The sequence below is a fragment of the Lissotriton helveticus genome, chromosome 2_1, assembly GCF_964261635.1.
Source record: "Lissotriton helveticus chromosome 2_1, aLisHel1.1, whole genome shotgun sequence".
In the NCBI taxonomy this organism is placed as follows: Eukaryota; Metazoa; Chordata; class Amphibia; order Caudata; family Salamandridae; genus Lissotriton; species Lissotriton helveticus.
Window position 1 is genome coordinate 1,254,425,238 of NC_136059.1, and position 288,358 is coordinate 1,254,713,595.

General features: G+C 44.7%; 1 protein-coding gene across 1 annotated transcript; it reads left to right on the forward strand.

Moving 5' to 3' along the window:
- The first annotated feature begins 29,104 nt into the window (after window positions 1-29,104).
- Window positions 29,105-223,565, forward strand: LOC144818611 (all-trans-retinol dehydrogenase [NAD(+)] ADH4-like). The gene is made up of 9 exons (XM_078676207.1): window positions 29,105-29,255; window positions 68,081-68,182; window positions 145,052-145,193; window positions 148,195-148,282; window positions 156,037-156,268; window positions 159,929-160,189; window positions 168,677-168,812; window positions 208,694-208,832; window positions 222,780-223,565. Exons 1-9 carry the CDS (start codon window positions 29,238-29,240, stop codon window positions 222,802-222,804), a joined length of 1,143 nt encoding a protein of 380 aa, XP_078532333.1. The 5' UTR covers window positions 29,105-29,237; the 3' UTR covers window positions 222,805-223,565.
- The last annotated feature ends 64,793 nt before the right edge of the window (window positions 223,566-288,358 follow it).

Consider the following 288,358-nt stretch of genomic DNA (forward strand, 5'->3'; position numbering starts at 1 on the left):
GACTGGAATTTCTTTTCTTTAGGATTGGATTGTTTGTTTCCATCCCAGTTCTTTTTTGGTGAATTATTATTAAAAAATATTTTTTCTGGACTTTCAGTCAGTTGTGGTTTTACTGGTATTCCACCTAAACTATCTCTGCCTAGTTCCTCATAGGATTTTTCTATGATTCTGGCAATTTCAGCTGGTTGGTCTGCTATATCTGTCTCTTTTAACCTCTGGCGGATCGCCATGTTTGCTGCTTCACCTTTTATGTTGGCTAATAATATAGCCGAGACCTGCTTGAAGTCTTTCAGTAATTTCATACCAAGAGTTAAAGCGGGTTCAGGACCATATTCATCTTGAATTTGTTTTAGCACATCTGGTATTACCGAAATGGATGGAACACCGTGCGTTTTTGTGTAGATGGAAGCAAAGACTGTACCCCAAGTATCACAGTCCTCAATGTGTGGTGCGATTCCCATTGGGAGACAGATAGTCAGAATCCTGTGCTTTCCTAGCGGGGTGGTGTCAGGAAACACCGCCTCAATTTGGGTAATTTTCTGTGCCAACCAGAATGGTATTTGTTCCCGTTTAGCCGGTACTTTACCTAGGCAGGATTGGATGTTCTGTGGTGTAATTTTATTTGTGTTCCCCTGGTGAGGGGTCAGCTGTGGAAGTTTAATCGCTGGCTGAATTGTTGAAGTCCGCATCACATACTGAACTAATTGTCTATGAATTTTTATTAATTGTTTTAGCTGTGTTAACAGCTCTGCTACAGACATCCCATTGATGTCTGGATGTGGTGTGTATCCGGCTAGGACCGGCCACGTTGCTCCTGGTCTACCTAAAGGACCGAGCCTGGTGATGTGATTGTTATGTTTTAGGGCGCCATCAAATAAGAGCAAATGCTCTTGGAATTTGAGTGGTACTTCCACCTCCTCGAAAGGAGTGTACTCATTAGGAGGTTCCTCTATTTTGTAATAGTGGAAGTACTTTGTTACAGCATTTGCTGCTGGAAAATGTATCCATGAATAGTATACCTCTGTCTGCCGATATTCGTGTGCCTCAATTACGAATATGACTGTGCCACCTCTGGGTGTCAGTCCATTTTCTATAAGTTTTAGGGTTATAGATCTCCTTTTGATGACCGGGATGAGTATTATATCCCCGTCCGCATCTAGTGTGCAGCATAAGCCGCTGCGAGTTCAGCTGCTAATCTAACTGCCTCTCTTTCTTCATCACTGTCTACCATTTTACCGACAGGATGGTTATTTCTTTTGTTTGCAGATCAGGTTTCTTGTGGAAACAAAGGTTAGATGCACAATATTTTGGAACTGTTTATCCTTCAACGTTGACTATACCAAGAACCATACATAGGAGTTCCCTCCTGCGAGGTCTGGCGGATATAACCTTTCACCCACTCCAGACGTCTTTGGAGTATTTGGGAAAAGGGGTCTGAGTGAGAAAGCACGACTGAGTTACTCTAAATGTCTTACGTTAGTTTTATCGCCCTTTCCAAACGCGTTGGGCGCCATGTAGTGTAGTTCCTATCATCCCAATAGGCTCTGCGCATTGGAATAATACCTACAGCAGTAAAGGCCTAGGCCAGACGTTAACTAGGTCTACTACTGTCGATACTAGACTTAAAGTTTTGGGTTTGCCAGCTTAGCTCAGAGTTCACTAGAAACTTTCTCGAATGTTCAAGGAGGACTTAACTTCCCTGATTAGACAAGAAGGGATTTAGTTTCTGACAACCATAGAACATGACAACTTTGCTCTCCCCTAATCAAGAGTAAATCTCGAGAGTCGTGTGAACAAAAGGCAATTTATTTTACTCAGTCAGTACGTGCATTCTTAGTCTCATCAGAATGTAGAGAAAAGGAAGAGACGGGCGTGTTCAATAAAAAGGTGTTATTTATTGATCAGTCTCTTTTCTCATACAAGAGAAATGGATCAATATTATTGCAATACTTATAGCTAAGTAAAGTGCATACATTAAAAGCAATAGTATAAAATAATACTGTAAAAACATTGATATGGTTTCTAAGCCATATGATGTTTTAAAATGAATAAAATATATTACATACACATATACATTTGACTAAACGTACTCAACTGGTGTTTCTAAATACGCCTACCCCGTGTACCTGACCTAAGTCTAATACGTGGGCGGGAATAGAAAGTTACAGTTTAAGTTAAGTTTGTTTTTGCCAAGTGAATAACTAAATAATTCTCTGTGAGGGGTTATTCAGTTCTGTACCTGGAAGTTAGGATGAATGAGGAATGGTATCTCTCTCTCTGGTCTCGATATTCCAGGCTGCCTGCGAGGGCTGCCCAGAAACGCCGGTGCTGGATTCTCGGCAGGAGAAAGCAGCGCGTCTCTCAGCGCGTCAGGAAGGCGGGGCTGCTGCCAGCGGGGTCTGCTCTGCTCTTGGCTTCGGCAAGTATGGCTGCTCCGTCTCGTCACCACGCGTGTGTTTGCATAGGGCAAGATCGGTAATATTTATACCTTTAAGGTGCCGAGATTGACGTAAGGATGGACATAGATACGTCAATAAGGATGTCATACGACTTGCTCGTTAGCACATTCTTTTACTGAAGTTCTCGGTGAAATCAAAACAATGGCCGCAGGGTTTTGCCCAGGTTGTCATAGGTTTGATTTGTTATGAGAACTCCGTATGCCTTATCAGGGGCTGGAGGAATATCGCTTGTCTAATTAGATCGCAAGCGTTATGACCTAATCAGATAACACGTTCCTGTGCCGTAGTGTGACTGCGTCAGATAACGGTATCTGCATCATGGGGGTTTTCTGCCTCATGGGCTGACTGCTAGTTAACTTGTTGGTTTGTTTAACTAGAATAGGGTCAGGAATAGGGGGATCGATTCAGAACCTATAGGAATACATGACAGGATCGTTAGGTGTTTGGCCTGCCTGAATGAAGTGATCAGTCAATTTGCTCAGATTATTTTTTACAGCATATTGTGCTGCGGTGTTCTACGATAAGTGTTCTAACTTTGCTGCTAGTCATGCCCACACAGCGAAGTCCACATCTGCATACAATTAGTTAGATTACATTTGGGGAGTTGAAGTTAGTGTGCTTCACCTGTCGCCATGTTTTCCATGTCTCCAGGTCCAGAGCCTTGGTGGCCTGGGTGAGGTGGCAGATGCTTCAGGTTCCAAAGGGGTAGTGGCCCACTACGCCTGGAAGGCCCCGTGCGTTGAGTACTTCGTTGGTAACTGGTGTTGTGGGTTTCTTGGGCCTGGTGGAGACCCAAGCGGTCTCGCAGGCTGCCTGCTTTTTTGTATGCAAAGAGTGGTTGTTACCAATTAAGGGTGCCAGTGTTAAGTATGCTCCAGGTTTTTATGAGTAATTTGGCCGCTTGATTGGAAGCCACATTATATGTAGTGACGCATGTTAATGAGCCTCGCGTACAATATGTAAATACTTTGAGCTATGCCCGTCACACTATATATAAATATTTGGAGCCATGCCAGGCAAACATTTTGAAATATTTTGAAACCTTTCAGCCATGACCATCATACGATATTACAATAACATTACATGTTTTTGCCTAGTATGGACGCAAAGTGCAGGAGATACAACATTCGCTCCCACTCTTCTCCATTGGGGAACGAGTAGTCTTTTTTCCTTTTCGCATGATATATATTTTTTCAAATCCAGCCACCAGATTTTTATTCACATACATTGTAAATACACTGTACTATATTAGTATTTTCCAGACACTTCAATAGCAACAAAACTTTACGCACAGCCAGCATACAATGCCACACATGCCTGCGCTCTCTCCTCTATTTTCTTCCTAGACGCTACACACAGAGCAAGGCCGCCCGCACCTGGAACCGCTTACAGAGTATTTAAGCCTCCTCACCGCACCTGGCACATAACGTCGGAGTTCCCATGCGGCTGAAGTAGGCACGGAGGCCAGTCCCAGACTTTGATGAAGTAAGTGGGTTTGTTGCAGGGGGCTACATAATCTTTGAATCACCGACACACTGATTGCGGAGTCCTTTCGCCACCAGACCCGTGAGCTACAAGTGATCTCTGTTTTCTCTCCTTGTTACACAGCGTGTGACTATAGGTCTGACCCCCACACGGAATTCATGGGGCACTTGCCAGAAATTCTCTGAGTAAGAAACTTCTCAAGTGCCAAGCATTTAACTATGTGCACCATGTAGACCATGTATTGATTACCACACGGTAATGCATATAAATGAGGCCTTTTTCTTTTAACACGAGTCACTAAACACCACATTCCGTCCTCACTACGCTTTTGCCCGCATAGAGCATGGACACCACGCTCCTAAGTCACAAGATTCTATGTGCCATAAAAGCATTTTAAAATGTTTTTTGTTTGTGTGTTTGTCTGTCGTTTTCTTTCCCCACAGGAATGCACCGCTAGAGGAAACCATCCTCTACCACATAAAGCACCTTAGCGTGTGCGCCACATAGATGGTCTTCAAAACATTATTTTTTAGACCAACACTTTAATATTCACTCACATAAGGTCCTGATGAAGGCCAGCCCAATAAAGAGAGCCTGGCTGAAACATGTTGACGGGTAAGGATATCGGAGTTACTAAAGACCTCCTCTCGTTTTTAACCACTGCTAAGGGCCCAAATGTTAAAATAGTCCCTTTTGTTACCTAGGACCTTTCCGACAGTTTTTTAATTCTCACTCATGCACTTTAACTGCACACTCATTGCACAAAACCTGCTCCGCTGTATCCAGGCGTTGTAGCACACCCAAGGTAAACTCAGTACCTTGGGTGGGACCCAATAATGAAGCATGTCACCAACCAGGTTGGTGAGTGAGGGTCTTCTAAAAACACAAATTTGTTTTCCCTGTACAAACATACACTAGGAATTTCTTTCTTTTAGCTAGTTCTCCTTAATAATTCATACTGACAGCCAATGTGTGACACTAGACACAGGTTTACCCTCACCAAACATGCATTTTCACGTTTTACATGATACATTTAAGGGCCTTCCATTTTGTTTCTTATATCGAAGTGCAGCGCTCATGTTTTCACTCACTCTGAGCTATGTTTCTGTAAACAGGCCTGTAAATGTTGTTCTTATCTTGTCAAATTTGCTGTGCATTCAAAAACCAAGGTCGGGAGCTGTTTTCCGAGGGTGCCAGTTTACTTTTCTTTCTCTGACTTCAAAGTGAGAGGATTTGCAGCCAATGGACATTGTTTTGTTTTATTTGTCTTACTTATTCTGGCTTTGTAAGGTGGTCCTGCTGTCTTTCACTACTTACTTTTTACTGACGTTGTTACCTATGCTTAAACGCCCTTGTAAAGGAGGAATATTGCTGTATAACAAGACTTTGAAAGTGGACTCACCGGCCTCATTTTCATGCTTTTACATGCGCTTCAAAATGAAAGACCGGGTCCTGTAGATGAAAGTTTTAGACACAGTTGACCGCAACGGGGTTGCTGCGCTACTCCTCTTGGACCTCTCAGCTGCCTTTGACACGGTTGACCATGACACTCTGAAACAAAGACTTTATGAAGCCGGCATAGAGGGAACTGCTCTAGACTGGATTGCGTCCTACCTTCGAAACAGAACTAATGTCATCCACACCCCACCTTTCTCGTCCAAACCGTACTCCACAAAAGCAGGGGTCCCTCAAGGTTCTATCATCTCGCCCATGCTTTTCAACATCTACATGAAGTCTTTACCAGTACTGATCAATACATTTCACCTCACGTGCTACAACTATGCAGATGACACGCAGATACTCCTTCAACTGGAATGCCCCAAAGACATTGGAAAAATCATCAATTTTCAGCTGTCTCAGAGCCGTGGATCAGTGGATGACTTGGAGCCATCTCAAATTGAATGCTTCAAAAACTGAAATACTCACGTGTGGCGATTGGAAAAATTACAACCCGCTTGCCGCATGGCCTGATGAACTGGGATCACTGCCTAAAGTATCAAAGGAAGTAAGAAACCTCGGAATGACCATGGACTCCAAACTGTCGATGAATGTCCAAGTAAATAAACTAGCAAGATCAAGCTTTGCTACTATAAAAACGCTGCAACAAATTTTCCCTCATTTGGGATTTTCACACAAGGTCCAAGCTACCATCTCCTTTGTTCTATCCAAACTCGATTACGCCAATAGCCTCTACCACGGATCACCTTTAACGACCCTGAAAAGACTACAACGGATTCAGAACTTAGCTGCCAGACTACTCTTGCATATCAAACCACGAGACCACATCTCCCCTGCCTTGAAAGCCCTGCATTGGTTACCGGTTGCCAGAAGATCCACGTTCAAGCTGCTTTGTATTACCCACAAAGCAATACATGGAATAGGACCACTCTTCATCAGGAATAAAATCACCAAACACATTCAACAAAGGAACCTACGCTCTAAAGGAGCATCTCGCCTCAAAATTCCACCATACAAGAAAAAAACAATGGGTGGCACATCCTTCTCTGTTCAAGCAGCCAAACTATGGAACTCTTTACCCCCCAACATAAGATCCACCGACAACCACCTTATCTTCAAAAAACTACTCAAGATCTGTCTCTTCCCCACATAAGCACCACACGGATATAGAAATTTACAGCATATCCCTCTGTATATAAGCATTTGTTTTCACTATAGATATGTACCTATCTTTGTGTATTACTTTATAAAACATGTAAAACAATTATGTTGTTAAGAGAAGAAAAAAAAAAATAATAATAATAATCATCAATAAATAAAAATCATTTTTGGTCTACATGTACATACTTCCATTGTACATCTATGTACCTTCCATGTACTTGGATCTGTGTGTCTGTTACTTTTCTCCTGAAAAAGCATATCCAATGCACTACCCTATCTCTCATCCTGTGCCTCTATCAATATATTTAATCTAAATATACTTACTTTTTTATGTATCTATATACTTTTAATGTACTTATGGATCTATATACTTATCTCTTTCTTCTAATTTAGCATTTCCAATGCACTACCCTATTTCTCAGCCTATACTTCACTCAATATATCTTCTAGTCCAACCTTCTGACTCATCTCAAACTTCTTTCTACTACTCCTTCTAATGCACTACCCTATCTCTCATCCTATAGATCTATCAATATATCCTCTACATCCACTCTCTCATTTATCCCAAACCCCATACCACTACTATGATCGCCAAAATAACCTTTTCTAGACTCTCTCCTGCTCTACCCCTCCTTGCATCATCTGACACCTTTTTTTACTACACCGATCCCCTAAAACAAACATTTCTAAACTCTCCCCTCTGACTCCTTCCCTCCAAAACTCCTTTTTACTCATCCAAAAGCCTCTTCCTACTGCTAAGACTTAAAAAAAAAAAATCCTTCACTCTTTCATCCCTCCACTATCCTTTTTCAATAAAAATTAACAGACTATTAACATGTTTCACTTCTCAAATTCCATATTCCATATTCAACTATACGTATATACTGCCCAAATAACTGAATAACATATCTACTACTCAAATTACTTCATATTTATACTATACTAATTTTCAACACTAATCCTTATGTGCTACTCGCCAGAAAAGCGCTTCAACGCCCATCAGGGGTAACAAGTGCTATATGAATGCAAATCTTTCTTCCCCTTTTATTCATCCGCTATCCTTCTCACTCCAAGTAACAGACTAATATCCACCACTGAAATTACCTCATATTTCACCATATTAATTCACCACTAATCCTCTATAGGCTCCCTGAGTAGCATGCGTCAACAAGCGAGCGATAAATAAATATAAACCTTTGTCTAACTCTATCCTTCTGCTATCATTCCAAATCCAAATAACTGATTAACCTATCCACCACTTAAAATGTACTTGCATGTTTCACTATACTAATTCTATGTCAGGGAGCGGAGGCGAGGATTTTGCTAGTCCTTTCTCCATTTTATTGGACAGCAAGTTAGAAGTAAGATAAAAAACAATAAGCCAAGGACTACCCAAACCAACATGGCCGCGGTAGTCCTGGTAACATGTCAACCAATCAGAGTCCAACAGTAAGCATATAGGGAATCCCATCTGTTAGTCCTCCCTCTTTCTCCATTGCTGCCTCGGCAAGATAAGTCACGTTTTTTATCTTTGTCGTGGCAGTTGTATTTCTTATTATTGACAGCTTTGTTTGGATATCGCTTGATTAGATTTGACTTTGCCTTGTTGTAGGCTGTGTTATTGTGCTTTCTAACGCGGTAGGCTTTCAGCCCGAGCGTTTCTTCTCCGCGCGTGCGCGGTCTTGGTGTCGGCTTCTGACGCCGACCAGCTGTTCTCCTCAGCGCTCTTCGCGCTTGAGTAGAAACGCGCTGAGGCATTGCGCTTCTTTCGTTTTTGAGCCTCTTCCCTCGCACTGACGCCGTTTTTGACGGCAAGAATTATTTTCTGACTAAATTTTATAAAATTAATTTTAATCTCAGTCAGAATTTTCGTGTTTCAGGCTTTTAATTTGTGTATAGCCTGTGTGGTACCTGTGTGAAGGGTGTCCCCTTATAAATAGTTGGGGTGTTTGTGTATGGGTACCAGTTTCTCTGCAAGAATGCAGTCCTGTCCTCCTACTGTTGAAGTGGTGGCTTCTAATGATCAGCCACAACTGACCCCTTTACACCCTCCTGCAGAGGTAGACAGGCTTCTCTCTTCGGCGATAGCTCAAGCTCTGGCACCTCTGCAGGACAGTGTAAATAGACTGTCAGCCCATGTTTTCAAGAAGGATACAGGTGTTTTTGGGGACAGTGGGGCAGGGTCCAGTGGTGTTCCATGTGCTCTACCACGTACGGCCAGGAAGCGTGACGCGGGGCACCTGGAGGGCTTCAGTAAATTATCTGAGGTTTTTCGTAAGAGTGCGCGCACGCTTAGAAGCGCACCCTACCGGGGGGACGACTCGCCCGGAGAGACTGGTGGCTTTGTCACCCAGGACCTTGACCCGGAGGAAGGGTTCCCCGTTGAGGGAGATGATGAGGAGGACGAATACGTAGATGAGGATGAGGACGCTTCCTCAGAGGATTTTTCTGACGTAAGCAGGTCTTGGCGCCCAAAACCTAGCGCTCCTAGTCTTACGGATGGCGATCTTGCGCCTCCTAATATGTTCGACCCATCTACTATTGTAAGACCTAGATCTTCGGAGTGGTTTCCTGAGCAGTCTACAGCTGATTATGTCGCAGCTAAGCTTCGACAACCTTTACCTCAGGATGTCCGCCTTCGCCTACGTTCTGAGTGCCCTCGCCCTTCCCTTCCCTTTAGGGTAGCATGTACCCCTGAGATTGATCCGAAGTTGTGTACCTTCTTCGCCAAGTATATCAAGGACCCTAAGAAGGGTATAGATAGGTCCTGGAAGGCCTGTCAGGACAAGCTTTTGGACGTTGTGGGTCCCCTGACAAAAATTATTGAATTGGCCCAACGTTCTAAAGAGTCGGGCTTGCCAATGTCGGTTGATGAAGTGGCTGGCTGGTCGCAACGGGCAGTTTGCCTTCTGGGCAATGCCAATTGTGCACTTTCAGCGGAACGTCGACGATCTTTGCTTCTTAAGATTGATCCTAAGCTAGGAGAGTTGTCGTCTTCGGAGGCGGGCCCGGTTGCGCAGGGTGCTTTGTTTGGAGATCCCTTTGTGAAGGAGTTGGGGAAGTTTGTCGCTACGTTTTCTGCACTGGATAAGGCTCAGGCTTCTATGAAGAAGTTTTTCCCCAAAAAGGTTTTTGGTGGGGCCGGCAGAGGCAGGGGTCGCTCTTCCGGCCGTCAGGTCCAGCAAGGCCCCAACAGAGGCCAATTCAGACGAAACAACGGCTGGAATGATGGACGTCAGGGTACCTTTTACCCTTCCAGAGGAGGCAGAGGCCAAGGCAAGGGACGTGGTGGATACCAGTACAACTCCAGAGGATTTAATGGTAAGATTTGGCATCGTATCTCTGGTTCAAATGGGGGGAAGATTGGCGTTGTTTCCCCAGGCCTGGTCGTCGACCACTTCAGACTCTTGGGTTCTACAGACAGTTCAGGGGTTTCACATAGAATTTTACGGTTCCCCCGTTCAAATCTCTCGTCCTCGCCCTCTATTTTTTTCTGTCACAGAACAAGAACTTATAGATTTGGAGGTGCGGGCGATGTTACAAAAAGGCGCCATCATCCCCTCGGTGCTTCATCCAAACGGATTCCTCAGCAACATCTTCCTTGTGGAAAAGAAGGACAAAGGGTTCAGACCGGTAATCAACCTCCGCTCCTTCAACGAATGGCTGATTTACAGGCATTTCAAGATGGAAGGCATCCATCTTTTGAGAGATCTTCTGTTGCAAGACGATTGGTTGGTTCGCTTGGATCTGAAAGATGCTTATCTTTCGGTTCCAATCTTTCCTCCTCACTGTCGGTTCCTCCAGTTTCTGTGGAGGGATCAGATCTACGAGTTTCGTACGCTCCCCTTTGGTCTTTCCTCAGCACCTTGGTGCTTTACCAAACTCCTACGCCCGGTGGTAGAACATCTCCGTACCATGGGGATTCGTCTTATAATTTACCTGGACGACATCCTTCTAATGAGTCAGTCCAGGGATCTCCTACTTCACCAACTTCAGGTCACAATAACCCTTCTTCAATCTCTGGGTTTCATCATCAATTCACAGAAGTCGGACCTCATTCCTCGTCAGGAAATGACTTTCCTTGGCTTTCTGATCATAACTACGGATGCGACGCTTCATCTTCCTTCCGAAAAGATCTCCAAGATCAAGAAGGAGATTCGCAAGGTTCTCCGACGAGATCGGATATCCCTCCGTCAATTGGCCAGGATTGTGGGATTACTGTTGTCATCGATCCAGGCCATTTTTCCAGGCCCTCTTCATTACAGGGCCCTTCAGAGGCTGAAGGCGTTTCACCTTCGCAAGGGTCTCACTTACTCGGAACTGATTTCCTTGAACCTGGAAGCCAGGTCGGAGCTTCTTTGGTGGTTAGATCACATGGATGCTTGGAACGGGAAGGCGATTTTCGGTTCCCGTCCGGATCTTGTGATCGAGTCGGATGCCAGCCGCCAGGGGTGGGGAGCCCGGTGTGGCTCCCTCTCGGTGGGCGGCAGGTGGACGGAGGAGGAACTTCACCTCCACATCAATTGCTTGGAGCTCCTCGCGGGTTCCTTCGCAATCCGCTCTTTCACCACGACCAGAGTTTCGTGCTGTGTTCTTCTACGGATGGACAACACGACTGCGGTCAGGTACATCAATCGGTTGGGCGGCACTCATTCCAAAGTCCTAGCGGATCTGGCGAAGGACTTCTGGAACTATTGCCTTCTTCGTCAGATTTCTGTTACGGCGGAGTATCTCCCAGGCGATCTGAACACGATTGCGGATTGGCAGTCCAGGAATTTTCGAGATGCCAGCGATTGGAGACTGGATCTCTCGGTATTCCAAAGAATTTCGGACCTTTGGGGTCTTCCGGTGATGGACTTATTTGCGTCCAGGTGGAACGCCCACCTTCCCCGCTTCTACAGCTGGAAACCGGACCCGGGTGCGGAAGCAGTGGATGCCTTCCTGCAGGACTGGTCCCGGTTTCCAGCTTATGCGTTTCCTCCCTTCCTTTTCATTCAGATGGTGGCAGCTCAGGTCCGCAGACAGAGAGCTTCTCTGATTCTGATTACACCAATCTGGAAAGCTCAATGCTGGTTCCCTTCTCTTCTAGAGTTGTCTTGGGACAAACCTCTTCGGTTACCGTCGTTCGATCACATTCTGACGGATCCTTTGGGTCACCCGCATCCCCTGGTTCTCCAGGGCCATCTACATCTCATGGCCTGGAGGATTTCAGGGGACGTTGGTCTTGCGACTCACTTTCGAGAGACGCTGAACTCCTCATCGAAGGAGCCTGGGCCCCTAACACCACTAAGCGTTATAGATCAGCATGGAACAGATGGGTTCGTTGGTGTGTGGCAAAACACCTGGATCCCATGGGATCCTCGGTCACTGATGTGATTAACTTCCTTGCTGATCTTTTCCAAAAGAAATTGGCATACAGCACCATCAATTCTTTCAGGTCGGCAATCTCTGCTGGTCATGCCCTTGTTGATGGCTCTCCGGTGGGTGAACATCCTTGGGTTTGTAAGCTCCTAAAGGGTATTCGCCTTTCGCGCCCCCCGGAGCCTCGTTATTCTGGATTATGGGATGTTAATGTGGTTTTGAATTTTCTTAAATCCTGGCAGGATAATCAATACCTTTCCCGAAAGGAACTTTCGGCCAAATTGGCGATTCTTCTTTGCCTGATTTCTTGTAAGCGTGCTTCAGATGTTCGTGCTCTGGATATCTCAGCCAGGGTTTTTACCCCAGAAGGGGTTACGTTTACGGTTTCAAGAAGAACTAAATGTAATACCAGGTCAGTAACTTACCCAGCTTTCCCAGATTCGCCAAAGCTCTGTGTTGTTCGCTGCCTCAAAACCTATGAGGATGTTACTCTTGAGTTCCGCCCTCCGGGCGAGAGACAGCTGCTTATAGCGGTTAAAAAACCTTTCAAGGCAGTTTCCTCTCCCACCATTGCCAGATGGGTCAGGTGGATTATGTCAGAAGCTGGAATTAGCATCACTGACTTTGGGGCTCATTCCACTAGAGGTGCAATGGATTCTAAGGCTGTACAAGTTGGTGGACGATTGGAGGATATCATGAATGCAGCGGATTGGTCTTCGGATTCCACTTTTAAAAAGTTCTACTTTAAACCAATCCATGAAGCTGCATCGTTGGTGGTGAGTAAGCTTTGAACAAGCAAAATCCTCGCCTCCGCTCCCTGACATAGAATGAGAAATTTCCTAGTTATCACAAAGGAAAGTTTCAATTCTATTAAGGAGGCGGAGGCGAGGATTTTCCCACCCAGGCTTTATCGAGCCTTCCCTCCCGAACATGATCGGTGATGATTTTACTACGTCTAAGGGAAGTAACTCTTTTCCTATGTACTACTGTTCTCATTGATAATCTGTGCAATACAATACAATACAATACAATACAATTTGAGATTTGATTTTCTCATACACTTAAATGTTTTGCTGGATTACAGTAACTGTTGCCTACAAAGGTTTTAACCCCTTGGGCGCAGCCGGAATTTTCCCACGGTGTGGCAAAATTCCACGCTTGTGCAGATCGGACGGCTTCCGGCCGTCCAACGCACACTCCCACAGCGGCGTCGGACGGCCGGGGGCCATCCGACGCAGGCAAGGGGTTAAATGTGGACTCGCTGGTCTAGTTTCATGAGTTTATATATACGCTTAAACTGAAACCTGGGTCCTGTGAAATATGGACACTGTATATACTTATTAGAGACTCCTTAACCAAATATGGGCACCCCCACATAGCGTGCTTTAGCTTTACACTCTGCTAAAGTTCTGCTTATTGTGGAAATATGTTCATGGACTTAATGAAATCAACTGAGTGGTGAGGCTTGACCTGCCCTATGCTGTCTTGCTTGTCCCACCCCTGCTGCCAGAATAAAATGCAGTAGGACATGGCCAGCACTTTTTTCAAGGACTATCAGCAATGCTGAACAGCAGCCATGATGCTATACAGCATGCCTAAAAGACATTGACAATGCCAATGACTCTGGCATTGCCAACACTTGTTGGCTTTGCCAATGCTTGTACTTAGAGGCTGCACAATGTCAGCTCTGGCAGTTTCAACACAATGGTTTTATTTTCTTGTGTCTCTGCAGACACGTGTTTCCTGCTCTTACACTGCATAATCATACAAAGGGTGGGCTTTACATGTGGTGCTGTGTCCTCAGACCCAAAAAGATCCAACCCTCAATTTGACTTTCTTGTTCTGGGAAATAGGGTGTGTTTAGCACCAACCACCTCGCTGTTTTCAGAGCAGGGTCAATGAGTGACGCCTTAGCACTGTAATCCAAGCATTTACTCTTCATATTTCACCACCGTCCTCGCCCCCACGTACCTGATAAACCTTGAACTTATGCCAGGAATATAAAAGTCATGTGACAGGAAGAAAATGTGCATTTTGAGCAACAAATACAGTTTAGTAGCAGGTTCACCTTGGAGGCAGTAAATGGGGTCTTCGCTCATTAGCGAATTTCTCTTTCATACCCAAATAAAAAAAAACGTTTTTTACCCCCCAAAAATGATAAATTACAGTTGGGGGTGAGAAAGAAAACAATTAAGAAAATCGCACACTGCATTCGATTTAACAAATGCTCCAGTCTTAAACTTTCAGCTAATCTTGACTTTTCAGCCAATATCATAATGCATTCTGGGGCTTGTAGGTTTCTTTTGAACTACTATGCCTGAATGTTTCAACAAGCAGATAGCAATTGGCTAAAAAGCCACGACTGGCTAAAGGTGTCACGTGTGGCATGGAGTCATTTGGCAACTAACGTTATTTGGGGGAGCCAAGCCACCTTCTAAGTAACTATGTGTAAGTCAGACACACACCTACCACCTTCTTCGATAAGGTTTTAACTGTGCATGCACTGCAATATCTCAGCCTTGGTTTTGCACCAGTTCAAACTCCTAAGAACCACAACTGAGGCTGCAGGTTTCGCCTTCCTTAAGCTTGTAGTTACAACATCTGCTGACTGGGCAAGGTGGGAAGCGAAATAGAGGTCATTCCCTTTTAAGTGACAGATATTGGAGAACTATGATATCATCTCCTCGGACATCACTTCCTGTGTTAATATTCTGCGTGGCACTCATTGAATGCCCTAATTAGCGCCGGCACACCTCCTAGGAGGTAACTGTTCGCGCTCTATAAATTACAGTATTATTATTATTATTGTTATTATTATTAGTTAGTCACCAACTATTTTTTCCGTTTCTTTGCCCTGGATTTACAGATGCGGAGAACCTGAACTCGTGGCAGAGATCTCCATGCACATAAATCGGTTTACCCCAGCCTGGAATCTATTTGTGTATCCCTGGCAGGCGTAAAATATATACATTTGGTTATAAATTTCCCTTTGTGAATTGGGTCCAGTCTGTGTTTCAGGTTACATATTTTTAAGCAGGGGGTACAGTTAAGCGCCAAGTCTCCCTGGTCGATGGGTGATGTACTGATTCAGTACAGGTTTTTTCTTTGAATCCTGGGAATTGTGGTCTTGTTTATGTCATTATAAAACACGACTACACACCCCAGAATTCAAAGAGAACGAAAATGGGGCGGAGCAGCACATCATACGTGGACCTGGGAAACTTGATATCGATGAGTGGATGAGTTCATACCTGCCAGGTTTCTAAGGTCCATGCATGATGAGCTAGGGAATTTCAGATGGTCTTCATAGAATTATGGGACTTGTAGTCATGTTTAACCCTGTGTAAACCTAGAACCAAAAGGCCTAGAATTCTAGCCTAAACTAGTCATGGAAGGACCCAGAAACTTGCCTGCAATGCCCAGAATAGTTTGAGCATTTACTTAAGGCTTTAAGTGGGATAAAAAAAACTGGGGTGGGGGGGTGGGGAGTCTCTCAAAGGGGCGTGGTCAATGTAATTAAGGGCATGGCTTAAAAAACATGTAAGCTAAAAATCTGTGCTTAGCACAGTGTGCCGCCCAACTTTTATTTTGCTGTTTCTGTCATTGCATCCAGATATAGGATGCAAAAAGTAACATCATGCCTAAAACAAGTCAGGACTATTGGCTTTGTCAATGGTTGTTCGTTGCATACGATAAATAGGCATCAACTATGGTTTGTAAATAATTTTGAAAACACTTCTACTTAAAGCCTTGGTGACACCCTGACACTGTTGCTGCTCCTGAGTTTCAAAAAGAGAAGGGACATCCAGAGGGAAAATGACTCTCTTTAAAGGATTTTCCTTCCCCTACAATGCTCACCTGGCATGACGTCATGCCGTAACTTCTCCACTAGTGAGAAGTGAGCAGTGTGAGCACGTGCACATCATGTGTCTGCTGTGACTGCAGTCCAGAAAAAAATGGACTGCCTGTGCCAGGGCACAAAACAGAGCCCGATAGAGACCCGTTTCGAGGCCCCCTGAAAAAAACTGCCGGTGCTCAGCACTGGTGAGACCCAGCCCACTTAAAGCCCTGCATTTACTGAAATTGCCATTAGTCAGGACAGCTGGAATTATGCGATTGTGCCGCTGCAGCATTTTTTGCATAATTATAGATTCCAATCGTTTTCCACATAATCCATCATCTGCTGCATAATATGCTGATATTAACAATAATACATTTTTCTAGCTCAAACAGTTTAAAAATTGCTAAAAACACGTGTTGCTGTGCAGTGGAAGACCCTTTCCAAAGGTGGACTGCTCACCTTACTGTTGCTTATTGCTATATTTGGCTGTTAAACAGGTACTCCTGATGTGCATGCAACCCTTGCCCAGACACTGTTAACAAGAGTTGAAATGACAAAATAAGGAAGTAATGCTATCATAAAATGTGCCGCATTACTCTGCATAATCTACCTTTTCTAGCCACATAACTTAATCAACCCTGCCCGCATAATTTGGCCTTCCTCTGCCACGTAAGTCCATGTGGCCCTGACGTTAGTCATACATGCTGGAAAAAACAACACAGGGTTCTGGCTGTTTCCAGCAAGGCTAAGCCAAAAGTACCAAAAAACAAAACAAAGGCCAATACTGGATACCCTTTACCAGGTAATATTATGGTCACCTTATGAACAAAACATAACGGTCCATATTACGTCACAAGTCCAAATTTTTATTATTTTCTTTAGTTGAACTTTCTATTTGAAAATTATTTCACAAATTAATTGTGCATGTATAAGCAGTTCAAACGTTAGACATAACAAAACAGAATCTTATTACATATTTACAATTTACAATTTACACACATCCTCTCTCAAGCATTCATTCTTCATTCATACAACTGTACAAACATACACTAAAAACCTTTTGTCAAAAGAGCAATTGAAATAAACAATGAATGGTGATCCCTTTTCGTATTTAACAAATGTTTTCAATTAAATATGTAGAACATTAATTCAGTTTTAAGGAAAACCAAAACCTATTGCAAACAGTTTAGTAGTATGAAAAAAGAGTTCAGTCACTCCTAATGAAGGTAAAAAGGTCGACGCGTTTCAAACCCCCAATTTTGGGGTTCTCATCAGGACCAATCTTTTCTACAAAAAAAGAAATTAAAACACAAAAATTAGCCAGCCAGCTTAATGTTAAACCATAATACCACCAAACCACCAGTTTCTACCAATGTCATACCTTAGAAAGTCAGTCAATGACCATGCTTGTTTGTGCAGGACACTCGACAGGTACAAAATGACGCTAGACAAATGAACAGAAACGAATAAATCCCAATGCGTTTGGATATAAACACTTGCAAAAACACACTGGTCGTGTGCCAAAAGCACTAACCTTTTAAAGTAGCGCAGGGTCTCCCTGAAATGGATAAAGGATAAGCTGTAGTAACTCTCACCACAATCTAGAGAGATAAGAGGTGCCGCAAACGCTTGGTGCAATGGGCGCTTACCGGGTGGCGGTGACTCGTATTGCAGATCCGCTCAATGTTTAAAGTTTACTCCGTGTGATTCAGGGTGCGGTTTAACCTGAAAAACGGGAGGGACGATTAGGGAGGTTCGGATATGATCAAAGGCGGTGCTGTGCGAGGGCAAGTGTAAGTTCGAAGGCAGATATCTTACCTCGGGGCCAAAAGCCGGTCGCTTCTCACAGTACTGCACTCGGAAAGCGCTGAAGGCATTAGTCCTACCTCGTTATTTACCCGGAACCTTGGGATGACCACGCGAGGCAGCCAGGCAGACGGCTCCTTAAAGTGATAGTGTCTGCATTCAAAACGAGGGGCTTTGTTGACTCTTTGGCTAATGGTGTGGGGCAAAAAATGTCTAAAGGCAGACTGCGTGAGCGCGCTTGGGTTGCATAAACTTAATTCATTCTCAGAATTTCCGATATTTCATTTAACCCAGTTGATGCAGTGTCATATTTCATAATAAGCAGCGCTTCCCGCTGACTTAGTCTGCCCTCAATGTCCCCTCCTCTAGAATCCATTTCAACTTTAGACAACACCGTCCATTTTAAATCTGCTTCTTGATGCTGGCAAAGCTGCCAGTGTAGAACCAATGGGGCATTAGGTGTATCATTTCTCAGGCGTGATTTATGTTGTGTAACACGGTGCCTTGCTTCCTGGGTTGTTTTGCCCACATAGAGTTTCGGGCATGGGCACATAATGCCATACACTATATTTCTCGTCTGACAGTTAGTGAAGGAGTCATGTCTCCAGTGAATCCCATTGAATGTAAAAAGGGAACCTTCAATGGTTTGAGCGCAACATGAACAGTTGCCACACTTATGGTGCCCTTTTACAGGAGGTAAGCTCAACATGCTTCTTAGAGTAGGCTTCGGGGTAGTTGGTAGAGCGGCTCTGACAATGTGGTTGGCCACACTTTTCTCCTTCTTGAATGCAAAAAGTGGAAAATCAGAAAGATCGCTATGCAGATTTTTTACTAAATGCCAATTTTGTGTGACTAACTTACGTAGCTGATGAGTTTGGGGTCCAAATGTATTCACGCAAACAATTCTACTTTGTTCCACACGCTTTTTCTTTTGCAACAGGGTGTCCCTTGGCACCCACCAGGCTCTTTTTATTGAATTTTTTAACAGTTTTTTTGGATAACCTCTTAGAGCTAGTCGTTCTTTGAGTATATTGGCATGACGAAAAAATTCATCCTTATTGGAGCAATTCCTCCTAATTCGGAGAAACTGCCCGAATGGTAAGTTTTGCTTCAGACTCCGAGGGTGATGGCTGGTATAGTGAAGTGCCTTATTGCGATCTGTCGCTTTTCGAAACAGGGTGGTGCACAAGGTCCCATCTACTACAAAGACTTGGACATCAAGAAATGTGATGCTTTTATTGGAGTGACTGAAGCTGAATTGAATCTCTTCCATCCTTTGGTTCAGCCACGTCATGAATTCATGTAGCTGTACTTGAGACCCAGACCAAATCATAAATACGTCGTCTATGTAACGAACGTATTTCTGGATGTATTCTGAAAAAGGGTTACCATTGTAGATATATTTAGTTTCGTACAATCCCATAAACAGGACTGCCAACTCTGGTGCGAAAGGACAGCCCATTGCTACTCCTTGTGTTTGGTAAAAAAACTCACCATCAAACTGAAAATAGTTTCTTGAAAGTGCAAATTTAGCTAATTTGATCAGAAAGTCAGTAGGGACTCTAGTCGGCCGATCCCTTTGCTCTAGAAAGTAGAAGATTGTTTCTAATGCTAACTCCTGGGGAATCTGTGTATATAGTGAAACTATATCCATAGTCACTAACAATTGTTTGTCATCATTGAACTGAATTGATGATATATGGTTGAGGAATGCCGTTGTGTCTTTCAGATGAGACGGTATTTCATTGATAAAAGGTTTCAGAAAAAAATCAATATATTTAGATACCGGTTCAATCAATGATGAACAACCAGAAATGATGGGACGTCCAGGGGGGTTGACCTCATCCTTATGTATTTTCGGCAGGACGTACATTATAGGTATTCGTGGGTGTTTATTCTGGAGAAACGAAAATTCTTTATCTCCTAGTATCCCTAGGTCATGACCCTCTTGTAGTATTGAAAATAATTCCTTTTGAAGATCAATTGTCGGATCCTTAGCAATTCTTCTATAACACTTCTGATCTCCAAGTTGGCGATTAACTTCTTGTCTATATTTGTTAATGTCCCATAGGACGACCGCCCCACCTTTATCTGCTTGTTTTATGACCACTGTTTGGTCATTTTTTAAGGTAAAGATTGCTTCCTTTTCTTTTTTAGATAGGTTATAGCGTGTAAATTGTTTTTTCTTTTCTAAGGCTGTTATTCCTGACATTAAGGTTTTTTCAAACGTCAATACTTCCTTTGGAATTTTAGACGGCGGTGGACAAAAAGTAGATTTATTGCGAAGTCCTGTGACTTCATTAGAGATGGCAATCGGTGTGTCTTTAAAGAACATTTTTAAACGGATCTTACGGCAAAACTCAAGAATTTCTAGTTTCATTTTGACAAAATCCGGTGCTCGCACTGGAACGTAGGACAATCCTTTCCCCAGGATAGATATTTCTGATGTAGACAATGTGCGTTCTGAAAGATTAAACACTGGTGACAATTCTAACTCTGATAGTGCTGTCGTCTCGTTCGCATTTCCCATGGCTGGTAAGTTGGACGCGACCTGCCACGTGGTCTGCGTTGGCCTCTCCCTAAAAAAGGTTGGGGGTTTTGTTGTTGGTTATTCTGATTGGCCCTGGAAGGTTGATTTGTCCGGGTATCACTTGAATCTGTTTCTGTCCCTGATGAAGAAGAAGTGTCGGAAAAAGTAAGAAATTTATTACGGGAGCGTCCTTGGTTGTCCTCAAAAAATCGCCTTTGGGCTGGTTTTGTGTAAAAGTCCGCTTGTAAGTATGGATACACTGATTCCAATGAAAAATTCTTTTGATCTGACTCGAATTTATTACTTTTCTGTGTAACCGTGTAATCCTTAAATTCAAGAATTTCTTTTTCTATTTTCTCCAATAAAGCTTTGGCATCTGTAATTAGCTGGTTGTTTTGAATTTCAGTTTCCAAGTCTGAAATTTCCGCCAACTCCTTTAGGGACAATCTCTGTGCTGTTTCTATAGTCAGGACCATTAGGTCCCTGCTGCACTTTGTTTCTATGCCACTGAAACCTTTTTTATATTCTGGGTCATCAGTGAACACCATAGGAGTGTTCCGAATTTGAAGCCCTGATGGTATGGTACCGGCACGTAAATGTTGAAGAAGAAAATGACCATGCAGGTCAGTTCTGATCTGTTTTTTCTTCAGTCTGGTTAGTCTGTCAGACTCATTTTGTGTTTTAGCAGTGACACTCAAAATGGCAGAAGCGAAAACTGGTGGCTGGCTGATCAATTTCTGGATATGATCCTCACTATAGGAGAATGTATCCTTATCCGACATAACAATAAACACTTTAGACAAGACTCACAAACACGCACAGGACAAATAAATCACAGTAAGTGAATAAATTCCTTAATGCAGAGAGGTACAATCCTACCTCTTACAACCTCGCGAGCCAGCGCCCGCACAGAGACTGGAAAAAACAACACAGGGTTCTGGCTGTTTCCAGCAAGGCTAAGCCAAAAGTACCAAAAAACAAAACAAAGGCCAATACTGGATACCCTTTACCAGGTAATATTATGGTCACCTTATGAACAAAACATAACGGTCCATATTACGTCACAAGTCCAAATTTTTATTATTTTCTTTAGTTGAACTTTCTATTTGAAAATTATTTCACAAATTAATTGTGCATGTATAAGCAGTTCAAACGTTAGACATAACAAAACAGAATCTTATTACATATTTACAATTTACAATTTACACACATCCTCTCTCAAGCATTCATTCTTCATTCATACAACTGTACAAACATACACTAAAAACCTTTTGTCAAAAGAGCAATTGAAATAAACAATGAATGGTGATCCCTTTTCGTATTTAACAAATGTTTTCAATTAAATATGTAGAACATTAATTCATTTTTAAGGAAAACCAAAACCTATTGCAAACAGTTTAGTAGTATGACAAAAGAGTTCAGTCACTCCTAATGAAGGTCAAAAGGTCGACGCGTTTCAAACCCCCAATTTTGGGGTTCTCATCAGGACCAATCTTTTCTACAAAAAAAGAAATTAAAACACAAAAATTAGCCAGCCAGCTTAATGTTAAACCATAATACCACCAAACCACCAGTTTCTACCAATGTCATACCTTAGAAAGTCAGTCAATGACCATGCTTGTTTGTGCAGGACACTCGACAGGTACAAAATGACGCTAGACAAATGAACAGAAACGAATAAATCCCAATGCGTTTGGATATAAACACTTGCAAAAACACACTGGTCGTGTGCCAAAAGCACTAACCTTTTAAAGTAGCGCAGGGTCTCCCTGAAATGGATAAAGGATAAGCTGTAGTAACTCTCACCACAATCTAGAGAGATAAGAGGTGCCGCAAACGCTTGGTGCAATGGGCGCTTACCGGGTGGCGGTGACTCGTATTGCAGATCCGCTCAATGTTTAAAGTTTACTCCGTGTGATTCAGGGTGCGGTTTAACCTGAAAAACGGGAGGGACGATTAGGGAGGTTCGGATATGATCAAAGGCGGTGCTGTGCGAGGGCAAGTGTAAGTTCGAAGGCAGATATCTTACCTCGGGGCCAAAAGCCGGTCGCTTCTCACAGTACTGCACTCGGAAAGCGCTGAAGGCATTAGTCCTACCTCGTTATTTACCCGGAACCTTGGGAAGACCACATGACCACGCGAGGCAGCCAGGCAGACGGCTCCTTAAAGTGATAGTGTCTGCATTCAAAACGAGGGGCTTTGTTGACTCTTTGGCTAATGGTGTGGGGCAAGAAAGGTCTAAAGGCAGACTGCGTGAGCGCGCTTGGGTTGCATAAACTTAATTCATTCTCAGAATTTCCAATATTTCATTTAACCCAGTTGATGCAGTGTCATATTTCATAATAAGCAGCGCTTCCCGCTGACTTAGTCTGCCCTCAATGTCCCCTCCTCTAGAATCCATTTCAACTTTAGACAACACCGTCCATTTTAAATCTGCTTCTTGATGCTGGCAAAGCTGCCATGTTCAACTGTTCATGTTGCGCTCAAACCATTGAAGGTTCCCTTTTTACATTCAATGGGATTCACTGGAGACATGACTCCTTCACTAACTGTCAGACGAGAAATATAGTGTATGGCATTATGTGCCCATGCCCGAAACTCTATGTGGGCAAAACAACCCAGGAAGCAAGGCACCGTGTTACACAACATAAATCACGCCTGAGAAATGATACACCTAATGCCCCATTGGTTCTACACTGGCAGCTTTGCCAGCATCAAGAAGCAGATTTAAAATGGACGGTGTTGTCTAAAGTTGAAATGGATTCTAGAGGAGGGGACATTGAGGGCAGACTAAGTCAGCGGGAAGCACTGCTTATTATGAAATATGACACTGCATCAACTGGGTTAAATGAAATATCGGAAATTCTGAGAATGAATTAAGTTTATGCAACCCAAGCGCGCTCACGCAGTCTGCCTTTAGACCTTTTTTGCCCCACACCATTAGCCAAAGAGTCAACAAAGCCCCTCGTTTTGAATGCAGACACTATCACTTTAAGGAGCCGTCTGCCTGGCTGCCTCGCGTGGTCATGTGGTCTTCCCAAGGTTCCGGGTAAATAACGAGGTAGGACTAATGCCTTCAGCGCTTTCCGAGTGCAGTACTGTGAGAAGCGACCGGCTTTTGGCCCCGAGGTAAGATATCTGCCTTCGAACTTACACTTGCCCTCGCACAGCACCGCCTTTGATCATATCCGAACCTCCCTAATCGTCCCTCCCGTTTTTCAGGTTAAACCGCACCCTGAATCACACAGAGTAAACTTTAAACATTGAGCGGATCTGCAATACGAGTCACCGCCACCCGGTAAGCGCCCATTGCACCAAGCGTTTGCGGCACCTCTTATCTCTCTAGATTGTGGTGAGAGTTACTACAGCTTATCCTTTATCCATTTCAGGGAGACCCTGCGCTACTTTAAAAGGTTAGTGCTTTTGGCACACGACCAGTGTGTTTTTGCAAGTGTTTATATCCAAACGCATTGGGATTTATTAGTTTCTGTTCATTTGTCTAGCGTCATTTTGTACCTGTCGAGTGTCCTGCACAAACAAGCATGGCCATTGACTGACTTTCTAAGGTATGACATTGGTAGAAACTGGTGGTTTGGTGGTATTATGGTTTAACATTAAGCTGGCTGGCTAATTTTTGTGTTTTAATTTCTTTTTTGTAGAAAAGATTGGTCCTGATGAGAACCCCAAAATTGGGGGTTTGAAACGCGTCGACCTTTTGACCTTCATTAGGAGTGACTGAACTCTTTTGTCATACTACTAAACTGTTTGCAATAGGTTTTGGCTTTCCTTAAAAATGAATTAATGTTCTACATATTTAATTGAAAACATTTGTTAAATACGAAAAGGGATCACCATTCATTGTTTATTTCAATTGCTCTTTTGACAAAAGGTTTTTAGTGTATGTTTGTACAGTTGTATGAATGAAGAATGAATGCTTGAGAGAGGATGTGTGTAAATTGTAAATTGTAAATATGTAATAAGATTCTGTTTTGTTATGTCTAACGTTTGAACTGCTTATACATGCACAATTAATTTGTGAAATAATTTTCAAATAGAAAGTTCAACTAAAGAAAATAATAAAAATTTGGACTTGTGACGTAATATGGACCGTTATGTTTTGTTCATAAGGTGACCATAATATTACCTGGTAAAGGGTATCCAGTATTGGCCTTTGTTTTGTTTTTTGGTACTTTTGGCTTAGCCTTGCTGGAAACAGCCAGAACCCTGTGTTGTTTTTTCCAGTCTCTGTGCGGGCGCTGGCTCGCGAGGTTGTAAGAGGTAGGATTGTACCTCTCTGCATTAAGGAATTTATTCACTTACTGTGATTTATTTGTCCTGTGCGTGTTTGTGAGTCTTGTCTAAAGTGTTTATTGTTATGTTGGATAAGGATACATTCTCCTATAGTGAGGATCATATCCAGAAATTGATCAGCCAGCCACCAGTTTTCGCTTCTGCCATTTTGAGTGTCACTGCTAAAACACAAAATGAGTCTGACAGACTAACCAGACTAAAGAAAAAACAGATCAGAACTGACCTGCATGGTCATTTTCTTCTTCAACATTTACGTGCCGGTACCATACCATCAGGGCTTCAAATTCGGAACACTCCTATGGTGTTCACTGATGACCCAGAATATAAAAAAGGTTTCAGTGGCATAGAAACAAAGTGCCGCAGGGACCTAATGGTCCTGACTATAGAAACAGCACAGAGATTGTCCCTAAAGGAGTTGGCGGAAATTTCAGACTTGGAAACTGAAATTCAAAACAACCAGCTAATTACAGATGCCAAAGCTTTATTGGAGAAAATAGAAAAAGAAATTCTTGAATTTAAGGATTACACGGTTACACAGAAAAGTAATAAATTCGAGTCAGATCAAAAGAATTTTTCATTGGAATCAGTGTATCCATACTTACAAGCGGACTTTTACACAAAACCAGCCCAAAGGCGATTTTTTGAGGACAACCAAGGACGCTCCCGTAATAAATTTCTTACTTTTTCCGACACTTCTTCTTCATCAGGGACAGAAACAGATTCAAGTGATACCCGGACAAATCAACCTTCCCGGGCCAATCAGAATAACCAACAACAAAACCCCCAACCTTTTTTAGGGAGAGGCCAACGCAGACCACGTGGCAGGTCGCGTCCAACTTACCAGCCATGGGAAATGCGAACGAGACGACAGCACTATCAGAGTTAGAATTGTCACCAGTGTTTAATCTTTCAGAACGCACATTGTCTACATCAGAAATATCTATCCTGGGGAAAGGATTGTCCTACGTTCCAGTGCGAGCACCGGATTTTGTCAAAATGAAACTAGAAATTCTTGAGTTTTGCCGTAAGATCCGTTTAAAAATGTTCTTTAAAGACACACCGATTGCCATCTCTAATGAAGTCACAGGACTTCGCAATAAATCTACTTTTTGTCCACCGCCGTCTAAAATTCCAAAGGAAGTATTGACGTTTGAAAAAACCTTAATGTCAGGAATAACAGCCTTAGAAAAGAAAAAACAATTTACACGCTATAACCTATCTAAAAAAGAAAAGGAAGCAATCTTTACCTTAAAAAATGACCAAACAGTGGTCATAAAACAAGCAGATAAAGGTGGGGCGGTCGTCCTATGGGACATTAACAAATATAGACAAGAAGTTAATCGCCAACTTGGAGATCAGAAGTGTTATAGAAGAATTGCTAAGGATCCGACAATTGATCTTCAAAAGGAATTATTTTCAATACTACAAGAGGGTCATGACCTAGGGATACTAGGAGATAAAGAATTTTCGTTTCTCCAGAATAAACACCCACGAATACCTATAATGTACGTCCTGCCGAAAATACATAAGGATGAGGTCAACCCCCCTGGACGTCCCATCATTTCTGGTTGTTCATCATTGATTGAACCGGTATCTAAATATATTGATTTTTTTCTGAAACCTTTTATCAATGAAATACCGTCTCATCTGAAAGACACAACGGCATTCCTCAACCATATATCATCAATTCAGTTCAATGATGACAAACAATTGTTAGTGACTATGGATATAGTTTCACTATATACACAGATTCCCCAGGAGTTAGCATTAGAAACAATCTTCTACTTTCTAGAGCAAAGGGATCGGCCGACTAGAGTCCCTACTGACTTTCTGATCAAATTAGCTAAATTTGCACTTTCAAGAAACTATTTTCAGTTTGATGGTGAGTTTTTTTACCAAACACAAGGAGTAGCAATGGGCTGTCCTTTCGCACCACAGTTGGCAGTCCTGTTTATGGGATTGTACGAAACTAAATATATCTACAATGGTAACCCTTTTTCAGAATACATCCAGAAATACGTTCGTTACATAGACGACGTATTTATGATTTGGTCTGGGTCTGAAGTACAGCTACATGAATTCATGACGTGGCTGAACCAAAGGATGGAAGAGATTCAATTCAGCTTCAGTCACTCCAATAAAAGCATCACATTTCTTGATGTCCAAGTCTTTGTAGTAGATGGGACCTTGTGCACCACCCTGTTTCGAAAAGCGACAGATCGCAATAAGGCACTTCACTATACCAGCCATCACCCTCGGAGTCTGAAGCAAAACTTACCATTCGGGCAGTTTCTCCGAATTAGGAGGAATTGCTCCAATAAGGATGAATTTTTTCGTCATGCCAATATACTCAAAGAACGACTAGCTCTAAGAGGTTATCCAAAAAAACTGTTAAAAAATTCAATAAAAAGAGCCTGGTGGGTGCCAAGGGACACCCTGTTGCAAAAGAAAAAGCGTGTGGAACAAAGTAGAATTGTTTGCGTGACTACATTTGGACCCCAAACTCATCAGCTACGTAAGTTAGTCACACAAAATTGGCATTTAGTAAAAAATCTGCATAGCGATCTTTCTGATTTTCCACTTTTTGCATTCAAGAAGGAGAAAAGTGTGGCCAACCACATTGTCAGAGCCGCTCTACCAACTACCCCGAAGCCTACTCTAAGAAGCATGTTGAGCTTACCTCCTGTAAAAGGGCACCATAAGTGTGGCAACTGTTCATGTTGCGCTCAAACCATTGAAGGTTCCCTTTTTACATTCAATGGGATTCACTGGAGACATGACTCCTTCACTAACTGTCAGACGAGAAATATAGTGTATGGCATTATGTGCCCATGCCCGAAACTCTATGTGGGCAAAACAACCCAGGAAGTAAGGCACCGTGTTACACAACATAAATCACGCCTGAGAAATGATACACCTAATGCCCCATTGGTTCTACACTGGCAGCTTTGCCAGCATCAAGAAGCAGATTTAAAATGGACGGTGTTGTCTAAAGTTGAAATGGATTCTAGAGGAGGGGACATTGAGGGCAGACTAAGTCAGCGGGAAGCGCTGCTTATTATGAAATATGACACTGCATCAACTGGGTTAAATGAAATATCGGAAATTCTGAGAATGAATTAAGTTTATGCAACCCAAGCGCGCTCACGCAGTCTGCCTTTAGACCTTTTTTGCCCCACACCATTAGCCAAAGAGTCAACAAAGCCCCTCGTTTTGAATGCAGACACTATCACTTTAAGGAGCCGTCTGCCTGGCTGCCTCGCGTGGTCATGTGGTCTTCCCAAGGTTCCGGGTAAATAACGAGGTAGGACTAATGCCTTCAGCGCTTTCCGAGTGCAGTACTGTGAGAAGCGACCGGCTTTTGGCCCCGAGGTAAGATATCTGCCTTCGAACTTACACTTGCCCTCGCACAGCACCGCCTTTGATCATATCCGAACCTCCCTAATCGTCCCTCCCGTTTTTCAGGTTAAACCGCACCCTGAATCACACGGAGTAAACTTTAAACATTGAGCGGATCTGCAATACGAGTCACCGCCACCCGGTAAGCGCCCATTGCACTAAGCGTTTGCGGCACCTCTTATCTCTCTAGATTGTGGTGAGAGTTACTACAGCTTATCCTTTATCCATTTCAGGGAGACCCTGCGCTACTTTAAAAGGTTAGTGCTTTTGGCACACGACCAGTGTGTTTTTGCAAGTGTTTATATCCAAACGCATTGGGATTTATTCGTTTCTGTTCATTTGTCTAGCGTCATTTTGTACCTGTCGAGTGTCCTGCACAAACAAGCATGGTCATTGACTGACTTTCTAAGGTATGACATTGGTAGAAACTGGTGGTTTGGTGGTATTATGGTTTAACATTAAGCTGGCTGGCTAATTTTTGTGTTTTAATTTCTTTTTTTGTAGAAAAGATTGGTCCTGATGAGAACCCCAAAATTGGGGGTTTGAAACGCGTCGACCTTTTGACCTTCATTAGAAGTGACTGAACTCTTTTGTCATACTACTAAACTGTTTGCAATAGGTTTTGGTTTTCCTTAAAAATGAATTAATGTTCTACATATTTAATTGAAAACATTTGTTAAATACGAAAAGGGATCACCATTCATTGTTTATTTCAATTGCTCTTTTGACAAAAGGTTTTTAGTGTATGTTTGTACAGTTGTATGAATGAAGAATGAATGCTTGAGAGAGGATGTGTGTAAATTGTAAATTGTAAATATGTAATAAGATTCTGTTTTGTTATGTCTAACGTTTGAACTGCTTATACATGCACAATTAATTTGTGAAATAATTTTCAAATAGAAAGTTCAACTAAAGAAAATAATAAAAATTTGGACTTGTGACGTAATATGGACCGTTATGTTTTGTTCATAAGGTGACCATAATATTACCTGGTAAAGGGTATCCAGTATTGGCCTTTGTTTTGTTTTTTGGTTAGTCATACATGCAGCGTTTAAGGGCAGTGCCCGTGTGCTGGTATACAGAAATGATATACAGTCGCAGGAAATCCAGTATTTTGAAAACTTTTCATTTGCATTTTTTTTAATGAAAGCAGCAATCAGGTTTCGGGGCGCTCATTCACTCAACTAAAGTCAAGTGCAAAGAGCAGGAAAGGCTGCGGCTGGCCGTGTTTGCAGAGTGTCAGACGGGGCGGCGGAGGGAGAGCCGGGAATGAGGCGGGAGAGGGGCTGGCATTACAGGGCAGATGCTGCGGACTATTTAATGCCGCTCGGAGCTCACGCGGGCCTCTTTCGTAGAAGAGACACGAACCGAGCCGGTACCCGCTCGCACCCGAGAGGCAGCAGCAGCCCCCAGGAGAACAGGCACCATGAGCACCGCTGGAAAAGTAAGCAGCGTCCTGCATTCATTCATGCATGTACACACTCACCGGGGAACCTCACACCGATTTACAGCATTTGTACACAGCCGAGGTGGGGCACGGGGGCAGCGCAGGTGGCACGGCATGTGAGGGGTTTTAACTAAAACGAAGGTTAGATGGCGACCGTTCGCTGTGACATGGGAGGCGCCTCCGCGCCACCCGAACCCAAAACGGGTGGAGCTTTTTGGGGCTTCTGCCTGTCACCCATGCTGAAGACTCTACTTCAGGCGTCAAGAATGACAGACAGGACATTAACCTTTCAGGTAAAGCGGGTGAGAGAAAGAGAGACCAATTTAGTGACTAAATTGTACAGTGTGAAACCAGAAAACGTGGCCTTAATCCCGGCTTCCCCCGCCTGACTCCATTGTGTGATCCTAGGCAAGTATTTTATTTCACCAAGCCGCCTTTTTTATTCGTTATGACATATGCGAGTACCTTCAAATACCTAAGTTTGAGTCATGTGCAGTACGAATCGAGGCCACTGTAGAGTACGTGCCAACTGACTTGCCTCTTAGTTCACCATTAGCACTGTGGGGGAGGGGGAGTGAAGGAACGTTTCTAAATTCACCTGTAAAAATAATCACCTTTTTTTAGCAAGTTTTTTTTTAAACATACATAGTACAGTAATAGCGTTGGCAGTGCCTCGCGGACGCCCTTAGGGTACAACAGGCTTGGCGGGCTTCATGGCGGAGCATATTTCACATAATCGATAGTATAGGCTCGTTGTTGAGTCTTGTTGCACAAAATAATCACTTTTAATAAATGGCTCTCAAGACAGTGAAATAATCCGTTCCCGCTCAATATTGCTAAATGTAACACAATGAAGTATGGCTGCTATGTTCCAAACGCTCTTACATCTGAAATATATATATTTTTAAAAAACTTTTTATGAATCGAGCATAAATTTTATATGTGTAAAGTATTCGACTGTCATTGTTTAATATGTTTTTTAAAAAAAAGTTTTTTAGTTAGAGTATTTATTGTATAGGGTAGGGATTGATGCTTTTATGACAAACGTCGAATAAAGCTTTGAAACTTGGACTCTAATGTACGAAGGTAAAGCGCTTACGCATGTTACAGAAATAAAAAATAAAAAAATTTGAAGAGACTTTATCATATTTTTACATGTTTGTTTCGTCCTTTATTTGCCAAATAGGTGTATGGCTCGGCTCATGCACTTGGGTATTGGAGCCAAGCCTGCCCATTGACCCAGCTCCCCTTGTTAATTTGTTGGCTCGCCCAGATGTAACAAAACGCGAGACACCATCTTTTGTCACCAACCTCGAAGTGTGCTGCTGCTTCTCTGCGGGCGCCTCTTTTGTAACATTACACAAATCCATTAACAGCCGAATAATTCACCACGGAACTTGACTTTTCACAATCCTAATGTGAAAAAGCATAACAATGTGTTTAAATTCTCCCTTCGAGCAAAACAGCCACGCGCACGTTTCAAGATTTTTTTAATTATTATTTTCTGCATTTAAAACGATTGTCAGCTGTAACTTCCCATTCAGAGCTAAACTGTCATGGTGCTTGGTTTTTTTTGTCAAGCGCTTCCGACTTTGGAACAGATGAACCAAGTTTGAGTCCTGGCGTCGGCTCTCCTGTGATTCTGTGCAAATCACTTACTTTCCCCGTGCCTTAAAAAAATGTGATCGTCTGTGACATAACTGGGCTTATGTAAAGCGCTCCAATATCTTTGCATCGAATTCGCGCCAAATAAGGGTGCACTAATGTTTTCTTCTATGCAACATAGAGTTAAGTAAGAGTGGAACATGTTCACCCCATAAAGGTAGCTCTGCAGAGTCCCAGCACAAATGACTTTGTACAAAAATACGTGTTCTTAAATATCGCCTCACACCTCCGTTTGATCGTTTGTATACGAAGTAAATCCTTTACTCAGAATGATGTACCGACCTGTGGAGAGGGAAAGGACGAGTTGCCATTTCCAGCATGAAATCTCATAGACTGCAAGTATCACCAGATGCCAGCAGCAACGAGGGGGAGGTGCTTAATTTAAGCCGGTGCTTAGGACAATTCTCCTGTTAGCACTGCCTCCTGAGAAGAGCCCTTATTATTTTACAAATTAACCACTGGGTAACCCACGAGCTTTTTTACGTGTCTTCCCTGTATTGCGCGCCTTTGCACCATGATGGTGCCAATCAATGCCACTATGGGGTTTGCACGCCCTGCTGGTGTGCTGCACTGTGGAGAGAGCCCATTTGACATATCTTCAGGGCAACACAAGTATGCCTGTGACTTCATTGTGCAGCTTTGTGAGCTAGTTCTTTGATATATTGCAAACACTGATAGTGACAGTGTGACATTTGCCACCTCTGTATAACCTCTGGTGGTGGGTAGCAGTACTGCGTTGCTACATGTGATGCCTGCACTGAGGTACAGTGTGCTCAGCCACAGCGCCCTCCAGTGGTTGAAGGGTGATGACACAGCTGCCACCCTTTCTTCAGCTTTGCATAGGTACCAGTTGTTGGACTTGTTTTCCGTCTAAGGGTGGTCTTCCCCCCCAATGTTATGCCTTCTCCCCTCCTGTTTTGCTGATTTCATTTTTGTTTGTCTTAGGACTCGGTGCACTTTACCACTGCTAACCAGTGCTTGTGCCCACTCCCGGAAAAATGGTAAAATTTGTGTACTCCTGACTGGCATATTTAACTTACCTATAAGTCCCTAGTAGACTGATATAACATATACCAACTGCTGGTAAATTAAATGCTACTAGTGATCCTGCAGCACTTATTGTGCCACCCACGTAAGTAGCTCCTTAACACACGTCTTCAACCTGCCATTGCAGCCGGTGTGCCGTTTTAAACTGCCGCATTTAACTTGGCAAAATAACCCTTTTGTCAAACCTAAAACGCCCTTTTAAATACATATAAGTCACCAGAGGTGGGTTCTCCATTTTATTTTTTATTGATACGCGCTCCGCAGTGCCCCAAGCCAAGAGACATGGGGGCGTGTCCACTGCTGCCGATGGAGGGCTGGAGCAGTGGCTGGCCGAACGCTCCAAAGTGTGCATGTCAGTTCGGCTGGCTGTCTTGCGACAGCCAGCCTTATATGCGTATTTTGAAGCTCTACATCCTGAGCTGTCTTGGTGGAGAGCAAGCACAGGCCTCCAGGGCCTGAAGGAGCGTCCGGCCAACCCGCTCCAACCAATCCTGGCGTTTCTCTTATGCTGGCTAATAGCATGAGAACAGCGTCGCGATTGGTTAGGGGAGCTCCACAGCAGACTGCAGTTTTCCGAATACAGAGGATGACATGCAGCACTGGGTAAGTATTATTTATTTAAATTTTATTTATTTTAAATATTAATGTGGTTTATTTTGGGATTTTGAAAGGAGTGGTTGTTTTATTATAGGCTTTTGGAGGGAGGAAGTATTTTATTATGGACTTTTGGAGTGAAGAGGTGTTTTATTTAGTTTTTTTTTTAAGCAACGAGGCAGTTCGCGCACCCCACCACTTTAAAAGATTATCAACCGCCCATGTAAGTCATCCCTAGGATAGGGCCTAATGAGCCAATAGGACAGGGTGCATTGTATTTGAAAATTTGGATATGTACATTTAAGCTTTACATGTCCTGGTAGTGAAAAACACACAAATTCAATTTTCACTACTATGACGTGTACCTTTCCCATACTGTAACATTGGGATACCTTAATATGTTTAATAAAAGATAACTTTTGTTTGGGAACAAGTAGCAAGGTCCTGTTTTGTGTCTAAGGTATTGAAATGTAAAACATTTATTTGGAAAGTCTGATTTTAAGATATACTTCTGAAACCAAAGTTTTTAGAAAGTTGGCATTTTCTTGTCCTAACCACTTGGCGCCTGCAGCCTGTTTCCTGGGTCACATGACTAGGTGTAGTTGGCAGTTGGCCTTTGTGTATTCCTCTCAGATATTCACACAAAGTGCGACTGGGTTTTGCCAGGATTGACCATCCTGACAGGATGAGAGGCACTCCACCTACATGTCAAAGAATGTGCCACAGCTCACACACAAACAACTTCTCACTTCACTAGTGTGAAGTTGTTTGCTACCCCAGGTCCAGTGGAACCTGGACAGGGAGGAAGGAAACTTCAAAACCATCTGTGGGGTCCAGAAGTTTCTTCTACTTCAGAGCTGGCACCAGGCATAAAAATAGGATCCTCAGACCCACTCTTCAGGACACTCCTGGACCTGTGGGCACTCCAGAAGAAGGCCTGCGCTGCTACCAGAGGATTTCCCTGCTGCTTAAAACCTGCCCTGCTCGCTGAGAAAGAAGGCTGGACCTATTCCCTTCATCCAAGGCAGATTGACTCCAAGGGTCAGTAGGCTGACTTCCTATTCAGAGCTACAGGGACATAGGCGCCACAGGCCTAGTTGCAACTGACCAGCTGACTTGTTGTCTTGGACCTTCCTAGAACTGGAACTGGACCTGCCTGAGCCTTGCAGGCCTCTGTTGGAGTGAGTTCCTGCTCCCAAGAAGTGCCTCCCCTGGTCCTAGGCCCTTGGGTGGCAATAGTTGAGCTGCTCCTGTGGAAAAAAAGGAGAACTCCTAAAGTGTGGGGCTCTTCATGACTGTGAACCGGCCTGTTTGCCCCGAGATCTTGCTACCAAAGGTAACCGTCAATGCAAAGCTCCTGTAAACCAGACTCTTTGCGCCACAACAATCTCCAGCGACAAACCGGAAATGCGAGATCTGCACTTCGTGCAACAGCTTCGACAGCGGCTGCGACCACCGGTGCGAAGCTCCAACAACGACTGTCTGCGACGTCCAAGATGATCTTCATGACCGTCTGCGAGGCCTGTTCTGCATGCTACCTCAACAACCATTTGTGATACTTTCCCTGCTCCTCGAAAACCCATCCACCACAAACTGGTCTCTTTGCCCCAGGCTTTGATGAGGTAACCTTTTCAGCAGACCTATTCATCAGCTCACTTCTGGAACTGCAGCAAATCTTTAGAGGACTGACCTGCAGCCTGTGGCCTGCTGTATGTTTCAAAAGACTGCCCTGCTGCACCAAGAGGACTGCCCTGCTGCCTGAAGCCTGCCTTGGGTCCTCAGATGGCTGCCCAGCTGCTTGAGACCTGCTTTTCGGCTTTCACCTAGGAACTCCAGAGTGACTCAAAAGGATAGCTTGCTTGAGTCCTGTTCAGAGCTCCAGGGACACAAAAAGAGCTCCATCAACTTTAAAAATGCACCTTGCTCCAGCCTGCAGTGAGTCCTGGCCTTCCATGCAGTAGCGTAGGAAGGGGGTTGCGATTGGTGCGGGCCGCCCCGGGTGTCATCACTGAGGGGGGTGACAAAATGTCACTGAGGGGGTGACAAAACCAGGTACCACCTGACCTTGCGATGCCACTGCCAAGAAGCTGAGACTTTTTTGTTGAGTGAGACAATTGTGGCCTCTCGTGGACAGTATCAAGATACATGCCAACACAACTGTGTTATGTACTTATGCAAGAAGTACCTTGAGGCGTCTACGAATAACATCCCTCCACCCTTCTCTTTGTGGCCGCTGCTGGATGCACAACACAGGGACCAGCCCGGGTGGTCTAAGGGCTAGCTATGCCACAGCTTCCATGTGGAGTTACCCAGGCCTGGATTCTTGGAAGCGGTGTAAAAAGTGCCCAACCAGCCAAAATCCAAATGTTTCGGAAAATGTTCTCCCAAAAATTGCTCTGAGAACCGAGAAGGGACCGGGACTAATCTGCTCACCAGTCTGCCCAAGGTGCATCAGCGGTTGCTTGACTTTGCGGTAGCTCCCGCTATATTCTTCTCACCTCAGCAAATCCTGTTCAATTATTCTTCATTGTAAGGGTGTCATGCCTCAGGAGCCCTCGTTGCTACAGCCGGCAGCTTTGTCCCGCTGGTGAAATTCAAACACAAAAGAGACTAAGTTCAATTGTAGAAATCTTTACTCTGACTTCATCCAGAGGCTGCTCGTGGACGATGGCTACTCCTCCGACACCACTAGCTGCCTAGTCCTGCTGAACATTATCTTCTCACACATTTTTCTTCAAAATGTCTCTCAGTTCAAAGGTAAGCTGAACCGGGCCCAATCCACTTTTTGTATCCAGAGTGCTCTCCATCACAGTCAGCCATAACATTCCACCTTGCCCCGGTCTTGTGAGACTAGATGTCTGCAGTTGTCAGTTTGATCTTTCAGGTGCTAGATTGCACTAACAACTTTTAAAATTCATAACTCTGTTTCTGTTGATTGGATTTTCGTCATTTTGGTGTGAAATAATTTATTACATTTTACTCTATTTTTTTTAAATTGGTTTGGGATTTTTCTTGGGTTGTGTTTTCACCGTATTACTGTTTGAGCACTGCTTAAATACTTTACACATTGCCTCTAAGTTAAGCCTGACTGCTTTACTGCAACATTACCACAGGTTTCAGCACAGGTTCAGTTAGTGACTTTTTTATGGTTGACCCTGATGAGCATTGTTGATGTAGTTTGAGAAGGGCTCACACCCAACAACCCAATTTATCACACCAGTTATTTGTAGGTGCTGTTGCTTGCCTGGATGCCAAGTCAAAACGTGCACTTCCAAAAAGTGCCCTGCGCATGTTCCCTGATCCCAGTAAATATTTGGGGCCCAACTGACCAAGCTAAATGTATGCATGTAGATGTACTCACATGTAAATCTACACCTATACCAAGGAGTAACTTTACACTTTTTTGTTATTCACCACTTGTGAGCGTAAAGTTCCTCCTAGGTGGAGGTTTACATTTCTCCATGCCCTGGTGAAGCCTCCAAGGAGAGGATTTAGGAGTGTAAAGTTGCTTCTCATAATTGTATACATGTAGGTGGATGCCTCTACTACTGGGGCAGAGATCTCACTATGATAAAGTAAATAAAAATGTATTACGGTTTATTAAACTTATAAAAATATGAATCCTTTATAATAAAATATTAATGTACATGATTTTATATACTTATTCTTAATCTAGAGTTTAAAAAATAAAATGTAACAGCAATTAAGTCAAGTTTGTTTTAAATAACTGGGTATTTAAAAGACATATTCATTTAAAAATAATATCTCTAAAGAATAAATTAAAGACAAATGCATTAACATGGTCATTTTTAAATAATATGTATTAGCATTTATGAAACTTTAGGTATAGATGTAATTTTAAATACTAATAACAAACATTTTAAAGTTTATTATCATTTTAATATTAACATAACTTTATCATTCAATGTTTAAATACCATAATTATTTTAATACATTTTACAAAATAAACAAAATGTATATATTTGTTTTAAAACACTAAATTAGTAAATTTATTTTACCATTAGTTCCTATGATGTGTTGTTGTAAGTCCCAGTTTGCGCCACTGAGTTCACTAGAGTGCTTTGATTGACTGAGTGTAGTTCCACCCAAGCCAAATTTCCTTTCAGCACAGTGCCCCACTGGGCTTTCGTCTTTGGACTATCCTGAACATAATGGGTGTAACTTTATCTCCTGGAACACTGCAGAGCTGGTGAGTAAGTTTGACTGTCCAGAATGGATGCTTTTTATAAGGTTTGATGTGATCTGCCTCCAGAAGACGTGGGCTACCAAAAATAGTCATTGTCTGGTAAAGGCTATAAAACCTTTTTTGTTCCAGCCACCCCCTCTACTGCGGGAAGAGCTAAGGCTTGGTCAGGTTTGTATCTGTATCTGTCTAAGGCAGTTCTGTTATGTTGCCCCCAGATTTTCCTACCTTACAGGCCTTGTTGTTATCTAGCTGGTCGGATACATTATTGCTTTAACATTTTTATACCACGGTAGCCTACTTTCCTGAAGTATGTAATATCTCACAGTTGGGCTCTTTTTTAAGAAACAAGACCCAGAGCAAGCAGAACTGTTCTAATGTTCTTATCGCAAGGGACCATCTGTGTGGGGACTGAGGCTTGATGGGGTCAAAAGTCGAAGACGTTGAATGTGCACGCCATACTGGCTTGCACATGGAACATACCCAACAGGGCTGTATACTTAATGCTATCATGGACAAGTTTGATTTAACTTCAGCCATGAATAAGTTGCCCTCTGGATAAGAAGGCTGTTGCCCCTATGCTCACCAGAGAGGGAGTGAGTCTTTTATTGATTATATTTTTGTTTCTATACCTTTTTTCTCTTATATTACAGATTTTACTATTCAGCAGAGCGTGCACAGTGACCATAACCCAGTGTGTGTTTCGACTGGCTGGCCCCAGGTAGTTCAACCAACTAAGAATGAAGCCGGGGGGGGCATGATAGCTGTGAAAGGGGGGAGGAGACTCAAGTGGGCACAGATTATCTTGGACCAGTTTTATGAGTCCCTGCTTATTTAGCGTCATAAGGAGATCGCCACTTGCCTAAACAGGGTGGTGAAACATCCTGGTGGCTTTTGGCAGTTTATCAGGAGTTATTAAATGCCCGGGCAAGCATTGTTCTCATACAGGCACGAGATGGTTTGACTCTGAGTGCTCTCGCGCCTCCAGAATATTGAAGGAAGCTCTGAGTATCATACCAAGGAACCACCTTGTAGTTAAGGGATATCGTAGACAATATAAGGCCACCTTGGCAAAGCATGAGTCCACTTTGAAAGAGGAGGTCTGGTCAGATTTGATGAGGCCAGTACCCTGAAGAATAGTTACAAGTTTTGGAGCATTATTAACAATCCCTTTCTGGTAGCAGATAGTGCCAACTTACTGGGCACCTATATTACCAAGGACGACTGGGTAAGTCACTTTGAGGATATGTTTCAGACTAACCTTATTCTTTGGGAAGCCCAGGTTATTGTTGAGGGTAAATCTGAGGTCGTGTTTACAGCAGAGGAAGTAAGAGCAGACATAGTGGGGTTTTCTAAAAACAAGGCCCCAGGCCCTGATGGTATCCACCCAGACCTCTATATTTCAAACTTGGACATTTGGGTACCTGCCCTCACCTCAATCATTAATGCTGCAGTCATGTTTGGCCACCCGGATACCTGGGTGTTATCCACTATTGTCCCTGTTTTCAAAAAGAGAGATTGGGATAGCACTCACTGCTATAGGCCCATCTCCCGCTTGGATTCCGTGGTAAAGGTGGTGGAATGTACGGTACTAGACAGGCTTTTGAGCTGGGTAGATTATAATGATATCCGGCTGAGGTCCAATATGGCTTTCATCCTGGTTGCTCAACTGTGGACCAGAGTTTAAATCTCTATATGATTTTGAAGTACACCGTCACCTGCACTGGTACCATCTACTTAGCTTTTATGGATCTGTCTTCCACGTTTGATCGCGTAAACAGATGCAAGCTTTGGCAGATGATGCTTTCTATTGGCATCGACAAAGACTTTGTCCTGTTTTTTTAAGGGATCCAAACAGAGACACCAAAGCTGTTGTTCTCTATTCTAAAGATCTCAAACTCACTCACCAGTTTTCAAACCAGAGAGGGGGCCGTCAAGGTGCATTTTGGCCCCATTTCTTTTTAACCTGTATATTAATAATCTGGAGGCGGTACTCCTGAAATCAAATAGTGACTGTCCTCAGGTGGGTAAGCAAAGTTTGCCTGTCCTACTGTATGCTGATGATGCTGTCCTCATGGCTAGGACAGCGAGTGGTTTACAATCTTTGCTGAACTCCTTTGTTCATTTTATGGAGGACCTGGACTTGTTGGTCAATAACAGTAAATTGTTTGTAATGCAAGTGGGCCTTCGTCCAGCTCTGTCCTATAGATTTATGGTAGGAGCTACGTTGATCCCTAAGACCAATGTTTTTTCCTACCTAGAGATAGTGTTTGATATGTCCTTGAACTGGTGCTCTCTGATAAGTCAAAAGAAAGGGGACTTTGTCAGGGCTATTGCCTCTGTTTTTAACGTTGACTCCAGATTAAGAAGTAGACATATCGGGGCTCTTTTGCAGATTTACAAGGCTCAATGTATCTCTAAAGTCATCAATGGCAGCAAGATCTGGGGCTATATTGAGCATGATGTATTGCACACTGTTGAAAATGCTTTCCTGAGACAGATACTTTGCTTGCCACAGGGCACTCCATCCTTTGTTGTTCACGAAGAATAAAGGATGGCCTTTCTTTCAGATGGGGAAACATCCTTTACAACACAACTTTTACCACGCAGTGCCTTTACGACGCAACCATTACAACGCATGTCATTACAACGCATTGCGCTGGGGGGCGCTCTAGGATAGGGGATAGATTTAATTTACTATCCAACACCTTCCCTACTATCCACGGGGACTGGAGTTGGAATAGTAAATTAAACTATTCACTATCCAGCACCCCAAAGCGCTATGCGTTGTAACAGCATGCGTTGTAAAAACTGCGTCATAACAGCATGTGTGGTAAAAGCATGCGTTGTAATGTCATACATCCTTTCAGATGTGTTGGCTTATTGTCCTTTATCACTGTGGATGAAAATCTGGCTCAGGAAGGGAATCGCCCTGAGCAAGGAAAACTTAAAGGACTGTCTTTCACTTCACTATTCTAATCATATTTGCTGGCTTAAGTATGTGAGGGAAAGTGCTGACCTATTTGAGAACACAGAGAAATTTGGAGGAGGGAGTTGTATTGGGTGAAGGAGAATTTTCTCAAAAAGGGTACGTGGGCCAGAGAAGAAGTGGAGCTGTGGAAGCTCAGTGTCCATTGGTATTCTATACTGAAAACTGTGCCATTAACTCTATCTTTTATGGTTTAAAAGCAACCACAATCGTTTTTTATTGACTGGCTTTTGATTGGACCTCTTTCATTCTCTTCTGGCCTACCCTGGTGGAGGGCACAAAGGGCAGAGCCTTCTACTTTGTGGCTGCGAAGGGAAGTCTCCACAGGACATGACACACTATTCAATGTTTTTTAGTTTTTACGAGGTACCAAAAAAGTCTTTTATTATACCTATTCTTAAAAAAATGTTTTAGGCAGGTTAGACCCTCTTTTATATTTTTACAACTGCTTTCAAGTAATTCACTGGTATGTGTTATTAGCGTTTTAAGGTCAGCAGTTAGGCTCAGGTCCAGTTACAATGAACTTTTATGGATAAATCTTGGACACTGTGGTGAGATGAGGTTGTTTTTAATATAGTCCATGTTATTCACTTTGTACTTTATGCGCCCACTATGGTTGTTTTATGCACTTGATATAGTCTTGCTATTAATTTTGTTTTTTATGGGGTTGAGATGAAGTCTTTTTATTTTTCGATTTCTCTTGTTTTTACATAGCTTTTGTCTTTTATTGTTGTATTCATGGGGCCATGACAGACACACTGTACCATTCTTTTTAGTCTCTCTTTAGTACTTGATGAAAATGTTTACATCGTGTTTGTTTGCTTTTTATGGTTTTCTCAATAAAAAACTAATAAAGGTGTTGATCATTAAGTCCCTGTCTCTATTGTTTTCTATGGGAGTGTGTTGCAGTACTTATGAGTGGCTATGTGTGATGCTTGTCTTATTTCAAGGCTGGCACAGTTTTGGGACATTTTTGGTTGCAGTAACTTTAAAAGTGCAGTTTGTGAATAGCAATTGACTTACCCTTGTGCGGGTGGGTGTGCTATCTTTGCATGTCGCTTCCTAAACCCCTCCTTACTGCTCTCTAACCCCCTCCCATTTAGGTGTAAACATTCCCCATTTTCCAACCACTTCCCCAGTCGACCTCCTTAAGTCAGTAGTAAAACGTAGAACTACGTTTGCCGAGATCTTTGAACTAGTAGTGGAGATCTTGGCACAGAAAAGATATGGGAGACGGACATCTCCACATAGTTTTGTTGAACTGCATTCTGCAGTTAGTGAGCAGTACTACTGTAGCACCATTACACATACTACAAAATACAGTATATAAATAGGCCCCTATGTCTGTATGAGTTTGATCGAGTATCCCTGATTGGCCCCAATCTCCACAATTTGAATTAAACCCACCTTGTTCAGGAAAAGAAAATGACTGCAATACACCCTGCAAATATTCATATCATCCCCTTCATGCCCCCAAATATGCTAAACCTGCATACAAATAAGTGTCCTGAATTTAGACATATATTTATTCACAGGCTTAGGGTACTTACCGTACGACCGCTCTCCCACCTTCCGTAAACAAGCAAACCACACAATTGGCAACACTAAGTAAGTTACATTGAAAATGCATTAAGTTAAGGACTTACAAATATATTGTGGCAAAAATTATGCATTTATTTCACTTGCCTGAACTTTAGGGCTAGATGAATAATGTGATAAATGTAAGTCCTATGTTATAATATTCACACAAAAGAGTACTTCTTGCTAACAGACTCAAAATTCTGCAAACTGTGGACAGTCAGAAAATACTTTGATATCCACGACTGAAGGGCATCATCCACCCATTGGCTTGCATGCCCCATCATTGGCACCAATCTGAAATATTCAGGTGCCTCTACTATCCTTGTATTGGGGAGCTCATGAGGGTAGTAACTCGCACCCAATATTTACTTTCAATATTTTCTTGTAAAAGATACCAGGCTATTCGTGTGATCATTGTTTTCTGCAATCTTCTTTATTTAAAATATATGTATTTATTCACAGGTTTAGCTATAGTACAGGCCATGCCTTTTCCATTTTTAGAACACCATACTTGTTCAATACTTTGCAATGTACACATTTGTACACCCTCATTCTATATTGTGGGCATTTTCCAACCTAGCAATATACTTTGATATTACAGTTTTCCCATGGAGGTAAATTAGTGTAGCAGGGGGTAGCAGTTGCTACCCCTGTCTTGCCCTTGTTAGCCGTGGTTTGAAGGGGCCTGACAGTTCAGCAGCAGGAACAGAAAGTAACCATGGCTCAGGGGGCCCTGAACAGTTGCATTACCTTCTGCTGATCGCCCATACCCTAATCCCTGAGCTGCATATGGATTCTATTGTGGGCTAAAGGTGGGGCAAAGAGTCAAATGTTTGACGCCATTGGAGTCTAAGGTTACCTGATTTTGGTGAATCAGCGTTTTTATGAATTTTGAGTACCTCTGTACACTGCTAGATGTTTTTGGCGCACGTTCTCCAGTCAGTGGCGTAGCAAGGTTAGGCGGTACCCAGTGCGCCTACATTGAAATGATAAAAATAAGGTGAAAAAAGATAGTTACACATATTTTTGCAATTTAATCACCCCCCTCAGTGCCATTTTGTCACAACCCTCAGTGATGACACCCGGGGCGGCCGGCACCTACCGCACCCCCCCTTCCTACGTCACTGTCTCTAATTGCTTGATCATACCAGTAGGAAACTACGGTCTGGGGCATAGGTATCAATGGAGCCGCATTTGGGGGACCCAAGGTAAGAATTTTTTTGGGCTCCTTGCTTGGAATAATGTTGTGCTAACTGATTCCCCCACAATGCCAAAAATATTAATCTTTGTATTAAACTTTCAGAAAGGGATCACGCCAAAACAGATGAAATATGTCTTGTCGAGGCCCCAAAAACAATTTACGATGACTTTGGGGAGTGGGAGAGGCAGAGAATCAGGAAGATGGGTGTGGAAGAGACGGATCACTGTCCCCTCGGCCACTCTATTGGCGAGGACCCTAGGCAACTGCCCATGACTTATGGATCTATGGCCTAAGGCCCAATTGAACCCTGCCTAGTAATAGTGCCTATTACGGAACTTTATCTAACCAGTGGTGATGGGGGCAATTTTCTTTGTTCAAACTAGGAACAATGGCACCCTTAGTATTCACTGACTGTAGTCATTCTTCATGCATCCGCGAAGCTGCGCATTCATCCCCATTTAGGCTGTGCATTTGGTCTTGTCCGCTTTGTTTTGGTTTTGTGTTAGTTTGAATTATTTTTATTTTCCTTTAGAAGTCCTGGTAGGATACAACCTTCCCTGTGCTCTGGTGATATCTTATTCCAGATTTTAAATGCTGTGCCTCAGAATGAGTGACCTAGGCTTTTTTTGTAATTTCTGGCATTTCAGCTGCTGATTTATTTGCACTTTTTATGCCACATTTATTCTGGAGAACTGCTCCCAGAACCTCTAACGCCTCCGAGGACGTTGGATGGGCCATGGCCTCTTCTAGTTTGATGTCCTCCAGTTTGATTATCAACCTTCATGCTAGGAGTCCCACGGGGTGGTTATGCGATAAAACATTTTGGATGACTTCCAGTCGCTTTGAAGCCAAAATCTGCCAAGGCTGTTTGATCAAAAGCTTGTGAGTAGTGCTAAGAATCAATAGGTTATTTAAATAGACTTGGTAAATAACTAGAAACTTGCGTCATCATCGTGGTAGGTTCTGGGTCTACAATCGAAAGAATGCAGAATTATGGCAATACAAGAACAACTAACTTTATACAAGGCAGATGGTGCAGCATTTCTGGCTCCACTTTACTATTTTTATTTTCACTTCTATCGGGAAGGGGCACTTTTAGGCGCATGGTGGTGCAATGAGATAACCATTGAAAATATGAGATGAATGAGGTTGCTCATTAACTACTGCCTTATAGATCCTCTTACATACTCTGATGCCAGAGAATAATAAACAGGGTGCGTTTCTGACGAAGGGAGAGAGTATTGGGCAGGTGAGTGGCGTAGCAAGGGGGGTGGAGGGGTGGTCCACCCCAGGCGGCACCAGTTTTGGGGGCTCTTACATGAGTTTAACGGGGGCGACAAATGCGGAAATCATTGCCAGCAACACCCCCACCTGCTCTTCAGCGCGGCCGTCGTGGGGCGGCAAAGGCAGGGACCGCAATGGGCAGACAGTGCCTAGCTACTCCACTGGGGCAGGTGAGATTATTGAGTTTGATGGTAAACCTCAGAGCCAAGACTTACAAAGGTTTTGCGTCAGGTTTGATTGACTTTTTTAATGCAAACCCGACACAAAACCTTTTTTGGGATTTACAAACCAACGCAAAGTGGTATTTGGGTTGGTTTGTAAGGAAAAGTAATGCACACTAAGGCTAAATGCTGCTTTGCGGTACTTAGGGTCAAGGGGGCATTACATGAGTGGTACATGGGCATTTCCATGCAACCAACCATGCTTTTTGATGCAAAACCCTATCTACTAATATTAGTAAATGCAAAAAGAACAATTGATGGACAGAATGCAGAACAATGTCATACATTCACTCCAGTACAGAGATCTGAGCCTAAATCCATCGTTTTTTTGCTCACCATGCCATTCCAGTTTGGACCCAGCCATATGCAAATCAGTTGTGACCCTGAGCCCAATGGGAACAGTCCAGCCCAAACTGCTAGGCCAGGTCCTCCCTGGACTGGAAACAAGCATCCTAGGACCGGTTTTGGGCTTTCAGCCCTCATCAGCCAGGATAGCTTGACTCCAGTGGCATGGAGAGCCCGGGACGTACGTCTGAGCATACCCGTCCCAACCCGGGGTGACAAATGCAAAAAGAACAATTTATTTATTTATTTATTTATAAACTTTTATATAGCATAAACTTGATCCCGAAGGATATCAGAGCGCTTTACAATTTGAGGCAAAGGTAACAAATCAGAAAATTAGTCTAACATTGGGAATCTAATGGGCATTGAATCAACCAGAACAAACATAACAGCTCAATATAACCTGAGTACAAAAGAGTACCAAACACAGGTACAAGGATAATACTTCAATACATGGCAGAACACACTGGGTTGTGTGGCTCTATCTATAACTTGGTCATCAGAATGTGCTACAAAGACGGTGATGCAGGGCTGGTAAACAGGAGAGAGGGGAGGGGCAACCCATCTTCACTGCACCCATGCACGCTACAACTACTGCGCTAATGGGGACCCTGGAGGCTGGAACATGGGGGATGCGGGCCTATATTACGTTCTATGCCTGGCCCCATGATGCATGTGACTGGCATGTCCGGTGTGCTGCCCACCCCACCCCACCCTCGGAGACTCCACAATTGATGGACAGAATGCAGAACAATGTCATACATTCACCCCAGTACAGAGATCTGGGCCTAAATCCATAGTTTTCTGCTCACCATGCCCTTCCAGTTTGGACCCAGCCATATGCAAATCAGTCTTGACCCTGCGCTCAATGGGAACAATCCAGCCCGAATTGCCAGGCCAGGTCCTTCCTGGACTGGAAACAAGCATCCCAGGACTGGTTTTGGGCTTTCAGCCCTCATCAGCCAGGAAAGCTTGACTCCGTCCATCAAATGTGTGTCTTTTGCTTTCTTGCCCTAAGTGCGCCAGGTATGCCCAGACATGGGTCCTCGGCTCATTGTGGAATCAACCTATCCTGGCTGAAGAGGGGTGAAACCCCAAAACCTGTCCTCGGATGCTCTGCACAGCACCAATCGTGTAGCGCCCAGGCTGGGAAGTATGAGGCTGCCAGTACTACAATAATGGAGCACACCAAGGTGGGCCTATATGAGCCCTACTTGCATTGGATCGCTTTAATAAGGAGAACTTCCTGACAGTCAACCAGGGGAAGACCAAGGTAAATCATCTTCGGGAGATGCAACCTTAAAAGGAAAGCACAATGGCTCCTGAGCGATCTGCAAATTGGCACGGTGGCTTCCTACAACTATCTTGGGGTCTGGCTCTCAGAACAGGCCGAGGCGAACATTCATTTCAAATATTTGACCTCCAAGGCCAACAATGTCAAACAACTGAGCCAACATATACTAAGTCCTTCTGCTGGACTAATACTGACTGTTCTAAAAGCAAAACTGCTTCCAGCCATCAGTTAAGGCCACTTGGTCTTCCCTGAGTTGGTGGATATCCTTTTAAATTGAGCCTAAGCCAAAGCATACAAATCAGTGCTCCTTATCCTGAGGACAACCAGGAAATCCAGGCTGAGATTGGCGCTTTGCCTCGGGAGGCCGGATCTGACCTGCCATGGGCACCTCGTAAAGCTATATCTAAGGATCTTGAGGGCTCCAGTAGACTCCTTAAAATATCAACTGAGATTCACTTTTGAGGAGGCAGGCTCAGTTTGGCATGCCAGCCTTGGCCGCGCTATTAAGACACTGAAGATAGAGGCAGCAAGCATGCAGCTTTTGTAAATCCCACTCAATACCTGGAAAAAAGCAATAAATAAACAAGTTTGTGAAACGACTTACGCACCTTTCCACTGATTCACTCAGCCCACGACCAGACTCGTATGAATTTATCTCTCGATCTGCCCGGCCAGAACTCACGGACTGGACATTCGATACCGAACACAGGTTGAATCCATGTTCTTTCCTGCCGGGACCCATATACCGGACTACTAACTCCCATTTCCACTGATTTCTCAGCACTGCTTCGAAGTACAGCAACCCTGTCCTGAAGACGATCCCCACTCAAAGAGGATCAAAACGGTCGTCGACTACCCACAGCGCAACTTACGGCGCTTTCTCAAACAATGGCCTATCTGAACAACAACATCAAACTATCAATTATTCTATAAATTAATTCCTCAGCCATTGTATTTCAGTACACTGTATATATTTTGTCACTCACTACACTTGCGCCGTCCCTTGCTGTGCACAATTGTCACTTGCGTCGTCTGATGTCACCCACTCACACCGAACACCAAGTGCAATTGGGGTTGTTTGTGCATTTATGTTAATACAGTGCTGCCTTAACTGTATCAATTGTACCTGTACAATCTTGTAATATTCAATATAAGATGCTAGATGCCCATCTATGAAATTCATTTGAGCCTCCTTGTTTTTTTTGCTGGTAATGCTGTTAGCATGCACATTTAGCTGTCTTTCTAAGTACTACCTTGTGGGATATTGTTCTATATATGCCTATACCTTGATCCCACTGTGGTCTAAGGGTTATACTCCTGTTGTTTTTTACATAAAGGTTGAAAAGCATTGGACTTAACGATGAGCCCAGCGGCACCCCACAGGGAAAAGAGAAAGAGGTGCACCTAAACCCATCAAGCTCCACAAATTGCTCTCTATCTGCTAAAAATGATTTAAGTGATTTGAGTGTCCTGCCCCTTATGCCCAGGATAAAGAGGCGGTCAATGAGAAGACCTTGATTGAATGAGTCGGATGCCGCAGAGAGGCCCAACAGGATCAAGGCCGTCTTCCCACCTCTGTCCAAGACTTCCCTAATCTTCTCCGCCATATTTATCAGTGCCAGCTTTGTAAACCCATATTGTGTGCTGTCTAGGAGATTGTGATCCTTAATGAACTGTGATAATTCAGAGTTCATTGCCTTCTCTACGATCTTCGCTAGGAAGGGCAGCTGAGAAATCGGCTCATAGTTGTTAGGATCCTTGCAGTCCAGCTTAGGTTTTTTTCAACAAAGGGAGAATAGACACTTTCTTCCACCCTCTAGGACAGGTACAGTCTTGAAACACCTTGATAAAGATATCTTTAAGGTAACCAACTGTGACCTCAGGAGCTAAATGAAGGAATTAAGGGGGACAGGGATCGCAGGGCAATCCTGACCTTATCTGAGCAAAGAGAGTCTGAGCAAATGAATCAGAGATGGAATTAAAGGTTTCAAAAATAGGGGTATTATCTGCTTGGATCTCCACGAAATTTGTTCCTTCAGAAATTGGGAGAGTAAGCCTCTCAGTGGGCTACTTTTCACCAAATGATCAGAGTCATATAAGACATAGACTGCATTTACTTTGACTTGAAAGAAGCCTGCTAAGCAATCGCAGAATTCTTGGTTTATTTCGGTGTTTTTCGTTTCAGGGAGTCTACTCAGCTTTGTTACTGTTGCAAAGAGTTCTTTATGAGTGTTAAGTGAGGACTTGGTTTTAGTGGAACAATAGAGTGTTTTAGCAGTAGAGACCTCTATTTTATAGTCCTCGATTGATTTTTTATAAGAGATTTTATCGTTGTGATCGTATTGCGTACGCCCTTTCCTCTCAAGAAGACAGCAGATTTGTTTCTGAAATCTGAGGCTGTCATTTAACCTAGGTTCAGATGGAGACATCCTTTTATTATTAATGATTTTTAAAGGAGCCAAAATGTTAAGATTGCTCGTAATCCAATTCTGATACGTGATGATGGTCTCATCCAGATTGGCTGGAGTTTCAGGTTTAGAGCGAATTAGATATTTCCTGAATGTCTCCAGGACAATTTTATGCCATGGGCGATTCAGCATTTTTGCTGAAGGGGGGCATACAATGTCAACTGTAGCTTCCAAAGAGATGTAAAATATCACAGCTGAGTGATCTGACCAGACCAAAGGAAGAATAGATGAAATTCTAAGGTTGGGTTTATCTCAAGGAATTCTGTCCAAGGTATGGCTGGCAACATGTGTAAAAAATAGCTTTTTCTTTGTCTAAAGTATCTTTGAGATGCAGATTAAAGTCCCCTAGGATGGTAAAATCATGGAAGTGACCTTTAGTGTCCAGTAGATGACTACTATTGTTCAGAAAAGTACCTCTTTGGCCCGGGGGGCTATTAATGAAAGCTCCTTTAAAAGAATAGTGGTTAGGTAAAACCATTTCAAAGGCTAATGCATCATAGTCCGAGACAGACCATAGGAGCTGAATGGAGCCTTTCAAATGATCCAGATAGATAATTGCTAATCCCTCACCTCTTTCTTTGGAACGATCTAGTCAAGAGATGGGGGGGAGAAGCCGTAAGAAGGTCGTGGTCCGACACAACATCTGCCCAGGTCTCTTTGATGAACGCGATGTCCACTGCATGACGATCTAAAAAAATTGGCAAAAGCCTGGGTGTTTTTTTTATCAATGATCTGGCATTTATAAGCAGCGCATTAAAAGTTTTATTTTTTGGCCCTGTATTAGAGCATAAAGTATCAATAAATTTGGGCGGGGGAATGTAGAAACAATAATGTCATCCGTTGGGAGGATAGAACCTGTACTTTTTATATTAGACATGGTAAACTGGCATTGAGGGCATGTCCTGAAGTTTGATAGATCTTGCAGTCCCAGCTTGGATCCTGGACAGTGCTTACAATGGTCTCTGTAGGAGACCAATTCCTCTTGCGTGTAGGAATAAGGACTAATCTGTTCTAATGAATAACCAGCATAGTGGCTGGCGCTGAACACAGTCCGAGCGTGGAAGGGCACAGACGGGCTTGCCTTTGGCGTGCTGGTGGTGTGCGTCTGCTGCGCATCAGCGAAGTCTTGCTTGTTAAATAGGAAATAGAGAGAAACAGCTAGAGCGTCAACCCCCACAATCCTACTGGCACAGGAAGTAGGAGGGGCCCACAACAACTCGCTTGCTCTCTCCATGCAAACGGGAAACCCCGCAGTCGAACTGAGAGTGGGCGTAAAGGAAAGCGAGAGAGAGGATTCCCACCAAACCAGCACAATTCATGAGAGAAGGTAAGCCAGATCCAAAGAGAGATTACATTGAAAAATTAAAGATCTTTTCACCGCGGTTTGCAGAGATAAAATACACTGAGCAAACGTGGAACCAGATCAAAATTAGGTTAAAACCTAAAAACATTCAGCAAAGGTAAAATCAGAGTCCTTACTGGCCTGAACGACCCTATAGTGTCTGCGTGTTTTTTAAAAGTGTGCAGAAGAGGGATCCAAGTGGGATCCTGATTTAGTAATGCTCATAACTTTTATTATAGTGGCAAAAGTGGCTTCTGTAAATGCCTTGAGGACAGCCATAGGTGGAGTCATTCCCAGTGGCGTAATAATTCTTTTTTAAAGAGCTGGGTTATACTTTGTCATACTGATTTTTATAGTGCTTAACACTGTTCATCCTTCTAATTGTATAAGGTAAGGAAAGTGAGGCAGAGGAAGGCGTACACCATTCAGATCACTTGTGAAAGAATAAATTAGACACAATCTTTGTATTTAGTGATTGAGCTCGCTAGACAGAAAAACAGGATAGACTTAGAGAACAGGGATTATGGTGTCATGGAGAAGAGAGCAACCCTTAGACCTCACCATCTCCCACAAGTAGTCCAGTCTTTCTTTACACTTTGACTTAGGATGGAGTAGAAACCCTTGGCATACGAGGCCCGGGCCGGCAGAGAGTTGAGGTTGTTGTCAACTCAAAATCCAAGCCTGGTTCGTATGCCTTGCAGCTTCTAAGCCCTTTCCCCGTCCCACAGCCAACCGGGACACAGCTAACTTTCCAAAACAACCACGAGGCTGAGGAAAATTGGCTGCTGTGAGTGCTGCAAGAGTCAGATACTGACTCCTGTCCTACCGCCCTACCGCTCCATATCTGTACGAGCCCCCCAACATTAAAAGGCAGAAATGAGTCAAACTCTGCACCTCCATGTGGCTACTTCTGCAGCCAATCATGGTAGCACTGGCCTTGTTTGAGCCAGTGGCGCTTTCATTATTTTGAGAGTGGGGATCCACATATTGATATTGACTAACGCCCCAAAAATGTTTTGAGCAGAGGATGGTAGCACACTGCATTATATCTAAATCTTCATGCTTTCTCTTTTCTAAAACCCTTTCTGAATAGAACCAAAAGCACCTGAGGTCTGGGATACAATTGGGTTGAAGCCAGTGCTTAATTAGAACCGGTGGTTGCTGGTGTGGCCCACTGGAACTCATTTATTAGCACTAGCAGTTATTTTTCCTCATCAGACTTTGCGAAAGTGTGCCAGGACAAGTGTGTGTATTCATAGTAAGCTGGGAAAATCCTTTTAGTATAGACATCTGGTGTTTATTTCGCAAAATCTAAATTCAAAGGTCTAAAGTGATTCTTAATATAGGCAGAATCACTAGAGCCAAAACAATACTAAGACACAGCCAACACGTGTTTCGCCCCTTATTGGCTTGCAAGCCTGCAGCTTTTTCAAGGCTGTTAGGTTAATTAAAAGAAAACCACAAGTAAAATGTGTACAAAATCCATAATAATCATCTTTGACATACAGCAAGTGAGAAAAAAACTGAAAAAGCGGGGAAAAGAGGGAAGAGAAAGGCAGAAAAACAATAACATTGAGAGAAAGTAGGGATGAAAAAGAACATGCAAGAGTAAGATAAAGGGACACTGAATGTCTGTGTGGATGAAAGAGGCATGGCGTGCAATTTAGACTACATAGCATGGCGTGTAATCAACACTACATAGCCTTGGTATTCAGCACACCGTACATTTGATAGCACTGGTCACGGGCTTCTGAGGAATACTTTAGGCATCAGCACTTACTATTTTACAAATTAAGCACTATTTGAAACAACATAGTAGTCCAAACACATACCAATGCACGCTGGTGCTTTCCATTATCGAACAGGAGGATGCTGAACAGTATAAATGTTTCTGGGATCAAGAATCCAAAGTATGATACGTGTAGTATAGAGTGTTCGGAATTGGAACCTTTTTTGAGGAAGGCAGTCACATTTTAAGCTCTCTGTAACTTCTTCGGAACATTGACGTCTTGCCAGAATGTGCTACAACTGTCAGAAAGATGGAAGTCTTTAATGGCCGGTAGGCCTTGGTAATGGGTATTAAAGCCCACACTTCCCAGAAGATGAAATGATTGGTGAAGGCAAGGGTAAGTACTGGTATGGTTCTAGAATCAAATCAGCCTCATTAAACTTCAGAGAATTTCAATTCTAACCACAAAATTCAAGAAAATTAGTATGCCCAGTATCTCTATTTTAGGGTGACAGTGAAAATGGATTCTAATGTGCTGGTACAGTTTTCTATGGAAGGTAGTGTTGACTTTTGAACATTAGAAATGACAACTCAAGACCAAAATTTCAGGCCCAATCTACCATTATAAGGGAAGGGGATTTTTTAAAGACGTTTCTGTTTTACTTCCCCTGTATAATGAAATGAACAAAATACACTCATTTAAAGGGATCCAGAATGAGAGGCCTGCTTCTTATGTTGTGGTTCCAAACAAAGTCAGGCCTTCACTGATAGGAGTGAGCCTGTGCTTTAAGCAACAACATTTATTAGACTTTGGGGAAAATTCCACGAAACCACCGGTAAACGTTATAGGCATCATTGTAATGTAAGCAACAAGCTGAACCGCTCTTAGAGTGGAAGGTACGAAGAAGCCACAGCTAGTTTCCTCTAGAATCCTTGTCTTTTCTTCAATAGTAAAGAACAAAAACACATAATATACTTATTAGTCAGATATGATGCTAGGCTTCGGTCTAAGGGGTCAGTTATTCCATCTCTTGATAGACTTATAACAATGGTTATATGTCAGAATATTATATACAAAAATATATTTGCATTGGATGCAGATTTTCTATTATGAACTTCAGCTGACCGATGTTTTTTGTTAATGATATTTAAAACAAAATATTTCTCTCAGAATATATGTTGGTTACGATATTTTAGTACCACACCACAAGGACCCACCAAACCAACACTGTTTTTCCTCTTCAGTACTAGAACAGCCCCTACCACTAGGTCACAGTCATTCTGAATTCTGTCTAGGAATTTATCAAAAATATAGCACGCGATAGATTAAAATTGTGTCAGAGTATGTCATAAACATAAAAACATACTAGTGAAGTTCATGCTTCCCCATCAGTCAGTCAACTGTGAGCCATTAGGCTACCTCATTTGAAGTGTTAAGAGGTGTCAGAAGTCTGGGCGGTGAACTTCGCTTGCAGAGTTTGTGGAGTTTTTCGCACTATGCGTTACGCGGAGATCGCGGGTTTCCGAAAAACTCTGCATAGCGGAGTTTTTTTCCTTGCTCGTGCTTGTAAATGTCAAGTTGGCGAGCGCGAGTGAGGACAGTCCACCTACCGGTGAGATTTTTCCTGATTCGCGATCGTGGAAAATCAACCTCCCGGCGAGATTTCTCAATGCGAGTGTTCGCATATGCTCACGACCGCTCGCGTTGAGAAAAAGTCTGTTTGCCTTGAGAAAGCTGCCACTCGAGTTAAAAATCTACTCGAGCAGCAAAAAGGAAGCAGCGCCCGCTTGCGATGTGCATGGTGGCATTCGCGATGATTGCACTGAGCGGATAAACTCCCGGTGCTGAAAATCACCGTGAACGGCATTTATCTACTGCACTCCGCCACTTGCAGAGCTCCACGTCGTGAGACAGACAATTTTTTGCACTTTGCGGACTTCTGCGAACTCTGCCCAGGCAATTTCTGCATTTGTGCACCTTTTTGTGCTTCCACTTTTCTCACCGGAACCAACCTTAATATCTTTTCTCTCTTCATGATGCATTCCTCTTTGTCTTGTAGAACTATATGGCTAAAAGTTCAGGTTTTTCAACATCTTGGAGGTTCTGTGGCCACAACTAAACTTACTCTTCAAGAAGTTATCCAGGATTGCCTCACAACCAATGTCTTCTCATTACGCCTTACCGCCTTCTGGCTCAGGCAGCGGCTGAGCTCCTCAGTTCCAAGAATAGCATTACATGCTGTCTCTCACTTTTTTTTTTTTTTTTTTTTTAAAGAGCTTTATTCGGAGTTGTAAATAATACAAGGTTATAAGCCTACAACCCTGAGGCCGGCTGTTTCACCACGGTAATATGTCTCATACGGAAGGTACACAGCTATTCAGCCGACAACCCGAGGTCCGGCAGCAAATCAGGCATAGTAATCAAACAAATGTAATGGCTTATAACATAGCTCCATCGATTATCTCACTTTTGTATTTTTAACAAACCATAACATAACTTTCGACTCTGTAGAATGACAATTTATACTTAATGGTATTTTCAACACACCTGTTCTGAACAAAGGTTCAACTAGATCACTCCCCCTTCCCACTCTCTATCTGGGATAACTCCAGGCCCCCGGCTGTGTCCGGCTCAAGTGCCAGTCCACCGGTGGGATCGTGGAGTAAATCCCCGATCACTATCCCGCCCCCCTACTCTTCTTCATCTCCCGAACTATCCTCCTCATCCTCCGACAGGGGTTCACATAGATCCCCCCGATATTGATTCCAGGGTGTCCAAATCTTATTCCACTTGCGTGGGTTAGCTCTCAATTTATAAACCGCTCTCTCAGTCACCATCATCGTGTCCATATTCCTGCACCATAGGGCCAGTGTTGGGGTTTCTACCGCCCCCCACTTCTGCGCTATGTCCCTCTTGGCTACCATTAGGCCTATAGTAACCCATTGTTGGTCGTAACGTGTTAGGTCCGTAGGGCCCCATATATGTAAAAGGCCTGTGCGGGGGTCGGGCAGCAGCGCCTTTCCCAGTGCCTGAGTGATGGTGCGGAAAATCTGACGCCAATACGAGGTAATAATCGAGCAGTCCCATAATGTGTGTTTGAAGGAACCCTCCTCATTACAACCCCTTAAACAGAACGGGTGCTCAGCCCTATGTAATCTATGCAATAGTGTTCTAGTGAAGTAGACCCTATGTAGGACCTTCAGCTGCACTAATCGGAATCTAGACGAAATGCCCGCCTCTCGAGGGGATGCCAGAGCCATATTCCATTCCAATTCACTCATGTCTCCTAATTCTTCCACCCAGGTCTCCCTCAGTTTAACTAGGGGGTCCGGCAGATTATTCAGGAGTTTACGATATGTCAGTGAGGTGGCGTGTGTTTGTAGAAAGTCAGTGAGCAAACGATCCTCTAGTGGAGATGACTCTGTGATCTGGGTTCCGGTTGGTATCGCCGCCTGCAGCGCATGCCTAATCTGGAAATATCTGTATGTTTCGGTCGAACTCAGGTGATAGGTCTGTTGAAGGTGTGTGAATGGCACCACTCCATCATTCGACCACAAGTCCCCCACCGTAGAAAGGCCTATAAGATCCCATTGGGTGAAGCCTTTGGTACGTCGCAAGTGTCCCAGCGCCCTGGTGTCCCACAGAGGTGTCATTTTTGTTATAACTTCCTCCCATTGGAGCCTCTTCTGCGCCCTGTGCCACAGCGCGACCGTATGTTTGGTCGGCCCTATCAGTTTCCCCAGTAGTCCCTTGTGGTATAGTGGAGCCAGTAGGCTGTGTGTGCCTAGCTGTATTCTGTCTGCCCGGTAAGCCGGGTCGTCTTGCGGTGCATGCAGCCAGTGGTTGATTACCTTAAGTTGTGACGCCCAGTAATATAATTGTATGTTGGGCAACGCTATCCCTCCTTCGTACCAACTCCTGTTGAGTTTCAGATGAGCTATGCGTGCCGGGCGCTGCCCCCATAGCAAGCTATTCACCACCGCCGCAATGCTCCGCAGATAACGCGGAGGCACCAAACTCGGAGTATTCTCAAGTACGTATAAAAGTCTGGGCAAGGCCATCATCTTATATAAAGCTGCCCTCCCCAGTAGTGTCAGAGGGAGGGTCATCCAGTGACCTACATCCTTCCGCAACCTGGTTAGGGGTGGCAACAGGTTCCTGTCGTAAAAATCTGTAGCGCTACGGGTGATGTGTATCCCCAAATATTTAAATGAGGCTTCTGCTACCTCTAATTGGCACTCCCTCGGGAGGACCGGTGGGGGTCCCCACAGCTCGAAGAGCACTGATTTTGCCCAGTTGATCCTGTAACCTAATGCCCGTCCGTGTTCCTCACACAGTGTGAGGAGTTCCGGGATGCCCTCTTCCGGGTCTGACATATAAATTAACATATCGTCAGCATAGAGGGACACTCTATCCTCCCAGTCCTCCCTCCACCTGAGTCCCTTGAACAGCCGGGTGGTTCTAAGGATCGTGGCCAAGGGCTCTAGAACTAATGCGAATAGCAACGAGGAAAGCGGGCATCCCTGTCTCGTCCCCCTATGCAAGAAGATCGCACGAGAGATATGCCCGTTCGCCGCTACCCGCGCCACCGGTGCATTGTATAGCAGTTTGATCCAGGCGATGAAATTGGGACCAAATCCCATATGGGCTAGCACCGCAAAAAGATACCTCCACTCCACCATGTCAAACGCCATTCTGGCGTCAAGAGAGAGTATGGCCGCCGGTACCGTAAGCGAGGGCGCCCGCGCCATCACTCCGTGAACCCTCCGGAGGTTCAGTGCCGTGCTTCTATGGGGCATAAAGCCCGATTGGTCCGGGTGGATCAGCTGCGCAAGGTGGGGTTGTAGTCAAGTAGCTAACAGTTTCGCCAATATTTTGGCCTCGGCATTGATAAGCGAGACGGGGCGGTAAGACCCACATTCAGTGGTTGGTTTGCCTGGCTTCCGAATCGCCACGACGGTCGCCTGCCGCTGGTCAAGGGGCAGGATACCTCGATCAAGACTATCCACATACATGGCTAGCAGCGGCGGACTCAAAGTGTCAGCCATTGATTTGTACCATTCGATAGGTATTCCGTTAGGGCCCAGTGCCTTCCCGGAATGTAGCATATTGATAGCCGCTTGCACCTCCTCCACCGTGAGGGCTGCGTCGAGGTCGTCAACCGCGGCTTGCGACAGAGTAGGCGTCGGTACCCCAACGAGCGCCGCCACCGCTATCTCGGTCGTAACTTCGAAGTCAGGGGTGTAAACCCCTTGAAAGTGATCCGCCAACGTCTCCACAATTGCCGCTGGGCTCGTGTGTATTCGCCCGATCCCATCCACTAATTGTAGTATGTTCCTATTGCCATTCTCCTTTTTCGCTAACCAGGCAAGGAGTTTGTTTGCTTTATCCCCTACATCGTATATTTTATGCGTGTTCGCCGCCAAGGACTCCATAGCGCGCTGTTTCAGATGATTGTTATGTAGTTGTTGGCAGAGTTGAAGGGAGTGCAGCGTTTCCGTCGTGGGGTCTGCCATATGTGCAGTGTTCGCCTCGGCTAGGTCGAGGTCCAACTGTAGGAGTTCCCTCCCTTTTTCTCGTTTGTGTCCCGCTATCGTGGAAATGGCCTGTCCCCGCAGAACCGCCTTGTACGCTTCCCACAGGACCGTGGGGGACTCTACCGATGCCTGATTCTCCTCAAAGTAGTATAGTGTAGCCTTTTTCAACTCCTTTCTCACCTCCGGTATCACAAGATACCCAGGGCGTATCTGGTATAACCGTCTACGAGCCCTTTCCGCACATGATAGAGTTAATGTCAGTGGTGAGTGGTCTGAAATTCCCCTGGGTTTGATTTGTACCTCGTCAATGGTAAAGAGGCCCCCGCCTAAGGTAAGGAAGTAATCAATGCGGGACATACTGTTATGTGTCGCTGAGTAATAAGTGTACTGCTGCTCAGCGGGGTGCAGCAGTCGCCACACGTCTACCAGTCCCTGCGCTTCCAGGAAATCGCTAAAGCGTGAGGGACCCGGGGTGTGTGTCCTAATTGGGAACCTATCTCGTGTGTTGTGCGCTACCGCGTTGAAATCCCCCCCAATGATTAGGTCTCCCTCCGGGAGCTCCAGGAGGAACTTCCCCAGAGCAGGAAATGCTATGGCATGCAACGCTGGAGGGATGTAGACCGAAACCAAGGTCAGAGGTTTACCCTCCCACTGCCCGTGCGCAGCCGCGAATCGGCCTTGATCGTCTGTTTTGGTGTTCAGGAGCAGAAATGGGGATGACCTACGCAGCAATATACCTGTTCCACGTGAGCCAGACGTGAACTCGGAGTGCACTATCATTTGGTATCCCCTTCTGTTTAAGGCCTTACTCGCGGTGCCCATCAAATGTGTCTCCTGGAGTAGCACCACGGACGGGTTCAATCTCCTAATGCCCTGCATGACTAATCCCCGTTTGATTTTGTCCCCAAGACCCCTGACATTCCAGGACATGAGGTGGAATGGTGCCACTGGTGTCGACTGAGGTTCGCCCTGCGGGGTCTCAAGTGGGGGCTCCTGTGTCATGGGTGGTATGTGGTAAGGGCTCTATGGATGTAATGAGGGAGTATCCGCGTGACCATCCCTGTGTCAACATCAGTAGGTGTGCAACGTTCACAGCATGTGTCCTTCTAGATCGAGTCAAAACATAACCAAACAATACCCCCTGTCTGGAGGTGCAAACTTGAACAACCACCACCTCCCAAACTCCCCCCCTCCATGCCCTCTTGCTACACGGACCTGCAACCGCCCGCCTCCCCAACTTAGCAGAGTGCTTTACCCTCCCCACAGAAGAAATACTTGCTCGTTGAGGCGAGGAACACCCCATAGTTGGCGGCCTCCCAGTACACTCTCCGGAGGTCCTCCGCCCAGTGTCCCGCGGCAGCTCCCCAGGCAGCTAGCAATAAGCATAGTAATCCCTTTACCGCCGGGTGATCAGTGTTCTGAGGTAGCCTCGTCCTCCAAACCATCTCCCAACGAGGACTGCTCCTTTACCCCACGGTCTGGGGTCAGTGACCCTTCGTGCTCCTCTGCACTGCTGTGTCCCTGCGTTCTGTTTGGTCGGCGCGGCCGTGTGGCCGGACGCCAGCCGTCCAGCCATTCTCTGGGGAGGTCAGGTGTGTCAAAAAACCAGGTCTTATTTTCTGCCACTACTCGCAGCCTGGCCGGAAAGAGCATCGAATACTGCAGTTCTCGCGTTCTCAATTCTTTTTTGATCTCTAGGAATGTCCTCCTGCGTCGGGCGACGTCCGCCGTGTAGTCCGGGAAGAAGGCCAGTGTCGCATTTTGTAGTCGGACCGGAGGAGACTTTCTCGCAGCCTGGAGGATGACATCCCTATCTCGAAAGTTAAAAAGGCGCGCTATAATGGGTCTCGGGGCCACACCTTGTTTAGGTCGTCCGCCCGGCACTCTATGCGCCCTCTCTACGGAGAAGAAGGCGGAGAGACCTTTAGGTTGCAGTTTAGTCTTAATTAAGTCCTCCACAAAAAGATCCGTCGCTCCCGTACCCTCCGATTCCGGAACGCCAAGAATCCTGATGTTGTTCCGCCTGGAGCGCCCTTCTTGGTCATCCAGCTTTTCCTTCAGTGATTTGTTCTCTGCCATCACATGTTCCATCGCAGTTTGTAGTTCCGAGACGTCCTCCACCAGCGATTTAGTGACTACTTCAAGCGAGCCCACCTTCTCTGACATTTTGTGGAGATCCGCCCGCAGGAGAGTGATCTCGGCGGAGATGGAGCCCACCGTAGTTTGCACCTGAGACAAAGCTCGCATGACATCATCCAGTGTTGCCTTCTTCCCGCCTGTGCCGTCCGTTGATTTACCGCTGGGTGGCCGTCCCTCCGTCGGGGAGGAAGCGCCTTTATCGTATGCAAATTTTTCAAGGCGCGCCTGTGCCGCGCCGCCTTTGGTGCTCCGACCCGCCATCTTGTCGCCTGGTGGGGTGCACTGCGGTATCCAATCCGTCTGAGGCTATCAATCCCCCCCGCGGCGTCCGACAGTGAGGGCACGGGGGGCCTGGGTCGGGTGTCGGTTGTCTGGTCGTCTCAGGCCAGCCACGGCGGTGCCATCAATCGCCCCAGTACGTCGCCGACTCTGGAAGCAGCAGTGAGTCTAGTGCGAGAAGATTCCGTTCCACCGGGGGTAGGAGCCACCCCGGCAGACCGCTGACGCCGGCACCCACCTGCGAAGGTCTTCTGTGCGGTCCCCGTTGGTGTGAGCACCGCGGCCCCGCCCGTCACAGGCGTCTCTCCTTCTGGCCCCCCTCAGCCGAGGGCGCTCCCAGTGATCCCCCCGTCGGGCCGAGTAATGCGCCGGAGTTCGTCTTCCCAACGATGCAGGCGAGTCCCGCCGCTGTGCCTCACCCACAACGTGGCTGCGCCGCATGTGCTCTCTCGTGCGTGGGTTCCGTCATGGGCCCCTATGCGGAGCGATGTCGCCCAAGAGGGTGATGCGGGCCGGCCACCGTGAATGCGTTGGTGTTTCACCTACCGCGGTCCGACGTTCAGGACCCCCCTGGTAGCCTGGACTCAGTTTACAAGTTGCCCAGCACACTCCCTGCAGTGTAGTCCGAGCCCCTTGGCTTGCCTCCCCGCGCTCGGGCACTTCCGGTCGGGCCGCCCCAGGATGCTGGCACTTCCGGACGGGTCTGCCTGGAACCGCAGTCCCCGGCTCTCCCCTTCTGCGTAGGCCGCTCAGATAGTCGGCGGTAACTCGGCCACTCGGCGTCCGAATGGAACCGGAAACACTGCCGGTGCTGCCGCCCGGTCCCGGGCGTCGGGACCCTCCGTCAGAGGTCTGTAGAGTGTCGGATGTAAGCTCGGATTTACGGAGAGGCCGCTCTAACCACAGAGCTCGTCCTCTAGGCTGCCGCCATGATCGGCTGCAGGCCACGCCCCCCTGTCTCTCACTTTTGCCTAGAGAATTTATCTCCCCTGGGGTAGCCACCAAATGTGTACTATCCCTTTGTTCTCATGTTTAATATTGATCAACTGATAAAATGTATTTGCTAAAGGTAAATTACATGGCATCCACCCAAGTATCACTGTAGGGAGTAAAGAAACATATGTACAGTGTGTTATCTTTGTTTCAAAGACAAAGACCTCAGCATGCAGGCTCAACATCCACAAACTCACTTTTTGAGTACTGTAAGATTCTTAGCAAACACATGGAGATGATGGACAGAGCGCTGAAACTTTTCAGACACTCACCCCAGACACAGATCTGGGTTGACTCAATCGTCGTTCTTTATCTCACTTCGCCACCCGTTTTCAGACCCACCCGTATGGAAATCAGTCTTGACCCTGTTCTTCATGAAAACAGCCAAGCCCGACTGCCAAGCCAGGCCTTCCCTGGACCGGAAACAAGTATACTGTGAAATTCTTGTCGTTTTATTACACAGGAGATATGATTACTCCCCACATTACACAATGAAACCCCTTTCAGGGAGGTGAGTCCTAAAGAGATAAGTGTTGTCACAGTATAACACTTTCCTCCAATCAAAAAAGATGTAATCACTGTTCATTTACTTTTACTTTGGCTCAGCAGCTAAATTCAAGGAAGGTTGCACAGAAGGTGAGACTGTCCCTCATTAACTGTAGGTCTTTAGGGAAGCACAAAATGGAGGTTCATGATTTCTGTTATATGTGCACTATTAGATTCAATGCCTATTATATTACCCATATTAGACTCACGTTTTGTTTGTTACCTTCCTTTCCCTCAAATTGTAAAGCGCTCTGATATCCTTCGGGATCAAGTTTGCGCTATATAAAACTTTATAAATGAAATGAATGAATGAAATTGATAGATGGACAGTTGGATGCCCTGTTCTTAACGGAAACATGGTTGAATAATGACTCTGCACCTGATATAATAGATGCACTGCCACCAGGCTATGACATCAACAGGATAGACAGGCCCACGGGGAGGGGAGGTGGATTAGCCATAATTTTTAAATCAGAAATAGGCTGCACCTTGGAGTCGGCTGACATCAAGGAGAGCGAAGCGGGCTTTTTCACCATTATAGGCCTGGATAGTTATGTCCTGAAAGGGTTTCTAGTCTATAGGCCTCCGGGCCCAGTGATCAGATTTACGGAAAGCCTGATAGACTACTTGATACAGCCAGCCCTAAAATACGAGAGGCTTCTACTCTTGGGGGATTTAAATTTTCACTTTGATGACCCTACCAATACAGAAGCTTTGGAGATCCATTATGCAAATGACTCTCAAATCAGAACTCCCCACCCATGGTCACGGCCACTTATTGGACCCTATTTTCTCCAATTGGGAGTCGCTAGCCGTCGATCCCCCAGTGCCGGTGGTATGGTCGGATCACCACCTGATTTCTTTCCAGATAGAGGCAGAGAGGGGGAGAGTACATAAGACAGATGATATCTTTTGAGAATACGGCAGCACCGCCCTCTGCGGTCTCCCCCTAGCTACTACGGCACCCATAAGAGCCTCTCTAAACGCCGCAGCGAGACTTATCACTGGATCAAAAAAACACTCACACATTTCCCCTGACTTCAAATCACTGAACTGGCTGCCGTTTGAAGCCAGAATACACCTGAAAATCGCTTGCTTGACCCACAAGGCTGTCCACCTGAGCTCACCTAGATACCTCGCTCAGAAGCTGACGATTTCTGGAGGCTCCAGAAACACTAGAGGCACAAACAATCTTTTGCTAAAGCCTAAAAGATTCCGCAAGGAAAAAACCTATAAACGCTCTTTCTCAGGAATGGCTCCCAGGATTTGGAACTCGCTCCCCCCTGAAACAAGGCTCATCACCTCTACCATACTTTTCAAGAGAGAAGTAAAAGCGATCCTCATGGCTAAATACACTTGAATGACTACTGGGGAAAAACTACAAAGACTCGATACTCATCTGTACTACTTGTTCGAACCCTTGTATTTTTATTTTGACTTTGAAATTGACTTACTTGATTGTTTTATGATATCACTTCAATGTACTGTTAACATGATTGATGTATCTGCGTATACATGCTCCCCTCCTCTGTAAAGCGCTCTGATATCTGCGAAGATCTTGTTCGCGCTATGTAAAACTTTCAAAATAAAAAATAAAAATAAATATAACTAGACGCAGGAGATGGGTAGGCTTTAAATTCGATAATATTCTGGAACAGGGTGGTCCCTCAGTGGGTCTAGAGATTGAGGCAGCATGCGAAGCACTTGATAGTCGCATCTTACAAGCGCTGGACCACACAGCCCCCTGGACCAAAAACAGACCCTGGAGGCAATCTAAATCTGCACCATGGTTTGGGCCCGAACTTGTCAAGGAAAAGGCGGCATGTAAACGCCTCGAAAGACGCTGGAGGAAAGGCTTCTCTGTGGTGGACAGGGTGGCTTATAAAGTCAAGCCCAAGGGCTATCATGCTCTGATCAGGAAATATCGGACCTCCTCTTATAAGAATAGAATAGAGGGAGCAGATAATTCAGCCAAGGAATTGCTTGCTGTGTTTAAGGAAGTTACCTCTCTGTACAGCTCCGCCGCACCTCAGAAAGGCTCGGTTGAATCTTGTGATCGGGTGGCACAATTGTTCGCGGACAAAGTGGACAAAATGTATTCCTCTTTTCCGGTGGAGGCCAGAACAGATGGCATGACAGAAGAGGCTAGTGTAAAATATGATGGAACTGAGCTACTAGTATCCTTCAGTACTCCCCAGCAGGATATCCTTATCGACATAGCGTCTAAAATTAAATCAGGCTTCCCCAATGACCCGGCGCCCGCGACAATACTTAGGGAAAGTATTAAGACGCTGGAACCCCACATACGCCATCTGCTGAATCTTTCATTTGGATCAGGAAGTGTCCCATCAGCGTGGAAAGAGGCATTGGTACTCCCGCTCAAGAAAAAACCTAACATTAGCGCGGAGCAGTTAGATAATGTGCGCCCAATCCCTCTTCTCCCCTATTTCTCGAAAATTGCGGAGAAAGTTGTTAATAAGCAACTGACGGAACATATCAAAACATGCAAACTTCTACACCCTACCCAATCAGGCTTCAGGGCGTCCTACTCGACCGAGTCTGCCTTACTCCTGTCAACAAAGACCATACGCAAGCTGGTGGATGAAGGCCACACCACAGCGCTGATCCTTCTGGACTTAAGCGCTGCTTTCGACACTGTAGCACATCACATCTTGCTGCAGTGCCCCAAGGGTCTAGCTTGAGCCCCACCCTCTTTAATCTCTATGTAACACCAATAGCAGAGATCACTGAAAGATTTGGGGTTCAAGTTGTAACCTATGCCGATGACACCCAACTTGTGTTGTCTCTTGCTCAACCTGACGGGGCAGCAGGCAATAACTTCTCACTGTGCTTACAAGCTACAGCGGCCTGGATGGCCAACAATTGCTTGAAACTAAACGGAAGCAATACGTAGGTGCCGGTGGTGGGGAATGCACCATCTGTGTGGACATCGGCATGGTGGCCGCAGGTATTGGGGCCTCTACCCTCTCCCAGCGATCAAGTCAGGAATCTGGCTATCTGGTTAGACAGCAAAATCTCCTTTGAGTATTACACCAGACGTGTGGCAGGACAATGCTTCGGTATCCTGAGAAATATGCGTAAAACACTTGACCTACTCCCGACTTCGGCCAGGAAAACCCTGGTTCATGCTCTCATTACCTCCAGGTTGGACTATGGGAACGTCCTGTACCTGGGAGCTAATGTGAGATGTATCACCAGGCTACAGCGCATGCAGAATGCGGCTGCCTGTATGATCTTGATGCTGCCCAAAAGAGCGTCAGCAAAGAAAGCCCTGGAATCTCTTCATTGGCTGCCGATTAAAGAACGGGTGCTCTTTAAAACCTTGCTGATTAGCCATCGTATCATGCAGGGGAAGGGGCCATCCTATCTTTTGGAACTGCTGAGCCCGTACATCCCTGGGCGTGAGTTGAGATCTTCCGGGAAAGGGCTGACAAAGGTTCCTAGGTTCAGAAGAACTCGGATTGGGAGGGCGCTCCTTTCGAATCCAAGCGGCTCAGCATTGGAACAGACTTCCACCCGCAATGCGAGCAGAGACTTCGGAACGTATTTTCCGAAAACAACTGAAAACCCACCTCTTCCCTCGGGTGGGAGAGTGAGGAGGTCTGCATCTGAGGAACTGGAAGGGAGATATGCATGACTAACTGTAGCTAGCCACATTACAGCGCGGGGACACACTGTTCTCAGCGTAACCAGGCGCTTTATAAAATGTATTATTATTATTATGATTATTATTATTATTATTATGATCCAAGGTCAGATAAACAATCTTAGTAGAGATCATACACATGTTTGAACCATATCGCCCAGTCGTCTCTTAAAGGGCCAAGTGTAGATCAGGGAGCCTTTAGTAGCATAACCAGTAGTTAATCTCTTTGTGCACTTGACCTTCTGTAAGACTCTCCCTACAGCGCCTCACAGCTCTTGTTACCATCTTCTGTTAGAGTGCCTCCTAGAGACTTAGAAGTCGTAGGTTTTCATAAGGGTTTGGATGGACCATGCAAACAACATGGACATGGCCCTGGGGTAAAGCATGACACATCCCTCAATCATCTCTTAGGATGTGTGCTTTGAGTAATTTGTACCACCGACAGCCTCGGTTAGAGGAAATTTGGTGGAAAGACTGGCACGCTACCGGTTTCTGTGGACCAGCACACCCACGCATGGCACCTGTAAAGACATCCGTGAGTGCCCTAATTCGCAAAGAGGATTTCTGGCCCTTTGTGGTGGCCAATGTATGGTCCTTACATGCAGTCCTCCTACCATGTGTGTTACGCTGTGTCACTATCCAGATCAGGGGCCACGCAAACCCTAACAGACCGGTTGGAATAATGTTCCCTAGGGCTAATCCTGTAGTGGCTCATAGATGCACAACATCCCCTGTCCAACCTTCCAGATCCTAAACGCCACCCAGAGCCAAGATGACCTCAAGGACAGCACCTCTAATGTGGTGCAGTAGCAGCTACTTCCTCTGCAGCTCTGATTTGTGTTTAAATGCATCAGAGCTGGCCCTTTAACCTGGAAGATTCTGGCATTGGTCTAGGATGGCATAAACTACGAGCCTCTTTCATCCCAAGAAACTCTTCCCATGTTCATCCTTGGCTTTGCTGATACAATAACACAAATGTGGCATTATAGTACAGTGCCTGCTTCTATCTATTGCGATCATATGTCACATTAAGGGGGTCACGGTCGTTCAATTTAATCCAAATAAAAGCCTCGTCCTTTCTTTTTAGAAATCATAATCAGGCGTGTTAGGCCAATGGAGTAAAATTAAGCAAACAAGACTACAAGTTACACAAGCACTTATTTGTGAAGTGAAAGCCAAGCTGTAGGAAACGGGTGTATGTGGAGAGATCTGGCAACCGAAGACACACCCTGCAGCATCTCTACGCTGATTGTACCAGGTTTGATTTTCAATAGCGAGCATATATTTTAGGTTTTTGACGCTGACACTTTCACCGATTTATGCATTCCCAGTTTAAATGCCTTCTCTCTATGCAGTCGCAGCAAATTTGACACATGCAAATAGATCTCTTTGTAGGGAGTGGATGAGGCATGATGTCACCATTCTCCATTTTCAAAGGTAAATTATTTAATTACTATAAGTTTACATTTCACTGGAGCCACAGAGGTTCCCATTAAATCAAATGTTCTAATGGGCCATTCAAAAATATGCTGACCTAAGTTGAACCTGAGGACTTAGGCAGGGCAGCTCATTGATACTGCTGCTCAAACACACATTGTGTTAAGCAGAACCCTGTTGAGGAAGAGAGTTTTGTTTTTAATCTGAAAGCACTACAGTTTAAGCAGCAAATGTTAAATAATCATGGTGATAGTGCAAAACTCCATTGCTGAGGCTTGATGCTTTCAAACCACTTTTGCTAAAAAAGTCACAAAGTCAGCATTTACTCTTTCTGCGCCGTCTCCCTTATTCTTCTATTTTCAAACGGCTCAGCAGGAATGGATGCTACGAGCTGCATTCATTAAAACAAACCTGAAAATAAGCCTCTACTCGACCACTGGCTACATTTTTCTTTTCTTTTTTCTTTTTGTGCAGCAGCAAAAAATACATTGCTACACATCATACAAAAATATTTGAGTGAAGGTTAGAAATCCCAGGACTCCTGAGTTTGGCAACATTCGTCATTCAATACCCACAATTTTGACTCTTGAGAAACTTCTGACCCCTTGAAAAAGTTAACTTTGAGCGCAATCACATCTTGCAATAGCCTACTGTGACTGTAAAAAACGTTTTTTTTTTTTTTTAGACCTGCCGTTAGCAAAGACCATTTGATTTTTACAAAAAATTACATGTATTATGTACTGAATAATAGGGGCTTTGCGACAATCCTCTTCATCCATTGGTCTCCTCTACATCCATTGGTCTTTCATTGTGTCATTCCAATTTTTATACATTTGAAATCTATCGCGTCACTTTCAAGGGATGTAGAAAAAAAGAAAATACTACAGGTACCAAAAGTAATTCACGGATGAGTTGAGTGGTAGTCCATAAACATCCAATTTCTGCAGGAACTACTAATTATAAAAGAGAGCGGCAGATGGAATTTGCTCCTGGGTAAAATGTAAGAGGGAATTCCACTGGCAGATTCGAATCTGAATTTAGCACTTCCTTCAGCAATCTGAAAAATACCAGCCAGCTCCAAAACAGTCCCTTAGGCCCTCTGTATGTGTGCCGGTCAATTGCCATATGTGCGATAACTCCTGTTACTGCACACATTGCAAGTATGAGTTTTTTGATAAATTTCGGAAGCAAACACAATAAGATGATGGACAGGGCACTAAAACTTTTCAGGCACTCACCCCCAGTCACAGATCTGGGTTTAATCCATCATCATTCTTATTTTCACTAAGCCACCCCAATTTGGACCCCGCCATATGCAAATCAGCCTTTACCCTGTTCCTCACAGGTACAGTCCAGCCTGAACTGCAAAGCTTTGTCCTCCCTCGACTGGAAACAAGCATCCTGGGACCGGTTTTGGGGTAACACCCCTCATCAAATGTAGTGGCAAAGTGAGCAAGGAAGCCATGTCTGGCATACCCTGCCAACTTAGAGCGAACAAAGCACACACAATAGGATGATGGACAGAGCCCAGATACTTTTCAGACAATCACCCCCAGCACCATTAGATCTGGGTGTTACTCCGAAACCAGTCCCAAGATGCTTGTTTCCAGTCCAGGAAGGACCTGGCTTAGCAGCTTGGGCTGGACTCTTTCCAAGAGGAGCAGGATCAAGACTGATTTGCATGTGGCTGAGTCTGAACTGGGGTGGCGCAGTGAGCAAATGAACGACGATGGATTTAACTCAGATCTAAGAGTGACTGGGGGTGAGTGTCTGAAAAGTTTCAGTGCACCGTCCATCCTCTTATTGCACTTATGATGGTCTCTCACATGGTGACGGTGTTTGTCTAATTTAGAAATCAGCACAACAACAGTTGTTTATTCATTCTTATAGCTTTGGGGGGTTACAACAGTCTGAACTGTCACACTTGTAGGAGAGTGATGCTGTATAGTTGGCATCGCTGGCAGGGGCACTGGGTGATGCAAGCTGCCGAGGCCTCCTGACAGGGCCCTGGCACTTACTTTGTTACAAATTAACCACTGGTGTCAGAGTTTAATGGAGGCTGACTTATGGGGAGAGGAGTCGTGCTGATGGAATGCTAATGGCCCCATTCTGCTCGCTGTTCCTTCCATAAACAGCTCCATAAACCACGAACGAGTGCGTCTAAACATTAATCCCAGTTGAAGTGTGTTATGGTCTTTCTGTGCGCACTCTATAGGGTTATGTTAAATATCATAAACCTGGAATGTGTTTGTTTTGCAGGTTATTAAATGCAAGGCCGCCGTTGCCTGGGAAGCTGGGAAGCCGTTTTGCATCGAAGAGGTGGAAGTTGCACCGCCCAGGGATCATGAAGTCCGAATTAAGGTAAAAAATGTATATCTTGTGCAATACGGCTCTGCCCTCCCCCTCCAGGGCCCACCAATCAAATTATTGGCTTCATCTTCCTGTCCCGCTGACCTTTCTGTGGGTGGAGATGTACCGTTCACGTCGAAGCAGAGGCCTAGTTCTGTTAGACACTTCCCACACTCAGCAGAGTTTCACATCATACTATATATTGCTTTTACTGTTTAGAGATTTCTGCCTCGTGTTTGCAAAATAAACATGTAAACGTGTGAATACTTGGGGCTCTTTGGTGGAACAGATTTTGCAAGCTGTTAATTTTCCGAATAAATAAAACATGGTAATTTTCAATGGTTGTAGTTCCTTGTTGTGGGGTTTGTGGTGGTCACCAGCTTGTCTTCATTAGTTGTGTTTTAGTCTTCAAATGTTGTCCTCAGCACATATTAGCCATTTAGAAAACAGACAGTGACAGATGGAATGCTTAAAGTAATCTCAGCCGCTGGTCATTACTGTCATGCATGACAGTCAGTCTTTTTTTTCTTTTTTGCCCAGTGTGCCCCTACAAACAAGGAGGAGCCATATACACAATAGCTAAGGCCCATGACTCACCGAAACCTCACTGATGATGCCCAATAAGGCTTGTACGTGCCTGGGGGGTATTGTTTTTCCTTGCTGGGGATGTGTGTCCTGGCTGGTCGAGCTGGAATGTTCTACTAAGGAGGAGCCAAGACTGATTTGCATGAAGTTGGCCCCTGTCTGTAGTGGCACAGTGTGGAAAAAAACACAACAGAATCGAATGTGGCCTGAGTAATTACCAAAGGGGGAGATTAAATGCAGTCTAACATCTATCACTTTCTTAATTTCACATTATCGGGTTGTTATAATAAATGAATAAAAGGAGAAAGATGTGCACAAATCATATTTATAGACAGAGGGCTCTGGATAGAGCAAAACGTGAAGCTTTAGCTCTGAAAACTCACACACTGTCTTTGTCAAAGCGTTTCAAGTGTTGATAGCTAAGAACGGAGAGCACAAGAAAACGACTTGCCTTTACCAAGTAGCATTACGCTTGTTCAAGCAAAGAGCATGTAATAACTGGAGACACATAGAGATGCACACAGATACACAAGATGTCACTTTACCTGTTTTAAACCACGCCCTTAATGACATAAGGATTCATCCCTACTTAAGCTTCTTTTGTCACACCCCTTTTAGAGACGGCACATTTTTGTATCCCACGAAAAGGCGCTGGCATGTCCATCTCAAAGTGTTGTGTAACTTGGTCAGTATAGGTTTGCCTCATGCGTTCCATAATTGGCCAGTGGGGTAGATACTCTGATTTCTGTGTCGTTTTAGTTAGAATTTTTTCCCACACCTGATGTGTGTCACATTTCAATGTTGTAGTCTAAGTTTCATGATGTCATCCACTTAGACTTTCAGCTTCTTCTCTTCCATTCTTTTATCAGGGTATTCCTTAAATCTCTTGCTCTTGTTCCTCAATCTATCCATCACCTACATTGAATCTACCAAGCTCTGATGATCTACTGTGGACTCAGTTTGGCATCAGATGAGCTGACCTTCCACACATCACAACAAAGGGCAGTAGCCCTGTGACCGATAGTGTGACTGCCCTACATATGCCTAGTTTATCACTAAATAGATTTCTAGAACTCACCCAACAACTCACTCTATCTTACTACACGCTTCATTCTATACAACAGCATACTTGGTCTGACTTCCTGTATTTTGGTGAGATGTTGGCTTGTAGCCTGTTTCCCATGAAAATCCGTCATCTCCTTGCTATGGCCGTTGTACACCATTATCTGCTACCATTACCTGTGGATTATGTTCTCCTGAGCACTCTAACCAAGAGCAAAATAATCCACTTCATTGAAATGGGCCTAACAAATTCTAATTTAGGCAAACTACAACAGTAATCCATCAATTCCAATACAAAGATACTACCACACTCACATAACACACGCAAAGGACACACCACGTAAAATTCTATCTCCACTGTGGACTACCTGAGACCTCCAAAGTCTAGACGCTGTAGCTCTGTCTTACATTGTCTGATTGGGTGCACAAGCCATATACGTGTTGCATCCTTGTGGTCACATGCACAGTCAAGACTGGTAGTATTTTGAAACCGAAGTAAATTCCAAAATACTCGTACATGTTGCAGTTTTCTTTAAATTTAACTACCAGCGGCCAAACCAGGCTATATCCCTCTACACCCCATTACGGAAACTTTAACTCCAACGAAATTATGTTACCTCACCTGCCCACACCCAGCCCACACCTGGTATAAAAATTCCTTTCTGCAAGACCAGCTGCATGGTGTGACAAATGCTGAGAGACTGAATCCATGCACCCCCTAACAATGACACTTAGAGAGTGTCCGTTGCTGGAAAAAGTTGAGAGAGGGACCGTTTTTCAAACGGTTTGTGATTGTGTGTTCAGCAGCGGCACCGCTTCACTGGTGTGTGACGGGGGGAAGGAGGGACATCAACAGATGACGAGGGAAAATGATTTATATATTTAATTTTCTTTTGTGGACGTCTGTTGAATCCCAACCCCCTCTCCCCCTCCTCCCCCCCCCCCCTCCCCCCCGCAAACTGGCCCCACCTCTCTTACCTGCACGGGCCGCTCCTGCGTGTGTTTAACATCAAGCAATAGAACAAAATTAATTCCAAAGTGAAGAAAAGCATGAGGACAGTTTGTTCTTGCATATAAAAGAGTATACAGGTCAACTTATCAGCAAGCAACCAATTGCAAAAAGTGATAAAAACAAAAGGGCTGACAAAGAGCACAAAGGGGAAATCTGAAATATTGCCTTCATGACTGACTGCCTCGATTAACAAACTTGATTTCCTTTGGCGCTGCATTACTCACTCACACAATGAAGAGTGTTGAAATAATCCATTTATCAACACTAATCGCCTTAAACCAACATGGGCTTAACAATGCCTAAAAGAGAGACTAATAATCACCATGGGCATCATATCACCCAAAACTAGATATGAGTGTTACCAGGTTCGATGACATCACATAAGTTCCAAGAGTCGTCTAAAATTAACGCGAATTAATAGCAACCCTAAGTAATACAACACACTTTGTCTCTAAATATAAGTACCAGGGCCCGAGTGGAGGACACTGTGGTTGGCACTACCCAATGATCTTGCCAGCAGTACTAAATGCTAACCATCACTCAATGCAAGTGTGGCATTTGGACTATTCCAGGTCACCTTTAGCTGTAAGGATGGCATGTGCCAACTGGTTTTAGGTCTTGCATGAGACAGCTCATGCGCCGTCTCTTGTGAGACATTTTTTAGCTTCCATGGAGCTTAGTGTCCACCCATTGCTTACTATTGATTGGCTTCATCATCACTTTCATTTCCTTGCTTCACTTTGGTCAGCATGTGGCGGCTTTACTTCCTCTTCATGTATTTGTCCCATCGCTGGAGCCTGGTCAAAGTACTTCTTCCTTGTTTCCTTCTGGGTCCGTCCACTGCTCGTGCTTGTGGCGGTACACTTTTTTTTCCTGTTTGTGATTTCCATAGTTGTTGCATGTCCCGCCCCTCCCGCATTCTTGCTGTTGCCCCATACCTCCCACTGCCCTCCGATGTAGTGTTGCTTCTTGCGTCCCTTCCACCCACCCACATGTGTTGTGTTACTTTTACCATCCCTCCCATCTCCTCCTGAGTTGTGTTGCTTCTCCCATGTTTCTAGCCTCCTACTGTCCTCCTCCCCCATCCTTCATGTTGCTTATCCTCCCCCACCCTCCCCCGCATTCCACCCCCACAACAACAAAAAAATCACTAGCACACAGCCAGCCTAAATTAACATGGACAATGTTTTTTGTTTTAGCCATGCTATATCGTTAACCACATCATAGCACTTTTTTTTGAAGTATAGCAGGAAAGAGTAACAGACGCAAAGTAAGCACTCACAATCTGCAGCTGCAAAAGTCAGTGTTAGCACCTGATTTGAAATATTTTCTTCTTTCTTGCCTATTGCACAATTTTGAGGTCTGGTTTGACTGTGTAGCTTTCTGCAAGATGTATTGTTACCAAGTCTTTAAAATATACATAAAGTTGGTTTTGGCTCCGTGCATATGAGTATTAGTCTCTTACCTCATACTATTGGCTATTTTGGTCTTCCCAGCTCACCTTTAGGGAACTCTAATAAGAATGCACGAGGGACTATTTTACAACTGAAAAGTACACTCAATCATCACACTATTTATCTCATTCAAATCTTTATCTCGCATATGTATTCTATATGGAAAGCAATGCTTGTTGTACTGTTTCCCCAACATTGACAAAGCCAATAGTGCTGGCTCTAATCTGATAAATAGCATTTGTGTACACAGTGCATTTAAACTTCACTTGTGAATACCTGTGCTTACTGGTGTTGGCACATTAAAGCTAGACCTATTGCCTTTGCTGGTGCTTATTATGAATCTAATCATGGTATGATGGACCAGCACCTGTGGTTTCATTGTTCTAGATTCAAGTTTGGTCATCTGATGTGCTTACTTGCAAGAGAAATGTTAGCCTTTTTCATGGCTACTTGCACAGGGTGATCTCACGAGCCCCTCCCTAGGGGATCTCTTGAGCTTCCAGCTCTGTTCCCCATCCTTCCACCACCTACATGTATCCCCTTCCCTATTAAAAAACCTTGTATCACTCATGGCACATACTATGCTTCATCTGCATGTCCCCCATTTTAACATGGTCTTGCTTACCTGTTTCAATGTAGCTGAAAAAGGTGACCTCTCAAATGCAACCGGAGGGACTCCCTTAGATTGTTAAATTTTATAGTGGTATTTAAGTGGTAGCTGTGGAGAGCAGCCTTCAGGCTTAGTCGTGAAGGAGTGTAAAGCAGCTTGTTTTACCAGAATGCAATCTTATAGTATAGATTACGTGAAAGAGAACCACACAAGGTATTTATGGAAATATGTATTCAATATATAATACTCTCTAGTACGTTCCAGTATCTCCCACACGGAGATTTACACAAAGCACACAATATTATGACAAATACATCACAGTAAATAGCACTTATACACAGTGGGCCCCAGGGGGGAACAAATCATATACTAAAAGTGGTATAAGAACCATGACTCAAGTCAGGACAATATCAAGAGGACGTAGAATTGCTGGGACCCCAAGGAACCACCCAAGGTGAGTAGATAGAGACCCCACGGAGAGGGAGTGCAATGTGGGTACATGACCTCGTGCTCCGTACAAGTCTATGTGCAAGTCGCGGTTGGATTTTTAAAGATTAGGGACCCTTCCCAGTTGGCTTCGAGGAAACTCTGTGGAAGACAGAAGGTTGGAGAGCCACCCCACCCATGGATACCGAAGTACCCAAGTTACCTAACCCAGGGAAGCCGGGTGCATAGGTGTGAAGTGGCTTCATAAACCGCTGTCGAACCCAATGGAGGACTTCAAAGAAGACCCGCTACTGGAAGAAGAGAAAGTGTCTGTTGGAATCCAAAAGATGGATTCCTGTCGAGGAGTACCTGAAAGCAGAGGAAAAGAGTCTGGGTCACTTGAGAGGGACCAGGGGCTTGGGAGATGAATGCTCACTGATGTCAGGTGCCTCAGGATCGTTGACGAGGACCTTGACTCTGCAACTGCAGGGACCAGGCGATGTTGAGGACAACCAGGAGCCGGATGCAAGCTTTCCCATGAAGGAGGTCGAGTGCTGAGGGGTCGGGTCCAGCAGGAGCACCAACAAGCTTTGGCAAAATCAAGCCAAGCAGGAAGTAAAGGAAGTGTACGGTTCGGACCAGCAAGGGCTAGGAGACTCACCAAGAGCAGGGGAGTCAGGGCAAGCGCAGAGCAATCAGGGAAACTCAATGAAATCAAAGTAAACCATCAATTGGACCCACAGTCCAGAGGCACAGGAGTCGCGAGAGGACCTCGAGGCAGTTTCACAAAACAATAGGCCAGAGAGACCCCATGGGAGGTGGGTGAAGATCTTTGTAGGAAACAGTGCCAGACGTTGGGGTTACCCGGAGCCCAATTCACTTGTCACAGCAAATGCACTAGCAAAAATATGCAGTGCACAGGGGTTCGGGTATTGCAGCCCCCACAAGGGATTCTAACCTCAAACTTGGTGAGAGGGCAGCTCGGACCTTCAGGGACATAGAAACCAACCTCCTGTGTTTGCTGAGCCTTTCAGAGTCTGGAGGAGCTCTGGATCAGTAGTCTGGTCAGCAGTGTTGCAGTGCCTGCGAATGCAGGCGAGTGACTCCTTCACTCCAAGGGAGATTGTCTTCAGGTGTCTTGGATGCTCCGCAGGTCCTACACAGATCCTGTATGATGCACAGGCACAAACGATGCAGCAGACTGAGAGGGAGATGAAGTCAGGCCCAAACAAAGTCTAGTGCAGTATAGAGTGCCCAGACGGTCGAAGAGGAGTGGTTTCAGTTCTGAATCTTGTCCACAACGAATCTAAGGTCCTACAACTAGGTAAGCCCTTAAGTACCCACAGGAGTGGGTTGGAAAGATTCAGGGGACCCTCCCAGGGGAGGGTCTGGACAGGTGGGTGGTTACTCCCATGTCCTTTGTCCAGTGTCACGGCAGAGTGGGAGCCAACGGCCCCCAGGACTGGTTTGAACTGGACTATGCACAGGGACATCAAATGTGCCCCTCCTGCATGTTTTCAGGCGCTGGCAAGCACACCCACCCAGGCCTAATACACTAAATCCTGTCTAGGAGGTGGTCACACCTCGCTGTGACAGGATGCCTATTGTTCTGCCTTCCCCTGCTCCAACTTGGCTCAGCAGCAGTTGGGCAGAAACTTGTCTTTGGTCGGCAGCATCCATTTTGTGCTGTCTGGAGCTAGAAGGCTGGTACTGGGAACACTGAGGGCCCCTCGAAGGGCCTTCCTGGTGGGTGGAATCACACCTTTCACACCAGTTTCTGGTGTGGGGGTATGATGCCAACATGTTTGACACCAAACATGATAGGGTTAGTTGCAGCCGTTTTCGAGATGGTCATCACCCTGTCACGTAATGCCCCTCTATATATAGTACTAGCAGCCCGCCCCAGCGTTGCCCGGGGCAAAAGGGGGCTGGGGGCAACATTTCAGGCTTGCGTACACCCATGGCTCCCACCCGTCCCTCCGCCCGTCCCTCGTTGCGCACCCGCGGCTCTTGGATGGTTCACTTACCGCGGCTCTTGGATGGTTCACTTACCTTACTCGCCGCTCCTCCTCGCGCTGCTGATTTTACCGCTCCACTGCTCCTCCGCTTCTCGCTGGTCATTACCGCTTGTCCGCCGCTCGCCGCTCCTCCGCGCCTGTCCGCAGCTCCTCCCCGCGATCATGTCCTCCGCTCTTCCTGTTGCTCCTGAACGCCGCTCCTCCCCGCGCTCCCGATGTCATGACGCAGACGTCGCGGCCGGCGCTTCTTTTAGGAGACTACTTTGTTTTTAAAGTTAATTTTTTTAATTTACGTTTTTTTTAATTTTATGTAGCCTATGTCCATCTACACACCCTGATAATTTCAAGGATGTATCGGGTGTGTGGATTGGCGCTGTGGTTCCAGAGTTTACCTGGCTCAAAGGGTTGTGTTCTCTCTTTATAATAGTAGTATAGATTCGGGTGCTTCACCGACCACCCAGGAGAATGGACTCCGTAGGCTGCAGGGGTGTCCTGCTCATGCAGGGGCACCCTCTCACTCATAACCAAGCACCCTGCCTTCAGGATTGTAAAGGCCTGCTCTAGGGGTGACGTAGGTTTTAAGTGCAGTGACCCTTATATTTAGTAAACCTATATCTTAAGTAACTTACACAGGCTGCAATGGCAGGCCCGTAGTTCCATTTTGCATGGTCTCTCATGAGTGGCATAATACATGCTGCAGCCCATGGGAGACCTCTGGGGTACTTATGCCCTGGGTACCATATACTAGGGACTGACAAAGGTATCACAGTACCCAATCTGGGTTGTACCTAGGTACATAACATTACAGTTTAAGGATAAAGCAGATAGACTTGGGTCCTGATTAGCAGGATCCCAGTCAGACTAGACAAAAACAGCATTACAGCAAGCAAAAAGTCGGGGTAACCATAAGAAGGAGATCCTACTTTCCTACACGAAATATTATGAATTTTTTTATTTGCCTTTCGGTGACTTCCTTGGGAAGAACTTTCAAATTATGTTTAAGTCTAGACGCTCCCACCTTCTCCACAAACTTGCCATGAAACATTGCCTCTGCCTGCCTTTTCTTTTTGTTTAGATGGAAACCAAGAGACCCAAGAGGTAGCCTTAAAACATACCCTGGAATCCACAGGTGGCTCCAGTGTTCTCAATTTAGGGCATGACAGGGTGACCATAGCTCGTTTTCCCTACCCATGACCGCCATGAAACATAGGTATTCCTTTCAATCAGTTTCTAGCAATTTCAGCGGAAGGACTAGCCTGCACAAGTTAACTTCTTCCTTGTAAAAGCTCTCACACAGAATGCCAAGACAGACATGTTAGATGTAGTCTTTCATGCAGGTGGCCTTAAGTGAGACTCAAGGAAAGCAAAGTTTGAACTCTCTGGTATTAATGCTCTGTGTTTTATGTACTATCTCTGCCTCAGTTGGGGGAAAATCCAGATAAGGGGATGTGTAAAATGAAGTAAACGAAAGCCAATATGCTTGAACCTATGCACAAGTCTCTGAAATGTAAAGAATATTGCTAAGCTGGCAACTCGTTCATAAGTAATTGCTTTTTTTACTTTTGTAATTGTTCTTATGTTAACTGCCTGTAATCAGCGAGAAGCTGTTCCCTGTAAAGTTCTTTTACACCCAATGTATTGTGTTGCCACTTTATAAAACATCAAATATATGAATAGATCAGGTTTTAGGACCTGCCCTTTTCTTCTCTTGTAATTTTCCTCACGTATCTTCACAGTTATCATTAGTACTCACTATCAACAGCCTACCGCAGAGACACTGTGGTCTCACACTGACAGCTATTGCCCTGCAGGTTTGCAAATCTTTCACTCCTGATCTAGGAAGGAAATATTGTGCATACAATTCAAGGCTTTAGTTGCATAGGAATATATGTAATTACCCTTGTTTGTGGCATAAACCTTTTGGATTTAATTCTAAAGTTTTGCTGCCATCCGACATATTTTGATACTGCCCATTATAGCAAACCAGTTAAACCGTATTTTACTGTCTAGTTTGAAACAATGGTTTCCCGCTTATGAAATTCGTCTCGCTGTTTTAACAATTTTGCTAGTATCAAATACTCATTCTGATCTAACCAAAAATTGTACTTTCCCATTCATGTGCTGTCTGATATTCCCTGACAAACCGCTATATTTCCAGTTGTCATCTTCTGTATGACTCTTGTACGGCGGTTTCTAAGACTCGCAAGGTGGTGGCGCCAACTGGGTCACGTGACTGTGAAGAGGGCACATTCTGCTGTTGAATTCATTGCTGCTCGGGTGAAAACGCATCCTCGGATATGTCGGAAAGGTTCCGTTTTTAGGTCTTTTCTCAAAATATGTTATATATACTTTTGTGGGCTTCAGGCCACCCATATGCTTCCCATTTGCTGGCGCCATCATCACTCTAATATTCCCTCTCCCCATTTGTGCATTGCATGCATGCTCCATGCCTGTTCCTGGGTCTCATTTATGAGGCTGTGCGTCACTTTTACGCCGCCGGTGCGTCACTTTTTGTGTCGCACCAGCAGGGTAAATAATGTGCCTTGTTGCACCATATTTACAAAGTGACGCATCTAGGTAGAACTTTGTAAACCCTTGCGCCACATTATTCCTGCACCAGGTATAATGTATGCAGGGGGGGGGCGTTCTGACACAAGAAAGGGTCATAGAAGTGACGCAGTGAAATCTATAGAATTTCACTGCGCCACTTCTAGGACACAAATGCGTCAATTTCTTATGCCTGCCTAACAGCAGGCGTAAGACTGATGCAGGCCCTTTCACATGGGGCTTTCCCCATGTAAAAGGATACATTGCTGGAGTTGCGTCACTTTTGTGACAAACTCCAGCAATGCGTTACTTTTGCACCATACAGATACGTCAGAAATACTGACGTATCTGTAACTCGTTGCGCCATGATGCGTCATACTGTAAATGTTGTTGTTGTGTCGTGCTCGTGTACACACACTAGTACAGGTAAGGCCACAGTGGATCATATACGTTTAGTAAGACAATAAAATATCTGTAAATCAACTTGTTTCCCACATTTTGAGTAGGCCTACTGTTCACTTCTGGCCTGTTCAGGTCTTGAGTAGGCCTACTGTTCAGTGATTTTTGAGTGGTGCCCCCTGGCCCCTCCTTATTGCCACTCTCTGCAGCTTCTATTGTCAGACCCCCTTGGTCATTCATTTATTATTATTGTTTATTTACTTTTTAATTTTAATTTCGATCTTCCGCAGTTTGCATTAGTTATGACTGCGCAGCAGTTGGGGGTTCATCGATGGATTGTAACTTGTATGCCGTAAGACAATAATATCTGTAAATCAACTTGTTTCCCACATTTTAGGCCTACTTTTCAGGCCTGTTCAGGCCTTGAGTAGGCCTACTGTTCAAGTGTGTGTAGATAGATGAAGCTTCACTTGCACCACTTGCACCGCACGTGATGTGTCAGTGTCAGTATGTATGTACCCCGGGCCGGCTCCGTACAAGCGAGGAAGAAGTGTGCCCTGCTCAGCCGGCATCCGATTGTGTGCTTTTTATTTTTCATAACAATTGCAGCAGCAGTGCCACCAGCATGAATGCAGGATGCCCGCGGTCCCTGCAGGGGACCCCATAGGAGGGCAGACCCCGTAGTAGGGCCGTGGGGAGCCGACAGCCCATTCCGGTGGGTGGAGGTGGTGGGGGCGTGGACAACTGAGGTAAAGGGCGTCCCCCTTGGGACAGTATATAGTGGTAGCCCCTCCCACCCCGCGCCCTCTTTGCTGCTGCCCCCCTCTCTAGTCAGTCGCTCCTTAGGCTGCTCCTCGCCAGACGTAGGGTCTTTAGGTCTCCCAGCCTCCTCCCATCCCCCAACAGACGCGAGGCCCGCGCTCTTCAGCTGTTAGATAGCTCCCCCTCCCCTCTTCATGACCCTTAGATCACCTTACCAATTCCCAAAGATCGAACGTCGTGCAAGGTAAGGCGGACGCTCTCTCGCCTCCCCCCGGGCCCCGTCCTTGGGCTAAACCCAAGTTGCACAGGGGCTCCGTGGTCGGATACCACGGGGAGGTGGAGGTGTCCAGGAAGGGGGGACGAGGTACATGAGGCGTGGGAGAAAGGAGTCTGGGTTTACCTTCGCATGCGAGGGGCCCCATCGAGCCCGGTTCCGGCCATCGCGAGGTGGTTTAGGCGGTTAGAGTGGACCTGTCCTTATGGGCATGATGGGGTTACTGGGAGTGGGGGGTCTTTGGCCTGCTCGGTACAGGGAGGGCCCTTTGTTTTAAAAACCAATGGTATCCGGGCCCGCCCCTACGTCCCCATCCCGTGTGCAAACGCGGTGCCCCACGTCGCATGTACAGAGCTCCGGGCAGGCAGGATGCATAGGCCCGGTGTCATGGCCCGTGTGAGCAGATTCCTCCCCACCGGGGAGGGGTGGGGTGGTGCTGGTTATCACTGGTCACAGGGACATTGCCGAGGGGGGATGGGAGCTCAGGGCCGCGCTGCCAGTTGGTGAGCAGCCCTGGCTGAGAGGGAGACAGGACATTGCCCTGCCGCTTCGTTCACGATCCTCGGAGGGCCGGGACAGCCCCTGTGTACGCCGAGGCAAGAAATAAAGGGCTAATCGCACGAACGGCGTTAAAAGGTGGTGGCAGGCAGCGGGTCCGCATTAGGCCGCAGTAGTTTTGGGTCTTATAGTGGCAGTTTGATGGCCGCCACGCGGCAGGGCCTCTGTAAGACAGAGGAACAGCCTGCATTGTTTGATGCGTGGGCGAGGCGGCTTGAATAAATTAGCTTTGGGGCTTTATGGCCGGGCTACAATGATGTGGCATGGTTAGGTTAGAGGTCCTGCCCCCAAGCTATTTAGAAGAAGCGCGGCATGGCGACCTTAGGGCGGAGGACCTGCCACATCAGTTGTGAAGCCTCTCGGCCGCCGAACACCTTCACTTCCAGATCCACACCGACCCCAGGACCACACTGAGAGGCACCCTCATCTACAGACCACCAGGAACACGCACTCAATTCAACGAAGACATCACTGACTTCATCAGCCCACACGCTCTCCCCGCCGAGGACTACATTCTACTGGGAGACCTCAACTTCCACCTGGAAAAGAAAAATGACAGCAACACCATCACCCTTCTGGACAACCTGGCCAATCTCAGACTCAAACAACTTGTTGACTCCCCCACCCACTCAGCCGGACACACTCTTGACCCTATCTTCACCTCCAGCAAACACATTTCCTTCGATCACACCTCAGCTCTTCATTGGAAGGACCACAGCTGCGTCCACTTCAACTATAAAAAGACCACGACTCACAACCCCCCACAACCTATTCCTCGAAGAAACTGGAATAAAATCACCACCGACCAACTCACCACATCGCTTAACCAAAACCCTCCTGCCATTTCATCGGACACAACCCAAGCCCCCACAAGACTCACACAGTGGATCACCCACAGCGCTGACGAACTAGCACCCTTGAAAAACCACCAGATCAAACAAGGTAGCAAAAAGGCCCCCTGGTTCAACGACGACCTTAAAAAATCCAAGAAGCTTTGTCGCACCCTCGAGAGAACCTGGAGAAAAATCCCACCACTGACAACCTGACCACCTTCAACGACGCCACCCGCAAACACCACCAATTGATCCGATCCACCAAGAAATCAGCTTTCAAGGATCGTCTCGACAACAACGCCCACAACAGCAAGGAATTATTCAACATTGTCAAAGAATTCACCAACCCCACCGCCGGCACTAACGACATTACTCCCTCCCAAGACCTATGCGACTCTCTATCCTCTTTCTTCTACAACAAAATCGCCGACATACATAACAGCTTTGAAAACCAGTCCGAAGAACAGTCCACTCCACCCACATCCAAACCAAAACCACACTCTCACAACCTTTGTGCCTGGAACCCAATCACTACTGAAGACACCATCCGCCTGATGAACTCCATCCACTCAGGTTCTCCAACCGACCCATGTCCGCACCACATCTTCAACAAAGCAGATTCCATCATCGCACCCCATCTCCGCGATGTCATCAATTGTTCCTTCAATTCCGCCACCTTCCCGAAAAGCTGGAAACATGCCGAACTCAGCGCCCTTCTGAAGAAACCCACAGCAGACCCCTCTGAACTTAAGAACTACCGCCCCATCTCACTCCTCCCATTCCCCGCCAAAGTCATTGAGAAAGCCGTCAACAGTCAGCTCGCCGCCTTCCTCGAATCCACCAATTCCCTCGACCCCTCACAGTCCGGCTTCCGAGCCAAACACAGCACCGAAACCGCCCTCATCGCAGCTACAGACGACACCCGAACGCTACTGGACCACGGAGAAACAGTTGCCCTCATCCTACTTGACCTCTCCGCCACCTTCGACACAGTCTGTCATAACACCCTCATACAACGCCTCAGCAACATCGGAATACAAGGAAAAGCTTTGGACTGGATCATCTCGTTCCTCGCCGGAAGAACCCAGAGAGTCCGCCTCCCCCCTTTTAGATCAGAGACCACCGAAGTCATCTGCGGCGTACCACAAGGATCATCTCTCAGCCTCACCCACTTCAACGTTTACATGAGCCCCCTCGCATCCATCGCGCAACAACACAACCTCAACATCATCTCCTACGCAGACGACACCCAGCTGATCCTCTCCCTCACCAAAACCAACCTACACGAAGGAATGAAAGAAGTAGCCGAATGGATGAAGAATAGCCGTTTAAAACTAAACTCCGACAAAACAGAAGTCCTCATCTTCGGATCTTCCCCCTCTGACTGGGACGACTCATGGTGGCCACCGGTCCTGGGTGCAGCACCTATACCTACTGATCACGCACGGAACCTGGGCTTCATCCTAGACTCCTCCCTCTCAATGACCAGACAAGTCAATGCAGCCTCATCTTCATGCTTCAACATCCTACTCATGCTCAAAAAAATCTTCCGTTGGATTCCCACCAAAACAAGAAAGACAGTCACCCACGCACTGGTCACCAGCCGACTGGATTATGGAAATACCCTCTACGCCGGAACCACAGCCAAACTTCAGAAAAAACTCAAATGCATCCAAAACGCCTCAGCCAGACTCATACTGGACATCCCCCGTCAAGCTCACATTTCCGGTCACCTGAAGGATCTCCACTGGCTCCCCATCAACAAGAGGATAACGTTTCGTCTCCTCGCCCACGCACACAAGGCCCTCTACGACCTAGGACCCGAATGCCTCAACACACGACTATCCTTCTACAAACCCACCCGTCAATTACGATCCTCCAGCAAAGCCCTCGCTGCAATTCCACGCATCCACAGATCCACCATGGGAGGAAGATCCTTCTCCTACTTAGCGGCCAAGACCTGGAATTCTCTCCCCACTCAACTTCGCCTAACTCAGAACCATCCCTCCTTCAGAAAGCAGCTAAAAACCTGGCTATTCGATAAATAATGCGCACACCATCCCCCAAGCGCCTTGAGACCCTCTGGGTGAGTAGTGCAGTATACAAATTCCAGAACTTGAACTTGAACTTGAAGCCGGGGTGTAGGCGACAAAAAATTGTATACACATTGGGCATTATGGCAGTGCAGCACTGGCCGCGGTTGGTTTCCGACCAAACCCTCCCCTCCCCCCGACGATGGCTGCCACGCGGCCGTCCAACCTTGGGGCAGAGGACATGCCTGCTTTATTTATTAACAGCAGTCGGGGGCAGGCCCCCCTGGTTTTTTTTTCAGCGGGGGCCGCAATGCGGGTCGTTATCAAGATGTCATACCGTAGGGCCCCACCGTGATGCGGCGGTATACGATGAGTGTAAATAATTTGCCCAAGGTCTCTGAATAGCTGTTGCCCAGACTCGAAGCGAGTACCCGCAGCTATGAAGTTAATAGCAGAGTCGGACGCATGTGCTTTTAAGATCTTGCTCGATTGGGTGAGAGTGAACATCCAGAGTGTCAGTTCCAGAGATAGAGAGGAGCTTGGTGCTGGTTTTCGATACAGCGATTCTTTACAGGTTCAAGTAAGTCTGCTATAGCCATTGTTGACAAATGAGAAACAGTTTACATATGCTGCTGGACTCACTACTGATATGTTTATGAAAGTGGCTTCTGATACACGAGCAGATAACAGGGCTAGGCTTTGAGAAATAGTTACTTCCTGATGCACTCGGCCTTTCTGCACAGTCATCCCAAAACATTTTGCCTTCACTCCTACTAATTTTGCTGAATTTGTTCTTATTGGTAGAAGGGACTGATTTCCTAATTTTAATAGTTTTATGTGTTTCTGGTGCTCAATTTTATTTGGATATTGTTATATTACCAGTAGCGGCTCCTTCACAGGGGAGCCTGTGGGGGTCTGCGGGCTTTCTGCACTGCAGCTTTGCACGTTTAATTCGCCCTCAACCCCGGTTTTAAGAATCGCTCTCACAGAGCGAATTCGGACACGCCCCCTCGTCGGGAGGGTCAATTAAGGAAGTAATTGTGCATCCATGCAGCCGACGCTAGCAGCGGCTGTGCAACTGGCACACCAAAAGGGCGCCAAAGACAAGTCCAGCTGTGCCCAGCCGCGGCCAGAACACACCAAGCGCCACGAGCCGTATTATTAGCAGAGTGCGGCAAACACTATTCCAAGTTGTCAAGGCTTTCGAAGGAAGTTCCTAATTCACTGCCCTCTTCAGAAATATTTAGCTGGATTATTGGTGGAGGTAATAGTACCGGCAGAGATTGGAGCTGTAGTATAGCTGCAACGTTTTCAGCTTGTTTATGTGCACGTTTACAAGTTAGCCTTTTGCACATTCCTGTTAATGTTTCATTAAGCAGGTTAATATTGCCGTTTGCATATCTGCACAAAGTACGCTGCACAATTGCTCTCAGCTCATTGCACTAGGCACTTTGGTAAAACATCGTGCGTACAAGCTCTCATTGGGTAGGTAGGAGTATTATTATTAATAGATTCCCTCTGCCTCTTTGCACAATTGTGTTAATGTACTCTTTAGCGCCTTGTTACGACTCTTTTGCACAGTAGTGTCAATGTTTGCGTTAGGCGTAACAAACAATGTTTTTGTGCACTTAACCCCAGCAGGTGACGCAAGTTGGCGTCTCGTCTCAAGATGTTTACACTCGTTGCCCCTTTGCATAGTAACCTCTAATACCATTTGTTGCCGATTCAACCCTGCGTGTCAATCCTGCCCGCAAAGTGTATAAAATTGCAGCTGTGGTTATATCGTGCTAAATGTAGGGCCTGCTGATATATACGGCCAGTGGCTTTATCAACATATGATATTCGCCGTGCTCTCACTAATGTTCGATATTTGGCCAAACATAATTTTGAATTAGCATATTTTATTACGAATCAAAGTCCGGATCGGTAGCTTCTTACTGAGACCTGGCAGAAGCTGCCTCGGGTTCCTATTTTGTTACCGCGTTTCACCCTGGATTACAGATATATAGGCGAGATAGACCCTTTAAAAGAGGTGGAGGGTTGGCCGTAATTTACAGAGAAACTTTTGCAGCCAATTGTTCTCCTGTTGTTGATACGGAATGTGAAGCACTTTACTCTTCACTAGAACTTAACCATAAAAAATCCTTTAATGTATCCAAAGTTTGAGGCTGCATCAATAAGTGATTCCATTGACAAAATCCCTGTAATCGATTTAAGACACAATGTGTTTTCAAATTTCTCTTGTTATTAGTGAACAGGTAAATAAATAAATAAATAAATAAAATAAAAAATGATTATAGCAGCAAAATCGGGTTCCCTGTTGGACCCTTGTCCTCCTTCCAGTATTACAACTATTGCCAGGATGATAGGTACTAATCTTGCAATATTTGAATGACAGGTCTATTTCTGGAGTCTTCCATTCAGTAAAAAATGCACCCAATTTGCCACCCCTATATATATTAAAAATAACTACCGCCTGTTATCTCTGGTACAATATAGTCACGATAACGGTTGCTCGATCCCAGTCGCTCGGATCTCAGCACTGAGACCGTGCTGATTAAAGCCACAGAGGAGATAGGGCTGTGTTGAACAAGGGCGGGCAGCAACTCTGATTCTCCTCAACTTGTCAGCCGCTTTTTGATACAGTGGATTATAGATTGCTCAGACATCGTCTAATATGCTAGGAATTAATAAATCAGCCCTTGCGCTGCTCACCTTCTTCTTGGCTGACAGGACACAGTCAGTAGCTATGGAGCATTTTCAATTACCCCCTTATTCTTGTGGTTTCACATGGTTTTCCCTCAGCCCAACACTATTTAACATTGACGTGTCTGAGCTAGCATCTATTATAAAATTAACCCTCTATCTCGCTAGGATTTCAGGACCATATGCTGGACATAAGTATCTGGAGGAGTAAGCATTGCCTAAAGCTCAATTCTGATAAAACAGAGGTAAAATTATGAGACAGCCTCTCACCAAACTGGGATGCCACTTGGTGGCCGGTTGAGCTGGGCGATCTTCTGAAACAATTAGCTATGGCTAAGAATTCTGGGGTGAGGATTGATAGCAAATTGACTTACATCAGTGAAATAAATGTTATGGTCTCCTGATGGAAAGTGGATTATTAGTAGGGGCTAATATATATCTGCTGGTGGCAATAAGGCCCATATCAAAGTATAGGGCTCAGAATATGTCTTAGAAAATTATTCCCATGCTCAACACTTAGCAGCTTGGCTACAAGCAGGCAGGCTTAACTTCAAAGACAGGTATTTAAAGCATTTTAAAACACCAATTCAGTAATTAATTTAGACACAAGGTACAATAAACAGCCAACACCAATTTATAAAAATAGGGAATATAGTTATATTTAAAATTACACCAAAACAACAAAATTCAATGTAGGGATCAGGAGATATGAATTTTCAAAGAGTTAGCATTATCTAGCACATAGAAACTATGGCGAATTTTCGGGACACCTGGTCACAATAGACCAGATCAAAGTCAATTTCAGGGCAACCGCAATAGAGCCCTGCGTGGCAACACCTCACGGCAGGTCTCGGACAAAGTTTTACCTTCTGACTTAAAAAAAAGAAGAAAAAAAAAAAAACTTTCCTGGAACTTTTCTTCCCGAGGTCTCTCAAAGCTCCCAGCTGGTCTGGATTCGGTAAGGGTTTGTCTGATTGCTTTGGGACTAGCTCCTGGTAAAACTTGTGGAAGTCCGACCTCTGGTGCATTCCAGGGGGATGATCCAAGGATCCAGGCCAACATGCGATTGAAGGCAGGTAGATTGGCTTTGTGGTTGCTCCCGGTCACTCGGACTTAAAACTTTTACAAAAAATTTCGCGCGGGGTCCCTCGATGCTCTACCCAGGCAGGATTCGGTGAGAGCTTGCCGGCCCCTGATTTCGCCTAATCCCGGTCAAATGCTGGAAAGAGGACCAATGGAGCTTTTCAGCAGGACAAACCAGTCGGCGGGCCGACTCGCAGTGAAGGCAGGCGGCTTGGCTGGCCAGGCCGTGCCTGTCCTTATGGAGCTGTGCTCCAAAGTTCTCCAAACTTCTGGAACTTTTTCCTGAAGTTCCCCAAAGGGTCCCAAAGTGTCTCAATTTCTATCCAATGTTCGGGATCTCCAAGATGGTCCTTGAAAGTTGAGGACTTCAGTTCCCACAATCCACTTGGAAAACGCTTCCAAATGCACTGGTAGTTTTCCAGTTTAGGATCCTTGGGCGTGATGTTTCAGGTGAGCTCAGTTAACTTGTAGCTTGCAGGGAATATACTATTTAGTTCTGTTACAGCAAGGTAGTCCACAGGGCTGTAGTTCCAGATGATGCACACGGTGCAATCTTCAGAGCGCAGGCCTTAGGAGATGCACATCAAACTTCTCAGTTTTCCCGTCAGCTTTCTTAGGTTTCAAGCAGCAGATATGAGAGGCTCGGCACCTCTCAGATACTTATTCCACGTTCTCTGGGTCAAGCAGGAGGTCACTCCTGTCCAATGGGGTGTAGGGTACCGCCCCAAAGCTGACCACCACCTGCAGAGTGTTACAGAGAATAAAAGCCCACGCGGAGAAGTGGCGGCAAGGATGACAAGGGCTGTCTCTACAGCTGGCAATCATCCCAATCACTAGTAGTCCTCTCAATTTTAACACCCTGACATGCTAAAACATAGTTGAACATTAAGCATGTTACCAGCCCTAAACAGGTAACTCATAGTTAATAAGTTCATTAATGAATCTGGTACAGCAGGTCTACATGCACATGGTCAAATGGTATTCTGCAAAACAATCTTAGTGGGTATTTCAAGTACTTCGACACCCCCTTGAAGTATTTCACAAGGCTCCACCTGGCGTCGATAGTGTATTAACACACTAGTCCAGAATACTACCGCGCACCTCTGTAGCAAAATTGTGACATCAGCTGGAAACTCTACGGAAGAAGTATAGTTTATAATAGATAGAATTAATTTATTAATTTCTGGTCCACAATAACTGACCTGAGGCAGTTTTTAGGGGGGGGTAGTCTGACTCTAGAAGGAGAGCTTAGATCAGATTTTCAGGCAGGGAAAAACAGTAGTGTGTCTCAGCTGCCCAACTGGGTATAGGTTGGTTAGGGCAATTGCCTCCGCAACCTGGGTCTAACGAGCGCCCCAAAGGGGCGGCGTGGGGAACACAATAAGTTAAGTTACGGCAGTGTGGGTGATAGGTTGATGGCCTTGCGGGCTCATACCAGCCCTTTCGCTTCAAGGGGACACTCACCGGCAGGCCTAAGAAGTGGTACTCCTGATGTAAAGGGACGGGGTGCTGAGGGAGTCTGAGTAGTCTGCTCACACTAGCGAGAATGGGATCCTCGAGACCTCCAGGACAGGTTGCAGGCAGGCACCAGAATTGGGTCCATCCAGGACAGACAAACACTCCAGTCCCTATCTAAGACACGGGCAGTAGCTGGATGCCAGACGTTTAGTGGGGCAGGGTGCTAGACTCTGAGGGTAACCGGGGTCAGTGCACAACTTGGCCTTATTTATGGATGAGGAGGGTTTGGCAACACCTGTATTCAGGAATGACCAACTTTGGTGCCAGGACAGGGATAGCCTTCTAACCATCTGGAGCAGGTAGAGTAGGGAAAGGTTTTCAGATTCGTAAGGGCCCGGAGGGCAAGAGGCGACTGCTGGAAGCAATGAAGGGGGACCTCAGCACATTGAGCAGTGAGCTGGGATAATGTGGCCTCTGGGGGTCAGAGATGACAGAGGTGTGGGTGGTGGGGCACTCGTATGTCACAAGACTGGCGAGATGGGTGAATGCAAACACTTGGAAGCATGGCTTCACCAACACTAATGTATCTTGGTTTGGCTTCCCGGAATGCATTGGGCGGCACTTTTGGTGACGCTGCGTAGGACATTGAGGGAGAATAGGCGGCCGCCAAACATCATAGTGGTGCACCTAGGGGGGAACGACCTGGTAACATTAGGCAAGAGGCGTTTATTGGATGCAATGAGGAAAGACTAGAGCATCATGAGCAGGGAGTTGGGACAATGCAGCGTATTATGGTCAGAAATATCTCCAAGACCAATATGGCATGGGGCTACATCGCAGGAGGCGCTAGAAGTTACCCGCAGGCGCGTAAATGCAGTTATGCGCAAATTCGGCGAGCAGCGAGGGGTAGGTTTCATCAGGCACGGCTTGCTGCACGCTAAATCTATTGGTTGCTGGGAATGTGACGGGGTACATCTGTCCAAAGTAGGCATGGCAATATTCCTATTAAATCTAGGGGAGGCGTTAGAAATAGCCGGATGCAGATAGAGGAGAATAAAGGGCTAGGTAGTGGGGGCTCTGGGCGCAGTGGGTGCCACGCCCAGGGCTGTGGAAGAGGTACAAGTCGATCCCCATACAGGACAGGCGCAGGAACAGGACCTGAAGCCCCAGTGCGAAACGCACCGTGCTGAGTCATACATAATCCAGGGGGCCCTTCTTGGGGACTTGGTTTCGACGGCGCCCCGTTAGTCCTTAGGGCGGTTGTAAGCCTGAGCAACCGGGGGCTTGCCGATAACGCCCCGCCTGGATGGAGAAGGTGTGAGTTAACTCTCCCTTGTCCGGAGGGTGGGGTGGGTGGAAGATAGGTCCACCGGTGGGAGGATTTCCTCCCAGGTACCACACCGGGCTATGGCCGCTGGTGTCCGCTTCTTTGGCTCAACTTCAGGCGCCCTGCAACAAGGGGTTGCGGGGTGTAAGGGGGGTCGCCTGTCAGTTAACCCATTCTGTTATTTGTATTAAAAATAAACCTGCAACTTCTTCAGCCCAACATGCTTGTCTGTGGGTCATTTGGTTTTGGGGAGTTTGTGGGCAGAGGCGTACCGATGGAACTACTATGCAAGATGCCCGCGGTCCCTGCAGGGGACCCCATAGGAGGGCAGACCCCGTAGTAGGGCCGTGGGGAGCCGACCGCCCATTCCGGTGGGTGGAGGTGGTGGGGGCGTGGACAACTGAGGTAAAGGGCGTCCCCCTTGGGACAGTATATAGTGGTAGCCCCTCCCACCTCGCGCCCTCTTTGCTGCTGCCCCCCTCTCTAGTCGGTCGCTCATTAGGCTGCTCCTCGCCAGCCGTAGGGTCTTTAGGCCTCCCAGCCCCCTCCCATCCCCCGACGGACGCGAGGCCCGCGCTCTTCAGCTTCCCTCCCTGCCGCTCACCCGCTGAAAGGGGGGAAGTGGGGGTTATTAACAATATATTTATGTTTTCTAGGTTGCAGGAGGAGTTACAAGGCGATCCCCATACAGGACAGGCGCAGGAACAGGACCTGAAAACCCAGTGCGAAACGCACCGTGCTGAGTCATACATAATCCAGGGGGCCCTTCTTGGGGACTTGGTTTCGACGGCGCCCCGTTAGTCCTTAGGGCGGTTGTAAGCCTGAGCAACCGGGGGCATGCCGATAACGCCCCGCCTGGATGGAGAAGGTGTGAGTTAACTCTCCCTTGTCCGGAGGGTGGGGTGGGTGGACGATAGGTCCACCGGTGGGAGGATTTCCTCCCAGGTACCACACCGGGCTATGGCCGCTGGTGTCCGCTTCTTTGGCTCAACTTCAGGCGCCCTGCAACAAGGGGTTGCGGGGTGTAAGGGGGGTCGCCTGTCAGTTAACCCATTCTGTTATTTGTATTACAAATAAACCTGCAACTTCTTCATCCCAACATGCTTGTCTGTGGGTCATTTGGTTTTGGGGAGGTTGTGGGCAGAGGCGTACCGATGGAACTACTACGGCCTCTGCTCCCTGACGAAAACCAGCGAGCACGACTTCTTCTCAGTAGAAGGCCTTTTCACGACTTCCTACATTTCTAACAATCTACTTTGCTATCGGTGAAGGCATGGAACAACTACCACAAGTCATGTTCACTTCGATTGGCCACGGTGGTGTAGAAAGGGCTTCAAGAGTTCTAAAGCAAGCTAGGAAAATCTGTAACCCTCTACTTTGTTTAGTCACCGTGTTATCGTGATTTGTTTGTTGTCGCAGCCGGTGCAAGCAATTGTTCAAATATTCCCACGGGTGATTTTTGCGTGGTGCCCCCTCGGTATTGCAAAACTCTGCAGCTTCTATGTCGGACCCCCTTGGTCATTCCGTTATTATTATTGTTTGTTTTCTTTTTCATTTTAATTTCGATCTTCCGCAGTTTGCATTACTTCTGACTGCGCAGCAGTTGGGGGTTCATCGATGGATTGAAATGATTGTTAACTTGTATGGGAAGTTATTCACGTGGCCGTAACTTTACACAGCAGCAATGTGCGTAATTCTTCTATATGTGTGGTCTTTACAAAATGGAGGCTGAGTCTGCTGATGCCCTCAGCCCTGTGTATGTGTGCGAGTGCGTCAAGAATATTTTGGGAAAAACTGATTACAAAGGTGAATTTTACAGCAGCATACTGTCAATCACAGAAATCTCTGCATTTCAGTGTAACGCATACAGCAACAGCACAGTGTGTGTGCAGTATTTTCACCTAGACTTAACCCCACAGAAATGCAAGTATAGAATGCTTTAAACAATTAAGGTCTCAGCAAAAAAAAATATTATTAGTGAACAATACGTTCTGCCAGCAGTTGCTCTTTACAGTACTGTTGCCAGTTACAGCCTTTTATTTGCTCAAAAGAGACCTAGGCCGAAAGCAAACAAACGAGTTTCCCTCATACTAAGCAAACATCTAGCAATAGAGGTGCCTTACTGCTGCTGACAATACCCATGCGTTTTACTCTGGCTGTACTGTGCTATTCATCCTAACTATTTTCCACTGATAACTTCAATGCATGCCATGTTTGGTGATACAAGTGCCATGCTTCTCAGTGTCTGCAGATGACACATGGGCATTGTCTGCTGATGTGACCATTTATCATTAATTCACCGACAGGAAGGGCCCTAGTGGCCACAGATGCCACCAATGCAGCTCTACTTTATCATTTATCTAATGTCTATATCCTCACTCCTCTGTAACAGGTCTCTTTCCTTTGTGCTCCCAGGTCTGTCACCACCCTCCCACTATTTCTAATTTGCTTTGTCCCTCTTCAGCATTCTGTCCGTTCCTGGCCCCTTCTAACCCTGCCCTTCTCCCTCTCCTCTCCACCATAGCTCTTGTCTGTCTGTTCTTCAGCAGCTCTGTATCCACTTTACCTATACACTTTTCTTTATCGCTGTTTTTTTTCTCTCCTCTCCATACAAAGTCCCAGCTCTGTCTCCATCACATCTAATCTGCTTACCTTCTCTCTCCCGCTGTATTTGGTTTGCTCCACTCCCTCCCTTCTTCCCTTCTGTCTTTGAATTTTCATTTCTATTGTTAACATTCCTTTAATCTCGTTCCCCTCCAGTCCTGTGTTCTTTTGTATCTCACCTTGACCATTTCTCTCTCCTTTCTCAGGCCTATACATTTCGTTTTTGAAAAACACCCTGATATGGGCCACCTCTGTATTTGTATATGATTGCATTAGTCATAAACAAAAAGCAGAGGCCCACAGACACCTTGTGGATGATTTTCTGACTTGGTTCCATATACCCATCACAGGTACTAGGTTTGTCTTATGAAATTGACCAGGGTGACACACTGCTCATGAATGATAAAGAGACTGAGGCAGCTACCTATGTTAGGACACCTATTAATGTAATAACTGCACTTTCACAATTGCTTTATTAACCTTTCTGCTCTCTCAAATTTGCTTGAAAATGCACGATTTTCTTCTCTTTTTTCAAACTTTTCTTAAGGTAGTTCGGGCTCGCTCGCTGCGCTACGGTGCAGCATGCAAATCAGTTTACGCCCACCACTTTCAAATGTCACCAGCCGCCCCTGTACTTATTACTATACACACGCTTAATCCAGGCCCTGTGTCTAGATTCACAGTGAGATTAGCCACTCGCTTCCTTTCGGTTCCTACAACTAACCTGACAGCAGTGACTTTCTGTTGCCCGCTTTCAATTCAGATCGTGGTGCTCTCGTCACTGAAGACAGTTCTGAACCATTAGTTTGTGTCTTACAGATTTAAATGTAGTTGTTGTGCACTGTACTAGAAATTCTAGTTTTTTGTTGTTTTGTTTTTTTCAAGGAAAGAAAATAAGAGACCGGGCTGATATGTGAACTGGGAAATGTGGCTCTGTCTGGGATGAGCAGTGAAACAGTTTGTCAGTTGAACTTTACTTTTACTGAGTGCTGGAGTAAATCTGGTTTCTTGTTGGGAGGGAGGAGGAAACAGCCACAGATCTGATGGGGGTATTTGTAGGGAAAGAATTTGTTCATGGGAATATTTATTTTTAGTAGTGAAGAAAAAATACGTATTTGTATAAATCTAACCCTGTTGCTTCTGCCCAAAATTAATCTTTAAATTCTTCCTAAATTAAAAAGTTGAAGCTTTCCTCAAAACGTAGGATTACATAAGTATATTTTTGACTTTTCCTAGTGCCCGTTTGTGAATCGGGTTCTTTCTAAGCACATGATGCGCTATATTGTAAATGGTGTCATCCATTTACAAAAGATAGCTCGCATTTGCAGCAGAGTTGCTACAGCTGACACTCCTCACTGAAGAGTTCAAGTGATTCACAGAAAATAAATGTTGAAGACAAAGAAATATTGGTTTGCTCTTGAAGGTACTGTTGCATGACTAATCAGTCATATTGTAAGACTAATCAGTCAAATCACAAAACGCACATTTGCAGGGAGTCTTAAAACCTCCTACTTCATTAACATTGATGAGGTAGGAGTCAATTTGTAATCCCTCAAATGAAGGGACGGAGGCCTGCAAGGGGCAGCAGCCCTCCATCCGTGTGTTTGAATTCCCTAGATCTAAACATTTTTTTAACAAACAAACAGGTGATGGAAGGAATGTTTGAACTAATCTCGGCCACTGTCAATTATTAAGCGACTGCACTCCAGTCAATCGTTTTCTGCCCGCTATGCCATTCTAGCCAGAGATCTGCTGTAGGCAAATCAGTCTTGGTCGCTTTCCAAAAGGAACAGTCCAGCTGGAACTGCCAGTCCAGATCCCTTATAGAAGGCAACTTTATCAACACTTGGACCAGTTCCGGCCTACCTGGACCTCATCAGTGAGGGGAAACGGCCACTACAACGCAGCCGTTTCCACGCAAGCCTTTACCACTCATGCATTAGAACACATGCGTGGTTACCACAAAAGCCTTTACCACGCATACCTTTACTACGAGATGTGTAGTTAGTAAAGGCATGTGCGGTAAAGGCAAAAAAAAAAGGGGTCTTGGGTGGTCTCCCCCCCCAAAAAAACAAAAATGAAGTGAGGAAGCGAAGTGGTGGCAATCGGCGACGTTAGAGAGGAAACGTAAAGAAACTTCCGCTTCCTCTTTACGACGTAGGATGTCAGCAAGGAACATGAAGAGACAACGTGAAGAGGTAAGGGGAATTTTAAATAAAAAAAGATTGAAGGTTAAGGGCGGGGGTAATTAGATGAAGGTTAGAGGGCTGGGAGGGACACGTAAGGGTACAGTAGAGGGGTATAACCTTTCCCAAGTGTATGCCCATACCATGCATACATTTACAACGAAAATCGTTGTAAATCTATGCCTGGTAAAGAAATATTCGTGGAAAAGGGAATGCGTGAATAAAGCATTCCGTTGTAACGCATGCGTGGTAAAGGCATTCGTTGCAACGGAATGCTTGTAACAACATACAACCATCAGTGAGGTATCACTTGAGTCCTGTGGTACAGTGAGCACGAGACCCACACCTGGGCCCATCCGTCACATGCACTGAAACAAGCAACACAGTAATGGAAGGAATGCTTGAATTAATGTTAGTCACTGTTAATCACTCATGGGCTGCATTCCAGTTTACCGTTTTTCCCCACTATGCCACGGAAAGCATCGAAGGAAGATCTTTCTCGCACCTGGAAACCAAAGCTTGGAACAACCTTCCCCTGCACCTCAGGACTGCCTCGTCACTCCAGAAATTCAGGAAAGGACTCAAGCCTGGCTGTTCGAATGAACAGATCACCACGCAGCAGCTATCAACTCCATTACCTTGAGACACTCACTGGTGGTTTGCCTTGCTTCATAAATGATTGATTGATTGATTGATTGATAGGCAGAGTTCAACCATATGAAAATCCGTTTTGATCCTGCTCCAATAGGAAAAGTCCAGCCCGAACTGCCAGACCAGGTTCCCTCAAGATAGGAACACGAGCAACCTTAAACCGGTACTACTTAGAAAATAAATCAAGTGCTAACTGAACCAAGGCACATCTGAAATGACATGATGTAGCTCCTTCCATACAGCGTCAGATGCCCAGCTCACACTGCTCTGTACATCCAGTGCAACCTACCCTTACCTGCACAGTGCTTCCTTCGGCTGCATCCTAGTCTTTATAAAAAGATGCTCACAACCCCATTTCACACACAACAAACGAACCAGCCATCCACACTCACACATTCGACACACACACTGACATGCCAGACTACCTCTTCTGGCATTGCCAGATTATTGATTAGGCCAGTCTTGTCCTCCGCACTATGCATTTAACTCATCCCTTAAATAGCACCTGCACAGATCTAATTGTCACAAACCTAACCATACAACGTGTGACAAGGAATTTGCTTCTACATTACAAAGTCTATAATTATTTGAAGTGCACTGATTTTGCAACCAAGCATTTTCTAACACTGTGGCCAGGACATATAGTATATTTATTTTTATCAAATTGTTAAGATCACAAAAATAACTTTGCTATCGGGTAGCATAATTCGTTTGGGTCTTTAAAGCCATTTTAGAAGGTAGACATGTTACATTTATTTATTTATTTATTTATTTCAGTTAATAAAGCGCGACAGCTACCCAGGTAGGGTTTCCCGGCGCTAACGGAGACAAGAGCCACAGACCAATGAATAAATATCTAGTCTGGCAGTAACAGATCAGATACTGAATGAGGGAGAGACTGAGTGGAAATTAAGGGCATGATTTAGATCCTGGCAGACATATTACTTCATCACCATGGTGACAGATATCCCGTCCACCAAAATATAAATCCCATAGGATATAATTGGATTTATATTTCGGCAGACGGGATATCCATCCCGCGTCCGCCAAAATCTAAATCAGGCCCTCATTGCCTCTTTCTGCTGCCAGTGATGCATTTCTTTTGTTTTACTTAACGTTTTTAACCCATTATTGATCTGTGCCTTTACTCTTCTCATATTTCCATTATCATTTGCCCTACAAGTAACACTGAAGATGATAAAATATAATTATTTAATATGCATTGGAAGATTTAGTGTACAGGCACAGCAATACTGACGCCTGATGTGCGTAGGATCATACTGTGCTTCAGGGCCTCATCAGAACTTTGCTTGGGTGCCTTTTTATCTCCTGAGTACTTCAGGAAACCAACCTGAAATTAAGTTGTAATTAACTCATTACTATATGTATGTCTAGCTTCACAGGCTTTTTTCCCTTTACTCTAAGGGGCAGATTTACTTAGATTTTACACCGTATTTGCATCACAAAAGCGACACAAATCAGCGTGAAATCTTTTTGGCCAATTTTCTTTCCAGCCCTAAACTGGTTTAGCGCTGGAAAGAACGTGAAAGTAACGCGAAGCAGCGATAAGCACTGCTTTGCATTACTTAAAACCAAAGGAGCATTCTTGGGTGGTGCATGGGCGTTCCCATGCACCCACCTAAGGTTTCTGATGCTAAAACCCAATTTACTAAATAAAGTAGACTGGTTTTAGCATCAGAAAATAGCACACCCTTCAACCAGGTACTATGAAGGAGAAATTGTTTTTTTCTCTTTTATTTTCCAACTTTGCATGTGTGCTGCACATACAAACTATGAAAATTTTTAAAATTAGTCTAAGCACAGTACTTTAAACTGGAAGGGTATCTTTCCAGTGCAAAACCTATGGTTGAATCACAGAGACATCCTTGCACTATGGCGTAAAGGTGTCTCAGTGGTGCACTTCAGCTAATTTCAGCACTGGCGCTAGGGATAGGAGAGTGCCATATTTCAGTAAATTTGGCACTCCCTCACTTTTTCCTTCTCACACAGTGCAGCGCAGCATCTACGGCTGCTGCACTGCACGGGAAAGTGGCGGCTGGTAACATTTGAAAGTGGTAAGGCATAAAAGTTAGATATGCCCTTTACATGGAAACACAGAGTGTTTGGGGGAACCCCCATCCCCCCAAAAATTGAAAAAGAATGGCAAATGGTGCATTTTTAAACACAATTTAGGTACAAAGCAAGTAGTTTTATAAAGCAATGGTGAAACTGTAATCTTGATATTGAAACACATTAAAAACTGCCCCATATCTTACTGCATTATGTTCAACAGGTACCGTAATGTGCAAATCATACATTGTGACAAAATTCAGGCCCTTTAAAATGTGTACTTCTCCAGTGTCTTGCACTGCGTGCAGCATCAACTTTGGAAGAAAATGCTCTAACCAGGCTTGGAGAAGCACCAACAGCTGCTGGCTGCAATCAGTCAGATAGAAAAATGTGCAGAGAGGCCTTAAGTGGGTTGAAAAAAGTGTGAGGTCTCTAAAATGGGTGTGGCTTAAACATGTAAACTAGATTTTTGTGATTGCAAATAGTGCCACCGACAGGTATTCTGATTTCTGTCTGAGCTTTCTGTTATTGCATCCAGATCTACAACACAACAAATGACATACACCTAAAAACGTCCCAGGGCTATTGACTTTGTCAATGGTTGTTAGCTGCTTAAGATAAATAAAAAAACAAGGAGTTTGTTGCACATAATATTGAAAATGTTTCAAATCTGAAATTGTGAGACTGTGAATTAAATATTATTGAGGACTGCGGAAGGAGCATTGGTCTTCGGTTATGTGCACTTTATGTTAGACCTGTGTGCCCTTATTCTCTCAGCATCTTGTCCTTCTGCATGTCTTAAACCTCATCTTTTTTTCCCTTCAGCACCCTTTTTTTCCTCTCTCCTGAATGCTTTTCCTCACATCTGACCGTTGCCCTGTGTGGTCTGCAGAGACCTCAACTCACTGAATAGCACTGAGATAAACTGGCACTGCCTTTAGCCTCATCAGCAGACTTCTCAATTGTGACCCATCATAAACAAGTGACACGACTCAGTTCAACATATGCACTATACAAGAGTAATACGATGCATGAATAAAACAAAGAAACACAACATGATGGAAATAGTTAATACTCTTAGGAAATGCAAGATTAAGAAAAATATATGAAATAATAACAGGAACTAAATCGCTGACATGAATTAAATAATGTTTTTAACATTCGTTGTATGGATATCCATCAGTGTTTTTGGCATTAATGTTAATGGCATGGATATATGGCCTGACAGGGACACATTTCAATGTCTGTTTTAATGCAATATGACAGGGCCAGATCCCCTGAATTACACAACCGCAAACATCTAGCATGCTACAGTATCTAACTGCCTTTTAAATCAAAGCATGTCCAGGTTGGGTATAACACATTCTAGAACCATTTCGCTGATCAATCTAAATAAATCAGGAATCTAATAAGCAACGTATTCTGGCATGCATAATCATAGTGTTAAATGTTTTTTGCCATTTTCTGGTATTCCAAAAAATAGAAAACGATGTGCACATAATTTACCCTTTACACTCGACTCCCTCAAAAGCTAAGGATATGTGGATCAATTTCTCCAGGGAGCAAATGGCCTGCATGACTTTTGGATCAACTTTGATGGGGAAAAAATACAGCAGCTCCACTTCTACAGAGTCCAGGGCCCTACAGCCACAATCTGGGGTGTCACAGTGGGGGAGGCCGGCGTGACCAGTTGTCTCAGCACAAAATACCTAACACAAGTTTAGCATTAACACTTATGTTTACTGAAGACAAGGTGCCAAATCACACTTACGGCAATCACATTCAGTCCTACCCTGTGACAAATGGGAAAGAGTGGGATCTATGCATGTACATCATGTCTGGTCTCATGCAGGGATGAAGCCTACATCCCCCGAAACCATGAAGCCGATAGCGTCACTGGCCTATAATGGATATCACCAAAGTCTCCCATGGCACTGAAGGGCTTTAGAAAGGTAAGCCCCATGTGCTGCGTCACATTGGAGAAAGTTGATCCACTGCCTAGCTGCTGGCTTTTTGTTCAGAGAATGCCTGGGTAGGCAGCCTGGGAAAGGCAGTCCAGACTTATCTGATAGGAGATCGTATTTCTAAATAAATGGATGTATTTCATATTTTTTGCACAGGAGTTGTAGGCATTTCAGAGGGACACATCCCAATAGAACTAAAGCAGAAACCACCCTGACAGCATTGGAAACCCTGCAAGATCAATGCCCGGATGCTCATGTCTACATGATTACAGTACCCCTCACACTCTGGTTCCCAGATACACATGGGCAAGTAGGTACAGGGGAGTCAAGATGCTGTTGCACCAGTGTGTTCTCCCTGCTATTTGAACACTACCTGGAATTCCAGGAGTCATAAGACCTTCTTGTATGTAGAGTGGCAGTATTTCTGAGGGTGGGGGAAGTAAAGGTTAGATATTACAGCTTCCTAAAGGCAGACCCACATCAGCCATAAGAATCTGTAATCTCCAGACACAGCTATTCGGATGACCCTTGTAGAAACAAAAGATAGACTCATGCTACTTTCAACAGCGAAAACTGGAGCTTGCTTTATGTAAACAAAAGAAGGAGTAGCCTATTAAAAGCCATATACATAGGCAAATTCTACAGGCCAAAACCAGTGGTCATTTCGACGTGCCATAAGCCTTCATTAACTGACTCCTTTCCTTTGTCGGATGCAGCCAGCTGTATTGTACTGCTGGAGAAATCCGAGCTCCATTTCAGAGACTAAAGGCCTGATTTATAGCTTGGCAGACAGGCACTATGTCACCAACATGACAGATATCCCATCCACCTTATTATAAGTGTATTAGGATAGGAATGCACTTGTAATTGGGCAGACTGGATATCCTTCATGCTTGTGATGGTGTACCCATCAGCCCAAATCTAAATCAGGTCTCAGATATCAAGATAGAAATGCAGACTGGGTGAAGGTGCCGAAAGTATTCCACCTACGCAACAATGGCCCTGGTTGCAAAATGTGACTTCTCCTGCTCTGTGCTTTTCCCGCCAAAATCAACAGCTTCAGCAGGACCTTGTGCAATGCCTAGTCGACTTCGGTGAGACCATCCCAGATTCAGTTACTGTCTTGCCCCTCTGGCAGATTCTGACTTCCATTTTTTTGTACCAAGCCCGGAAGTAAAATCCTTGACTGGGCTGTCCAGCTTGGAGTATACTACCTCTGGATCTATTGTGGTTGGCCTAAAAGTTTTCTTAGGTCCCAATCTATCACAACTATAGAGTATCATTGGTGCTTAGTGCTCTTTGGTGCTATTTTTACTTAAAAGCTTTACACATTTGTATCTTCAGTTCCTCTAGTTGGATGTTTGAAGTTTTGGTATCATTTTGTTCATTACAATTTACACGATCTCTCTAATTGTGTTTGGGGTCTTCCTTGTTTGGCATTTTGCTTGTATTACTATTTTGGTAATGTATAATTAGTTTGGATATTGTCTAAGCTAAGCCTCTTTTCCTTGTTCCACGTCTACCAGGTGGTCGAGCTCAGGTTAATTTAGTGACTTTTGGTTTTCATTGCGAGGGAAAGTCTTACTATTCCTGGAGGCAGCGACCACCCAACCCAAATAATAATCCTCTTTCTTTCAACATCCAGCTCAAGCGGACATGTTTACTAATGTTCTGCGCTAGTATTGCATCACAAAAGTGGCGCTAACTGGTTTTAGTGTTGCTTTGAGATTTACTTTCCACTGCCAATCCTGATTTGCGTTGGAAAGAAGCCCAAAAGTAAAACAAGGTATCACGTTTTGCTACTTTGCGTCAAGGGGGCATTACATGGGTAGTACATAGGAATTCCCATGCAACCACCCGTAGAGTCTGACACAAAGCCCTGTCTACTAAAAGAAAAGTACACCAGACTTTTCACCAAAAATGAATGCCTTCTTGGAGCAGGTGTAAAGTTTGAGAAAAGTTTTCCTTCTCAAAACCTTTCTAACTTTGCATGTGTGCTCCACTGTACATCACGCATACAAAGGTGGTAAACATGTTAAAATATGTCTAAGCATAGTATCTTCCATTAAAGAAAGTGTATGCTTGACATTACGCACACACACACCTTCGCACTGTGAAGCAAATACATGGGCGTTGGGGCGTGGCAGCCTAAAGTGCGTCCCAGCAGGGGCAAAGAAAAATTGCTCTGTTCTGTTCTTTGGCTGCATGATGTCTCAAGTATGAATAATTGTCACTCATTTCAGGAAACAATGCCCAGAAAACACATAGAAATGTCTTCAAATGACTGTTCTCCCCCTTTTAGGATAAAATGGCGGACTACAGCACTGACGTATTAACGTGGGCCTCTTCCTGTTTATTAAAAAGCTGCTGTTCTGGTCTGTCTCTCCTCTCTCGCCCTCTTGCTCTTAATATTTGTCCTCAAACCATGCTATCTGGTTCATGTAACTGCTGCAGACAACAGTGGAATGTGCTCTTGAAGCTTCCTTGGCAAGAACATTAAGACTGCATTGTTGAACCCTTTCCAACTGTGCAGAAGTCCTCTCGTGAGAGGAGAGCACGGACTGCTTTGCTGGTTCTGTCATAAGATGCACAAACAGGCAGAAATCGTGAAGAAGCTGAATGCTACCTGCACGCAAGTGGTTCCTTTCTTGTCCCAGGAGGATGCCTTTTTCTCCATGCAGAGTTGTACATAGCTTACAGTTCCTCACTATGTAAAGGGTATTTGTATTTGTATTTCTTTGTTTATCTCCTTTGGTGAAAACGTTTTCCCAGTGGAGAAAGCCCTATGACTATATCCCCACTGTAGGAAACTATGTTTTTGTTGCAGGAGCCCACAATTTTCTGCCTAGTATTTGATGCAACTTTGACTGAAGTGTACTGGGTTCCTGCTAACCAAGTCCCCAGTACCAGTGTTCTTTCCCTAAAAAGGTTCAATTGTGTTCCCCAATTGGCAAAACATTTAGCATCCTCTGGAGATCCCTAGTAAATGTTACCTAGGGCCTGAGGTACTAAAGAGAGTCCCTAAGGCCAGCAGCATGAATTCTGCCACCCTAAGGGACCCCTCACCAAGCACATGTAAGGCATCCATTGCAGGCTGCGTTTCTTGGTGCAGATAAAAAATGAAAACGCAACATGTGCTAGACTCTGGTGAAAACTAGTTCCCCAGCTTCATGGTAGCAAGCACTATATATATGCAAACATTTTTCCCTCTTCTTTCCCTCCGCTATCCTTTTGAATTCCAAATAACTTACTAACCTATCCGCCACTCAAATTACTTTCACATTTCACTATACTAATTCACCTCTAATCCTTTGCCGAAAAAAGAGCTTCAATACCCCATCAGGGGTAACAGGTGCTATATAAATGCAAACCTTTTTCCCTCTTCTATCCCTCCGCTATCCTTTTGAATCCAAATAACTTACTAACCTATCCGCCACTCAAATTACTTTCACATTTCACTATACTAATTCAACACTAATCCTTCATGGGTTCCGTAGTAGCATGCTACTCGCCGAAAAAGCGCTTTGACGCCTCGTAGTAAGCGCTATATAAATGCAATTACAATACATTACAATAACCACATCACCCCACTGCCAGTGCTCTCGTATGTAATCTGTTCAAAACACGAATCGCAAGTTGCAGCCACACACTGTGGTCTTGAAGCATATGCACTAGAGTGTACATTGATGTATGATCGAACGGGACAGGTCAATTTCTGTTCAGTACCAATAAACAAGCATTGGTAAAGTCCGTAGGTCTAGCTTTAGTATGCTGGTGCATGTAAAGCCATGCATGCACAAATACTGTTTCCAGGTATTAGCTTATTTAAACCCTTCGGTGCTGATGACGGCCCCCAGCCGTCATGCATCACAGTGCTCGTGTGCTGATGACGGCTGGGGGCCGTCATGAACCCGCCCACTCATTAAAAGTGCCGCACAAGTGCAGAATCGCGGCCGCGCCCAAGGGGTTAAACCAGTCCTGTTTGCTTTGCTAATTCTTGTTTGTAAATATGTCATTGTTGGCAAAGTTTATTTCCGGCTCTGCCGCACTCCCAACAAGTCCACACCTCAGTATGCTTTACTCATTTTTACCTTTTCACCACAGTACATTACATATTTGGTTACATGGCCACATACTACTTTCATATTAAATTAGCCAAATAAATCGAATTTTCCATGAGCAGTTTTGTACTATGTATTGGATTCCTCTTAGTCTTTAAAATAAAAAAATCTTGACTTCCTTCTAACATTAAGATTTCTATTCAATTTTCACAGGGCTTATATGGGGGCCCTGTTTTTCACTATGTGTAGTCGGACTCTTGTGTTTTTAAAAATGTTCATTACCAGAATTAATGAATTAAATCTTTATTTAGCCGGCGATTTATTAAAATCATTGCACATCCTATAAACAATAACACAAGTTGCCAAAATCCATCACGAAAACAAGTAGTCAGTAGATTACATTTGGATGAATTACAAAATGCATAAAAGTGGAACAGCTGGAAATTCATATACACGATTTCACCAAGTCTGAACATAAAATACAGAAGTGCTAGTCATATAAAATAAATAAATAAAAAAGTGACACCAGAAACCCACTTTATGTACTCCACCTTTCCAGAACAGCTAACAATAGAGTGCCCTGGATGCAGAAGATTGGACCTAACAATTTCATTCTATACAAGACAAAGTAGGTGCATCAAATCCTCTTTTCACTTGTTGCAGCTCTTAAATTCGGGTCTACACAGTACTGAACAAGTTCAAAGTTTCCTAATTGGATGTTGACTGAACCTGAGCCGCAGAAAGACTTCGGCTATACATCTTGGAAGGGCACTTTTTATATGCAACCATATAGAAAAGAGGCGTGTTTTAATTGCCTCAATTTGATTTGCAAACCTTAGGTATGGATGTAAGCCCGTTTTACACTTTTTCTCCACTCCTAGGCATCCTATTGCATCCTATACAAAGTTCTCTTTGTCCTCCTTTTTTCTAAAAATTGCTCAAATTCGAACTTTCTAATTGATTACAGTGATGGTTGATGGCTGACCGAGTACTGAGTGTATTCGGATACAATTTATTGAGCCTATGCACAATGTAAATATATTATGACCAAATATACACTTTTTATGCCTGCTACGAATCAACAAAGGGACCCCTGACAGGTGTAAATCCATTTACTACTGCAAATGTATCCATCTCAAGTGCCAAGTGCAGAGAAAATTACACAACAAAAGAAGCTGAAAAGATCTAGTAAAAATAAGTATTGGAGGTACGTTAAAAATGTTTGATATAAACAACATGATTTCAGATGGGATTCCAATGTGGGATTGTTGCGCTCGTCCATATCATCCCTTGATAGGGATCCATCACTGGGTATTCACCGAGAACAAATCCCCCCACCACAGGTCCTCCTCTGAACTTCTCCATTATGATACTCACATGGACTCTGACATAGAGTGCAGCAATAACTGGATATGTGTGGTTTCAGAATGACTGCAAATGTCCACCTCATCAGTGTATTCCCACAAATGTGGAAATCCTGAATGGCAAGCACCATAATACAAAGTCTTGAAAAGAAACAGATATTCCCAGAAATTCTATGGAAACCATCACCAGCAAACATCTGGTGGTAACCACTTGTAATCATCAGAATTGTTCTTGGGAAAGGTGGAAATTACACAGTTGAGCCCAACTTCTGTTGTACTTGTTCACAGGTATAGCAGAGGCATCTACATGATGTGCTCTATTTAGGTTGAATATATTACAACGCATGCCTTTACAATGCATGCCTTTATGACGCAGTCAGTACAACGACTGCGTTGTTACCATGCGTAACATTGCAACGCAAGTCATTACAATGACTTGATGTGGGGGGGGCGCTGGAGTTTCGAATAGTATAATTACCTATCCCAACTCCAGTCTTTGCAACAGTAGGGAAGGTGTTGTATTTAAAATCCAACACCTAAAGCCCCCTACAGCAAGGCGTTGTAATGACTTGTGTTGTAATGGTCTGCGTGGTAACAACGCAGTTGTTTTACCAACAGCGTTGTAAACGCTGTGTTCGAGGCATATGAGTTGTAGATTCTACACTTAGCATTAGATCGCCACCTGGTGTTGGGCGCGGATGATTGCATGTGGTTGTCGTTCTGGAAGAAGTCTTTTGTAGTCACGAGATAGGTGACTCCTCCCTTGGACAATAGTGCGCATGGGCATCGGCTCCATCCTTAGATTGTTTTTTTTCGCCACTGGGTTTGGATGAAACTTTTCCGTTCCGGTTCAAAATCTACTTTTCAAGTACTTCGACGCGTAAAAACTTATTCAAACTTCACCAAACTACTTTCGATATCCATAAACATCGACACAACTCCATCCGCTCGATTCCTGTCGTCGACGTGGGCCGTTGGGCCTATCCACGCCGTGAGGATTACACCTCATGGAAAGGACCCCATTCAAAAGATGCCCCGAGTATGGAGCAAAGTTTCCACACAGTGACCTTCACGAGGTCTGTAACCTGTGCTTATCGCCAGAACACGACAAATCCAGCTGTACAGCCTGTGCATCCTTTCGATCCGCTCATCCCAGAAGGAGATTCAGACGATCTCCAAATCGTATCCGGGGCAGACGACTCCGATGACTCCATACCATCGGGTCAGCACGTGAGTACTACTGCCCCTGCCCTATACCCAGCACCCAAATCGAAGGCAAAGGTCAACACTCTGCCTCCGGGGCCCAGTCGCGACCGAAAAAACACTTCCAAAGCCCTGCCATAGAGCCCGGCTCCGAAAAAAAGAATCAAGCCTTCTGGTAGCTCCTTACCGAGCAAGATGCACGTGCCGATCCCACCAGCTCCCTCGGCACTGAAACCGAAAGAAGTCCCGGCTCCGAAACCGTCGACTTCTAAAGACAAATTTATGAAGCCAGCGTCTGACGTCTCGAGGCCAACGAGACCAGCTTCTACTCTGAAGCCAATATTTTCAGTACCGAAACCTACAAGGTCTGATTCCGATGAGCTCAAGCCCTCGAAACAGCCAACGACTCCGAAAACAATACCTTCGGTGCCGAAATCTACGCCAAAGGACACAGTTACAACTCCTAAGGCTAAAGACAAGCAGCAACCACGCCCAGAACCGAAAAAATCGGCGCCGGCAAAGGTTCCGTAATGAGAAGACCTTTTCCAACTTGATCCTCTACAAAAGAAGATCTACATTGACCCAAAGACAGGTCATGTATCCACTACACCACACAGGAAGAGGAAGTCAGACACAGCACCTACACCTACAGTGCCTGTCAAGAAGAAGGACTCTGCCACATCTCCTATGCACCCTTCTTCTCCTATACTCCCTTCTCCTTCATCTCCTGTTCCTCTTAACATTTCACCTCAAAATTCTCCTGAAAACTCTCCTCCTCATTCTTCACCACATACATCTTCAAATGATGATGAGTATAGCATAGGGGAGGGGTAGACCCAGATGAGCCTTTTCCCTACCCTATTGATGATCCAGATTGGGAGTACCCAACCCCACAAGATGTGCCAGATATTCCTGACCCACATTCATATCCATCAAAACCTTCTCCCCCAGAAGACAATATTGGTTTTGGGCACTTACTGAATAGGGCTGCCATCTATCATGGGGTCACCATGCATTCAGATGAGGCAGAGGAAGACTTTTTATTAGATACGTTTGAACAATCACAAAAGTATGTTCAAATTCTGCCTATGATTAAAGGGGTCATCAAACATGCTCCAGAAGTATTTAAAGATCCTGTACGTGCTAGGATTCTTAACCCTAGAATTGAGAAAAAGTACAGGCCTGCTCCTGGGGATCCTTCCTACATTAAAGGACAGCTACCCTTAGATTCCCTAGTTGTGTCAAATGCTGGATAAAGAGCAAACTCACAGACATCAGGTGAAGCACCACCCCCTGATAAAGAATCTAAGGTGATAGATGCTTCAAGCAAAAGGATAGCTGCACAAGCTAGCAATACATGGCGTATAGCTAACACACAAGCCCCCCTTGCAAGATATGACAGGGCTCACTATGATCAGTTAGAGACACTACTACAACATCTACCTGAGCAATATAAGGTGCAGGCAAACAACCATATACAAGAAGGCAAGGTAATTTCAAATGCCTCAATCAAGTGCGCACTTGATGTAGCAGACACTGCATCTAGAGCTGTAAATACTAGTGTCCTACTTAGACGTCATGCGTGGCTACGCATTACAGGATTTAAGTAGGAAGTGCAAACTACCATCGTAAATCAGCCATTAAGCCAAAATCAATTGCTTGGACCAGAGGTAGACACAGCACTTGAGAAAATGAAGAAAGACACCGATACAGCCAAATCTATGGGATAAGTTGCAATCCACACAAGCTAGAGGCTCCTTTCATCGCTCCTTCCATAGAGGAGGCTCCTAACAGACTGGAGCAGACAATACAGCTTCCTTCAAATCCAATACACAGACATCCTCCAGTAAAGGATATTTATGGGAAGGCTATAGAGGCAACAATAATAAAGGAAGAGGTCGAGGTAACAACAATAATCAAACCTCTTCCACCACAAAACACTGACTTCCCTCTGCTCCCCCAACAGCACTCCACTCCTGTGGGGGGCAGACTAACACAGTTCCTACCTGTCTGGAATTCCATCACAACAGACAGGTGGGTAAGACAAATTATCCAGTATGGCTACTGCCTCGAACTTACAGCTACCCCTCCACACATACCACCCAGGCAGCGTCCAATGTCTGCAGAACATCTTACACTGCTCAAACAAGAAGTCATATCACTTCTTCAAAAAGACGCAATAGAAATAGTTCCTTTACAACATCAAGGAACAGGGGTTTACTCGCTGTATTTTCTAATACCCAAAAAGGACAGGACACTAAGACCAATTCTCGACCTCAGGCCCCTCAATCACTATATACACTCAGATCATTTCCATATGATCACTTTACAATAAGTGCTCCCATTGCTGCAACAAGGCGATTTCCTTACAACACTAGATCTAAAGGACACCTACTTCCACATTCCTATACATCCTTCTCACAGGAAGTATCTGAGGTTTGTACAGGAAGGACAGCATTATCAATTCAAAGTCCTTCTATTCAGGGTAACAACTGCACCAAGAGTGTTCACAAAGTGTCTAGCAGAAGTAGCAGCACATCTCAGAATACAACAAATACATGTCTTCCCATATCTAGATGATTGGCTCATAAAAGCCAAGTCATTCAATCACTGTGTCCAACACACATCTCAGACAATTCAAACATTGCACGACTTAGGGTTCACAATCAACTACACCAAGTCGCACCTACAGCCCTCTCATGTACATCAATATTTAGGGGCTACAATAAACACATCTACAGCTCTAGCATATCCCAGTCCAGCAAGGATACAAAACATTCAAGCCTTAGTCACAAAGTTTCAACATCAACACTCTCTCCCAGCCAGATTGTTCATGGGACTAATAGGCATGAAGGCATCTTGCATCTTTATTGTACCATATGCAAGATTGCAAATACGTCAGTTACAGGAATGTCTAGCACAACAGTGGAACCAGGCTCAAGGACAACTAACAGACCTGGTGTTGGTGGACAGCCGCACACATCGCTCTCTGCAGTGGTGGAACACCAAAAACTTGAAAAAAGGGCGGCCGTTCCTCGAACCTGTTCCACAAATAGTACTTACAGCAGACGCATCTCTCACAGGATGGGGAGCGCATCTCCTACATCATACAACTCAAGGGCAATGAACCATTCAACAAAGATCGTTCCATATCAACCACCTAGAGCTGCTAGCAATATTCTTAGCGCTCAAAACTTTCCAAGTACAAGTACAAAACAAAGCTGTCTTAATCCGGACGGACAACATGACAGCTATGTACTATATACAAAAACAGGGGGGACACACTCTCTACAGCTATCCCAGCTTGCACAGAACATTTGGAGATGGGCCATTCCACAAAACATATATCTGTTAGCAGAACACCTTCCAGGAGTTCACAATCAGATAGCTGATCTGTTAAGTCGACAGACAAAACAAATTCACGAATGGGAACTACATCCGCAAGTTCTTCTACCATTCTTTCACAAGTGGGGTCATCCAGACACAGATCTGTTCGCCACACACGAAAACGCAAAATGCCCAACCTTCGCCTCCAGGTTTCCACACCTGCTTTCCAAGGGCAATGCGATATGGATGAACTGAGTAGGCAGATTTGCGTACGCTTTTCCGCCACTACCACTAATACCACTAATAGTGCGCAAGCTACGACAACAGTTGCTCAAACGGATTTTAGTAGCTCCCACATGGGCACGCCATCCGTGGTATACAACACTGCTAGAACTATCCCTAGTTCCACACCGGAAACTACGTCTGACACCATCCATGCTAACGCAGAACCATGGAGACATCAGACAACCAGAACCAAGCCAACTGAATCTGGCGATCTGGCTCCTGAGGTCTTAGAGTTTGGTTATCTTAACCTACCACCAGACTGTATGAATATCATTAAAGAAGCCAGGAGACCTACTACTAGAGCTTGCTATGCTGCTAAATGGAAAATATTTGCCATTTACTGCAACAATAACCAAATTGATCCCCTAGATGCTTCCATCGAAAATATCATTTGCTACCTTTTACATTTACAAAGATGTAACTTGGCATATTCATCTATACGCCTACATCTGGCAGCAATTGCAGCATATTTACAAAATAGACAACATCTGTCATTATTTAGAGTGCCTGTTATTAAAGCATTTATGGAAAGATTAAAAAGAATCACTCCTCCCAGGTTACCACCCTCTCCAGTGTGGAACCTAAACATTGTTCTTACAAGGCTCATGGGACCACCTTTTGAACCTCTACACAAATGTGAACTGCAATTCCTCACATGGAAAACAGCTTTTCTTGTAGCTATTACCTCTCTTAGGAGAGTTAGTGAGATTCAAGCTTTCACTATACAAGAACCATTTTTACAATTACACCGTAATAAAGTGGTTCTCAGAACAAATCCTAAATTCCTTCCAAAAGTCATTACTCTGTTTCATTTAAACCAATCTGTAGAGTTACCGGTGTTTTTCCAAAACCCAGACTCTGTAGCAGAAAGAGCTCTACACAACCTAGACGTTAAAAGAGCTCTTCTCTATTATACAGATAGGACCAAATCCTTTCGCAAAACAAAGCAATTATTTGTAGCTTTCTCTCCACCACATAAAGACAATCCCATCTCTAGAGCTGGAATTGCAAGGTGGATTGTAAAATGTTTACAAATATGCTATCAAAAAGCAAAACGTACATTAACAGTTCCTCCAAGAGCGCACTCCACATGCAAACTAGGAGCCTCTATGGCTTTCTTAGGGAACATTCCACTAGAAGACATCTGCAAGGCAGCAACATGGTCTACAACACACACCTTCATTAAACACCACTGTGTTGATGTGCAAGCCAAGCAGCAAGCTGAAATAGGCCAAGCTGTCCTAAAAACTCTCTTTCAAACTAATGCAACGGATACAGGTGACCACCGCTAGGGGAGACACTGCTGCACAATCGATGCTAAGTGTAGAATCTGCAGCTCATATGCCTCGAACGGAAAATGCTACTTACCAGTATGCATCTGTTCTTGGCATGTAGAGTTGCAGATTTGTACACGCCCTCCCGCCTCCCCGGGACCTGTATCTGTTCCAGTTTCATCGTAATTAGATATACACATGGACATCCCTTCTTTATTTCTACTAACTCCATCATTACCCATCATGGCGAAAAACAATCTAAGGATGGAACCGATGCCCATGCGCACTATCATCCAAGGGAGGAGTCACCTATCTCGTGACTACAAAAGACTTCTTCCAAGACAACAACAACATGCAATCATGCGAACCCAACACCAGGTGGCGATCTAATGCTAAGTGTAGAAATCTGCAGCTCTGCATGTCAAGAACAGATGCATACTGGTAAGTAGAATTTTCCTTCCCATTTAGGTCACCTACCAATGTTAAAAGAATGATTATTTGGAAAAGGACAGGTGGTTAAATGCTGGTACAGAAATACTACTGCATTAAGGTATGTGGATAAAAAAATTGTCAACAAACTCTAAAGGATGACTTTGCAAATCATTGCCTTTCTGGCCCCCTACCTTGACTTCCCCTAATTTGTCCATTTTTTGTGAGTGCTTATAGTATCCGTAACCTCCCGTCTTTCAATTTCTTTACATTTATTAGACCTCATGTTTTGTAAATCTTTACAATGTTCTCCTCTTCCAGATGGTGGACTCCCCCCCGTCGCTGGGGAGTCCAGGGCCCCCGTCTGGCCCCCACTTCTGAGGCCCAGGCAGCATTTTCACCACTGGAGAGCTATTTCCAGGCCCACGCAAGATGAAAGCCGACGTGAACGCAGCCCCTCCTCCAGAAGCTGAGAAGCCATGACATAAATCAAGATTCTGCATCGTATTGACTCAGACCTGTTGGTCCACAGTTTTCCTGCTCATTCTTCTGTCAGGCTGCAGCTTTCATGAGCTTTAAATTTAGGTCCGCCCTATCTTAAGCTGAGGAGGACGGACCGCCACCATAACATTAGCTCCCTGGAATGTGCCTCTGGCTGGGGAGACTTCCACCTCACCTGGCACACCTTCAACATTTCTATGTTGTCGCCACCGAAACTCTGACCTCTAAACAACGTAAACTCTCATGGATGGAGTGATGAGTTTCTTTGTTGTTTTTCCCCAGTTTGTCTTCCCTAGTGGCCAGGAGGCTTTTCTTGCAGCCACCCTTGACACTTGGGGGAGACTCCAGAGCTGTTCCGCCGTCAGTGAGTCGCTTATCTCTGGGACTATTCCCTCTCGCCTCACCATCTTTGTTTCCAGATGGCCAACAACCTAAGCTATAATGTTAACATTAGCTCCCTGGAATGTGCCTCTGGCTGGGGAGAATTCCAGCCAAAAATAATTTTGAGAGAGACAAACACAATTTTTCAATTGAAAAAGCATATCCCTATCTCCAGCAGGATTTTTATTCGCGACCAGAAGCAAAAGATTTCTTCCGGATAACCAAGGAAGATCACGCAACAAATATATAACATTCTCGGATACTTCATCTTCAGGGGGAAGTGATTCGGATAGTAACAACTATCAACCCCCCTTTGCCAGACGTGGAGGATACCAAACAAATTATCAACAGAATTTCCAACCAAATTATCAACAAAGCACTCCCCAACAGCAACAACAGCCTTTTTTAGCACGGGGCCAACCAAAAGCCCATGCCAAAACACGATATCAACAACCATGGGAGATGTCTACAAGGAGACAAAATTACAAAAGTTAAAAAAATCATCTATTTATAACCTTTCGAATAAACTCCTTACGGCAACGGAAATAAGTGTCCTCGAAAAAGGTTTGACCTTTGTTCCTGCAAAACCAACAGATTTTGTGAGATTAAAATCCGAGTTCATCGAGTTCTGCAGAAAAATTAGGTTAACAACCTTCTTTGCAGAAAAAGAAATAATGCCATTAACAGAAACTACAGGATTAAGAAAAAAATCAAGCTTCTGCCCTCCTGCAAGCAAAGTCCCGAAAGAGGTTACTACCTTTGAAAAGACTGTTTTATCTGCGATTTCTTTTCAAGAAAAGAGGAATATGGGATACGTCAAACCAAACTTAACAAAAGTACAACGAGATGCGTTATGCTCACTCAAAAATGATGAAAACATAATAATAAAACAAGCCGATAAAGGCGGTTCAATTGTAGTCTGGGGAACGACTGAATATATTGCAGAGGCTAATAGACAGTTAATGGACCGTGAGTGCTACCGTAAAATAGACAAAGACCCCACTTTGGAACTTCAAAATGAACTTTTTTCTATACTCAACAGGGGATTTGAACAAGGCTTCCTCTGCAAAAAGGAGTTTGAATATTTACAAAACAAACACCCACGCACACCCTTGTTCTATGTACTCCCCAAAGTACATAAAGATGAAACATCACCGCCGGGAAGGCCAATTATTTCTGTCTGTGAATCACTTTTTGAGCCAATATCAAAATTCATTGATTTTTTCCTTAAACCCTTCATGACGAACGTAAAATCTTTTCTTCGGGACACGACTGATTTCATAAACAAACTCCATACATTACCATTCACAGAGAATCAAGATCTTCTTGTAAGTATGGACATCGTGTCATTATACACACAAATTCCACAGGACAAGGCCCTAGAGGTCTTAGAAATCTTTTTGAATATGAGAGAACGGCCAATGAAAATACCAACTCAATTCATTTTGGAGCTAGCAAAAATGGCCCTCAAAAAGAACTATTTCAAATGTAAAGACGATTTCTTCTTCCAGATTAAGGGAGTCGCCATGGGCTGCCCCTTTGCTCCGGAATTAGCGATATTGTTTATGAGTCAATATGAAGACACATTCATTTATAACAACAACCCATTTCAACAAAGGATAGGTGGGTGGATCCGTTATATTGACGACGTGTTTCTAACATGGACAGGCAATGAAGAAGAACTAACCGTTTTTCATGGATGGTTAAACAATCGGACAAGAGATATCAAGTTTAGCATCCAGTTTTCAAAGACTAGATTGGCATTTTTGGACGTCAAGGTCTATTGCTCCAATGGAGAATTAGTAACAACACTGCATCGAAAGGAATCTGACAGGAATAAAGCCCTGCATTATTCGAGCAATCACCCCAGAAGCTTAAAACAAAATCTACCAATGGGACAGTTCCTTCGAATCCGAAGGAACTGTTCGTTTAAAGACAAATATATGGAACACGCAAATGCCCTAAAAGAAAGATTACTGGATCGAGGCTATCCCTCAAAACTTTTGAAACAGGCGATCAAAAGAGCGTGGTGGACACCGCGGGAAGATCTTTTAAAAAAGAAGGAACCAAAAAACAAAACTCGCATCGTCTGTGTATCTACATATTGCCCTTCGTCCAATTTTTTGAAAAAGGCAATCCATCAAAATTGGCATTTACTAAAAGATCTAAATGCACAGTTTACTGAGGAGCCACTGTTTGCATTCCGAAAAGATAAAAGTATTGCCAATCAAATTGTACGTGCAGCACTGCCAAAAATAAAGAATCCCACATTAAGAGACTATGTCCATTTACTCCCAATCACTGGCCACCACAAATGTGGCTCGTGCCTTTGTTGTCCATCTACAATAGAAGGGAATCTGTTTCAACATGAAGGAACATTTTGGAAACATGATCATTTTACTAACTGTAAAACCCGCAACTTGATTTATGGCATTTTTTGCCCATGCAAAAAATTGTACATTGGCAAAACTAGCCAGGAAGTGCGACAGCGCATCTCCCAGCATAAGTCAAGGATCAAAAGGAAGATTCTCACGGCCCCTTTAGTCCAACACTGGGTAGAGAACGTCCACACAGAAGCTGACTTGAAATGGACAGTCATTTCAAAAGTGGAACCAGACCTGCGAGGTGGAGACCTAGAGGCCAAGTAAAGTCAAAGAGAGGCACTGCTAATTTTAAAATTTAACACTGCCACAAGTGGTTTAAACGAAATGTCAGAGTTGTACAATATATAACGCGATAATGGGATCTCAATTTGTATAATCACCATCAACACTGATCGCACCTTTTAAATACATATGGAGACTCATAAACATGCAACGATAATGGATACTAATGGTAGTCTAAAAAAGAGCTTCTCGTTTATTCAAAGTCTTCAACTGAAGTGATTCATCACTAGTACCCCTGCAAAACCAGCTACAGAAGAATTGGTCATTTCCGGAAAATAATATGCAAATTGTGGGCCAATCACGGCGATTCAACTCCAGAATCCCAATATCTCGGAACGCCACTGGATTTAAGCATGACGATTCACTCAACTTCATCCAAGCACTTAACTGAAGTGAATCAACATCAGTATCTCTGTATAATCCGTTATAGTAGAATCGGCTATTTCCAAAAAGACATATGCAAATAGCGTATTAATCACCGCGATTCAACTACAAATCCCAGAATTCCAAAAGCTCGTCATGCCACCGGATTTATTCACGCCGAACCGGAAGTCAAACACGGCTTTCAAATCTGAGCTCGAAGGAGACTCCACGCACCGATTTTGAAGGTACATGCCTTTTCTAGCTGAAATCCGTCTTTAGGACTGATTTGTTCCACCGATTAACATAGATGACAGAAGCAACAGGCAATATTAGACATGCCGTGCAATTACGAACCGTGGCCCCAGCCGGCATTACACACCTCATTGACCGTTCTCATGCACTTCAGCCGCAGCCCTGCGTTTATTGATTTCTTAGCAAACTAGTCGAACTCAGCCTTCTATCCATTTCGTTTTTCCACCTCATAGGTGCGAGAAGCCTGGAAAATGAAATAATACACGATGTCTTTCGAAAACGACAAAACATCGCACTGAGCAATTCGAAAAAAATTACGAGAAAACAGACGCCATTCTACACAGTGAGTAGAATCACTCGTTGCCTTTGTTGATATAACTTTTGTGCATCACTGGAAAAACTGACAGCCTATCCACTTGATTTCTTTTCAGTTTGTCCATTCACAAGTCGACACAAGTGAACAAGGTACTTTCTGAGTTTAGTTTGGACTGTACATTAAGTTGAGTTTCGCTCGATAATTTAATTGACAGAATGGTGTACATATTTGTGTCTTTCAGATTAATTTTCATATATGGTCCTGAGGAGAATCCCATTACTTTTGGGGATTCGAAACGCGTCGACCACCTGTATTTTCTCATCTAAGTTTTCCATCATATTCAGTGTCTATATTAGGCTAATCAGTGGAATACTGATTAAATGTAAATAACTGTGAATAAAGTGTCTGAAGGCCTAATACATAGGTTTTTTGTAAATGAGAAATATTTGTTAAAAAAGTTGTGTAGTTTTCCGTTCCTTGCCCTCAAAATAAAAATTAGCACAGGGCTTTCCCTTCTCCCCCTCTCCCTCACACTAAATCTTTTCTATTATTATTTGGTATATATGCGGTATATATGGTGCTGTATGAAATTGATAGAGAATTTAGCGGTTGAATGTATGGATTTTTTCTCTTTCCACATCTGCACTCTCGCCCTTTTGTAAATAAATACTTCCACATAGTTTTAATTATTAGGAGCTCTTCTCTTGCTTTGTGAATAAATGTTGAATAAAAAAATTCCCTCCTTTTGCTAAATGAGAGTAATTAATTCAAATTGAAGGCGAATAAAAAAAACAAAATAATAAAAAGTTTTTTCTATGATTGAATTCTAGACTGTACGAGTGGTCTATATAGATGAGAGTTTAGTTCCTCACTGTATATCCAACAACGTTGAAATAAGTTGAGCAGTATTTGCAATTGTTTTGTTGATAATAAATCAAGATTCTGCATCGTATTGACTCAGACCTGTTGGTCCACAGTTTTCCTGCTCATTCTTCTGTCAGGCTGCAGCTTTCATGATCTTTAAATTTAGGTCCGCCCTATCTTAAGCTGAGGAGGACGGACCGCCACCATAACATTAGCTCCCTGGAATGTGCCTCTGGCTGGGGAGACTTCCACCTCACCTGGCACACCTTCAACATTTCTATGTTGTCGCCACCGAAACTCTGACCTCTAAACAACGTAAACTCTCATGGATGGAGTGATGAGTTTCTTTGTTGTTTTTCCCCAGTTTGTCTTCCCTACTGGCCAGGAGGCTTTTCTTGCAGCCACCCTTGACACTTGGGGGAGACTCCAGAGCTGCTCCGCCGTCAGTGAGTCGCTTATCTCTGGGGCTATTCCCTCTCCCCTCACCATCTTTGTTTCCAGATGGCCAACAACCTAAGCTATAATGTTAACATTAGCTCCCTGGAATGTGCCTCTGGCTGGGGAGAATTCCAGCCAAAAATAATTTTGAGAGAGACAAACGCAATTTTTCAATTGAAAAAGCATATCCCTATCTCCAGCAGGATTTTTATTCGCGACCAGAAGCAAAAGATTTCTTCCGGATAACCAAGGAAGATCACGCAACAAATATATAACATTCTCGGATACTTCATCTTCAGGGGGAAGTGATTCGGATAGTAACAAGTATCAACCCCCCTTTGCCAGACGTGGAGGATACCAAACAAATTATCAACAGAATTTCCAACCAAATTATCAACAAAGCACTCCCCAACAGCAACAACAGCCTTTTTTAGCACGGGGCCAACCAAAAGCCCGTGCCAAAACACGATATCAACAACCATGGGAGATGTCTACAAGGAGACAAAATTACAAGAGTTAAAAAAATCATCTATTTATAACCTTTCGAATAAACTCCTTACGGCAACGGAAATAAGTGTCCTCGAAAAAGGTTTGACCTTTGTTCCTGCAAAACCAACAGATTTTGTGAGATTAAAATCCGAGTTCATCGAGTTCTGCAGAAAAATTAGGTTAACAACCTTCTTTGCAGAAAAAGAAATAATGCCATTAACAGAAACTACAGGATTAAGAAAAAAATCAAGCTTCTGCCCTCCTGCAAGCAAAGTCCCGAAAGAGGTTACTACCTTTGAAAAGACTGTTTTATCTGCGATTTCTTTTCAAGAAAAGAGGAATATGGGATACGTCAAACCAAACTTAACAAAAGTACAACGAGATGCGTTATGCTCACTCAAAAATGATGAAAACATAATAATAAAACAAGCCGATAAAGGCGGTTCAATTGTAGTCTGGGGAACGACTGAATATATTGCAGAGGCAAATAGACAGTTAATGGACCGTGAGTGCTACCGTAAAATAGACAAAGACCCCACTTTGGAACTTCAAAATGAACTTTTTTCTATACTCAACAGGGGATTTGAACAAGGCTTCCTCTGCAAAAAGGAGTTTGAATATTTACAAAACAAACACCCACGCACACCCTTGTTCTATGTACTCCCCAAAGTACATAAAGATGAAACATCACCGCCGGGAAGGCCAATTATTTCTGTCTGTGAATCACTTTTTGAGCCAATATCAAAATTCATTGATTTTTTCCTTAAACCCTTCATGACTAACGTAAAATCTTTTCTTCGGGACACGACCGATTTCATAAACAAATTCCATACCTTACCATTCACAGAGAATCAAGATCTTCTTGTAAGTATGGACATCGTGTCATTATACACACAAATTCCACAGGACAAGGCCCTAGAGGTCTTAGAAATCTTTTTGAATATGAGAGAACGGCCAATGAAAATACCAACTCAATTCATTTTGGAGCTAGCAAAAATGGCCCTCAAAAAGAACAATTTCAAATTTAAAGACGATTTCTTCTTCCAGATTAAGGGAGTCGCCATGGGCTGCCCCTTTGCTCCGGAATTAGCAATATTGTTTATGAGTCAATATGAAGACACATTCATTTATAACAACAACCCATTTCAACAAAGGATAGGTGGGTGGGTCCGTTATATTGACGACGTGTTTCTAACATGGACAGGCAATGAAGAAGAACTAACCGTTTTTCATGGATGATTAAACAATCGGACAAGAGATATCAAGTTTAGCATCCAGTTTTCAAAGACTAGATTGGCATTTTTGGACGTCAAGGTCTATTGCTCCAATGGAGAATTAGTAACAACACTGTATCGAAATAAATCTGACAGGAATAAAGCCCTGCATTATTCGAGCAATCACCCCAGAAGCCTAAAACAAAATCTACCAATGGGACAGTTCCTTCGAATCCGAAGGAACTGTTCGTTTAAAGACGAATATACGGAACACGCAAATGCCCTAAAAGAAAGATTACTGGATCGAGGCTATCCCTCAAAACTTTTGAAACAGGCGATCAAAAGAGCGTGGTGGACACCGCGGGAAGATCTTTTAAAAAAGAAGGAACCAAAAAACCAAACTCGCATCGTCTGTGTATCTACATATTGCCCTTCGTCCAATTTTGTGAAAAAGGCAATCCATCAAAATTGGCATTTACTAAAAGATCTAAATGCACAGTTTACTGAGGAGCCACTGTTTGCATTCCGAAAAGATAAAAGTATTGCCAATCAAATTGTACATGCAGCACTGCCAAAAATAAAGAATCCCACATTAAGAGACTATGTCCATTTACCCCCAATCACTGGCCACCACAAATGTGGCTCGTGCCTTTGTTGTCCATCTACAACAGAAGGGAATCTGTTTCAACATGAAGGAACATTTTGGAAACATGATCATTTTACTAACTGTAAAACCCGCAACTTGATTTATGGCATTTTTTGCCCATGCAAAAAATTGTACATTGGCAAAACTAGCCAGGAAGTGCGACAGCGCATCTCCCAGCATAAGTCAAGGATCAAAAGGAAGATTCTCACGGCCCCTTTAGTCCAACACTGGATAGAGAACGTCCACACAGAAGCTGACTTGAAATGGACAGTCATTTCAAAAGAGGAACCAGACCTGCGAGGTGGAGACCTAGAGGCCAAGTTAAGTCAAAGAGAGGCACTGCTAATTTTAAAATTTAACACTGCCACAAGTGGTTTAAACGAAATGTCAGAGTTGTACAATATATAACGCGATAATGGGATCTCAATTTGTATAATCACCATCAACACTGATCGCACCTTTTAAATACATATGGAGACTCATAAACATGCAACGATAATGGATACTAATGGTAGTCTAAAAAAGAGCTTCTCGTTTATTCAAAGTCTTCAACTGAAGTGATTCATCACTAGTACCCCTGCAAAACCAGCTACAGAAGAATTGGTCATTTCCGGAAAATAATATGCAAATTGTGGGCCAATCACGGCGATTCAACTCCAGAATCCCAATATCTCGGAACGCCACTGGATTTAAGCATGACGATTCACTCGACTTCATCCAAGCACTTAACTGAAGTGAATCAACATCAGTATCTCTGTATAATCCGTTATAGTAGAATCGGCTATTTCCAAAAAGACATATGCAAATAGCGTATTAATCACCGCGATTCAACTACAAATCCCAGAATTCCAAAAGCTCGTCATGCCACCGGATTTATTCACGCCGAACCGGAAGTCAAATACGGCTTTCAAATCTGAGCTTGAAGGAGACTCCACGCACCGATTTTGAAGGTACATGCCTTTTCTAGCTGAAATCCGTCTTTAGGACTGATTTGTTCCACCGATTAACATAGATGACAGAAGCAACAGGCAGTATTAGACATGCCGTGCAATTACGAACCGTGGCCCCAGCCGGCATTACACGCCTCATTGACCGTTCTCATGCACTTCAGCCGCAGCCCTGCGTTTATTGATTTCTTAGCAAACTAGTCGAACTCAGCCTTCTATCCATTTCGTTTTTCCACCTCATAGGTGCGAGAAGCCTGGAAAATGAAATAATACACGATGTCTTTCGAAAACGACAAAACATCGCACTGAGCAATTCGAAAAAAATTACGAGAAAATAGACGCCATTCTACACAGTGAGTAGAATCACTCGTTGCCTTTGTTGATATAACTTTTGTGCATCACTGGAAAAACTGACAGCCTATCCACTTGATTTCTTTTCAGTTTGTCCATTCACAAGTCGACACAAGTGAACGAGGTACTTTCTGACTTTAGTTTGGACTGTACATTAAGTTGAGTTTCGCTCGATAATTTAATTTACAGAATGGTGTACATATTTGTGTCTTTCAGATTAATTTTCATATATGGTCCTGAGGAGAATCCCATTACTTTTGGGGATTCGAAACGCGTCGACCACCTGTATATTCTCATCTAAGTTTTCCATCATATTCAGTGTCTATATTAGGCTAATCAGTGGAATACTGATTAAATGTAAATAACTGTGAATAAAGTGTCTGAAGGCCTAATACATAGGTTTTTTGTAAATGAGAAATATTTGTTAAATAAGTTGTGTAGTTTTCCGTTCCTTGCCCTCAAAATAAAAATTAGCACAGGGCTTTCCCTTCTCCCCCTCTCCCTCACACTAAATCTTTTCTATTATTATTTGGTATATATGCGGTATATATGGTGCTGTATGAAATTGATAGAGAATTTAGCGGTTGAATGTATGGATTTTTTCTCTTTCCACATCTGCACTCTCACCCTTTTGTAAATAAATACTTCCACATAGTTTTAATTATTAGGAGCTCTTCTCTTGCTTTGTGAATAAATGTTGAATAAAAAAATTCCCTCCTTTTGCTAAATGAGAGTAATTAATTCAAATTGAAGGCGAATAAAAAAAACAAAATAATAAAAAGTTTTTTCTATGATTGAATTCTAGACTGTACGAGTGGTCTATATAGATGAGAGTTTAGTTCCTCACTGTATATCCAACAAAGTTGAAATAAGTTGAGCAGTATTTGCAATTGTTTTGTTGATAATAAATCAAGATTCTGCATCGTATTGACTCAGACCTGTTGGTCCACAGTTTTCCTGCTCATTCTTCTGTCAGGCTGCAGCTTTCATGATCTTTAAATTTAGGTCCGCCCTATCTTAAGCTGAGGAGGACGGACCGCCACCATAACATTAACTCCCTGGAATGTGCCTCTGGCTGGGGAGACTTCCACCTCACCTGGCACACCTTCAACATTTCTATGTTGTCGCCACCGAACCTCTGACCTCTAAACAACGTAAACTCTCATGGATGGAGTGATGAGTTTCTTTGTTGTTTTTCCCCAGTTTGTCTTCCCTACTGGCCAGGAGGCTTTTCTTGCAGCCACCCTTGACACTTGGAGGAGACTCCAGAGCTGTTCCGCCGTCAGTGAGTCGCTTATCTCTGGGGCTATTCCCTCTCGCCTCACCATCTTTGTTTCCAGATGGCCAACAACCTAAGCTATAATGTTAACATTAGCTCCCTGGAATGTGCCTCTGGCTGGGGAGAATTCCAGCCAAAAATAATTTTGAGAGAGACAAACGCAATTTTTCAATTGAAAAAGCATATCCCTATCTCCAGCAGGATTTTTATTCGCGACCAGAAGCAAAAGATTTCTTCCGGATAACCAAGGAAGATCACGCAACAAATATATAACATTCTCGGATACTTCATCTTCAGGGGGAAGTGATTCGGATAGTAACAAGTATCAACCCCCCTTTGCCAGACGTGGAGGATACCAAACAAATTATCAACAGAATTTCCAACCAAATTATCAACAAAGCACTCCCCAACAGCAACAACAGCCTTTTTTAGCACGGGGCCAACCAAAAGCCCGTGCCAAAACACGATATCAACAACCATGGGAGATGTCTACAAGGAGACAAAATTACAAGAGTTAAAAAAATCATCTATTTATAACCTTTCCAATAAACTCCTTACGGCAACGGAAATAAGTGTCCTCGAAAAAGGTTTGACCTTTGTTCCTGCAAAACCAACAGATTTTGTGAGATTAAAATCCGAGTTCATCGAGTTCTGCAGAAAAATTAGGTTAACAACCTTCTTTGCAGAAAAAGAAATAATGCCATTAACAGAAACTACAGGATTAAGAAAAAAATCAAGCTTCTGCCCTCCTGCAAGCAAAGTCCCAAAAGAGGTTACTACCTTTGAAAAGACTGTTTTATCTGCGATTTCTTTTCAAGAAAAGAGGAATATGGGATACGTCAAACCAAACTTAACAAAAGTACAACGAGATGCGTTATGCTCACTCAAAAATGATGAAAACATAATAATAAAACAAGCCGATAAAGGCGGTTCAATTGTAGTCTGGGGAACGACTGAATATATTGCAGAGGCAAATAGACAGTTAATGGACCGTGAGTGCTACCGTAAAATAGACAAAGACCCCACTTTGGAACTTCAAAATGAACTTTTTTCTATACTCAACAGGGGATTTGAACAAGGCTTCCTCTGCAAAAAGGAGTTTGAATATTTACAAAACAAACACCCACGCACACCCTTGTTCCATGTACTCCCCAAAGTACATAAAGATGAAGCATCACCGCCGGGAAGGCCAATTATTTCTGTCTGTGAATCACTTTTTGAGCCAATATCAAAATTCATTGATTTTTTCCTTAAACCCTTCATAACGAACGTAAAATCTTTTCTTCGGGACACGACTGATTTCATAAACAAACTCCATACATTACCATTCACAGAGAATCAAGATCTTCTTGTAAGTATGGACATCGTGTCATTATACACACAAATTCCACAGGACAAGGCCCTAGAGGTCTTAGAAATCTTTTTGAATATGAGAGAACGGCCAATGAAAATACCAACTCAATTCATTTTGGAGCTAGCAAAAATGGCCCTCAAAAAGAACTATTTCAAATTTAAAGACGATTTCTTCTTCCAGATTAAGGGAGTCGCCATGGGCTGCCCCTTTGCTCCGGAATTAGCGATATTGTTTATGAGTCAATATGAAGACATATTCATTTATAACAACAACCCATTTCAACAAAGGATAGGTGGGTGGATCCGTTATATTGACGACGTGTTTCGAACATGGACAGGCAATGAAGAAGAACTAACCATTTTTCATGGATGGTTAAACAATCGGACAAGAGATATCAAGTTTAGCATCCAGTTTTCAAAGACTAGATTGGCATTTTTGGACGTCAAGGTCTATTGCTCCAATGGAGAATTAGTAACAACACTGTATCGAAAGAAATCTGACAGGAATAAAGCCCTGCATTATTCGAGCAATCACCCCAGAAGCCTAAAACAAAATCTACCAATGGGACAGTTCCTTCGAATCCGAAGGAACTGTTCGTTTAAAGACGAATATACGGAACACGCAAATGCCCTAAAAGAAAGATTACTGGATCGAGGCTATCCCTCAAAACTTTTGAAACAGGCGATCAAAAGAGCGTGGTGGACACCACGGGAAGATCTTTTAAAAAGGAGGGAACCAAAAAACCAAACTCGCATCGTCTGTGTATCTACATATTGCCCTTCGTCCAATTTTTTGAAAAAGGCAATCCATCAAAATTGGCATTTACTAAAAGATCTAAATGCACAGTTTACTGAGGAGCCACTGTTTGCATTCCGAAAAGATAAAAGTATTGCCAATCAAATTGTACGTGCAGCACTGCCAAAAATAAAGAATCCCACATTAAGAGACTATGTCCATTTACCCCCAATCACTGGCCACCACAAATGTGGCTCGTGCCTTTGTTGTCCATCTACAATAGTAGGGAATCTGTTTCAACATGAAGGAACATTTTGGAAACATGATAATTTTACTAACTGTAAAACCCGCAACTTGATTTATGGCATTTTTTGCCCATGCAAAGAATTGTACATTGGCAAAACTAGCCAGGAAGTGCGACAGCGCATCTCCCAGCATAAGTCAAGGATCAAAAGGAAGATTCTCACGGCCCCTTTAGTCCAACACTGGATAGAGAACGTCCACACAGAAGCTGACTTGAAATGGACAGTCATTTCAAAAGTGGAACCAGACCTGCGAAGTGGAGACCTAGAGGCCAAGTTAAGTCAAAGAGAGGCACTGCTAATTTTAAAATTTAACACTGCCACAAGTGGTTTAAACGAAATGTCAGAGTTGTACAATATATAACGCGATAATGGGATCTCAATTTGTATAATCACCATCAACACTGATCGCACCTTTTAAATACATATGGAGACTCATAAACATGCAACGATAATGGATACTAATGGTAGTCTAAAAAAGAGCTTCTCGTTTATTCAAAGTCTTCAACTGAAGTGATTCATCACTAGTACCCCTGCAAAACCAGCTACAGAAGAATTGGTCATTTCCGGAAAATAATATGCAAATTGTGGGCCAATCACGGCGATTCAACTCCAGAATCCCAATATCTCGGAACACCACTGGATTTAAGCATGACGATTCACTCGACTTCATCCAAGCACTTAACTGAAGTGAATCAACATCAGTATCTCTGTATAATCCGTTATAGTAGAATCGGCTATTTCCAAAAAGACATATGCAAATAGCGTATTAATCACCGCGATTCAGCTACAAATCCCAGAATTCCAAAAGCTCGTCATGCCACCGGATTTATTCACGCCGAACCGGAAGTCAAACACGGCTTTCAAATCTGAGCTTGAAGGAGACTCCACGCACCGATTTTGAAGGTACATGCCTTTTCTAGCTGAAATCCGTCTTTAGGACTGATTTGTTCCACCGATTAACATAGATGACAGAAGCAACAGGCAGTATTAGACATGCCGTGCAATTACGAACCGTGGCCCCAGCCGGCATTACACGCCTCATTGACCGTTCTCATGCACTTCAGCCGCAGCCCTGCGTTTATTGATTTCTTAGCAAACTAGTCGAACTCAGCCTTCTATCCATTTCGTTTTTCCACCTCATAGGTGCGAGAAGCCTGGAAAATGAAATAATACACGATGTCTTTCGAAAACGACAAAACATCGCACTGAGCAATTCGAAAAAAATTACGAGAAAACAGACGCCATTCTACACAGTGAGTAGAATCACTCGTTGCCTTTGTTGATATAACTTTTGTGCATCACTGGAAAAACTGACAGCCTATCCACTTGATTTCTTTTCAGTTTGTCCATTCACAAGTCGACACAAGTGAACGAGGTACTTTCTGAGTTTAGTTTGGACTGTACATTAAGTTGAGTTTCGCTCGATAATTTAATTGACAGAATGGTGTACATATTTGTGTCTTTCAGATTAATTTTCATATATGGTCCTGAGGAGAATCCCATTACTTTTGGGGATTCGAAACGCGTCGACCACCTGTATTTTCTCATCTAAGTTTTCCATCATATTCAGTGTCTATATTAGGCTAATCAGTGGAATACTGATTAAATGTAAATAACTGTGAATAAAGTGTCTGAAGGCCTAATACATAGGTTTTTTGTAAATGAGAAATATTTGTTAAATAAGTTGTGTAGTTTTCCATTCCTTGCCCTCAAAATAAAAATTAGCACAGGGCTTTCCCTTCTCCCCCTCTCCCTCACACTAAATCTTTTCTATTATTATTTGGTATATATGCGGTATATATGGTGCTGTATGAAATTGATAGAGAATTTAGCGGTTGAATGTATGGATTTTTTCTCTTTCCGCATCTGCACTCTCACCCTTTTGTAAATAAATACTTCCACATAGTTTTAATTATTAGGAGCTCTTCTCTTGCTTCGTGAATAAATGTTGAATAAAAAAATTCCCTCCTTTTGCTAAATGAGAGTAATTAATTCAAATTGAAGGCGAATAAAAAAAACAAAATAATAAAAAGTTTTTTCTATGATTGAATTCTAGACTGTACGAGTGGTCTGTATAGATGAGAGTTTACTTCCTCACTCTATATCCAACAAAGTTGAAATAAGTTGAGCAGTATTTGCAATTGTTTTGTTGATAATAAATCAAGATTCTGCATCGTATTGACTCAGACCTGTTGGTCCACAGTTTTCCTGCTCATTCTTCTGTCAGGCTGCAGCTTTCATGATCTTTAAATTTAGGTCCGCCCTATCTTAAGCTGAGGAGGACGGACCGCCACCATAACATTAGCTCCCTGGAATGTGCCTCTGGCTGGGGAGACTTCCACCTCACCTGACACACCTTCAACATTTCTATGTTGTCGCCACCGAAACTCTGACCTCTAAACAACGTAAACTCTCATGGATGGAGTGATGAGTTTCTTTGTTGTTTTTCCCCAGTTTGTCTTCCCTACTGGCCAGGAGGCTTTTCTTGCAGCCACCCTTGACACTTGGGGGAGACTCCAGAGCTGTTCCGCCGTCAGTGAGTCGCTTATCTTGTCACGGACCAACGATTCCTCAGGATCGATGAGATGCTAGAAAGGGGTCCACCTCCAGCTGTCCCCGTGCTCCGACTCAACAGAGGTACAGAGCACCGTGGTCAGCAGGTGAGGGAAAAAATAAGAGACGCCGGGGCGGGAACCGTCATGGAAAGGAAAATCTGCAAAAGCACAAGAGAACAAACATTAGAGGTGTTCTCGACCTTTTCCCCCACACTTCTCTACCACCCGTGAGACAGTTGCCCACCTGATACGTCTCAGATGCCGCTAGTCCCTTCTCTCTTCTATTCAAGGATATGAGATGACGTCTCTCACTTCTTGAGGATAGGTGTCTGCAATGATATAGACAACATAAACAACATTCCAAGAATTCCTCTGGGATAGCCCACAATGTAACTCCTGTCACAATGAAAACCACATACATACCCTATGTTCTCGCCCCGTAGCTGAAAGGAACTCCTAGGGTACCCACTTGGAAGAATCAGCAAGTAAACCCACAAAGAAAACGAAATAAAGAAACCAAGGAAACCTCCGTTATGGCCACGGAGTTTCAGCAGATAAATCACTGTTATACAGATGCAGTTGTAAGTCTTACCAGCAACAGCAATGCCAGCCGCTACCTGGCGGGTGTTCCAACGTTCAAGCAACCCAGTGTGTCCTCCGGATAAGAGAGGGGGAAATCCAGCGTCTCTCTACCGGGGCTAGGTGAGTGTGACTCGAGAGGGGGCAATCCGGCGTCTCTCCGAGTTCACAGGAAACAAAGGTGTTTGCACCGCGAGGGGGGGAAATCCAGCGTCCCTCGCAATACAAAAGGGTTTTACCCTATGCCAGCAGAAGCAGAGGAAACCCGCGTCTCCGCTCTGTGCAACCAGGCACCCAACAAAGTACTAACACAAACCTCCACTGCTGTTGAGCCGGCTCAGGACGAATACCGACTAGGCACAACAGCGAGGTGAACAGAAGTCTAAATCAGCGTTCAAAGAACGGCACCAAGGAACAGACTTCCACTGCTTCGCTCTACCAAACGAACAATAGACAAAATCACGTGCACCGCCCCCAGCGTCTCACACAGTTTTGTAGCCTCTCCCCTTTCCTGGCACCCCTAAGGATTCTGGGAGATGTAGTCCTCAAATTGGGCAGGCACCCGTCAGACCCTGACAGTACGCCCCCCTCCCCGGTGCCTCCTAGCTCCAGGCTTCCCCGGATGTAGCTGAAAGAACTTCCGAACAGCATCCGGAGCATGGACCCCCGTGCTCGGCTCCCAGGAATCGTCTTCCGCCTGATACCCTGTCCAGGAGACCAGGAACCACAGCTTCCCCTGCCGATACCTAGAATCAAGGATCTTCCGAACCTCATACTCCAGTTGACCATCCCTCATCACCGGAGGCGACGCCACAACCCTGGCTCGGCCAGCCGGTTTCAACAGGCTGCAGTGGAATACCGGATGGATCCGCAAAGAGGCCGGCAACTTGAGTTTGTACGCCACTGGATTGACTCGACGTACCACAACATAAGGACCGATGAAACGAGGGTGAAAGATGCTACGGTACCGGAAACGAATATTCCGAGTGGAGAGCCATACCCGATCCCCAGCGTTGTATTCCGGTCCCACCTGCCGATGGACATCCGCCCACTTCTTGTAGGAGAGCTTGGCCCGATCCAATGACTTTCGTACCACACGATGGAGTCGTTGGAGAGACTTCATGTGAGCTGCCACCGATGGGTGGTTTTGGATTTCCCCCGGGATCACCACTGGCAGAGTATTGGCGTGGTACCCCGTGTTGGCCCTAAAAGGAGTTTCGTTGATCGAACTATGCCAAGTGTTGTTATATGACAACTCCGCCAACCATAGCATGGAAACCCAGGACTGATCCGCTTCCTTCGCATAACACCTTAGATATTTCTTCAAGGTCTGATTCATTCGCTCGGTTTGGCCGTCGGTCTGTGGATGGAAGCTCGTGGAAAGAGCGTCTTCTGTGTGCATGGCCTTACACCACATGTGCCAAAACCGGGCAACAAACTGAGGCCCTCGGTCTGAGATGATGACTCGTGGTATTCCATGTAACCGCACCACATGGGTGAGAAGCAGCTGGGCGGTCTGACTGGCTGTGGGTAGGTTACGGCAGGGAATGAAGTGACCCATTTTTGTGAGGCTGTCTACGACTACCAGAATAGCGTTACAACCCTGGTCTGTTGGTAAACCCACTACGAAATCGATACTGATGGTGTGCCATGGATGGGCAGGAGTGGGTAGAGTGATCAACTTCCCCTTCGCCTTGTTTTGTTCACCTTTGGCACGAGCACACGTGTCACACTGCTGTACCCAATTGTTTACCTCCTTCGCCATTCCTTCCCACCAGAACTGACGCTGTAGTAACAACAGCGTCTTCCTTCTACCCGGATGGCCGGCCATGACAGCGTTGTGACACCAATTGAATGCCTGTAACCTGAGCGAATGTGAAGGGAGAAACAGTTTGCCTTGACACAGGGGAATTCCATGTTTCAGAGTCTGAAAACCTCCTTGCTCGGCCCACGCCTTCCACTGTTCCGGGCTACGGAAATCCACAACCTGTTGCACAAATCTGTCTGCCGAGACCGCACACAGCACTTTCTCAGGTGATATGATAGCTTGTGGTTTCTCTTGTATGGAAACGCTGCCTTCCTCCTGTCTCGATAGCGAGTCGGCCTTCCTATTGTCGGACCCCGGACGGAACGTGATGACAAAGTCATACCCTGCAAAGAACTGTGTCCATCTCATCTGTCTTTGTGAGAGATGACGAGCAGTCTTCATATATGCCAGGTTCCTATGATCCGAGTACACAGTTACGGTGTGTCTAGCACCCCACAAATAGTGCCTCCATTCCATGAAGGCCTTTTTTATGGCGAACAACTCCTTCTCCGCCACCGTATAATTCAGTTCCGCCGAGGAGAGCTTTTGTGACAAGAACGCCACCGGATGCAGCTGTCCTGTTGCCTTGTCCCGCTGCGATAGTATTGCCCCAACCGCTGTATCAGAAGCATCCGCCTCTACAACAAACGGCACATCCATTTGCGGGTGCCGCAGTATTGGGGCTGTGCTGAACAGAGTTTTCAACAGCTCGAAAGCGTTGTTGGCTTCCACGGTCCATTGAAACGGAACTCCTTTCCTCAATAAACGAGTGATTGGAGCAGCCACCAAGGAGAACTGGGCTATGAATCGCCTATAATAGTTTGCAAACCCGAGAAAGCCCTGTACCTCTTTCACGGATTTAGGAATAGGCCACTGTTGCACTGCAGCCACCTTCCGGTCTGCCATCTGAAAACCCTCGGGACTCAACATAACGCCCAGAAACTCTACTTCACTCACTCCAAACTCACACTTGCTGAGCTTACAATAGAGACTGTTCTCCAGCAGTCTCTTCAGGACCAAACATACATGACTCGCATGCTGTGACACCGACACCGAATATATCAAGATATCATCGATATATACGATGACGAACTGATCGATGAATTCTTTTAAGACATCGTTTAAAAAATACTGGAATGCCGCCGGGGCGTTGCACAACCCGAACGGCATTACCAAGTATTCGAAAAGGCCATACCTTGTTTTAAAGGCCGTCTTCCACTCGTCCCCGCTACGAACTCTCACCAGGTGGTAGGCGCCTCTGAGATCCAATCGGGTGTATATGTGGGCCTCCCTCACCTGGTCCAGTAGCACGGGGATCAATGGAAGAGGGTACCTGTTTCTCACTGTTTGTTTGTTTAACATGCGGTAATCGATGCACGTACGCAACTCGCCATTAGCTTTCGAAATGAAAAACAGAGGCGATGCCGCAGGGGACCTAGATGGACGGATGTATCCCATGGCACAGAACCGTTTCAAATACCCCTGCAGGTGCTCAGTCTCGGGTTCCGAAAGGGCGTACACCCTACATGATGGCATTACTGCCCCATCAATGAGGTCAATGCGGCAATCGTATTCACGATGGGGAGGCAACTCCGCCGCCTTGACCTCACTGAACACCTCACTGTATTCGCTGTAAACAGATGGTAACGTTACATCTTTTTCTGCGGCCGTAGACACCTGCAACCCTTGCGCCAAAGCAGCCAAAGGACTGGTCGTCTCTCTTAAACATGTCGCCTGACACTCCTCCGACAGAAACCTAACCGTCCTACGTTTCCAATCCATTGTAGGATTGTGCAACCCTAGCCAGGGCATGCCCAGGATCACCTCGTATTGCGGAGCCTCGATGATGTTTAAAGTTATATTCTCTACATGGTCCAAGGGGAGCCCCGGTAGCCTTAATTCTACACTCTCCGTTCTTTCCGTGACCGGACCAGATTTCAACAGAGTGCCGTCCACGGCCAACACCTTCTCTGGTTTCAACATGGAGACTCGAACCAATCCCAACCGACTAACTAACCCCACATCAATGAAGTTACCGGTGGCTCCTGAATCTATCATACTATGGACGACATGTTGTTCTCCTCTTATCCGTAAGACCATTGAGAGCACTATGTGTGACACCACACCCTCTGACCCAGCTCCTGCCAAAGACGGCAATTGCCAACCAGCACCCTCCAAGGCTACCGGCATGCTGTCTGTGGACTCACTCTCCTCTGTATGTACTGCCGGTAAAGAATAATTTTTTCCTGCTACAAAAGGGCGCGTTCTTTTTGGTTTCGTTGGGCAGTCCTTGACATAATGGCCCTTTTTACCGCAGTACATACAGAGCCCTTGTGAGCGACGTGCTTCCCTTTCGGTTCTAGACAAAGGTGCCCGCACTGCCCCAACTTCCATGGGTTCAGGCGACCCGCCTTTGTCGACTGGTCCAACAACCTCACTGATTCCCATCCCTCCATGGGGACGATTCCCTCTTCTCCTGTCTCCCAGTCTGTCCGAGAGACGATGATCCAAACGCAACGTCAGATTAATCAAAGCCGTACATGTCGTGGGTTGCGGATCAATTTGTGCTAACACGTCCTTGAGTTCGTCCGACAACCCTTGATAGTACAACGCCATCCTTTTTTCTTCTGGCCACCCAGTCTCTGCAACCAGTCGATTAAAGGATGTCATATATGTCACCAAATCGTTCCTGCCCTGTTTCAAAGTAAGAAGGTCCCGATCAGCGCTCAAAGTGGTGGCCCTCCGATCGAATACACGCTCAAACTCTTTTTTGAACGCGTTCCAATCCGACAAAAGCGGATCGTCGTTCCGAACCAACGGCCCTGCCCAATTTGCCGGGTCACCAGATAAATACGAAATGGCAAAAGCCACTCTAGATAGGTTTGTGGGAAAAGAAGCAGGACGACAGGAAAAATGTAAAGACACCTGCGTCAAAAAAGCCTGAATAGCGGGGGGGTCACCCGAGTACCTCTCCGGGCTAGCTAAAGGTATGGGCGGTGGAACAGTGACTTGGATTTGCTGAGCACCTGCCGAAGCACTGAAAGGGTTCCGATTCTGTCTCTCTACCTGTTCCTTCAAAGCCGCGGTTTCAGCTCGGGAAGTGGCCAACTCTTGTTGGACTAATACCAGAGCCGCCATCACGTCATCCATAGTAGCCATAGCCCACACCGATCAGGAGGAATATTACTTGGGCACGTGATTCTGTCACGGACCAACGATTCCTCAGGATCGATGAGATGCTAGAAAGGGGTCCACCTCCAGCTGTCCCCGTGCTCCGACTCAACAGAGGTACAGAGCACCGTGGTCAGCAGGTGAGGGAAAAAATAAGAGAAGCCGGGGCGGGAACCGTCATGGAAAGGAAAATCTGCAAAAGCACAAGAGAACAAACATTAGAGGTGTTCTCGACCTTTTCCCCCACACTTCTCTACCACCCGTGAGACAGTTGCCCACCTGATACGTCTCAGATGCCGCTAGTCCCTTCTCTCTTCTATTCAAGGATATGAGATGACGTCTCTCACTTCTTGAGGATAGGTGTCTGCAATGATATAGACAACATAAACAACATTCCAAGAATTCCTCTGGGATAGCCCACAAAGTAACTCCTGTCACAATGAAAACCACATACATACCCTATGTTCTCGCCCCGTAGCTGAAAGGAACTCCTAGGGTACCCACTTGGAAGAATCAGCAAGTAAACCCACAAAGAAAACGAAATAAAGAAACCAAGGAAACCTCCGTTATGGCCACGGAGTTTCAGCAGATAAATCACTGTTATACAGATGCAGTTGTAAGTCTTACCAGCAACAGCAATGCCAGCCGCTACCTGGCGGGTGTTCCAACGTTCAAGCAACCCAGTGTGTCCTCCGGATAAGAGAGGGGGAAATCCAGCGTCTCTCTACCGGGGCTAGGTGAGTGTGACTCGAGAGGGGGCAATCCGGCGTCTCTCCGAGTTCACAGGAAACAAAGGTGTTTGCACCGCGAGGGGGGGAAATCCAGCGTCCCTCGCAATACAAAAGGGTTTTACCCTATGCCAGCAGAAGCAGAGGAAACCCGCGTCTCCGCTCTGTGCAACCAGGCACCCAACAAAGTACTAACACAAACCTCCACTGCTGTTGAGCCGGCTCAGGACGAATACCGACTAGGCACAACAGAGAGGTGAACAGAAGTCAAAATCAGCGTTCAAAGAACGGCACCAAGGAACAGACTTCCACTGCTTCGCTCTACCAAACGAACAATAGACAAAATCACGTGCACCGCCCCCAGCGTCTCACACAGTTTTGTAGCCTCTCCCCTTTCCTGGCGCCCCTAAGGATTCTGGGAGATGTAGTCCTCAAATTGGGCAGGCACCCGTCAGACCCTGACATATCTCTGGGGCTATTCCCTCTCGCCTCACCATCTTTGTTTCCAGATGGCCAACAACCTAAGCTATAATGTTAACATTAGCTCCCTGGAATGTGCCTCTGGCTGGGGAGAATTCCAGCCAAAAATAATTTTGAGAGAGACAAACGCAATTTTTCAATTGAAAAAGCATATCCCTATCTCCAGCAGGATTTTTATTCGCGACCAGAAGCAAAAGATTTCTTCCGGATAACCAAGGAAGATCACGCAACAAGTATATAACATTCTCGGATACTTCATCTTCAGGGGGAAGTGATTCGGATAGTAACAACTATCAACCCCCCTTTGCCAGACGTGGAGGATACCAAACAAATTATCAACAGAATTTCCAACCAAATTATCAACAAAGCACTCCCCAACAGCAACAACAGCCTTTTTTAGCACGGGGCCAACCAAAAGCCCGTGCCAAAACACGATATCAACAACCATGGGAGATGTCTACAAGGAGACAAAATTACAAGAGTTAAAAAAATCATCTATTTATAACCTTTCGAATAAACTCCTTACGGCAACGGAAATAAGTGTCCTCGGAAAAGGTTTGACCTTTGTTCCTGCAAAACCAACAGATTTTGTGAGATTAAAATCCGAGTTCATCGAGTTCTGCAGAAAAATTAGGTTAACAACCTTCTTTGCAGAAAAAGAAATAATGCCATTAACAGAAACTACAGGATTAAGAAAAAAATCAAGCTTCTGCCCTCCTGCAAGCAAAGTCCCGAAAGAGGTTACTACCTTTGAAAAGACTGTTTTATCTGCGATTTCTTTTCAAGAAAAGAGGAATATGGGATACGTCAAACCAAACTTAACAAAAGTACAACGAGATGCGTTATGCTCACTCAAAAATGATGAAAACATAATAATAAAACAAGCCGATAAAGGCGGTTCAATTGTAGTCTGGGGAACGACTGAATATATTGCAGAGGCAAATAGACAGTTAATGGACCGTGAGTGCTACCGTAAAATAGACAAAGACCCCACTTTGGAACTTCAAAATGAACTTTTTTCTATACTCAACAGGGGATTTGAACAAGGCTTCCTCTGCAAAAAGGAGTTTGAATATTTACAAAACAAACACCCACGCACACCCTTGTTCTATGTACTCCCCAAAGTACATAAAGATGAAACATCACCTCCGGGAAGGCCAATTATTTCTGTCTGTGAATCACTTTTTGAGCCAATATCAAAATTCATTGATTTTTTCCTTAAACCCTTCATGACGAACGTAAAATCTTTTCTTCGGGACACGACTGATTTCATAAACAAACTCCATACATTACCATTCACAGAGAATCAAGATCTTCTTGTAAGTATGGACATCGTGTCATTATACACACAAATTCCACAGGACAAGGCCCTAGAGGTCTTAGAAATCTTTTTGAATATGAGAGAACGGCCAATGAAAATACCAACTCAATTCATTTTGGAGCTAGCAAAAATGGCCCTCAAAAAGAACTATTTCAAATTTAAAGACGATTTCTTCTTCCAGATTAAGGGAGTCGCCATGGGCTGCCCCTTTGCTCCGGAATTAGCGATATTATTTATGAGTCAATATGAAGACACATTCATTTATAACAACAACCCATTTCAACAAAGGATAGGTGGGTGGATCCGTTATATTGACGACGTGTTTCTAACATGGACAGGCAATGAAGAAGAACTAACCATTTTTCATGGATGGTTAAACAATCGGACAAGAGATATCAAGTTTAGCATCCAGTTTTCAAAGACTAGATTGGCATTTTTGGACGTCAAGGTCTATTGCTCCAATGGAGAATTAGTAACAACACTGTATCGAAATAAATCTGACAGGAATAAAGCCCTGCATTATTCGAGCAATCACCCCAGAAGCCTAAAACAAAATCTACCAATGGGACAGTTCCTTCGAATCCGAAGGAACTGTTCGTTTAAAGACGAATATACGGAACACGCAAATGCCCTAAAAGAAAGATTACTGGATCGAGGCTATCCCTCAAAACTTTTGAAACAGGCGATCAAAAGAGCGTGGTGGACACCGCGGGAAGATCTTTTAAAAAAGAAGGAACCAAAAAAACAAACTCGCATCGTCTGTGTATCTACATATTGCCCTTCGTCCAATTTTTTGAAAAAGGCAATCCATCAAAATTGGCATTTACTAAAAGATCTAAATGCACAGTTTACTGAGGAGCCACTGTTTGCATTCCGAAAAGATAAAAGTATTGCCAATCAAATTGTACGTGCAGCACTGCCAAAAATAAAGAATCCCACATTAAGAGACTATGTCCATTTACCCCCAATCACTGGCCACCACAAATGTGGCTCGTGCCTTTGTTGTCCATCTACAATAGAAGGGAATCTGTTTCAACATGAAGGAACATTTTGGAAACATGATCATTTTACTAACTGTAAAACCCGCAACTTGATTTATGGCATTTTTTGCCCATGCAAAAAATTGTACATTGGCAAAACTAGCCAGGAAGTGCGACAGCGCATCTCCCAGCATAAGTCAAGGATCAAAAGGAAGATTCTCACGGCCCCTTTAGTCCAACACTGGATAGAGAACGTCCACACAGAAGCTGACTTGAAATGGACAGTCATTTCAAAAGTGGAACCAGACCTGCGAGGTGGAGACCTAGAGGCCAAGTTAAGTCAAAGAGAGGCACTGCTAATTTTAAAATTTAACACTGCCACAAGTGGTTTAAACGAAATGTCAGAGTTGTACAATATATAACGCGATAATGGGATCTCAATTTGTATAATCACCATCAACACTGATCGCACCTTTTAAATACATATGGAGACTCATAAACATGCAACGATAATGGATACTAATGGTAGTCTAAAAAAGAGCTTCTCGTTTATTCAAAGTCTTCAACTGAAGTGATTCATCACTAGTACCCCTGCAAAACCAGCTACAGAAGAATTGGTCATTTCCGGAAAATAATATGCAAATTGTGGGCCAATCACGGCGATTCAACTCCAGAATCCCAATATCTCGGAACGCCACTGGATTTAAGCATGACGATTCACTCGACTTCATCCAAGCACTTAACTGAAGTGAATCAACATCAGTATCTCTGTATAATCCGTTATAGTAGAATCGGCTATTTCCAAAAAGACATATGCAAATAGCGTATTAATCACCGCGATTCAACTACAAATCCCAGAATTCCAAAAGCTCGTCATGCCACCGGACTTATTCGCGCCGAACCGGAAGTCAAACACGGCTTTCAAATCTGAGCTTGAAGGAGACTCCACGCACCGATTTTGAAGGTACATGCCTTTTCTAGCTGAAATCCGTCTTTAGGACTGATTTGTTCCACCGATTAACATAGATGACAGAAGCAACAGGCAGTATTAGACATGCCGTGCAATTACGAACCGTGGCCCCAGCCGGCATTACACGCCTCATTGACCGTTCTCATGCACTTCAGCCGCAGCCCTACGTTTATTGATTTCTTAGCAAACTAGTCGAACTCAGCCTTCTATCCATTTCGTTTTTCCACCTCATAGGTGCGAGAAGCCTGGAAAATGAAATAATACACGATGTCTTTCGAAAACGACAAAACATCGCACTGAGCAATTCGAAAAAAATTACGAGAAAACAGACGCCATTCTACACAGTGAGTAGAATCACTCGTTGCCTTTGTTGATATAACTTTTGTGCATCACTGGAAAAACTGACAGCCTATCCACTTGATTTCTTTTCAGTTTGTCCATTCACAAGTCGACACAAGTGAACGAGGTACTTTCTGAGTTTAGTTTGGACTGTACATTAAGTTGAGTTTCGCTCGATAATTTAATTGACAGAATGGTGTACATATTTGTGTCTTTCAGATTAATTTTCATATATGGTCCTGAGGAGAATCCCATTACTTTTGGGGATTCGAAACGCGTCGACCACCTGTATTTTCTCATCTAAGTTTTCCATCATATTCAGTGTCTATATTAGGCTAATCAGTGGAATACTGATTAAATGTAAATAACTGTGAATAAAGTGTCTGAAGGCCTAATACATAGGTTTTTTGTAAATGAGAAATATTTGTTAAATAAGTTGTGTAGTTTTCCGTTCCTTGCCCTCAAAATAAAAATTAGCACAGGGCTTTCCCTTCTCCCCCTCTCCCTCACACTAAATCTTTTCTATTATTATTTGGTATATATGCGGTATATATGGTGCTGTATGAAATTGATAGAGAATTTAGCAGTTGAATGTATGGATTTTTTCTCTTTCCGCATCTGCACTCTCACCCTTTTGTAAATAAATACTTCCACTTAGTTTTAATTATTAGGAGCTCTTCTCTTGCTTTGTGAATAAATGTTGAATAAAAAAATTCCCTCCTTTTGCTAAATGAGAGTAATTAATTCAAATTGAAGGCGAATAAAAAAACAAAATAATAAAAAGTTTTTTCTATGATTGAATTCTAGACTGTACGAGTGGTCTATATAGATGAGAGTTTAGTTCCTCACTGTATATCCAACAAAGTTGAAATAAGTTGAGCAGTATTTGCAGTTGTTTTGTTGATAATAAATCAAGATTCTGCATCGTATTGACTCAGACCTGTTGGTCCACAGTTTTCCTGCTCATTCTTCTGTCAGGCTGCAGCTTTCATGATCTTTAAATTTAGGTCCGCCCTATCTTAAGCTGAGGAGGACGGACAGCCACCATAACATTAGCTCCCTGGAATGTGCCTCTGGCTGGGGAGACTTCCACCTCACCTGGCACACCTTCAACATTTCTATGTTGTCGCCACCGAAACTCTGACCTCTAAACAACGTAAACTCTCATGGATGGAGTGATGAGTTTCTTTGTTGTTTTTCCCCAGTTTGTCTTCCCTACTGGCCAGGAGGCTTTTCTTGCAGCCACCCTTGACACTTGGGGGAGACTCCAGAGCTGTTCCGCCGTCAGTGAGTCGCTTATCTCTGGGGCTATTCCCTCTCGCCTCACCATCTTTGTTTGCAGATGGCCAACAACCTAAGCTATAATGTTAACATTAGCTCCCTGGAATGTGCCTCTGGCTGGGGAGACTTCCACCTCACCTAGCACACCTTCAACATTTCTATGTTGTTGCCACCGAAACACTGACCTTTAAACAACGGAAACTCTCATGGATGGAGTGATGAGTTTCTTTGTTGTTTTTCCCCAGTTTGTCTTCCCTACTGGCCAGGAGGCTTTTCTTGCAGCCACCCTTGACACTTGGGGGAGACTCCAGAGCTGTTCCGCCGTCAGTGAGTCGCTTATTTCTGGGGCCATTCCCCTCTCGCCTCAACATCTTTGTTTGCAGATGGCCAACAACCTAAGCTATAATGTCTGGGCCCTTAACTCCCGGGCCAAGAGGCTGGCCCTCATGGCTTATCTTAAAGACTTCAGTCAAAAATAAATCCCCTTTGGGCAACCTAATTCACCAAAGCACATACATTCATACGCATAGTCATATCACCAGAACTTAACACCACCACCATCAAAGGCCAAAACTTAATAAAGACAAGTATTTTATTTCAGAATTATTAAAACATATAAAGAAGTAAAAATATTACCCTACTCCTTTGGTGGTTAAGGGGCCCCCTCATACTTTTTGAGAGTTATCTCAAAGACTCTCTATGTGATATTGCCCTACTTCAGGAGGTGCACCTCCTCAAAAGGTATTGGGGATGCAATGCTTTCTCCTCTAGGCCTAGTAAGACAGGGGGAGGGTTGCTATCCTCATCGTCAGCCACTTCCCTTGTCAAGTAGTGCACATCTAAGCTGGAGTCTCTGGGAGGCTTCTCTGCTCACCTTACTCTGAATGCACACACCTTCCCTCTTGCCACATTATAAATACCTAACGACCACCAGGAGCAGTTTGCGCTGCAGGCCTTGGGTCTAGTGACGGCTACTCTCGACCTGGACATTATAGAGGGGGGCGACTTCAACTTGATCCATGACAACTCCCTTGATTGGTCCTCACAGAGAGACGGACAGGCAGGTGCCTGGACGGACACTGGGCTGGGTTGGCTTGTAGACATAGGCCTGGTGGACGCTTGGCAAACTCAGCACCCTCCATCCTGGGTATACACATTTTTTTCTGCTGCCCACGAGACATATGCCTGCATAGACTATTTCCTAGTCTCCCCGCACATCTTGGCAACCCTAGGGCAGACCAACATTGAAGTGGTGGCATTGTCTGACCACTACTCGATTACACTCACGTTCCCTACTCCCACTAGGGTGGTTCACGGCCACCTCTGGCGGCTTAATGACAAACTACTTGCATTCGACACCACCCAGAAAGAGATATTTTGTATTCAATGAGAAGATGGATACTTCATGTATCATTGATTAAGTTACTTTATTTAAGTTAATTGGTTAAGATAAAAAGGAAACCCCATCAGGAGCAGCTGTCCTGCTGCTCAGCCCTCACTCAACTGACATTCACAGCATAGCTACATTCTAATCATCCAACATTCCACATGACATGCATACCAGCTGAGCAGCAGGGAAACATAAGTTACAACATATCTCCCTTCGTTATGGGTACTATTGCAAATGGTAATAAAATAGTAGTCAATAAAATGCACACAAGTACACATAGTTAAAGATATCAAAATAAAGTACCATAGTACAAATTGACAACACAACAAAGTATTCAACACATCCCATACACTACAGTCGAAGAAGAATTACGCATTATTTCCTGAAATGAATAACTATCTTCATCCTATATCCTTATACCACTAATTATACAGGTTGGCCAGACCAGCATAACAAGGAAGGCACAAAGGAACAAACTTGACACAGCAAATATCAGGGAACAACACGCACACCATAGACTAAGAACAAAACGCTCGTACATCCATACCGCGGAAAACCACGCACTCAGATGAAGTACATCTCAGCAACACATGTGCACTCAACAAGCTGGACATATGCAGTGAACAACATTTTCACAAGTTAATAAGTGGCTCAACAACCTGACGCCAACTCACATATAACACCAATTGGGAACAACACACCCAAGGGGTGACTATATACCACATAGCCCCCACGAACATGAGGTATGTTCACACAACACCAATTGGGAACAACATACCCAAGGGGTGACCATATACCACATAGCCCCCTTTCAAACATGAAGCACGTTCACACTACACCAATTGGGAATTATCAACAACACCTAAACACAACCAAAGGGTGAAACATTCACCAACACCACAACAAATTAACCAGTGAGCGACTATATACCACATAGTCTTCAAATAACCATGTGATCACATAGCATGTAACCACTACTAACATGAGTTAATGAGTCGCCTAATATTTAAACACGACCCACACACAATATTAGTTGTGTAACAACTCTTGGTGAATTAGCAACAACACCTAAACATATCCAAAGGGTGAAACAATCACCAACACTTCAACAAAATAACTAGTGAGCGACCATATACAGCATAGCCCTCAATTAACCATGTGACCACATACCACGTAGCCACTACCAACATGAGTTAATGAGTCGCCTAACTTTTAAACACGACCCACACACAACACTAGTTGTGTAACAACTCTTGGTGAAATAATCACCAATACTAAAACAAGATGACTAACGAGTGACCATATACAGCATAGTCCTCTAATAACCATGTGACCACATACAATATAGCCACTATAAATTCTCAACAAAAAAAAAATTACACACTCCAGTGAAACTAATGAATGGCTTGGCATCTTGATACTAGCCCACACACATAACCAAATGAGAAATAGCTCCTAGATCATCACTCACACACAGTAACACGCAACGCCCATCCTCAAGCATCCAAAGCTTTGCACTGTTCGTCAAATTCGGTGATAATTGTTCCATCAGAGTGTCGGCATCGTTGATCCTCTTTCATCGTCAGGACAGTTTCCTGCATCAGAGTGTCCGCAGTGTAGATCCTCTTCCATCACTAGGACATTTTCCATCGCCGCTTCCACTCTTGTTGTCTCTTTTAGTGTTAGTTCTCAGGTCAGGTCGTACCCAATATACTATCTCTCTCGTTCACACACTTGTAGTACTTTTGTAAACTGAAACATCGATGTTCTTCTCTTTCCTTCTCCTTCCGCAGACGCTCCGCTCACTTAAATGGCATTTACTTCCTTTTGTCACCATCAATCACAAATTTCACCTTTGCAAGTTCATTGTCTCATTCTTTTTCCTTCCGCAGACGCTCCGCTCACTTAAATGGCACTTACTTCCTTTTGTTACCATTAATCACAAATTTCACCTTTGCAAGTTCATTGTTTCATTCCTTCTCCAAGACGTGTTATACTCCCCAGACGCGTTGCCTAGTAACACAATATTATTCCAAGATGGCCGCTACGTAGCGTGATTACGTCACTACTGCTTGTGACGTTTACCTCTGGTATTCCAATTTCCTCAGCGCTACCGTCTCGGTTAGATGCCGGTGTGTAGAAAATCCCAACGGTGAGTAAGAAGTCGGCTCGCGCCACTCTGCTCGAGTCACCGCTGTTACAAATTTCAAAAGACGCTTCCGCTCTCCGAGATCTCAATCCATACACCACTGCACGATGATCACAGACTGTTGTCAAAGTCCGACAATTAAACTTTACCATGAGTCATTTCACGCTACGGCCTCTAATCCTAAAGCGGCAATATCCACTGCCATGCATGAGTTCTAGTCATTCCTCTCGGTTCCTAATCTCAAATCGGCAATATCCTCTGTTTTTTAAAAGTTCCACTCGTTCTTTTTTTTTTTTAGCTTCCAATTTCAAAGCGGCAATATCCTCTGCCTTTCAAATGTTGCTCTCTTTACAGTTATAGCGCCAATGCTTTCCATTTTGTCAAGATGCTGTAAACTGATAACCATACAGATCACAGTGATACACTACACTGTTGGCGGTGATTCAACTAGATTTTCTCTGTTCAACGTGGCTAATCTTGGTTTAAGGGCGACCGATGTAAGGGTCACTGATGGGGTTATTTGCCAGCCAACGTTTCTCACACACTTTACCACAAAACTTGAAATATTTTACCTCTAGTCTTCTTTTCTTGGATCACCGTTTCTTCCCTTCTCTTTTTAAATGAAGTTTCAAATTTGTAGTCTTCTTCTTTTAAGTTGCACGCGTAGACTCCTTACATAATGGTCCCCAAAATGTCGCCAAAATGTTGTATTCAATGAGATTTTTTTTTTTTTTTTCCTTGAAAATATTTTTATTGTTACGTTATTGTCAGCATTAAACCTTGTAATTCTTCTAAAATTGTGACAAGTGATAGTTCAGAGAAGTCAACAATTTTAGATTTAATAGGTGGTGGATATACTGTTGGTATATGAATATACCGTTAGAAGACACAATTTTGCCATTCATGTTGATTAAAATCTGCAGATAGTACTAATATGAGAGAGGAGAAAGCACAGAATTGCAGTATGATATAAAAAAAAGTTGTGTGTCAAACCATAATATTCTAAAGGTGCAGCAGCTAAAACAAACAAATGGAGGATTCTAGACTGACCCATTGCATTTTCCTTCAATAACTACGCCTCCCCAGCAGTAATTGGGGTGCAGTAAGTAGAGAGCCTATGTGCTCTTTCCTGGCTCTCTTTGTCATCCAAATCTGCATGAACCCCCAAGATGCAAGAGGCACCATGTTTATCGTCTGTTGCTGCAGGTGTTCAGGAGCGGATTGGAATATTCAGAAAGGCCCTCTAATGTGCATACATTTTTGAAGTTTGGAAGTGGCTTACCAATCAGGTGGTGGCAAGCTTAGATTGTGCTGTTGCACGTCTCAAATATCCCTTGAATTGAAACTAAAAGATATTAGTGTTGTATTCAATGAGAAGATGGATACTTCATGTATCATTGATTAAGTTACTTTATTTAAGTTAATTGGTTAAGATAAAAAGGAAACCCCATCAGGAGCAGCTGTCCTGCTGCTCAGCCCTCACTCAACTGACATTCACAGCATAGCTACATTCTAATCATCCAACATTCCACATGACATGCATACCAGCTGAGCAGCAGGGAAACATAAGTTACAACAAGATACATACCGTTATTACACACTTCCTTGAAGACAATGACATGCCTAGTACACCTATCCCACTTTGCTGGGAAACATTAAAATTCTGTTGTATGGGGGGCTTTTCTTGCGATCTATGCAAGGCTCAACCGGTAACAACAGGAGATGATGCGTGACTTGGAGGCACAGGTCCATGGTTTAGAAGATACACACAAGCGCACGGTGGCCCACAGGACATGTAGAAACTTGACACTGCCCAAGGCACAGCTTTAACCACTAGAATGGGAGAGAGCAAACTCCGGCCTGGTCCAGAGAAAGCAAAAATATTATATGGGGAGTAACAAGGCAGGGCTCATTTTTGCCCCATAAACTGATGGCTGAGATGCAGAAACACCGAATCTCTGATATTCGGGCACACTTCACCCTTCTATGGGAACGTCAGTTATCACAGTCTTACCGAAACCTGGGAATGACCCCCTACAATGTGCATAATACTGCCCCACTCAATGTGGACATTAAGTTCTTTATGGGGATTCTGGCGGCTCGATTGAATCCCTATATGCAGGGATTGATTGGCCCGGACCAGACTGGTTTTATCCCCAAAAGGGGTTGCAGTGACAAAACCAGGCGTCTTCTTCACTTAATGGACAAGGTGATGAGTTTATGTGTACTGGCGCTGTTAATGTCCATTGATGTGGAGAAGGTATTTGACCGGGTGCATTTGCCATTCCTCTGACTGGTACCAGAGAGGGTAGACCCCAGGCAGCGATTCTTGACGTGGGTCTGGAGTAATTCCTCCCTTTGTCATTGTTTTACTGTTTTTCTCTTTTTCCTTTTTCTGTCAATCTCTCTCTTGCTCAGAGTCAAAGTCTGATGATAAAAAATAAACCACTCCCCAGAACTGGGTGCCGGTGTACACCACCTGCACAAATTAAGCACTGCTAGCACTGAAACTCCAACCCCACATTCAGATGCTGTACACTGAAGAAAATTGTCTTCTCCCAAATGATCGTTTTATATAACAGAACAACTTGCGCTCTTTTTTATTTTGTAAGCAAACACCCTATTTTAAGCCGTTCTCCCGCCAGGGCCCATCAACTGGTATCTGCCATATTGCAGAAATAATTTATAGAAGGTGCAGCATGGCTGTCAATAAGAAAGTTGCTCGTTTCCGCCCCCTTTGGTCTTGTGATTGACATAAGAGTTGAAGATGGAAATTGGAAGGAGACAATACCCTAAAGTTAGAGGCTTCAACATCTTACCAACCTATTCATCTGCACTGTGTTAAAAGTCCAGCAAGAACATTTGCTTTAATGGCTCTGTTTTCATTCTCAAACACCTGCTGCCCCTTTTGAGCTTTTAATTTCCCCAGAGCTGTCTTCAATCATCAGTTTAATTCATGATTCGGTATACTTCCTGATACACTCACTACAAAACATCTCTGGTTTGTCAAGTTAAATCCAGTTCTTTAGTTCCATGTACTCAGCTATCTTCTAAGTGCTTCATAGGACTAGAAAAACTGTGGGGCATATTACCAACAAGTAGCGATATTTATCGCTAAATAGGCTTAGCAACAGGTTGGGTGCGCCCACATTGCATGTCATTAGCGATAAATCGCTGACATGCAAAGCGGGCCCAAAAACCGCTCGCTATCGCCTACAAGCTGTTGCTAACTGCTGTTAGCGACAGCTTTCTAATAGGGCGATAGAATTATCGCTGCTTAGCGGCCGAAAACGGCAGCTAAAGCGGCGAAAATTGCCTATGGCCCCCCTTGATAATATGCCCCTGTATTTTAATCAAATGAAGCAACCTAGCTGTAAAGATTGACTCATATTTATTGAATTTGTTGGTGCCACTGTCTCTTTTTATGGTTCTATACCATTCAATGTAATATCTTCTCGCTTGTAGATCGTTGCCACTGGGGTGTGTCGCACAGATGCCCATGCCGTCAGTACCCACTTCAAAGAAGGCATGTTTCCAGTAATCCTGGGTCATGAAGGAGCAGGAATCGTGGAGAGTGTTGGACCAGGAGTAACAGAATTTAAGCCTGGTATGTGTATTGTCTGTTTTATGACTGCCCAAGAATATTATCTGCGGCTTTCAAAGGCATTTCTAAGGTTCTGTGGCATTAGGATGAAAATCCCAAAACTCTTACATCAAAGGAAGGGTACAGACAAAGTAAGAAGCAGTGTATTGTAAATGGTTATGTGTAGATCCTTGCTGCCATACCTCAAATACGCATTCACGCGAGAATGACACACTGAAAAATGTACTGTACTTCATTGATAAGGTTAAACAAACTTACAGATATTGTCATGTGGAAAGTTTTACATCCAAACGTGATAAGTTGATTTAATTATCCAAAACACACGCTGATTTGAATTAGTGAATTATATTGTAGAGTCTGAAGTGCAAATATTGTTTTCCTGTCTGACTGAATGAATAGCGAGGAAAGTGCGTGGGTACTCCCAGAAATGCTCCGGTGCTAGTCGGAAAGCAAGAGTGGAAGAGAAAGGATGCAATTAGAGAGTGAAAAGCCAGATCGTACACTGTTTTAAAAAGAGCGCTCATTTCTACTAGCCGTAACTTGGCCGGCAAGCTATTCCAAGTCTGCGGGCCCAGGAGGGAATATGATCTACCTCCTGTTTTTATGTCTGGTAAGCGTACATCTTTCCAGGCCGCAAAGCACTATGCAGAGTTCGGTCAAAGATAAAACACTATTTTGACATTTACAAATATTCAGGGCGTTATATTATGTAAATTGATCAAACTCGATCTAAATGGCCTTGAGAAAGGCCAGACCAACTGGCCACAGGGTGAAACAAGTGCTGTCAATGCTATGCAAATAAAGTATCATACAGAAACAACTCAGTGAGTTTGGTATGAATTGGATAATCAAATCAGGGTAATAATTTTGCCATTTCTCAAACTCTATAACGATTCTGCAGGTTACAAGAGTTTACCCAGCAGGCAGAGTAGCACACCACCTAAATCACAGCTGTAAAATAAGGCATTATAGCAGGCAGTCAACCCCTATACTGCCCTCCATTTACTCCATTAACCACACATTTAGATATGAATGAAGGAAATATCGACTTGAACATTTTGGGGAATATCCGTTAAAGTAAAACAGTACTATCAGAAAAGTTCTAAAAGTCTACTGAACGGACACGCGACTTTTATTCTGCACTTCATAAATGAGAATTAATCAGATATGATTATTTTGGTCAAAACCATAAAACAATTAAAACAGTCTACAATCGACAAGCATTCAAAAACGTGTTAGATAGCCAATTGCAAATCAGTATTCGTTGCATGAAAAGGAGCAGACATGATTCATTTGTTACATTTTACATATGTATTCGACTCTGTAATGATGATCGTAATAATAAATTAGATTCTCTTGACTCAATCACTAGATTTATCACATAATTGATGAGAATATTTCATTTTTACTGTATAATATGATCATACCTTCGAAACCAATGCACTTGATTAGAAAACATGATTGAAACAGCAACTAAGGGGCTGATTAGGATCTCGTTAGGAAAGCCCTCTGGAGTCTGGACGACTCGTTTCCGGGGAGCTTTCCAAAAGAATCGCGCTCCGGGAGTCCTAGCGACCATTTTCCAAGCATCCGTATACTGACGGACTCGGTTCGCTCAGACTCCCATTCCATTCTATGGCAGCCTGTGTACCGAATACCTACACAGGCTCACATTGTAAAAAGGGGTTGGTGGGTGAAAAGCAGGCGCCCTGTGGAGGGCCCTCCATGGTGCCGTCACACTGTGCATGCATGGAAAGGGGGACCCATAGGTACCCCCACGGGACTGATTAGGAGGGCCCCGGGTGAAGGGGGGTGTGCTACAGCCCCCGAAGTCCGATTCCCACAGCCATTTTGTCTCTGCAAAACCGAGTCGTTACGGCTGTCAGAAGAGGCCATCATACTTGCTCCTTCGGAAGCCGGCCCCATTGCGCAGCACGATTCGGCTCCGAACGCCTCGGACTGACAGGATCGGCTTCAGAACCAATTCGGTCGACGCCGTTGCCATCTTTGCATCGTACTTGGTCTTCGGAACGGGGGACGATTCGATCAGAAACATAGGCTCCGAATCAGATTTGCTTCTTCCAAATCCAGTTTTGAGCCTTTCCTAACGCGATCATAATCGGCTCCTAAATAGGAAAAGTAAAGGTTATCTCCACATTAATAGGAGCAGCCCTTGCTACAGTGAGTGTGCATATACTAGAAATGCATATGGCTCTCCCTTAATTTGTTAGTTATTCCCGAGAGTGTTTCAAATACTTACAGATTGCAGATAATAGGAGAGGGATACATGCAAAATTCAAATAATGCAGCACCTTTCCATAGTCCAGTTCTCTCAGGGTGGGAACAAGCCAGCCCCTGCGTAACCCATATAGCCCGGCAGAATAGTAACAAGCGAGAAACAGTTTTCTAACAGAATTTGAAAAATGAGGGATTTTACATCTCGTTTTTTATGTCCAACCTATCGGATAAATGATTCAAGTGCCCAATCATTTTTAATAAGATTGGGTAGCCTTTACTTTGTGGTCATACGATTGCAACAGATAGCCCCTAAACCACCAAAGATCTGGTTTCTCAGGACATGGATCAACTTACTGCTCAAAGGTGGGCAGCCTGCCTCTGACTAGCTAGAGGAAATAATACTGTACATACAAAACAAAGCCATAGAAGTCTTATACCTAAGCCTGGTTCAGAGCGAAAACCTTACAAAATCAGCAATATCACAAAATCACGGTGCATGACAAAGGTGCACAGAAAATTAATCAGCCGTATTTAGCAGCACTAATAAATGTCTCATCGAGCATATGCACTTTCAGAGAACCATGAAAGTTTAAAGAAAGAGAAGAGCATATAGATGAAGGTAGAGAACTCCAGAGATTTGGAGCAAGAAGGGTAGAAGATTTGAAACCAGAGGGACACACACATTGGTGCAACATGAACCATTCAAATGCTAAACAATACAAACCTGTTTCTAATGTAATCAACAAACCCAAATGTTTCTTTCCAGGTGACAAAGTGATCCCTGTCTACATCCCCGAGTGTGGCAAGTGCAAATTCTGCTTGTGCCCGAAGACCAACCTGTGTGAAAAGATCAGGTAGGACAAAGTATTTCGCTCATTGCTAATGGTGTGTGGCCTGATTTCATAATCCTCCTTGTTTTTAGCAACAAGGGCTACCCCTCAATAACCAGAGACCCAATACATTAAAACTATCATTTTGATCGCATTGCTAATGTCATGTTTTGGGCAAGAATGTATTACGAAAAAGAGAAGGAAAGAAAGGATAGAAAAAAAGAGAGTAAAGTAGGAAAAAGAGCCAAGAGATAGTATTATAGTTGTATTTCGTATCCCCCATAAATCTATCTAAAAATGTGTTTTTTGGTTATTGTTAGTCATTATAACTCTTAGAGATGCGTCATTTTCCCTGCGCCAGCCTGCAATACCCTTGTGCCACAATGGATGTGCCGTATTTATAATACGGCACACCATGGCGCAAGGTGACAGATGTGTCAGAAATTCTGACGCATCTGTTGGCTCAAAAGTCACTCATTGCTGGAGTTGTGTCACAAGCACGACGCAACTCCAGCAATGCATGGGGAGGCTTATACTCATTGTACTGCGCCCCTCCTTATGCCTGCTTCAAGTAGGTGTAAGGTTTTGATGCAGTGGCATCCTAGAAGTGGCGCAGTGAAATCTTGTAGATTTCACTGCGTCAGTTCTATGAGGCTTTTCTGCATGGGAACACCCACCCTGCTTACATTATACCTGACAAAGGTATAATGTGGCGCAGGGCTTACAGCATGGCGTATCTCCCTAGATGCGTCACGTTGTAAATTGGCCGCAATGTTTACGGCGCATCAGCAGTGCAAAAGTGTCGCAAGGGGATTGTAAATCTGCCCCTTGAATTTTTGTAACAAGTAATATATTTGTGTGGTGGGGTGGCAGACGATTTGTGTAGATTTGGAATCTGTCTACAGTCCCTTTTGGTCTTTGAAATGCTAAGGCTATCACTGCTGGTGAAGCTCTGTGTTTGTTTAAGGGTTTAACATTAGCTGGGTTTATCTACTAAAGCTCGTAAGACCTCATGGGCTGAGTTCAAAGTTGTAACAAATGTTCTGGGCGGGTTGCGAGCTTTAGTTCAATGTAATTCAAACTGAAATGCAAGTTCACGTGTCTCGCCCACATTATTAACTCTTCGTAGTTCTGCCACCATTAGCTGAGGAGTATTTAACTCTTCCGTTGTCAGACCTGTACACACGTGTCAGACGTTTTATCACTATTTTGTCATTTAAACATGTTTAATCTACATATCTTTCGCACAACAAGGACAAAGTATTAGCATAGCATCTAGCAGTCTTTATAAACTCAAGAACTATATAGGGATAAGTGACTTTTTGTTTACAAAAGTTCTCAATGCTGTGTTGCGCATCAGAAAGGAATATAGGGTCATTTGCCATGACGACTTTAGTGTTGTTATTCCAAAAAGGAGTAGCTTTTAATGCCTAGGCGATATAGCCCACTTCCTGCTTGAAATCCCAAAAGTGAAAAACTCTCAAACTCTGGCCCAGGCCTGATAGGAACTAAGGGGCTGATTATGATGGTGGTGATCCCGCCACCGACCGGCTGTCGCGGGCGGGTTCACCGCTATTGCGAGGCCATTTCCCACCCGCCATATTAAAATGGCGGATGGGTCAGTGACGGTCGGAAACTCTGACTGCCACGCATCCGACGGGCTCCTTATCCCTGGAATGGCAGCGGTGCCTACCAGGCACCGCCATAGGGATTACCGCCATAGGGATTACGATCGTCCATCCCCGCCAGCCTTTCCATGGCACTACACCCTCCATGGAAAGGCTGGCAGGGATGGACATTGGGGGCCCATAGAGGGCTCCCCTTCAGCCTGGGTCCTTTTGTTAGGAGTGGGGGGCACCTATGGTGCACCACCACATTTCCATGCACCATGTGGTAGGCACAGCATGGTGTCTGCCATGTAGTGGAGGGAAATGTGAAATGTGCTGTTTTTACATTGCAGAGGGTGCTACTGCCAGAAGCACCCGCAGCAATGTAAAATATGGGAAGTGCGATGACCGTGGTGGCGGTCGCATTGTAATCAGCGCTTTGGGACCACCGCCTAATAGACAGACGGCCTGGTTCACCGCTATTGTGAGGCCATTTCCCGCCCGCTATATTAAAATGGTGGGTGGGTCTGTGACAGTCGGAAACTGACCGCCACGCATCCAACGGGCTCCTTGAGCCCGTTAGTGCTGCGAAGGCCACCCAATCCCTGGAATGGCAGCAGTGCCTACCCGGCACCGCCATAGGGATGAAGATGGTCCATCCCCGCCAGCCTCTCCATGGCACTACACCCGCCATGGAAAGACTGGCAGGGATGGACATTGGGGGCCCATAGAGGGCCCTCCTGCAGCCTGGGTCCTTTTGTTGGGGGGCACCTATGGTGCACCACCACATTTCCATGCACCATGTGGCAGGCACAGCATGGTGTCTGCCACGTAGTGCAGGGAAAAGTGAAATGTGCTGTTTTTACATTGCAGAGGGTGCTACTGCCAGAAGCACCCGCAGCAATGTAAAATATGGGAAGTGTGGCCACCGTGGTGGCGGTCGTATTGTAATCAGCCCTGTGAGACCGCCGCCTTATAGACGGACGGCCCCACTCCCCAATACGATGGAGGACGGAGTGAAGTCTGTCTGCCATCGTATTCAACCCCTTCGATTTTGGAACCATTTAGTGGATTAAATCCGACTCAGCCTAAACCTGCTATCCTCCTTGAATAACGAAGTCCGTTGTCCCCCATCAGATTGTCCACTACAAACTCACAGCTTATAATGTTTTATGAAAGTGTTGTGTACAGCCCATCGCGCAGCATGCCTATTTCTTTAATTCCAAATCCATGCGGTTCTGCTCTAGTTGATCTACCCTCAGTCTGTCCTGGTAAATTGACTCCAGCATCAGAATAGACTGCCATAATGGCAAACTTATCCAAAGGCGTAGGGTGCTTACAGTGGGCTTATAACCCTTTTCAGAAGGCCCGAAATGACATAAAGGACAACTCAACAACGAAACAAAGTATTCTCTAGACTATTGTTAAGGCTCTGTAAACATACAAGGTATGTAATTGTAAATCTACCGCTGAAGGAGAGGACGGGTTAGGACCTAGTGCAGGAGAATTGATTCCTCTTTTAATGAGAAACAGAGGTAATATTTAGATTAAAATGGTACTATCTTCAAACACTTGTAGATTTGGTAGAATAAAGCCCCTACCCTTCAATTAAACATTATAGCCACTGGGAATGAAACTTATACAGACAATTTAGAAGTAGAAAACGGTGGTTCCAAGGGGAACTTTATAAAGCAGTCAAAAGTAAATGTAAGCTCCAAGAAGAGACAGGCGAATGCATTATAAAGGCTTTAAATAGCAAAATCTCCTTGATAGGCATGCAGCTAACGGAGTAACCATGGAGAAGCCTCGCTAAGTGGTTTTAAAAACTGGCCCATCAGACCACTATAGTCTTAAAGTCAATGCTAATCCTAGCAAAAATCGATCCATGAAATAAAATCTAACATTTTCAAGTGTTTTCAATTACGAGGATTCAAACCTCTGAAAGTACACCTGGATGCAAACCGATTCCTACGTTTTTTATAAGATTTTAAAGTGGGAGGGATCTATCCTGCTATAACAACATTGCTACCTCCCTAAAACAACCTAACCTTTGGAGGCCAATCCGCTAACACTCTATACCCCTAAGCAAAGATGTTGTAGGCATGAGAGTGGAGACGTAGTCACGGATCAGATTTAAGGAGGGCAGACAGCAAGCCTTAGAAGGAGATGGATGGACATCAAGGCCTCAGACGTCACTCCAGAGCCACTAACAAAACGTCAGCCCTACAATGACACATTTTCAATAAAGAATAAGATGTATTGGAGCGAAGGCATATAGTAAACTTTGAGGCCACTTAATGCTCACAGCATACAGCCCCAAGGCCTAGTGTTTTGGAGTTAATAGCATATCTCTGTGAGAGGCACAAAAGTCGATCATTTGACACAGATCTGCTGAAACACACTCTGACTGAGACAGTAATGGACTGATGATGTGAACTGATGACTTAACTGATCCAAAAGCATATTATACCTCCATGGAACAAATACTGCAGATAGAGAGAGGAGATAGATTTCCACCCATTGAAATATCCCTGGAGCAATATAGGCTATAGATGGAGATCTGATTCCCATTATTTGATGTTGCTTCTGGTGACTAAGTCATATTGTTGAGTTATCCGAGCAGAAAAACTGTGGAACATTCAGGACGACTTGAAGCTTTCAGGATAGCTTGATGTCCCTTCCAACTGGACAAGATTTGAGACTCCAGAGGAGAGGAGACACCCTGAGCCTAAAGACACTCCAAAGAAGCTCTCTAACCCCTGGGATTGGCATTTGTTACTAGGTTTCTGTAAACCGAAACCACCAATGTGAAGATTTTCTTAAGATAGAAGACATCCTCAGATGTGTCGTAATTCTGGTAGATTAGAGGGCAATTACCCAATAACCATTCACAAATTGGGGATGATACTTTCTGAATCAGAATTTGTAATGGCCATGAAGCTTTATTACCTTTTCTCTACTTTGAGAAAGACCACCCTTATGTCTGCCCTGATATTAGACCCTATATAGGGCAGGTCCTAAGGAAGTTGGAAGTGAGGCTTTTTTAAGTTTGGAAGGACTTCATTTTCTTGAAACAGATTTCAAACCTCTTGGACGTTCACTTTGTACAGGGAAAGAGGAGCAGCATTTGGCCATTTCCTCTAGGTTTGTGAAATCGTGACGCCCTTAGTACATATAATTGCAACCAATGGGGTCAATGGCTTTGTAAAAACCTTAGGCACTGAAGATAATCCAAACAGAAGTACCCAAAACAAAAAATGTGATGCTTCGAGTGCAAAACAAAGGTCTTGTTGATGATTCCTTTGAAGTGGGCAGTGACTGTGTGTATTCTTTAAATCCAACACCATCAGATAATCTCCTGGCCAAAGAAGTGGAAGAATAGATTGTAGAGCCATCATTTTGAAGGGTCTCCATTGCAGAAACTTCTTTACAAAGCAGGTGTCTAAAATATGTTGAACGTCTCTATTTGGTTTGCCCACCTAAACCGATATTGAATACATTCCTACTCTTCTCTCTGAAACCAAGAATTAACAAATTGTTTCTGCCTCCAGAGGATAGCGGATAGATCTCAAAAGAGCTTCTTGCTTGAGGAAAAATCATGCGAAAGGACTTAAAAAAACTTTATTGTCTGGTTTGTGAATTCCTTACATTATCTGCCCCTCATACTCATTGATCTGTTACAAATGTCAGCCAAACCTCTTGAAACTGCAAAAGCCCCGCAGCTACGGGAGTCTTTCTAAAGCAGTGATGTAGATTGATAGTCATGTCTTTGGAGGTGCTGGCGAAGAAAAAAAGGCTACCGGATTAGAGGCAGAGTGTCTTGAAACAAAATCCCCCCTGGGCCTTCTACTTGCGGGCGTCCTGTATTGCTATTGTACCAGCTGCCCATGCATTCCAAAAGCTCATTGACTAGAGGAGAAACGACCTCTTGAGGGATCCTGGAAAAAAGGAAGCAATCTTCCTTTCAAATCTTCTACAGATTTTGTTTTCATTGTCCAAATTGAGGTACACACAATAAGGGTCCAAAAACTGGCAACTGAAAACATTACATTATGTTGAGACGTTCCAGACACAGCTGCTCTTGAGGCTACAGCAGCCTGAGGTAGTTCATTGAAAATAATGTCACATAAAGATTTGAACTGCTCCTTCATGGCTGCAGGAATAGGAACAATATCCTCTCACCTCCTCAAAAATTCAAATAAGGCCTGAAATCTTTAATAGGGGACTTCACAGTGTACCTATCATGGGTTCCAGCTTGGAGATCAAATATTGAGACAGAGAGAGCATTTGAATGCCATGTCAAGTTTCTTATAAAGGGGATCTGAAGGTGTAGCATCTTCAGAGGATACAATTGTTTGTGAGTAGTCTGCTTTAGTAACTGAGGGCATCTTCATATCAAAAATCACCAACTGATATTTTCTTTCTACAAATTATGGAACAGTTGGATCCTCAGTGACCTTCCACTCCTTTTCAAAAACATTAGCCACACATCTGAAATTCCTGTTGTCTAATGCGAGCGATTAAACTCAGGTTTCATTATTTCAAAATTCATTGAAAATCTTTCCCTTCAACATACTTCTTCTGGACTTTTCTTCATCTGTATCTCTACGCTGGGATTCAGTTAGTAGTGTTAGCAACATGGCACTATGTGGCCTGCTGATCTGCACTTTCATCAATACCCTAAAGCTCAGAAAGGGACCGAGAAATTGCAGAAGTTGATGACTCAGCCTCCTTGTACTAGATCCTTTAAATGCTCATGGTTCCCAGTACTTTTACTATTACTACCAAATGCCTCCTTGTTTGCGAACATAAAGAACCCGGACGAGGCGGCTTTTTAAGCTCTTATCCTTCTACCCAGATCGGTGTGCCGTGGCTAGTCAACACCTAACCAATAAAAGTGTTATTCAAGTTGCAAGCTTAAGCCTATGAGCTGCCTGCGAAAACGGGTCATAATGTTCCATCTAATCAGTAAAGTACATGCTATGACCAAGACAGTCTTCCGCATGTCATTTCTACCCACATCAGCTAGAGAACAACATCCCGGAAACCTCGCCTCCACATGTGTGTTATATATTAAAAACAAATCAAGGTAGATGGAGATGGAAATTATTGTTAATTAAGGAGAAGAAAACATAAAAAGAAAATAGAAATAGGTCAAGTAGAGAAGGTCTTTCTCCAGTGAAATGGATCTTCACTAATTCATTTAGGACTTGGAGGAAGAAGCAGACGGGGAAGTAATGAGGAATTACCTGGTGAATTAGAGACCGAATTACCAATTCCATTGACAATATCTTGTCACTCAGGGAATTCTCAGGGTTCTACTTGAAATCTGAGTTAATTCCTGTTCCCCCAAAGATAGCAGCACCTTAGGTATTGTTAACTCGGTGTTCAGGAATCAACTTCTATGCACCAGGGTACTCAACCTGGTGCCGAATTTACGAAGATGTGACGCAGCTCAATGCAGCAAAAAAATTACTGTGCTGTCGCATGGAGAGGGCAGGAATGAGCCATATCTTCTAAGATAAGATGTGTTTCTAGTCTGTCCCTGCATTGGTACACACAGTGCAGCCTAGCGTCAACACAGGCACCCGTGAACCATGGTGCAAGGGTGTCTGCATTGCAAGTAGGATTATTTTTGTGCTGGAAGGGACACCTTCCTGCACAAAAACAACCTTTAGATGCTTTTTTCTCCTTCTACATGTGCTGCAGTCTGCAGCACACATAGGAAGAAGAAAAAACAAGGAGAAATAAACATATGTCTACTTGTTACGCCTCCCCTGAAAAGTGGCACATTCCCAGGTTTGCTAGTGAATCTTTGAATGTGCCAAAAACCCATTGTGGATGCGTGGGAACAGCCCCGATCCACCGATGAAACGTCTTCCCAGGTCAGAGTAATGCAAGGCGGTGACTTGTGCTGCCCTGTGTACCTCCAGATTTACTATGTCGCACAGAGCCATGCTAGGTGGCTCTGCATGACATAGTAAATCTCACTTAAGGCTTTCATTGCCCTTGCGTCACCTTTATGCGACGCAAGGCCAGCACAATCCTTTCGTAAATATGGTCCCCGGTATGTGGTGGCAGCAACCGTTCTGCTTCTATGTTCACACTCTGCTGCAGTTAGGTTTACGTTGTTTCCTTCTGTTGACTGCTTTGGGTGTTACTTTTCCCCAGCAAAATCAAAACTGCCATTTCTGATCAAGACCTGATGGCCGACAACACCAGCCGCTTCACCTGCAAGGGAAAGCAGATCTACCACTTCATGGGCACCAGCACCTTCTCTCAGTACACCGTGTGTGCTGAGACCTCTGTCGTCAAAATTGATGCTGCTGCCCCACTGGATAAAGTATGTTTGATTGGCTGTGGATTTTCCACTGGCTATGGAGCTGCCATCAACACTGCTAAGGTAATCAAATTAAATTAAGTGCAAGGTTGTGACTTGAATAGTGCAGACGCAGCTTCTAAAACCTGTAGAAAAAGCAGTAATTTTGCTAACATGTGTATAAATTGGCCCATTTTGTATTTCCCCATGTGCACTAACGTGCTGACAACGAAGAACACAAATATTGCTTTGTTGTAAACTGTTGTAAATGTGATTAGATAGCCTGCAAATATGTGCAAACTACTTGGGTTCAGAAATCTGATTTACTAGTTTGAAATATACATGAACATACACGCTTGTATTTGCACTACTGTGCACATTTTATTATGAAGCTAAAAAAAGCAATTTATGCTGAAAAATTGCCATGGATAACTCACTTGCAAAAGAAACATGCAGGGAAATGGAAACCTCATATCAAAAATTTGCTTGAAGGCTCAATGTACCTACATCTGCTGGGGACAATAAACATAGGTCAATCTGATACAATTCATGACTCAAGATCCGTGGTTCTTAACCTTTAGACATGTGTGGACCTCCACTGAATCACTACTGGAATCCGGTGACCCCCCTGAGTCATTATTTGAATCCGGGGACCCTCAGCCTAAGTCATTTCTTAGATTTAAACCGCAAACCAAAACACAAAAATACAAAAGCAAGTGTGCACCAAACAAATACTCAATTATTTAAATAGTTTGCTTAATTCCAAATTAAATATAAAAAAGTTCCGACATTTTTAAATGTTGCTTCTTTATTTGTTTATACTTTATAACATTTAATTTTTGTATTTTAATATTTTGTAAAACAGTTAATGACCCCCTGAGTAAGACTGGGGGACCCCCAGGGGTCCTCGGACCATAAGTTAAAAACCACTGCTCTAGACCCTTTATGCTATTGCTCCCAACAGTGGGTTGTCTGCCACATTATTATGTTTTTTTATGTTGACGTACAAAAATATTGAATCCAGAATACGGACTGCTACTATATTGTCAAGATAAATATATGTAGGTAAATCTATATTTATATTCTTAACTCCACATCTATGCATATTGATGATATATACATATTCATATTTTTTATGTGTGAAGGTATGGAGTTAGAAATAGTATACATATGCATATATGGAGATCGTGAATTGGTGATGAGACAAAAAGAGTCCAAACATATTATGAATTTCCGCACCTTGAGCCCGTTTGGGCACAATCAGGACGAAGAACTACATTGCCATCTGTAAAGTTGCCCTTATCAGAAAATGACTGATGCCCATTGAGTATCCAATAATGTTTTTTAACAAAACTTTATTCTCACTATAATGTTGTTTCAGGACATATCGGATTATACAGCCAAATGCACAAGTATGGTTTAAGGTGCAGTACTGGTTTGCCCACTAGAGGGCGGTAATTTACAATTATTATCTATTTGAGTTGATATTGTTTCCAATGCATAAATCAAATGCATAATTGTTGAACTTGTGCGCAAATGGTAAAAAGGGTTAAAAGCCCACTGGAGGGCTTCAATAATGGTTACGTTGTGAAAACGAAATTTTCTTTATGGTTCAATTAAAATATCAATGCATGAGGTAAATGCTTTAGGTACAAGTTGAATAGAATCTAATTATATGTTTTGGAAAATGATTAACAAATTGCTAATCTGCACCACGTATGAAGGAAATTGCACAAATTTAATTCATTAAACTACATGTCCCAGAACACCTGTACAAGTTACAGGAAGTGATGTAATTCGAAAGGGTACCACCCCCCTTTCCCCTTTTTTTTCTTTTAATCAGTAAAATGGTGTCGAGCACAATTACCTGTGAGCAAGGTCTCCGTAGAGACCGAAACGCGTTGGGTTATGCTGGTTGCTGATTAAAGAAATTATATTCTGACTTCAAACCCGGTGTTGGTTTTGGAATTCTTTCACACGGGAGTGCATGAGGAAACAACTTCCCTACGGGAAAAACTGAATTGATATATATATATATATATATATATAGATATATATATATATATATATATATATATATATATATATATATATATATATATATATATATATATATATATATATATATCTATATATATATATATATATGTGTGTGTGTGTGTGTGTGTGTGTGTGTGTGTCTTTTATGATATAGTAGTATTTGATATTTTGGCCATGATATGTTTGCAGTGTCGATGCACAAAATGCAATGTTGTTATTTCCAATCACAACAGTCCGGCTGAGCTCATGTCGAGCTAGAACTGAATTAATGTTATACTTTCAAAGTAGAAGTAAATAGTAGCTTTTAATGTAAAATTGTTAGGCTGGACCTTTGAAGGTCCATCCTGCAGAAGTAGTCTCTTTGATGAAGGGGCTTGGCCACGCAGGACCTATCAGCGCACAGATCCTCTCCCAAGCTTTATTACAGGACCAATGAGTATGGGCGAATTGTGTGAACCGCACGTTTGGCCCTTCCAAACCGCACAACTCCCCTAATTGGATTAGAGGACTTCCCTAAATTGTGCGGTGGACGCGCACACTATAACGCTTCCAGATTTGTATGTGAATTTAACCACATATTTATTTACATTTCCAGCTATTTCTGTGACTTTTTAAAGGGAGGGAAAAACAAGGAAGTGTAATGTAGAAAATGTGTAAGCCCTTATCAGTAAAATAGCTGCATAGTAGCTTCTAATCATTGTCAAATATTGACTTTTGAAAGTAATCAATGCATTTTCTGAAATAGTCACACTACAAATAGGTATAGAGGGTTTCTGATTACAACTTCAAAGTATGGTTGCTAGTCAATAAAGAGTAAAATGGGTTGTGGGTGAAGCTCTGCGAGCTAGGACCAAGAGCGTTTCCGGTGGTCACGAATGCTGCTGTATCATTGCATTTGATGGGAAATGTTATTTGCGTAGAGTTTTGCAACAGACTTTTAATATAGGTTTAAAATCTAAACGACCTTTAATATTTAATTCACATTGATTTTGAGCACAGGTTCTATCAACAGTAAAATCACACAGTCTCTCAATTCAAGTCTAATGAACTTTGCTAATTCATAATAGGTTTTGGGGGGTTACATTTTTGAAGAAAGAGGCAGATCAAAAATAATCTGGATGCGGTATATTCGTAATTAACGATATTCAGCTGGCATGAGGTTTACCATTGGCAATAAATGAGGGAAGTATTGCTGCAAACATATTAGCAAATGAGGTTGAACACCTTCCGATATTTCCTTAGTCGACCTTGGATTGCCAGGTCTGGACTACAAACAATTTCCAACATAAAAAATCCAGAGGAACAAATAGGGTTCAAATAAAAAAAATAACATTGCCATCAAAACACGTACATTTTTGTCTTGTGACACATGACAGTGCAGGAATAAAAGATCTGTGTTTGGGGGGCGTGGCCAAGATAGCGGCTGTGGTGGACGCAAGCTAAAGAGCTCAGCGCCATCCCGAATTTTGCCAACGTTTATCCTACCTCTCCTGCCCTGTTTTGGAGTGTGATATGCCCCCGGGACATCTGTGAAGCTTTGATGGTCTGCATTGTTCAGACTGGAAGATATAAGTGTTGTATATGTGTTTTATAAAGTTATTTACCCTACTTTTCCTCAGCTTCTACTTATTTGCCTTGAGCGTACATATCTTGAATTGTCACTGACTGATAAAGCCTAATGGAACAGTGTGTAATTTGCTGCAGGTTGAACCTGGCTCCACCTGCGCAGTGTTTGGATTGGGAGGAGTCGGCCTTTCAGCGGTCATGGGCTGTAAAGCAGCTGGAGCCACGCGTATCATTGGCATCGACATCAACAAGGACAAATTTCCAAAAGCGCGAGAACTTGGAGCAACAGAGTGCATTAACCCCCAGGACTACTCTCAGCCTATTCAGAAAGTTATTGCAGAACTCACAAACGGCGGTGTGGATTTTGCTATAGAGTGCATTGGTATTTTGGATGTCATGGTAAGTATTTTGCCCTCTCAGACAGTACCCGCATGTTCTTTTTTGGGAATTCTCTCTATGGCCCTCATTAAGTGTGGCCCTGGAAATGGGCTGGATTTTCCTAACCCCCGGAGTTACTGATACTGGGGGTACCGCTAACTTAAGGAATGAGGCAAATCTGGCCCATTACAGGTTGAACCCTGAGGATCCACTAAGACACAAGGAATTTCTGTAGATTCTGTAATTCCAGGTCTGGTAGTCCTGGTAATTCATCATTTTGGGGCAGATTTTCACCGGGAGTTCTTATTGAAGTTGTTCAGTCTTGGGCTAATTGAGAGTGTTTGATGGGGGAGTGTCTTTCAAAGTTGATTTGTTATGTCATGGCCTATATTTTTAATTCCATGGGTCCTGGAGAATTATCCCTGGACTGGTGCATTTTAAATTCACTGCCTCCTCCTCCAACTCCAACAAAAACAAAGATTCTGATGCTGCCACCAATGTTCTGTTCGAAATTTCACAACCAGTATTACTGTTGATCGGGAGGAGCAGCAAGCCCTAAAAGGAGAGCGGCTAGCACCCCGTGGGTGGCAGACAAAGGGCACAGCGGCAACAGGGAACAATAGCGTGCCAATAAAAAGGCCAGTAAATGACCAGGAAGTTTGGGTTCAAAGTGCCCAATCAAGAAAGAGGGATGTGGTCGCAAGTATGGCCTAAAAGGTAACTGAGATCAGTAGTCCCAGGCTTTTTTGCCAGAGGAAATTGATCCCACACCAGAGAAGGCAGGTGTCGCAGCCGCAGTGTAACAAGGGAGTGGGGAGTCACGAGGTTTAACAAGAATCTTCTCTTAAGGACATAAGCAATTGCCCCAACAAGAGCTGTCACAACAGTTGGAAGTTATGGTTATTAATATGAATAAATTATAGGATATACACTGTATAACCTGTTCCGAAAATGCCTTATGTTGTAGTCCAAGATAAACCAAAAATGAGAAAGTTGATGACAAGTGTATGGATAAAAAATAGAGAGTAACCCGTTAACCAGAACGGAACTGTGTAAGTCACAGTAGGTAAAGAAAAGTGTTCCCTTGGTGGATCCTAACATGTCTGTTATAAGAATATTTTATTTGACCGAATCACTCCACATACCAATATCTCTAATCCAGGCCACATGCCCATCATACTAGGACTATATTCACCCCCTTGGTATTAGTAGAACCACAAAAGGCACTAAACTCAATAAAGATATTCAACCTCACTATGGCAGTTATACATTGTGTTCCATTTTATTAAAACAAATTAAAAAGATCTCTCTTCATATTAACAGTTAGAATATTTCCTTTCCAATTGGTAACAACTCATTAAATAGCTGTAGTGCACAGCTTTCCAAACTTTTCATGTTGGTGACACACCTTTTTGTGAAAAGATTTTCAGGGACACAGTAACGTGAGGAAGCACAGCGAGCGAGCCCGGACCACCTATGGTGGATTCGGGCCCCACACACACATACCCCACCCCACACACACACCCCACACACAACCCCACACACAACCCCCCACAGACACACCACCCCACACACACACCCCACACAACCCCCCACACCCCACCCACACACACCCCACACAACCCCCCACACACACCCCACACACAACCCCACACACACCCCACACACACACCCACCCACACACCCCACACACACCCCACACACACACACACCCCACACACACCCCACCCGCACACACCCCACACAACCCCCCACACACACCCCACACACAACCCAACACACACCACCCCACACACACACCACCCCACACACACACACACACACCCCACACACACACACACCCTACACACACACCCCACACCCCCCACACAGACCCCACACACTCCACACACAACCCAACACACACCACCCACAGACACACCACCCCACACACACACACTCACACACACAACCCCACACACACCCCACACCCCCACACACACCCCACACACACACACCCACACACCCCCCACACACACCCCACACACACAGACACAACCCCCCACACACAACCAAACACACACCCCCCACACACACACACCGGGGCCGATTTGTTACTGGGGGCCGGGTTTGCAGCTGTGCTGCAATATTGCCCCCCAGGTTACAAAAGCAGCATACAAGCGTTTCCAGCCTGCCAGGGCAGGCAGTGCTTCCCTAGAGGCCAGGCAGCCAGCCAACCCAAAATATGAATTTTTGTGACCTTGATGCTAGTTGACCCTTGCCCACTAGATGGCAGAACGAGCAAATAAATCAGCGTTACGCATTTTGTTGCAAAGGAACTAAACTAGGGCCAGATTTACAAAGCCGTTTTGCCTTTGCCAACTCTGCGACCTACAAAATCAAAGGGTTTGTTTTGCAGAACGGCTTTTAGCCATCATCTTAGCCCTTTTTGAGAATCAGTAAAGCCGTTTCTAATTGCACTGTGCTTTTACGGACTCATACCTATACTGCCAATTGCAACAAGGTTTATCAATAGTTTGTGAGCACAATCGTAGTTGCAATTCCATTAAAAAGTTACTAACTCATTAAAGGAGGTGGGCCCCCAATTAACATAAAGTCTCTGAATGTATGGTCTCAGGTCCCCTCACCACTACTAGGGCTGCCACCTGTCTCACGGATAAATACCAGACATATGTTTCTTTTTTTTAAGATTCTGCAAAGGTGAGGACACGATACCTGGACTTAACTTTATATAAAATCGTCTGTGTTCATTTTCACATGGCCTTTTTGTTTTTTTGTTTAATTTAATGATCAGTCAGGAATCACCAAGGCAGCTGTAGAGCACTTTTTAAAGAGCTTTCTTTATATAGTTACTGTCTGTTTTATGTGGCAAATACTGGCTTTGTGTGATTTTATGAATCCATGTATTGGCTGGAACATTAAAATACTGCTCACGCTAATAAAAAAATGCTAAGTCGTGTGTGGCATCCCGGGCCCGCTCACAGCCGCACCCGAGCAATTCACAGGTCGTCAAAGACCGTGTGCATGTTAATGGGGCTTTGTTGTTGTTTCACCCCTTCTAAGAGCCCCTGCAGCCCAACTCTGCTGATTGCCGGCAGAAGTCGTCTCATCCCGCGACACACCTACGGCTGGGGCGCGACACAGTAATGTGTCGCGCCACACAGTTTGGAAAGCTATGCTGTAGTGGAATAACACATTTGCTGCAATATCACACTTTACAATACATAGTACCAATATTCAACATATAATCAAAAACATCCATACTAATATAATAAAGAGAGAGCCCAAACCTTTGAGGAGGGTAATCTCAGGAACCACAGCACCAATCACAACACCCCATACAGCGCTGGAAAGGGCAGTTGCAGCAGAAGGACATAGGCTATGCAGACGCCCACCATATACATTTAAAAGGTAAAAGAACCGTGCCAGCAAAGTAGTCCCTTGTGGGCATGTCTGCGTTGTGCTGTGGGCGTGTGCTGGGGGCGTGACAAACGCTTGGGGCTTGTGGTACGTTCCGCCCTTCATGCCATGTCTCATATTGTGTGCTAATCCCACCCTGCTCCCTTTAAATACTCCTGAACCCCATAATCATACCCACCCTTACTCCTTAAAATACCCCAAAACCCTTAAACATTAACCCATCTTAACCCTATAAATATACCCTGTACCCCAAAACTTAAACCTATCCCTAAACCCTAAAAATACCCCTGTACCCCAAAACCCAAACCTAGCCCTGAACCCTAAAATTACCCCTGTACCCCGAAACCCAAACCTAGCCCTGAACCCTAAAAATACCACTGTACCCCAAAACCCAAACCTACCCCTGAATCATTAAATACCCCTGTACCCCAAAACCCAAACCTAGCCCTGATCCCTTAAAATACCCCTGTACCCCAAAACCCAAACCTACCCCTGAACCCTAAAAATACCCCTGTACCCCAAAACCCAAAACCTAGCCCTGAACCCTAAAAATAACCCTGTACCCCAAAACCCAAACCTGCCCCTGAACCCTAAAAATACCCCTGTACCCCAAAACCCAAACCTAGCCCTGAACCCTTAAAATACCCCTGTACCTCAAAACCCAAACCTATCCCTGAACCTTAAAAATACCCCTGTACCCTATAACCCAAAACTATATTTGAACCCTTAAAATACCCAAACACCCCAAAACATATACCTCAGTACCCCAAAACATATACCCCTATACCAGTGGTTCCCAAACTTTTTTGACCTGTGGCTCCCTTGACCTAATTGGCAGTTGGCCGTGGCTCCCCACCATTTTTTTACCGCTGGGGGGGGGGGGGATGTAAGCCCGACCTCGGGAGTACTTCCAGTTGTCTTCCTGAAATTAATTGGGATGCGATTAATGAATTATGATCATATTTGTAACAACATACAAATATAACAGTTGTTCAATAGGAACTCATTAAGTGAGAAACGATACAATCACCTGTTGACTTTATTTCATTTTTCAAATTGTTGTCGAATATGTACTTTCTTAATTTGGAAACAGGGTAAAATCGGTGATAAAATCATCATTTATTTCAAGGAAAGACTAGGAAATAGAGAGCACTAACTTTTTTGTTCAGCTGGCAACTCTGAATATTTCTGTGAGTACGCTTTTGTATTTTCCAATTGATGACAAGCAGAGGAGGTCATGTTTTGGGGCGTTTTATGATCGTTAAAGTTCCCTGGCAAGCCAAAACAGCGCATGCCATGTCACTGTGCACGGGCAGAGTCAGTCACCTAGTAAAGTTAGTACAGTAGGGATGGGGCAGTCAATGGCAGACTGGGAGGGCTGGTGAACAGAAAGTAATATACTGTCAGTGGGGTCAGGTCAGCGAGCATTGGAAGAGCTAGTAGGCACACTCCAGGTCACAGGGGCTGAGGCAGAGCAGGACAGTAAGGTTGGGGGTAGAATGAGATGAATGGCAGAAGACAGGGCTGCGTAAGATCCAGCCAGCTCAGTGGGGCTGGGGTAGAGCCAGTCTCATGGCAGGAAGAATGGACGGGCAAGAGGCAGTTTTGCAGCATGTTGGTATGGATAAGGTAGAGACAGTTGCACATGGTGGAGGTGGTAGACCCAATTACATCCCAGGTCAGTGGTGGCCAGGTTAAGATTGCATGGAAAGCCAGTTGGACTGAGACTGAGACTGAGACCGATTGCATGACAAGCAAGAAGGACCTGGCCAAAGTCAGTTGGAAGGCGAATAAGGGGGACCAAGCTAATTCTGTTTACAGGTCAGACATGTAGGTCTGGGTTACAGCCAGGCACAAAGCAAGTTCATGTGGCGAGCAAGTTTCATGCCAAGTCTGCTGGATGGTGGGAGAGAAAGTCACTTTGCACACCGTCCAGTACATCTTAACCGAGCAAGTCGCATGGCAAGACAGTAGGGCAGCAGAAGAACAAGTGGCATGAGAGGCTAGTACAGTAGTAGTGGATGCAAGCCTGGGCTTCTGCCAGTTGCTTCCGGGAGAAGAACCAGCCTAATTGTGCATTATATCAAGCAATGCAAGAGCCCTAATTAAAAAATATTCATTACACTCCACATCCACATCTCTGGATTGCTCTGTATTCATGTGCATTGGATACGGAGGGCACTGATATATCCCTGTCTTTTTAATCAGAGAGGCTTGTGTCCTTCAATTCTGAGTCACAGGCTGCTCCGGTACATACAAGACACAGCAAGCCTGTTAACAGCAAGGAAACAATCCTTTCACCCTCCTTGAGAGGGGAGAATGATTGTCTCTAGGTTAGTCAAATGTAAGAAATAGGGACGTGTAGAACCAGTCTCAGAAAAAGTTTTGAAACATGGAAAAATGTACGGAGGGTCAGACTGGGGCCAGGAGTGGGGCTGGCAAATTAATCCTGGCTGCAATGTGGCGTATTTCCACAGCCACGAGTTTGCCCACTGGAATTTTGGATTTATAAAATGAGGCGCAGTGTTTCAAGTTTACGTAAAGTGCGGGAACAGCAGACAGCATGTAATTGTACATGGGCGGTGTGAAGTAGCAATATTTGAAATCTATAAAGTTTATCTTGCTCTGCGAGGAGCCTGCCTGTTCTTTAAATGTTGTCCTGTTTCCCTACGAGACTGTGGGCCAGTGCACAGACATTTATTTCTCGTCGCTTTCAAACTTGTCTTGACAAAATAAATGAGTTAACCATGAGCGAGCCGTGACTCCCCCTTATGTCATGCTGTGGCTAGAATAACCTTCAATTGCTGGCTGCATTCAGGCCCTGGTAGAGAGTTTTGCTCAGCACAAGGCCAGACAATATTTTCCCACATCGTGCGCGGCGCCCCTGGCAACTCATCACGGCGCACCGGGGCGCCGCGGCGCACAGTTTGGGAACTGCTGCCCTATACCCATACTTACCTTATCCAGACATTAAAAAAAAACATGCTTTTACCATTCATGCATTTACAACGAATTTCGTTGTAAATGTATGCGTGGTAAAAGCATATAAAATGTAATGCCATGCGTTATAATGGCATTGCGGAGTCATGGTACTTTCGTAATGAAAGTATGCGGAGTGATGGTATGCGGAAAGAAAGTTGCAGAATAATGGGTGTTTACCCTCCCCCGATAAGTACATTGGTGGCACGGCGGCCCAAATCTCCAGCAACATACTCATATTTTTTCACCACCCATTTGAAAAATGCACAAGTCTCTCTAATTGATGGCCAGCACCGACATACACTTTTAGATACACCTCCCGCCACAAGTTCTAGAATTGCGAACTTTAGAGCTGGGAAGCTACGTTCGAATCTCGGCATCAGCTCAACATCCTGTGATTCCAGGCAAATCGCTTTGTCTCCCTGTGCCTACCACAAATTAATGTGTTCTTCTGTAATGTAAATTGTGCTCATGCCATGTTGTCAAGTTCGTGCTATATAATATTGCAAGGAACAATAAAGTAGGGAAACTCGAGTTCACACACTACTGAACGCGCACTCTTAAGTGCATCAGCACTGCACTGTGAATCGGAGCGTTTCACAGGCCTGTCACAGATAAGAAATGCTATCTAAACGAAATCCTACAAAACAATATACTACTGGCCGGCAGCAATTCATACCCAGACAACGTCGGGACGGGCTGCTAGTATATATATAAATGTTAAAAACCACAGAGGTTTATTGTCGACGTGTTTCGGTGGATTCTGCTTTCCCACCACCTTCCTCAGGACAGTTAAAAACACAATAATCTGAAAATACAAAAGTCCAGATTCACTTATGTACATTGGACCATTTTTCAATACATAGCATAGTTCCATGTGAAATAAAAAACAATCTTTATCTCTGCCTCTAATTGTCTGCTGTATGTAGTCCCACTTAAATCAAAGAGTGAAGGTCATAACACACATCCTCACATACATACATCTCCATTCGCCTTTTAATAACACTCTCAAATCTCACAATCACACCACGTCTCCTCCATTGGTTTGTACCTTTAAAAACTTTTCTACAATCCCTGATGGACCATCTAGGGAAACTGCAGTCAGATTTACCAATTCTTAATTTTGGCAACTGCAGAGGCAAATGTATTTATGTTTAGTTTTTCTTAAATATCCTCTGGATATTTAAGAAAACTACATAGGTGATTCTGGACTTTTGTATTTTCAGATTATTGTGTTTTTTAACTGTCCTGAGGAAGGTGGTGCGAAAGCAGGATCCACCGAAACGCATTGGACAATAAACCTCTGTGGTTTTTAACATTTTTATATATATATGTTTTTGATTATATGTTGAATATTGGTACTATGTATTGTGAAGTGTGATATTGCAGCAAATGTGTTATTCCACTACAGATATTGAATGAGTTGTTACCAATTGGAAAGGAAATATTCTGACTTTTAATATGAAGAGAGATGTTTTTAATTTGTTTTAATAAAATGGAACACAATGTATAACTGGCATAGTGAGGTTGAATATCTGTATTGAGTTTAGCGCCTTTTGTGGTTCTACTTATACCACGGGGGTGAATAAAGTCCTAGTATGAAGGGCATGCGGTCTGGATAAGAGATATTGGTATGTGGAGTGCAAGTGATTCGGTCAAATAAAATATTCTTATAACAGACATATTAGGATCCACCAAGTGAGCACTTCTGTTTAACTACGATGACAAGTGTGTGCCAACCTGTGATTTGGTGAAAATGCAGCCATTCTAACACCACAAAAGGGTCTCTTGTGTACATAATTGATGGGTCGGAAAGAACATTGGGAGAGCCCGTAAGTTGCCGCACAGCTGGGAGGGGGGGGGGAGTGTTATTGACACCTATTGCACAGATCATCGAAACAAATAGCAGAAAACCTCCTCTCTGCAGGGGTTTCCAGCTAATTGTGTGCACATAGTGTGATATCGGTTTCTCCTCTGGTGCCAGTTTCTTTTGTTTGTGTCTTATTTGTCAATGCTATGTCCCAAGAGTGTGGTGTTTTGTGTTGTGCTTCACCTGTGCTGGCATTCAACTTATGATTTCTTTCCTCACTGTTTCTGGTTTTGTTTCAGAGAGCTGCTCTTGAGTGCACCACAGTAGGATGGGGAACATGTGCCCTTGTCGGAGTGGCACTGGATGACAGTGGTGTAGCTGTTGACCCATTCCAGTTGATCATGGGGCGCACCCTCAAGGCCACCTTCTTTGGAGGTAAGTGATACTTGTGGTGAGCCCTTTTCTACATGTGAAATAATAGAGCTAAGTGTGAGGCAAAAGGACACATTGGTAGCGTGAGAAGAAAATAACATATCACAATGTAACTCTTCCTACATCTTCAAACCTATTTAAGTTAACCAAATATGTTTATAGATTCTAAAACTTTAATGAACAATGTTTTTTGGCAAACTGTAGCCTAGTGTGTACTCTGGTTAACTGGAATAGGCATTGGTACTTGTTCTGTCTCTCATGGGGATGGCTGTCTTCTTGGTGAATGTAAACTGCTCCACAGGCTGTAAGAACTGTATGTACCATATTTTAACTTTGCAATGTTCTTTTATGCATACGCCTATGCATAACTTAACAAGCATTTGCAATGCAATAGGTCTCGCATTTACGTGAGTTTCGGCTATTGGCATCGTAAATGAAAATTGCCTTTTTTAAGTTTTCCTCCGTAGTGCTGCACATGTCCGTTGGCCGGCACGGCTGGCCCGCGCAAAAAAACGCCCACACCACGGCGGATATTACGCTGCGGTTAACGGGTTAAAACAGACATAACGACTAATCAATCGACTGATAATCTGAAATGTCATTACAAATGTTCCCTTTCAGAAACCAAAATAAATGGTGTAAATATTGTTATCCTAATTTGGCCAGAGCATGAAAAGGAATAGTGAGCTTATGAAATAACAGCAGTCTGCCCTCTCTTTATTAGTTGCCATGTCTCCTGCATTAAAACGTGATTTTTGTTTTTGTCAGATAAGACATTCCGTGTTTTTGGTTTTTTCCCTCTAGGCTTCCAAGATCCACTCAAAGTCCTTAAAAAAAAAGAATAATAAAAAAAAATGCTCAGGGCACATGGGGAGCAAACTCAAAAGCTGAGAGGGAGGAAGGAGGACAGTTAATGGCAAAATTGCGAGTTCCAAGAAAGGTGCTTAATTGCTTTTTATTTTACTTTGGGAAATTGATGGCTTGTCTGAATCAGAAGTGCTCGCCAGGCACCCGCCTGTCTGGCTTGCTCACATGCCATCCAGGTGCCAGGAAATGAGGCATTGTGCCTCACCGCTGTGTGCCCTTCGCTGGGATTGTGTTCTTCCATTTCCCAGGGCTAATGATGAACACCCCCCCTCAACACCCCCTCCACACACACACACACACACACACGTGGAGGGCTACAAAGGAAATCTCAGACCAGGAGTCCTGCTGTAGCCAGACACCTCGAGTTCCTACCTTGAGTACTCCTTACCATAAATGCAGCTTACCCCTTTCTCCCTCCCGCCGGCCATCCTGACAGGATCAACGGTCAATTTCCAGGGTAATTTACAGATGCGTTTAGTCATAACTGCTTTTAGCCCTTTATTTGCTGCGGACCCGTAAGCCCCTCTCCCCACTACCACAGAATATATTTTGGTGCTTTCAGTGTAGTGTTGTGGTTTTTTACACTATTCTCACGCCCTTGCCTTTTTTGTGGTTTTGAGGAAGCCTAGAATTTTTGACTGTGGAACCAGTGTTCAGGCACTCGTACTTAACCGAACAGTGTGATCCTGAGCAATTTGAGTCACTGTTCTCAAATAGTTTGCCAAAATGGCGAAGTCTTAGAAAAAACGAATCAACGGTATTTAGGGGCATATTATCAAGAATGGCGTTAAAATTATCGCCCGCTTAGCGGCAGAAAACTGCTGCTAAAGCGGCGGTAATGGGCTTGATAATATGCCCTGGAGAATTCCAATAGAGGCCCATGTTCACACCAGAACATGGACTTCTATTGGAATTGTCAAGGGCATATTATCAAGCCCATTATCGCCACTTTAGCGGCCGTTTTGTGCCGCTAAACCGGCGATAATTTTTAACGCCATTCTTCATAATATGCCCCTTAGTGCTATAAAAACTAACATCCAGTGTGCTGAAAAGGCAGCTTTTCCTAGGCCCTGTGGAATTGCTGTTTTGTATGTTTGCGCAGTTGCTTACAATTTCTAGAATTGTATATGTTCGAAATATCCTGACCTCTCTCTAGTTGGAACCGAACTGTGGCTTTAACAAACACAAGTTTATAAATCAGCAGTGCTTTACTGTTTGAGCTTGGGCAGAAGAGAAATATTTGCATCAAGTGGTGGGACTTCAGGGAGGCCTCATTTTGTTACCGCATGCAATTATTCATGTAATGTTAGTGCCTTGCACAGTGGTGTCTGTTCTTCCAAGTTTGGGGAGGACTTTCAGACTGTGGCCCCCATCTCGTCTTTCCTGGTGGTCTGCTTGGGTGACCAGGGGCCCATGTTCAAGTTCAAGTTCAGGTATTTATAGAGCGCACTACTCACCCAGAGGGTCTCAAGGCGCTAGAGGGAGGGGTTCATTGTTTATCGAATAGCCAAGTTTTCAGTTCTTTTCTGAAGGAGATGTGATTCTGAGTAAGGCGGAGGTGGGTGGGGAGTGAGTTCCAGGTCTTGGCAGCCAGGAAGGAGAAGGATCTGCCAACCATGGTGGTTTTTCGGATGCGCGGGACTGCGGCGAGGGCTTGAATGGATGATCTTAGTTGGCGGGTGGGATAGTAGAAGGACAGTCGGGAGTTGAGGCATTCTGGTCCTAGATTATAAAGGGCCTTGTGTGCGTGGGTAAGAAGGCGGAAAGTAATTCTTTTGTGGACGGGAAGCCAGTGGAGGTTTTTTAAGTGACCGGTGATGTGCTCTCGGCGCGGGATGTCTAATATGAGTCTCGCTGATGCGTTTTGGATGCGCTGGAGCTTTTTCTGCAATTTTGTTGTGATTCCGGCGTAGAGAGTGTTGCCATAGTCCAGTCGACTCGTGACCAGTGCATGGGTGACAGTCTTTCTTGTTTCGAGGGGGATCCAGCGGAAGATCTTTTTGAGAATGCGAAGGACGTTGAAGCAGGATGACGATACGGCGTTGACTTGTCTGGACATTGAGAGTGAGGAGTCTAGAATGAAGCCAAGGTTACGTGCATGGTCAGTGGGTGTGGGCGCTGATCCCAGAGCGGAAGGCCACCAAGAGTCGTCCCAAGCTGAGGGGGAGGATCCAAGGATGAGCACCTCAGTTTTGTCTGAGTTGAGTTTTAAGCGGCTCTGTTTCATCCATTCGGCTACTTCTTTCATACCTTCGTGAAGGTTGTCCTTGGCGGTGTTGGGGTCTTTGGTGAGGGAAAGTATCAGCTGGGTGTCGTCGGCATAGGAGATGATGTTGAGGTTGTGTCGACGTGCGATGGGGGCGAGGGGACTCATGTAGACGTTGAAGAGGGTAGGACTGAGTGAGGAGCCTTGAGGTACGCCGCAGATGACTTCGGTGGGCTCTGAGTAGAAAGGGGGGAGTCGGACTCTCTGTGTTCTCCCGGCAAGGAACGAGATGATCCAGTCCAAGGCTTTTCCTTGTATGCCGATGTTGTAGAGGCGTTGTATGAGGGTGTTGTGACAGACAGTGTCGAAGGCGGCGGAGAGGTCGAGAAGAATGAGGGCCACTGTTTCACCGTTGTCCAGGAGTGCTCGGATGTCATCGGTCGCCGCAATGAGGGCGGTCTCGGTGCTGTGTTTGGCTCGAAAGCCGTTCTGTGAGGGATCCAGGGAGTTGTTGGATTCAAGGAAGGCTGCGAGTTGGCTGTTGACGGCTTTCTCGATGACTTTGGCTGGGAAAGGGAGGAGGGAGATGGGTCGGTAGTTTTTCAGTTCTGATGGGTCTGCTGTTGGTTTTTTCAGAAGGGCGCTGAGTTCGGCGTGTTTCCATATTTCTGGAAAGGTGGCTGAGCTGAAGGAGCAGTTGATGACATCGCGGAGTTGGGGAGCGATGATGGAGTCAGCTTTGTTGAAGATGTAGTGGGGGCAGGGGTCAGTAGGTGAGCCAGAGTGGATTGAGTTCATGAGGCGGATGGTATCTTCAATGTTGATTGGGTTCCAGGAATTGAGGTGGTTAGTTGGCGGGGTGGGATCAGAAGGGGGTGGGGTGAGTTGGTCATTGGGAGTGGTCTTGAAGCTGTTGTGGATGTCGGCAATTTTGTTGTAGAAGAAGGAGGATAGCGCATTGCAGAGGTCTTGGGAGTTAGTGATGTCGTTGGATGCTGCGGGGGGGTTGGTGAATTCTTTGACGATATTGAAGAGTTCCTTGCTGTTATGAGAATTGTTGTCGAGACGGTCCTTAAACGCTGATTTCTTGGCGGATCGAATCAGTTGATGGTGTTTGCGGGTGGCTGTCTTGAGGGAGGTCATGTTGTCTGAGGTTGGTTCTTTTCTCCAGTTCTTCTCCAGGGTGCGGCATGTCTTCTTGGATTTTTTAAGGTCATCATTGAACCAGGGAGCCTTTTTGCTGAATGATTTCAATTGGTGTTTTTTCAGGGGTGCTAGTTCGTCTGCACTGTGTGTAATCCATTGCCTGAGGTTTGTGGCCGCTTGGTCTGGGTCCGTTGTTAGGGTGGGAATGTTTTGGCTGAGGGATGCGAGGAGTTGGTCGGTGGTGATTTTGTTCCAATTTCTTCGGGGAATGGGCTGTGGACGGTTGTGGGTCAGGGTTGTTTTGTAGCTGAAGTGAACACAGCTGTGATCCGTCCAGTGGAGAGCTGTAGTGTGATCGAAGGAGATGTGCTTGCTGGAGGTGAAGATAGGGTCGAGCGTGTGTCCGGCTGTGTGAGTGGGGGTGTCAACAAGTTGTTTGAGTCCGAGATTGGACAGGTTGTCCAGGAGGGTGGTGGTGTTGTTGTCGAGAATGTTGTCAAGGTGGTAGTTGAGGTCTCCTAGAAGGATGTAGTTCTCGGAGGCTAGGGCGTGTGGGCTGACGAAGTCAGTGATGTCGTCGCTGAATTGGGATCGGGTGCCTGGGGGCCTGTAGATGAGGGTTCCTCTAAGGGTGGTCCTGGGGTCGGTGTGGATCTGAAAGTGGAGGTGTTCGGCGGTTGCAAGATTGTCGTCAGAGCTGGTTGTAATTTTGATGGTGTTTCTATGGACGATGGCGATGCCTCCTCCAGTTTTTTAGGTCTCGCCTGTCGATGCGCATGCGCATCGAGCAAGGCGAGAGTATTGCGAGTTATCCACTCTTTATCCACACTGCAAGGAATCGTGGCGATTCCTTGCAGTGCCCGTGACTTTTAAGGTCAATGCGCATGCGCATTAAGCTTATGCGCATGCGCATTGACCTTAAAAGTCACGGGCGCGTGCATGTCCGTCTTTGTTTACCCGCTCCGCCCCCTCCCGCCGTGTCGCCTTGCCTACTCTCTTCCACAGCCTCCCCCAGCTCCGCCCCCTCACTACTTGATTGCACGGCCGCTAGGCCGTGCCTCCCCTACTCTCCTCCCCCCTCCTCCCCTGCCTGCCTGCCGCTAGCTGTAGCGCATGTGTATTTAGTTAACGCCTTCGATCAACAGGCTGTGCCAGTTTAAAAGGGTTTATCTTAACGCTTTGTACTCAGGCCAAGCTCATGGTTAAATAAAGAATTATTTCTTGAATCTCTAGAAGCTTTTTCTCCGCACCCGAAGAATAATTAATGTCCTTTGAAAATCAATAAAAGCGCCACCGTATGCACAAGCTGGGTCAAAGACTGAAGTAATCACACCAAATCTTGGAAGTTGAAAAGTTAATATGTAACAAGCACGCTTGACGCGCTACCAAAACATAGCACTATTGTATTGTAATTGCATTTATATAGCGCTTACTACCCCTGACGAGGCGAGAAGCGCTTACTATGAGAACTATTGCAGACCCCACTGATAACAATAATAAAGCACCTATTTTAACATTGCACAGACAGGTCTTTTGGACGCCTTTTTAAAAGGTGTGAGTTCCAGACCGAACGACCTTCGCGTGCAAACGATTGATTAGCTCACTTCCGGTTAGCATTCCAGGGACACTAATGGGCTGGGAAGGGCCAGTCCAGAAACCAACGAAGAGAAGCTCATGTGTTGCAGTTGCCACTTCCTGTCCAACTCGGAGAGGCGCACCAGGGACCGCGGGACCCGCTGTATGTGAGGTAAGAGACATATACCAGGGCACAGTACTGGCTAAAGCGCCTCCATGGTGGAGTTTTCCTTTACTGCGCAGGGTAGTTAGCGAACTCCCCTGACGTTTTGCACAGAACGCAGATGTTATGAAAGAGGGCGGGGGCTTATGTAAGGCACGCTTTGCGGGCTGCAGCCCCGGTGTCCTCGGTCCCCATGCACTCCACGGATACCGGTTTATTTGGGAACTTCTGCACCTTAAGACTGCATTTGCTTGCGGGGACGCTTCCTTTCACTAAATAAGTCGGCATTTAAGTTTAGAATGTGTTTTTGTTGTTACGCAAGACACTCCTGCGTGGCATTGTGCTTTGGGGATTGTGGGCGGCACCTTTCCTCACCTGGAGGAGCAGGTTTGGGAGTAAGATTAAGGGACGTATTTTTTTAGAGGTTTGATAAAGTTCAGCGGTTCTTCTGGTGAATGACATGCTAATAGAAGCTATTTTTATTTAACGTCCGTTTCTATGTTCTGTAAATAAGAGATTATTACCCACTTAGGTGGCTGTATTGTGTTTCAGCATTTATATAGCGCTTACTACTCCTATGTGGGGCACTTAATTGCCTGTCTGCATTGGCAGCCAGCCGCGTTATGCAGGGTGTGTGTTGGGGATTGTGTTGTCTTTCTTTTTTGATCCTGTGTAGTAAGTGTTTCCATGTCGTGCTTGAGGACCACCGAAGTGCGGTCCTTGTGTCACTAGACTTTGTGCCTAATAGTGTGGTTCATGAAGAAGTGGTGGTGAGACAGACACACAGTTTATGTTTTTCTGTAAACTTGCAGGTCCCTCTATAAGGTACTTATTATAATCCTAGTCCATACACAGCTGGTTACTGCACTGGATTGTCCAACCTAATATTTTGTTTTAAGCATGTTTTGTCCTAAGCAGGCCTGGTTAAAGAGAGAGGTGGTGGGAGATCTGCTGGGATGAGCCTTGTTACTATCCTCCTATATCTGAATGACATTGTGAGAGCCCTCAACCCCTCACTCACCCTCACTCTCACTCATCCTCACTCACCCTCAACCCCTCACCCTCACTCACCCTCAACCCCTCACCCTAACTCACCCTCACCCTCACTCACCCTCAACCCCTCACTCACCCTCTCACCCTCAACCCCTCAACATCAACCCCTCACCCTCACTCACCCTCACCCTCACTCACCCTCACCCACCCTCACTCACCCTCACCCTCACTCACCCTCACCCTCACTCACCCTCACCCACCCTCACCCTCACTCACCCTCACTCACCCTCACCCTCACTCTCACTCACCCTCACTCACCCTCACTCACCCTCGCTCTCACTCACCCTCAACCCCTCACCCTCACTCACCCTCAACCCCTCACTCACCCTCACTCACCCTCACCCACCCTCACCCTCACTCACCCTCACTCACCCTCAACCCCTCACCCTCACACAGTGCAATAGGTCTCGGAGCATTTGAGTTAGAGCTTTTAGAAATGTTTATGGCTTTTTTTTTTAATTCTTTAGCATTGGCTACAGGAAACAAAAATGCTAAAGATTTACACAAAAACCCATAAACAATTCTAAAAGCACTAACTCTAATGCTGCGAGACCTATTGCATTTCCAATGCTTGTTTAATGGTGCGGTCTTTCCGAATGATCTTGTACGTGTCCGGTATGGCTATGGCGATGTCGGGGGCAGAAGATGCGTTCATCCAAGTTTCAGTGAGGAAGGCGATGTCAGGTGACACAGTGTCGATAAGGTCCCAGAGTTCGGTTGCGTGTCTGTGGACCGAGCGGGTGTTCAGTAGGATGCATTTCAAGTCTTTGGGTTCGGAGCTGTGTGTGGAGGAAGTGTGTTTGGTGAGGGTCCTGACACAGTTGAACTTACAGGAGAGGCAGGAGAAAGGGCCGTGGGTACGTCCTGGGGTAGCTACGCAGCATAGTGGGGTGCGTCCTGCGTTGAAGGCGAGGAGAGTAGCGGCATCATAAGTTACTCTGGGGGGTTGGGAGCGGCATTGGGCAGGGGGTCTGGCGCTGGTCGCGGTCCAGGCGCAGACGGGCTTACCTTTGGCGCACCTTCGGCGCAACTGGGGCGCGAACGCTGCGCGTGGACGCTGCGCGAACCTACAACTGTCATAAGTGGATGGAGAGGGGGGAGGGGCGAGGGCGGGGCAGCTGGGAGGCGGGATCGTGGTGGGGAACTGGGCTCGGGGTTGATCAACAAACAACAAAATGGCTGCGAGCCAACAAGTCTACCACGAACAGATTAGGGCACTCTGACCTGAGTTAGGCTAGGGGAAAGGGCAATGGCGCCAGTACAATTAGCCCACAATCAATGACACAGTTTAAAGGCAGACAACACAGTTGGTAGGTAACCTAATGTGCACAGTGGCAGTATAGCGCTCTGAAGTGATCCAATCTCCTGTGTAGCGCTACGGAAAATAAACAGCACTCTAGCACACAAGAAAGTGTCAGTAGTGCGAGCAGAGCGCTACTTTAAATGATCAGGCAAGCATAGAGTTAAGCAGCTGAAGTGCGAGCAGAGCGGGACCCAAATTCTATAATTACAAATCAGCGGTAATGCGAGCAGCTGTAGCGTGAGTAGGGCGGGCACAGAAAGAGTCTGAACTAATGCGGGCGGAGAGTTAGATCTGATTTTGGCAAGCAGCTGTAGCGTGAGCAGAGCGGGCGCAAAATGAATCTGGACTAATGCGGGCGGAGAGATAATAAATCTGAATTTGGCATGCAGCTGTAGCGAGAGCAGAGCGGGCGCAAAATTAATCTGCACTAAAGCGGGCGGAGAGATAATAAATCTGAAATTCGGCAAGTAGCAGTCTGTAGAAATATCTTAACGATACCAGTTCTGGGTCGGGTCAGGGCAGGGAGCAGCGTTGGGAGCGACCGCTTCTGGCAGTGCAGGACGGTCACAGCGAGAGGGCAGGCCGGTAGGGCCTGACTATTCGTGGGAGGGCGGGGCAGCTGGGAGGCGGGATCGTGGTGGGGAACTGGGCTCGGGGTTGATCAACAAACAACAAAATGGCTGCGAGCCAACAAGTCTACCACGAACAGATTAGGGCACTCTGACCTGAGTTAGGCTAGGGGAAAGGGCAATGGCGCCAGTACAATTAGCCCACAATCAATGACACAGTTTAAAGGCAGACAACACAGTTGGTAGGTAACCTAATGTGCACAGTGGCAGTATAGCGCTCTGAAGTGATCCAATCTCCTGTGTAGCGCTACGGAAAATAAACAGCACTCTAGCACACAAGAAAGTGTCAGTAGTGCGAGCAGAGCGCTACTTCAAACGATCAGGCAAGCATAGAGTTAAGCAGCTGAAGTGCGAGCAGAGCGGGACCCAAATTCTATAATTACAAATCAGCGGTAATGCGAGCAGCTGTAGCGTGAGTAGGGCGGGCACAGAAAGAGTCTGAACTAATGCGGGCGGAGAGTTAGATCTGATTTTGGCAAGCAGCTGTAGCGTGAGCAGAGCGGGCGCAAAATGAATCTGGACTAATGCGGGCGGAGAGATAATAAGTCTGAATTTGGCATGCAGCTGTAGCGAGAGCAGAGCGGGCGCAAAATTAATCTGCACTAAAGCGGGCGGAGAGATAATAAATCTGAAATTCGGCAAGTAGCAGTCTGTAGAAATATCTTAACGATACCAGTTCTGGGTCGGGTCAGGGCAGGGAGCAGCGTTGGGAGCGACCGCTTCTGGCAGTGCAGGACGGTCACTTCACAGGTTTGTATCTTGAGCCACAGCTATCGCCAGAGCTTTGAAATGGACTCCATTAGAGATAATGGGGTTTCCCAGTAACCCTCAGAACCTGGGTATTAAAGTTAAACAAAAACAATTGGTTCTATCGAACCAATTGTTTTTGTTTAAATTGAAATGGACTCCAGTATTAATCGTATTCTGGGATGTTCCTGTGTACATTGTACAGCCGACCATTGAATCCCATAGTGTGCGCAGAAGCAGTCGTCTGGTCCTTGCCCACCAGGGGCTTGTTACAGTGAATGTGCATTGTCTGGCACGGGGAGCTGTCGTGCACTTGAGATGTACCTCACTGAAGAGGCGTGTGACGCTGGAATATTCCAGGGGTGGTTTGTGTTCCTGTTCGGAGAGGGCGCTGCCCAATGTTTTGTGTTGGACTGGGCTATATGGGGCAGAGCAATGTTGTCGGTCTGTCAGTACTGTCACAGGTGAGCTCTAAAATGATGGAATAGATATCTTAATTCTCGTAAGCATACATTTTTATGTTGATCCTCTGTGGAGAAGGTGTTTGGTGGCTTGAAATGAAGCTGACAATCCTGATAAACGTTGTACTGACGTTTGCCTTTTCTAACCGCAGCTTATTTCCTGTAATACCTGCTCCAGGCGGGTGGAACACTAAAGGGGGGTGGGGGATGGGTCTGGTTTCCAGATTCCAGCCTTCTCTCCCTGTTGCTTCAGTGCTCCATGTGCAAGCTGTGCCTTAAACGGAGTCCAGAAGGCCCCCCTCCCACTCCCACCATGCACCCTCCTTCCTTCTCCCCAGGTGGCGATGAGTCAGGGGTCTGTCACCAGTAAGCATGGGCGGATTTTGCGGATCCACGATTCACGGATTTGCGTATTCACGGATCGTGGATCCGCAAAATCCGCGTATTTGCGGATTAGCGGATTTGCGGATTTGGGGCGGGGCTTACATGCGAGTGCACATGCCTCTTGTGTGTATAAAAGGTCAGAGGCCGATCAGAGCAGCGGATGAAGAAGATACAGAAGCTCCAGGCCACAGGAACAGCACGAGGATTGCGCTCGTAAAAGTCAAGGATGCAAAGGCCTCTGTCCAGCATCACAGCCGATTTTCGATGGTATATTTGGGAAGAGGGCACAGCTGCCCAGCCTTGACAACGCTCACGATTGTTTTTTTGGGCCGATGAAAGAGTCGCTGAATTTAAGCTTCAACTAGGGCCATATTTATTCAAGAAGACGCTACCGTTTTGTGCCATACCTCGTTGGCTAAATGTATAGTGCTTTCACTACACTACACTACAGCTGCCTAAAGTGCCAGAGAGTTGTCTACAGCGACCAGGTGTGTGTTACTATGCAATAGCGCCGAAGGGCGCAGGGGTCCCTTGAGTGAGCTATAAAAGCTCCTGTCCCCAGGAACAGCACGAGGATTGCGCTCGTGACAGTCAAGGATGCAAAGGCCTCTGTCCAGCATCACAGCCGATTTTCGATGGTATATTTGGGAAGAGGGCACAGCTGCCCAGCCTTGACAACGCTCACGATTGTTTTTTTGGGCCGATGAATGAGTCACTGAATTTAAGCTTCAACTAGGGCCATATTTATTCAAGAAGACGCCACCGTTTTGTGCCATACCTCGTTGGCTAAATGTATAGTGCTTTCACTACACTACACTACAGCTGCCTAAAGTGCCAGAGAGTTGTCTACAGCGACCAGGTGTGTGTTACTATGCAATAGCGCCGAAGGGCGCAGGGGTCCCTTGAGTGAGCTATAAAAGCTCCTGTCCCCAGGAACAGCACGAGGATTGCGCTCGTGACAGTCAAGGATGCAAAGGCCTCTGTCCAGCATCACAGCCGATTTTCGATGGTATATTTGGGAAGAGGGCACAGCTGCCCAGCCTTGACAACGCTCACGATTGTTTTTTTGGGCCGATGAATGAGTCACTGAATTTAAGCTTCAACTAGGGCCATATTTATTCAAGAAGACGCCACCGTTTTGTGCCATACCTCGTTGGCTAAATGTATAGTGCTTTCACTACACTACACTACAGCTGCCTAAAGTGCCAGAGAGTTGTCTACAGCGACCAGGTGTGTGTTACTATGCAATAGCGCCGAAGGGTGCAGGGGTCCCTTGAGTGAGCTATAAAAGCTCCTGTCCCCAGGAACAGCACGAGGATTGCGCTCGTGACAGTCAAGGATGCAAAGGCCTCTGTCCAGCATCACAGCCGATTTTCGATGGTATATTTGGGAAGAGGGCACAGCTGCCTGGCCTGTTAACTATTTTACGATGGCGCCGGCAAGCTGCCAGCGCCATCCTAAAATAGTTACTAAATTAGCTTCAACAGGAAGCTCGAATAGATAAAATAAAGCAGATGCACGAGCGCCTGCTTGATTTTATCTATTAGTGCTTCCTGTTGAAGCTAATTTAGTAACTATTTTACGATGGCGCTGGCAGCTTGCCGGCGCCATCGTAAATTAGTTACAACAACAGGCCAGGAAGGCTTCAACTTTTGGCCTCGGAATCCGCCACTCGCGGATTGCGAATTTTCGGTAAATTCGCGAGAGTTCGCGGATCGCGGATTTACCGAAAATTCGCAAAATCCGCGAGCGTAGCGGATTTTGCGCTCATGCTTAGTCACCAGCCTCCCATCTGAGTCATTCTGGTGCTTCCTTGTGACACACAAGCGGGCATGTGTGATCCTTGGCCAGATAAGCCAGCTCCTAACATCTGATGCAGCTGACTTAGGCTGACTATCGTTAGTCATTTGGAGGAGTGATTACTGCCAGGGCACCTGTCGGTACTCCCTGTAATCGGTCACACTTCACCCGGCAAAACCTGCTGGTTGGGCCAGTCTAATGCACCCGGGTTCACTTCTTGTGACTCCCTTGGCCTGGACGGCGCGAATCTGACTGTTTTGCTGTCGGATGCCCTTTAAGAAGGGCTGTTACTTTTTCTTACACCGCCTGGCTCAGTGTGTAAAAACCGTTACCCAAATTGCGATTGGCTTCGTTCCAGCCACAAACTGGTACTGTTGTCCACAAACCTACATAAAAACACAATCCGCAAATACCCGTATAGCGAAGATTCCCTCAAAACATGGGAGATGGTGCGACAAATAAGTGGCGTTGGAAGGGACACTCATCATTTCAGTTTTGCAGGATGTGCTGGGTTCCTTATGCTAAAAATATTACGGAATATAAATGCAATTCTACAGCTGAGAGGCTTAGTAGACACACTTGAATTGGACCCTGTATCCACGAAGCAAGACGCGGTGAATTACCTGCGCTCGAGCTTCAGTTCAGTCCACGTCTGGTCTCTCCCTCCGTCTCTGCCCCAGGGAGCGCAGTGTCCCCCGTGTCGCCCTACGCCAGGACTACTCGAAAAGAAACATAGAATATATGTGGTGTGCTTCAGGACACAATTTGTCGTGCCTTGTGTTTGGCCCCATAAAGATAAGAAACTGCTTTGCGACAGCAGCAAAGCAGGCAAGCCTGTCTGACTCGATGACAAAGGGCGTGAACAGAAAACCCTCATTTCCAATGGCAGGCCACCGTTTAGCATAAACGGTGACGGCAGCCAATGGAAATGAGGGGCGGGCTTAAAGCCCTTTTCGCAAAGTCCTCCTTGCAAAATCTCTTGCAGAGGCGGAGCAGCGTTTTGCGCTGCAACGCACACGAGACCTAAAAAGGTTACTTTTGGGCTGAAATGGTTACGCTTTGAGTGGTGAAAGCTTATTTATCTATGTATTCATTCACTTTGTTTATTTCATTCATTACCTAGATTTCAAGAAAATTGGATTGTAATTGCAATGTACACTTCTCTTTCTCTGATTATGTTTCCTTTGAGTTGTTATTTCCAATTGACACTTGTTTCTGTCAGGTGGATAAAGGTATAGCCTTCAAATTATATCAAGGCCTCAAGGATGTCAAATTCCACGTTGTGCAAATATAAAGTATAAGGAAATCAAAAGGGGGGGAGTGAAGAGGTGGTGCCGATGGGCACCGAGGTGGGCACGTCCTCCTCTTATCAGGGATATAGGTTAATCAAAAAGGGCCACCTCACATTGGGTGGATGTGTATCCAGATGTCATTGGAATACACCATCTTTGTTAAAATACCCCTCACACACCAAAAGGGCCCTTGGTGTCATGCTTCATCATCGGGGTCTTCCCGTCCCGCTGCGGGGCGGGGCAGTGCTGCGACAAGCGGATACGCTGGAGCACCTTTAGATGGAGGTGCTATGTGTTAGGAGTGAGTGTCAGTGGGGTCAGGAGTGATATAAGTGTGAGTTGTTAAAAAATACCTGGCCTAGTGGAAAAAAAGAATTTTATTAAACACTGGCTGGTATTATTAAAAGAAAAGTGAAGCGGAGAGATTGAGCAGGTTAATGGGCTCTCTCTCCTAAGTGGGTCAACATGTTTCGAGGCGCAGGGCCTCTTCGTCAGGACCTAGGGGATCCCCCTGTCACTCACTAGTGTTTCTCCACAGAGGTAGAAAAAGTGTATATACAAAAAGTGAAAAAAAAGAGACTATGTGAGTAACTACAATTAATAATTACAACACATATGCTACCACACTAATAATGTAGTATGCTTATCAGCGGGGGGTCAATGCCTCATGAGCCAGCTTAAGACAGAAGGGTATGGTGGGGTCTCAATGTGCCCCTAGCACGCTTGTGCTTCCTCCTTCATCCGCGGCAAATATAAAGTATTCAGGGCCACATTTACTAAACATCCTGATTAACAGAATCTGTGCAATGCAAAAAGGCATGTTGGTATGTAAGAATTTCAGGCCAGATGTACGACCATGCCAACTCATGAGTCGAAAATTGCGACTTTATCGCGACTTGCCAAATGGAATGTACAACAGTGACTCAGACAGTTTGTGATTACTAAAGGAGTCGCAAATAACCTGCCTCATCAATATTAATGAGGCAGGTCACAATTTGCGACCCATTGAGAATGGCCAGCACTCGCAGGGATGGTGGCCTGTTGAGGTCAGCAGACAACCATGTCTGTTACTGCTTTTTCAATAAATAAGGTTTTGTTTTTTAATGTAGCCCGTTTTCCTTAAAGGAAAATGGGATGCATTTAAAAAAGGAAAATTAAACGTTTCTGTTTCATTTTTTTAAGAGAAGGCCGTGGTCCGTGGTACCATTGCCTGCTCTTTAAAAATATGTTCGCATCCATTCAAAAAGGGGAAGTGGTCCCCTGGTGACCCCTTCCCGTTTGCGAGTGGCTTATTTCCTACTTGAAGTAGGTGGTAAACTGCAATTGTTTTGCAACCGCAAATATGGTCGTAAAACAATGGTGCATACCATTCTGACTCGCTATTAGGAAGGAACGTTTGGCATGCTCCTTCCTAATAGTGACTCGTGAACACCATTTTGCGAGTCACCGCACCCGCCACCCTTTTTGACGGTTGCAAACGGGCCGATTTTCCGCTTGCGACTGCAAAAAACAGTCCTACATCTGTTCCTTCAAGTTGCAGTTCAGTAAAGCATTAGCGAATTGCAGTTTGGGTTTGCAGCTATGTACCAATTCAGTATTTGGAAGGGGCCTGTTTAGGACCTACCATCCAAATATCAAATTACAGTGGGATGTATTAATGTTTTACCAACTTCTGAAAGGTAGTAAGGCATTTGCAAGTGAGAAGGTCGCCCAGGGGACCCCTTCCCATTGGTGAATGTTGAAAAAAATACGTTTTAAGAGTAGGCACAACCAAGCCTTAAAAAATTTATTTATTTATTATTCTTTATTTTTGAATGCATCCTCATTTTTCATTAAGGAAAACAGGTTGCATTTTAAAAAGGGCTTCATTTAAAAGCAATCACATACATGGTGGTGTGTTAACCCCCAGCCATCCCTGAGATAACTGTGATTCATAGAGGGTCTCAATTTGCAACCTACTTTATTAGTATTCACGAGGTAGCTCGAAATGCGACGCACTATGAATCAGGTTTTTGCGAACCGACCTATTAATTCGTAGGTCAGTTCACAAAAATAGAATGGATTCGGTAAAAGTTGATGCTCAATGTGAAACCACTTTTACCAGCTCCATTCTTAACACATCCAGCCCTCAGTCCGGTGTAGATCAGTTCAAGTCTGTGTGGAGGTCTGAAGCACTGAACTCCTTGTTTATGTCTCTAGTCTATCAGTCTGCCTTTCTAAACTGTGCACTGCTGTGGAATATTGTTTGATAAAGCAGAATCTGCGTTTAGCCCAAAAGGTACATTTTTCATGTCTTTCGAAAGTTCATAATTTCACAGAAGGTATGTTTTCTGGTAGTTACAAAAAATGTTTATTAGGTGAGCTATATCTGTTTCTGTAGATCTATGTGCAGTTCTAGGCTGCTTCTGTGAGTTGACTCAGTTTGACAAAGAAGGCAAATTGGACTACAAAGATCTGCATGAAGATAGATGGTTTCAGCTTCTTTAGTCGTCTTTCATTCACAATATTTTTGTGCCATACCGTCATTTTACATGACGTCATATTTGGTTCTATTTCCTTTTTTACCGAACATTGTACAATTTCACACCTTGGAAAATGGTGATTCATTTTTAAGACTTGTTTGAGAATTAATCATAAATTGCTGTTATGAGTCATGCTATCCGATAAACATTGACACTTCGTTAAATTACAGGGTTTTTTTGTTTGTTTTGCAGCTCTACCGTGCTTTATTTGTAAAAAAAAAAATGCCAGGACCCAAGGTCATTTTCGGGACTGGTAAAGCCCACGTGCCCAAACCAGAGCTGACCGATGTCTGTGTCAGTGTTAGCTGCAAACCTTCCCACTCGTACAAGTGGGACATTTTTGTCTATTAGAGGTCACCTCATGCTATAATAATCAGTGAACTTGCAGCTTTCCATTTTTTTACAAGTATACTTTAAAAAAAAGTGCTCTGCGCGAAAATAGAAAAGCAGCGCCACCATGTGGTAGACTGTCATAAGTAGGTGCTGGTGTGTAAAAATAAGCGCCTATGCCGAGTATCGGGAAACTATAGCGCAAACTGTGTACATTTACATATCTTTTGATGGAGCATTTACTATTTAGAAATGCTTTATAGACACCTTTTGTAGGTGTTTTTTTTGTATAACAGTAGCACACAACAGCCTTTTTCAATCAGCAGGAGAAAAAATAATTTTGGAAAATGTGTGCGAAGCTTAAATTGAAGAAGTAGGACGCTACCCTGAATATAGTTCCCAAGTGTTTACATTTATGCCGACTATACTGTTCTTTTCACTCACATCAAATAAAGTTCACTCTAGTTACCAACCTTTTTTAGAAATAAGTATTTTTTTACAGTGATATTTTCTCTACGGCGCTCCAGCGTGGCGTCTCACCATAAGTGGCCCATGTGACCTTAACCCCTTCGCAGCGGGGTTGATAATTATCTGCGATAGCCGGCGATAAAATTCCTCACGCTAAGGGCGGCCGGCGATAACTATCACTGCCGCTTGTTAATATGCCCCTATATCTTTTAGAGAGGTACCAGGGGCCGTATCGCGGATACAGCGTATTTTCCTTGTGTGCCAGACGCACTTTTGAAAAGGTGTGCCCGGCGCAAACAAGTGAAATGTGCAGTATTAGGATGAGTGCACAGCCCCCAGGACAGCCAGGCACTCGCGCTGCTCTGGGGACAGCGCATTTATATGAGAAACGGAGTGCTGCTTTAAAGCTGCTCTTTGTTTCACTGCAGGCGGCAGCCGCCTGCACTTTGAAGAGGGATTAGAGATCCCCTTGCTGGCGGGTGCACTGAGTGACTGCAGCCGCCTGCAGGGGGATGTCTGGGGTGTCTATTGGAACCCCTTTCCCACTTTCAGAGGGTGCATTGACAGTGCATCATCTTTTAGGTGGCGCACTGTTAGTGCGCCTCCTGACAGCTTCTTTGCCTCTGTGCCCACATATCATAAGGCGTGGGCGCAGAGGCAAAGGGATTCTCTCATTTACATGGGGCCATACCCCCATGCAGATGAGGGAACACCCTCTGATGATAGTGCTTTATGTGTATCAGAATTACAGAAGGGAATGCACCAGCATCTGCTGCTCCTTCTGCATTGCCAAAGTGCTCACAAAGTAGGCGCAAACACCCATGTGCCCCAGGGGCACTACCATAATACGGCCCCAAGATGGCACTGCTGCATCTATATGACAACAGTTAAATAGGGCACATTTGTGAAACAGTTTTGCACATCAAAACTAAAGTTATTGTAATTGATCAATATTAAACTGACTCTAAACGATGGCCTCAGATAGTAGGGAAGTCCATAGGGAAGGACCAAGGGCTACAAAACGGCAGCCACAGAGCAAGTGGAGCAACTCGGCATGTGTATTGCACTCCAGAAAGGTCAAGTTCCAGATTGAAAATACTCTCAAAAAACATTTTTAAACCTTTAGGCATGATTTACAAAGATTTCCAGTGCATAGTCAGACCTACGCCTGGACAAAATAGTAATTTATGCATATGTGCACCTTGCAAGATTTAACCAAAATAGGTTCATGCTATATACTTACATTTGAAAAAGTTTTCCAAGCTAAATCCTCTCATGATGCCAAGTCTGCATGACCGTTGGAAGCACTTATTGCGCTTTTTGCTCAAATCGGGTAAGAAGGCTATTTGTTAATATTGTGTATAAGTCACTATGCCTGGATCAGCTCAAAGCAAAGCCAACTGATAAAAACAAAAGTAGTCGTGCCCTTCTGTGATTTCGTTTCAAGATCTCTTCTTAACGTTTTTATTAAAGATTGACACAGGTGGTACTCAGATATTCAGAAAAAACTAGCCATAAAGTCTAGAAGAATACGAGCAGAAAAATATATGTCTACAAATAACTAACTTTTTATAAAGCATTCTGTTGAACCTGGCCCTTTTTGCAGGGTTATCTCCCAAACTGTTTGCAATCTTACGCCTGTTTTTCTGACCTTCTTTTTGTTTGCTTGCTTTAGGACTCTGGGCACTTTACCACTGCTAATCAATGCTAAAGTGCATATGCTCTCTCCTCTAAAACATGATATGTTTGGGTTCTCCATGACTGGCATATTAGATTTACTAATAAATCCCTAGTGCACATGCCCAGGGCCTGCAAATCAAATGTTAATAGTGGGCCTGCAGCACTGATTATGCCACCTACATAATTAGCCTTTCAAACCTCACTCACAGTCGGTGTGTGAAGTTTAAATCTGCTTGGCAAGTTCGTCTACATCCCAGGCCCAAACCTTTCCTTTTAATACATGTAAGCGCCCCTAGGGTAGGCCGTTCATAGCCCCAAGGGCAGGGTGCAATGTTGTTAAAGGTAGGACATGTACCTTGGAGTTTCACATGTCCTGGTAGTTTCCACTACAGTAAGGCTTATCTTTCCCATAGGTTAGCATTGGAGCTGCCTTGTAACACTTTACAAGTGTATCTTCAATTGGGAGATGACAGGAAATTGGAGTTTGGTGTCTCTGAACTCACAATTTATAAGGACATCTTTTAGTGAAGTTGTTTTTTAAGTTGCATGTCTGAAAATGCCACTTTTAGAAAATTGGCATTTTCTTACTTTAACCATTCTGTGCCTCTGCCTGTCCCTAGAATATACATCTGGGTCAGGGTTACAGCTGGGCTTTGTGAATTCCCTCTAGACAGTCACACACAAAGGAAGCTGAGGTGTGCTGATAGCCCACCACCAGGATGATGGGTCTTCCTGTGGGAGAAGTTGAGATTTGATTTGCACCTGAAAAGGGCTGTGTCTGTCCCTACACAAAGAACTGTATGTGTCTGGACCCAGGGCTAGGAAGGGCAGGGTCTTGTGCACTACAAAGACCTTTCTTTGAAGTCTCCTACTTCAAAGGCTAAAATGGGTAGATGTACTGGACCTCTGACACCATACACTCAGAATACTTCTGAACTAAGTACATTCTGCCGGGAAGAAGAACTGTTGTGCTGCCAGGAGGGACTGACACTTTGCTGTTTTCTCTGCTGTATTGGCCTGCTTCCTGCTGATTCTTTCCAGGGAGCGAGAGGACTGGACTTTACTCTCTACACCCTGCAATTCTAAAGTTCTCCAAGGGCTTGACTTAGCTTGCCTCCTGTTACTGAAGTCTCGGGGATATGAAATACTTAATCTGCATCTTGCTAGCACCACTTGGGCTCCTCTGCTTTGGGACCTGCTCTGCCAAGTGGGGCCAAATCCAGTCCTGGGCCCTTGGTAGTGAGTTTTTGTGCTACAACCAAGAAACTGATGCATCAATTCTAAAGCGTCACTTCTGAACAGGCACATCCCTGCTAAATCAATGCATCGCCGCTGCCTACACCGAAGCCATGGACACCGTGAGCAATGACCCGACCTCGACTTTAAACGCAGCCCAGACTTTGCCACAGAGCCTCCGAAGAACCGCTGCTGTGTGAGTCTCGGGCACCGCATCACTGCTGTCCGTGGTGCACTGTCTTGAACTTTACGCAGTCCCGGCCCTGCATGGCTTCCAGCTAACACATCGCCTTCAGTCTAGCAGTACAACATCAACGCCGTGGAATCGACGCACTGTGCTCTTCACATCAACACATCCTCGATGCCACGTCACTTTCGGGGACCGAGGCTCACAACCTTAACTGACGCATCATCTCCTTCGCACACTGCATTGTCCCCTAGCACCAAAAATCAGATAAATATTGGCTAATTTTCTAACTGGTGTGAAATACATTTGTGGTGTTTTCACTGTGTTACTGTGTGTGTGCATAAATACTTTCACATTGCTTCTTTAGTTTATCCTGACTGCTCTGTGCTAAGCTAACAGAGGGTGAGCAAAGGTAAGCTTTTAGTGTATACTATACTTACCCTGACTAGCATGCAGGTCCTTACTTGGGCTGGGTGCATACATCAACTAACTAGAGACCCCATTTCTAACACATTCCATAATGCACTTCTGCAGTTTTTCAGCAATGTAAATGAAAACTGTTGCTAATATCCAATTATATGGTTCTGAACTTATCTCCCATGTGAGGATGTGAAATTAAACTGATGCAGTTATGATACACATTCGAGATCAGTGCAAATGTCAGTGCAGAGCATTAACTCACTGGGCCATCTTGCCAGCAAAGATTACCGCCAAATTGTTTTGGCTGTTGTTTGTTGACTGTGTTGGGTTATCCCCGAATACAAGAACAAAAAATTGAGTGGCCTTTCCTTAAAAAAAATAGAAAAATGTGTGTTGTAATATGGTGTTGATGTCCTGATGACCTGACTGTAACACATGTTGAGAAGTGTGCATATGATGGGTACGACTTGCAGCAACAAATCACAGGTCAACTCATCATTCATGTCTGAAAAGGAGAAAATAAATATCACTAGCAAACAAAAAATGAGTATGAAATAAAACTCTCCAATTAATAGAACAAATAACAATACCAGGGGCTATTTAGAAAGATACATTTACACACATGTAAGATCTACACATGACAAGCTATTCTTGTATGAAATAAAACTTCCAATAAATAAAACAAATAACAATACCAGGGGCTATTTAGAAAGATAAATTTACACACATGTAAGATCTACAAATGCCAAGCTATTCTTGCACTTATAAATAACTTTGCTACCTTTAGCTATTCACCATTTACAATTGTAAAGTTACTCAAAAGTGTAGACTTACATGTCCTCACCCCCTGAAATATCGGGTGAAGTCTGTAAAAATACCAAATATAACTATAAAAATGAGTACTGTAGTGACTTTTTAACTAAATGTTTTATTTACATTTGGTATATATTAAATGTTCCTAAAAGTTGTGTATTAAATTATTTTAGTGCAATAATTTAACAAAAATATAGTTATATTTATTTAAAATGTGAAGGTCATTAATTGTTTTAAAATGTAGCTATCATTTATATTAAATTTTTGTAACATTACCATATATCTAGATCGATAGATAGATTTACATATTTAAAATGAATTCATTCATTTTAGCACTATTTCCTATGGGGTTCTATTCGAACCTCCATTGTTTTCTATTAAAGGGAGTTGTAGAACCAATAGTTAGATATGTGTGGTGCTGGACTCACAGTTAACAAATGTTTTGGGTTCTTTCAGGATGTAGTAACTTTAGAAGTGCAGCTTGAGAGTAGGAATGGGTTGTGAACGTGTGGGACTGGCGGGCCAGAATAACAAGCGCGGAGGCCGTATATAGTGGGCAATGTTTGTTTATTCTTGCCACTGGACAGACAGAGTACGTAAGGGTTTTGGTAAATAGAAAACAAGAAACAGTTCCACTCGATGATGGTCGTGGTCTGCTCCGGGTCAATTGCCGTGTTGTTCCTTCCGGGGTCGGGTCTGGGTTGGTCCTCGGAGGTTCCGGGAGAAAGAAACAAAAGAAAAGGAGCCGTTAGTCCAACCGGACTTGTTAGGTTTGAACCGCTCACCAACACCCGGTTACCAGTGAGAGGGAAGAAATGACCGTGAGGAGGGGGAAGGAAGGGTCGGGTCAGGAATCGAAATAGGACGGAGGTAGAGAAGTAGAACGTGAACGATGAGAGGGGGTGAAAGGGGAAGAGACTCAGTTACAGTGCTGTACAGGGCTATGTCGTGCTATACAAGTAATTACAGTGCACTTAGGCAATAACGTGACTCTCGGGTGACTCTATTCAAAGGGGAAATTATCTACACTGCACCTAATGTGCTACAGGGGCGGTTCTGGGTTACTCACCCACTCCTCCGCAACTCTCCTGGTTGAGTTGCGGCCGCTCCCCAGCCACCTCCTGCGGACTCCATCAGTCCTCGCTCCACTCGTCTTCTTCCTCGGTCGCCTTCTCCGTCACCACTCCGGTCTGGGTCTCCTGCCACGAGCTTGATCCGACGTCTGTGGGGTTCCTGTTTCCGGCTTTTCCAGTGTCCGGATCCTGGTTGGGGGAGGTACTTCCGGGGTCGTGCTGATGTGTTTCCGGGACAAGGTTTCTCCTGATTGGCTCCTGGAACAGAGGACAGAGGGGTGGGTTTCTGGTTGGCAAGGCTGTTGCTAGGGACGCATCGGGATCGCTTTCCCTGCCGCGTGAATGTCTGAGGAGACGCGGCCCAAGGGTGGTACGGGATGATGCCGCATCACATGGGTTTACTCTTTTTAGGTGGGTGCATGTCCTTCCTAAACTCCACCCTAGTCCTCTCTTAACCCTCCTTACTCCTTCCAAGCCCCTTCACAACAGTAGTAATTATTGCACATTTTTCAGCCGCTCCGTCCTCCCACTGACCCTCCCACATTTAATTCTGAAACGTATGTGTGCAGAGATCTACGCTGTCAGGGCAGAGATGTCGGCACATTAAAGATAGGAGAATCAAAGCGGAGACGTCCACACCTAGGGTTGTGAGTATCATGTTGTAGCACTTTAATAGTACTATTATAGTATTCTAAATAATACATAATGTAGTTTGCTAATAGGCCCTATTGGGTTGATGATTGAAACAACCTTGCAGAATAGTGATATGCTACACTGCAGTAGTCTAGACAGACAAGGCAGTCATGTGACCAGTAGCAAGAGTGAATGCAATTTTAAGAACAACAGGAAAAAAATGTTGCCTTGTTAGAAAGTATTTCTATATACTTCACAAAAAATTAGCAAAGTAATCACAGCAAAAGATTTGCACCAAATATGTGCATGGACTTTGCGTTAACAATGTCAAGGGTATTTCTTTTATTAAATGGGCCTGGGGTGCTCTCTCCTTTGATAACATTTACTGCATATATATATATATATTCAGACATCCACATCCAAATTCCCCCAAAACAAGCGTTAACAAAAGCAGCGGGTCTGGTGTTGGGTGTCCGCTTTTTATCTTTGCCAGTGCTTGTTTTGGTATTGATCTTTATAAAACGTTAGTGATGGAGGACCTGCCAGGCCATTGCCAATATAAAAAAACATGGCTTCAAACTAAAATTTATTTTTTGTTTCAAAAAGTCCATATTTTCATGGTGATCCCTGGTACAACAAGCATTTACAATGGTCTTGGCATTGTTAAAGTTAGAGCTATTGGCATTGCTCATGACATTATTTTTGTTTATGTTTTTGTTTTTAAAACATTTAAAGAAACGGCTTTGTTATTTACAATGTCAATAGCTTAATCTCTCTCAAATGCGAGACCTATTGCATTTGCACCGACACACACAAGGCCACTCACACGCACAGAGCCACCCACACAGAGCCACCATACAGAGCTACCTACACAGAGGTATTCACATAGATCAACCCACCCACAAATAGAGCCACCCACACAGAGTTACCTACACACACACATAGTTACCTACATACAGACAGAGCTACCCACGCATAGAGCCACCTACAAAAAAGCGACCCACACAGAGCCACCCACACAGTCACACACACAGAGCCACACACATACATACACACAGAGAGCGTGTGCTAGAGAGCGTGTGCTAGAGAGCATGTGCTAGAGAGCGTGTGCTAGAGAGCGTGTGCTAGGGGGGGTGTTAGAGGGCGTGTGTTAGAGGGCGTGTGTTAGAGGGCGTTTGCAGATTGGTTCTCACCTGCATGCTCACTTTCTCATTATCAGCTATTGCCAACTTATAGCTGGAAAGTGTAAAAAAGTAAAGAAAAAAGAGAGAGGAGAGTGAAGAATAGAGAGTGTGTAGTATATATGAAGTATACTAGAGTATACTAGAGAGTGTGTTAGAGGGAGTATAGTAGAGAGAGTGTGGTAGAGAGCATGGTAGAGGGTCTTAGAGATTGTGTGTTAAAGAGGGTGTGTTACAGAGTGTGTGTTAGAGTGTGTGTTAGAGTGTGTGTTAGAGAGTGTGTTAGAGAGTGTGATAGAGAGTGTTACAGAGTGTGTGTTACAGAGTGTGTGTTAGAGTGTGTGTTAGAGTGTGTGTTAGAGTGTGTGTTAGAGAGTGTGTTAGAGAGTGTGATAGAGAGTGTGTGTTACAGAGTGTGTGTTACAGAGTGTGTGTTACAGAGTGTGTGTTACAGAGTGTGTGTTACAGGGTGTGTGTTACAGGGTATGTGTTAGAGAGCATGTGGTAGAGAGCATGTGGTAGATAGCGTGTAGTAGAGAGCGTGGGGTAGAGAGCATGGGGTAGAGCGCGTGGGGTAGAGGGCGTGGGGTAGAGAGTGTGGGGTAGAGAGTATTGTAGGGAGAGTGTGGTAGAGAGAGTGTGGTAGAGAGAGTGTGGTAGAGAGAGTGTGGTAGAGAGAGTGTGGTAGAGAGAGTGTGGTAGAGAGAGTGTGTGGTAGAGAGAGTGTGTGGTAGAGAGAGTGTGTGCTAGAGAGAGTGTGTGGTAGAGAGAGTGTGTGCTAGAGAGCGTGGGGTAGAGAGCGTGGGGTAGATAGCATGGGGTAGAGAGTATTGTAGGGAGAGTGTGGTAGAGAGAGTATGGTAGAGAGACTGTGGTAGAGAGAGTGTGGTAGAGAGAGTGTGTGGTAGAGAGAGTGTGTGTGTAGAGAGTGTGTGTGTAGAGTGTGTGTGTGTAGAGAGTGTGTGTAGAGAGTGTGTGTGTGTTTGTAGACAGTGTGTGTGTTTGTAGAGAGTGTGTGTAATTTTTAAACTAAATACATATAAACATTAGACAAAGATGGCACTTACCATAATGTAGCAGCGTCACGTCGTACCGTTCATTCTAGAAACCAACCGAAGTTACCGACACCCGCAGATTCAATTAAAAACGTGCCCCGCCGTAGTCAAATAAGGGACTTTCCACAAAATACGAATAACAGCACTTTCGTCAAAAACAACGTTAATTAGCATTACTCTAAAAGATTACCTATATATGTAAAGAAACACAATGACTATTACAAAAAAAGGAAACTAAAAAATCACACTAAAACACGAACACATTTTCGGAAACATTCATTATTAACTCTAAAAAAAAATACAGAGAGGACTTACCTTAAAGAAGCTGCAGTGAGAATGTAACATAAAGCAATTTCAATTAAACAAAAAGGAGCATAATACAGAAAAGCTAATACATTCATAATGTTAAAATTCCTACAATAAATGCATACAAACATCACACAAATATACAAACTTTAAACATTAAAGAAACTTACCTGAAAGTGCCCGCGACCTTACCGACAGTCCCATTTTCTCTCGAATTTCCGTAAACACAGCAGTATCTCTAATTCGTTAAAAAAAAACGCAAATTAACAGCTCACAAGATAATATTAAACACCTTCAATAACAAAGTTAGTTACAAAAAAGAGTTTTGTAATAAGAAACATAAGTTAAAAAAACAACACAGACCTAGCAAAACAGGCTAACTTACCTTAACACGCCACTACACAATGATGAAACAGTCAGACAAACAATTTCGTTTTTCAACTACCGAGGTGTGTCGTCAGACGCCATCACGAAGATAGACGGAGCAGGGAGGCCAAATTAATTTACCTAGCTTGTTCTAACTGAGAAAAGACAAGCCTAGGAGGTTATCCCTTTGCGTGTGCTGCCATCTATGTTAGTAGGACCGCGACTGCAACAGAGGACTTTTATTTATATCGACTGCCCTTACGCACAACGTAGCCTCAAGGCCTAACATCCGAATTTAATAACGGTGGCTCCGCTGAATCTTTTGTGCAGTTCCCCTTGCCGAGACTAAAGGTAATTTGAATATACAGTGTGCCGAACGGGACCCACATATCCACAATTGGGCCGGTGGTGGTGCAACATATTAGTTTGGGAGAATCAACATGTCTCCATTGTCGCTAAACTAAAGAAATTGTCCTGAAGAAGGTGTTTTTATCAATTAAAAAAAACTAAACGCTGCGTCGACAACTGCTTCTTTTTAGTTCATCATACAGTACCGTGATACTGGTTTTTAACTCTTTTGTGATTTTATTCTGTTTGTATTGTATATACATAAAATTTCTATTGATAATGTACTGAATAAATATGTATGAAATCTTCTTGCAATAATTTGTGACAGTCTTGTTGGTGGTGTTTTATAAATTCCTTGATATACACATGGATTTTGCTTAAATGTACTGGCACAACGATTGGTTCAATTTGAGTGTTTTTTCACGTAATAGCGTGTACCTGTAAACATTTCTATAGGCTTGTGATGCATTGTGGTCTTTGACCAACTGGGAATTTTTTACTTCTTGATACTTGACTCCCCTTGTCCCGTATTGGATGAGTAAGGGGGCTCCCTTTTCTTTTACTCTAGACAAACAAAAGCAACATTAAGCAATGACAATAATTTAAACAAAGGCCAAATACATAAAAACATACAAATGTAAAATGTAAATAACATTTTTTATAACTAGAAGATATAAAGCAATTAAACCTTAAATAGACTTACCGAAAACTTGCCGCAGCCCGACCGACAGTACAGTCCCTTCTCCAATGTTAGAAAAGATAGCAGTCTCCCTGATTCGACAAAAAAAACCAGCTAACAGTATATCCGACACAGCCAAAAACACAGATTTAGTAAAAAATACATTTTAAAACATAAGTAACATAAGTTAAAAAAAAGGAACTGCAACAAGAAAGACAAAATAACTAACCTTAACTCGCTGCAACAGGATCACGATACGGAATGGGTTAAAGCTATAAAAAAAACACAAAAATGCATTAGATGAGAAAGAAAATAAAGAGGGCTTACCTGAGACCAGAAACCACAGCATACATACCAGCCAAAGCACAAGACGACACGACCCGGGGTAGACCTGTGAAAGAAACAGAAAAATAGATTAGATGATAAAGATAGACAAGATGGCTTACCTAGGAACCGCAAACAGCAGCATACATACTGGGCGAAGCACTCTGTGCACGCCAGTGCACGGAGACGACACGACCCAGAGTAGACCTGTAAAAGAAACAGAAAAATACATTCGATGACAAAGACAGACAAGATGGCTTACCTAGGAACCGCAAACAGCAGCATACATACCAGCCAAAGCACTCTGTGCATGCCTGTGCACGGAGACGACGCGGCCCGGGGTAGACCTGTAAAAGAAACAGAAAAATAGATTAGATGACAAAGATAGACAAGATGGCTTACCTAGGAACCGCAAACAGCAGCATACATACCGGGCGAAGCACTCCATGCACGATGCTGCACGGAGACCACACGGACCGGGGTAGACCTGTAAAAGAAACAGAAAAATAGATTAGATGACAAAGATAGACAAGATGGCTCACCTAGGAACCGCAAACAGCAGCATACATACCAGCCAAAGCACTCTGTGCACGCCAGTGCACGGAGACGACACGACCCGGGGTAGACCTGTAAAAGAAACATAAAAATAGATTATATAACAAAGATAGACAAGATAGCTTACCTAGGAACCGCAAACAGTAGCATACATACCAGCCAAAGCACTGTGTACACGCCAGTGCACGGAGACGACACGACCCGGGGTAGACCTGTAAAAGAAACAGAAAAATAGATTAGATGATAAAAATAGACAAGATGGCTTACCTAGGAACCGCAAACAGCAGCATACATACCGGGCGAAGCACTCTGTGCACGCCAGTGCACGGAGACAACACGACCCGGGGTATACCTGTAAAAGAAACAGAAAAATAGATTAGATGACAAAGATAGACAAGATGGCTTACCAAGGAACCGCAAACAGCAGCATACATACCGGGCGAAGCACTCTGTGCACGCCAGTGCACGGAGACGACACGGGGTAGGCCTGTAAAGGAAACAGAAAAATAGATTAGATGACAAAGATAGACAAGATGGCTTACCTAGGAACGGCAAACAGCAGCATACATACCAGCCAAAGCACTCTGTGCACGCCACTGCACGGAGACGACACGACCCAGGGTAGACCTGTAAAAGAAACAGAAAAATAGATTAGATGACAAAGATAGACAAGATGGCTTACCTAGAAACCGGAAACAGCAGCATACATACCAGCCAAAGCACTCTGTGCACACCAGTGCACGGAGACGACACGACCCGGGGTAGACCTGTAAAAGAAACAGAAAAATAGATTAGATGACAAAGATAGACAAGATGGCTTACCTAGGAACCGCAAAAAGCAGCATACATACCAGCCAAAGCACTCTGTGCACGCCAGTGCACGGAGACGACACGACCCGCGGTAGACCTGTAAAAGAAACAGAAAAGTAGATTAGATGACAAAGATAGACAAGATGGCTTACCTAGGAACCACAAACAGCAGCATACTTACCAGCCAAAGCACCCTGTGCACGCCAGTGCACGGAGACGACACGACCCGGGGTAGACCTGTAAAAGAAACAGAAAAATAGATTAGATGACAAAGATAGACAAGATGGCTTACCTAGGAACCGCAAACAGCAGCATACATACCAGGTGAAGCACTCCATGCACGACGCTGCACGGAGACAACACGAGCCGGGGTAGACCTGTAAAAGAAACAGAAAAATAGATTAGATGACAAAGATAGACAAGATGGCTTATCTAGGAACCGCAAACAGCAGCATACTTACCAGCCAGAGCACTCTGTGCAGGCCAGTGCACGGAGATGACGCGACCCGGGGTAGACCTGTAAAAGAAACTGAAAAATAGATTAGATGACAAAAATAGACAAGATGGCTTACCTAGGAACCGCAAACAGCAGCATACATACCGGGCGAAGCACTCCATGCACGACGCTGCACGGAGACCACACGGACCGGGGTATACCTGTAAAAGAAACAGAAAAATAGATTAGATGACAAAGATAGACAAGATGGCTCACCTAGGAACCGCAAACAGCAGCATACATATCGGGCGAAGCACTCCATGCACGACGCTGCACGGAGACCACACGGACCGGGGTAGACCTGTAAAAGAAATAGAAAAATACATTCGATGACAAAGATAGACAAGATGGCTTACCTAGGAACCGCAAACAGCAGCATACATACCGGGCAAAGCACTCCATGCACGACGCTGCACGGAGACCACACGGACCTGGGTAGACCTGTAAAAGAAACAGAAAAATAGATTAGATGACAAAGATAGACAAGATGGCTTACCTAGGAACCGCAAACAGCAGCATACATACCACCTGGCCCGGGTAGACCTGAAAAACAAACACCCCAAAAAAAATTGCAAACAAGAAATATAAATAAACAATGATAGCTTACCTCATACGTTTGGAAATCGCTCCGTAGTTCCCAGCAAGAGACACGAATGAACACGAGAACGTCCCTGAAAAAAAAACAAAAAAAACATGCCCACCAGTGTAAAAGGGACGGGGCTTCAAAGAGAGAAAAAAGCGAAAAAACACCCCCCCCGAATCCGGCCTGAATTGACAGACAAAGCTCTTTTCCAATGGCTGGCCAGGATATAAGAGGCCAGCCAATGGAGAAGAGGGGCGGGTCAAGCCCTACTACTGAAAAACAAAATTTCTCGCCAGCGAGACTGCGCAAGCGCAGCCTTCGCTATGCCGAGACCTAAAAAGGAGCTATTTTGTTCGTGAAAGTGCTTAGGAAAACTTTTGAAAGAGCAGGAAGCAGTCACTCACAGCTAAGTTACCCAGTGCTCAAGTACGCTGACCGTCTGCCCCATGCTGTATGCTGTAGCGAGCAGGCGAAAAATGACACAACAAAGAAGGTTTTGGAAATGAGATTGCTATTGATATTGGGGTGGTTTTACATTTTCATAAAACTACGGTGAGGAGAGGACCTGGTGATGTAGAGTGTGCAGCTATGCCTGGGGTGAAGGTTTAGTACCGGGCAAGGCGCAGAAGTATAGGCAGGGTGGCAACATTCTTTCCCGTGCCTAAAATGAAAGTGTGTCCTCATGTAACGTAACTGGTGCTATGTAAAGCGCTCTGATAACTGATTCGGTTCGGTTCTAGTTCGCACTATATAAAACTCTGCAAACAAAAAAAACAAAAAAAAACATTCTGCATAGGAGCGCTGAGGAGCCATAGTGGTGGTGTCAACACTCACTCATTTGGATTCCTATATTATACCCCTTTGAATATTCATACTTTCTGAGGGGCCTGCAAGGAGAGCCTGGTGCCTCACCCTATGCTCGAGGAAACGGTAAAAATTGGGACCCGAAGAGGTAATATCTAGCGACAGCCATCAAATTAGGAGTTAATCCAGGGCCGGCGATAGACATAGGCAGTGCAGACCACTGCCCAGGGCCTCACACTCAGCCCACCAATATAGGGCCTGCACAAGTCCCTTATATCCAGGTCACAGCACACCAGTCCTCTTGCTAATTTCATTGAGCGCAAGTCCCCTCCCCTCCTGTGGGCCTCCATGCTATGGTGAAGCAAGGCGAGGCCTGGGGGGGGTGGGGCTCCCTCCTACGGTCTCAGTTGAAGGCGACACATTCTGCAGGTTTCCCCTGCAGTCAGGCATTCTACCCTGCTGCCTATACAGAGGCCCCACAGGGAGGCCCATTGTCCCAGCAGTGTTAACCCTCTCAGCCTACAAGGAAACCTCACACCTTCAGTCCTTTATGAGCTGCAAAGGAGGTCCCTGCAGGCAGCTGAGAAGGATGGGCTGCATTAAGCAGCTTCAGGAGCGGGGTCATCTACGAGATACCAACAGCCCTCAATATCTCATGTTTTATGCAAATTAGAGGGGTCTCCCACATTCCCTCTCAGCCAAGGACCCAAAAATCCTAGAACTGCCCCTGAGTTAACCCTTTGACAGGAAAAAATCCGAAATCTTCTTTCCCCAGCACCAATTTCAGTATAATTTGTTTGGAAACGTCATGTGTGTCTTTATACCACTGATAACATCTAGAATACTAACCCTCTGCTTTATCCTACCTAATCTGTGTATCATCTCGGTGGCCATGTTTAATGTAATATTGACTGCCCATTTATCTTGTTTTGTCTGTCACATATCTACATTGTTCTCAACAAATGAAGGGATAGAGAGGGCTTGGTATAGGTCCAACGTACATGCCCAAAATGTATCAGAAGAAAGAATGGTACGAAGTTGCTGCTCGTGGACTAATAAGGACACTATATGTGTACTCTAGGTGAAAGGAAGGGAGGGGAATTCCTCCTTTCGGAACTAAAACCCTCACACACCCAGCAAGCTAGGTGTCATGCTTCATCATCTGGGTTTTGCTCCTCGTCGAGCCGGCGCTGCATTGCTCGACAGGCACCCATAAAGGGGCTCTTTGTCGGAGATCTTTTGTTCCTCGCCGTATTGGTGCCGTGGGTGTGAGGGGCCTAGTGTGGTGTAGATGTAGGGGGTGAAGATAAAACAGGTAAGGGAACCCTTAGTAATGACTTTATTCTAATGAGATCCCCCCCTGGTTAAAAAGATAAGTGGGGGCCACTCTTTTGTTCATAAAGTGACAAACATTTCGCTCGACCCACAAAAGGTCAACATGTTTCTCGCCAAAATAAGTCACAGGTGTGATCAAGTGGCGATTCCTCAGGACCGTGAAAATAAAACCAACTATCTATAGTCTAAGGTATTGTGCAAGGCTACCTACCCATGGTTCTTCCAGGGGTATTCACACTGGAAAAATAGCAGTCAACCTAAAGTAACAAAATATAAAAACATATGTTTGAGAGAAAGCATAATCTCAAAAGGTTAGAGATTATGCTTTCTCTCAAACATATGTTTTTATATTTTGTCTTGGTTTTATCATATTCTTTTTCTTTTTTTTTCACTGCTGCATTAGCAGAGAGGTGACGCTCCTCTGCCTTAGCAGGGGAGCCGCAACTGAAAAAGGCTCTATCCTCATACCAAAATAAAAAAAACAATAAAAATTCATTTGCATTCAAGGAAAAGCATTCTCCATTATTCACTTGTAAATTATGTATATATCCACATGCAGAACTTGCAACGGTTCACAGGAGTATGCTCTGAAACATGCAACTGTCACAGGTTTCCGGGCATACACCCTGGCAAATTTCAAAAAGTCAGAAACAGGCACCCATCCGAAGATGCGAACCTACGGGTGAACATTGTCAATTAGTTCTGTGATTTGGCCCCACAGTAATGTGTGGCAGGTGAGGAATGCTTTCAGGTACTCTTGCAGACTTTGTTGTGTTACATTATATCATATACTACAGCAAAATTCTTACATCCTGTGTCCTATTATCAGTGCTTGAAATGGAAAAATAGAACTGTACCAGAGTACCTGCTTGTTTCTGAGAAGTGCTGGTACTCTCAAATTAAAATTATAACATTTCTCTTGAGAAGTTCTGGTACTCTCCCTCTGTACCGGACAGTACCGGACCATTTAAAGCACTGCCTATTATCCCATACGGGAAACAGGTTGAAATTGACTTTATACCTCTAGCCTTTAAAGAGAATCTTGGTGGAAGTTGATGTAACACGTGTACCTGGATTTGTTCCCCTTCTTATGTGTAACATTTTCACTGACAGGTCTGGCTTGCCATCAAGGTGCTGACATCTAGTAACCTCACTAGCCTGCTATGGTTTGGGACCAGTGAAGGAAATGAGGTGGATCCATCCTGGGCCCAGCGGGTATTACTAAGCCAGCACTACAACACATTCAGCAGCTCCCTCATGCTGTCTGCTTTACATTTGGATATTCACAAATAGAGGGACAAAGGGCTTTTATACATGATGTCCAGCACAGTTGCCCAAATACAATATGAAAATTAAAGTCATGCTTCATCGTCGGGCTGCTCCTCATCTGGCCGGCGCTGCAATGCCTGACAGGCTCCCGATGAGGGGCACTTTGGCGGAGATCTTTTTCCAAATGGTGCTGTGGGGGTGAGAGATTTGGTGAGTGTGGATGAATAAGTGGTGTGTGATGTTTATGTGAGTTAAAACAGGATTGGGAGTACCAGCAAAAATAACTTTAATTGTGAGGTCTCCCGCCCTGATTAAAATAAAGAGGAAAGGCGCAATGCTAATTTAATGTCTTAGGTGTGGCGCTCTACCGTGTGGTTGGTCAACATGTTTCTTCGCAATTCTACAAGTCTAGAGGCGATTCGTCAGGACCTAAAGTTAAAAAACTATCTACACTAAGGTGGACTGGAAAACAATAATGAATTAATGTTTGGGATTTAAACCACCATGACTTACTCTGTCTAATGGCTGGTAGTACTGGTTCTACCCTAATTGGGATATACTACTGCTTCATCAATCCCAGGCAGGTCAAGTTACGAGGAACTTTCCCACATAATTTGCGTAGTACGCAATGTGTCCAAGGACCGACCCACCGCTGCCGGGACCGGGAGGTCTTGAACTTTAATTTTCATATTCCTTTACATTTGGAGCAGCAACCTATATGAAGTGAGGAAGGTTTCTTATTTTCCCTTCCAGATGGCCCAAAACGAAGCCTCACTTGAAAAGCAATCAGACCTCCTTTTTAGGTCTCGCTCTCGAGACCTATTGTCGTCGAGATGCCTCTCAAGGGAGACAGACCGGGGCACGCGCAGATTCATGCAGATTCTGCTTTGTGGATGCGCACGTGAGACGCGCCTGCCACTAAGCGTGCACAGCTGGCGCGAGCCAATCAGGGTTGAGTCAACAGTGTGAACGCGCCCCGGAAGACGCGTCAGCACTCAGCAGACCAAACCTCTCCAGAGACACATGGATAACCACAACCACCAGATCACTCCGGAGACACATGCACAACCACAGCCATCAGACCACTCCAGAGACAACAACCCTCTGTTTCGTGGTCGGGCGGCGCCATGTGGCAGAAGCTTCACTCTACATTCACCTCCGGTGCCCGACAGCGCCACTGCCCATCTCTGCACCCACCACCGTCCCGTCCCACACCGCCACGCCCCATGTAGTTTTATTTATTACTTCCTTAAATGCGTTTTTATATAGCGCGAACTTTACCCGAAGGTGTCAGAGCGCTTCACAAAAGGAACAGAACTGATACATGAGGAGAAAATTACAAGTGAACAAATTACAAAAGCAAAAGTTACATTACATGAGGCAAAAGTCACAATCGTGAGTGAACAAAGTACAAAGAGGGACAACTGACATGTGTGCAGGTTACAAACGCGTAAAAAGTACAAGTAGAGGTGTCATACTGCAATAAATGGAGAACACGCAAATACAAGAACAAACGTTACGTAGGCAATGGTGGCACTCTCCACCACTCCCGCGCTGAGGATGAGCCCCCACCACCGCATCCCAACAGCAGAGCCCCTTAAATTCGTCTCCACGACACGGCAGCCCCTGTTGCCCGCGCAGCAAAGCGCTCCTCCCCCGCAACTACAGTACACCCCGGCATCCCCCACAACACCCCCGACCACAGTAGCAGTACCTCTGCGGCTCCCACCTCCGAGTCCTCTGCAAACCGCGGCACACCATGTCCTTGCCCCGGCGGCCCCCTCCTTGGGCCACACGACCTGCGCAGCACACACTGACCTGAGCACGGTGAAGCCTGCAGGTGCCGCCACTGGGCACGAGCCGCAGACCACGGCAATGTGCACGCCCACAATGCGTGCGCGTCTCTCCCACCCCTCCCCATTCAAGCAGCAAGCTGCCCATTGTATTCTTTTTTTCGTTTTTTTATTTATGCGTTTTAATATAGCGCGGACTTTACCCGAAGGTGTCAGAGCGCTTTACAAAAGGAACAGAACTGATATAATAGAACAATACAAGTGAACAAATTTTAAAAGTTACATTACATGAGGCAAAAGTGACATCCTCGAATGAACATAGTGCAAGTGGTAGCAAACGGTGCATTACAGGAGGAAAAAGTGACATGTGTGCAGCTTACAAAAGCGTACAAAGTACAAGTAGAGGTATAATACTGCAATAAATGGAGGACACTCAAGCACAAGAACAAACGTTACGTAGGCAATGGTGGCACTTTTGCAAGTATCTAAAGCAAACAAAAAGTACGAGGTAGCAAACTGTGTGAACGCGCTTCCCACGAGCAGATTCTGGTCTGTGAACGTGCTTCACATGAACAGCTTTTGCGCGTTCATTCAATTAGAGTGCTCCTCTCTGGAAGACCTGCTGTGTTAATTATAGGTCCTTTCTGGAAGAGGTGCTATTAGTTAGCAGCATGGGGCGCCTGTCGGCATGCTGTGATAATGACTTTCTTTGTTTTTACATGCTGCGCAGCAGTTGATCTGCTGTTTGATATGGCTTTAGGTCAATAAAAAATGCTCTATGGCGTGGTCAGCATTGATGGCGCCATATCACTTTTTTTTTAATACTTTGAGCCATGTTGCAAAGCAGCTCGACTGCTGTACAGAATGTTAAAAAAAAAAAAAAAAAAAGTCAATAGATTTTCACATAAGCAAAACCAATTCTTGTTTTATTACGTTTTAGGGCATGGTTGAACAGTTTTTAAAAGTGTTTATGCCACTAGCTGTTTGAGCTCGCGTTCATTGCCTTCCAATTTGCTGATCTTGGTGGTTGAATCAGACTAATCTCTCTGCCATGTCATCTTCATTTGGTGCCACATATGAGCTGATATGCACACACAGAAGAACTTATTTTTCTTATGAGCCTTGTCACACCCAGGCAAGAAAGCATATCAAGAATTCATCATTTGAGGACTGATTATTCATAGTGCTGTTTGGTGAGCCCAGAGGACTGATCCGCCTATCACTTCAAACACCAGCCAGCGTGTGCTTCACTCTCCGGTTCCCGAACATGGCAAATGTATACCCAGGCCACAGGGAGAGCTTGGAGATGTTGTAACTGCAATGTTCTCTCCCGAAGCTCACCTCTCCACCCCCTAAGGCATAATTGGAGCCACTTTACGTCTTACAATGGCTCTGGTCCCATTATGGTACTACCCTGAATAATTTCTGCCAGTATAACCCCCAGCATTGGCATTGCTTAGGTCACTGGGTAGGGCTGATTGGAAGTACCGCGGCAGACACCAGCTGCATATGGGTGAGCGCGTATATACCACTCAAAAGGGTGGGTGGTGGGATGTGGGTGGGCAGTCCCCTCAGCTCATGCTGCGCTAGTTGATTATGTCGATTCTAGGCAGTCACAACGCTTCTTCCCATATTTACAATTTGTGGCCTGATGCTTCAATGAGCACATGGCGGCTAGAAACGGCTCAGTAGGTGAAAAAAGAGGGCACAAAGCGGGAGTGGAATGTAGTGGCTATCTGGAACCTCAGCAGACCATGCCCACCTTTCTTCAACTGATAATGCACTCTAATTGGTAATGCGTACAGCAAATACACCATAACATAAATTAGAATAACATATAAATCATATGTGCATGCTTGGTATCTGACCTGTTCTCATTGATGGATTCTGCTGAATGGGCTATAGCTATAAAGGTTTTTTAACTTCTGGCAGCATATTTTATGCCAAGATTAAGTCAAAACCCAGATGTCATTTGAAGCTAGAGCAACATTCTACACCTACATCAATTAATTCGATAAGTAGACTTTCGGTCCTTGCATTGACTTCAGAGTAATGACTAATGACTACCTGGGCATCTGTGGCTGAAGCGGATGGTTTGTATATGTACCTTTTTCCATGCCTAATGCATCTCCATAGTTTGGAAATGTATTTCAGAGACTGTTCATTATTTTGTATACAAATTAAAAACAAAGTACTTGTCCCGTGAGTCTTTTTAGGAGTCTGCTGTTCTGCCCACTGCAATCTCAGGTATTACATCTGTGTGTTTATTTTCCTTTCTCTATGATTTTGTCCCTGTTTAGGTCTCGCTGAGCCAACGTGCATACGTAGCTCTGCGAGAGTATAGTAAGGGACTTTCAAAAGTGCTCCCAAAGGCTGCAGGCGGATGAGGTACAGTGCATGTGTGCTGGGCGCGCGCATCATTTGTCAGCCTGCAGCCTTTGGGAGCACTTTCTCGGCTGCTTTGATGTTCTCAGTGAGCCGCGTGGCCAATGAGAACAGCAAAACAGCCGCGAAAGTGCTCACCATTTGCCACCCCCTCCCTTATCCCACGTCCTGCTTGTTCCCCTTTAATGTTGTTGCCTTTAGTGTTTTTGTATTTACCTGTAAAAATAAAAAAGAAATTGTGTGATCTCTTCATGGCTTTGTTTCTAAACTCTATCTATCCATCTATCGGACTCACTCTATCTATCGTCCTCACTTTATCTATCTATCTATAGATCGCCCTCACTCTATCTATCTATGGCCCTCACTCTATCGATCTATCTATTTCCCTCACTCTATCTATCTATCTATCTATCTATCTATCTATCTATCTATCTCCCTCACTCTATCTATCTATCGCCCGCCTTCTATCCATCTATCGCCCTCACTCTATCTCTTGCCCTCACTCTATCTATCTATCTATCGCCCTCACTCTTATCTATCTATCACCCTCACTATCTATCTATCTATTGCCCTTACTCTATCCATCTATCACCTCACTCTATCTATCTGTCTATCTATCTATCGCCCTCACTCTATCTGTCTATCTATCGCACTCACTCTATCTATCGCCATCACTCTATCTATCTATCTATCTATCTATCTATCTATCTATCTATCTATCTATCGATCGCCCTCACTCTATCTATCTGTCTATCTATCTATCGCCCTCACTCTATCTATCTATCGCCCTCACTCTATCTATCTATCTATCGCCCTCACTCTATCCATCTATCGCCCTCCCTCTATCTATCTATCGCCCGCCCTCTATCCATCTATCGCCCTCACTCTATCTATCTATTGCATCACCACAGCATCACTCAGCACCACCACAGCATCACTCAGGGGCACCACAACATCACTTTGCGCTACCACAGCATCTCTGAACGCCACAGTATCACTCGTCCCCACCACAGGATCAATCTGTGCAACCATTCAACAACAAATGGTTCAAATATGTTCTCTAAATGTTTCAAGCTTTATTACAAATGTCACAAAAAGATGTTAATATTTCACGTCTGTTCTTGGATTTTCTTCACAATACAATACACTGAACATAATCTTCACAAAAGTTATTTACAAAAGTTTAAGCTATTGCCATTATAAATTACAATAACTTTTATTTAAGTATTAATTATTTTAAAAAATTGAAAAGTCATTGTTATTTGTAATATCAATACATCTAAGTCACGTAAATACAACACATATCGCATTACAAATGCTATAGGTGTCACATTTGCGAAAGTTAAAACTATTGGCATTGTAAATGACAAAGCTATTAATTTGGCTATTTTCAAAACCAACACATAAATAAAAACTTTGTCATTTACAATACCAATAGCTCAAACTTTCCTAATGCGAGACGTATTACATTGCAAATGCTTGTTTATTGGAGTCTTGTCCTGGCTCGAAGCTATCTGGTGCTTAACATCTTGATGCCAATGGAATAGAAGGAGCTAAGGTACTCACTCACTCACTTGTCATCGCTTCACAAGAGTTTAAGAGAAACTATGAGTTGGAGGCAGACAAGTTCAACCCCAGTATTTAAGAGATGTACATGCACTGTAAGAATGTCAGCTATATCTTTCTGTATGCATAATTATACTAATAATAACTTAAAATCAGTAATAGTTTTACATTTCTTTTATAGCACTACTCATCCCACTGTAGAGAGGTAGGGTGTCAGTGTGGTTTATATTACGCACAGACCATACAAAACCAATACATCAAATGTGTAATTCAATGTACAGGAAATGATTGATAAGAATGATGGTCTCAAGGTATAGTGATCACATATCATCACAGTCAAAGTAAAAATTGCTTGGTCTAGAGAAACACTTCACTAGGATTTATGACGTAAAGTAATACTTGGGGTTGTCTGTACAAATAAAAATGTATTAATACTCAATGGAGCTTTTTTTTAGCGGCCCTAGAATAAAAAACTATTGAGGAATACATTGCATGTCATAAACCCATGCCTTGCAGTTTGCATGCAGCTTCTTGGGGACGGTTCATAGCTCTGTGCTGTAGTAAAAGGATTAGGATCTCTGTGACAAAAGCAGTGACCAACTGAGCTATCTGCATACAGTAGATGTCTGTTATCTGCATGCTACACGTGCTTTTTACCAGCCCATTTGTCCTTCTTGACAATTTCTTTGCAGCAGAGTTTAAAAAAAAGCATAGGTTGACTCAGACTCTACTTTTCATGACTCCACTCATCGTGATACCAGACCCATCCTGCTGCCACACCTTAACCCCCAAATGAATGTTTTCATGGGAATTTGTTTTACATTTCCAGCATTGTATAAGATTATTTAAACGCCCGACTGTAAGCAAAAATCTAGACATCAAACACAAGAATCAGATGCAGAGTAAACTTTAGATATGGTGATAAGTATTAAATATTGTTAACTCTTGTTTGTAATCAACAGGAATAAGCAAGATCGACAGGTGAATAAGGCAGGAGCAACTTATTAATGTGTTTTTCTCTTATTATTGTTTTTATCATAGGCTGGAAGAGTAAAACCTATGTGCCAAAGCTGGTAGCAGAATATTTGGCCAAAAAATTTGACTTGGATGGCTTGATCACCTTCACTTTACCTTTTGATCAAATCAATGAAGCTTTCACCTATATGCGTGAGGGTAAAAGGTAAGTTCCTGCATGTCAGTGCGTGCTAAGTACTGAGATGTAACATTGGCCACTGCTTGCTTTCGTTCAGGACTTTGGCCTAATGATATATTACAAGATATCTGTTTGGCCTGCCGAATCTGATGTTCTTGACTAGGATATTTTACCATATTCCTGTAAGCCTGAGTGCATTATATCAGTAGGTAAATAACAAGAGCTGACGTGTTAGTTATATATGGGGTAAGGTATCCCCTGCCATACATTAAATAGGTATTTCCAGTCACCATATAGAGGAATGAAGCAGAATGTAGGGTTCCTTTGTAAATTTCTAGAACTCTGAGGTCATTTGAAACACCCTTAAAATGTACAGTAGAAGATATTTTATTCCTTCCCACAAACTGCTTAAATCCTTGGTTTCTTGTTCTTTCATGTTCATTTCCAGACAAGAAAAATAAACTCTTACAGCCAGATTCATGAACGAAAAATCGGCTCGCAAAGGGCCAGATTCTCAGAATCTGGCCCTTTGCGAGCGCAATTTTTGCATTTGGGATTCATCATCCCAAATGCAAAAATCGCTATTTGCGAAATCGCATATTTGCGAGGAATTGCATTTAAGGAATCTCTATTTGAGATTCCTTAAATGCAATTCATTAACCAATTTTAAATTGCGAATTCGCAATATTTGGCTGCTATTTACCACGAAGTCTGACTTCGTGGTAAATAGCGAAAAAATAGAAAAAAGCACTTTAATGCATTTTTCTCAGTTGCATGTTACACACACACATGTCCTTTGGACATGTGTGTGCGCAACACCTGTGTAAATTTGCATTTCAGGGGTGCTACAGGGTGTCCTTTGGACACCCCGGCACCCTTGAAATCGCATCCTTAATTGCGATTAGCAAATTGCTAATCGCAAATAAGGAATAACTCCCCATTCATTCCTATGGGCCTGTAGGCCCATAGGAATGAATGGGAAGTTATTCCGTATTTGCGATTAGCAATTTACTAATCGCAATTAAGGAAGATGTAGGAATTGCAATATTTTTTGCAATTCCTACATGAATCCCGTTTTGCAAGTCCTTAATAGCTATTCCTTATGAATCGCTATCACAGACTCGCAAAACGGGACTTTGATGAATCTAGGTGATAATCAGTAGTGTGAAATTGAATGCACAAAAAAGCAGTTAGTTATTTTTGCACAAACATATTGGAATCATTGTAAGCCACGTTAAAAAAGTTTGTGGATTGTTTAGAAGCATGCAGATTTGACCTTTCCTGCAGTGACCTACAGCTTGCGGAGAGAAATATAAACCTGTTACCATAAATATAATTTTTCTGCTGATCAGTTCCCATTTTCCTTCTTTAAGCTGCAGCTATAATTATGCTCTATGATTAGCCCTTCACCCTGGCTGCTGGCCCTGGCAGCAGGCATTGTGAGGTCAGCAGTGGTGGCTGCCACATATTTCAATGGTGGGTGGACAAAATACAGGTGTCACAATAATACAATTTTAAAATTGGCACATACCTTCCTGACTTGCTGTACAACGTCCTTCTCGTCTCTCCTAAAAGCTCCAACGCAGGACTCAGGAAACTGCACTAACCAATCCTGGTGCTGTTCTCATGCTGTTAAGGAGCATTAGAGAAGCGTCAGGATTGGAGAGATCGGCCTGTCTCAGTGCTCTTCAGAGCACTAGAGGCCTATGCTTTCTCTAATCTATCTGTCTTAGACATCTGGGTTACAGAGGTTTAAAATGTGCATATTTGGCTGGCCATGATAACATGGCCAGCCAAAGGGACATGCTCAGTTTAAACATAAGTACACCGCCCCCTACTGCCACTCAGCTGCAATTGCCCCACCCCGTTCTGACACTCGGTTCAGGACGAGTTGCTGAAAAATAAAATGGTAATAAATAAACTTTTTTACCATCGTATTTTTCAGCTCTGGGCGCATTTTATCAGCGGGTGACGCTTCTCTGCTGTCATGGAGGAGCTGCTCCTGGATGTCAGAATTCAACTGTAATAAGTTATTGAAGATAAGAAGCTACATAGTTTTGCTATTACATGCGACTAGAGATGTCACAAGTTGCATGTAATATAAGGGGTAAAGTACCACCTGTTGTACATAACAAGGATACTGTAAGTCACCGAGGAGTTCCATAACCATATAGAGGAACGAGGCTGAAGGAACTCCAAAAGTGACCTGCAAAAGCGCGCAGGTTTTCAGACGCGAAGAATAAAAATAAAACCTCTATCGCAAAATTAAACACATCAGAAACCTGTGTTGCAAACAGATATTAGAAACAAGTTAATAGAAGATAGTTTAAAAATAAGCATTTGCGATGCAATAGGTCTCGCATTTACGAGAGTTTGAGCTATTGGCATTGTAAATGACAATGCTTTTAATTTATGCGATGTTTGTAAAACAGGTAAATAAAAGGCATTGTCATTTACGATATGCCAATAGCTTAAACCATCGCAAAGGCAAGACCTATTGCATTGCAAATGCATTCACCCCCGTGCTATCAAAATAAAAGACTACGGGACCCTCAACACATTCTGTGATGTGGGGGTAATTTGTGTTACGCCACTATATACGTTTAGTAGATGTCTGGAACCACACGGCAATGCTCCAGAGGGAAAATGTCCAGTAACTGGGTCTTCAAGAATTTATTCCCTCTGGACAAAAATTTCAGAAAATTACCTCAGAGCTGTGCCAGTTATGAAGCACAATGCTCAAGCAAGATTTTACTACGGAGAATTGTGGTAAGAACCGGACGCAACAATGTTTGCTCCAGTTATACTCCAATAATCGGCAAACATGCTTAAAAGATTGTAACAACAGCACAGGCTGCCACTGCGCCCTTTCCTTGATTTGTGGATGGGGGGAGATGCAGCGCCGAAGCTGCAAGCAAAAGAAAGTGCGGCGCTCGGTAAACGGGAGCCACGCTAAAAGTATGCATGACATATGGTATCCTTAGGGGGAAGTGAGGGGAGAGAAAGACCAAGGGGAAAAAATAGGTAGCACCTGCACAGTTTCTTCTCTCATTGTCATTTCAAAGTGCTTGGCTGTCAAATAATTTGACCAGAATTAAACGTTTGGTGAAACAAGAAAGCAAAAATTAAAAGCCAGCCTTCACGGTCTTAAGGTGAGTAGCTCAGTTGCCACTACCCGCTTCCTTCAATCTCAGAAGTGGGGGCAAAGCAGCAATTGCAAAACCTCGACTAGGATCGGGCAAAATTACTTTTTGTTTAAAAAAATCTTTTTTTTAAACACATGGATGGCATTGCATTACTGTAAGAAAGTTACAACAGATGACAACAAGGCCCAATGCTGGGCTTCCCCTTTAAAACCATGGTAATGCTCCCTGCAACTGATGTGTTTCAGTGGATGTAGCCACTACTACAACTCCTAGAATGCATCAGACTAAAATAAAACTCCATATGAGACCTTCGTATTCCAGGCTCTCTCCAAATGCCCACGCCCCGATAGGGCTCCTCGGTGCATAAAGAAGCTGCTTGTGTTTGTAGCTTGTACCCGAGCTGTGGTTCTGCATTTCGGACTAGGACAAATTACCTCGAGCCTCCAGCCACCTACCTCAGAACACTGCAGATCAACTGAAACCAGGTGAAACTCACGACCTAGAAGTGCAACAAAGTGGCATCCAGTAATAAAACAAAACTACAGAATAAATGATAAATCCATGCACTTGGATCTCCTCTGAAAGGACTTAGAAGAGAGTTGCTGTGGTCCAGTGTTGATCACACATGCTGCACTTTTACACAGTCTTTCTGAAATAAGTGTTGGAAAGTGGGTTATTGGTAGGGGCAAATGTAGGTCTGCCACTGGCAATAAGGCCACTAACACATGATAGGACTCAGCATAGGTCTTAGAAAAGTATTCCTTTGCTCAACCCTTGGTAACGTGGCTGCGAGCAGACAGGCTTAACTTCAAAGACAGGTATGTAAAGCATTTAAAAACACCATTTCAGTAAATAATTAAGACACAACACAAAATAAAAATCCAACACCAATTTATAAAAATAGGTAATATTGTTATCTTTTAAATGACACCAAAACGAAAATAATCCACTGTAGGGAACCAGAGATGTGAATTTTTAAAGATTAGTCACTTTCTAGTGCTTAGAAACCAACAGTGCCCCTTAAGTCATTTCGTTTTCTCTGTCAGGGACACACCTTTATAAATTGTTCTGAAGAATTCTCACCACTGTAGTGGGCCGCCTACTTCAGCAAGCGGGGTCCAGTTAGAACACCTTCCTGGCGTTCTGCTTGCGGGTCCCAAAGTATCCAACACACAATCCAAGGTTCTGGAATCTCCAAGAGGGTCCTTGAAAGTGTGAAACTTCAATGCCGCAATCCACTTGAACAAAACCCTTACAAATCCACTGTACTCCAGGCTTGGAATTCTTTGAGGGGCTGTCCAGGTGAGCTCTGTTAACCTGTATCTTGCAGGGAGTCCACTCTTAGTCCTTTGGCAGCAAGGTAATCCACAGGGCTGCAGTTTTACTTGGCGCAGTCTTCAGAGGTCAGGCCTTAGAAATCTTTGCACAGCAAACTTCGCAGCAGGGCACTTCTTGCTTTAGTAAGTTTCACGCAGCAGATCTGGTGGGCTCTGCCCCTCTTGGATACTTATTAAAAATTCTCTGGGTCAAGCAGCAGGTCACTGCTGACCAATGAGAGCAGGGCAACTCCTCATAGTTTTGACCACATCCTGTGGAGTGTGGCATTAGTTTGTCCCAGAGTGCATCATCCTTCCAAATCCATAATGGCTGATTTTCCAACAAGGAGGTAAGAGCTGGCTAAACACGCCCCCTGGGATATTTCATTTCCATGGACCATCCCCGTACCATCTGCACATACCTTTCTTAAGCCTAGCCCTGACTCTGGGTCACAACTGTCATAGTGGACTGAAACCCAAGCCTCCCCTCTTGCCTTTGAAGAGCGTAGTTTACGACGCCACCTCCTGGCCTGGCATTCCTATAGAACAGCACACTGGCCTCCCAGCAACCTGGCTAATCCACTTAACTCTGACCAATCAGGGCAGACCACTGAAAGGGTGAATTTGGACTTACAAACAAGAAAGTCTCCTAACTTATTGTATGTACACTTTAGGAGAAATTTAACAATATAATATTGTTAGATTTACTACTACCATTCTGGGAAGTCTTTATTAATCAATCACTTCCTACCATGTTAACCTATGGGCCATGGGGTTTGCAATAGGGAAAATGACCTGGGCCACTTTTCAAGAACCAGGGCTTATAAAACCATACTTAATAAGTATTTCCCTAATTTCTACAGGACCCCCACCCCCTGTGCAACTAGGGGAGACTTCAGGGGTTCTGAATCTGCAGAAATATTTCAGATCATCCTTACCCAATCCTTCTAGCATCAAAGTCGAATTTGAGCAGCTCTTTAATACAATGTGGGGAGTGAAATGTAAAATTTCACTTTACCCAGGCACATAAAACTTAATTTTATAAGGGCGTTCCTTATAGATAACTGACCCCCCACCCCTGGGATACCTAGGGGTGACCCTGGGGGTCCCTAATATGCAAAAACATGGTAGGGTTTTCATTTTTAAGTGCCCCTACCCCCGAAGTCAAGTTTGGGCACAAATTGAGGTTTAAAAGCTGTCCTGGCCACCAGTTCTGCTTTTAAACTGACCTCAGGCTTCAGCAGTGCACACATGCAAGTGCAGAAAATCTGCTGGCCTCTAAACTGCCATGCCCCAGGATACTGAAGACTTCTAGGTAGTTTCAATCCCCTGCCCTATTACATACTAGGGGCTTATGGGGTAGGTCATGCCAATTACAGGGGTACCCCACCATACCGTAGTGTACCCTAGTGTATGTTGGGTGTCTTAACTGTATTCTAATGTGTTCCTTTTGGCTTGGCACTGGCCCTGAGCCTGGTTAAACAGAGCCCAGGGTCAGTCAGAGTCAGTTACCACCAGTTCCAGTCAGCAAAAAGTTGGGGGGTGCCCAGGGCACAGGATGACTTTGCAACAATAAGCATTCGCAATAAACTCCAAGTACCAACCTAGAGACAGGGTAAAAAGCATTAGCCATTTTTGGTGGAAAGAAGAACTGGGAGACAAAGATTTTTCACATGTTTGAATATTGGTCTTTTAGTCACACAGTATTTGGAAATGTATTTACTATATCTGTTCGCCACTATGCCAAAGAGAGCAGAATAAGGCATACTCTTTTCTGTTTGGTTGATTTCGTTCACTAAATGCTTGCACCAATATGACTTTATCACACATTGACTGCAGATGAATGCCCTTTGCACCGGGTCCTCAGTCATGCGGGTGAAAATACGCTGATTCGACAGGTGAGTCTGAGGGTCTATATGTGGCCTCTCTACTGTGCCGGAGCACTTCTGGGGGTGTCGGATTTGTAGGTATTAACCATTAAAGTCAAAGACTTGGTTAGGGATTCGGTCTCCCTCATGTAGGCCCTGCATATGCATCCCAAAAACAAATAACCCTGGCATTGGTTGAAAAATGCAAAATTAAACATCTGTATGTGGAGACAGAAACGTACAAACTATCATCCAGGCAAGTGCGTTTCTAGCACAATATGAGAATGCGATGGCACAGACCTATGCAAACATTGAAAGCTGCCCACCCTGCATGGTAGGAGCAACAGATTAGGGACTGCCTGCAAAGTAGTAGGCTGGCTGTCGGCTGCTTAACCCCTTCCCTGTGCCGCGATTTCCACGAGGTGCGGGTGGGGCTAGGGGGTGGGCGTGGCGCTCGGGTACTCATAACGGCTCCACTCCGTCAGGAGTCACGGTGGACGTGTGCTCATGATGGCATGGAGCCATCATGGCCACGCCCACTCATTAATTCGCCTGCACAGGCGGTGAATTAGTGCCGCGTGGGCGGAGCGGCAGCGGCATGACGGCTCCACGCCGTCATGAGCACACGCCACCCTTGACTCATGCTGGAGTGGAGCCATCATGAGCACCCAAAGGGTTAACACTGAGCAGTCAACACTGCCTGTGATGCTTGTCTCAGTGAGGAGGACCACAGGTGAAGGTTCATGCTAGCAGCAAATCGTGGCAGATGTGCATAAGTAGGGGCGTTACACCGTGCATTCTGCCCTTGAATAGTGGTTTGCGCCTGCTGCCTGAATGAATTCAACATTTGCTATGACCTGTGACACAGTAATGCTGCCCAAAAGGAAAAACATTCCGAGGGCTGTTAGTTTAACCTGCCATCATTTTGCTTAAAGTTGGTTTTATTATCCTGAACAACACGCAGAATTTTCGAGCAAACTCGTACATGTCACCTGGTGCAACACAGCATAAGATGCGGGTGGCTTGTCTCCCCCACCAAATTGAGCCACGACCACTACAGAAGCAAAATATCAGGAACAGACTGGCGCTCTACCTGCCTCAAACCTGTGACTGAACTCTTTAATTTCCACGAAGTCGTGGAAATGAAAGAAGTATAATGGCACTGAGTTGTGTCCGAGTGCCATCATCCTTAAGCCAGCGCTGACGCCACAGTCAAACACCCAAGGAGCTCGAAGTGAGTGGTGGCAGCCCAGCCCTGATTTGTAGTTTAATCCTTCTTTTTAATATCGTACAACAAGCCATCTGTAACTTTGGTCTGTACACTGAAATACCGCAATCTTAATAAAAAATATTGGCAATGCTATAGGTCCTGCATTTAAATGCGAGACCTATTGCCTTACAAACAAGCGGCCACCATTGTCCCGGCTGCTTCGAAAGTGAAAGCAGGCATGTCACGCTGAATGTAAGCAAAGGACGTTGTCGTGCCTAACGTAGGAAAAACTCAATAAATAAAATAGTGCACATACTGTGTAACAACCAAGTAAAGGGGCCAGTAACCATGGGAGGTTCCAAATGAAGACAAGGCCGTACTAAGAAGGGACTAACAAGCCTATTAACGAATCCGAAGGCAGAATTTACGAAAGATAAGGACACAACTCAAATAAAAATATTGGCAGAAGGTGGGCACGGCTTCTCTCCCATACTCTACTACAGCAGTCTCGTAGAGCGAGCAGCCCATGCGCGCTGCCGCTAGGCTCAACCTAAAAAAGTTCACTGGCTTGGAATGTGTAGAAACATGCAGAAAGATTCTAGCTATCTCTAACTATCTAAGAAGTGCAAAAAATAAAATCTTTCTCTCTGCTTGTCATTGTAAACCAAAACGTAGAGCAGAAGACAGAATAGCAATATTGTGTTTGAGTTGGTTTAAACAACTGCTTCAGTTATGCTCTGTGACCTGACCTGCCTTTCACTATGGCTGCTGGCAGGAGGCATTGTGACGTCAGAACTCGACTGCAACAATGTATAATAGTCAAGTTCTGACACCTTTTTTTTATAATCGGCGACTGGGTGTGTCACAAGTCGCCAATTATAAATTAGATACTGGTGTTGATCCAAGAATTACAGATTGCATTCAATCATAAGGAAATCAGAGACAAGGCTTTTATACAGTGATACTAGGCTGCCATGTATAAATAAGCACCTAAATTCGCTATTCTGAAGTATATCGTTGTTTAAAAGGTACGCCCCACATCCTAACCAGTCTTAGCTTGGTTGCCAACCAGGCTAACACTAAGGGGAAATGGTATGTCTGTACTTTGTAAATCAATCCCTCTGCCACCTGCTATTACCACTGTGGATGCATTTAGATGGCATCACCCCATCCACTCTGGATGCATGCACATCATGGAGCTTCAGGATTTTGAAGGGGAAATTTCAGAACAAGTAACATAAGTTCAGGTTGGCATAATGGGCCCTGTTCGCACATCCTGGGACAGTGCCATTGTTGTGGCAGTGTTGAATAGAAGCACAAGGACATGGTCCGTGTACTTCTTATCAGTGTCAGCAGCTGGACATTTCAATGGGCCCATGAATATTGAAATATCTGAGAATCCAGAATATCACATTCATATTCTTGGTGAATTTGATGTGTCGAAATGAAGCTCACTTATACTTTTGAGCAAAATGACTTTACAAAATAAATTGTTTACTTACAATGAAGAAGGTGTTAATAAGTTGAAAAGCTATAATCACATTAACTCTTGTTAATAAGCCCGATTTAAATGTACATAGTGTACTATAAACCCAGCATAAAAAGTCCTAACAAATGCAATAGAAACAGCTGAAAGACTGCTTGACACGCTGTGGTGCAGAGAGCACTGGCACAGTGCAGGCCAATTGTCTTCATTGAAGGCAGTGATGGCTTTCGGCAGGCGCCTAAAGAGAGACTAGAGTGGAAAAGGAGATGCAGGATGAGTGAGTGGTGAGAACAGGAAACAGGAATGGGGAGAAGATGTAGCCTCAGGGCTAGAGCTGTCAACTTTGGAGCTGGGGAACCAGGGTTCGAGCCTCAGTGTCGGCTCAATATCCTGTGATTCTGGGCAAATCACTTATTCTCCCCATGCCTACCAAAAAAATGAATGTGTAATGTAACTGGTGCTCATGTAAAGCTCGACATAGAAAGGTAGGACAGGGACATGGAAGTAGCACATGTGACTAATGAAGCATTAAAATAGTAAATGACCGAGATCACTGGAGGAGGCCCTTAAAGTGACTGCGGATTTGGAGAGGAAGGGAGCACACTCTGTTTGACTAGCCTTAGATACTTTTCTGAGTGTAACTTACACATTTATGACACCTTTATGACGCAGTTTTGTGTGTATTTGTCTTACTATGTTTTGATCCTTCTTGGATGTACTGTTCTCCTCACCATGATTAATAAAATGATTTTAATAAAAAAATTGTAAAAAAGTAAATGTACATGAGGACAAAAAGACATAGTAGAGAATTATGAGCACCGCCATGACTAAGAAGTTTAGGCTGTAAAAAGGGTTATCTTAGCATCTGCAGCCCAGAAAATAGGTTTGCTTGCGATACAAAAATATAAAGAAAGTAAAGTATACCTTATCCTAAAAGGGCAGCTGAAAGGAAGGGAAGAAGTGTACAATGGGAAGAATCCAAAAAGTAACAATCATGTGAAAAAGGCAATTTATGAAACACGTGTCAAAAACAATAGAGTACAAAAATGTGCTCAAATTAATCAGTCTATTCCATATTATTCTAGATATTTAAATAAAGTCGAAGCAAAGAAATAAAGAGAGGATGGGTGTGAAACAGAGAGATGAAAAGAGGCAGAGAAAAACATGTCAGTGACGGGGTGAACCAAAGGCCCTGTGCAGCGGGGGTTGTGCACAGAGGGTGATGAGTGGCCGAGACGAGTTGGGCTGCGGTCAGGGCTTATGGCCAACTCTGGCTACACACAGCCAAAGGCCATGCGATGCAGGCTTTGGCTGCCTGCAATGGGTTGGGTGCAGGCCCCACAACCAACCCACTATGCACACAAAGTATGTGTGTATTGTGGTTTGGGAATAAAGTGTACTATAACAATAGATCAAGAAATTCAATGGAAAAAACTGTTGAAAACGAAAATATGGTTTTGACTCAAAGGTTCAAAACCACCAAAATTCTCACAAGTCATGGTATGCAGCATACACAACACACGCCCTAACTTACGGAGCTTGCTATGCACAAAACACCATGGGGCATATTTATTAAAAAGTCGCACAGCAAGTTACCTTGCTGCACTGCGCTGCGTGACAGGGAAGGGGCAGGAATGTGCTGTATTTAAAAGAATACGGCACATTCCTTCATTTGCCCTGCGCTGGCACCATTTTGGCTGCCTAGCACCAATGCAGGCACCCTTGCACAATGGTACTAGGGTGCCTGAGTTGCATGCAGGATTGTTTTTGTGCAGTAAGGGGCACCTTCCTGCACAAAAACAATCCTGAAAGGCATATACCAAGAGGGAGTAACAAGGAGAACTAAAGATATTTATCCTCGTTATGCCACCCCATAGCAGGCGTATCTTTCTGGTGCATTGCGAGATCTACCACTTTTGGAAAATCTGGGAATGCGTAAAGAAACCATGGGAATTGGGACGCCCAGGGCAGAGTACCGCAATGCAGTGATTTATGCTGAGTTGCGTTACTCCAGCTTTGTGAAGCCAATCAGGGACATGCAAGGTAGCCCTGCGTGGCTTCATAAATCACATTTTTCGCACTTGCACCACATTGTGTGGTACAAGCGCAATGCAATCCCTTTCATAAATATGGCCCCTATTTGCCAGTGACACTAGAAACAATGTAGTTGAGCAAGAGTTATATATGGGAGACGAAAGCCATAAACTCAAATATTGCAGCCAAGTAATTATGTTGACATGATGATAAAGTGACATGATGATAAAGCAGTAAAGCAACAAACCAATTGCCAAAAGGTTTGTGTTTTATTTTTCAAGGAGTAATCAATTTACTAAAAGCAGTAAGTTGAGTCCTGTCCTGTAGTGTACTACTTGGGTAGCTGTAATTGGTAGTACATCTAAGAGAAAAACACTTAATTGTAGACTTTTTTGCTTTTCAATTACTCTAGTCTTGTAAGCATATTTTGCTACATGAGTGTAGCAGGGATTATAACTGTTCTTTGTAATGTCAATGAAACACTATTCCCAGTTTGCTCTGAAAGTGGGTGTTTGTTTATACTTTATGGGTAGAGAACTGTTTAAACTTAGTGGGCCCGATTCACAGAACTAACTTAAGACAAAATCCTAAACTTACTATTACATGTTGGTATTCACAGACGGCACTTACTCATTTTGGTATTCACAGAAGGCACTTACTCATTTCGGTATTCACAGAAGTTAGGAGTCCTAAATTTAGGACTCCTAAATGCCCTCTGTGAATACCGAAAGTCTTAAAGTTATGATTTTTCTCAGTTTAGGAGTCCTAAAATTAGGAGTCCAAACTTTACTACTCCTAAACTGAGAAAAATCTTAACTTTAAGACTTTCGGTATTCACAGAAGGCATTTAGGAGTCCTAAAGTTAGGAGTCCTAACTTCTGTGAATACCGAAATGAGTAAGTGCCTTCTGTGAATACCAAAATGGTAGTACGTTTAGGATTTTGTCTTAAGTTAGTTCTGTGAATCCGGCCCAGTGTATTTATTAAATTGCATAGAATGTCATCATGTTTTAATTATTCTACACATTCCTCTGGCAAGGGCCTGCTTTTACAGAAAGTACTGTTGTGCCTTTTCCTGTTGAAAGTCAAGCTTGTCAGAGAATTGTTGATAGCTCCTCTGGCGTAACGAAACTTAAGCTCTGCCCCCCCCCCTGCAAAGTACATGGATGTGCCTCCACTCCGTACTCACTCTGGAGCTCTAAGGCTAGGGTACTGAGCTGAGGGGGCTTTCTAAAGCTCAGAGACACCCGACTGGGGGAGCTGTGGGGTACCTTTGTTATGCTACTAGATAGCTCATAGATGCACTATCCAAAGCTTCCTACGGACTGGTCACATTACCACTATTGCCCCTGCTGTGCCGTTGCTGGTTTTCCCCAAATGCAATGGCTACCTAACTACAAGTGAGCCTCATCAATAGGGTGAAGCGGGCTTGTACACACTGAGGAAACTCTTCCACCTTCTCACCTTTAAGCACCAACTTGATCAATATGGAATGCGCAAGGCCCAGTTCCTGACATACAGCAGAATTCTTAAATCACGTTGCAGGCACTGGAATATTACATCAGAGGAACTGTACACACATGCTTTAGTGTCGACACCTCGTCACCCAGCGTGGAGGCTTTGACATCTGGGAGGCCTGTGCTCTGGCCCTACTAAAGTGGCCGTAGGGGAGCAAGGCGGAGTCCCGCTTCATGGTGCTTGCATTACTAGTGGCAAAGTGTTCACCCACATCAAAAAGGAGAGCAAATGTTCCTCCCTCATGGACCTTGTGGGAACAATCACTAACTCAATTGGCGGAAGCGGGAAGATAAAAGATTTCCGTAAGCACTCTAGCTTCATGGAATGGGATGTTATGTTATTCAAAGTCCTGAATTCTGGTAAAGATGATAATCTTCCCCCTAGGAACCACCGTCCCCCAAACTCCTATATGCTTCAATGGTAATGGCGCCCTGTCATGTCCTGCAAGAGCCACAGCATGGTCTGATGTCTGGTAGCTTACCTATGACCCCTGTAAACTGCCTAATGACAGAGATGGACATCCTGGTTCCCCTCCCTCCAACGCTTGTCTGCCTCAAAGCCTAAGACATTGTGTATGCTGACACAAAGCTAAAGAGGGATTCCTCCTAGGAAACAAAGTTATTCATTGTTAAGAGTTTGGCATGCAAATTGTAGTACTGAGACGATGTTACACATCGGTTGAAACATTGTCATAGGATGGGTCTTTGGCTAGGAAACACTTTTAGAACCATAACGTTGACACGCTCATGTAAAGGCGACTGTAAGTACTTCTAAGTGCACAATGTAACGATTCAACTTTAAAATCCACCATTGCTTGCCATTGTTACTTTTTATGTCTTGTTTATTCAATAATGCAAATGAAATTGAGTAATAACATAAAAAATCATGTTTTCCATATTTAACTAGATAAAAGCGATTACAGACTTATTTACTGCTGAAATGGAAATTGAGCTAAGAAACTCCTTTTATAAACTTCCTGTTGGCTGAAATCTTACATTCATAGGAATGATGCCATTCTTTTATTCTTTTGATTTTCGTGAATATTTTAAATAATATGTCCTACAATTTCTCTCCATCATTCTTTCCCTGCTTTATTCTACTTTATCTACCAATCCTACCCCCCCCCAACCCCACCCCTCACCTTTCCGCCTTTTGCAGTCACGTTTGGAATATTTATTTTAAAAGGATGGTCTAAAACTCTGTGTTCAGAGACAAACTGCAAAAAGCAACATTGAGTTGAAATACTAATAAAAGTGATAGGATGCAGCGATCAGCCAGAGATAAGCAGTGGACAGAAACTTGCAGTCTTAAATATATCAATGCTATTGAATTTTGGGACTTGTGCAGGGCTAATTGTGCAAAAGAGCTAATGCGATGTTTTATGTATTTCCTTACAGTATTCGCTCTGTGCTGATCTTCTAAGAACACAGACGTGGCTACTGGAACAATGCCCTGATTTTGTGCCTTATCGCTAGCCCGAATTATCAATACATTTTCGTATACACAACTTACCAGAAACTGCCATTTGTAATAAGTAGCATTTGTGTAGAATGTTAAACTTGTAGTTAGACATACTAGTAAAGATTTTAGAAAGTCCACTTTGTAGTTCTGTTCTGCATTTTGTATTCTATATCCAAATGGAAACCGTGAAATAGTGGAACTGCTTCTTAGATTTAGCGCTATGAGCAAAGATCTATAGCTTCCAATAGATGTAACTGTGCTTGCAAGACTTTTTCAAAGGCCACCCGCCAATATATGCCTCATGGTCAAGTTCAAATTGGAGTCACCAAAGGGCACTTCTGAGTTTTTAAAAGGAGAACGCACCTTCAGATTTTCAAAACTTTTTTATTCTTTCTTCCACCCGAAAACCTCAACAGTAAGATCAGTAAAATGGTACATTTTGCATGCCTGGAATAATTTTTTTAATTGTTTGAGAAATTTGAAATTGTGTTTTTAGTGTTCCAAACAATTGCAGAAGTGCTGACTGTCCAATAGAAACTTCTCGAATCAACTACTCTGCTTTTCTATGTGTACTGCTGTCAGTGATTTAATTATGTTATGGATTTATTATGATTCAGGTACTTCCTTGCCATGTTAATATGTTTAAGTCAAAACGGTTTGTAATAACTTCACTTTTTGACATAGAACGTGTATCTCAATAAACTCTTAAAACTTTCTGCAAATTAATGTGTGTGTATGTTTTAATATAGTTTGCTTCTTGGTTTGTTAAAATAGGCAGTGTAATGAGGGAAAAAAGAAAGAGCTAAGGGTAACATCGTTTTATTTTATTTTTTGGTCTCAAACATCACATATCAGAGTTTGTGATAGCAAAATTGTGCTTTACAATTTACGAATCGCATTTTAGGATTTTGTAACGTTTTACCGCCTCCCAAAATGGAAATGAATCCTGAATCTGTATTTAGAAGGGGCATGGTCTGGACATCACTTCCAAATACAAAATCTGTTGGCAGTGTATCAATGGTTTGCAACCATAATTTTGGTTCCCACCATTGAACATTCATCAACCCCTCTGTTGGGATGGTAGTCCATTTACAAAATGGAAAAGGACCCAATTGGATCCTTTTCCTTTGGGAATGTTGAAAAGGTTTCAGAGAGAATTAGCAGAGGTCCATAGGACTACTGCCGGCTGACAGTGAACCTTTAAAAAAACACAACTTTTGTCCAGTTTCCTTTAAAGCTGCATTTAAAAACAATCTTGACCTAAGTAAAATTATAGACATGGTAGTCTGATAACCCTTGCAAGCCAGCACCCCATCCCCTCGTGATTGTGTGCAATCAGATTCACAATTTATTAACTACCTTATTAATGTTAATTATGCAGATCAGATTGTGACCTACTTGGACTCAGAATTTTGTGATTGTTCAGTTCCCAAAATGTCACAATGGTCATAAAAAGCCAGTCGCAAATTGCATCCAGTTTTTGCAACCCTCTGTAATCCTACATCCGGCCCATAATTTCCCATCGTAAACCAAATCAATATATTGCATGTTGCACAGTCCATTTATTCCAAAGCCACCTATGCCAATGCTTTGTGTTGAGGCAAAATGTGATAAACTATCTTTCTGTCAACTGGTAACCAGTCTTAAAATACCAAAGCTCCTTTTAGGCATGTGAGAACTAGTATTTTTCTGAACAATCGCACATACTGTTTTGGTATGGGAAATTTCAGCAGAACTGTCTGACTCTTGTGAAAAGCCACTTAAGTAAACAAGTATTGGAAATGCAACCAGTCTTGCATTTGTTTGGGTTGGAGCTATTGGCATTGCAAATGGCAATGTATTTTTCTTATGTGTTATGGAGTTTATGTATGTGGTGTATAGTGGAACTATATGGGTTGGATTGGATTAGTTAGTTGTGTAATTGTGTGGTGTAGAATTGTGTGGAGTGGAATTTTGTAGTGTCATTATGTGGCATGGTGTGCTGTGGAAATATATGGTTAGCAATTATGTGGCATTCAGTGTAGTGGGATTATGTGGAGTGGGATTGTGTGTTGAGGAGTGGTAAGTAGTTCAGTTTAATTATGTGGTGTACTCTTGAGTTTTGCTGCACAATGTGGAATTCTGTGGTGTGGATTGGATGTATGTGGTGTGTAATTGTGTTAAGTTGTATTAAGTGATTTAGTGTTAAATTATGTGGTGTGGACTGGAAATATGTGGAGATGAATTGTGTGGCATGGAACTGTGTGTATAGTTGTGAGTTTTTTGTGATGGAAAAGAACAAATAGGTAGAAGCTAAGCATTGGATCAATGTGTTTAAAAAAGGAAAGAGTTGTAGCTATTGGCATTGTAAATTACTCTTACCTATGTGTTATGGATTGGAGTACATGTATGTGGTGTGTACCAATTATGTGGGTTGGATTGGACTTGTTAGTTGTGGTATTGTGTGATGTGAAACTATGTCGTATGGATTTGTGTAGTGGAATTAAGTGGTATGATGTGCAGTTGTATTATGTGAATAGTAATTATGTGTTTTTGAGTGTATTGGAAGTATGTGGAGTGGGACTGTGTGTAATGGGGTGTAAGTATGTGGAATGGTATTTTGTGTTGTGGAGTGTTATGTAGTGGAGTTTAAAGAAGACATTATGTACAATTACTATTAAAAACTATTAAAAAAATAATTAACAAAAAAGTATTCTAGTTTTTTTGTCCTGCAATGCTAGCAACCTCTTCCTGCCTGTTGTAATGCTTGTTTATTAAAGCTTTTTAGTTGTTATGAATGAAGGGACATAAACAATAGGAGGGTGGAGAATGAAAAATAGTACCTTAATGACAACACGAGCAGCGGACGGGTACTAGCAGAGAATCAACGGATGCCAGATTTGCGAGGGCACACTGAGGTGGTGCTAAGCAATGCTGAAGTAGGGCTGAGGTTGTGGTGTGCTGGTGCAGATGTGATGTTCAGGTGATGCTGAATGATACTCAGGTGGGGCTGAGTGATGCTGAGGTAGTGGTATGCTGGTGTAGAGAAGGTACTGAGTGTTACTGAGGTGGTGCTGAGTGATGCTGAGGTGGTGCTGAGTGATGCAGAGGTGGTGCTGAGTGACGCTGTGGTGCTGAGTTATGCTGAGGTTGTGGTGCTGCACTGGTGATGAGGTGGTGCTGAGTTGGTGCTGTGTTGAGGTGAAACTGATGAGGAGGTGATACTGAGGTGGTGCTGACTGATCCTGAGGTGCTGGTTGATGCCAAGGTAGTGGTGCTGCACTGGTGCTCAGGTGAAGATGAGAGATATTGAGTTGGTGCTGTGCTGAGGTGATGCTGCGCAGATGATGTAGTGGTGGAGAATTGGTGGGGAATTGGTGCTGAATTGCTGCTGGGGTGGGGCTGCTTTGGTGCTGAGGTGGTGCTGAGTCATGCTGAGGTGGGCCTGAGTCATGCTGAGGTGGTGCTGCTGCACTGGTGCTCAGGTGGGGCTGCACTGGTGAGGAGCTAGTGCTGTGCTGATGCTGGGATGGGGGTGTGCTGATGCTGAGGTGGTTGTGTTCAGGTGGTGCTGTGCTAATGCGAAGATGGTGATGCGCTGGTGCTGTACTGATGCCGAGTTGGTGCTGCAGTGGTGGTGGCTCACTGATTGGGAGGTGGTGCTGTGCTGAGTGATGCTGAGGTGGTGATGAGTGATGCTTTTTGTTGCTGAGTGATGCTAAGGTGGTGGTGGTGCATTGGTTCTGAGGTGGTGTGAGCTGGTGGTCAGGTCGTGATGAGTGATGTTGAGTTGGTTCTGTGCCGAGGTGGTGATGCACTGATGCTGAAGTGGTGCTGTGTTGGTGCTGAGTTGCTTCTGAGGTGGGGCTGTATTGGTGGTGGTGCATTGATGCTGAGATAGTGCTGTGCTAATGCTAAGATGGTGCAGTGCTGATGTTAAGGTGGTGCTGAGCTGGTGCTGAGCTGGTACTGCGCTGATGCTGAGTTGGTGCAACACTGGTGGTGGTGCTCTGATGAGGAGGTTGTGCTGCGCTGATGCTGAGTTGGTGCTGAGGTGATGTTGAGGTAAGGCTGAGTGTTGCAGATTCCTTCATCACCACAACCCTTTAACAGTGTTCCATACGGCTCCATAACCATTAATGTTCACATGCATTTAGTTAGTTATAAAACATCACTCATACCAGTGTAGGGTGTCAAAGCACTTTGTATCACACACAAATTACACAGAGGCAATCAATCATATGTGTATAAATTAGTGTAAAGGAAATGTTACATAAGACAGACGACTTCAGGATGTAGGAGTCACAAGTCATGCATATTGGTATGCAGCATTGCTAAAGAGTGATTGGGCCCCAGAAGCACAAACTCAGAATTGAAAACAGCACACTATACTTGGGGGTTCTCTTAAATAAAAAGAACTGATTTCTACGCAGATGAACCCTTTCTGCAACATTAATATCTGCTCTAATCTTTACTTTGTAGTGCATGCAGTTCTATGATGATAGTTATAAATTCACTGTTCTAGGTTAGGATTTTAACTTATATTTGCAAGTAACAGAAAAGCAGTAACCCACTGACATATTTACATTTTATGCATTTTGTGTTCTGTATGGTACACTTTCGTTGCAGAAGGTATTAACCCTCTGCTACCTTTCAATGAGTCATGACTTCTTCCACTAGACAACTCCATCTCTCCAGCAAGAACATTAATCACTGGAGTTATCTTTTTAAAGTCTGGAATTGTTTGAGGCCTAGAACGTGTCAGTAAACTCCGAAACACTGCGTCTCTGCTCTAAAGTCAGAATCCATTGCGATTATACCGCCCTTGTGCCAGCCCTGCGCTCTTGTTCTTCATTTATTTAATGTACTACATTCAAATGCACATTTACAGGGAACATACTTCTAGAAAGAAACATTTTGGCCTCAGCGCTAAACCAAGAGAAGAGACTTCCAACCCCTCAGCCAGCAGCCAACAACAAGTCCTGGAGGGTAGGAAAGAACACAAGCAGCATGCATATTAAAGTATCATTTGAAGCGTTGATTTAATGGAACTGAAAAAATTGCTATTTTTAAGTAGTGGTTTAACTTTTTTACATGATTTAGAGGTGCAGTAGCTAGATGGCATGCTGTTGCAGTGCTTTTGTGCCTGTTTCTAGAGAAAATTAAAGGAGGCAGACTTAGACTTAAATCCACAATAATAAATTGCTTGCATTGCAAGCCAGCCTGGGAGCTGTCTTCAGGAAGAATACAAAAGAATGCCAGCCACATGGAATTTACTGCGAGGGTTAATGCTGCAATAAAAAGTAAGCAACTATGGGTCTGAGCAGCCACAGTTTAACACAAGGTTCATAACATAATTAAATAGTCCCCCCACGAGCAGCTCAACAGAACAAAGCGTAATGATATTGTACTAAGTCCCTGCTCCTTGGAGGAAAAAGGAGGGACAGAGAGGCAGGATTGTCCACTAGTAAGCAAGACATTGAAATAAACAAATGAGAAGCAAGGAATGACATTTGGTTCACAGAGATATATGTATACTAAAGTATAAAGAGGTCTTATGCTTACATTCGACCTAAAACGGATATTGCAACGCAATGCTGAAATGATCTCTCCAATCCAAAAAGTGATTCTATTCCTGCAAACTCAAATATGGTATTTACTACAGAGGTCATTTCAGTACCTGAGTAAACAATGAACACAAAATTATTCTGAAATATTGGTAAGTATTTGAAGGTCTTCTTCGATGGCAATAAGCATAGACAATCAATTCACCTCCTCTTAACTCCAGTCTCAACAAAGCAACATACAAACTAACCAGTCTATTTTGCACAACAACACTTAAATCATACTCCAAAATACTCACACATTCTTCTTCATCACATTCCAGAGTGTACCTTATATTTGTTCACCCTCCAGATTCTTACACTCCTTATGCAATACACAATGAAGAAAACTCATTTTGAAGAAAATAAAAGGAAAAAGAACTCCAATGCAAAGGAAATAAACCATTAGATAGAGTCCCTCTGTCATCCACCTCAGGCCCCAAATCACAGTAGTGTAGCCAGGGTCCCCATACTTTTCTAAATTTGAAGGTGGCATTGTCAGCTCCTATATGTGACTCGCACTCTAGTCATGTACCTATCCATAGCCGTCTTCCATTCATGAAGTGTGGAGGCCTCCTGTACACCGTAATATTTGGCTACATCTCTTTTCACTACAATCAAACCGAGATTACAGAACAGGAGTTGAACCCTCGGAATATTGTCAGTATTCCCAGAAGGACATATTTCAGGTCAAGTTGGACATCTACCTCTAAGATAGCCTGGAGGTCTTGGATAACCTCAGTCCAATAAATCTGGATGATAGTAGAGCTCCAAAGTGTGTGCAAGAAGTCGCCTCTGGCCCCTGAGCATATCAAACACTCCGGGGAGGCCGCCCTTCCCATCCTAAGTTTATGAAAACAAAAGGTTCCTAGCCTATTTAGATTTTTCACAATGCAATATAGCACACAATGGACTACTATATGGTAACATGTTCCTGTCCAGCCGGACCGGAAGTTTATTTTCAAACAATGTCAATTTTACCACAATATTTTCAAACAATCAGTATGACACAAGCCTGTGCCGTACTTAGAAGAGAAGAAATTAGAATAAAGAAAAAGGTGAAAGGGGTGTCTTCAGGCAAAGAAGAAGAGCAAAACAGGGCACTTTACGATTAAGAAGAAATAATAACAGTGTCGCCTGGAGTGAACCATACAACCTCAGAGAGGGCTGCACATGATTCACTGCGATTCCGAGGACTAGTAAATAAATGTACAAATGAAAGTATGGATTATATACCTAATTACGTCACGAAGGCACATTCACCAAGCACTGGTCACTACTTGCGATCGCAGTTGAAAAAGGTATTTTTAAGGCATGTGTTTACTGCTCCTTTTTTAAAAAAATTTCTCAAAATTCTTCGAATATCTTTAAAGTTTTTCTCCTTGTGCTTGTTTTCTCATTCTCTCAACAGGCTTTGTTACATTCAGGCAATTCATTAAGTCCTGATGATGATCCCATTTAATTAATTGAGCGAAGGGATCGAAACGTCGACACCCATGAGTGTACATACATGTAGTATCTTATAAATTGAGGTTGTATGGTTCACTCCAGGCGACACTGTTATTATTTCTTCTTAATCGTAAAGTGCCCTGTTTTGCTCTTCTTCTTTGCCTGAAGACACCCCTTTCACCTTTTTCTTTATTCTAATTTCTTCTCTTCTAAGTACGGCACAGGCTTGTGTCATACTGATTGTTTGAAAATATTGTGGTAAAATTGACATTGTTTGAAAATAAACTTCCGGTCCGGCCGGACAGGAACATGTTACCATATAGTAGTCCATTGTGTGCTATATTGCATTGTGAAAAATCTAAATAGGCTAGGAACCTTTTGTTTTCATAAACTTAGTTATACCCGTGGTTCTTAGCTACCCGCTGGGTTTCCCTTGTTTGTCTAAAAAGCCCTTCCCATCCTATGCAGCCTGGTATAGTCATAATAGACCAGATGGAGCACATTATCCTGTGCCTGCACTTGTATATCACATGTAGCCGTAAGTTAATATTACAACTCTCTCTCTCTTCCTGTTCGGCAATATGTGACTGCTTCCCATGTGAGAGTCAGTATTGTGGGTGGGGCGGCAGAGAATCCTCTGTGGGTGGAGAGAGGGCAGCAGGCATCTTCAAAGTTGCTAATTCTAGGTTAGATGTGGACTGGCTCTCCAAGTGTAAATTTGAACGCTATTCCATGAAAGAAACGCCGGCAGGCAATACTGAAGAAGACAAGGACGAGCCTCTGCCCGTGATAAGAGTCGAAATCACAAGAAACTGAGATTCAACAATCACATAAATGTGAGAAGAGCTGGAATCCACATTGTTGACGGACTCCTAACTCCAAGGGCCTTCCAAGCTATGGCTCAGAATGAATATGACAAAAAAGTGTGTCCTACATAAAGTTCCTACAGCCCTGAGGAAGACCTTCAGAGAAAACCCTCACGGTCCCTTTGCGAAGGTCAAAGCGCGTCAGCTCATTCTAAATTGAGGCCAAGAGTAATTTCACTCTAAATATCACAAATAAGGATAAGAGGTCTAAGCCGAACTCAGTTGGCATTGACTCAGACTAATACACTGATACTCTGACCTCACTCGGACCTTGAACTAAGAAAGTATTGAGGAGATATACGATAAAGGCCCGATACATAAATTTAGTAGGACAGTTTAAATCCATATCAGCTTACATAAATTGTTGTTTGTCATATTTGTATTATTTCTCGATGTTTCAGGGTAGCCAGGAACTCTACCTTTTTTCAGATGCATCAGGTAGAGAGGGCTTTGGTGTGATCTTGGGAGAAGAGTGGTGTGCAATGCGGTGGCCCAATGCTTGGCGGAAGAGGGGATTACTGCAAACATTACTGTCCTAGAGCTCTTTCCCATTGTAGTTGCACTACACTTATGGCCGGAGAGGTTGGGCAACAGGAAGGTGGTGTTCTGGTCGGACAACATGGCCGTGGTCCAGGCAATAAATGGGCTATCACCCACATGCCCCCTTGTTTTGAGTTTACTCCGAGAATTGGTGAGAGTGGGTTTGCACAAAAACATTGAGTTTAGGGCGCGACACATTGAGGGTGTGAAGAATGTGGCATCTGACGGTCTCTCTCGCTTTCAGTGGATCCGCTTCCGAGAGGCCTGGCCGCGGGTGAGGGCGGCGATGACACCATTCCCAGCATCCCTATGGCGACTGCTACGGTGGGGGAGCGATTGAAGAGGATGGGCGAGCGATCCCTGGCTCCTGCATCTCAGAAGAAATACTGCTCCCAGTTGGTTACTTTTAGGGCAGTGATAGAGGCCGTAGAAGCAGATGCGCTGGTACTGGAAGAACAAGTTGAGGCCTTTGTGGTTTGGGCTAAGTAAACCGGCAAGACACATTCATGGGTGTGTGGCCACCTGGCGGCCCTGAGGCATGACACTAGGCTCAACGGGGGTTAATGACCCCACCAGCTCATTCAAGGTGAGGGCAGCACTAAAAGGGTGGGCCCAGGACGAGGTGAAGACCCCTGTCAGCAGGGCGCCAATAGATTTTCCGTCCCTGCAGCGCATGATAGAAGCCCTACCTCTAGTCACTAATTCCCCATACGAGGCTAGGCTTTTCACCACTGCTTTCTGCTTGGCTTTTTTGGGGGCTTTCAGGGTAAGCGAGCTCGTGGCCAAATCAAAAACAGACAGGAAAGGTGCGGCATTGGACATGTTGGATGTCTGTGCGTCAGACGCCTTGGCACTTCGCATCCGGAGATCAAAGACAGACCAAGCAGGGCGGGGCACAACCATAGTGCTACAAGTGTTGGGGGACCCCAGATACTGCCCTGTTACCACAGTTAGGGAATGCTTGCAGATCAGACCAGCTACCTCAGGGAACTTCCTAATTCATGCAGATGGGGCGCCCCTGACCAGGTTCCAGCTGGATCGCATCATGGGGGCAGCTTTGTCCAAATCCGGTCTAGCAGGGAAAGGGAAAAGCCACGGCTGCATTCAAGGCAGGTATGGGGCCAGAAGGTGTCGAAGGTGTAGGGCGTTGGAATTCGAACTGTTTTCAACGATACATCCACCCCTAGAGGCTCAGGCAATGAGTGTAAATATGTGTTTTGAGCATTATGACTTTGTTTACGTATTACTTTCTACTTACTGTGTGCAGTGTTCAAACAAACCAACCACGATATTTTGCGTTACCATTGTGTGCAGTGTCAAGGATTAAAACTACTTGTGGTAAAATGGCGTCCTCCACCTTTTTTCAGCAGGCTGCCAAGTGTGGTTGATGGGACATTCATACGTTGCCAGGTTGGAACAATGGGCAGCACACAAGACTTGGACCCAGGGTTTCGCGAAGACGCAATTTGTATGGTTGGGCTCCCCGGGGATGTAATGGAGCAGCCTGAGGATTAGTCTAGAGCAGCGCCTTTCATTAGGGGGGTCTCCACCCAATGTCCTTATCATCCACTTGGGGGGTAATGACTTGGTCACCAGGGGGAGAAGGGCACTGATATAGGCCATGCAAACGGACATTGTGGCAATGAGCAACAGGCTTGGAGCGTGCGAACTATTGTGGTCAGAGATCGTCCCTCGCAGGGAATAGAGGGGGGCGAGATCCACTGCGGCAGTAGAACATTCATGCAGGAGGGTCAATAGGTCTATGCAGAAGTTCCTGGAACGAAGAGGCTTGGGATTCATCAGGCATGCATTAATACAGGAGAAAATTGAAGGTTATTATGAAAAAGATGGGGTGCACTTGTCCAAGGTTGGGATGGATATGTTCCTGTTGGATGTGCAAGATGCACTTTCAGCTGCAGGATGTTAGTAAACCACTCTGAGATGGGGGGGCTCTGTCATCGACGGTAGCCTCCTCCAGAGCTGTGGTGGAGTTACAGGGTGTTCTGTAGGCAGACGGGTACAGTAAGGGTACCTCTGCGGCAGACTGGTACAGTAAGGGTACCTATGCCTGGCACAGTAAGGGTGCCTGAGCCAAAGACCTGGAGCCGCAGGAGGTTCTGGGAAACCGCGACGGCGCCCCGTTGGTCCTTCGGGCGGTTGGGGGCCTGAACCAACCGAGGGTGTGCCATACCGCTCCGCCCTGAAAGGGGCGGGAGTATAAGATAAGGATCTACAAGGTGCTGCACTGTCCAGGCGTCGATCCACCGTGCTGGCTGGCTCATTAGGCGGGCGATGCAGCGAGGGGCTGCCTGCCCTGGATCGCCCGTAAGATAACCCACTAACGTCATACTCTGGTTGTATGAAAATAAACCTGCAGCAGTTCTTTACCCATAAACAATGTGTCCAGTGTAATCATTATATGGGCAAAATGTGCATGATGTTGGGTGGGAGCGGATGACGGTGTGGGCACTATGAAGAAGACAAGGACGAGCCTCTGCCCGTGATAAGAGACGAAATCGCAAGAAACTGAGATTCAGCTATCACATAAATGTGACAAGAGCTGGAATCCACATTGTTGACGGACTCCTAACTCCAAGGCCCTTCCAAGCTATGGCTCAGAATGAATATGACAAAAAAGTGTGTCCTACATAAAGTCCCTACAGCCCTGAGGAAGACCTTCAGAGAAAACCCTCACGGTCCCTTTGCGAAGGTCAAAATGCGTCAGCTCATTCTAAATTGAGGCCAAGAGTAATTTCTCCATAAATATCACATTTAAGGATAGGAGGTCTAAGCCGAACTCAGTTGGCATTGACTCAGACTAATACACTGATACTCGGACCTCACTCGGACCTTGGACTAAGAAAGTATTGAGGAGATATAAGATAAAGGCCCAATACATAAATTTAGTAGGACAGTTTAACTCCATATCAGCTTACATAAATTGTTGGTTGTCATATTTGTATTATTTCTCGATGTTTCATGTCCAGAATGTCCTTATAAGTCGCATTTGTATATTATACTGTTTAGTTTAACCTGTTCCATGCTCTTGACAAGGTCAGCTCGTCATGAGGCACACTGGAGCTGTGCTCATGACAAGGTGAGCTCGTCATGAACAATGGCATTTCATAAATATCAGCACCCAGCGGGAATTGCCTTAGCAGTCAAGGTGTTAACAGATCACATTGATGAATCCCCTGTTGCGGTAATTTTGTCATTAATGTAATAGCAGTGCTATGTTTTATGTCAAATTTGTCGCTCTGACCGAACAACTGTATGTGTTTTAGCAAAAATGTTTGATACAGTAAATTCATACACAATAAGAAAAATTTGAAATAATTGTGTGGCATACTTTTTGGAAACACAGTAGCATGTTCTAAGAGGAATTATAGAAATAATGTTAATGCATTAAGTGAAAAGAATCGCAGGTACGAGAGACCTCCGATTTTGCAAAGTTGTTCATTCATGGTATGAGAGGCACTTGTTTAATGCACTAGATTGGAGTGAGGTCAGCAGCGGTTCCCTAACCCTCAAAGAAGCACTTAATCTGGCGGATAGAGGACATAATAAGTGGAAGCTTGCATACCTGCCAGTGTGGGCATGGATATCGGCGGTGGGATGTAGTCAGGTGTTACTCCTTATCATTATAGTGGTGCCGGTGGTGGCAGCTGCAGAAATGTTAAAAGTGGTGGGATTATCTACCTGTAGGGGCTATCCCTGCGGCTGTGACTAGTTGGTTCTCAGCAACACTAAGGCGCACAACCAGATGGAGAGGCCTTTGAGAGAGAACATCATGAACGTAATGGTGGTGTGACAGCATAGACTGCTCATCTTCAGCACCAGCCATTTTAAACCTGTCAGCTTTTTTCCCGATAAGTAGGTGGAAACTCGCCCGTTGATAAACAATTTTAAATGTATCTCTCTGAAGTTTATGCAGCATTTTTTAAAGATACTTTAGTTTGGGAATCTTTAGTAATTTGAATATTTGGTTGGGATATCATGGGAGCTTTTGGCGGATTCGAAGGGCTGCTAAAGCTGGGAGGGTCCACGTCTCCCTCTGTAACTGGCCCCCGGGAGTGCAGTGCTCTCCGCCTCGCCCACCGCCAGGGTGCCGGATGTCTGGCCCTTCCAGGCTGGTAGAACAAGCATTGAAAATGCAATAGGTCTCGCCTTTGATTAAGTTAAAGCCATTTGCTTTGCTAATGGTATTGTATTCTTTATTTAGTGTATATTTGTGATGTGTGCATATATTTGCTCTCCCATCGCCCCATTTGTCTCTCTCATGCTATTGTAATACTCACTATACAAAATTAACACGCATACTATTCTTCTATTTATTCACCTCCGAAATCTGAAACACTTCTCTTTTCCTACTAACACTATGCTTTAAATTACTACACATCTAACAAAACAATTCTTACTACATACAACTACAACATATCACAAGTATACACTAAATAATGCAAAGCTGGAATACAATACCATTTGCAAAGCAAATGGCTTTAACTTAATCAAAGGCGCGATCTATTGCATTTTCAATGCTTGTTCTTTTTTTTGTTTGTTTTTTTGTCCTCATTCCACCAAAGGCTGTGCAAATAAACTTTCTCAACCCATTCCATCGTCGTGAGCGCCCGGGGTTGACGTCCTTGCAATGGCCTGGGCACGCCCGCCTGCCCTGCCTCTTTATTCCGAGGCCTGGTGTAATCCTAGGACGGCCAGGCCTTAGACCAGCCTCATTTGTCTTCCCCAATCTAACAAGGGATCCCACCCGTGCTATTTACATTTTGTGCCAAACCAACTTCTAACCGTGCAGTGCTCAAAGCCGCCCGTAACCAGCTTTCATATAGGGGAGGGCTAGCATCTTTCCATAGTTTGCATATCTCCCTACGCGCTATTATGATAAGGCTAAAAAATAAAGCCACTTGTGCCCCCCTTAATAAACTAAAAAGCTCAGTGTCGTTCCCAAAGAAAACTCTAACCAAATTTAAAGTCAAGGTCCCTGGTGCCTTAAAAATGCCTTCCAGGGCCTTCTCAACCATAGACCAGAAGGGAACCAGAGAAAGACAATCATAAAAGACATGTATGTCATATGCTTCCACTAACCCGCATCTTGAACACGATGGAGAGGGAGTCACAAACTTTGCAATCTTTTTTGGCGTGTAGTAAAGCCTGTTGATGGTGAAATAGTGGTTCTTCTTCAGGGAAGCTGATCTAACATATTTGTACAAGATATAAAGAGATCTGTCATAAAGAGCAACTGATGCCTCCTCCAGCCTAGAGGAATTCCAGATTTGATACATTGGGGGGGCCACAGATTCCTCCTCCTCCAACATTTTTATATACCAGAGTCCCACTTCCTTCTTCATTGGGCTAGGAGATTAGAGTGCAGACTCGATACCCCAATTCCCACCTATGTTCTCCCTCTCAGCGGTAAACCAGGAACAGATCTGAATATACTTGAATGTAGAGAAAGAGTCCCCTATCTTCAATCTCAAGACCTCCCATGGGAGAACTCCCTCTGGTGTTGCTATGTCTGACCATACTGTTATACCTGCTCTCCTGATAGGAAGAGAGAGACTATCATCAAAGCATTTCGGCAGACCCGGAGAGTCCCAGATTGGGGCAAGATCTGAATAATACTTTATGCCCCATCTCCCCTTGACTCTAGTCCATACTGAGAGTGCATGTTCCAGTACCTTAAGACGCACCTTTTTGTAACATTTTGGCACACCAAATTTATAAAGGAAACCAGGCCCACCACCCTCTTGTTCCACCATAGTGTTCAGTATCTGCTCCCAGTTGGAATCATCGGGGCTGGAAAGGAGGCATCGAATGTTTTTCAGTTGAAAAGAGAAAGCATAGCAAAGGATGTCAGGGAGTGCAAGGCCTCCCTTCATCAATCTTCTTTTCAACTTTTTCCATGAGATCCTTGAATTTTTATTTTCCAAATAAAGCTACCTATTTTTCCCTGCTTTCTGGCCAAGGCCTTATGTGGAAAAGTCAATGGTATCATATTAAAGAGGTATGTCAGTTTCGGTAAGATTACCATTTTGACCAAGTTGACACGACCATAGATTGTAAGCTGGAGGTTCTGCCATCTGAGCAAAAGATGGTCAATATCCTTGGCCGCCTTCTTTATGTTAGTCAATGCTATGGTACTAAGGTCTGGTGTTCTTGTTATACCTAGGTATCTAAACTGACTGCTTCGGGCTCCCTCCCAATTGTCTACCCCCAGCACATTATTTCAGTTTTTTGGTTATTTATCATGTACCCAGAGTGTTTACTAAAGTCTTTCATTATCTCTTCCACTCTGGGAAAGACCTCAGCCGGATTGCTTGTATAGATTAGCAAATCATCGGCATATAATGCCACCTTACAGCTAAAACTTCCAGCAGCTTGTGCCAAAGGCTCGATATAGAGATCAAATAGGAGGGGCGAAATAGGACACCCCTGCCTAGTTCCTCTTTTTACGCTGAAGCGTGATGTCAACATGCCATTTAGTAATATTGCGGTGGATGGTCCCTCGTAGCATCCCCTCAGTGTCTGTACAAAGGTTGCACCGAAGCCCATCGTGCTCAATACATCCCACATAAAGCCCCAATTGACGCGGTCGAAAGCCTTCGTAGCGTCATAAGCAGCCACTGCCAAGGGTTCCGACCGCGTCTCCGCTAAGTCTATACTTCCGATCAACTGAAGGGTTAAATCGTGTATATATCAATGCTCGTTCTTATTTGCATGCGTCAAACATGTTTGACTAAATGATGCCTCAAAGAAATGTTATCCAAAGTTGTTCCAATAGTTTAGCAAAACATTTTTTCAAGCTGCAAATTTTTGTGCACACTTTATTTTGAAAGCAAGCAATCGCCAATCTTGCTTTCACGTTTCTACATGTATTTGCTTATAATCAGGGACCATTCTGAGGAGATTATAAGTAGCCTCAAATTGTTAAATTTTGAAAAATTATGAACACTGAACCACTGGCAGTAACATAAACTGAGTTTACATCTTACTGCTTTCCCAAATAGTAAAGTCTTTGCATTAATTAAGCAAAGTTTGAATAAGTTATTCAAATAGATATGTTAGCCTTACATGCGGACAATCCTCTTTTAGAAATCCATACTGTTGTACTGTAAACTGTTAGACAAATGGGTCTGTTGTTCGGGATTTGACCTACTTGTAAACTAGACAAAGTAAACATGAAATCTTATTGTCCTTGACCCCAAACAATGTCTTGGGCGTCTTGATAGGAATTCCACACCACTGGGCACAGCTGCAAGTTAGCATACAGAAAACGAATATCCCCCCATGCTCAATTTCACTACAGCTAACAAACCCAAGTACACCATCCAAGTAGATCAATTCCAAACCCACCATCCAGACAAGTTGCATACAGCCTCAAGGTCACCATCCTGATAGTTAACAGAGAACCTCAAGGATGCATACAACCTCAACGTCAAAAGTGCTGTGTGTTGCTTACAACCAGCCGGGCAGCATTCAGCACATCCCTTCCCAACCTCACAGGCAGCATCCCTCCAGGACAATCCAACAACGTCAGTGGCACAATGCTTGAAAAGCTAATGGTCACAAATACACCACGGCAAAGCAAGAGATGCCGCTTTCGGATCAAGGAGGCCAGGAATCTACCTTTGGGTCCCTTACTAGGCTCAAAACACAACATCTATTTGCGCAACAGTTCCTCTATTTTACAAAAAAAATACCAGCCCTTGTAAGTACTTGAAATGTAGGTATGAGCAACAAAAACGTGACTGTATATTTACAGAGAAGTGCTCATCACAAGCCAACAAGCATCATTTGTATTTTTTTAAATGCATAAAACAATCTTTTTTTAAAAGCAGTACATGGTTACAAAACTGTGAAATTTAAATACCTTATGGGTAGCAACCAAAGCTATTAAACATCCAGAAATGTACCATATGCAGAACTAACAACAGTTCGCGCACGCGCCTTAGCACAACCAGCAACATTCCAGGCTCAATCTCAGACTCTTAACACCCATACAGACGACATACTTACAAAGCAACCAATCGTACAGACACCACTGCAACAGAGTCAACCAAACCTCCTATCAGCCAAGCAAAATCCAACACTTTACCACCACCATAACTTTAACGGACACATACCAATGCAGTACGCCACAATCTCGTAGATAACATCCTAGCACAAGAAATGCCTCAGCAAGCAAATTTACTGGTACAAAGTACCAAGTACAAAAAAAAGAACAAATCTCCCCATATGTTGTCTCAGCATAAGTAACACCCTCAGAGGAACGATTTGGTGACAACAAATACGCTTGAGATATCCAGGCAGAATCAGTAACCTCACAAGCACCACCCCTAGCACCGTGAAACAGTGACTCACACACACCGCAAGCAACAACCTAACAGGCATTTACTTGCTGCACTGGGATTAGAGACAATTAATGCCAGTGCAACCAACAACTCTAAATGCACCATTCTAGAATAAGTGCAAAGCATTATCTCCTTACAACATCATAGACCTCATCCAATAAAACCAATCACCTAACAAGCACAATCAAAGAACACCTACATTTCAAAGGCACCAGTGCAACAGAACAACTCCTCGCAGGCATGATTAAACCACAGTTGACAACTTCTAATGCAATACCAAAGAACAACTAAACTACCAAAAAAACCAGTTACAGCTTATAACTATACAACACAAGTATACCTCAACAACACCATCAAAGTGAAACCAGCATCCCTGCACAGCACATAATCTCACAAGCTCATCACAGCATAGCCAGGACATCATTGTTGCCACCTAATCACAGCCAGGTATTGCAAACAAAAAGCAAAAGAAAGACCTAATACTTAGCCAACACCTTGTTAGGCATCTACCTTGCGTGACCAAAGGGTTCGCATGCAGCCTATCATCACCCAACTGTATTTTTTCCCTATTCCACCACCAGCACGACTAAAGAATCAAAGTCAGGATTTCAGCTTTGCCAAAACCTCCAAAATGTCATTTTAACATATCCACAAACCACAGGTGTCAACCCAGCACAGTCCACCACCTCCCATGTATCATCCAAGCACAGCTAATCTCCTTACTGGCACTTCACAAGCAATAACCTAAAAGCCATGAACAAAGCAAAACCATCAATTTTGCAGGCACAATGTCATTGCAACCACCAACGCAACAGGCATATTCCCAGAAAAGCCAAGAACAGTCCCAGGATAATAATCCAATTAGCACAACCAAGGAAAACATAGCAATCTCACACATGGAATTAAAGCAGAATCAACAACAACAACACCATCCGAACACAAAGACACAGGTGCCATTTATTCACAGCCAACAACCTTAAGGCATCTGCTCAGTTTAAATACAAAACTCACAGAGGCGAATAAGGGAAAAACAGCAACCTGAGGGAAACCATCTGAACAAATTCAGTTACAACTTCACACTTACCACAAATGCCAACAACCTAATACCTAACTACCACATCATCAGATTGGATAGGATTGGCAAGATTGGGGGTGGAATCGCATGTATTTACCGGAGCAAACTCTCAGTTATGAGAGCTATATCCCCTATTTTCTCCTCCTGTGAGTAACACCTTGTTAGGCATCTACCTTGCGTGACCAAAGGGTTCGCATGCAGCCTATCATCACCCAACTGTATTTTTTCCCTATTCCACCACCAGCACGACTAAAGAATCAAAGTCAGGATTTCAGCTTTGCCAAAACCTCCAAAATGTCATTTTAACATATCCACAAACCACAGGTGTCAACCCAGCACAGTCCACCACCTCCCATGTATCATCCAAGCACAGCTAATCTCCTTACTGGCACTTCACAAGCAATAACCTAAAAGCCATGAACAAAGCAAAACCATCAATTTTGCAGGCACAATGTCATTGCAACCACCAACGCAACAGGCATATTCCCAGAAAAGCCAAGAACAGTCCCAGGATAATAATCCAATTAGCACAACCAAGGAAAACATAGCAATCTCACACATGGAATTAAAGCAGAATCAACAACAACAACACCATCCGAACACAAAGACACAGGTGCCATTTATTCACAGCCAACAACCTTAAGGCATCTGCTCAGTTTAAATACAAAACTCACAGAGGCGAATAAGGGAAAAACAGCAACCTGAGGGAAACCATCTGAACAAATTCAGTTACAACTTCACACTTACCACAAATGCCAACAACCTAATACCTAACTACCACATCATCAGATTGGATAGGATTGGCAAGATTGGGGGTGGAATCGCATGTATTTACCGGAGCAAACTCTCAGTTATGAGAGCTATATCCCCTATTTTCTCCTCCTGTGAGTACTTTTGCCTTGACATCAATAGCGAAGGTAATCCTGTATGCTCCTTACACATTATCTACCACCCACCAGGAGACAACCTCACCATTGCAGAACACCTCATGGACCTGGTCACAACGAATTCCGGAAGACAACACACACAAATATTCATTGGTGACTTCAACCCCCAAGGAAATGATCTCAACAACGCTGTGGTCAACAGTCTCAAAAACTTCCTCAGTGAACTTGACCTCTCCCAATTTTGCAACAGCCCTACACACGACAAAGGCTCTATACTGGATCTTATCATCTCCAAAGGCAACTCCATCCAACTTGATTCAATCTTACCCTGTGACTGGTCTGATCACCACATTATCACGTTCTACATCAACGAAAAAGTGAAATCTAACCTGGTTCAATCCACTAGATCTAAGGTCTGGAAGAGAGACTTGAGGAAACTCAATCCTAACTCTCTACCCTCCCCCAGCTACAATCTTCTCCTACCCCCTACTGGCGCTACCGACGTACTTGTTCTCACCGACCACTACCTCAACTCGATGTCCTCTATTATCAATGAAGTTGCCCCCCTTCAGTTAAAGAGAGCTTCATCTAAGAATTCAAAACCATGATATGACAGACTACTTAACGAAGATAGGCGAGCCATGAGACTGGCGGAACGCAATTGGTGATCAGTCCCCTCAGCTCTGCACCTCAAAACACTAAAGAAAAAAAGAAACGCATACTTTAAAAAAAGAAACGCATACTTTAAAAAAAAAACATATGAAAGCATCCTTCTTCAGTCACCAACTTGACCAGGCTAGAAACCGACCTAAGAAGTTGTTTGAGTTAATCAAAACTCAATCCAGAGATGGACCTCAAAGACCTCAAAACTCCTCTAGTGCACTACCGTCCTGTGAAGAATTCTCTTCTTTCTTTAATCTAAAGACAGACAAGATCAGGAAAGATTTCCTCTCTCATCTAAGACTTTATTCTAACCCCCACAGCAAAACGCCCCTTGTTCTAAAACAGCTCTCTGCAACAAGGATGCATACCGGACTCCAGCAAAATAGGACAGGTTTCGCCCATACTGAAGAAACCCTCAGCGAACCCCTCCGAGCTGATTAACTATCATCCTATCACAAATATTCCTACTTTGGCCAAACTCCTAGAAAAATGTGTACATCTCCAACTGACAAAACACATCGAGCACTTTCAACTCCTCAATTCACACCAATCAGGCTTCCGAGCAGGTCACAGCACGGAATCAGCTATGACACACATAATTGATGATGCACTGCAAATTCTTGATCGGAATGGCACCAGCCTCCTCATCTTTCTCGACCTTTCATCAGCCTTCGATACAGTCAAACATGAGAACTTACTCGATTTGCTAAATTTCAGAATGGGTATCTCAGGGATAGTACTCAAATGGTTCACCTCTTTTCTACATAACCGGACTCAGAAATTCAAGATTAACAACAATATGTCTACCCCAGTTCCTGTAACACTAGGTGTCCCTCAAGGATCCTCCCTATCCCCTACCTTGTTCAATCTAGTCTTGGAACCACTCACCGCACTGCTTCAAGCATCTAATGTACACTTTCACATGTACGCTGACGATACCCAGATCAACCTTAAAATACACACCCTTGAAGACATCAAACTTCTCAACACAACGCTCAGAAACACACAGACTTGGCTAGCAGAGAATCATCTCAAACTTAACGCCCTAAAAACAGAATTCCTCTTAATAGCTCCTCCTTCCAAAGTCCCCATCACTCAGTCCTGGCTTAATCATCTCACTGCACTTAACGTCCAACCTACTCTCGTGGATTCAGCAAAATCCTTAGGCATAACCCTCGACTGCAATCTCAATATGCATCACCACATCAGCAATGCTACGAAAGGTGCTAATTTCCAAATCAACACATTAAGAAAGCTCAAACCTTTCCTCCCTGCAAATGACTTCAGAACTGCAGTCCAAGCCCTAGTAATCCCTCGAGTGTACTATGGAAGCGTTGCCCTCTGTGGCCTCCCCCTTTCAACTACCGCACCATTAAAAGCCTCTATTAATGCTGCAGCCAGACATCTCTCCCGACTTAAGATCCCTGAGCTGGCTACCATACGAAGCTAGAATACACCTGAAAATAGCATGCATGACACACAAGGCCATATACCACAACTCTCCCAGCTATCTCGCTCAGAAACTGACAATCTCGGGTGGCTCAAGAGATACAAGAAGCACAAAGAACCTTCTTCTGAAACCCCAAAGATTCCACAAGAAGAAGACATATAAACGCTCCTTCTCTGGGATGGCCCCCAGGATATGGAATTCCCTTCCTCCAGAAATCAGACTTATCTCATCCACGGCTTCCTTCAAGAAAGAAGTAAAATCTCTCCTCTTAGCTAAATTCACATGAATTTAGACTAAGATACCTTCATACTCATTATGTCTCCTCCAAAAACTTTGTAGAGTTGATCACCCATACACCGCTGCTACCTCACCTTGTTTCATCTGCTTAATTTGTTTGCTCGTCTTTGCTGGACATATTTGCTGAACTTTCATTCCTTTTTTTGTGTGCACAGTTGCCCTCCTTTACACCGCTGCTACCTCACCTTGTTTTACATTTGCCTAATTTGTTTACTCATATTTGCTTGATATATTTGTTTAACTTTCATTCCTTGATTTCTGTACAGTGGCCCACCGATGCTACCTCACCTTGTTTCCATTTGATCAATTTGTTTTTGTTCATCTTTGTATTATATTTATCTGTTTTTATCCCATTTGTGTGTAAAGCGCTCTGATATCCGCAAGGATCTTGTTCGCGCTCTATAAAACTTTCAAATAATAATGCCAGTACAGTTACAAGCCTTACAGACACCACCCCATATCAGCAGAGTAAACAGCCTCATGAACACCATCCAAAGGATGCATGGAACAACCTTAAAGACACGTATTTCAGCATAGCTCAAATTCACCTTCCCAACAGCTTCACAGCTGGGAACTTTTAAGATTAGTGATGGGTCTCCACCACGATAACTATGCGAAGGTAAGATGGGGCCCTAACGGGGAACTTACAGACCCAATCCCAATTAAAAGGGGAGTACGCCAGGGATGCGTGCTTGCCCCGACACTCTTTTCCCTTTTTGTTAATGATATTGCTGGTTACATGGAGGACTGTGACAATGATTCGCCTCGATTGGGAGGGGAACGTGTGCCGTCCCTACTTTTTGCGGACGACACGATCCTTATATCACAGACTCCGAAGGGCCTCCAAATTCTACTAGATAGGTTCCAGCAATACTGTACCTTAAAAGGGTTAGAGATTAATACAAAAAAACCCAAATATATGGCACTGAACCCTCATAAAAGTTTTAAAAAGAACCTGATGCTAAACGGTCATAAACTTGACTATGAACAGAGTTTTACATATTTAGGGGTACTATTAGATTCAAATATGGGATGGAGGCCTCAGCTAGAAAAGTCTAAAATAGTGTTTAAACAAAACTGTCTCCCAATATTAAAGAGACACAATAAGTGTGTAAATAAGGCAGTAACCCCAGCAATCGAGATTTTTAGGTGCAAGGTTCAATCTGCTGTCTTGTACGGGGCTGAACTTTGGGGCCCAGTCTGTAAGAAGAACTTTGAAACATTGGAAAACAACTTCATTAGGGGACTATTAAAAGTTCCCATCAACACCCCACTGGTCCCATTGTTTTTAGATTTAAATATCAAACATACTGACCATCATGCAATGTTGAGACCACTATTACTATGGGTTAGATTATGGACTATACCCGAATTGATTAATTATAAAATCGGGTTAAAAGAAGTTCTGGACCTAGATAGTGGTAACCGAATATATTGGTTCAAGCATGTAAGAGCGTGGTTCGTAAAAATAGGATTATCACACTTTTGGAGTGCGCCAGATACCTTAACTATGGCCTCTAAGAAAATTGTTAAGTTATCTTTCTGGTCTCATGTGAGCCATGATTCTGTGTATGTTAGGACACACGGCCCTCTAACTGAAACATTCCTAATGGTCAAAAATGTGGAACATTTTGAAGTATTTCTTGATGAAATTCAGCCGCCATTGGCCAAAACCCTATACCTAAAATTCAGATATATTGAGAACCAAAGTAACAGAGAAAAACTGGGGGAAGACAAACAGTGATTACTGCACTTTATGCTCTACTAATATAAGGGAAGACGTTTTACACATATTGTTCTTCTGTCCTAGTTATGGTATACCTAGGAAGAAATGGATAAAGCCTCTATGTTATAACATTGGCTCTAGTTCTTATAAGGAAGCTGGTAGAATCTTAAAAACCGACACCAGCCAAGCAATTGTGTTTGGAATCAGTAGATTTCTTCTGGCTGTAAATTTTATTAGAGTAAAAATGTCTCTTCCTTTTTAACTGTACCCCATCTGGACCTGTTCATACCGCGGACTCTGTTTTAGTTTAAAGGTTTTTAATCTTAAAAAAATCTATGCCTTGGATGTTATAAAACCTGATCGATTTAATGCGGTTTTAACAATTGTATAATGTATTTTAAATTATTTATTACTTGTGATAATTTCTAAACCATGATAGATGTTTAAAAGATAAACATATAGCATTGACTGTTGTTTTGGTATGATGTAATGAATTCTTTTAATCATGTATTTTGTACATCTTTTATGTTGCAAAGCAACGAAATAAAGACTATTGAATTGAATTGAATTGAGCTTCACAGCCAACGAAACAAAACCACCAACCTCACAGCCATCATTCAAGCACAGACAGTCAACATCTTCACATGCAATATCACAGAACTGATGCCAATCCCACTGACACTTGTCCATCTTTTTTTTTTGTCCTCATTTGTGTCTAGCCATTATATATTTGAGAGTTTAAACAGGGGCGAGGCAAGAGAGTGACAGTGGCCGGAGCCATCTCAGTACCCACTCTAAGAATGAGGATATCCGATCTCTCCTTTTACAGAGGACATGTGCTTCACAATTCCGGTCCTCATCCATCCTAAACCTTAAACCTCGCTTCTCCGCTAACTCCCTCCTGTTCCCTCTCGAATATAACAGGTCCCGCAGAAAACTCCACCAGGATTATCCGTCCGTACCATTTGGGCTTTACCTAGCCTGTGCAGCTACCAACATAACCATAGGACTTACTTCATAAATTAAAGAAAGAGGCACTATCCTTGCCTTAAAAAGAAAAAAGAAAAACACTTAGCTACCGTCGAAAAAAAGTTAGAGATTCATACTGTCAAAAAACAATACCTTTGGGAATTTTTACTTTTATCTACTTTTACACCATTCATCCCATATGTGCCAACATTTTGTTTTCTTAGTTACGCGTATAGCTCTGTCTAATTTTGCAACCCTATGTATCGAGTTGATCCATTCACACTCTAATGGGGAAACGGGCAAAATCCACTTAATACACAGTTCCCTGCGCGCCAGTAAGAAGAGCACAAACATTAATATTTTATGATTTTTGGATATCTGGGTCATGATTTCCTCATTCGGAGTCACACCAAAGATTACTTGTGAGAGACTCACCTGAACTTCAAACCCCACAATACTGGAGATCGTCACACCTACTTTTTTCCAGAAGGTTTGTATTGCCGGGCATCGCCAGAACATGTGTACATCATCTGAATCTGCTTCCCCACACTTTTGGCACTTGACACTTTTGGAACCAATTTTTTGGATAATCTTCTTGGGGTCCAGTACGCTTTGTGGAGAGTAGATAAATGATTTTTTCTTAGTGAGGCAGCTTTGACATTTTGCCATAAAACCGCTAGAGATACTTGCCATAAGGTATCCCGGTCGTAGCTCGGCAGCTCTTTCCTCCAGATCGAATCAGACCACTGCTGGGAGTCTTCCTGAGGCTGGATTAGCAAACCATACCATACAGCAATTTCTTTACGCCCCACGGGAGTAGTGACTGGCTTTTGTACCAAAAGTTCATTACCGTTCCCAAGGTTTTTAAGTGATTTAGCCCAACTTGCTAGTTGATAATATTTAAATTTAGAAACGGTCCCCCTTGTGATGTCCTGCAGTTTTTGCCAAGAAATTAATCCAGCCCCCTCCAACAGCTCACCCCATCTTTTAATCCCATTTGCTTGAATTGAGGCTGCTAGAGAATCTTGTAAACAAATTGGGGTGATTGGTGAGCTCCATATAGGGGCGAGTGTGCTATAATAGTGGATGCGCTGTGATACTCTTATTTGATGCTAACCTCTGCATGCAGCCAGTAAGATTTTTAGTTTCACTTTCTTGAAGTATTTTGGGTCCCCAAATTTGAAAAAAAAATGCCGGGCTTGGGACTGAAAACCTAAGGTCAAAGCTTGAAATAAATGTGTAAAAGAGGTAGTGTCGCTAAGTAGTTGTCTGAAGATTTTTAAGTGGAATACCCTTTGATACTGCAAGAGATCTGGTGTAGCAATCCCTCCATTCTCTTTCCTTGCCCAGAGCTTTTGCCAGGCTATCCGTGGTCTTTTTTTTTGCCCATATAAAGCATGTAAAAAGGCCTTGAACCTTGGTTATCCATTCCTTCTTGAATTCCAGAGATATTGAGTTAAATAAGAAAGTATACTTTGGGAGTATTGCCATTTTTAGCAGGTTCGATTTACCTAGGAAGGATAGAGGCAGTGAATCCCATTTCTGTATTTGTATCTTGACTTTACATGTTGTTTTGTCGAAATTTACCTTCGCGATTAATTCTATTTTCTGCATTACTTCTATTCCCAAATATCTAATGCTTCGCCGAATCTGGTCGCAACTATATTGTGTATTCCACTGCATCACTTCTGTTTTAGATTGATTTACTGCATATCCCGATATCTCCCCAAAACTTTGTAAAATGTCCCAAATGGCTTTTATTGAATCTTGCAGATGACCCGTAAAAATCATTAAATCGTCCGCAATCACAAGCAAAATCCCAGCACAGATTACAGTATAACATGCACCACCACGGCACAGCTAATAATCTTCTAGTCTTTTCTTATTCCACATTGTGTGACCTTAAGCATCACCCCACCACAAGTACCAGGATCCCCTACACCATGTAATCAGACAATAACCTCGGTACGTCTTACTCATCGTTGTCAGATCCCATTCAAATTTACTATCAACTGTTCATTTACACCAGCGTGTTTGTTGCAACCTCTGTACACCCATTCCTGTAAGAGAGTCGACAAAATAAATACACGTGGAAATTCCACCGCCATCTTCATTGTTGCAGTTCACAGATTGTTTTGCACCATTTGTTCCTTATTTTCTCCCATGTTAGTATGAAATAAACACAACCAGCGCCATAGCACCGCCCTCCACAAACCCCCCCATCAAAAGCTGAAATAACCCAAAAAGGGACAATCATACCACTACCCAAGAGACGGGCTACCATTACACTGTACACAATGAAAACCAAAACAAGAAAACTCAGTACACAAACCACGCCACCAGGCTAGGGTGTTGTGTGGACAGCGCGCGTCTTTGATTTTATCTGGGCTGCGTCGATCCTGCCTCTGGCTCCCAAACTCGTATCCGGTGGTCAGTGGACACTATGAAAACGCACTATAAATTCAACTTTATTCATTTCCAATACACCACCCCAGCGTGGCAGCAGACACTTCCAGCTGCTGTGCTGAGTCTCCAAGGCATGGTCTCTGTAGAAAGTTTCCTAGAGTGAATCTGAACATCCCTCTAACACCAAGACCTCTGGTGAGTCAAAGCGCGTGCATATGCTGTTTCTTCTAAGCTGTTAGACAGACGTACGCGTGCACATGTCATAGCTTGTCCCCCTTCGCCCACCAAACCGACAACAATAGGTCTCGCCAAGGCGTGTAGCGCATGCGCTGTATCACTAGGCGAGACCTAAAAATAAACAAGTGAGAGCGGGAGGAGGGTGATTGGGTAAGGACATGGTTACAGCCGTGGGTGCAAGAGAACAAGAATTGACGACGTGCTGAGAAGAGCATCTGCGTACTATTAGTTTATCTATAATCTGAAAGTAAACGAAGGGGACTGCTCCGGAGAAACAAGATTCAGAGCCCAACTATAGAGGGACGAAAGCACAGCATACATAAACCAGGCGATGTGGAAAGCCACAAAAAGACTACTGCAATCTGCAACAAAGCACAAAGTAGTGCGCAAAGACCAAAGGAAAAACACTCCAGAGAAAGGATAACAGTAATAGGTAGGAATGCCAGGGGTGGAGTAACACCGAAGAAAGCTGGGCAAATAATTTTGACAAACCAATCAAAAGCAAGCTTTTTGGAATGACTCTCACCTAAGCAAATTGAAAGCGAGGGACAGAGTGAAACTACCCATACTGAACACAACATGACTTGCAGTGCAGCGCATGCGCACTGATAGGCTCAATCTAAAAAGGATTAGGGGGAGCAACCTAGGCCAAACACTGTTCAGTACCCCAGGGCTGCAGGGGGGAAGATGGAGGGGAGGCAGCGAGAGGGAGGGGGAGGAAGATTGACTCTCCTCCCTAATTTCAGCAGGTCCAATGCAGAGCGCGACACCAGTATTCCAGTTATCACGTCCCCCAAGGTAGGACCTCTCACCAACTTTCCTGGAATCACAACGCTAGGTAAGCCTAGTCCTCTCAATCACCAGCAACAGCAATTGCAGCTCAGCTGCCTCCACTCATTTTGGCTGCAGGATTTAGACAGGATGTCTTAGGCCAAAGAGTGGCTCTGCGAGGCTACATCTAGCCCGCCATCTTGCTGGCCATGCCCCTCAGTCCCGCCATAGTTAACCTTTTAGGGGACAGCATAGTGACTCGCTCCGTGACCTTATTTTTAAAAATTATTTTTAATTAACTTTAACAAAACCTTGCAATATTACAGGCATCACAAGGAAGGTTTCTGACCTTTGCAATATGAACAACAACATGTTAAAGATATTAAAGAGCTTTCTGTAATATGACCAGGTCATCTCCAAATAGTACTTGCTCTGTGAAAACTGACATTGTATTACCAACTGCCTGTAGCCATCCTCTGCTTTATTACCCCTCAGAATGTACCTGTTGACCAGAAGGCAGTAGAGAGCAGTCATAAAACGCTTCACCTCACAACCAGATAAAAGAATAACTGCAATGCCTCTGACTCAAATTGCACATTATTATATGTAATGAAAACATTTAACATAATCAAAGCCTCTGACACTCCTTCCTCAGAAAAGCTATCCCACGATTACCTAGCTTATCATTTCGACAAACAAACACCTCTATTGTCCATGAGAACACATCCTTGGGGATTTCCTTTATATGAGCTTCTCTACAGCCATCAGTCACCCATGCTACTGGCATGTGACTGGGCCAATATAAGTAAGTTAGGTGCACACGCCCACACTAAAGTTCGACCAACTAATTGGATGTGTTTCTTCTTCCTTTAACACATCGCTAGACAGCTGCTGCCGGCTCATTGGGGCTGAGGGACTACACACCCCCACCTTTTGCTTCTCATGAACAGTGTCTGTCAGGCTGAACAAAGGTCAGCCTGACAGACACTGTTAATTTTCAGGTCAGGCAGCCAGAGGTCAGGCATGCGCTAAATGTGCAGGCTCTTGGCAGGCCCGGACTGGCCGTTGCAGGCACTGGGCAATCCCCCGGGGGGCCGGTTTTGGGCCCTCGGGGCCGTTTTTGTTACAGGGCCGTTTTTGCAGCATAGCTGCAAAATCGGCCCTGTAACAAAATCGGCCGAAAAACGACCCCGGCATAGAGCTCGGTCACACCCCCAGGGGGCCGGCCGAGCACTTTGCCAGGGCCGGTTTTGGTTCTCAGTCCAGCCCTGGCTCCTGGCTGCCTGAGCTCACCATTGCTGGGCTCAGAAAGTCACAGCTCCTGTGGGATTGACCTCCTCAGCTCAGCAAAGGTCCCTGAGATCCTTCCCTCAGTGAGGAGGGGTGAGGAGGGGTGGCGTCACTGATTGCCTCACACCTGGGCACTTCAGTTTTAAGCTCTGAAGCTCCCAGGGTTGAGTGTCAATCAGTGACACTTCATCACAGAGTGGGGTGGGGTCAGCAGTCTCACTGACCCCATCCCACTCTGTGATGACATTGGGACTGCTGCCTTCCCTCGTTGGCTGACCTTTGGCCTCCTGGGACCTCCGAGGCAAGGCTGCACAGCTGCAGGTAAGTGTGTGTTTTATTTTTAATTAATTGTTGGAAAGTGGATTATTAAGAGGGGCAAATGTATATATGCCACTGACAATAAAGCCACTAACACAATATAGGGCTCAGAATATGTCTTTGAAGTTAATCCTGCCTGCTCGCAGCGAAGCTACCAAGGGCTGCGCATGGGAATCATTTTCAAAGACAGATGTGTAAAGCATTTAAATACACCAATTCAGTAAATAATAAGGACACAACACAAAAGAAAAATCCAACACCAATTGATAAAAATAGGAAATATTGTTCTCTTTTAAATGACACCAAAACGAAAAAGATTCACTGTAGAGGACCAGAGATATGAACGTTTAAGGATTAGTCACTTTCTAGTGCTTAAAAACCAACAGTGCCCCTTTGGCCATTTCGTTACTTCTGACAGGGACACATTCACATTTAGCAATTGTTTTGGAGGATCTCTCACCAGTCTTGTGCATCCTCCTCCAGCAGGCTGGATCCTGTTAGAACTCCTTCCTGAAGTTCTTCTTGCGGGTCCCAAAGTGTCCAACTCATAATCCAAGGTTCTGGAATCTCCAAGAAGGTCCTTGAAAGTGTGAGACTTCAATTCCCACAATCCACTTGGACAAAACCCTTACAAATCCACTGGTAGTACTCCAGGCTGGGGATTCCTTGTGGTGAAAGTCCAGGTGAGCTCTGTTAACCTGTAGCTTGCAGGGAGTCCACTCTTTAGTCCTTTTGAAGCAGGTTGTATGCACAGGCCTGTAGTTTCAGATGTTGCAAAAGGTGCAATCTTCAGAGAGCAGGCCTGGTGAATGCACATCAAAGTCCTCAACGATGACCCTTCTTATTCTCTTAAGTTTCAAGCAGCAGATCTGAGAGGCTCTGCCCCTCTCAGATACTTATTCCAAGTTCTCTGGGTCAAGCAGGAGGTCATTCCTGTCCAATGGGGTGTAGGGGACTGCCCCAAGATATGACCACTTCCTGCAGAGTCTGGCACTATTTTGTCCCAGAGTGCACCAATTCCTCCAACTTCATAAGGGCTGATTTTCCAGCAAGGAGAGAAGAGCTGGCTAAACACACCCCTAGGATGGCTAATATCCATGTTATGTTATGTTATGTTATGTTATGTTATGTTATGTTATGTTATGTTATGTTAAAAAGAACTTATCAAGCGCTCGTTCACCAATGGCTTCTTGGCACTGAGGGAGACATGAAGCAGCAATACAGGGAGGAGACCTAGTTATCATATGCCTGATGGAATAGCCATGTCTTCAGCTGTTTCCTGAACGGTGCATAGGAGGTGACCATCCTTATCTCCATCGGGAGCGAGTTCCAAAACTGAGGGGCTAGAACTGCAAATCGAGAACCTCCATGTTTCTTGCATTTAGAGATGGGGGTAACTAGCAGATTTAATTGGGAAGATCATAAATTACGAGTGGGGACATAGCGTAAGATCTTGGTTGAAATAAAGGCTGGACGTGTACCATAGAGAGCTTTAAAAATCGTACATCCCATCTTGGAAGGGCCACGCATGGCCACAGGGAGCCAGTGAAGGCTTTTCATCAGGGGCCGGATACCGTGCCATTTAGGTTGATGGAAGATCAATCTGGCAGCCTGATTCTGGACTAGCTGAAGGCGTCTAAGTTGGTAAGCCGGGATGCCTACATAGAGAGAGTTAGAATAGTCCAGTCGGGAGATGACCAAGGCCAGGATCACTAAAGTCAGAGCATCCTGAGACAGAAATCTGCTAATCTTCTTAATTCTGTGTAGTTGAAAATACCCAGCAGAAACCACCGAGCTGATCTGAGCTTTCATTGAGAGATCATTGCTTGCCACTATACCCAAACTCTTGGCTGAGCTAGCCGGGAGGGGAGGGTTGCCTAAGGTAGATGGCCAAAAGTTGGAGTTCCATGGGTTAGCAAGTCCACCAGTGAGGATCAGCTCAGTTTTCTCGGGTTGAGCTTCAGTTGATTTTTATTCGTCCACTCCCTTATAAAATCATGGTGTCTTGAAAAGTGGTATTTTCAAAACACAGAATGTAAAAATCCCCTTCACTAAAATATGCATTTTAACATTCTGAGTTCAGGCATAATAAACGTTATTTTCCTACCTTGTTCCCAGGGCCACTTATGTTTAAAAGATGTTATAAACAAACTCCCCATTCTGTCCTATGGGAACAGGCAGCCTTGCAATGGTGAAAAACAAAATACACTGTAATTCACCACCAGGACATGTCACACACAGCAGTACATGTCCTACCTCTAACATACACAGCACTCTGCCCACAGGGGTACCTTAGGCCAACCTTAGGGGTGACTGACATGTAGAAAAAGGGAAGGTTGGGCCTGGCAAGTGGGTGCACTAGCCAGGTCCACATGGCAGTTACAAACTGCAGCACTTTATCACAATGTGGGGAGTGAACTTTTGCAATTTCACTTAACCCAGGGCATATAAATCTCATTTTATAAAGGTCCTCCTTACCTGATCTCCCACCCCAGGGAAACCTAGGTAAGACCCAAACATTGTGGTTTATCCATTTTTAAGTGCCCCAAACACCAAAGTCGAGTTTGGGCACAATTTACTTTTTAAAAGCAGTCCTGCAACACAGGGCTACTTTTAAACTGGCCTCAAGCTCAGCAGTGCACACATGCAAGTGCAGAAAGGGCTGCTGGCCTCTAAACTGCCATGCCCTATTATATACTAGAAACTGAGAGGTAGTTTAAATCGTCCTGCCCTATTACGTACTAGGGCCTTACAAGGGTAGGTCATGCCAATCACAGGGGTAACTCAACCCATAGTGTACCCTAGTGTATGATGGTGTTTTCACTGTCTTCTAAGTGTCTCTTTCAGCATACCACTAGCCCTGGGCCTGGTAAGGCAGAGCCCAGGGTCAGTCAGAGTTAGTTACCACCAGTTGGCAAAACATTGGGCGGTGCCCAGGGCACCCGATGACTTTGCAACATTAATGTTTAGCGCGTGTGTGCATGTATGTATGAATGTTTTGTAATGAGTGTTGTGAATGGATATGTTTGTGTGCGTATGTGTGAATGCATGGCTGTGAGTGTATATGTGTGAGTGTGTGTCCCGGCCAACCCCTCCCTCCTAAACTTACTGGCCGCCACAGTCGCTGGAATGTGCCCTGCAACACATCAAAATCTAGAGTTGTAGTTTACCAATGCAAGCATGAATCATTAACTAGATTCCAAAATTTGTGGAGCAGATGGTTGGTGGTGTTTGATGACCAGAATAGAATCAGGAGCCCCTCTACACCATACTCTTTTGATGTGATTTTCTCACAGGGTTATGGTGTTTCCTGGATGACAAGACCAAATGGAGTTTGGGTTGCCCACCCTGGGTGGTTAAGTGGGCATGTATATTTCTCTTGGTGGCTGAACTCTACCGTGGGAGACACTAGTCGCGTTAATTGGGTGGATTTTTGTACACATGGCTGACGTATCTAGCACACATATAACATCAGCAACAAATAGGATAAGACAATAAATACTGCAGGGCTTATTTACAAGCCCTTTGCGCGGCACGTGCGTCACTTTTATTGACGCACCAGCAGTGCAATGGGCTTCTCCATATTTACCAGGCCTTGTAAAGTCACCCTGGCCTAATAAATATGTGTCCCTTTCATGCATAACTCTGCATGAAAGGTGCGTTCCATGGGTGCTGCTGTGGGTGTTCCCATGCAACATCCACGGAACTTGATGCATTTCCAGATTTACAACATTTTGTAAACCTGGGAATGCGTCAGAATCCTAAGGAGGCACTGTTAGAAATGGGGGACTCTAGTTGGCAATGTTTTGCACCTTGTCCAAGTAGGGACCCTTCCTTCTAGTCAGGATAAGGGAGTTACACTCCTCAAATAAATCCTGCTCACCCCCTTGGTAGCTTGGAAGGAGCAGTCAGGCTTATCTTAGAGGCAGTGTGTAAAGCATTTGCAGATAACCAACAGTAATACAGTGTAAGCACTACAAAAGGACAATACCAAAAACGATAAAAAATCAACAATACAGTACTTAGAAATCTTCAGTTATCAAAATAAACTTGAAAAACAGTTCCTTGAAGTCAATAGCTCCGTCTGGGGCTATCACAGCGTCGTGAACAACAAATCCAAATAGTTTGGGCTGACCGCGGCATCGCGGGCCAGCTACGGTGTTGGGAAGACCCGCAAAGCAGTACCTTTAGAAATGCGGGGCGCCGGCGACCTCTCGTAGAGCTCCGAAAGCATGTGCCCGCAGGTGTCGGTTCTGGAGGTCGGTGCAGGAGTTGTCATGCCCATGAAGTCACACGTGTTGCAGATCGAACTTCCCGTGGTTGAAGTTGGGAGCGCCGGCATCGGTAGGCGTCGGGTGCTGCGGTGCGGCGGCTGTGACCTCAGGTCGCCATGCAGGCAGCGGCTCAGTGACGGTCGTCCATCGGCATCGGTGAGACAAGGGCTCCAGTGCGAAGTGATGTGGTGCTCATCGTGGTGCTGGCAGATCACGGTGTAATCAACGGCGTTGACGTTGCTGAAGCGCTGTCTGATGAACTGGAGTTGATAGCACTGGCGATGGTAAGACAAGGGTGCGGTGCTGGATGAGGACGGTGCGTTGTGGAACTAACGAGCGGTGCCCTGGAACCACGGTGCAAGCAGCGGCTTCGATGTCGACATGAAGCAGAGTCGTCGGGGATACCAGGGCGAGGCTGTGATGCGAGATGGTGCGGTGTCGACAGGTAGCGGTGCAAGCAGCGGCTCGGTAGCGGCGTCAGCAGGCGTCGGGTTGCTTTTTCTTCTGTTGCCACACAAAACACAGTCCCCAGTGCTAAGGGCAGAAGAACTTAAAGTCTTTGCTGTTCCTGAGACTTCTTGGGGGCAAGCTCTAGCTCAAGCCCTTGGAGACACTCACAAAAGAGATTGCAGAAAGTTCAGTCCTGTCCTTCCACTGCCCAAGACAGAAGCAGCTAATGCAGGCCAACACAGCAAAGCACACAGCTAAGTGGTTGTTCCTCCTCACAGCTTATCCAGCTCTTCTTCTTGGCAGTCATCTTGGTCCAAAAGAGTTCTAAAGTTCTGGGGTCTTGGCCCCAATATTTATACCACCAAATCCTTTGTTTTCTGAAGGTAAAGAGTGTCTGTACCCAGCTAAAACCAGTTCTGTCCTCACTGGTGCAGCTTGCTGGCAGGGGATGGAGACGGCATTGTGCAAGGCAGACCAGGCCCGTTCAGATGCAAGGAAATCTCCTCCTACTACTCTAAATGCAACCTGGTCTATTCAGCCCAGCCCTGACCCACCAGACTTTTGGAGCCACTGCCCCTCTGCAGGCCCTGTCATCCAAAAGCCAGACAAGCAATACATAAACCTAGCAGAGGCACACTGGCGGGTTAGGCAAGAAAATACCTACTTTCTAAAAGTGGTATTTTCAAAACACAGAATGTAAAAATCCCCTTCACTAAAAGATGCATTTTAACATTCTGAGTTCAGGCATAATAAACGTTATTTTCCTACCTTGTTCCCAGGGCCACTTATGTTTAAAAGATGTTATAAACAAACTCCCCATTCTGTCCTATGGGAACAGGCAGCCTTGCAATGGTGAAAAACAAAATACACTGTAATTCACCACCAGGACATGTCACACACAGCAGTACATGTCCTACCTCTAACATACACAGCACCCTGCCCACAGGGGTACCTTAGGCCAACCTTAGGGGTGACTGACATGTAGAAAAGGGGAAGGTTGGGCCTGGCAAGTGGGTGCACTAGCCAGGTCCACATGGTGGTTACAAACTGCACACAGACCCTGCTGTGGCAGGTCTGAGTTACCTTTTCAGGGCTACTTCTGTTGGTGGTACAACCAGTGTTGCAAACCCACTAGTAACATTTGATTTACCCGCCCTGGCACTCTCAGTGCACTTTACTAAGGCCTCACCAGTAAAACAAATATGCCAATCATGCAAACACCAATCCATAACATAATTTACAACAGGAGCACTTGCACTTTAACACTGAACAGCAGTGAGAAAGTGCGCAGAGACACTAAACCAGCAAAAACAGAGTCACAACCGGGAGGTCAGAAAGCAAAAAGACAGGGGAAACACCCCAAAAGATGCCAAGTCTAACAGGCACCACGAGGAGAAATACTTTTATTTCTCCACGTTTTTTCCTCTTTCTATCCGTGCCGCAATCTACAGCACACATAGAAAGGGGAAAATGCTTTTAATTATTGTTTTTGTGCAGGAAGGTGTCCCTTCCTGCACAAAAACAATAATTCCCACAGAGCAGGCACCCGTGCAACATGACACAAGGGTGTCTGCGCTGGCGGGCGGCTTCTGTTTGTGTGTTGGTGGAGGAGAGAAGGACATGAATGCCCCATATCTTGTAGTTACTACACATTCCTGCCCTTTTATTTTAATGCACGGCAGCACAGCAGTAAGGCTTGCTGTGCTGCCGGGCCTAAAAAAGATGTAAATGAGGCCCTGCATATGTATGTAGAGCTCTATATGTTCAACCGTGTTTCCTACTGATAGGAAAACAGGGTTAGACATGTTTACATGCACATGTTTTAGTGCAGTAAACAGTATGGAGCTTGCTCTGATGCTCACGTTGCTGGAAATGTTCACAAATCGCATCCACAGAGGGCACCCAGAAATTGATTGAACACAGCTGATGGCGTACACATCTAAAACTCACACCTAATTGCTGACGACACTGCAGATGTGAGAGTTCAATTTCCCTCAAAACTGTAGTTCAAAGGATATTGTCACTGAGTTGAGTGGTGCACTGAAGCAGAGACCTGCAGAGGGAACAACATAACTGTTATATGCAGCTCCCTTCTGCTGAGTGATGGTGAAAAAGGCATTGGAGGCAGGATGGTGGGTAGTTAGAGTGCCAAGGAATAGTCACATGGAAAATGCGGAGGAATGCAAAGCTGGTTAATGGTGGTCCATGCCAACTGAGAGAATGGGGTCTGGAACAACACAGGCACTTGGCTGTCAGTATGTAGCCTGAGAAAAAAGACAGTGCAACCTATTGCGTCAAGCATACAATCAAACAAACAGTCCCACAGAAAAGGACCCTGCCTTGTGGGTCCCTTGGACACTCGCCTATAGCCCCTAGTGAGGATTTCAAAGCCGCTGTACAATTCATATCAAACAACCTCCCAAGACCATTGAAGAATGGGATATAAAATCGGCCAAGATTTCTCTGCTGGCAACAGCTCTGAGAAATAGGCTCTCAAGAATTCAGGATATCAGGAACTGGAGACAGGATGGATAGAGAGGCAGTCTAGTTCATAGGTCTGGTACGTGAATGGGGCCACACTGGCAGGCATCCCACAGAAAGCACAGAAGACCATGCAGGTTTGTGGAGATGGTGGCTCAAGCGTCTGATGAATCAGAGATTTCAGGCTGCCCTAGAAGTTGGGGCCCAGAGTTGTTTTAGGTTGAACTCTTACTATATTGTATGCCACCCCCAGCCATCCCAGCTCATATGGCGCTCTCACCTGACAACAGAGGAGGCAGTGCAAGACCCTTAAATGATCATGCAGAAGCCGCACCCCAGTAGGATTTGGACACAGCATATCTAGCTCTTGTCCCTTTGTCAAGTGTTTTATGTGTGCACACTTTTTGTATATGTTTGACGATATTACATGTGTCAGAGGACCTGACTCCTGTCATGTTCGTGCACTAAACATTTTTGAGTTGAGATCAAGATGAATCTGTTAGGCCTGATGCAGGCCTCTATTAGTGTGAACCTTCTAGCCTAATTTCTGATGCAGATGAACAAAGTTTATATGTGCTATATTTTCACACATTATTACCAACGGGCATATGTAGGTAAATCACATTTTGCGATTCTCAAATAGTGATTTTTAAGGAATCGCTATATGAGAATTGCAAAATGGAATGTAGGTAATAATTCGCAATTTTATTGTGAATCTCTAAAATTCCTTTATTGCGATTAGCAAATTGCGAATCGCAATTAAGGAATGAGTGTCCCATTCATTCCTATGGGCCAAGAGGTCCATAGGAATGAATGGGGACACATTCTCAAATTGCGATTTTCTATGAGAAAATCGCAATTTGAGAATCGCAATTCCAAGGGTGCCAGGGTGTCCAAAGGACACCTGTTGCACCCTTGGAATGTGCCTGTAAGTACATGTGGCGCACATACATGCCCTAAGGGCATGTCTGTACGCCACATGGCACTTTGAATTAGAAAAAAAAAATCATTTTGAAAGGAAATCGCAAAATCCCATCTACTTGGAGTAGGTGGTATTTTGCGATTCCTTAAGACATATTCGCAATGTCAAAGGCACTCCTACATAGCATTTAAGGAATCGCAAAATTGCGATTCCTTAAATGCTTGAGCAAAATATGGAATCACAATTTTTGCGATTCCTTATTTTGATATGTGGCACCTACATACCAAAAGGCCGTTTGCGATTCGCAAACACCGGAATTCTGCGAATTCCGGCGTTTGTGAATCGCAAACGCCTACCTACATATGCCACCAAATATTTTCTGCTGCTCGAGCTATGAAAGGCAGCAATAGATTTTTCTATTCTCTTTTGCACAGTGGCTTAAAAACGTCTTGCCCCTTGACTTTGCGTACGTTTCAGTGCTGGAGGAATTACAATATACAATGCAGTTGCTTTACAAGAACAAACAGAAGCAATGTTTTCTATCCTGTGCTGCAAGTGTAGGATCCGGCAGGAGGAGCCCTCCTTTTCTCGTAGGCCCTAAGGCATGAACACGGTATAAAGAACCCTAGGTTTTGGAGTGGGGCAGGCAGAATGAGGGGTTGCTGACTATCAGGACTGCACTTTGAGGCCTATTGACATACCGATATATGGGTCACATTACAAGACTAGCAAATATTATGCAAAATTAATACATCTGGTCATGAAGCTGTTGTGTTTAAAACACTCAGGGACCTCTACTAAAAAGTTATGAATGTCTGATAAGCTATGCTCTGAGTGTAGTTTCACTAATTTTATGTTTGATTAGCGAGATATTTGGTATTATGGTGATAATCCTGGTTCAAGTGTTTTTTACAACAATAGTATATAATACATTCAAATACGTGATAAAATACTGATGTTTGTGTGCCCACTAATTCTGAGGTTGAGGATGGAGCACTCCTGTGCCACCTACAGATGTAAGAGATTCTCTGATAGCTTTGTCTGACTCTTAATTCTATTACTACATGTGCACACAACGCAGTGTGAGGAGGGAGAGACACCTGCCAGTTTTTTTCTCCTCCAATAAGGTCATAATTTCCTTTTAGGGTTCAGGCATACACCGGGTGTGACCCCAAAAGTCTCAATTTATACAATACAAGGGTGGCACCCTGGAGCAATGAAGACGCTGCAACATGGGCAGCAATGGACCAGGCTATGTTTGTGATAGATAGAAGAGGGTGGTTAGGGGATACAATGTGGCAAATGCTGTACTTAAGTCTTTCTACTATGATGTAAGAGTAAACAAACTCTAACATTTCCAAAGACATATAAATATAATAACGACTTTTCTCTACTCTATGACAGAATCAGAAGAGGAGGTAAAGGGGGCTTACTGACCACTTTTACCTTGTCACATTTTACACATGGAATGCATGTCTTACAAGTTGTATTTACACCTGGCCACCAATGTGCTTGCCAAAAGGTTCATTTGGTAACACCCTAAATCAGTCTCCCTAAATATCCCCCACACCTTTCATCTGACTTTCAAAGCCTCTTATAGCGCCAATTGAACTCTTGTCACCATTTTTCATCTTAGCATCCACAATTTCTCACACATGGTACCCCAAAACCGGTCCCAGGATGCTTGTTTCCAGTCCAGGGAAGACCTGGCTTGGCAGTTCTTGCTGGACTATTCGTATGAGGAGTAGGGTCAAGACTGATTTGCATAGGGCTGGGTCTGAACTGGGGTGGCGAAGTGAGCTAAAGAAGATGATGGATTCAACCCAGATCTGTGACTGGGTGTGAGTGTCTGTAACGTGTCAGCGCTCCGTCCATCATCTCTTTGTGTTTGCTTCACTAATTATAATTTTTTTTTTTGTAAATAAATTTTATAGGCATTTGCAACCAAAATGAGCATCATATATAATAACACATCAGGTCATTGTATCGACATGGCACTCAACAATAAATGACATTCTGAGCCCTCAAAAACGATCCTACCTCCCTCCCCCCTTCAGACCCCCCCACCCCCGGTCAGTGCGCCTGCGACCAATAACCGAAAAGTACAACCTACACGGGTACCACCGTACATCAAGAATTCTCCTCCGTGTGTGATGCAAAGGGGATGTCTCTCAAGCTAATCTGGTAGGGGGAAACCCCACCCACCCCTCCTACGCCAGGTACAGGTCCAATGGGCAATGCATCCCTAATCTCCATCGTCCTCCCCTTCACTTGAACCCTCTGCAGGAGTCTGTAGCGCTGTCACCAGAGCCTCCCAAGCCCTGGCTACGGCTAGGGATTTATCATTATCTAATCATCTGGCTTGCTGCAGCCGGAGCGTTCCCTCAGCTTGCGCTCAGCGCAGTAGATTCGCCTTCCACCTCAGATAACTAGGGCCTATGTTCGATTTCTAATGCATGGTGAGTTCCCTCTTGGCCAGAATCAGACCCAGGTCGTAAAACTTGCTGGTAACTTTTGTCCGGGATGTATGCGGGAACCACAATAAGAGACAGGTTCCCATGTCCGCCTCAAGCTGCCGGCCTGTGACAGTATTTAAACAATCCACCACCGCCGTCCAGTAACCAGTCAGGTGTGGACATGACCAAAACATGTGGGAGAAATCAGCTCCATCGACTCTGCACCTCGGGCATTGTGAAGGAGCGCCATTAAAATACTGTGAGATCTGAATCGGAGTCAGGTTACCCGATGTAAGGTAAAAAACTGTACTAATTGAAATCTAACGTTCCGAGTACACTTCCAGGCGCGTCGGATCAATTGGGTCCATGTCGACTCAGGAATAGGCCTTCCGATATCCGCTTCCCACTTACTTCGCAATCCCTCGAGCGGCAACAAAGTCTCTGTTGAGAGCCTCCTATAGAGGCACGTCACAGCTTTGTAAGTACCAGCGGCCATAACCACGTATTGGCATCCCAGAGAGGTCGGAGGCTCAGAGAGCCCCATACTCCAATGTTTCTGGATGCCAGCGATCAACGCAGCATGAAGCAAATAATCTACTCTCGGGAGCCCGTAAGCAGTCTGCAACTCTTGAAAAGTTAGTAGGGCCCCGTCCTTATATAAATTGCCAATCATATGCAGCCCAAGGTCTTCCCAACCAGCCAATGTCGACCAGTTGCCGCCGTGCGGGAGAGCCGTACACATTCCCAGAGGAATCTCCGGTGCATACGGACGAGTGGTACCCGATCGTTTATGACTCCGATTCCAACAGAGATGAATGGTGCGTTCCTCAAGTGTGAGTTGATCCAAGTCGATCCTCTGGCTTAATACTATAAAAGAGAGTACGTGTCTGGGAATCAGTCTGCCCTGCGGACCTTCCGGTCCCCTGAACTCCCGAGCCACTGCCTGCGTAAACCATTGCAATTGTGCCGCCAGATAGTACCATTCAAAATCAGGGACTGCTATGCCTCCCTCAGCTCTGGGACGCAACAGGGTGGTCAAAGCGACTCATCGTCTGCCCGAGCCCCAGACAAACCCTGTGGTCAAGGAACGAAGTTTCAGAAAAACTGACGCCGGAATCCATATCGGCAACGTGCGAAAGAAATACAGTAGGCGAGGGAGCGCCACCATTTTCAGCAGGGCCACCCTCCCCGCTACCGAGAGAGGCAGGGTACGCCAAAACCCCATGCTACTCTGTAGGTTCCTGATCGCCCTGTGCACATTGCCCTCCAGCAGATCTAGTTGAGAGTGATAGATATGGGTGCCCAAATACGGGAGACAGTGATGCTCCCAGCGAAGGTTTCCGGTGATCAGGGGTGCATTTTCTCTGGGGGCCATTGGGAAGAGACAAGACTTTCTCCAATTGACCTTCAGTCCCAAGAGGTGGCCAAAATTATGATGCAGGAGTTCGGCTCCGTGTAGGGAGTCGCGTATATCCGCTAGGAACATCAGTAAATCGTCAGCGTACAGAGTGATATACCGGGTCTCGCTCCTCAGTATCAAACCTTCGTACGCCTGACCTAGCCGAGCATGAGATGCTAAGGGCTTAATGGCCAGCGCAAACAAAAGGGGCGACGGTGAGCACCCCTGGCGCGTCCCACGGCCCACCCGATATGCAGCTGATATTGTGGCTCCCGTCTTCACCCTAGCTGGAGCTGCATTATAGAGCAACGTAGTCCATTTTACAAACCGGTCACCCAATCCGAATGCTTCCAGAACTCGAAACAAGTAGGGCCACTCAACACTGTCAAATGCCTTTTCAATGTCGATTGAAAGCACTGCAGCCTCTGGGAGCCCTTCGAAATTCTCCCCCTTAAGCCGAATGAGCCGGCGTATACATGTCGCCGTGGTGCGCTGGGGAATGAAACCCGCCTGATCCGGATGAATCAGCGCCCTCATGTGTGTTAGGAGTCGAGTCGCTAGAATCTTGCTCAAGATTTTATAGTCAACCGTAAGCATGGATAATGGTCGATAAGCTGAGCGAGAGCTGGCATCCCACCCACGCTTCAACAACTGGATTATAAGGGCCTCCCGGGCAGTCGCAGGCAATATCCTGGTGTCCCACGCTTCCCTGTAGACAGTGCGCAATCGTGGGGCAAGTATGTCGGCATATGCTGCGTAAAACTCGATTGGTAAACCATCCGTACCAGGGGTTTTATGGCGAGCCATATGTTTTATTGCTGTACGAATCTCACCCTCTGTGATCTCTCCCCCGAAGCTATCTGCCTCTGCCGGATCCAGGCGCGGTAGATGGGCCGCGATTAGGAAACCATCAAGGTCTCCAGGTATGTCCGGCATCGCACTTCTATAAAGGTGTTCATAGTAGGCAAAGAATTGGTCATTAATTTCTGTCTGGGAGTACAGCAAGCGGCCCTCCATAGTAGACAGGGACAAAATCGGGGTGTCACGGGAGGCAAGATTAGCCAACCAGGCTAGCAAAGAGCCCACTTTATCCCGCTCAGCATGAGCCCGAATGAGGTATTCCTTGTGGTTAAAACAGCGGAGTCTCTCCATTTGCGCTGCGACTTCCTCGCGCGCTGACGCGACCGTTTCATGAGGCCCCGAATCTGTGTGGCTGGTCCGCTCTGCTTGACGCTATTGATCTTCGCTCTTCGCAAGATCCCGCAGCAGAGTCCTGCGAGCCCCCGCTGTGGAGGATATACACACCCCCCAAATCACCGCCTTAAAGGCATCCCATTCGAGGGCCCTACTTGTTGCCGTCCCCTCATTTTCGGTAAAGTAACTCTCTATACCTTCCTGCACACCTGATTTAAAAACTGCGTCTTTTAACGCCAGCGGGTTCAAACGCCAGGTGGGAATCGCCTGTCGCTGTCTAGTCCATTGGATCGCCACCAGACAGGGATTATGATCGGAGATCGTTTTTGCCAGGTATTCGCTATGGTGGGCCAAACCCTGAACATCTGGTGAGCATAAAATACTGTCTAGTCGGACATGCAAGTCATGTGGAGTGGAATAAAAGGAATAGTCCCTCTCCGCGGGGTGGTGTGTCCGCCAAGTGTCGACCAGGCCCCACGTGTCTTGCCTATCTCGTCTTCCCTTCGCTATCTTATGCACTGCAGACTGAGCTAGTGGTGGGTGTGACCTATCTAGTCCCACATCAACAACAGAGTTAAAGTCTCCCCCAAGTAGGACCGTGCCAGCCAAGACCGTCGCCAACTTGCCAGATAGGCGGGCAAAGAAGGCAACCTGCTCCACATTCGGGGCGTAAACACTACATAGTGTCAAGTCCCTCCCATCTAGTCGGCCCTGCACTGCCACAAACCGTCCTTCGGGATCCACTATTGTAGTCAGAGGTTGAAATGGAACACCCGCTCTCACCCATATCAGAACCCCCCGTGCAAAAGCAGAAAAGGTAGTATAAAACAATTGGCCCCGCCACCTGCGCTGCAAGGCCTGCCCCTCAGTTTGATCAAGATGCGTTTCCTGCACTAAAGCCACCAGGATCCCCCTGCACACCAGATAGGCATGCACTTTGTGGCGCTTTACCATGGAATTCAATCCCCTCACATTCCAAGTTAAACATTTCAGCTCAGGTAAGGTCCCCATGCAAAAGAACATACATGAATCGTCTCTTCGTCAAATCCCCGGGCGCACTGACAGTCCCAAGAAACCCCAAAACAGCCCAACAAACCCCCTTCCCACCCACCTCCAGAACGGGCACTAAACTGCAGGAACCCATCCAAAGTCAAAATCCCCAATTAAAGAAAGTCTCTGGTAGCCACCAGAGTCTCACAGCAGTAGTGAGAGCGAGGGGGTCTCGCACCACAGTATCATGGACACCGAATCTCTCGTGGCCTGGTGACCCACCCTCCTAAAGAAGTCCCCTGTTGTCCCTTAGACTTTGGCAGCCATCGTAAAATCATTCAATGCAATTTTTCCATCATCACATCAAATCTACAACCCCCCCAAGCCACCTTGGCCTCCCCCCGCCGCAGGCCCCTGATCACATATTCGTACTATACCATAATGAGGGGGGTACAGTGGTTACTCGTCCAAAAGGTCATCGGCAGTTCGCGGTGTGACATGGGGCAGTGTCAGGTCACCCCCGCCTGAACCCTCAGATGTTGCGTCTTCTGAGCCCCTCCGAGACCCGGAGTCCACCGCCGAAGCAGAGGTCACCGCCTTGGAAATAGTGGAAACCGCTCTGAGGGCCTCCTTGCGTTCCACTTCCGTTTGCGACTCAGAGGGCCTCCACGCCGGTCGTCCCCTGTTCCGTCGGCTCCGCCTAGGTTTAGGTGCAGTGGTCCGCGACTCCCCAGTTGCCATATGAGCATCCGCCCCAGTCTTATACAACTCCAACCAGGTCCATACCTCCTCGGAGTGTCATAAAAGGAGGATTTGCCATCCTTCATTATCTCCAGACGGGCTGGAAACAAGAGCGAGTATCTGATACCCTTCTCTCGAAGAGCTTTCTTCACTGCTAGGAAAGTGGAGCGGTGGCGTTGTACCTCAAAAGAGTAGTCGGGGTAGATGGAAACACATGCATTGTCTACTTGATAAGGCCCCATCGCCTGAGCTCTCCGCAAGATCAAGTCTCTATCCCTGTAGTGCAGAAGGCGCGCTACAACCGGCCGGGGGGGTCGCCCAGGCGCCAGGGGACGGGCCGGGACCCGGTGAGCCCGCTCCAACGTGTAGAATTGAGTCATCCCCTCAGGAGCAACCACCTCACGCAACCAGGTCTCCAGGTAGCTCACCATGTCATCCCCCTCTGTGTTTTCCGGCAAACCGACTACGCGTATGTTGTTGCGCCGGTTGCGACCTTCTGCATCCTCAGCCCTCTTCTCCAGCATCTGTACCCTCCTCTGAAGGTCCCCCAGGGCGGCATCCGTTGCTTTTTGAGCTGGTGCCAGCGAGTCCAGCGTAGCTTCGGCTTGCGTGACGCGGTCCACTAACTTCCCGTGGTCCGCTCGCAGGAGCCCCAATCCCGTGACTACCTGGGCGATGTCATGATGAAGGGCCTCCCTCGTGTCAGCAATGGCTTTCAGGATTTGTTCCATCTGGCTCTGCTGTAGTCCTGCTGCTGGGTCCCCGGTCAGGCCTGAGTACCGTTCTCCGGGGAGGTCCACCGCAGGGTCCGGGGGCATCGTGCCCGGTTTCGGACGCGGTTTTACCATCGTACCAACGTCCAAGCAGTGCACCGGGCCCGTGTCCGCAAATGAACCCCCAAGGCCGGCTCGCCAGGAACACCCCTCTATAATGAGAAGGCGTACCTATGATCACGGAGGCAATAGGGCCTTTCCCATCAGCCGTTTCCACGTTAGCGCGGCCGAGGTCCGTCCGGGCACCAAGACTGCCCCAACCGGCCCCGCTGTCAGGCGTCCCGGGGAGCCGCTGGATCACCCCAGGTCCCAGAAGACCCGCAGGGCTTTCAGGCAGCGTCGCAATGCAGACACGATGGCGAGCCAAAGGCAATCCTCCAACCACGCAGGGTGGTCTGCGTTATGCAGTCGGGGTCTCAGCATTCACAACCCCAATGTCTGCCCGGGCGCAGGGCCCCAGAGAGTGCCTCCCAGCGATAATGTCCCTCGGAAGAAGAGGCGGGCCTCCGTCAGTGTCCCCGGGTCCCTCGCCGCTGGTGCGTGGACCGTCAAAGGTCGCCGTTAGGTTGATCCACTCCCCCCTCGGGCCGCAGGGTCACCACTTGAATGGTGAGGTGGACCACGCGACTCCCGCATCCAGGGACTACCGGCACTCCGGGTCAGCAGGGAGAATCGGGGCCACCGACCAACACCTGCAGAATCCTGGCCAGGGCCTAAGCCAAGAGCTCCAACTCGCGGTGGAGAGTGGCGTTGTCCCATGAAGGCATCAATTGGGGCCCCTCCAGATCGTTCCCAGACTCTCCCACGTGTCACTTGTGCCGGGCCCAGGGTCCGACGGGCCGATGGTAGTATCCGCGGGTATCAGGGCCCAGCCGGTCGCCCCGCAACCTCACCTCGAGGTCCAAGCAGTGCCAGAATGCAGCACCCCTTCTGCTCACCAGGGCCACTGCAGGGCACCGCCGGGATCTCCAGGTGCTCCGAGGCTCGCCGTTCCTCCGGGGATCTCACCTCGATGTTCGCCGGTGAACCGGCTATCACCGCGAAGTGGGGCCGACCCCCACGCACTCCGGCCCGGCCAGCCTGTAACTCGAGGCCGGGGACGAGCTCTCTAATGAAGGCCGCACAAGATGGCCGGCGCCGGACGGAAGGACTCCGGGGCAATTCAGCGCCGCTCAGCTGCAGGTTGGCCTCGCCACTCCGGACGGCTCCCCAGGGTCTGCGCAGCCCGAGGTGATGACTGCCTGCCCTCCAGGGACAGCAGGGCCAAAGTGGACAGGATAAAACGGAGGGTGAGCACGGAGCTTCGTGCTCACGCGTCCATTCCCGTTGGTGGCCAAGCCACGCCCCTTGTGTTTGCTTCACTCATATTCCAAACATCTCTAAAACCACTGTTGACATTCGTCTTCTTCTTAAGCCATCCTTGAATAACAAATGTACACACAGGTTGCGCTTTTTCATCCCCGTTTTACATGCTTGTTTCCATTTTTGCTCTCCTATTGGCGGGTCAATCTCAACTACTCTTTTTGCCATCGACTATGGCAATGCCCTCTATGCCAGCATCTCTACCCAGGTCCTCAGAAAACTCAAGACCATACAGAACTCTGTAGCCAGACTCATCCTGGACGTCCCCAAAACGAACAAACATCGCTCCCCACCTGAGAGACCTAAACTGGCTCCCCATTCAGAAAAGATGCCAGTTCAAGATCCTCACACAAGCCTTCAAAGCCCTCAATGACCTAGGACCTGCTAGCTCAACCACCAACTGAACTTCCACCAACTGGCTAGACACCTGCATCCATTGCAGCCACAGTGGTGGCCGCTCCTTCTCCTACCTCGCTTCTTCTGAGACCTGGAACGACCATCACATCCAGCTCCGTACATCCTACTTGCTGGCAGACTTCAGAAAGAGACTCAAGACCTGGCTCTTCATTGAAGACACTGCACCCATATACCCCTAGGGGTGAGAGTGTTGTGCTTTACAAATGAGGTTTGATTGATTGCCCTCTGCTGTTACGTTTTGCAGTAAACATAATGCTCTAAATTAAACTCCCTCACATGCAGTATTTACTTAGCACTCCAAAGGGAAGCACCATCTAAATTCTTAATTGCCATTTACGAGTAAGAGACAGAATTAAATTTCCTCTCACCCAGTATTTACCTATCACTTCTCAGATTAGCACCTTGAATACAAGTATAGGGTAGATTTTCGATATGTGCATTAACTCTTGCCACTGCACATTTCAGAGTTTTGAGTTTCATACAAAACACCTCACCCCCCACAATAACCCCCAAACAAAATTCAACAAGTCAAACCTTCCGAAATTTACTTAAGGTATAATGTGGGGCAAATTCCAACACACTTAATTTGGTTCAGAGTGCACCATTTCATCAATTAATTCTCCCCTTTTTTGTCTAATCCTTGGAAAGTATTTACAATTCCCGCTAAATGCCCCATCTGGGGTAATGAAATTCAATAGGTGCACTAAGCTCAAATAAGTGCAACCCTATCACATTATTTGTTACAAGTATACAACACTCTCTAGTTGCTTCAATTGATGTTCTGATTACTGAGTATTATCTAAAATGAAATTGGATATGTAGATGGCTGGTGGAATATTTGAAAATATTCAACCAGTATCAATTACTTGATATCCTATATTTCTATAAAATAGCATGGGTAATACCTGTTGAGTCCCCACCAACACAAACGTTTCATTCATTCATTCACATTATTTTCCCTCAAAGACCCCTTATTTCTTCATAACTGGGGCCTTGGCCATGAATAAATGCACCAAGCACTTGTGGGCAGAGCTTACCACAAACGGTATGCCGGACAAGTGAAACTGAAATGCTGAATTGCCAAGCAACACACAAACGATTGTCTTTCCAGAACTGAGAAATTTGCAACAACACATCCAAGAAACAGTGAAGCAACTGTAATATTCACTTCATGTCCTGCTGGTCATGGTCAGACAAACCTATAGGGCTGAAAAACAACCAGGGGGGGGGGGGGAGAGAGAGAAAAGTGGATTCAGTCTCCCTAAGCGTCATGCATAAACAAAGTAGAATCCACAGAGTGGTGGTTCAGTGGTCCCTCAAGGATGGGGAGCACACCGTGTTTTTTAAATGCCCCTCACACACCAACAGGCCCCTTGGTGTCATGCTTCATCATCGGGGCCTTCGCACCCCTCTACGGGATGCGGCGTGCTACGACAGAACGACTACGCAGGAGCACTTTGTAGTGAACTATGTGAGGGAGTGTGTTTACGTGATGTGAGTGAGGTGAGGTGAAAAAAGTGATTAAAAAATACCTGGCACTAAGGAAAAGAGAACATTTTATTCTGTCCCTGGCTGGTATTAGTAAAAAGTGCAAGGACTGGTTGAAAAAATACGTGCTAGGGTATATCAACCAACTACAGTGTCAACATGTTTCGGAGTACAAGACTCCTTCTTCAGGACGAGGATATGCACTATGATCCCCACCTTACTCACATGGAATGTGAAAGTGCTCAAAAAAATTATATAATTACAAAAATAATGTGTAATGTACCTATCAATGTTTTAAGTGATGGTTCGCTCGTTGCGCCCAATTGGCGTTTGAAATATCTGAAAAGGAAAGACACAGTAAATAAACTAGTCGGATGTCCAGGAACATAGTGGACTTGCTAGTCGGATGTCCAGGAAACAAGAATAAGGGAAAAAAAGGAGAGAGTATTCCTTTTTGTAACAATGGTAAGCATGCAGAACTCCACTTTGGGTCTGGTACCTTGCAAGAGAAAGACATTTGGGGGGGGACATACAATACAAGACACAATCATACATACACACATGTAATATCCCTGGTATACATGGGAATGAAAAAGATAGTATTTCTTTGTGGTACAGGCTTACTTAAGTTCAAAATGCGGATGGCCCCATGAGCCTTAGCGTGGTATTGGGGGTATCACTCCTCATTGCCCAGTCAGCAACCTATAAGATAGTAAATAGCGGTATTCAGGGAGGTGAAAAATGGAGATTAAAGCCAGGTTACTAGTGAGTGAGAATACACCCTCAGTTTCAACCGGCTCCTACTCACGATGACTGCAAGGACTGGATGCCTGCCTTCCCCGCAACGCTGCTCCGCTGTAAGTGAGCTCTCAAGGCGGAGATTCACATTTTATACCCTCAGCGGCGGTTAATTAGTTAGGGAAAATTGAATGATTGTAAGCGGAAGAGGCCCATGTATGGGTAGGGTCAAGGTCTCTGTTAAGGAAAGTCCCGGAGCTGCGCAGAGTTAGGACGCGCTGGCTCTAAGGTGAACTGAAGCCCAACGCGCATGCGCAGGGCAGAGCCGGTACAGCGATAGTGACCTGCCGGTAACGCATGCGCAGACCCTGTTATGGGGTCAGTGACGCGTCGCGCATGCGCGAATCAACAAAACGAAGATAGTGTGTACCAGTGCTGGCAAATATCTCACAAAGTATAAGATATAAATACACTATGTCCCTCAATAGTTCACCCATGGGGGGAGAGGTAGATCAAAAAGCCAGATATACTAAAGGCCAGATATATAATGTAGTAGGGTGTTAAAAACTATGGTAATTATCAGAATGGCCCTAAACACCTCCCTCCTCGGTAGGGGAGGGGTGGGTTTTTTTTTTGTATATACCTTAGGGATTGACAAAGTACTGTGAGGGTCAGAAAGGCAATCGCACGGTGTGAGAAGTTGGCCTGGTAGGGGATGTTTCCAATTCTGGAACCACCTACTACCTGACCAAACAATCCCTTATGGTGTCTGGTTGTAAGTCAACCTTATTAGACAAGCTATCCTAGGGGTAGCATGGACTAAGCAGCCTAAAGGCTTAACTTAAGAGGTCGTGTTAAGCGAGCTGTTTTACCACATACAATCCTGTAATACCAAATGAAAGGACACCACACAAGTATATATTATAAAAATATATGTGTTTATTACTAAAAACAATCCCCAGTATTCTTTATGAATAAGGGGGCACAAGCGTTAAATCAAAAGCACTGTTTAAACATACAAGTTGCACAATTATGGATGAGGGCGGGGGGCCACTCAAACCATATACTAAACAAGTGGTATAAGAGAGGCCACTCGAACAGTGGTTAGGCCTAGGGCCTAGGGAATCGCTGGGAGCAGTCAGGACAAGCAATGCTGAAGTCGGGAATGGCCCTCGGGATTCGGGAGATGTGCGGAAAGCGCACGCATGCACCAATGTTAACCAATGGTGCGTTAAAGTCAAATAGTTAAAGTTTAAGGACACTTCCGCTGAACCTAGAGGAACAAAACTTAACACACAGACCCTAGAGGTGTGCACCAGTGTGGGAACACCGGCGGAGCAAAGTTACCTCACCCACAGGAAGTGGGTGCACAGGGTCGAAGTGGCGTCGGGTTTTGACACGCAGGCTCTTGGTGCTTGGAGCTGAAAAGGGCTGCAGGCAGGGTGAAGACGAAGTGTCCGGTGGAGTCCAAGGGTGGACTCAAGTTGTAGAGTACCTGAAAGCAGAGGGGACAGAGTCTGGGTCACTCAGCAGTGACCAGGGTGGAACCAGGACGGAACCAGGCAATGTCGGGCGCAATCAGGTGGTCGTCGAGGAGCTTCTCTCCGCTGTCACGTGGGCTCTGGGGCATCTGCGACGTCCAGGAGCAGGTCACGATCTGTCCCACGCAGGCTCTCACCGTCGGTGCAGTCGGCTTCAGGTTTGGAGCAAACAAGCCTTGGTAAGAGCAATCCACGCAGGATCGGAAGATGGCTTCTCACTCGGACCAGGAAGGTCAGAGTCGGGGCTCCTTTTCAGGGGAGCTGGTGTGGATCTGGAGCAACCAGATTCACGAGTCTTCTTCGGTAGTTCGTCGGCACAGGGACCACAAGCCAGCTGGCAAGTGACCGGGCCAACGCGTTGAGCCAAATCGTGCCAAAAGGCCCCACGCAGCACTCGTCGAGTGTGGAGGGCTGAACTTCGGCTCAGGAGTAGCTCAGGGTGGGGGCTTCTCAAACCCCGGTGTACAGCTTCGAGGGTCACTCGTGGGCTGCACGGTCAGCGTCTCGTGGTCACTTCAAGATGGCGTGCCCCACGCTTCCGGTCGCCTCCACGGGTCTCAGCTTTGCAGGGACTGTGGATCGGGCTGTTAGAAGCTGGGCAGGCTTGATCTCGTCGATCTCAGTCGCTCGAGTTCCGGCGGGAACTGCAACTAAGTAGACGTCGAGGGCTGGATGGTGCCTGCTGCTGCAGGGTGGTCACTCCTTGACCACAAGGGAGATTCTTCGGGCTTCCACGTTGAGATGGAGGGCGAAGGGTCCAGAATATCATTTCAAATGTTTCTTCCAGGAAATCTGATGTGCATTGGCACTGCTCCCACTCTTATTCGAATCTGGTGGGCGTGATTACCTGCTAGGTCCCCTCCTATGGGTGGGACCCAGGAAGTGGGTGGATACACCCCCTTCCTTTGATCCAGGCCGCCCTGGCACGAGGGCTGGAGTGCCCCAGAACCGGTTTGGCCGGATTATGCAAGGGGCAGCCTTGTGCGCCCCAGGCAGTGTCTGGTTTCTTTCAAACCTCCCTGCTACAATACACTATCTCCTGTCTGGAGGGCGGTGACACCCTCCTGTGACAGGAAACCCTTTGTCCAGGACCCCCTTGACTGGGTTTCGGTCAGCTCCAGGGGTCCAGACATTTGTCTGTGGCAGAGGCATCCATTTTGTGGATCTTAAGGCCTTTGGAGAAATCAACCGCATTAAAGTGAAGTAACATGTCTTACCCCTCTAGAGGGGTGGAATGCCATCCCCGTCGCCAGAACTGGCGAGGGGATGGTATTCCAAAGCGTATGACACCTTACACGACATGTTTTGATAAAGCCAAACCAGAGTTGCTAAATAACCGCGAGGATTATAAGGCACTTAATAGTATATGGTATGGCATTATCCTGAAACAGCTTAGGGATTTGTTCCCGACGGCTGCAGACAGGCTCAGCTCATGCTAGAGCTCCATCTCACATAAAAACCATGCACCCAGCCTCCAGGATTGGTGAGGCCTGTCTATAGGAGTGGCTCACAGGTTTACATGTGTCCAGATATAGGTTTAGACATAGGTATACTATATCTAAGCAAGGGGTGTGTACACCACCTTACCCCAGCTGAGTGATCAGCCAGTTGTGTCAATTTAAGAACCAGCCAGGGGTGGCAAAAGATATGCTGCAGCCCCTGGTAGGCCTTAGTGGCTCCTGTGCCCTGTGCACCTATAGTGCATTCTACAGGGGCTGACAAGGAGTCCATTTCCAATTGGTATGTACCTAGGGTACATGGAATCCATTTTACAGAGAGAGCAGATGGCCTGGGGCCCTGATTAGCAGGGAACCAGGTCAACTAAGTCAAAAAACCAGCTAAACACAGGCAAAAAATCTGGGGTAACCATAGTCAGGTAGCCACCTTCCTACATAACCCCCCCCCAAACGAAAGGAGATAAGGCTATCCTTGGCCAGGTAAGCCTATATTGCCTGAGTGGCCATATAAGGAAGTACCTGCACTAGCATGGGTACCCCCTGTCTCATGGTCCACTAAGCAGTCCCTCACCCTTTGGGTATTAGAGGGTCTCCACCATAGGGAATCACTACCTTGGGTGTGTTTATGCAAAGTTAAAGGCTGGTTTGGATATGGAGTATTGAAGTGAGGCTCTACTAATTTAGGGCTTAGCTTCCTCCAATTATCTTCCACCATGTGTGCCTTTCTTTCTTTAACTGAGTTGCACTGTGCTCTCAGGGTCAACCTCTGGCTACCTAAAGCTGGAGGCTGGGTCCCTCTGTTTGGCTTGCTGGAGGGACAGTTCAGGTTTGGGCCCTTTGGGTCCCAGGTTTGGCTGTGCCCAACAGAATCCATCTGTGGGAGGTCCCTAACTACTTTTAAGGGGGCTCCATCAGGAGTTTTTAAAGTTTTCGCCTTACTAGGGCTACTAGTTTTGGTGCACCTAATCTTTTGATGGGGGTGCTGTATTTGACAGGGGGCCCTCTGGGTCTCACTGTCCTTCTTGTCCTCTGCAGCCCTGGGCTGGCTAAGGCAAGGTAGAGAGGGGCAGGTTACCTGCTCCAGACTGGGTCCCACCTGAGAAGGGTCCACCGACATCAGAGGTTCTGTCAGGCTAGGCCCAACCACCTCTGGGGCAGCTCCTTCATCAGGGGTAAGATCAGTTCCCTGAGGAGGCTGATCCTGTCCTAAAGTCTGGTGAGGGGGAGATTTCTCTTCCTCCTCCATGCTCTCAGTTTGTGTGGAGTTATCCATCATTTCAGGTTTCACAACACACATGTCAGTTTGAGTTTGGGCTGTGGCCATCACAGCCCCACCAACCTTTTCAGGAGGAGACTCAGTTTGGGTTTCTGCTGTTATCATAACAGCTTTGCTATTCTGTTCAGGAAGAGCTTTTACTAAAGATGGGGCAGAGAGTTTCTCAGCCCTACCAACCTTTTCAGGAAGGACATCTTGGATTGGGGCTGTAGCCAGTACAGCCTCACTAACCTTTCCATGGGAATTCACCATTCTAGAATGGGTTTCCTGTTCAACCTCAGCCCAGGCTGAGATTTCTAAATCATTCCCCAGTAGACAGTCTACAGGCAAATTTGGGGACACTGCCACTCTTTTTGGGCCAGTGACACCTCCCCAGCTGAGACTTACTACTGCCATGGGATGATTTGTTTGGATGCCATCAATGTTTATTACCTGGTATGTGGCACCAGGTAAAAGTTGCTTAGAGGGGACTATGCCATCAGCCACCATGGTGATGCTAGCCCCTGTGTCTCTAAAAGCTTCAACTCTTAAACCATTGATGATGGGTTCTTGTCTATACTTGCTCAAAGTATTTGGGCAAGCAGAGAAGTTGGCAAACCCCATGCCAGCCTCATAAACAAGATTAGTGGGTGATGGGGACCTGGATAGGCCAGGGTCCACCTGAGTTCCAAAAGTAAACCCACCCAGATTCCTGGGTGTGCTTCCACTTCCTGGGGGATTACTGCTGACAGTAACAGGAGGTGTTGAAGCTGGTTTTGGAGGTATATTTTCTTTATTGTTATTCTTGGGACAACAGTTGTCTGTTTTGTAATGCCCCACCTGTTTACAGGCATAACAATAAGGCTTTTTCTCAGTTGAAGAAGTGTCTTGGGACCCACCCCCATCCTTGGAGTTTTGGGGCCCTGGGGAAGTCTTTTCTTTATTTTTATCCCCACCCTTATCTTGAGGCTTGGTAGACTCCTTCTTCTGGTTACTGTCCTGATTCTTAGGCCTAATCCTGGTTCTGACCCATTTGTCTGCCTTCTTTCCCAATTCTTGGGGAGAGGTCAGATCAGAGTCTACCAGGTGCTGGTGTAAGAGCTGGTTCTGACAATTACTTAGGATCTGCTCCCTCATAATCAAATTATACAATCCTGTAAAGTCATGTACTTTGCTGCCATGTAGCCAACCCTCCAGAGCCTTAGTAGCACAATCTACAAAATCAGTCCAGTCCTGAGTCTGTGTCTTCTGGGTGTCTCTGAACTTGAACCTGTACTGTTCAGTGGTTAAGCCAAACCCATCTATCAGAACACTCTTCAGGACTTTGTAATTGTTTGCATCCTCATGTCTGACAGTGAGGAGCTTGTCCCTCCCTTTCTCTGAAAAGGAGTACCATAAGATTGCTGCCCACTGTTCCTCAGGAACCTGCTGTACCATGCAGGCTCTCTCAAGAGCAGTCATCCATTTGTGGATGTCATCCCCTTCTTTGAAGGGGGGCACAATCTTTGTCAGGTTTCTACTATCATAGGACCTGGGTTTCTCTTTTGGAATATTGCTGCCACCAGTGGCATCTAAGCCACACAATTTCTGCTCTCTTGCCAAGGCAAGTTTAGCTTGGGCCATGCTAAGTTTAGCTTGAGCCAAGGCTACCTCCTCTCTCTCTATCTGGAGTCTGACAGCCCTCATTCTAGCCCTATGCTCAGCTTTTTGAGAAGCACTCATGCCTCTCTCTGATTCTCTGGAGGCACTAGAAAGATGAGAGTCCCCTGAGGGAGATCTCACTCTTCTGTTGCCTGGGAGAATCATATGTTGGGTTCTGGGGAGGTGCTGGCCCTCTCCATTCCCCAGTAGGTCCAAGTTGGCCTGGCTAAGCCTACCAACTGGAACCTGGCTACCCTGATCCTGTACTCCTAAGTCCTCAACATCTGAGTCCTCATCCAAGTCATCATCATCATCCTCCTCTTCAGGGGGATCAACTGCAGGGGGGTTCCCTCCAGTTCCTGTATCTAGGGAAGCTGCTTTTGCCTTCTCTAAGTCATCCTGTTCTAGGATTTCTACCAGGATTAGGCAGGTGGGGCTTCTGCCCCTTTTTAACCCTCTTGCTTTGCACAAGGCAATCAAGTCTCTGCGGGTTAGTTTGTCATATCCAAAAGTTGCCTGAGTAGGGTCAACTGTCACAGGACTAGACCCTGAGGCCTTTCCTGTGTCAGACATGGTTACTAGTGAGGTGTAAGTGGTGCACTTACCTACACTAAGTGTTTTCCTACTGGACCTTGCTAGTGAGTTGTAGTCAGGGGTGTGCTACTCCCTTCAACCTACAACTACTAAGTTCAGTAGAACTTAATATGCTAAGCTTTTGATTTTATATGTACCTAGAGGTACTTGATGTGATCTTTCAATTTGATATAAAGATTGCAATGGTAAAACAACAGCAAGCTCAAATCCGCACCGCTGCTCACCAATGTGAGAAGTTGGCCTGGTAGGGGATGTTTCCAATTCTGGAACCACCTACTACCTGACCAAACAATCCCTTATGGTGTCTGGTTGTAAGTCAACCTTATTAGACAAGCTATCCTAGGGGTAGCATGGACTAAGCAGCCTAAAGGCTTAACTTAAGAGGTCGTGTTAAGCGAGCTGTTTTACCACATACAATCCTGTAATACCAAATGAAAGGACACCACACAAGTATATATTATAAAAATATATGTGTTTATTACTAAAAACAATCCCCAGTATTCTTTATGAATAAGGGGGCACAAGCGTTAAATCAAAAGCACTGTTTAAACATACAAGTTGCACAATTATGGATGAGGGCGGGGGGCCACTCAAACCATATACTAAACAAGTGGTATAAGAGAGGCCACTCGAACAGTGGTTAGGCCTAGGGCCTAGGGAATCGCTGGGAGCAGTCAGGACAAGCAATGCTGAAGTCGGGAATGGCCCTCGGGATTCGGGAGATGTGCGGAAAGCGCACGCATGCACCAATGTTAACCAATGGTGCGTAAAAGTCAAATAGTTAAAGTTTAAGGACACTTCCGCTGAACCTAGAGGAACAAAACTTAACACACAGACCCTAGAGGTGTGCACCAGTGTGGGAACACCGGCGGAGCAAAGTTACCTCACCCACAGGAAGTGGGTGCACAGGGTCGAAGTGGCGTCGGGTTTTGACACGCAGGCTCTTGGTGCTTGGAGCTGAAAAGGGCTGCAGGCAGGGTGAAGACGAAGTGTCCGGTGGAGTCCAAGGGTGGACTCAAGTTGTAGAGTACCTGAAAGCAGAGGGGACAGAGTCTGGGTCACTCAGCAGTGACCAGGGTGGAACCAGGACGGAACCAGGCAATGTCGGGCGCAATCAGGTGGTCGTCGAGGAGCTTCTCTCCGCTGTCACGTGGGCTCTGGGGCATCTGCGACGTCCAGGAGCAGGTCACGATCTGTCCCACGCAGGCTCTCACCGTCGGTGCAGTCGGCTTCAGGTTTGGAGCAAACAAGCCTTGGTAAGAGCAATCCACGCAGGATCGGAAGATGGCTTCTCACTCGGACCAGGAAGGTCAGAGTCGGAGCTCCTTTTCAGGGGAGCTGGTGTGGATCTGGAGCAACCAGATTCACGAGTCTTCTTTGGTAGTTCGTCGGCACAGGGACCACAAGCCAGCTGGCAAGTGACCGGGCCAACGCGTTGAGCCAAATCGTGCCAAAAGGCCCCACGCAGCACTCGTCGAGTGTGGAGGGCTGAACTTCGGCTCAGGAGTAGCTCAGGGTGGGGGCTTCTCAAACCCCGGTGTACAGCTTCGAGGGTCACTCGTGGGCTGCACGGTCAGCGTCTCGTGGTCACTTCAAGATGGCGTGCCCCACGCTTCCGGTCGCCTCCACGGGTCTCAGCTTTGCAGGGACTGTGGATCGGGCTGTTAGAAGCTGGGCAGGCTTGATCTCGTCGATCTCAGTTGCTCGAGTTCCGGCGGGAACTGCAACTAAGTAGACGTCGAGGGCTGGATGGTGCCTGCTGCTGCAGGGTGGTCACTCCTTGACCACAAGGGAGATTCTTCGGGCTTCCACGTTGAGATGGAGGGCGAAGGGTCCAGAATATCGTTTCAAATGTTTCTTCCAGGAAATCTGATGTGCATTGGCACTGCTCCCACTCTTATTCGAATCTGGTGGGCGTGATTACCTGCTAGGTCCCCTCCTATGGGTGGGACCCAGGAAGTGGGTGGATACACCCCCTTCCTTTGATCCAGGCCGCCCTGGCACGAGGGCTGGAGTGCCCCAGAACCGGTTTGGCCGGATTATGCAAGGGGCAGCCTTGTGCGCCCCAGGCAGTGTCTGGTTTCTTTCAAACCTCCCTGCTACAATACACTATCTCCTGTCTGGAGGGCGGTGACACCCTCCTGTGACAGGAAACCCTTTGTCCAGGACCCCCTTGACTGGGTTTCGGTCAGCTCCAGGGGTCCAGACATTTGTCTGTGGCAGAGGCATCCATTTTGTGGATCTTAAGGCCTTTGGAGAAATCAACCGCATTAAAGTGAAGTAACATGTCTTACCCCTCTAGAGGGGTGGAATGCCATCCCCGTCGCCAGAACTGGCGAGGGGATGGTATTCCAAAGCGTATGACACCTTACACGACATGTTTTGATAAAGCCAAACCAGAGTTGCTAAATAACCGCGAGGATTATAAGGCACTTAATAGTATATGGTATGGCATTATCCTGAAACAGCTTAGGGATTTGTTCCCGACGGCTGCAGACAGGCTCAGCTCATGCTAGAGCTCCATCTCACATAAAAACCATGCACCCAGCCTCCAGGATTGGTGAGGCCTGTCTATAGGAGTGGCTCACAGGTTTACATGTGTCCAGATATAGGTTTAGACATAGGTATACTATATCTAAGCAAGGGGTGTGTACACCACCTTACCCCAGCTGAGTGATCAGCCAGTTGTGTCAATTTAAGAACCAGCCAGGGGTGGCAAAAGATATGCTGCAGCCCCTGGTAGGCCTTAGTGGCTCCTGTGCCCTGTGCACCTATAGTGCATTCTACAGGGGCTGACAAGGAGTCCATTTCCAATTGGTATGTACCTAGGGTACATGGAATCCATTTTACAGAGAGAGCAGATGGCCTGGGGCCCTGATTAGCAGGGAACCAGGTCAACTAAGTCAAAAAACCAGCTAAACACAGGCAAAAAATCTGGGGTAACCATAGTCAGGTAGCCACCTTCCTACACACGGGCATTCCCTGTGACATTAAAACCCCGAGGATGATGGTTTTACATAAAGGGGTAGCAGTCCTATGTCACTCATCATATTATTCATACAGTGTTATGAAGCTAACGTAATTGGCTCCATGGGATGGAGTCATTAAGGCCTGTGACATCGGTGCCCAGCCGGAACACCCAACGTTGTTCCTTTTCCAACAGACCAACGTCTGATGGAAGTTGCTCAATCACTGTCCAATGTACATCGTTGACACAGTGCTGATGTTCCAGGAAATGTGCTGACATTTTTGTTGTTACCTTCTTGCACCTAATGTTACTCTTATGCTCATTTATCCTGACTTTAATTTGTCTGGTGGTCATGCCCACATATTCCTTGCCGCAGGGACAGGTGATCAGGTAGACCACGTTTCTACTGTTACAATTCGTGAACATTCGTTGCTCCCAACTTGTCCCATTGGCGAAGGAGAGGGTCTGACTCTTCTTAGTCAGGTGACAGCAGTTGCAGTTGCCACATTGATGGTGGCCATGTATCCCTTTTAGTCTGGTCTGCTCTGCCTTCGGTGATTTAGGCCTTGTGTGGACTAGCATGTCCTTCAGGTTCCTGCCTCGTCTGTGGGCGAACATCGGTTTTTCTAGGGATAATGTGCCACATGTGAGGGTACGCCAATGTCTATTCACCAGCTTTGTCATTTGGTTGGTGACCGGACTGTAGGTGGTTACACAGACCGTTCTCTCCATCTGGTTGTCGGATGTAGGTTTGTCTTCAAGAAGGGACTCACGATTGTTATTTCTGGCTCTCTTCATAGCCTTCTGAATAACAGTGGTTGGGTACTTCCTTTCTTTCAGCTTAGTGCAGAGGTCTTGCGCTTGACGTTTGTATTTCGCCAGGTCGCTACAATTCCGACGCAGGCGGAGGAACTGCCCATAAGGTAGGTTCTCCCTCAGGTGACGCGGATGGAAACTGTCGAACCTGAGGAGACAGTTCCTGGCCGTCGGTTTGAAATGGGTTTCTGTCTTGAGAAAACCATCTTCATGGTAGATATTGAGGTCCAGAAAAACCATAGATCTATTTGACATTTGATGAGTGAACTTGAGAAAACTGTTCTGATTATTCAGCCATTGCATGAACTCAGTGATGGAGTTCTCGTCCCCCTCCCAGATAACTAGGACGTCGTCAATATAGCGTCGCCACGTGTGTATCCTTGTTCTGTAGGGGTTGTTTGGATGGAGGATTTTGGAGGACTCCAAATGATGGACATAGAGTCCTGCCAGACTCGGAGCAAAGGTGCTCCCCATGCTGGTCCCATGGCTTTGCCAGTATAGAGTTCCCTCGTACTCAAAGAAGTTTTTTGTAAGTGCTAAAGAGATGCATTCCATTACTACCCCTCTGGGGGTTTGATATTTCCAATGAGTGGAGTGGAGTACCTCCTCAATGATCAGAAGTGTCTCATCGTGCGGGAGGCTCGTGTAGAGACTCTCCACATCCAAGCTCAGTAGCATCTGTGATTCAGGGTTAAATGGGTGACACTGCAAAAGTTGGAGTACTGCCTTCGTGTCCCTCAGATAAGTATCAGTAGCCTGCACAAGGGGTCTCAAGAAAGCATCCGCAAACTTAGATAGGGGTTCAAGAATGGATGAAATACCCGATACAATCGGGCGCCCAGGTGGATTCTCAAGGTTTTTGTGTACTTTCGGGATGGTGTAAAAGTACGGCGTTCGTGGGTTCTTTTGGACTAGAAACTCTGACTCTTTTTTGGATAGCCAGTCATGCGCCAGGGCCTCCTCAATCATTCCTTGTATCCTTACTCTAAGGGACTCGGTAGGGTCTACAGCCAGGACCTGATAATTTCTGTTATCAGCTAGGAGCCTTCTACATTCCTTGTCATAGGCAGCAGAGGTCTGTATAACCACGGCTCCCCCTTTGTCAGCTGGTTTAATAACTAGGTCTCTGTTCTGACCGAGTTCCCTAATGGCTTCATTTTCCACTTTGCTGATGTTTTGGAATACTCTCTGTTTGGTATCCAAATTCTTTAGTTCTTGCATGATTGCTTTTTCAAAAGCCAATACCTCAACCGGAAGTTGGCTGTCTAATGGAGTGAAGTTGGACTTTGGTTTTAACCCTGTGTCTGTGGTCTCTGATGGTGTCTCCTTGTCCTTAAAGAAAGCCCTCAGTTTTATTGTTCTTATGAAATCCTGCATCTCCTTATGTAGCAGAAAAAGGTCAGGTTTGTTTGTCGGAACATACCCTAAACCTTTGTTCAGTACCTGTGTTTGTACCTTGGTAAGTGGCCACGGAGTTATGTTGATCACTAGGTCCCCCTCTTGCTCGTGGATGCCTGGTTCGCTGTCATGCTCCTGGTTAGGACTCTGGGGTCTGTTCCGTCTCCGGGTTGCCAGTTGACGTTGTTGCCCTTCCTGTTCCTTCCTCTGTTCGATCCCTGGCCCCAGGATAAAAAAGGCTGAGCATTTTGGGCTACATTTCATTGTTCCGGTACCCACTGCGGATACATCTGGCCCATTGGTGGGGGAACAAATTGGTATGGTGGGAACTGAAACTGGTTCTGGTAGGGGTTAAACTGTGGTCCCTGAAAACCTCTCCACCCTCGTTGACGAGGGAATTGGGATCTCTGTTGTCGGTAACCACCCCTCTGTTTTCTCTGTTGGAAACCACTTGAATTTGTACTCGTAGTACTCCCATCAGAACTAGCATTGTCTACACAAAAACAGACTATGTAATGAAAGATAAAGGGAGCGACTCAGACAATGCTAGTTCTGATGGGAGTACCAGACTAAAAGGGATACATGGCCACCATCAATGTGGCAACTGCAACTGCTGTCACCTGACTAAGAAGAGTCAGACCCTCTCCTTCGCCAATGGGACAAGCTGGGAGCAACGAATGTTCACGAATTGTAACAGTAGAAACGTGGTCTACCTGATCACCTGTCCCTGCGGCAAGGAATATGTGGGCATGACCACCAGACAAATTAAAGTCAGGATAAATGAGCATAAGAGTAACATTAGGTGCAAGAAGGTAACAACAAAAATGTCAGCACATTTCCTGGAACATCAGCACTGTGTCAACGATGTACATTGGACAGTGATTGAGCAACTTCCATCAGACGTTGGTCTGTTGGAAAAGGAACAACGTTGGGTGTTCCGGCTGGGCACCGATGTCACAGGCCTTAATGACTCCATCCCATGGAGCCAATTACGTTAGCTTCATAACACTGTATGAATAATATGATGAGTGACATAGGACTGCTACCCCTTTATGTAAAACCATCATCCTCGGGGTTTTAATGTCACAGGGAATGCCCGTGCGATTGCCTTTCTGACCCTCACAGTACTTTGTCAATCCCTAAGGTATATACAAAAAAAAAACCCCACCCCTCCCCTACCGAGGAGGGAGGTGTTTAGGGCCATTCTGATAATTACCATAGTTTTTAACACCCTACTACATTATATATCTGGCCTTTAGTATATCTGGCTTTTTGATCTACCTCTCCCCCCATGGGTGAACTTTGTGAGATATTTGCCAGCACTGGTACACACTATCTTCGTTTTGTTGATTCGCGCATGCGCGACGCGTCACTGACCCCATAACAGGGTCTGCGCATGCGTTACCGGCAGGCCACTATCGCTGTACCGGCTCTGCCCTGCGCATGCGCGTTGGGCTTCAGTTCACCTTAGAGCCAGCGCGTCCTAACTCTGCGCAGCTCCGGGACTTTCCTTAACAGAGACCTTGCCCCTACCCATACATGGGCCTCTTCCGCTTACAATCATTCAATTTTCCCTAACTAATTAACCGCCGCTGAGGGTATAAAATGTGAATCTCCGCCTTGAGAGCTCACTTACAGCGGAACAGCGTTGCGGGGAAGGCAGGCATCCAGTCCTTGCAGTCATCGTGAGTAGGAGCCGGTTGAAACTGAGGGTGTATTCTCACTCACTAGTAACCTGGCTTTAATCTCCATTTTTCACCTCCCTGAATACCGCTATTTACTATCTTATAGGTTGCTGACTGGGCAATGAGGAGTGATACCCCCAATACCACGCTAAGGCTCATGGGGCCATCCGCATTTTGAACTTAAGTAAGCCTGTACCACAAAGAAATACTATCTTTTTCATTCCCATGTATACCAGGGATATTACATGTGTGTATGTATGATTGTGTCTTGTATTGTATGTCCCCCCCCAAATGTCTTTCTCTTGCAAGGTACCAGACCCAAAGTGGAGTTCTGCATGCTTACCATTGTTACAAAAAGGAATACTCTCTCCTTTTTTTCCCTTATTCTTGTTTCCTGGACATCCGACTAGCAAGTCCACTATGTTCCTGGACATCCGACTAGTTTATTTACTGTGTCTTTCCTTTTCAGATATTTCAAACGCCAATTGGGCGCAACGAGCGAACCATCACTTAAAACATTGATAGGTACATTACACATTATTTTTGTAATTATATAATTTTTTTGAGCACTTTCACATTCCATGTGAGTAAGGTGGGGATCATAGTGCATATCCTCGTCCTGAAGAAGGAGTCTTGTACTCCGAAACATGTTGACACTGTAGTTGGTTGATATACCCTAGCACGTATTTTTTCAACCAGTCCTTGCACTTTTTACTAATACCAGCCAGGGACAGAATAAAATTTTCTCTTTTCCTTAGTGCCAGGTATTTTTTAATCACTTTTTTCACCTCACCTCACTCACATCACGTAAACACACTCCCTCACATAGTTCACTACAAAGTGCTCCTGCGTAGTCGTTCTGTCGTAGCACGCCGCATCCCGTAGAGGGGTGCGAAGGCCCCGATGATGAAGCATGACACCAAGGGGCCTGTTGGTGTGTGAGGGGCATTTAAAAAACACGGTGTGCTCCCCATCCTTGAGGGACGACTGAACCACCACTCTGTGGATTCTACTTTGTTTATGCAAACCTATAGGGCTATCAGGCAGTGCCCGATAGGCTGGTCTGACAGGTTTATGACCTTGTTTTATAGTATGCTAGCCCTTTTTTACTGTTGATTTCCCTGATTTTAAAACATACATTGCCTCACCAGTTCAACCTTCCTATCAAAACTTTCATAATCTCTGCGAGACCCTAAAACAGTCTTTGGGCCAGATGTACGAACATTGAATTAGCTAAAAGTAGTCGCAATTTGCGCATTGACTTTTAACGTATCAAATGATATTTTGCAAATCGACCTATGCACTGATAGGTCTGTTCACTAAATACAGAATTGCAGTGGTCACAATTCGACCTGTCATGTGAACATTAATGAGGTACATCACAGAGTGCTATCCACTACGATTCACTGCCATCACAGGTCAGAGGACTACCATACCTTTGATTGCTGTTAAATAAAGCAATACTTTTTTCAAAAATGTAATGCGGCCCTTTTTCTTAAAAGTTTTACTAACTTTTTGTTAATCTAGGCAGAGGTCCACGGGGCCACTTACTACTACTTTTAATCCAAGCTCTTAATCCAAGCTTTCCGGGTGGGATCTGGAATTGAAGAAGCTTAGACCAATGTAGCGATTGCCAAAGCAGAAATGGGGACCATATTGGCAGAACAAGCAGCGGCAAAATGGGCCTCGTCCCGCGAAAGGCTTTACGAATGTAGTGAACTTATTGGTCATCAATCGACTAAGTCTTCTAGGCAACAGACTTCTGCCAATTTGATCTCTTCAATCCAAACAAACTCGGAGGGGATAACGAATGACCCTGTAAAAATAGAGGAAGCGTTCAGAGACTTCTATGAGACATTATATACAGAAGAGACTATTAAGCCTAGAGAACTTAGAGAATTGGAAATTGACAACTATCTAGATGCTACTCTGGTAGTAGAGCTCAATAGCGAGAGAAGGGATCAATTAGAAACCTCCCCAGCCTGGGATGAAATTGCAAACGCACTGGCAAGTCTTCCGGATGGCAAGGCCACAGGAGATGATAATATCCCAGTTGAATTTTATAAGATTTTTACCCATACAGATAAAAGATTTATTCACAAACGTAGTTTCTTCTATTTTTAATGGGTCTTCTCCTCCACAGTCTTGGTCTTCAGCAAAAATAGTAGTATTCCTTAAAAAAGATAAACCTGCTCTGGAAATGTCTTCTTACAGACCGATAAGTCTTATTAATACAGACTCCAAGATATTCTCCAAAGACCTTGCATCTAGACTGTCATTAAATATTGATTCTCTGGTTTCGAATTGGCAGCACGGTTTTATACCGAAAAAGGGTACCACGGAACATGTCCGCCGGACTATCACTCTATTTGATGCTGCCAAGGTAACAGGAGACCCAATCACATTAATACTCTTAGATGCTGAAAAAGCGTAAGATCGGGTCTCCTGGCAGTACCTATGGGGGGTCCTGAGACGGATTGGTTTCGGTCCTAGGATATTACAGGCACTACAGGCTTTATATCAGGGTCCCACTGCCAGAATTTCAATCAACGGGCATCTGACAAGGCAGATAGGGATAACACGTGGAACAAGACAGGAATGCCCCCGCTCACCGCTACTGTTTGCATTATTTATTGATCCTTTGATTAGGAAAATGTAATCTAATCTGGAGATAGTAGCGGTGAGCCGGTTTGGCTTTGACACAAAGATTATGGTGTATGCCGATGATCTAGCCGTGGTAACTCCAGAACCAGAAAGGGCCATTAAGGCTATGGAACACGAAGCCCAAGAATTCGGGGGGATCTCTGGCTATGCCTTCAGTAAATCTAAAACTCAGATTGTGCTGAACGAATACATAAGATGGAAAGATGATAGAGTAACCAAGAAGGCGAAATACCTTGGGGTCAATATAGTTTCCAACTTGGATTTAATTGTTAAAGAAAATCTGACTCTGCTTGCATCCGATATGAAAAAAACACTTAAGAGGATTAACAATATGCACCTGACAATCGTTGGGAGATGTAATGTTTTAAAAATGACTTTTTCTCCCAAATTGCTATATTTTTTTCGGACCATTCCCCTAGAATTTAATAATAAAATGCTCCATATGTTTGATCAAATTTTCTCCCAGTTCATCTGGGCTTATGCTCAACCAAGAAGAGCTTTTAGATTTCTTTCGCTACCCAGAGAGAGAGGAGGGTGGGCTCGCCCCAATATCAAACTATATTACTGGGCTACTGTTTTGCAATATAGTTCTGAGCTAATGCAAGACTCTCCTACCGAGAACCCCTCAGGTATCCCGTCGCCCTATACAACTCTTCTAGGGGAAAGGGTGAGAGGATGTCTGTGGCGACAGCTAGATCACGGCTATTTCAAAAGGGTCAGATTTAAAACTCTTTTGAATGCCTATAAAGTATTTTCCAACATACGCAAATCACTTGGACTTTCTAAATTTAATTTCTATACACCTACTCAGAATAATGACAGCCTACCGCTCATTTTTCAAAGTGCATATCTTACACAGTGCTATCAAGCGGGCTTCTCCAAACTGGGCAATGTGATCACCTCTGCAGGCATATTGCCT

What these genes read in the sequence shown, in the direction of transcription:
- LOC144818611 (XM_078676207.1), top strand. An exon ending in CTGCCATCAACACTGCTAAG is followed by an intron (nt 156,269 to 159,928) that starts GTAATCAAATTA and finishes AATTTGCTGCAG; the next exon opens with GTTGAACCTGGCTCCACCTG. An exon ending in TTGGTATTTTGGATGTCATG is followed by an intron (nt 160,190 to 168,676) that starts GTAAGTATTTTG and finishes GTTTTGTTTCAG; the next exon opens with AGAGCTGCTCTTGAGTGCAC.